The 288358-nt window shown below is 43.3% G+C and overlaps 6 protein-coding genes, 1 long non-coding RNA gene and 2 other non-coding genes across 31 annotated transcripts in view; 5 read left to right on the top strand and 4 right to left on the bottom strand.

Moving 5' to 3' along the window:
* Positions 1-12126, top strand: part of Acsm3 (acyl-CoA synthetase medium chain family member 3) — a 23755-nt gene extending 11629 nt beyond the window's left edge. For 2 of the 3 annotated variants that reach the window (XM_060366933.1, XM_060366934.1), the window contains 10 exons: positions 151-294; positions 490-646; positions 1962-2041; positions 3542-3668; positions 4726-4806; positions 5929-6030; positions 7047-7174; positions 7268-7367; positions 10963-11082; positions 11431-12126. In XM_060366933.1, coding sequence (XP_060222916.1) covers positions 151-294; positions 490-646; positions 1962-2041; positions 3542-3668; positions 4726-4806; positions 5929-6030; positions 7047-7174; positions 7268-7367; positions 10963-11082; positions 11431-11517 — 1126 coding nt within the window. In that variant the 3' untranslated portion in view covers positions 11518-12126. The remainder of the gene's footprint in view (positions 1-150; positions 295-489; positions 647-1961; positions 2042-3541; positions 3669-4725; positions 4807-5928; positions 6031-7046; positions 7175-7267; positions 7368-10962; positions 11083-11430) is intronic. The other variant, XM_021635679.2, reaches the window with a different exon arrangement.
* Positions 1585-19246, bottom strand: Eri2 (ERI1 exoribonuclease family member 2). Of its 9 annotated transcripts, none has more exons than XM_021635677.2 (9): positions 19166-19246; positions 17726-17793; positions 17560-17643; positions 16512-16639; positions 15817-15973; positions 14868-14968; positions 14526-14607; positions 13867-13955; positions 1585-13670 (listed from the first exon to the last, which is right to left on the bottom strand). In XM_021635677.2, the coding sequence occupies exons 1-9, from the start codon at positions 19186-19188 to the stop codon at positions 12378-12380; spliced, it is 2025 nt and encodes a 674-aa protein (XP_021491352.1). In that variant the 5' UTR covers positions 19189-19246; the 3' UTR covers positions 1585-12377. The 9 variants fall into 9 exon arrangements, with proteins under 9 accessions (XP_021491352.1, XP_060222909.1, XP_021491351.1 ...); XM_060366926.1 differs by lacking the exon at positions 19166-19246 and adding an exon at positions 18437-18502; XM_021635676.2 differs by lacking the exon at positions 19166-19246 and adding an exon at positions 18144-18289.
* A 21-nt stretch (positions 19247-19267) lies between these two features.
* Positions 19268-29291, top strand: LOC132647165 (uncharacterized). Of its 2 annotated transcripts, none has more exons than XR_009585461.1 (4): positions 19268-19695; positions 20126-22301; positions 22549-22763; positions 29040-29291. It is a non-coding gene; the product is annotated as an uncharacterized LOC132647165 (long non-coding RNA). The 2 variants fall into 2 exon arrangements; XR_009585460.1 differs by having other exon boundaries at positions 20126-20312; positions 29040-29270.
* A 4922-nt stretch (positions 29292-34213) lies between these two features.
* Dcun1d3 (defective in cullin neddylation 1 domain containing 3) lies at positions 34214-77831 on the bottom strand. 4 transcript variants are annotated; one of them, XM_021635659.2, is made up of 3 exons: positions 77753-77831; positions 40199-40734; positions 34214-38323 (listed from the first exon to the last, which is right to left on the bottom strand). In XM_021635659.2, exons 2-3 carry the CDS (start codon positions 40627-40629, stop codon positions 37840-37842), a joined length of 915 nt encoding a protein of 304 aa, XP_021491334.1. In that variant the 5' UTR covers positions 40630-40734; positions 77753-77831; the 3' UTR covers positions 34214-37839. The 4 variants fall into 4 exon arrangements, with proteins under 4 accessions (XP_021491334.1, XP_021491332.1, XP_060222918.1 ...); XM_021635657.2 differs by lacking the exon at positions 77753-77831 and adding an exon at positions 77224-77413; XM_060366935.1 differs by lacking the exon at positions 77753-77831 and adding an exon at positions 77297-77395.
* Positions 77416-97136, top strand: Lyrm1 (LYR motif containing 1). 7 transcript variants are annotated; one of them, XM_021635661.2, is made up of 5 exons: positions 77513-77555; positions 85582-85683; positions 90732-90916; positions 94908-95000; positions 96498-97136. In XM_021635661.2, the coding sequence occupies exons 2-5, from the start codon at positions 85635-85637 to the stop codon at positions 96612-96614; spliced, it is 444 nt and encodes a 147-aa protein (XP_021491336.1). In that variant the 5' UTR covers positions 77513-77555; positions 85582-85634; the 3' UTR covers positions 96615-97136. The 7 variants fall into 7 exon arrangements, with proteins under 7 accessions (XP_021491340.1, XP_021491336.1, XP_060222922.1 ...); XM_060366939.1 differs by lacking the exon at positions 77513-77555 and adding an exon at positions 77781-77914; XM_060366938.1 differs by lacking the exon at positions 77513-77555 and adding an exon at positions 77826-77920.
* A 2195-nt stretch (positions 97137-99331) lies between these two features.
* On the bottom strand, positions 99332-266900 carry Dnah3 (dynein axonemal heavy chain 3). The gene is made up of 61 exons (XM_060366203.1): positions 266613-266900; positions 262259-262363; positions 261522-261744; positions 256523-256598; positions 255988-256159; positions 255083-255272; positions 253388-253583; positions 244321-244446; positions 243354-243549; positions 241547-241726; positions 240258-240394; positions 238504-238609; positions 238141-238319; positions 237695-237879; positions 236333-236456; positions 228467-228620; positions 227383-227527; positions 224365-224576; positions 221702-221793; positions 218871-218985; positions 216286-216402; positions 214836-215015; positions 213369-213505; positions 211219-211420; positions 210629-210721; positions 209033-209143; positions 205485-205599; positions 203112-203310; positions 200418-200526; positions 200121-200234; positions 198690-198866; positions 196369-196460; positions 194481-194700; positions 193309-193443; positions 188033-188144; positions 185573-185814; positions 183706-183806; positions 180912-181017; positions 179046-179175; positions 174070-174315; positions 158068-158171; positions 154834-155128; positions 153087-153266; positions 150049-150172; positions 149792-149948; positions 149405-149548; positions 146636-147302; positions 144820-144985; positions 143971-144187; positions 141586-141768; positions 133535-133733; positions 128247-130388; positions 119758-119983; positions 116404-116648; positions 114084-114200; positions 109463-109617; positions 108044-108211; positions 106374-106516; positions 104428-104632; positions 102922-103059; positions 99332-101179 (listed from the first exon to the last, which is right to left on the bottom strand). The coding sequence occupies exons 1-61, from the start codon at positions 266643-266645 to the stop codon at positions 100826-100828; spliced, it is 12213 nt and encodes a 4070-aa protein (XP_060222186.1). The 5' UTR covers positions 266646-266900; the 3' UTR covers positions 99332-100825.
* Positions 148151-148257, top strand: LOC132647845 (U6 spliceosomal RNA). Its single transcript, XR_009586185.1, has one exon. It is a non-coding gene; the product is annotated as a U6 spliceosomal RNA (small nuclear RNA).
* Positions 183072-183215, bottom strand: LOC132647552 (small nucleolar RNA SNORA48). Its single transcript, XR_009585913.1, has one exon. It is a non-coding gene; the product is annotated as a small nucleolar RNA SNORA48 (small nucleolar RNA).
* A 4977-nt stretch (positions 266901-271877) lies between the features above and the next one.
* On the top strand, positions 271878-287288 carry Ldaf1 (lipid droplet assembly factor 1). Of its 3 annotated transcripts, XM_021635685.2 has the most exons (5): positions 271878-272015; positions 273790-273989; positions 281710-281878; positions 282340-282478; positions 286501-287288. In XM_021635685.2, the coding sequence occupies exons 2-5, from the start codon at positions 273894-273896 to the stop codon at positions 286580-286582; spliced, it is 486 nt and encodes a 161-aa protein (XP_021491360.1). In that variant the 5' UTR covers positions 271878-272015; positions 273790-273893; the 3' UTR covers positions 286583-287288. The 3 variants fall into 3 exon arrangements, with proteins under 3 accessions (XP_021491360.1, XP_060222906.1, XP_060222908.1); XM_060366925.1 differs by lacking the exons at positions 271878-272015; positions 273790-273989 and adding an exon at positions 280285-280396; XM_060366923.1 differs by lacking the exons at positions 281710-281878; positions 282340-282478; positions 286501-287288 and adding an exon at positions 274065-276440.
* The last annotated feature ends 1070 nt before the right edge of the window (positions 287289-288358 follow it).

The raw sequence follows: 288358 nt of genomic DNA, 5'->3' as shown, positions 1-288358 counted from the left end.
CACACAAGTAAAAGGATGGAAACAGACACAGCCTTTAACTTGGGGGTGAATCTAAGCTCCTATGTTGAAGCTGCCCAAGCACACGGGTTTTCAAATCCTCCTCAGAGGTTCACAGCCACTCACAGAAACACTGTAGACTATCCTTTGCAGGTCTGCCAGTGACCGCCACACCTGTGTGAACACAAAGCACAACGAGATGATGACCATTTACTTCACCAGCGGGACAACCGGACTTCCGAAGATGATTGAACACACTCACAGCAGTTTTGGTTTAGGATTATCTGTCAATGGAAGGTATTTTCACAGAACTGTGGCTCTAGTATAAACACTGCAAAAAGAAAAGTGATTTGTGGACTGACCACTTAAGTTTGTTTTCCAACAAATTAGGCGTTTTTGTAAATTTATATATTTAAAGTTTTACATACTTTTATATGCATGCAACTCCTACTAATTCAACAAATTTGTACAACAGGGTTATTTGTATTCCAGGTTCTGGTTGGATTTGACAGCCTCAGATGTGATGTGGAATACTTCAGACACAGGCTGGGCAAAGTCTGCTTGGAGCAGCGTTTTTTCTCCGTGGACCCAAGGAGCATGTGTGTTTGCACACTATTTGCCCCGTTTTGACTCAACTTCCATCTTGAAAGTAAGGCAGAATAGAGGAGGTTCATGGTTAGAATGTGGTAGCATTAGTGGTATCGATGGTGGGATTGGCAGCTAGAGCACATGCAGAGATTGGGAGGTTTGTTTTATTTGGTCCTTTTTAAATTTTTTTTATTACAATTTATTTACTTTGTAGCCCAGCTGTAGCTCCCCTCTCTCATCCTCTCCCAACCCTGCCCTCCTTCCCTTTTCTCTTCCAATGCCCCTTTCTCAGGCCCCTTCCATCTGACCCTAGCCTATCAAGTATTATCAGGACTGGCTGCATTGTCTTCCTTTGTGGCCTGGTAAGGCAGCTCCCCACCTCAGGGGGAGGTGATCAAAGAGCCAGCTACTGAGTCCATGTCAGAGATAGCCCTTATTCCCCTTACTAGGGTGCCCATTTGGAAACTGAGCTGCCATGGGCTACATCTGTGCAGGAGTTCTAGGTTATCTCCATACATGGTCCTTGGTTGGAGTAGCAGTCTCAGAAAAGATCCCTGGGCCCAGAATTTTTGGTTCTGTTGCTTTCTTTGTGGAGCTCCTGTCCTCTCCAGGTCTTACTATCTCCCCCTTCTTTCATAAGATTCCTGCACTCTGCCCAAAGTTTGGTTATGAGTCTCAGCATCTTCTTTGATACCCTGCTCGGTAGAGTCTTTCAAAGGCCCTCTGTGGTATGCTCCTGTCTTGTTCCTTGTTTTCTCCCTCTTCCAATGTCCATCCCATTTGCCTTTCCAAATGAGGATTGATCATCTTACCCAGGGTCTTCCTTCTTGCTTAGCTTCTTTAGGTGTACAGATTTTAGTATGATTACCCTATATTTGTACAACCACTTTGGAAATCAATCTGGTGCTTTTTCAGAAAATTAGGAATAGTGCTACCTCAGGATCCAGCTATACCACTCCTAGGCTATGCTCAAGTATACAACAAGGACATTTGCTCAACCACGTTTGTAGCAGCTTTATTCGTAATAGCCAGAATCTGGAAACAACCCAGATGTCTCTCAATTGAGGAATTGATACAGAAATTGTGTTACATTTACATAATGAAATACTATGCAGCAATTAACAACAAGGAAATCATGACATTTGCAGGCAAATAGTGGGAAATAGAAAAGATCATCTTGAGTGAGGTATCCCAGAAGCAGAAAGACACACATGGTATATATTCACTTATAAGTGGATATTAGAAATTAAGACATCTATATCTGCAAAGTCCACAGAGACAGGAGGAAATCTGAGTCCATTTACATGAAAATAAAGTGCTGTGCCTCTGGCAGATTAACACTTCAGCTGAGGCAGTTTGCTCTTTCTTAACTGCAGACCCTCTCCGAGTTCCCCATCACTGTCTTCTGCTCTGCACCAACTGCCTACCGAATGCTTGTACAGAGTGACATGACCAGGTAAGTCATGCTGGCAAGTGGCAAGTCAGGCAGGGGAGACAGGATGAAGAGGAGGTTAGAAAATGAAAGCCTCATCTGCCCTAAACTACAGGCTGACTACTCAGCACTGTGCTTAGTGTTTTCTTTCTCCTCCTCCTTTGCTTTCTTGATATTTTGTACATGGTTGCTATCTCCAGAATAGGCTCCCATTAACTTGGAGAGGAAAGGAAAGATCAGACCATGTCTAGAACTCCTTATGAAGTGGTTATGATGAAAGAAAGAAAGAAAGAAAGAAAGAAAGAAAGAAAGAAAGGAAGGAAGGAAGGAAGGAAGGAAGGAAGGAAGGAAGGAAGGAAGGAAGGAAGAAAGAAAGAAAGAAAGAAAGAAAGAAAGAAAGAAAGAAAGAAAGAAAGAAAGAAAGAGAGGGTATTTATTTTGGGGTGCCAGCTGTTACCTGAGCTGAGATAGCAGAGAGGTTTGCTCCTTTTTGCAACTTCTCTCAGAGAGCAGTAGTGAGAATGCATGCTTCAACTCTACTGTGACTCCATTTGAAATGCTTGATTGTGGTCCTGAAGATACTGTGACAGTGCTCACAGTGCACTTCTGTTCTCACACATTGATGCGAAGCACAGCTCTTGCTCCAATTGGAAAACACACAGTTTCTTCTGAGCCAAATGCAATTGACTATGGCCCAGGGACATGAATTCAGATGACTTCAAATGACATGGTCCACTGTGGAAGTGATTACACTACCTGTCATGGTCACAGAACAAAAGGAAGGCATAAATCAACGCATTTGTCCATATACTGGTGAGGGCCTCGGGCACGTGGCCAACAGGGGAGACAGAAAGGGATCCCTTCTGTAGGCTTCTGATGTTAGAGTAGCCTCAGTTTTAGAGTTTGTGAAGAGTGTCAAGGATAATTCGGCCCTCAATCCTTGACATTCCATGTCACCACACTTACCAAGTGTTGCCACTCAGCCTATGAGATCTTCTTCCACACAGATGTGGCATCTCCAGAGAACTTCAGTGTTGTGAGGTGAATTTTAACTGATGATGTAAAATAGCATTATTGAGCTGGGTGTAGTGGTGCACTGAAACCCAGCACTTGGGAGGCAGAGAGACTGAGCTCCTTATCTATCTATCTATCTATCTATCTATCTATCTATCTATCTACCTATCTATCCATCCACCCACAGATAGGGGTGTGCGTGCGTGCGTGCGTGCGTGTGTGTGTGTGTAGGGCACCTTTTCTAAAGGTGGCATGGTGTTTCTTTGCAACAAGTGATGCCTCCAGGAAAAAAAAAAAGACAACCTGGTATTATAGCAATCTGCTTATGGCATTTATATTAGAATGATCTTCTTAGAGCTTCAGGTGTTACATTATATTAGAATAATCTGCTTGTGGCATCGGGTGTTACTTTATATCAGAGTAATCTGCTTACTTTGTACCACAATAGTCCTAATTCTCACGTCTTGCCATTTCTCCTTCTCAACCTAACTCACTCCCTGTTTTTTGGAGAAGCTATAAGTTCAACAGTTTGAAGCACTGTGTGAGTGCTGGGGAACCAATTAACCCTGAAGTGATGGAACAATGGAGAAAGAAGACAGGCCTAGACATCTACGAAGGCTATGGACAGACAGAAACGGTACCTGCCCCAGTGAAGACATTGGGATGTGATTAGTCAGATAAATAAAAGCCAACGAGTCTAATGTGTCTTTGTGATTGCTGCAAGAATAAGGAAAGGTGTGGTTAAGAAACAAGTTTTTAAAAATAAAGAAAAGCTTGAAAAAAACAAATTGCAAAAAAACCCTCTAACATTTTTGAGAAAAATGGTTAACTGGTCAACGTGAGAACAGCACAATATTTTTAAAGAGAAAAAAGTATTGGATCTATGTTACAGGAACTTCTAAAGATTCACAAAATATAATGCTGTGAGTGAGTTTCTGGTCCCCTGAAGAAGTAAGTCTGTTGGGAGACTCTCTAGAAAAAAGATGCTAAAGCATTATTTTAACCCCAGCACTCTAACGGTAGAGGGAGGAGGATCAAGTTCAAGGTCGTTCTCAGCTACACTGTGAGTTCACCACCAGCCTGTGTGAACAAGCAAATACATAAATAATAAGATAAAATAAAATGGGCTTTTTAAAGAACTCATGCAGATAAAGAATAGTGGGGGTTTGAACTTAGTGGTAGAGCACTTTCTTAGCATATGTGAGGCCTGAGTTTAATCCTTAGCACCACTCAAGAGCTCTAGAGAAGGTTAATAGAGAAGGAACAATGTGGTTATTGTGTAGCAAAAAGGGTAACAAGCAAGGCAGAGAAAGAGAAAAGTTGAACAATTTTTATTTGGTATGTCTTATTTATAATATCTGAACTTTTAAATCCTGAGAATTATTACCTAGAAAAATCGAAATTACAAAATTAAATAACTATAAAAATTGACGGATTATTTAAACACAACCAGCATAGCAACCATTGCACTAACCTAAGTACAAATACTAATTACTCATATAACTTATTTTTTTTTTTTTTACATCTTTATCGTGTATGCTGGTAAACTGTGAATCTCTACATTCCATGAGGACACAGATTTTATGGGTTTTGTGTTGACTCCACTTCACAATACACAATATTTAATGCATACACAATAGATGAAGTAGTATTTTACATTACTTTTAATGTTACCATAATTTCTTCTTACCTAGGTGCTGATCTGTGGAAATTTCAAGGGGATGAAAATTAAGCCTGGCTCAATGGGAAAGCCTTCTCCTGCTTTTAATGTGAAGGTTTGCAAGTTCACTTCCAGGAGAATGTTTCCTCACCACCCCCACCCCCATTCCTTTTAGATGTGATAATCCCTTGTTAAGTCTATATGTTAAATTCTATACCAAAAGAGAACCGGGTGGTAAGTGTTGGCTTAAAATGCTCTTGCTATTTTTTGCAAACAGCAATATTGTGCTGTGAATTCAGGATCTTTATAAGAACTTACTCATTTAATTTCCAGAAAAAAATCCTAAAGCTATATTAACAATGGGGCCACTATGCAAAGAAATTGAAGAACTTACCCAAGTTCATGCAGCTTGAGCCCTAGAGCGGGAGCACAACTCAAGCAATCTGGCTCCAATATCGGCATTCTTGGCACAAGTTCATAGTGGCTGAGGCCCACTCTTCTTTTTCTGCCTGCCTGCCTGGCTCCAGGTTTTCTTTAACCATAGCCTTTACTATCATCTGATGCCTGGGTAGAAAAAGCAACGTATTTCCCCATCTGCACACTTTGCACAGGGTTAAAGTTCTCTCAGGTCAACCCAACTTCAAAGCGAGGTGTAGACAAAGGCTTCACACTAATACATTAAAAAAGGAGAAAAAAAACCCCACATCTGCGAAAAGAGATCAACTTCCAGAGGACAAGGCCCCAGACTAATTGAAGCTTAGTTGTAATACTAGGATCAATGCTTCTCAAGTTCATTAGATCATACAAACCACAAGGTTATTACATGCTTGAAATATTCCTTATTTCTCTTCCCTGGTACACCTGACGTAATGACGTGACACAAGACCTGGAATCCATGCTTAACAAAGACTTGTTGCTAAATGGCAAAAAGCAGGTTGCAAAACTTCTAAGTGATCCTACTTTCTTTTGTCTATAATTATCCCAAAGAACATTAGCAAAACATGATTATTGCTGGGTGGTAAAAGTGAGGAAATTTTTTACTATTCTTTCATATTTTGGAATTTGCATTTTATAACATTTTGTACAATAATAACTTGGGTAATAATATATTTAAGAATTTAAAGTCTACACAAAATGTTTTAAAGCCTATATTCTGGCCAAAAAAATTCAAAGGTAAAATTCTAGATGTGGCATTCAATTAAAATTCCCTTAAATAAACTATCCTGTTTTATTCTAGATTTTAGATGAAAATGGCACTATTCTTCCTCCTGGACAAGAAGGGGATATTGGTCTTCAAGTTCTTCCTGATCGACCATTTGGCCTTTTTACTCACTATGTAGTAAGGGCTTTATTTTTAAAATCTCTATTTTTTTTTTTTTCTTCAAAAGTGTGATTCTAGCATTTGGGATACAGAAGCAGAAAGACTACAAATTCAAAATCATCTTCAGCTACTACAAAGCACTCTTGAAGCCAGCCTAGAATACCTGAGACCCTATATGGAAACCACAGTATTGGGTCACTAATTCCTATTTTTACAAAACAAACCTAGAGAGATTCATTGCTCTAGGCAGTAGTCCCACAGATAGGGGAAGAAAGAACGCGCTTGCCAAATAACACACCCGGTGCCCTCTTCTTGGAAGGGACTCATAAAAGGGAGTTCTTATCTCTGCTTTCTCAGTATCAATAGATCCTTTTCAACTAGCAAACAGCACACAATTATTTTTTTCTGACATCTGATTTGCTCTCTTCCCACTCCTGAGAAACTAGAGAAGCAAGGAATGAGGCCATAGGGTTAAGTAAATTCATTTCACTAGACGTTTTCTTATCTCTAACCATGATATACAAAGCAGAGCAAAGTTTATAGCAATATACCAGGAGGTCCAGGTCACACCTGCCAGTGAACTGAAAGCAAGCAATATTTTGTTTGTTTTCTTCTTAAGCCAGTTATAGAACTGACCTTATGTAAACCAAACCAAACCAAACCAAGGAACACATCTGCTCTGAATTAAGCATTGTGCTTTAACTCTTCTCTCTTTTTCTGCCAGTGTTAAGTATTGTTTAGAAAAAGGCTTAATTTTGCCTATTCTCTGAATCTTTGAGATGCTGCAACATTTATCTTATAGCTACATAAAACACTCCTCAGGAGTTCTCAGGTCAGGTCTTTTCAACTGCAATTTCTTTCTTTTATGTTGGGCTAGATCCATGCTCACAATTCATTCTTACTTCACTCTGGCTCCTCTTCATTCTGATGCTTCTCAAAGCAGCCAAGCTTTCTTTTACTTTGAGCACTTAAAAATGACTAGGAAAGAGAGTCATATTCATAAAAATATTTTTAAAATGCTATTTATTTTGCAGGATGATCCTTCAAAAACAGCTTCAGCTCTACGAGGGAATTTCTATATCACTGGAGACAGAGGCTATATGGATGAAGATGGGTATTTCTGGTTTGTTGCAAGATCAGATGATATCATATTATCTTCTGGGTAACTTTCTTTTCCTTACGTGCGTGTGTGTATATTAAGCATTCTGGGCGAATCTGTAACTCACCTTTATGAGTTCCTGTCATGTCTTCCTAGTTACCGAATTGGACCATTTGAAGTAGAAAGTGCCCTGATGGAGCATCCTTCCATTGCAGAGTCAGCTGTGGTCAGCAGCCCAGACCCCACCCGAGGAGAGGTAAAAGAACTGACCATCGACTTTCAAGTCTGTTGATCATCTAAATTCATACTTCATTTAGTTGTGTGGCTTTGTATGTGTTATATGGATGTATGTGTATGTGTGTGAGATTTCCCTGTGTGGGCACGTATGGATATTGAGATACCTTCCTCAGTCACTTCACCTTTTTTTTTTTTTTTAAGGCAAGGTTATTCCCTGAAACTGGAGCTCACTGTTTAGGCTAGGCTGTTTGGTAGGTCAGTGAGCTCCTGCCCCACCTGTCTCCTCCCCAGTGCTGGGGTAACCTTCAAACCTTCATTACCATACCTGTTTTTTTGTTTTGTTTTGTTTTTGCATGGGGCTTGGGATTCGAACCCAGGTTCTTATTTCTTATGCTCAAGGAGCAAGCACTTTACTCATGGAAACATATTCACAGCCCCTAAACACACACTTTTAAACAGTATTTCATGTAAAACAAATTACTTATTAATATCGCCTAAAACAAGGATGGCTCTCCTTCCAAGATTGTTTTTGCTAAGTGATTGCTGATGCCAGAGGTTAGCATGTTGTGTTTGTGGAAGACACCAAGCTATTTTAGGTCTTGAGCAGTGTGAATGTTAGCACTATTTTTATTGTGAAGGGGACTACGTGAGGTAGATGAGAGGAGGGGGCAAATAGTCTTTAGAGTGGCTCTTCACTAAATTTCACTCACAGGATCTTTGCTCTTCCCACACCTTGCTGTCATCATCACTTCTGTCTACCCAGGCAAAAGCTTATCTGGGACAAGGTAGTTTGTAGAGCCTTTAAAACCAGGGTTGGCTCCACAGTCACCAGGTATCCCAGGGTGGGTTACAGTTCCTCTGTGGTTGTAGAGTCTCGATGTGGTGTTGACATTAGCCAGAGTGAGGGGAAATTCTGGAAACTGGTGGGCTGCAACACTTCCTGGCGGAGGACAGAGGTGGGATCCACAAGGCATCCATGCACAAAACAGCAGTGTGCTAAACGCCACAGGCAGCCTTTTACTCTCTGTGGCAGGCCGGTTCTAGCCAGTTTGACTCCTTCTCTAGGAAGGGGCCAACCAGATCTTTGATTGGGTAGCAAGTTCTAGAAGAACGGATCAAAATTACACACAATGAAGGCTTAAAGGCACTATCCTATGACACTGCCTATGACAGTCGTGCCGCTTACTGCGCACTGTTTACTGCAGCCTGCTCTAAGGATTCCTCATATAGTCAAGCCAAACCACATTTGACAGTCTTCATGAAGTTTAACAGTATTCTCAGGTGAATTATCTAAAAGCAAATAAGATTTTAAACGAGCATTTTCTTAACTGTTTTGTTAATATTTTCTTAGTTGAGTCTCGTACTTTAATATTTTTAAAGAATTTCACAGGCTGCTTTGCTTTGAAAACTTCAGAAAAGTTGTAACTTAACAGTGGAGAGCTTGCTTAGCATGTGCAAGGCCTGAATTTGATTCCCAAAGTCTGTCTCTCTCTCTCCCTCCAGTGGCTTATATTTAATTACATTTTCCTTTTTAAAAATTTATTTATTTTTATGTGTACTGGTGTTTTGCCTGCATATGTCTGTGTGAGGGCGTCAGATCTCCTGGAACTGGAGTCATAGACAGGTCTGAGAGCTGCCATGTGAGTGCTCGGAATTGAAACTGAGTCCTCTGGGAAAGCACATGAGGCTCTTAACAACTGAGCCATCTCTCCAGACCCTAATTACTAAAAATTTTAAATGTGTGCTTCCTATAAGCGATTTTCTTTTTCCATCAAGTTAATTGCTTGTGAAACACAATAATTGTGTTATGCAGTCCAGGAAAATCCTCCTGCCTCTGCCTCAAAAGTGCTGGGACTGACCTTGCCTTTGTTAGGCAAGCATCTGCCACTGGCACACCCCTGCTCCTGGTCCCTAATCTCAGGTATGACAAGGAAGGTGCTTATGTTCACATTCTGCCATGAGACCAAATGTGCGTTAAGAGTAAAACAAATTTGTGTAAAATATATGTAATAAAAATATAGACTGAAGTAAATATCAGTGTCACAAAAGAAAGAGAAAGCCTGGAGAATTACTCTAAATTAAAGAATACTAAAAGACATAACAGCAAAACATGCTGAAATCACAAGTGTGCACTGCTATGCCTGGCAGGATTTTGTCTTTTTTAAAAGACAAGATTTCCAATAAGGATAACAGGGCTGAATGAGTTCTGTTATTTCTGAAAATAATACTTAATATTTTAAATGCCATTTTTAAAATAATGGAGGGAAGTAAGGAGCAGTGGAAAGAACAAAGGCAGCCAGGCAGGGATGCCTCAGAGGTTAAGAGTATTTGCTGTTCTTGCAGAGGACTTGGGTTCAGTTCCCAGGAGTCACTGTGCATGGGGGTGGCAGAGCTCAGGATGCTCTGTAATTCCGATTCTACAGCATCTGGTGCCCTCTTCTGGCCACCATAGGCACCAGGCCTGTACACAGTGCACATACATGCATATAGACAAAACTTTCATACACATTAAATAAAAACAATAGGTAAATCCTTTAAAAAAATTTAAAAAGGAAGGTAGGTAGTAAGATAGGTGAGTTACTGAGATGGCTAAGCCCTTAAATTCCTTGGCTTGCATAGCTCTAAGAATCTGACAAAGGCCACAGGCCACTGCTGAACTTGGGCTTACATAGTCATGAAAATGTTTTTCACTAGAAAATAGTAAATATAAACATACAGGGCTACAAGTCACACACAATATGATGAGACTGAATAAAGAAACTGAATTAAATTAGCCACATGTTGCTAGTGGCTGTACACAAACTGGGCCAGCCATAGACACTGCTCAGAAAATCTAAGATTTCCCACAAAATTTCAGAGAAACTTAAAAGCTCAAATGATTAATTTTTTAAAATTACATTTGTTTACTGTACAGGTCAGGGGGCAATTTTGGAGAGGTGGCTCTCTCTTTCCACCATGTGAGTGTCAGAGATCAAACTCAGATGTCAGACTTGGAAGCAAGCGCCTTTCCCCAAGCCATCTTGCTGCCCCAACATGATAGGTTTATGGGTTTAAAAATTACAAAGCAAGCCAGGCATGGTGACACACACCTCTGAGTTCAGGGCCAGCCTTGCCTACAAAGTTAGTCCAGGACGACCAAAGCTATACAGAAAAACACTGTCTTGAAAAAAACCAAAAACCAAACCAAACCAAACAACGAAAATGCCAATGCAAAGGCAACAAATGCAAACACCCTCAGTCTTTGTACTTTTGCTACTGAGCTGAGTAGGGCCTAGAAGCTGAGTTGTTACACAAGAGTTTGTACTCAGTGTGCTGCCCTGTTTCTAAGGGGAAGCCAAGGACAGAGGTAATCAGACTCAGATGAGAACACACATTTCAAAATGTAGTCAGGGCAGGGTTTCAAGGGTGATCCTGAGCAAAGCAGGCTGGTACTAAGAAGAGACTGAGCTATGGATCACCTGGGTGGCTTAGGAGCAGAGGCACACAGTAGGGATTACACTACACCATGGCCCCACCCCCACAGTTCATTCCCCCAGGTAGACTCCCAGTGAGAGAGCAGACAAGAAATACCAAGGCGTTGAATGCTTAACTTATGTGATGTATCACTACTTTAGGTAGTGAAGGCTTTTATTGTTCTGAATCCTGATTACAAGTCCCACGATCAAGAACAACTGAAAAAGGAGATTCAGGAGCATGTGAAAAAGACTACAGCGCCTTACAAATACCCCAGAAAGGTAGGCGTCGTCTTGTTACAACTGGCATTTGTTCGGTACTGTGGAAATATTTCAGCTATTTGTTTTTTCCTTTTAAATGACCTTTCTCCTTAAATATGCTATTCAAGAAGTTCCAAACAGAATTAATGACAATAGATAATCCAAATTTTTGAGGTTAAACCGAAGCCCCTAACCTAATTCAGTCAATTAGCTCATAATATTAAATGTTAAAAAGCAAGCAAGCCAACAAACAAACAAAAAGCCCAGCTTCAAACGTCCTTTCACCCAGCAGTCAGAACAGAGCTAGTACATGACTGGCATGAGCTGGTTTACTAGTGCTGAACTAACTTCTTCCCTTCACACCAACAGGTAGAGTTTATTGATGAGCTGCCGAAGACTGTTAGTGGGAAGGTCAAAAGAAATGAACTAAGAAAAAAAGAATGGAAAACCATTTAAACTCATTGCACAAATCACCTGCAAACAGTGTCCACAAGCCTGCAGAACCCAGCTGCAGGTTATCTGGGGAGACTGCTTTTACGTTGGATTAAAGTACTCTGCAGTTATGACATCAGAGCCTGAATTCTGAAATCAAACAGTGACTCCTGCATTCACGTCAATGTTCCTACAATTTGGTAACATATAACGAATGTGATCAGTTGCTGAGGTGTTTTAAAATCTATTTTAGGAGTTCTAAACCAAATCTCCGTCCCACTGGTTTTCAAAACTCAGCTGAACAATTCTGTTAATCATATAACAAATCATAACAAATCTCCAAGCTTTGAATAAAAACCTAAATAATTTGTTTTTAGAAAATTGTCATAATTCTTAGAATATTTACCTAACATTTGAGTAAGAATTTTATTAGTCATATTTTTATTTAAATAATTTTAAAGGTTTGAAATTTGTATCATGATCTAACTATAAATGACAGCTCTCATGTTCCATAGCTACTTATTAAATTTAACCTAACAAATATGGTTTATAAAAATATTTTCTTGGAGTTCTTTATGATATTTTGATAAATTCAACAAATGTTAATAAATAAAATATAATTATGTGAAATTATCCAAATACTCATGCTTGGGAATTTAAGGAACAAGGATTCCTACATGCACAGACGACAGACAGTTGACAGATAACTACTGGACTAGAGTGCAAGTCCTGCAGTCCACTTCCCTTCTGTGTGAACTGCTCAGTGGAGCTGGAGTTCTCAGGAATGCTGAGACTGTGTAGTTTGACTCAGTACTGTTATCAGTCCAGCACAAATGTCACAGAAGGCTTATGCTGAACTAAAAGACAGTTTAGAAGAGGGTTTATCAATTTCTCATTGAAGGTCTGAGTCGTAAAGAATTTTTAATAGGAAAATTTAAATTTCTGTCAGGAATATGGCTTGTTTCTGGAGAGCTGAAAGTGAGTCCCTCTGAGGAATGAGATAGAGATTTGCTATTGGCTCTTTCCTTTTGAAGTGCTTGTTCCCACTTAAAATAACCACAGCATTTTCTGTCTTCTCGGTATTTCCCAACAGGGCAACAGTAGAAGGCTTTCCCATGGTTTGGCCCATTATTTGAAACAATAAGCCGCTTAGACCTTCTGCCACACTTGCATAAGGGGGGTGTCATCTTTCCAGTCTTCCAAGGCTCTTGTAGATTCACTGTGGATGCTAATATGGAGAGAGGAACATCACGGGAAGAAGTTCCTGCAGAGCAAGTAGATGATGTCGACTTGTCTTCATGAATAGCGAAGGTCTGCTTTTTCGCTCGTGGGAAAGCTAGGGAACTAGAGGAATTCCTTTTAGTACCACCTAAAAGAAGAGGCTGTGTCCTTAAAACTGAAGGACGTGGCGCGTTGGCACTGACACTGTTGAAGGGAAATGGTCTGCATTCGGGTAATTTAAAAGCAGAAGCATCCGATGGATGTTCGACTCCTTTTACATCATAAACTGTACTATGAGGACTTTTGTACACAATTGACTTAGATGTCTCAGGGTGTTGAGGAGTCTCCTTAAGGTCTGCGAAGTTTTCATAGCTAAGGATTTCTGATTCTTTTAAAACCACTGACCTCTCTCCAGAATCAAATGAAGTATCTACATTTGTGTCACTCCTGGGAAGCATACAATCTGTATCTTGCTCAGCCTGAGATGCTGGCAATAAAACTACATCTTCCCACTCAGCCAACATAGGTAAACAGTCAAAAGTGCGATCCATCTCTACATCTGAAACATGATTAACAGATGGAATGGTTGTAGATACAAGTACCAAGTTGGAATTAAGTGTTGGGGACTTTAAGCTGTCATTTGAGGCAAGCTGATCACTTTTTCTTAGCTTCAAGGTAGGAGAACAAAATTGTTCCACAGAAGTTGAGGGCTTAGTAGTAAAAAGAGAAGAGCAATGTTTGATATTGTTAATATCTGCTTTCATGTTGCTCTTTAGTTGTAACTGGTCCTTTATAGAAGAATTCACATAAAAGTGAGCATTTTCCTGAGATTTTACTGTACTTTCGGGCTCCTTCATGCTGGGACCCTGGATGCTAATGTTGCAGGCAGATGCTTCTTCAACTTGATCTGTAACCAAATTTTTGGCCAAAATCTTGGGATTCTTCTTAGTAAGAACCTATGATTCCACAGACAAATCCACCGCTTTAGGAACGGCATTTATAATTTCTTCAGTAGACATTATATATGACCAAAAAAAGAAAAAATACTACTGTGTATAAACGACTATGCACATGAAATCAAGATTTTAATAATCCTATGACTACTACACTAGAACTCAAAATGACAAAATAAAGAGGCAAGACATTACTAACCTTATTCAAGGACCTGGTAATTTTCATTAGGCAACCATCCCTGATCATTTTCCAAGCAAGAAGAGCAGTGTTCCGAGAATCATCTAAGCCTGAGGAAATAAAGTATCAAACACCGAGTGTTGTGGTACTAACATAAAAAAAAAAAAAAAAAAATAACAGAAAACAAATTACATTTAAAAGAAATTGAGGTATACTGTTAGTTTCATGACCACCTGATTTTAATCATCATAAATTGATCTATGAGAAGTTGGGACAGCATTACTAATGGATGATACAATGGCTTGTACCTACACAGATGAAAATTTGTTAGGCAGCCTCCAAAAATGTGACCAGCATTCTGTACAGATCATCATTTATGAAAATATAGTAATGTACAGTTTTTTTCAGTAGTCCATCATATTATCTGGGCACTTGTGTTAGTATTTGATGTGCTCATTATTTTCATTATTATTTATTTTTAAACAAACTAGAACCACTACATGGTAGTCTTTATCTAAATTCAAGAAACTGGTAATTCAAAAATAATAGTTTGAGTTAAGAACATTTTTTTAGGCTGAAAGGTATTACTAATACTACTATACTCTAAATGGAACTAATATAAAAAATTTTACAAAAGTCAAATGACTTACAGAATGAAATGACTATTAGTTTATACAAACCAGAATGTTCTCGTCCTGAAAATTCTATTCCCACTTCCTGCAAGGCACCACTCAGTCCTTTGGGTTTCCTCTTATAAAAAAGCTAATCAAATAAAAAAGATACATTTATAAAAATACAATGACTATCACAAAGGCTATGAAGTTATTTCTTATAACTTTTAGTTCTATAAGATTTGAGAGTGAATACTAATGTGCTGTTTCAAATATTTTAATTAATTACATCTTTATGTGAACATTCTAAAAGAAAAAATTCCTTATTTGTAGAAATTCACACCAATAAGATTAAAATGCAACCACTTTCAACAGGAACAAAGTGAACATACTCCCGTCTTTGATCCTCACCTTGTAAGTTGCTCTGAGATCAATCCAAGAATTTAAGAACACAGGTTTTAACAGCTGCTTTCTTCTACACTCATACTCCAGGCAAACGCCCAAGTCCCAGTCTGCATAATGGACATTAAAATAAAAGCCGGCGATGTCAGTGCTCTTCCATTTACAAATAAAACATGGAAAATGAGATATAGTAGAATAGTTAAGATTTCATTGCTGTGCTATTACTCGTACTCATGTGTTTTATATTATCCTACATCTTATATAACTTGCCATTAAGATATTATGTTGATGATTATTTCAAAATAATATAGTCCCTGTGTACGTACTGGTACATATGCGTGGGTGGTCATGCATGCTAATATGAGTGGGTGGGTGTGCAGGTCAGAGCACAGCCTCAGGTGTTATTTCTCAAGTGTCACCCATCTTATATTGAGTCAGGGTTTCTTATTGGCCTGCAGAATCATGATTTTAAAAATATGAATGCATTTGCTTTTCTGCTTAGTATCTGCATGGCCCTTGACTTTCCCTGGGCAATGAGGTCAACAAACATAATTCTAGGTTAACAAGAATCAAACAAGAACTAAGGGACTACATAGTGGCAATGCTACTCTTCTTTGATGGGTGGGGCTTATGTATGTGAGGTATGTGTGTGCACACGTATGTGTACAGTTATGCAGCGACCTAAGGCTGACATTAGGAGCCAAGTGTTTTCCATCTTATCTATTGAGCCTAGGGTTTGCTGCTTTAGCAAGTCTGGCTAGCCAGCTTGCTCTTGGGTTTCCCTGTCTCCACCTAGTGTCCTTGGAGTACAGACAGACAGTTGTGTCCAGTGGCTTTCACATGGGTCGTGAGGATCCCAACTCTGGTCCTCATGATCACACAACAAGCACAGCATCTCTGAGCCACCTCCTCGGCCTCAGTGCTCCCCAGTGTGGTTCACGGGCATAACTCAGGTTACCTGACCAAGTAACAAAAGCGCACAGCTTTACTTCAGAAGTGGAAGGCTCAGAATCCCCAGTAGCAAAACCGATTTTCTTCTGCTGCTGAATCTGATGAATCCATTTACAGAACTGCGATAAGCAAATCTTCAGGGGAACCCCTTCATCAACTTGAACCTAATTAGAGATATGAACCCACAAATGAACTCCTGAGCCACTGGGCATTAACAGCAACTCTGCACTGTGGGGGCTGGAACAAAGAAGTTCTGACTGACGGAGCTCATCTAGTAAAGAGATGTCAACACATACAGGCAGGAAGTGCTGCAGACCTGAATTCACTCTGGTAAGAGAAGCTAGGCTGGTGACTCTATTCAGTCTCACCCAAGTGGAATCTTTAAGCCAAGTCTCGCAGAAATAAAAGACAGTGGGTTGCATTAGTTCTGTAAAATAAACTGTCTCTGGAGCTCACACCCTGGACTTCACATTCCCTAAGCAAGCACCCTTACGGTAGCTACACCGCTTGACCTTGTTTGTAGCATTATTCTGATTTTTTTTCTTCAGGATTCCAGTGAATCTATGGAGGGGACATTATTTCTCTTAAGACTGAATAAATTAAAAAAAAAAAAAAGACTGAATAAATTAAATTCCAAGTGTTAGTTGGTTTTTATTTTTCTTTTGGAAACTGATTTCTTGGCTTCTAAAATTTGCATCATACCTGTTTTATCCCTGTCAGTTCTGTGCAAAATTCAGAAAGAATTGGATGTTCTTGAGGCTGAACATAAGCATGAAATTCAGATTCAATCTTTCCAGTTGCTGTATTCAACAAAACTGCTGGAAATTCAACTGAATGAAAGAACCATGGGTTAACAATTAATTAGCTAATTAATTAATATATTTACTTATTTTGAGGTGGGTTCACTATATAGTCCTGGTTGGCCTGGAACTCTAAATAGACCATCAGTTCTCAACCTGTGGGTCGCAAACCCTTTGGCGTGGGGAGGGGGGTGTCAAATGACCCTTTTACAAGGTCACATATCAGATAGTCTGCACATGATATATTTACATTATGATTCCTAACACTCACAAAGTTACAGTTATAAATTAGCAACAGAAGTAACTTTATAGGTGGGGTCACCAAGACATGAAGAATTATATTAAAGGGTCACAGCATTAGGAAGGTTAAGAACCACTAATATAGATCAAGCTGGCTTCAAACTCATAGAGATCCACCTGTCTCTGCCTCATGAGTGCTGGGATTAAAGGTGTGTATCACCAAACCCGGCCGGCCTGAATATATGCATCATCCTAAACATACGCTGTTTTTATAATAGCATTACTAAGCAATCAATTCCAGTAAACGCTTATTAGAATAACCAAAACAGTGAGAAACAAATTTATAATAAAGCTGTGGGAAGTAATAAGTCAAAATATCAAAGTTATGTGTCCATTTAGGTTTACAATTAAATACGAAGACCACATGAGTTAAAAAGCACTCTATTATTGCAAAGGCATTTTTTTTTCAGTTTCTATCCAATTAAAGTTTCAAATATAATCTTAAAACAACGAGCTACTTTGCATAATCAAATTCAGGCATTTGGTATTTTATTATTTTTTTAGGTGAGATAGTTTTTATATTAAACTGCCAGCACCCTGTTATATTAAACCTGTTTAATATAACCTGTTTTCTTATTGGCTGGTTCATATCTAAAATCTTAAGAAGACTCATGGAGCACTAGCTCTGGCCACTGGTAGTCCAAACTTACTTATTTCAGGGCTGTTGTGGTGCCTTCCATCATTCCAGCACGTAGACTCAAAATCAAGGACAATTAAGTAGTCATACAACTGTTCTGCAAAAGACCAGAGTGTTCTTCAGCTATGCCAATGTTCGGAGTGCAAGGCTTCAAAATGTAAACAAAACATGGGACTTACTGATTCTGCTTCTCCCTGGATTCCCACTTGCTGGTGTAACCGACTTTCTCCTAATTAATCCAAGCCGCCTAAAATCGAGAAACCCAGTTAAGATCAATCAACTCATTATACTCCAGTCGGAATACTATCACTAGCAGCACTCAACAAATGGCAAAACCTTCATTAATGTACTATATATAATTGGAGTCGGGTGTGGGGGCACAAGCCTGTAAGCTCAGCACTCGGCAGCCAAGGTGGAACTGAATTTAAGAATAGCTTGGAGTATATAGCAAGGCCCTGTCTCAAACAACAGTTGTGTACTAACTGACGGGAACCAGGTCTAGACTTTAAAAGCCCTGGGTTTTTGGGCTGCCATCTTCTCTTGAGTTTAGCGTCCTGAATGGGCTTCGGGTTGACTATTTGCAAACACTAATTTTACCTGTTCTCATTTGAAAGCAGTACGGAGGAACACAAACGGCTGGGAAGATACACTTTAAAACCCTTAGCCATTTTTGTATTTTTCAAGCCCTTGCTACGCTCCAAGGAGATGGCTCCTGTTCCTAAACTAAAAATCTAGGAGAGGAAGTAAGGTAGCTGACGTACTACTGGAGACAATCTATGACAAGACCCCCAACAGCAACTCTAGAGTCCAAAGAAGGGAAAGCGTTAACCACGGTCCCAAATGCAGCTGCGACAAAAATCTGATGAGTACAACTTTAAGTAGGCAGACACCTTGGAGAAGTTTCTTTGGCTTTTTGATGAAGGTAAGTTGTAATGGCAGTGCAGAGATTTGGAATTAAAAGCTAAAACTGACTGGTTACTTCATCAGCAAATATTAAGTTAGGGTGGTAACCTCTTTTAACCATTGCTGGGAGGTACATACGTCTGTAATCCACATTTCAGGCATGAGAAAAGTACGTATTTTGCTAAAGATGGCTATCTTGTGTAAACCTCTAGTAGGATTCTAGAACCCTGAAATCCAGGCTGTTCATTAAAACATCATATCCAGGGTTCTTGTTTTTGTGTTGTATTTGGTTTTGTCGTTGTTTTGAGACAGTCTCACTATGTAGTCCCGGCCCGCCTGAATATGTCCACGTGAACCAGGCTTGGCCTACAACTTGCTTCGCTCGTGTTGCAGGCGCGCTCCGCTCTGCCCGTCCCGTCCCGCCGCGTCCACAAATCTCAAACGTGCACGGCGTGTCGAAAACTCGAGAGCCTTTAGTAACTCTTGGAATAAGATCGGCCTCGGCGGGCCACTTGGACGCGGTAGGGGCAGCGGCACCCGCCTGGGAGCGAGGTGCCCTGCGCTGTCACAGTGCTGGCGTTTCCCGGGGCCTACCCCAAACAGACCCGACGCAGCGCCGCGCCGTGCAGCGAGAGGCCGGCGGCGTGGGGCGCGCGACCCAGACAACACGGCTGCGGAGGACCGCGGGCAGCCCTGCGGGGAAACCGCTTGCGTACCGCGCCAGGCTCTTGGTAGCCATTGCCGATGCTCGCTCCCTCGGAGTCCGGAAGCCCAGCAGCCGGAAGTTGGCCGCCTCGCTTCCGGTCCGTTCAAACTCCGGCGCGTTCCGAGCAGCCGCGGCGTTGCCTGGGGCGGTTCGGGACCTGGGGTGGGCGTGGACGGAGGCCTGAGGATGGGCAGCCCCTCGCTCCGCCCCTGGCGTCCCTTGGGGAGCCCGCTCCGAACCCCGCGAAGCCTTCGGGTCGGGGAGAGCGATTTTCTGCGAAGGCAAAGCGTGGTCAAGTGGTTTGGGCTGCTTCGAGGGAAAAATAGACCGTCACGCCTGTCCAGAGCTTTGGGGGAGAGAAGCCCGGGCACGGTGTCCTGGTTTCGGGGGGTGGGGTGGGGTGGGGGTGTCCTCGGCTCCAGCTCATCCTTCCCCTGCAGCCTGACCGAGCTAGAGGTGCAGAGGAAGCCCAGAAAGAGGAAGGAGGCCCCGATTTCGGCCTTGGCGACAGAGCTGCATAGATCTCCGTGGGATGTTGTGGTTCTGTAACCTATTTATTCATTTCTTTGTGGTAAAATGGGAATAATGATCATTCCCACTTTGAAGTTATATTAATGAAATAATTTGGTACAAATAGATTTCTCAAAACTGTATTTGCCTAGAGGCTGGCAGTGTGGCTCAATAGTAGAGCACTAGACATTTGAGAAAAATAACCAGTTCTGGTCTGAGGAGACGGTTCAGCAGGTAAAGCAATTGCCGTACAAATTAAGGTGCCAGCATTCAGATTCCCAGAACCTTGTATTATAGTTTTGTTCTGTTACTATGATGAAACAGTCTGACCCAAATTGAGTTTTTGAAGTTATAGCCTGTCATTGAGGGAAGTCAGGGCAGGAACTTGAAGTAGAAACTCCAGAGGAACGCTTCTTCCTGGTGCTCTCCAGCTCATGTTTAGCTTTCTTTTCCATCCTAGGACTAACAGCCCAAGGAACGGTATCACCCACAATGTGTTGGGCACTTCTACATGAATGAAAGGAGCTTTATAAAGACAATTTCCCAGACATGCCCACAGGACAATCTACTCTAGGAAATTCCTCAGATGACTATAGGCTATGTCAAGTTGAGATTAAAGATGACAGGAACACCGCGCAAAAAGCCAGGTGGGCATAGGGAGGGATACAGAGGGGCAGAGATAAAGATGCCTGGAGAATGCTGGCTTGCCAGGCTAGCTGAAACCGAGTCCCAGGTTCAGTGAAGTACCCCACCTCAAAGTGACTGGGAGAGATACCCATATACCAACCTCAGGCCTCCATGCCAGCATGCACACATGCACCATACCGTTCAAACATATATGCACACACGCATACATAAGAAAGAGGGGGAGAGAAAGCAAGAGTGAACCAAATCAGTTCTGGTTTTAAGGACTGCTTCATGTGGGACCTCCTACACTTCAAGATTTGCGTTTTCTGGAAATCTAACTACATTTTTAAACTGTCTCAAATCCTCTTGGCAGTTTGTTGCTGTGTCTTTACAGCCCATAATTTCTTATATCTCCTGGCATTTTCTTGAGGAACTACATCTCTACTATGATGTAGTAATCAGTTTTTTTTTAATGATTTCTAGATAAGTCTTCTAGCTCTGTCAACTCTCCAAGCCAGATGAGAAGAAACCAGGTTCTCAGACAGTCCCCAGGTTCTTCAGTGTATTGGGCACACTCTGGAGTAGGAAGTTACTTTCCCATTGTTTCCCATGTCCCTTGTTGATTCAGAGAGGGAGATGGGAACACAAAGTAATGAAGAGTGGCATTTCTCATTTGCTAGCAAGTTCAGGGGTTAGAGGCATACACCCTACCACTTGGGGTTTGGGTGGGGAGTTACTTGTTTCAGATTAATTTTATGTTGTTAGAGAAAAAAGATTGTTAGAAAAAGTTGGCATATGTTCTCTCTCTCTCTCTACAAGAGCTTTAACTTATTTTCCTCTTTGCCACATCTACAAAGGGCAAAGTTTTTCTACACATTTCATGCTGTTATACATACCTTTTTCCTAAACATACCTTTTTTTCTATACATTTCATGCTGCTTTCTGGCTGCCAGGCTTGTAGCTTTGTGTTATTAAATATCAAAGTTGTCACATTATTTGCATTTAACTTTTTCTTTCTAGGGGTGCTTTGTACTTCATCTGATTCTTTCAGGCCTGTTGATTTTCCTCCTTCTACCCCCACCCACCAATGGCTCTCTTAAGCTTCCTTTTTGTTTGTTTTCTTTATTCTCTGACTTGCAGCAATGTGTAAGGATGGAAGCTTCTGTTGGAATTTCTCCTTTACAAGTAATTTGAAGGTTGTGTAATAATCATTCAGTAATATTTAAAGTGTGGGTCATGTGTGTTATATATTATCTGTGTGGTTTTTATGTGATACTAGAAGGTTGAATCGACCATCTTTGTGTATGGTAGAGCTGTTTCACTAAACTGTATCTACAGCCTTTTTATTTTGATACAGGGTTTCACTAAGTTGCCCAGCCCAGCTGTGAACTCAGTCATAGCCTGGTCTTGAACTTGCTATCTGCAGCCTCTATGTGGTTGAGATTATAAGCTTGGGCCTCCAGGCCTGTTGCAAGCAAGTCTTATATTCCTAGAAGGGGTGCCTTGTCCCTGAGGTTCTACAGTGCCAGGTTGATGTAACAAGCTCCCCTTCCATCCCTTGCTTCAGAAACTCATTTCACATGTTGTTCTTGGGCAGAGACCACAGTATAGTAAAATGGCAAGGACAGATACTATGCTGGGTCTTCGTCAAAAGGCCACGAAGCAGTAATTCATTGGCTTTTCTAGAGGACTGTGTGCTGTAGCCATTTTTCTCTAGACCCGGCAGCCAGCTGTGTGTTACTTTGGGGTCTGAGTAAAAAGCATTATTGTTCGTATTATTGTGGCACGTGGAGGGAGTTGAGTGAGCCCTGCTTTCCTAACTCATTCAGCCTATGGCTGTCTGTTCTCTTCAGGTGCCTGAGCAAGCCAGAGCGGAAGTCCCTTTGTTTCCCTTCAACATTGTTCAATTCTCTTTTGAGCCCTTTTCACCCTTTTTCACTGAGGAGATGAAGACAAAAGTAGACAGATTCTGCTGAACTGTTGCATAACTTACAACCTCCCTTCATTAAGTAATGCACATTTCATTAAATTTGCATCTCTTTCTCAGTTTTATTCCAGTATACATTTACATCTGAAAAACATGTTTTATAAAAATAAGAATCAGACTGAGTATACTGTTTTACAACTTTTTGTATGTGTTTACTGTATGTATACATGTCTACAGGTATGTGGGTGGGTGAGTGCATGGGCAGATGCATGCACTGGTAGAGACAAGGTCAGAGGCCACCATTAAATATCTTCTTTTATTGCTTTTAGCTTATTTGTTGCGACAGGGTGTCTCAGTGAATCTGGAGCTCACAGATTTGGTCATCCTGTTTCTACCTGCCAGTGCTGGGATTAGAGGCATGTACCGCTTGCACTCAGGTGTTGACGCGGGTACCAGGGACCTGAACTCAAGTTGTCAAGCAAGCAGATCATCCACTGAACCCCTTCCCGGGCCCCTTGTTGCAACTTTTTAAAAAATTTAAAAGGTATCTTCTATGTTATTACCTTGTTCAGTTTCCTTATTTTTAAGGTCTGATATAGCTTTTGTATTTTTAATTTTTGCCTATTATAAATAATGTTGCAGTGGAAATCCTTGAATACAAACTCTGTTTTTTGGTTTTGGGTTTTGTTTTTGTTGTTTTGTTTTGTTTTTCAAGATAGGGTTTCTCTGTGATCTTGGCTGTCCTGGACTCACTTTGCAGACCAGCCTGGCCTCAAACTCATAGAGATCCCCCTGCCTCTGCCTCCCAGAGTTCTGGGATTAAAGCTTGCTCTACCATGCCTGGCTTGAATACAGAGTCTAGTGCATTTGTCAATTACTTAAATCCACAATAACTTTTAAAATGTTTATTCATTTTATTTTTTATGTGTGAATATTTTGCAAGTATGTGTATGTACCACATACATAGTGCCCTTGGAGGTCAGAAGAAGGCATCAGGTTCCTGGGAACTGGAGTTATTGGTGGTTGTGAGCCACTATGTGGGTGCTGAGAATTGAACCCAGCTCTTCTGTAAGATAGGCAAGTGCTCTTAAGCACTAAGCCATCTTTGTAGCCCTTTAATAACTCTGGACTTTAGACATTTGAAAAGGTAAGCCATGATTTCCCTATGGTTTCAATTCTTCTTCATTCTGTTATTTTTCCTACAGATGAAGACCAAGTAGACAGAGATGTCAACTATCTATGCTGGGCCATTTAACAAAAATTTCAATGTTGGGCCTCTTAAGAAGATATTTAACAGCTTGGGCCAGTCCAGTCAATAACTCTTGTTCTTGAGACCTAAGTTTGAGAAAATTAAGATTTTGACTTTCTTAGAAAAATCAGGTGATTGTGGAGTTTGTGCAGCTAATAAATTAGTGAAATGAACTTGAGTGTCTCCAGCTCTGTCTGGTAAGAGCAGTTGCTGACCCAAATGTAATCGGTTTTTCCAGATCTTAAGTTTTTGTGTATTTATAATTTTTATTTTGTTTTGCTTAAAGAGAAATCTGCCTTTAGGTCAGAGAAAAATATGTCTGCTGTAGCCAGGCATGGCAACAATGCCTTTAATCTCAGAATTCCAGGAGGCAGAGGCATGAGGAGTACTGGAGGCTGGTCTGCATAGAGAGTTCCAGAACAGCCAGGGTTACATAGAAAGACAGTGTTTGAGAAACAAAAACAACAAAATCCCTGCTGTTTGAGTGTAGCCTTTGTGCCTTCTGATTATGACTTCACCTTTAAATAATAAAATATCCTTTAAAAAAGAATAGTGGGGAAGGGGCTGGGGGGACAGCTCTTGCTTAAGAGCATGTACTGTTCTTCTGGATGACCTGAGTTTGACTTCCTACACCCAAATCAGGCAGCTTATCAACCAGCTCCAGGGTAATCAGACCCCTCTGGCTTCTGTGGGCCTGTGCACATACCCACACACAGACAGAAACATACATGACTTAAAATAAGAAAGTAATTTGAAAAATAACAGAAACAATGATAGCTAGTTTTAAAAAAAATGATGACGCCATCTGGCAAGATGGTTTAGTAGGTAAAGGTCTTGCTACCAAATTTGGTGACCTTAATTTAGTCTCTGGGACTCACATAGTAGAGAGAACCAGTTTCTACAAGGTGTCTGCTGATTTCTACATGTCATTCATGGCACACGCACACACACACACTACAGATACACACTAAATAAATAAGCAAATCAAAAATCACAGAAGAACTGCAACTTCTGTATCTTAGGAAGTTGTGTAGGTTTTAACTAAACAGTAGGCCAATAGCTAGGATGCAATACAGGATGATTGATTTGTGGATGCCTTAGAGAAAGACAGACAGACATACTGACTGACTGACTAGGGATTAAACCTAGAGCCTGGGGCATGTAAGATAAGCACTCTACTATTGGAGCTATGTTTCTACCAGTGTTTATTTTAGTTTGAGAGAGGAGCTGCGGGCTTGTTTTTCTTTTTCTTTTTTAAATTTTTTTTTCAAGACAGGGTTTCTCTGTGTAGCCTTGCTTGTCCTGGACTCACTCTGTAGACCAGGCTGGCCTCAAACTCACAGAAATCCTCCTGTCTCTGCTTCCCAGAGTGCTGGGATTACAGGTGTCTGTTTTTCTTTTTTAATTATCTAGTCTCTTGTAATAAATTTTATATATTGGATTTTTATTTACATAAGTGTTCTTAAGGATTTTAATTATTTAAAAATCTATTTCAGTAAAAGGAAACTTTTTAAATTATTTAAATACTTATTATTAATCTTAAAATTTATATAGTTCAAAGGACTTAATAAGTAAATCTCCATCTTTATGGTCTTACCATCTTATCATAAGTAGATAAATGACTAAAGTTGACACCTGAAGCAATAGCATAAGCATGAAAGAAGATATGACAAGAATTAAAACTAGAAACAGCATAACAATATCTATGGAAGCTGGGTATGGTAGCACATGGAGACAGAGGCAGCATAGTTTCTGCATAGTGGAGGCCAGCCTGATCTAATTCTAGGTCAGCCAGGCCTACACAGTGAGACTATTTTTCCAAGAAGAAAGAGCTATCTAAAGAATATTATATAGTAAGTAGTACTGCTGAGGCCCCTAGCTGTAGGATTGAATCAGCTAAGTTAAAGGAGTAGGAAAAAATGTCACTACATTGTTTTTTAGCTTTAGAATGTGGAATTCAGGCAACTCAGAATTTGATATAGTAATAACTTACGAAAATTAAGTAAAAAAACATTAGGACTTCCAAAGTTACTTTTTTGTTCTTATAGATAAAAATAGAAATACTGATTACCTCTGACAAGAAACTTGGAGTTGGGACCTTTGTGGCAAGACTGTAACCACTATGTCTTCCTGCTAGCTTTCATTGTTATTGTTTTTATATAATACACATAATATGTAATCTACGTTCTAACCCTTTAAGTTTGCATTAAGTACACTGATGTCATACGCCATCATGACCATCCTTCCTTACAACTTTTCATCATTCCAAGCTGAAACTAAATGTTAACATATGACTTTGGTCCCAGACTCTGAAGACAAACCACCCAAAGATAGTAGCCTGCTGCTAGAGATTCTGATTCCTGGAATTTGGCTGTTCTCAAGGAAAGGCCTTTAATTGAATGATGTTCAGGTCCACGATGAGAGTTAACATGAGTTCTTACTACAGTTCTAAAAACTAGACATTACATTCCTATTTTATTTGTATGCTTAAATTTATAGGTCCTTTTAATACAGCACATACCCTTTCAAAGGCTTAGGTCCTCTAACCTGAGTTAAGAAGTAGTTATCTAATGTGACAACAGAAGGACAAGATGTCCCAACACAGGGCCCAAGCTTATCTGTGATTAGGCCTACCCTCCTCACATATCAGAGCTATGTTCTTGACTTCCCTGTTTTTTCCTTCGTTCCCATCTCTGCTTCCCAGGCACAGCAATCTTAATTTTTTTTTTTTTTAATTTTAAGCCTAACCTACTGAAACAGGCTGTGTGGGCCTGTCTCTAGCTCGTATTATATATTTTTAAGAAGTGGCCAAGCTATTTACCCATTATAGGTCTAAGCTGGGAAGATGGTGCATACTGTAATCCCAATACTTGGAAGATTGACGCAAGACTATGAGTTCAGAGCCAGTCCTGGGGTACATTGTGAAAACATGTCTGAAAACAAAATTCTCTTGAGGGATTTGCAGTAAATCAATGATTTTTTTTTTTCAAAACATAAAAATATACCTTTTTTAAAAAAGTTAATGTTAAATCTTAAAACAGAGTGCAGTTCTGGGATGAGTGAATCAGCATGGTGTGTGCATGTGTGTGTGAGAGAGACAGAAAGAGTGAGGGAGTAGTAGTTTTTTTTTTTTTAATATTCATTTATCTTGGGGGGAGGAGCATACATGTGCTCAGATCAACAGGCTCATTGGCAAATGCCTTTACCCATTGGGCCATCTTGTCACCTCAAACTGTGTCGTTTTAATGTAAAGGCTGGATTTAGTGTTGTAATCTCAGCACTTGGGAGGTGGGGACAGGAGAATAAGGAGTTCAAGGGTAGCCTCGACTACATAAGTTTATGCCACTGTGGGCTACGTGTTTAAGTAATCTCCTTAATTTGGGGGAGTTTTCTTATATGATGCTGTTGAAGTTCTGGTCTGTGCCATTGACTTGGGATTCCTGTCCTTCACCTGTGCCTATAATTTGTAGATTTGGTCTGTTGGGTTTTTTTGAGACAGGTTCTCTCAACATAACCCTGGCTAAAGGCATGTGCTAACCACCTGGCTAGATTTGGTCTTTTTGTATTGGTTCTTTATATTCCTTTCAGATAGTGTTTTTGCTAATTTTTCGCATTCTTTGCTTGTGTGGTCCAATTCTTTTTATTTTTATGTGTATACATGTGAGTTGGTGTGTGCCATACGAGTGAGTGCATTAGAGGCCAGAAGAGGGCAGCACATACCTTGAATCTGGAGTTACAGGCAGTTGTAAGCTTCTTGATAAGGATACTGGGAACTGAAAAATGAACATGGGGACTCTGCAAGAGGATTAAATTGTCACAACCACCAAACCATCTCTCCATCCTTAATTCCTCTATTTTATCTTCAAGTCCTCATATTTTCTGCTTGATCCATTCTACTGGAAAGGCTTTCCCAAGTTCCCTAGTTGGGTTGTTGAGTTTTCCAGTTTTCATTATTTCTACCTCTTTAGTGAATTTAGTCATCAGATCTTTAACTGTCTTGTCATTTCATTCAGCCACATATTTGTTTTCTTGAATTTACTCCTATCCTCTTTAACTTCAACTGACTTGCTACTGTTGCCTTTTGTAAACTCTTTAATGATTTTTATGAATGTTGTTTTAATTGTATTCTGGGATTCACCTAGGTAGTTTTTATTGAAGAACATTTCTATAGGGCTGGTGGGTTTTGAGGGAGACATATTTGTGTTTTTGCAATGTGACTTGGTCATGGAGGCGTTTTTGTTGGTTGTATGTCTGATTCTAGGCCGCCTCTGTTGATTCGAAGTTTTGTTTTGGTTTTGTTGTGCAACAACCTGATTTCAGATCAGGTATGAAGAGCTGGTAGTCAGTGCTTCAGATAATTGATGTTGATTATGGATTGGATCAACAGGGATGATTCCAGATCAGTGGTAAGAAATGTAGACGGGATGGAGGGCTGTTGGACGAGCCAGGGTCTTGGGTACTCACCAGGCTAAGCCAGAGTATAGGCTATGTCACTAAAGGTGGGCCTGAGGCTTAGGAACATAACAGGCAGTGAGCTTCCAGGGTACTCACCAGACCTGGCCAGGATACAGGATGGCAAGGCAGAGAGGTTGAGGATGGTACAGGTAAGCAAGAGTCCTGGGGATGCAACTAGAGTTGGTTGGCACATGGAAATCTGTCAAACCCTTAAAAAGTATTGTGCTACATTGACTCTGCATCACAATTAAACTATTCAAATCTGTATTAAGCACAAACGTTACAGTAATGCCTGTTCTAAGTAACTTAGCAGGGTCACACAACCAGTAAGTGTAACTAGTCACGGTATGAACCCTAACCAGATCCACATGCATAAAAGGCTAGTACTTACTAAACAGCAGGTTGTCGGGTTTTGTTTTGCTCATGTTCTGCCTGCTCTCCATCAAAGAGCTCCTTTAGCTCTCTTAACCTAGTCTCACGAATATTCATAAGGTGGCAGTGAACTAGCAGGTATTAGCTCTCTCCTCAGTTGTAAGCACTATTCCAGTGACACGCATCGTTAAAAAAGTAATATTAAGTTTTTCAAATGGCACTAACAAAGTCTTTAAAATAAAGACTAACACCAGTTTCTAAGGACTAAGGACAGATTTTCATTACTGAAACCTGGCTGTTACTTGCCACTGTATGACTAAAACAAGTTATAATCTGAGCCTGTTTCTTTGCTTGGAAAATGGAATGAATACTTGTATCATTGAGGTGCTTTTAAGGATTAAGAAGACAAGTGTTTTATCCATACTTGATTTATAAGAAGTGCCCAGTGAATATGGTTATTAACTATGCTTCTTTAAACCTTGGTGACATAGTAGCTTAAATGTCTTAGAATTTTATATTTGAAAAAAAAAAAAAAACGAGGCTTAATTAAAATGTGTCATTTATCCCTTAAGCAGCAAAGCCAGGATATTAACCGGGCATCTTCACTGAGCCTCCTCCAGCAGGCAGCTTTCCATAAACCTGCCACTTGGTGTATGGCGCATGTCTACTTAAAAACTTCCTCTGCCCTAGGAGTGTACAGCCACTCATAGATAAAAACATGTCATTGTTTTTTATTTATTGCAGCACTTTTGGATCTCACCCTGGCCTGGGACTGATGAAAATAAAAGAGGAAGAGGAAAGTGACACCCCGGGCATGGGAGTGTGAGTCTCCCCACACTTTTCAAGTGCCACTTCACATACAGAGAAAATGACTCTCCATCTTGGTAAAAAGTTGGTATACCAGCTAAAGTTTATGGTCATCTTCAAAATTTCAATAAATGTATAAAACTCAAAACATTTTCTCCTTTTAAGACATGGTAAGGGGGAAATATGAGTGCTGTGTCTGAGTTTATTTACACAGGTACTGATTGATTTCAATCCAGCCACTTTGTCCAATTTATGTTAGGTAACTGGCTAAACTGTCAACTCCTAAGCATCTGTCGTAAAGTTCAAGAAGGGGGAAAGATAGACTGGCAAGGCCAAAGACAGTGGAAAACTCAGCTTTGTAGTCAGAACCCACTTTTAATCCCATGGTTTGGGAATCACTCATTCTTGAGTTTCAGCTGCAGCATCACCTTCCACCAGCAGGTGTCCTCAGCAGACCAGGGCACCACTTGGAAATGGAAACTTCAAACTCAGAAAAACTGTGCTAAATTGTAGACTGACTGTTGGAAACACAGGTCCACAATTCCTAATCTTTTACATACCGCCTGCTCCAGAAAAAGTGAACTAATCTGTCATCACACCAAAAATCTTGCTTTGTACAGGTCCTACAATTTACTTGAAGAAGTGAGGGTAATAAGATGCTTAAACAAAAGCAATGCATGAAGTAGATACCACAGGGTTATTACAAAGGAGAGTGCGCACATGCGCCCCTTCAAATCCCAGCTTTTTTATTATTAGGTTGCTCGATTTAAGCTAAATACTGTTAGTTCAGGACCAGAGATGCTAGTATCTTACAGAATAATTATTTGGCTTTTTGAGAGAGGGTCTCATGTGTATCCCCTGGCTGTTCTGGAACACTCTAGACTCTGCCTGTCTCAGACTCAAGAGATTCACCTGCCTCTGCCTTCTGGGATCAAAAGCATTTGCTACCTCAAGCGGCTTTCAGAATTACTGTGGAGATAATCAAGTTGATTTCATAATTGTGCATGAGTAGGGCTATAGAACACTATTACAGTCTTGATTCCTGTTGTGTAGGGGAACTATACAAAGCTATGCGCAGCATTGGAACCCATGTTCCAGACCTGGAATGCTGTGAGCCAGGATGTTAGCAGTACTTCTGAGTAGGAGGACCGGAAAATCATGTTTTACAAAATGCTTTGATATGCAAGGTTCTATTAAACACACACACACACACACACACACACACACACACACACACACACACAGGGTTGGTGGTACATGCATTCTGGAGGCAGAAGCAGATGGATCTGAGTTTGGCTTTCTACATAGTGAGTTCCAGGCCACCAAAGCTACATAGACTGTTTCAAAAAACCAAAAGCTGCATCATTACTTTCATAATTAAGAAAGAAAGAATCCTAAGTGCATTGGACACTTAGGTTGGTGTTTAGCCCTTAAATGTATAGCCTCTGTAAGACTGGGTGGGCCCTAAGTGAAACCAAGCAACCGAGTTTGATTTGAGGTCAAGACAGTTTTCCTGGAGTCCCTCTGCAGGAGGAAATTTGTATTGTGCTAACTTGAGCTTCCTTTCCAGCTGGGGCTCAATTGATATCTACCCCTTGAGGCTCCTGTCCTGAAAGACAGTGCCTCTCATGGACATGGACAAGCCTGGGTTAGAATTTCATCTGTTGCTGTGATTTGGGTTACCCTGAGACCATAACTGTACAAGATGAGCAAATACCTACTTTTAAGAAGTATGAGACTTTAAAGTTCCAGTTTGTGGACAATGTCAAGAATAGTATGAGGCTGGGATCTATGAGACCCTGTTTAAAATGGGAACTCAGAACCTACTTCATGGTTGTTAAGAAGATTAAATTAGCCAAGTCCACCAGTAAGTACTCAGGAAGTGGCAAATGGGATTTTGCAAACTGTTGCAAGAAGCTATAAAGGCTCTCTGAACCTAGGGCACTCCTCTAGCTCCCAAGACTCGAAAGGCTATTTCCTTCGGGATGGACAATGCTTTCCCCCTAGGCCCCAGCTGCAGAATTGAAGAAATGGACCTGGCCCACAAGCCTCTGAGAATTCTGCACACTGTGTTCTTCCAGCTGATGCTCCCACCTTTTGGAAACCAAAGCTGCCAACTTGGCCTCTTGCAAAACACACATTCCATTCATAAGTGCGTTTGTGCATTGTTCCTCCCACACCCTTCTAGGCAGCCAGTGCTGAGCTGCCAAAGCAGCTGCCCAAAGGAGCAGTCTTAGGGAAAAGGCAACGTCAAGAGAAAAGGCAACTCAAGGTTTTTTAAGACTCTTGATTTAGGTTTTAAACTCCTGTGCCTATATTGGGATTGTTCAGAACATTACGCTACATTTGTTATGTCCCTGACCCTCTAAAAATGACCTCTTACAAAATAGGAAAGTCAGTATGAGTTTAAAAACTTAAACACACATCCAACCACCCAGTCAATGACTGCCAATGTTTTTTTTTTAAATAGCTGCATTATATGGTAATACCATAACTCAATTTTTAAAACACTACTTCATTGACTCTGAAGCTGCAGATTGTGTTCTTACACATATATACTTGGCAGGTATTTTTTTAAGAAAAGTTACTGTATTGATGCATATTAATAGTTTTAGCTACAGAAAGATTTTACTATTTTCCAGAATAATCTGTCTCAAATCTTTGCCTATGTGATACATTAAAAAACAAATTTCATATGTTCAATTACTACTTTCTGGACCATTTTGACATCCAACTTTTTCAGCTTTTTGGCCAGATTCTCTTCAATAGGTGGTAAATATCTGTTGCCTATTCTGCTACAAAGCCAACTCCTTTTTCATGTTGACTTTTTAAGAGCTTATGGATCAAATATGGTGTCCCTTTGTCAGTCTAAAAAGTGCTTCTAGGCAGGGTGGTGGCGGTACATGCCTTTAAATCCAGCACTTGTAGACAGAGGCAGTAGCATCCGAGTTTGAGGCCAGCCTGGTATACAGAATGAGTTCCAGGACAGCCAGAGCTACCTGTCAAACAACCAACCAAAAAAGGCGTCTACTTCAGTGTTTAAGGCATGGAAATCTTGTAATTTCAAGTCCTGATTAGTCCAGGGATCAAATTAATACCCACCTGCCAAGCTTACATGTCTCTAATGATTTGACCTCTATTCTTCCTGACACTGACACATAGTAGCTTTCTCTTATATGTAGATAAATTTATCCAATTAGCTACCTTTGCTTCTTTCGTAAGTTAAAACCCAGGGCTAGAGGGATGACTTTTATAGCCAACTTGGCCATCTGCTTTCAGGATTTGATATTTTGACGCCATAATTGAACTGATGCTTTGCCATCCTTCTGGACTACTTTTTAGCATCCTTTCTTGGTAGAAGTCCATTCCACATGCAATTAAGCTCATCTGGTAACTATAAAAATCACTTAACAATCATTTCAATTGAAAATAGGCTTTTATCAGCTTGCAGTATACAGCACTGTTAACATCCGGTTGGCTATCCTTTCCAGTCTGTTAACTCTCCAATCTGTAAAGCCCTACCTGTGCTTAAAAGAAGGGACAAAGCACAGAAGTCAAGGCCCAGGAGTCAATGGGAGGAGTGTGGATCAGGGGTAAACTACCTTTTCTAGGGAATGTAGTCAAGCTTATAAACCCTTCCCAATTGAAAAGGCTTATCTAACCCCACCCCACACTTAATAGATCTTAGGAGATACTAGGAGGCTAGGAATCTTTGAGAACCATCAGTACTTCCGTCAAAGAAATGAGCAAGATTCAGTGCCATTCTTTACCACATAGTAACCAGAAAATACAAGTTAGGAATTCTTGTTAAGTCTTCCCTCTCCCAATTTGGCACAATGAAAAGTTGAGCCCTTTTAGGGAGCAATGATGAAAGATCAAATGTCATGCCACACACAAACTGTTACCTCCCCTTACCCCCTACACACAATGTACCTGACATCTTTTTGGAGAACCTTAAGAGGGCTTATGGTTGAGCACTGTGAGGTATCATGGGTGTTTCATAAACTTTTTCTTAAATCCTAACAGCCTTAATTTTGCTGATGAATAAAAGGTAAACCTAATCACTACAAGCCTGACCTAGGGACCGCATGTTTAACGCAGGGCTCAAGATTAACTTTACTTCTTATGGGAACTGAGCGACTTCAGATGATTTCAGTAGTGGGCATATAAGCAGTCATGCATAGAGATCATAACCTGTGTTTGGAGCTGGGCTCTTACCCTACATGGATCATTTCCCCAAGTTGTTAATATAGCATAGCATCATGTTGGAAAAGATTCCCAATGGTGGATGAACTTTGCCTCAGAATAAAATCAGTTTTGTTTTGTTTTGTTTTGTTGCTTTTGTTTTCTGCAGAAATATCAATAGTCAGGTAAACAAATTTATTGAATCCAACAGCAGATAACCTTCAAATTAAAAAAAGAAAAAAATACTGTAGACATCAAAGACAAAAATGTGTATATCAAGTTAATATTCAAGGGGCTATTTGAAGAGTGCAACAGTGCAGAGAATACAAAAGTATTAACTTTTGTCAAGTCTGTACAACCTCAAGAAACGTATGCTGGTCACAAACCAAGAGAGATCCACAAAGGTGGAGGGTCACATGAGCGGTGGACTCATAACCTCAGCGGCTTAAGACAGTATATAATGCAAGACCACTTCAACCAACCCCTGCTTGCCTATTGCTTCAAATTCCCTCTTTGAAACCTAGACCCATACTCAGTGCAGCAGGGAAGAGCAGGTAATCAGATTCTAAGGACTGGGGACCAGTACTGGAGGAAAGATACTTCTATAGCAAATATATTTGTGTTGAGAGAAAAACAGCAGCTGCTGAATGACTTCTTTTGGCAATGCTCAAGATGGAAGTAGGTATCTATGAGAGCAGGCCGTGTTTCCAAGAGAAACAGAACACGATGCCCCAACACCCAAATCAGAAATTTGATTTCTCAGCTAATCAAACCATCTCAGCATCTGTGCCCAATGCTCAAGCATCGAGAGAGAGAGAGAGAGAGAGAGAGAGAGAGAGAGAGAGAGGGAGGGCGGGGGGAACCCAAACCATGTAGTCCTGGACCAGCTCAAACTGAGTATGGGGTGCAATTACAGCTTACCAAAGGAATGAACTCTGAAGAGGAGTGGCAAGAACCTCCCAGAAGGGAAGATGAATGCCACATGTCCTTAAATAGTCATAATTGGTATATTTTGATAATTTTGTCCTTTCAAGTATTTAATCTAAATACTGCTTATGTTCTCCTAGTAAGATCTTTGTCAGTTACTAAGATGTTCGGGTCATCACCAGCCATCCTAACATGCACAGGAGAATAAGAAGTCTAAAAAGACTTCTTTTTTTAGAAGTGGCAGTAGGGGGATAAAAACTTTTTAACAGTAGCTTTCTTTCCATCCCTTATGTAACCATGTAACTAGGTCTACCTGCTGCACTGAAGACCCCACTTGAAATACAGCAAACCATACATTCCATTCCAATATATAGATCTCTTGCTTTGTTAGTTTTTGGAAAAGTCTTTAACTTCCCACCAATGTTTAGTTCAAGTACATAATCTATGGGGTCCCATAACCTGATCTGGCCTAAAGACCAGACCCTAGGAGACAGTACTGTTTCAAGCTACTACTGTGTGTAGCTTAATTTTTTATTACTGTGTCCATCTAATATAAACAATACTGCTTTGCACATTTTCTATTATCTCTCCTTGGCCCAAAGCATTGGCTGGAATTTGGATTTTTCAGCCAGCGCTGGCGACTTCATCAGATGGGTACACACAGGCTTCTGGACCCAACAACACACATGTCGGCACATCTGCCACAGTGAATAGAGTTGCTGAGGTACCTCCAGAAGTACAGCAAAGTGTCACTAAGAATGATACATTCAAGTTTGGCATCAATAAAGCAACCTTCTATCTCATACCAGCTTGCTAATAAATTACTAAAGAAATACCATGGAAACTCAAAGTCACTTGCTTTTCAAAAGTAAGCAATTTCCAACATATTCAGTTTGTGTAGTAACGCTTAGATGGTGCAGAATTTAAAAATGGTAACCACATATCGCACCTCCCCAGTGTCAAAAAGCTACCTTACCTGAGGGACAAACGTTTTGCCTCCAGCGACTGCTCATCCACCCAAGCCTATCTGAGGCTGAGTGAAACAGAGGCTCTTGCTACCCAGAAGAGTCAGCTACAAACCTTACTTGTGAATCTCTTGGCAAAACAAAACAAAACTTCTTCACAGAGAACCCGAAGTCCAGCCCTGACTGTTCCTTTCTTGGGAGTTTCTCAACAAGAGAACATTAATAATACAATCACAATTTCTAAGTGGCCGGGGGATAGGGGCACAGGCACTGGGGTTGGAGAAACTGAGCAGTCAGTTAAAATCTACCCAGCAGGGAAGCAATCTTGAGTTCCTTGAGTCCATGAGGTCCTTGGCAGACTCCTCTCGGCACTTCCGTGCCATACATCCTTTTCTTATCTGGAGCAGACTGACTTACCTAACTAGAACACTCCACTCTCTTCCCTCATTGGGCTTCTACCTAACCCAGAATTGGGAACAACTGGCCAGATGAGATCTTATCCAAATACTGCAATGTAGCTGTGCCCTCAGAAACTGCTGGTCCCCTGGATACTTACTGGAGGACTTTGTCTTATTCTGGCTAGAAGGGGCACATCTGGCCCAAGCCTCTTGGGCTTTCCAACACTATCTTTAGTCTGTGGCTGATTTTCAAGTTTCTCATCTGTCCCTCAAGAAAGGACAACTGTGAGACTTACAAAAATGTTCCCTGTGTCAATTCCAATTAGAGGAAGAACTCAAAGCATGCAATTCTTGACCAAGTTGAGGAACATATACCCAGGATTTGGGGTAGGCTAATCAAAGGAGAAAAATCCAAATACTTAATAGACACTTTTTCATTGTATCAAGAGTATAAATATTTTTGTAACTTTTATTTATTAAAAGATTCCCTTTTTAATCTGTTCCAAAGTGTTGGAAGCTGAACTGTACAAGCTCCTGCCACCCACTTTCCAGTACAATTTTTTTGAGGATATTTTTTAATGGGAAATTATCAAGAGGGTCCTTCTCGTAGAACTAGGTAGGACAGTCAGCTCTTCAGGCCCCAGTGGCAGCTTGGCCAAAGCTGGCCTTGTAGAGTGAACATGTGGACTTTAGAGAACTGGTTCCTCCTTCCTGTGAGCAAATTCATGTTCTCTTTAGTGAAAATGTCCAAATTCATATACAACAGCCTCCACTTATGATGCTCCCTGGCATCTTCTTAAACTACAAATCGAAGGCAGCTCTCTCTTTATGGCCAGTTTTAGCAGACAAATAAACGAAGGGATATAGATACATATATGTGTATATATATATTTTATAAAGGTAAAATATATACATATCTTATATATGTATATATACATATCTGGGGTTAAGGGAAAAAGAGGAGGGTCATGTAAACCTAAACAGTCATCACATTACCCCAAATGAGCTTGACATTAACAAAAAGATAATAAATAACTCCTGGGGGCTAAGTGACAACGTGGGCGCAGCAAAGGGGGAGAGGGCACACATTTAATGATTCAATACACTTGGATAATTTGTTTGGCAGAGTTCAGGCCAGCCTCAGGCTTCTGCACTTGCCAGACAAGTAAGCTGATGATACTCAACAAAAACTAAAGAAAACAAAACAAAAACAGAAACAGTTTGAAGCAGAGCTCCACGCCACAGCTTTCTTTCAGGTCGGCTGGTTGGCTGGCAGGCACACTTTTCTCACCACCCGGAACGGAAACTTTGGCTCCAAGGCAAATGAAAAGGGGGGGGGCGGGGGGAAGGAGTATTTCCACTTATGACATGAAAATACAAAAACATCAAAGAAAACTATCAAAGAAGTCTACTTCCAGCAAAACTGAGGTAGCACTGCTTTCTCTGCATTCAATGCTTAAGTGGTTTTCAGTACAATGTGTTCTAACAAAAAAACAAAACAAAACTGCTCACTTGACTGACAGGTACAGCATGATGATGGATAAATTAAACATGAAATACAATAGGTCAAAGAAGGAATGAGCACGAATTGAGGAAGATAAGGGCTTTGGATAAATTAGCTTGAAGGGATGGGGTGGGGTGTCAGACTGCAAATGCTCTTGACTGGCCTTGGCTCTCCAAGAGCTCCAAACTGTCTGGAAATTAATGCAATGTGGCTAACAGTTAACACTGTATTCATGTCTGTGTAAATCTTTTAAAATAATTATTACAACCTAAATTCAACCATGTAAACAGCACTACACACAGTACAGACCTGCCCTGAAAAACAATATGCAAAACTGAGATCTGGCACTGTATCATTTTGTAATGTTAATTCAACCTAACAGTCCCACTCCCCAACCCGGGCCTACACCCTCCCCCACAAAAACAAAACAAATCTAATAAAGTTGTGCAAGAAATGGCAGGCTTATTCTATCTGAAAGCTTAACAAAAAAAAAAAAAAAAAAAGGTACACAACATGTAGCCAGGTTCAAATATTTTGGGGGATTTCCCACCCAAAAAAAGAAATAACCAAAATAACCAAAAAACTGAAGAAAGTGCCTAAAACATGATACAGCATTTTAGAGCCCTTTCAAATACAAGGCAGAGAAAGGTGTAAAGTAGAAAATATCCGGATCTTCAGTAATTTCCAGAAAGGTCCAATTCCTCGCTTGGCTGCAGGGCAGCAGGCAGATCCTCAGTGCTGCTCCTGGAACAGAGCAACTAAGTCTGCTCCTCTGGACACAAGCCCTCGGGCCCTGAGCTGAGCGCACCTCTCCCTTCCGCTTCTCTTTTCCTTCTCTCCATTTCCCACTCCACAAAGGTATCAAAGAGACTCGGCCAGGCCTCATCTTCACTGTAGTTGCTGAGGTCGGGGCCAATCACCTGAGTGAAGTTAAGAAACATGTTCCAAGTGTCCCGGGAGATGCCCTTGATTCCCGAAGGGTTCTCTGTTAGGAAATTTAGCCACTGGTCCAATACCGGAGGATTGTTCTGGGTAAATACTAGTTTCCACAGGGCAATGGCTATTTCACGATGCAGTGACCGCTGCCCTTCTTCAGAGTCCAGGCCAAACTGAAATGTAAACCGGTAGAGATCCTTGAATTTATCTTCTTGTTTGGCTTCTGTTAAGAGGCTAGGGAACCGTGCACAGATCCCATCAATGCTGTCTGCACTTATTGCTTTACAGCCATCAAAAAACTCCTTCCTGCGACAGGTAGGAAAAGGTATGATTAATAAGTAAAAATGATGCCATGTGTGATGAGGCAAGACAGCACAGACAACAGCTAACCCCCCAGCCCTCAGAAAGCAGAGACAGGAGGATCTCTGAGTTCTAGGCCAGCCTGGTCCACACAGTGTTCCAGGTCAGCTAAGGCTGCTATAGTCAGAACTTGTCTCAAAAATAAGATAGGTGGGTAGGTGGGTAGATAGGCAGATAGATAGACAGACAGACAGACAGACAGACAGATAGATAAACAGATAGACATAGAGAAAAAAAGACACAAAGAAAACAAAGAAAAAGGAAGGAAGGAAGGAAGGAAGGAAGGAAGGAAGGAAGGAAGGAAAAAAGAAAGAAAGAAAGAATGAAAGAAAGAAAGAAAGAAATAGACAAAAACAAAGCAGGAGAGATGGCTCAGTGGATTAAGAGCACTGGATGAATGTTCTTCCGAAGGAGCCCAGTTCAATTTCCCCCCAACCTACTTAGAAGCTCATAGCTGCCTATAACTCCAGTTCCAGGGGATCTGACACACTTCTGGCCTCTGAGGGTACTAGGTATGCACATCAGAGACATACAATGCAGGCAAGACACCCATACATATAAAATAAAACAGAAGATAAACAATAACAAACATGTCTTTGGGGGCCTGGCAAGATAGCTCAGCAGGTAAATAAATATACTTGCCACCAAGATTGATAACCGGATCTTGATTTCAAGAGCCTGTGTGGTAGAGGAAACAACTCCCTCAAGTTTGTCCTCTGGCCCCTTCACATTTAAAGCATGGCACATATGCACGCGTGCTCACATTTGCACACATGTGTGCACACAGATACAGAAGAAAAATGTAGTTAAAATCTTAACTATATTTTTGTTTTTGTTGTTTTATGAGATAGAGTCTCACTATGTAGCCTAAAGTAGACTTGAATTCTCTACCCTTGTGGCTTTAGCCTCCTGAGGACTGGGGTTGCAGACACGTACTTTTTAGCACTTTGTAGTTTATATCAGGGTTTCATACTGATTATCTCAGGGACTTTGCAAGTTGCCAAAGTGATGAAGTGGCTGATCTACCAAGCAGGCCATATAAATTAGCTGCGTTTTAAAGTTCTTTCTGCCAGGCCAGGTATGGAAGCTCACTCCTATAATCACAAATACTCAAGAGTCAGGCACATCTTGGAAATTGAGGCAACCCTGCTCTACATATCGAGCCCCAGGCCACTAGAGCCATACAATAGTAAGGCCCCCATCTTAAAAATAAGTAAATAAAGTCAGTTCTTATTCATAACCCTGCACTCTTCAAACCATGGCCTGCCAGGACCCTGCAATATCCTTACAGATAAACAAACAGCCCCAACAGGGAGCATAACTTGGATAACCTGTGCAACTACTGCCTGATAACTGGGGCCAGCTATCCTCCCTGCACACGGGCCTGGCTGAAGGCAACCAACTGAGAGCTAGGAGAGTGGTGGGCAGATCTCCAGAGGCACTTAGTCTGTGGACACTGAAGTACCTACCAGACTACAGAGGATGTGAACTGACATGTGAAGGAGGAAGAGATGAGTGCCGAGCGGCTGTCAATGGTCATTTTCACTCTTAGTGTGTGCAGAAAGTCAGTGCCCAATAACTCGGGCTGCCTCTTGGGTCTATGATGAGTTCACATAGGACAGTCACTGGATCAGAACTATAACTCAAAACTATAAATTCAAAACACTTAAGCTTTCGAGAAAATGGCCAGAAAGGGAAGAGTGGACCACTCGCCCTAAACCTGTGAAGCCAGCCGAGTTCTATCCTAGCTGGTACCACTACGCAATGTTATTTTCTTTCCTCCTCTGTTCCCCTAATGACATGAAAGCATCTGTGACTGACCTGGTAAATTTGCACATGGTAGCAGCCTGAAACTTCCAGGCCAAGAGCAGCACTCGAAATTCCGTAGGATCAACACATAGGTCATTGCAAAAGCGCTCCATGCCTTCCTCCAAAATTGCATCCTCCCTCTCGTCCTTGTAGCGCCTGAATAGCTCTTCCAACCTCTGCAAGGAAGACTCCTCAGCATTGGTTTTGGACTCCCTCCCAGCATCTCCAGAAGATGTTGGCAGCTGGCAGGCCTCGGTGGCAGCCTCTGCTTTCTTGGTCCCATTAACAAGGATATCCCCAGCTGGTTTGCCACAAGGTGGCACCTGTTCCTCACGGTGGCCAGCCCCCCGCCTGCTGTGTGACTTGCTGCTGGGTTCCCGATCTCCATTCTTGCTGCCCAAGGTTGATGAAGGATTCTTGCACTTGGTGACACACTGGCCCATGATGGTGGTGGCCTGGCCTCTAGAGTGGCCCCCTCTGGATCGGATGCCCTCGCTGCCACTGGCCCATGTACTTCAACATGCCATCAGTTAGAGGAGCGAGCCAACCTGGAAGGAAATCACAAGGTAGTCACTTCTAGGCAGATAAGTGGGGTATAGACACTACACTCCAGAACTGTTCACCAATAACCACTCTACTTCACTGAGCTAACAGTGAGCCAAGGAAGAGACCCTGACTCCAGCTCACCATTCCCTCTCCTGTAAGCCTGCTCTGCTGCTTACACTTGGAAATGGTGGCTAAGGGACATATGGAGAGCCAGCATGGGAAATTCCTAGAATCCTAAGTTAGCACAGGTTACAAGAGGCTGATTCATTGCAAGAACACATCAAAGACTACAGTTCTGACAGAATGTTCCAGAGGAAATATGTCTTGACATCTTTTGCCTCCTCATAAGAAAGTTATCTGGACCTGAGGTAAGCCACAAGTTCATCACCTGGTTCTATCCTAATACTTACATGTTCAGATTTCAACAAAAATTGTTACAGTAAATAATAGATCTTTTCCTCCCAGCATAACACACACAACACCTTGGAGGATAAATTACCTTGGCCTGGTAGCCATGGCAACTAATTGAGCAGAACAATACAGAGGTAGCAAAGTCTACGATAATGGTAATGGATGGAGCTGGTGACACTCACACCTTAGTAAGAAACAAGGAGAGTTAAAGGAGCCTCACCTCACTACAGCCATTCCTCCTCCCTGCCCTCCCGCAGATTGTCCATAAGGAATGGAAAATGAACTGAAAGCAGGGCTCCATGATGAAGCGTCCATGAAGTCCTCAGCAATCAGGTGCTGGAGCTATTTTCAAGTCACTCATGCTCCTGAAAGCAACCCCTCACCTACGCTCTATAAGGAAGCCCAATAAATACACTGGTTTTTCTGTCAAGTGGGATTCAATAGAATAAGGGGGAAAGGCCATATCCAAGCAACCTGTAATCTCATAATGGTCTAATGGTGAGGGAAACCATGGTGTCAAAACTACAAGCAGAGTGAATTGTGTCTGATCTCTTTGGATTCACACAGCTGTACTGTCCTAGCTCCACCCGGCTCCACCTATATGATGCCTATACTCCAAGTACTTTCCCAGCCTAGGTGCGTCTCCACACCCAACATTATCTCAAAGAGATAAAACTGACAGATCAAAAGATTACACTGACACTGAGCAAATTCTTCAATGTGTATTATTTGTTGTAATTAAGTTTTTATATGAACTGCTAGAAATCTGTGTACAAAAGCAGAAGTGATGTCTAATAATGTCTACTCAGCACTTCCCTGTCAACTAGTTTGCTATAATAGAAAATCCAATTATAACTCAGTACTTGCAAAATTCTGCCAACTGGTAGAACAATGGCAGCCACTGACTATTAACGTGTGGACCAAGAGCCAGAAGTGTAACAAGGAAAGCAGAGACCAGACAAAAATCAGTGTCAGTCCGATGTGGGCCTCCCATTTCTTTCTGGTTTTTAGAGACAGGGTTTCTCTGTGTATCCTTGGCTGTCCTGGAACTCACAGAGATCCGCCTACCTCTGCCTCCCCACATGCTGGGATTATAGGCGTGTGCCACCATGCCTGGCAGGCCTCCCACTTTTAAAGAGCCTTCACAGCCTTTTCATGGTGCAAATTCAGGGCTCTTAAAAGTCTGGTATTGGGGCAAATGGCAGCTGTTAAGAAAGGCTGAATAAATAAAAAACAAAACAAAACAACAAAAAAGCAGTTTACAAACAGGGCCTGGATAAACTGGAGTTACTTTCAAAAGGAATCTCCCTGTAAGGAAGCAGTGAGTGGAGTCATCTGCAAGGAACCACAATCATTCCTGTCACGAGGCAGACTCCTATAAGGGTGTGTCCTACTCTCCACTCTCAGAAACAAAAGACATGTCTACACATGCCCTCAAAAGAACTGCAGTTTCAACTTGCTTACACACACAGACACACACACACAGACACACACACACACACACTTAAAAACTGTTAAAAGTGCTTTGGCTGTGAAAAGGGACAGACCTAGGCATGGCTTCTCACAGGCTGTTCATACTTCAAGCATGTAGTAAGTCATAAGTGAGACCTATTCACATTGCAAAAGGAAAGGGGTTAATTCTTGGAAGACCATACAAGAGAAGCAACTGTTCCAGCAGAATTATCTCCAAACAAGAAAGACTGTAGCATTTGGAGGGTCTGCTTTCCAGATTTGTGTTTCTAAAGACTGGATTGCTGAAAGAAACAAAAGGCCCAAACTTACACAAACCCCACATGCTCGCAGACTGGCAATTCTAATTCCCAGGCTCGCTGACTCACCAGTGTTTGCTGCTCAGCTCCTGCTGCAGGAGGCCCAGCACCCGGGTGAGATAAGAGGATTTCCTGCCCTCCATGTGACCCACCTACCCAGGTCACTCACCCCACCCCCACTAGACAGATGCTTCAGTACAGCAGCTCCCTCCAAAGCTGGGCGCTGTAGGTAAGGGCAGAACAGATGGAGCTCCCATTGAGGCCTAAATCCCATTTACTCTGCTGTGCCTCCATGTAAAAGCATCTTTTGATGACCTGATACAGCGGAACCAGTTGAAACCTGAAGGCTTTTAACATGCTCAGCAGATGAAAAAAAGAGGGGAAAAATCAATGTAGACAGATGATCAATCACCCAGTGACAGAAGGTCGGCTTTCTCCTTTCTTTCAAAGGTCCCCATTCTAGTGGGATGGAGTGGTGGTCTCAGGTCAAGAGGCAGTATTTTCCCGTCTGTACTGCTCCTAGATTGCTCTTTGATCTCCCCTTTCTCTGGGCTTCTCCAGGTCCAGTCACAGCAACCAGCCCTGTGTTCAAGAGGCTGGCAGAACCTTCAGTCTTTCTAAAGTAGAAGGTCTCACTGGCTGTTGGCTAATAACAGCAACCATCAATTACTGAGCATTTGAATCAGGGCCAGGCTCTATGATAACTAAGCACTTTAAGAACATTAACCCATTTGCCCTCCTCACCACAACCCCACTTAAAGACAAGGAAACTGAGGCTCTGCATATAGTGAACTTATCCAACATCACAGAACCTGGAATGTTTAGATCAAGAAACCATGACCAGTACAACTGAGCCCACACCTGGGCAGCACCATGGGAGAGCACACTGAGCCCTGAGTTCAGGCGCAACAATACACCAACCTCAGAATAGCAGATCTTAACAATCGCTACAAGGAAAAAACACCATTATGTCTATACCCAATGATCAAGGACATCCTTAGGACACTGCCCTCTCCAGGGTCAGGCCAAACCAAAGGCCATGATACCAGCAAGGATAATGCCTTTGGGCTCAGCTCCCCAACCAGGTGAGGGAGGGGATATGCTAGTCCATGAGTAACCTTGCCCCAGACCTGTTCCATCACATCAGTGTGGTGAAAACTCCAGCCATGAAACTGAACCCTAGCTCTGTGATAAACTGAATTTCCCAAATTTGTGGACATGGTTATTGCATAGTCAGTCAAGGAAAGCAGATAAGAGTACCTGGCACATACAGCCAGCACTACCTCACAGTCATTAGCTCAAGTCCTTTTTTAAAAAAAGGAGTTTCACAGCTGCTGTTGAGGTAGTTCAGTGACAAAGGTATCTGCCACCAGCTCAGGGACAACCTGAGGTCAATCCCCAGGACCTATATGTGGAAGGGAAGAACACACTTCAGAAAGTGTGGTCCCAGACCACACATAAGATAGGTGTGTGTGCGCACACATGCTACACACACACTCTCTCTCACTAATAATAAAATTTTTTAAAAAAAATGTTATTATCAATAATAATAAAAATAAAAATAATAAAAAAAATAATAATAATAATAATAATGGCCAGGCATAGTGATAAACACATTTAATACTAGCACTTGGGAGGCAGAGACAGGTGGGTGGATCTCTGTGACTTCAAGGCCAGCTTGACCTACATAGTGAGACCCAGTCTCAAAACAAGGTCTATCACATATCTGACCATGTTCAAAAGTTCCAAGGCTCCAACACATAGGGAATCAGACTCTCCACAGGAAGGGATTTCCTTGTGATTGATCCTCAATGAAATCAAGCTGTGCCTGGTGGATACTTTAAATTGGTAGCCATGTCCCAGTCCCAGCCTGAGGCTTTCACTTTCCTTTTTCATCCACCTCTACAGGTCTCTGCAAAGGCAGGCAGGATCTCTAGCTTTCTAGGCAATGGTGGCGTCTTCCCAGGTGGCTCTCCTCCCCGCCCACTGCCACCAGCTGACAGCCTCTGCACAATTTAAACACTCCAGTGCCAAGTTTCCAAAAACAACACAATTACTAGTAATGAAGATGACCTTCTATTTGCTATATTGTATATAGCTCTGTGAAATAATTATTGAGTTTCAGGAAACTAAATGGCAGCACACTGAAGTCAAGGAGCCTACTTAGGCTGGGAGAAAACAGTACAGTAGGAGAGGTTGGGTGAAATCAGTGACAGCATCTATTAACCAAACCTGTCTGTCAGCAGAGGACTGTTGAGTGGAGGAAATGAGATAATCCACGTATTTGGTACATAAAAGCAGTCAGTGAAGGGTCTGCCTCTGTAATCACTGTTATTACTGCTATCAAAGTCACTAAGACACTCAAGCTTCCTTTCCCGAAGGAGGTGTTCTTCAGTAGCCAGCCCAGTTCTACCATGGCAAGTCAAATGTGTCTCACAAGTAACTGCTCTCCTGCTTTAGCTATGTGACACAAATGGGTCAAACAGAGACAAAGATACGGAGAGGTAGGATTTGGGCTGGAAAACAAGTGGGGGAGGTTGGAACCATTCATACGTACAATAATTGGGGAATATATTCTAAGCCTTTATACTCCTTTGGATATTTATTTACCAGATAAGAACTTTATTCAGCTTATACTGGATCAACATCAGTCCCCAGCTTTTCTCCTTCAATCTTAGCTCCAGCTGCTTTTGCCTCCTTCCCTCCCTTCTCTGCACATCAGCCTCCAGAAGCCTTCCCCTGTGCCAGGGCTGCCATTCCTGAGGATAGGCTTGGCTGCTTGCCCAGCTCAGCCCCAGCCTCAGGCCTGAAGCAGACACTGCTAGGCCCCAAGGGCAATCCTTAGAGGCCTGGGGTCCCTGGAGGTGCTCTAGCTCCAGCTGCCTATCTCTTTGGTAGTTTCACGAGGTAACAACCAGGCAAGCCTGTCTTCAAATGAATTGCTCTTGGTGGTTCAGCCAACCCACAGTGAGGACCAACCCAGACTGAGACCTGGTGCAAATGGAGACAAGAAAAGGAGGGAGATAAGAGAACTGCAAAGAAAATTTGCAGGGACTCGGAAGAACAGTGGGCCCAGGGCTACAAATGCACTTTTATAACTTTTATTTTTATTGTAAGCCTAAAAAATAAATGGCTATAGCTTTTATATATTTGGAAACTATGGTTTTCTAATTACTACACAATAGGACTACAGAAGAAAACCATCCTGCAAGACTTCACTGAGATTTCAGAGAGGTAGGTCTTGTTTGGGCTCTTAAATGACAATAAGCAGAAAATGGAATGAGAGAAGGCCAATTTGGTTGGTCATGTAATTAACATACAGTAATAACTATATTTTAAAAATTATAGGGAACTGGGGAGGTTGGCCCATCAGTAAAGTTCCAGCCACAAAAACATGATCATTAGCACCCATGTAAAAGCTGGACGTGGTAGTCCATGTCTAATCCCAGTAGTGGGGGTAAAGACAGGAAAGCCTGCAGGCCAGCCAGCCTAAGTAAATTAACAAGCTCCAAATTCTATGATAGACCATAACTAAGAAAAGGATGGAGAATGGCACCTGATTGACCTCTGACCTTTACACATGCATGCATATACCACCTACACATACACAAAGGATTACATGTATTTACTGAGAATGATGGGAACTGTTACACTTAACTCATTACATCTCTGTAAGTTAGATAACATTTTCTTCATATCATAAAAGAAGGAAGTAAACAAAATTCAGGGAGTTGGCTTGAGGTTACCAGTCTGACTCTACACTCTCTGATCTCTAGCACTAGCCTTACTTACTCTTCTCTGCTATAATGTATGCCAGGGCATGCCAGCCCCCTCAGAAGATGCTGAGGGCTCAGGAAGAAAATGTCCTTTATCAACACGAAAGTGTACTCCAGAGGATGAGTCATGTGCAGAGTAAAGTCTGAGGATACCTTGGACTGTCATCCATGACTCCTATAAGCAATGTATTCCTTCAACAAACCATCTGGCCTCTCCAAATGGATTCTGTAACTCCAACTAACCAAGGGGGCTAAGACTTGTCTTTTCAAAGAATTATATTCTAGGGCTACTTCACCTTTTTGGTATTTAAAAGAGACTGCAGTTCTAACATTGAACTCTCTGAAGACAAGAAACTGTCATCCTTAATGAATGGCTTCCTTGCTTCTTCTTGCTCATACTATCAGAGCTAAGCCCAAAAGGAGAAAAACAGGTGACTCCAATCTGAACAATGGGATGATTGAAACCATGGAGTTTACAGCCTTGCCTTTCCTTCACCATTTTAGCTAGAACTCTTCATGGTCGGTAAGAAGACCCTGGCTCATTGTAAACAGCTGTGCCCCAGCCCCCACCCTCAATAAGCAGCCCAGAGCAAGCTGGGTCTTTGCTGTAGCTGGCTGTAGCCTGCTCAGAGGAATACTGTGTTGGCTGCTGAAAGGGAGCCGTCTGTCACCCCAGGAGCAGCCTTGCGAAATGAGGAACTAAAAAACAAGAGGCAAATGCTATACCAAAAAACAGTGTCAGCAAGGTTGTCAAATCTGCCCTAAGACTGCCCGAAGGTATGTCAAATGCCCTTCTCCACTGTGTTCCCATCTGGAGTCAGTCTACTCCACAGCAAGAAGCTGCCAACAGTGGTATTCCCACATAATAGCAATCCGAAACTCAGGTTTCCAACTTCCATCTAAGTAGTTATAGAGCTAGCTGAGTCCATGTTCTTCTTATCAAATATTGAAGACCAGAACATGAGTACATGAAATCCTGAGTTTTTGTACAGCAGCCACAGGCTGAGGCATCCGTGCTGGCTGAAGTCATCCTCTAAAACCTAGACAGTCTTTAGACAAGACCACAAGAAGATCTGAGTCTCACCTGGCAGCTACAGGTTTTGAGTGACCTTTTAAAAAAAAGACTGAAAAGTAGGCACTGTCCAACTGTAAATGACATCTAGAAACCCGGAGGTAAGATGTATAGTTAGCATTGGGTAGGACTCGCTACACCAACCAATCTCTAAAATGCAGAAGGAAAGATGCATGAAGGAAAGAGTAAATATTTTTAAAAGGAAGTAGATGCACTAGCTATATTTTTAGAAAATAACCTTGGGTCACATGACTAACACCATCCAGCTTGGCACTAAGTCACTACTTTTATTAGTTTGTCACTGGTCCTTAGGTGTTACCCTTCAAATACAATCATGTACTGTGTAATGATACTTTTAGCAGTAATGAACTGTGGTCACAATGGTGACCCCATAAAATCACAGTGCCACCACAGCCACCCCAATGCTGGAGAGAAAGTGTTCACTTGTTCATGATGCTGCTGACACAGATAAGCACCCTACATTGCCAGCTGTATAAAGAACAGCACACACATTCATGTATAGTACATAAAACTTAACATAGGTACATTACCGGGCTATATACCTACAATGCTACTTTTCTATTAAAAATTTACTGCAAAACAGCATGCTGCGGACTCCAGCAGCAAGCTCATACATGTCATGTGTACCGTGCCTCCTGACTGCATCAAGATAGCACATCAAGTGGACGACTTATGTGTAAAGGCACTCACTGGGCTCCACACACTGACAAACTCATTCAGAATTCACCCCCTTAGTTAGGCAGTCTATGACTAGACACTACTGAGGCTACATCTCTAATTACAGCCTGAGGACTGTAGTGTGGCTCCCTTTCAGCCAACACAGTATTCTTCTGACCCAGCCAGCTCCGGGCTGCTTACTGGGGTGGGGGCTGGAGCACCACTGTTTACCATGAGCCAGGGTCTTCTTACTGACCCTGAAGAATTCTAGCTGAAACGGTGAAGGAAAGGGAAGGCTGTAAACTCCATGGTGTCCATCACTCCATCTACACTGCAGCTACTGTAGCTGGCTAGTCTGAGGGCTACTTGCCATAAGCAAGCCACCACAGACACATACCACATAAACTTTCCAAACAAAAAATAATGAAACATTTTCGTCTCTAGACTTTAGAACTGAGTTGCATATTTACCCAAAATAACCAAATCTGGGCCTTCTCATCTCACTGACCCACGGAAGTTTTTGCCACCCCTCCCCATCACTATTCTAAAACAGGCCTAAAGTACATGCAAAGGGGGCATGATTAAGGAGGCAGTGGATTTCCAGGTTGGCCACTGGGTTACTTTCCTAATACCTAAAGAAGGAATTTAATGCAATGAAAGATTTTGGCTGATCCAGAAGATATGGTCGGTACTCCACTGCAGTAGGAGTAGGGGGGCAGCAGATCCTCACAATTAGCAAATGAGGAAGCAGAGAGGTTAGACTGGAATCCAGAGCATGTATCACCTTCAAACCTTGCCTCCAGACACCATCTTCTGCTTGTAAGGCCACAGTCCGAAGGGAAGTCCACAACTTCTTTACTACCACCTCCTGGGCACCAAATGTCCAAACACATGAGCCCCCTTGGGAGGGGGTTCATTTTCAACATTTACGGCTTCTTTTCTCCCCCAGCTTTCCTACTGACATTCCTTGTTTAAAGGCAGAAGGCTGTCTTGGGTTAGTGCTCCCAAGAATTATAATGAAAATGGCACACCTGCTACACTGGCTCTGTGTGTGTGTAGTCTGTTTCCTTCCTTGGTATGACACCTCAGTAGACCTCAAGAGGGTGGACTGCTGGTTAGACATTAATTTCCTGCTTTCAGGTAGCATATGGATATCTGCCACCCAAGAATTTAGCTGATCATAGCTAATTAGGCCTCAAACATCCGATCACCACATGAACTGTTCACTTTTGGGTCACCTAAGGAGTTCAGCTAAAAAGCAGTTAACTGCAGATGAGATTAGATTTTTGCATTTAGTAAAAGGCTCAAGAAAGGAAATTGTGAAATGAATCAAAAGATGAGGCAAGGACCTGATACAAAAGTGATAATGACTGCCTACAAATGCCTTAAAGGGATCTTTGAACGATCACAAATGTACAGCTGTGGTTTCTAGAGTCAGGTGATTTCTAAGTAAGCCTCAAGTTCATCCCATGGTAACTGATCAATTTCTCAATGCTTTCTCATTCTCTATAGAGAAAATCTAAATCCATTATAAGACCACACATAACAACTTCTTCCTAGAGGCCCATGATGGACGCTGACTGCTAATGCCCAGCAGACAGGAAGAAGAAGGGACAAAACAGACATCACAGTAAAAGAATTCCTCTTTTCAACCACATCAGTAATCTGCTCAGAAACATCCATGACAACTGGCAAATCAAAAGTACTGTATGCTTACTATAGAAAGTCAGGAAAACACAGACAAGTCTGTCTTTCTGTCTCTGTATGTTTGTGTGTGTGTGAATAAATTATCCCAGAATTCTAATTAACATAAAGAATATCCTGTGTTTTAGTAAACTACACAGATATACAGATGACACACAAGCATACACACATACATGTACATACAATATTCAATAAACTTATAAACAAATAAGCCATACTGTACATCCTATTTTGCAGTCATTTCCATTCACCACTTTTCACCAATATCTTTTCCTCTCAAAAAAATTCTGTGTGCTGGTAAACATATGGGGAATATGTATATACATGTCCACATAAAGGTAGTGGCCAAAGGGCAACCTCAAATATAATTCCTCAGGCACTGTCTACCTTGTTTTCGTTTGGCTGGTTTTGTTTTGAGATCTTATTCTATTTCATTTTTTTAATTAGGTGTATGCATATGTGTCTGTGAATGCATGTGCATGTGAATGCAGGTTTCCACAGGGAGGGTAACAGATCTCACAGAGCTGGAATGAAAAGTGCCTGACAAGGGTACTGAGAATATAACTTGGGTCCTCTTCAAGAGGGGTATAGACTCTTAACCACTAAGACATCTCTCCGGCACATTTGTTTTACAGACAAGGTCTCTCACTGTCTTGAGCTGAGCTGTCCAGTGAGGCCCCTGGATCTGCCTGTCCTTTCCACCTCAGCACAAGCCACTGTCCCTCATCTGTTTGTTGTCCTTTAAAAAAAATCTTTATCTGTTCAGTGTATGGGTGTGTGTGTGTATGAGAGAGAGAGAGAGAGGGAGGGAGAAAGGGAGACAGAGAGAGAGAGAAAGTGAGAGTCAATTCTATACTCAGGTCATCAGGCTTCGTGGCAAGTACCCCTACCTGCTGAGCCATCTCAATGGCTCTACACCGGATTTTTTTTTCCCCCACATGGTTCTGGGGTTATTGATCTCAGGGCTCCAGGCTTGCATGGCAAGCACATTAGTGACTGAGCTACCAACATAACCCTCAATAAAAATTTAAATATGGTTATTGCCCTTAATGCTTCAGACAGTTTACAAAGAACTCATAAGGCTATTTATATCCTACTATTTGATCTGTATTTGATTCTGGTATTGTACTCAAGAGGGAGCAAAGAGACTGAGAATCTCCGTGTTAAAACATTCTAAACAGCTTAGTATCTCAACGAATAGGCACCATGATTTGTTTTAATTTCTTACTCTCAGATGCTAACCTGCATCCTGTAATTCACTATTATAGACATACTGGGGTAATAAATACAAAATAAAGTTAAAAACCAGAACATTAACAATTATTTCCTGAAAACAAATCCCAAGAAGAAAAATTAATGAATCAAAGATTATGCAAAAAAATTTTATATAAAAATATATTCTAGCAATGGATACATACTTTCAACATGCTATAGTATTTGTCAACTAATTCCATTTCCTTAAAAAAAAACACCTCTACCAAGAGCATGGGAAGATATATTTTTAAAAATATTCAAGCAGCTTTGGGTGGATGACACCTAAATGAACATCGGTACAAGGTCCCAATTTATTTCTAATATCAGAGATCAGACCTCTACTCTTGCCTGATGCGTCTAAAACAAAAAGGGGGAACTGTAGAGAGCTGCGGAATGCTATGCCTTAAAGATGGAGCTGGTTTCCGCCTTCCACCTTCCCGATGGTGAGTGCTCTCTGTCACGAACAATTCCACATTTGGCTAAGGCTGAGGATCTGGCTTGCTTCCATGTATGTGGACCTATCTGCATTGCCCACGTGGCACGCCTGGGTTGGCTACCCAGAGGCTATTTAAGCTGTGGGCTGGCTTTCCCCAGGGTCCGAGGATTGTTCAAGGTTCCTGAATAAACTGCATTGAAAAAAAAAATATTCAAGCAGCAAGTAAAGAAGTGTCAGTTTTACAGTGAGCCCTACCACTTAATAGAGTTGTTAAATATTGGGACAAGAAACAAGAGGTGCAAATGATCATCTTTTAATTTCATCTAAATTTCCTCAATTTTTTGTTTTTAAGTATTAGGTAAGCCTTATTCCTTTTACCTCCAAAAGGGAGAGATGCTACCATCTGAACATCTAAAGAGTCCTCACTCTCTTAGCACTGGGCTGAAAGTCTGGCTCTTGGACTAATAAATGGGTTGCATTTAGCACAGAGAACTGTCATACGGACCTTTGAGCTACAGACTGAGAGAAAGGACATTATAGAACATAACAGAACCATGTATACTTCCACGCCATCTAGCCTCTTTATCAGATAATTGCCCAAGACTCACAAATAGTTCCAATTCCTGGTATAAGACTGTATGCATGGGAATCAATGAAACATGTGGCTTAGGCCCAACCCAAGGCCCAACACTGCCTTATATGTTCCTGGTTTCAATGACTATAATCAAGGGTACATAGGCACTCAAGCCAATCAGAGAAAATTTCAGCACTGAAAATGGTCACCATACCAGAGCCACCAGAGAATGTAAAATGCCTGTTGAAGGAGGTGAGCCTCTTTACCGGGTGAGTTTCAAATCTAATACAGACAGAACTCAAGAATGAGATTCTTAGGTGGAAAGTAATCCTCAGAAATTAAAAACATTGTGAATACATCATTTACACCCTGAACCCAATGGCTTCAAAAATGGAGATCAAAGCCTAACTTCCATGAATACGCCAGTTAGTAAATTCCCTTTTACATTCACCAGATATCAGCTTGTCACCTGTAAGAGTTCTTACAAACACAGTTACCGCTTCTCTGATTTCCTACTTAGGCAGAACAGAAAGGAAGATCCAATGCTTAGACTTTGTGATTTATGCTCCGGACCAGCTTATAGGGCCACAGTTCCAACTCAATACATCATGGGTACCCTCAGCTGAACAACAGGAGCAATGATCCCTGGCCCATGAAAGCTGTCAAATTCCATTACAACAAGGTGAGCCATTAGGATACTATTTATATAAGATAGCATGACTAACATGCTGAAAGAACTATCTTAGCCATCCTCTAAATACACAGTTAAGAGTACTATTCCTGCCTTCTCTTGTGGAAACATTTTCTCTCATCTTCATGTCCCCAAGAATGACTCCCTCCTAACATCCAAGCATCCTGTAATGGGATATAAAGCAAACTGTCCTGGAAGCTTTTTGTACATGAGTCTTCTTCCACCTCAAAGGTATTTGATCTAAACCACATCCTATGAAGTGAAAAACTAGACATGATCAGAATTCTTGGTTTCAATTATTATCACCCAAACAATTTCCCTTTAAGTGCTAAGAGCCAATTTAGGAAGAATTCAGGTTTCTATGACAGAAACTAAAAATGATCATGTTTGTCTATCTTTATTATATATTCTATAAGGGTTTTATATATATATATATACTTTTATGTGTGCATATATACATTTATTTTCTTAAGCTATTTGTTTTCACAAATGTTTATATGGCACATGTATAGAGACAGACAGATACTTAAAGCAAACTAGAGTCCAACATATGATGGAAAGCAACAAGCTACATGGTACTGTAGGCTTTGCAAAGTAAGGTATCTCTTGCTGGGAGTGGCGGTACATGCTTTTAATCCCAGAACTCAGGAGACAGAGACAGGTGGATCTGTGTGAGTTCAGGGCTAGCCAGGACTACATAGTGAGACCCCATCTCAAACAACATCAAAAACAGAGGAGGCTACTCAGTTCTTGACTATTCCCTGTCCTGCCCAATCGCCACCACTTAAGGGTCAGTGCAATGCTGTCTATTTTAGTTGCCCTGACAGGTCCTATTTTAGGAAAACTCCAGCTTGGGAAAAAACAAACAAACAAAAACCTCCAAAGCAGAGCAGAAGAACCAAAAGCTTTTTCTTTCGGCCAATTGATATGTTTGACAACCTGAGGGCAACCAGGCCCCGAATAAACTGTATACAAAAGCACACATTTTTGCATCTAGGGTATAAGTTGCATGCAACTTTCTGAGCTGTCATCAGTTTTGCATGCACTTCAACCCCTTCAGTCTTGTTTCAGCTCCTTCAGTTTCTTCTAAAGCCCTACTTGTGCCTTCTAGGAAGAAGAGGACATGCTTTGTATGAAAAAAATAGCTGGGCTTACACATCTAGGCCACAGCTCTCCATTGAACACTGCACCTCAGTGTTCTCACCTGAAGTCTGAGGAAAACCAAAGGGTCATTTTGTACTACATGTGTCTCAGTTCAAATACTGTTATGGAATCAATTATGTGTCATTGTACTCTAACATGGGAAAACATTTTTGTTTGTTTTTGCTTTCTTCATTTTGATGGTTTATATTCATTTGTTTTGCTTTGTTATTATTGTTTGATTTTGCTTTTTGAGACAGGTCTCATGCTGTAGCTCTGGCTGACCTGAAACTCAAGAGCTCTGCCTGCCTCTGCCTCCCAAGTGCTAGAATTAAAGCAACAACAGGCTGGCTTCATTCTCTGAAAGCCTCATTTGTTGACTTGTCTGATCTCCCAAACACTACAATTATATCATGTGTACCTGGGTTTAGGTACACAGCAAGTGTTCGCTATGCACCTGCTAATGAACTACTATCAGTGTGATGGCATGAGTGAGAATGGCTCCTTACATGTTTGAATGCTTAGTCCCAGTTGGTGAGAAGGATTAGGAGGCGTGGCCTTGTTGGAGGAGGTGTGTCACTGGGGTTGAGCTCTGAGGTTTCAAAACCCCACCCCAGGCCCACTTAGTCTCAGCACTCTCCTCTTTCTCTCTTGTTCTCGTTCTCATTCTCCCTCTCTCTCCTCCCTCGTCTCTCTCTCTCTCCCTGCCTGTAATTTACAGATCATATATGAACTGCTCTCAGCTACTGCTCCAGCACCATGCCTGCCTGCCTGCCTGCCATTGTGCTCCCTCTGAAACTGTAAGCATGCATCCAATTAAACCCTTTCTTTTACAAGTTGCGTGGATCATGGTGTCTGCTCACAGCAATAGAACAGTAACTAAGACAGACAGTGAGTGCTCACGAGGCACAAGGCACCAGTCTGCCACTTTTACTGTACGAACTCGTGATGAACCAGGAATGCTTGGCACTTGCCCTAGCACAACTATGCGCAACAAGTTAAAGTTAACTTATACCAACTGATGAAATGATGTCAACCATACAGGAACTGAATCCTATGGATACAGAACTCAATTCCACTTCTTAAGAACTGGTTAAGGTCAGATTTCTTTGAGACCCTTTCCCCTCTATCACCAAATCCACATACTTGTCAAGAAGCAAAGAGCAAATTCCACCTCCACAGAAAAAAAGGGGGTTTCTTATTGTTCCAGTTAGTCCCCATTTCATCAGTTTCTCAAATAACAGGATGCACAGGGCTTCTCAACTAGTAGATAGCTCCATCTCTCTTCACTCCCTAAGCTAATTTTCACCTCTTACAGTGAAATTTAGAATTTGAAGGTAAAAACATGGGGTCCACCTGTCTCTTCTGATCCATACCTCATTCCCCTGGAGGAGGGAAGGGTGTCGCATTGTTCACAGAAATCATTCCTGTCTTTTTTCTTACCAAAAGTGCAAGCCCAAAGATTAACTGCAGCCACAGTCACACAACACTCTTGGAAGGTCTGGTGGCAGGCTTCAGGGGCTTTCCCAGTCGATATGGGAAAGCATCTTATTTAATGGAGTTTGGGCCCTGTTTTGAATACTGTATATGCTCATTTCAATAGGGATTCAACTACTTAAAACATGAAAGACTAGCACCAGTTTTACAGTTCTTGAGACACTTGCCTAATTCACAAAAACTCACTAATGCTGGGCATGGTGGCACACACCTTTAACTCCACTATTCAGGAGGCAGAGGCAGGCAGATCTCTGTGAATTCAAGGCCAGTCCTGGTCTACATAGTGAGTTCCAGGGCAGCCAGATAGAGAGAGAGAGAGAGAGCCTGTCTCAAAAGAAAAAAAAAATCACTGAAGACAGAGTACCTTTTGACCTATCTTACTTAAAGCATGCATCCTGTCAAAGAGATGAGGACAATACAGCTCTGCCTCTTCAGACCCCCTAAAAACAATGAGCTACACTGCAAATGGCAGCAAGAAAAGGCCAAGAGCTAAAGTCCTGAACAAAGCTTCCAAATCCAGACACACTTGCCAAGAAGCAAAGAGCAGATTCCACCACCTCCACTGGCTGGCAGGCAGACCCACACATTCTGCTTAGCCATGTGAAACAGCCGGCTCTTGCTCTCCCCACCCCCAGGCCCAGTTAGGATATTTGGGGTAGCAAGAGAATAGCAACACTGGTGACTTTTCTAGGAGATGTTGTATAAAAATAGAGCTTCCAATTTTAGGCCTCAAGTTGAAAAGAAAAATAGCCAGAATTAGAAGTTTGTTTTAACACAATACTCTGAAAATTCCAAGTATTACAAGTTTAAGTGCTGGTAGCTGGGGACAGGGTCACACTACCGCGGGGCTCCTCACTGATTCGGCAAACAGTAAGGCTTCTTTAACAGTGCACTTCCAGTGACAGAACTAAGAAGTCTACACCGTGGGGTGATGGAAAACCAAACTGCCACTCCCCACATTTGTCTAGGCAGTGGCAGGACTGACACAAATGAATCTCGTCAGTAACTTACAAGACAAAAAACATTAATAAACCTTTTTCAGGCTAGTCAAAGAAGAAATGTTTGAAACCCTAAATATGATCCATTTTTCAGAAATTAAGTCAGTGTAATGGGGAGGTGGGATGCTCCTAAACTAATCTTCTAGACTTCAGTCACCAACTTCAATATTTCTGGGCTGTAACAGCCATTCTTCATCAACACACCTTAGGTTTGAAGCAAAAGCCAAATGCCTACTTTTTACAGCAAATTTCTAGCCCTTAGGTACGTGAATCACTCTGGCAGAACTGGATAAGAACAGAAGGCCCAGAATGACACCATCATGATGATAAAGACCTCCCAAAGGGTTTGTGGATACCATAAATTACATAACAAATCCACTTTGTAAGGCAGCCAGGATTAAATCCCATTCATCCAAGTTGATTCAGTACTGCCCATGGGCTTATCAAATGGAAGGGCTCATTGTCCACCACAGCTGAGCAAAGGCACAGCAATTGGTCTCACTGTGTGTCAGCTTGCTGTCATTAACTATTCAGCAAGAAAAATCAACCATACAACCTTAAAAAAATAAAAAATAAAAAGTGGCTTTTTTTTATCCAAACCAAAACTAAAAAGAACCAAAAAGAAAATAACTTTATTATTCCCTGCAACCCTGAGTAAGTTTTTCTGACTGAATTTTTAAGGCTGTAATATGCCATCTTACTATATCAGATGCATTATTATGTTTATTACATGTGCCAGCATGAATGCACTATGTATGATTTACTTCCATGAAACACAAACTCATGGCTCACCACAGTTAAAATGAACCAGCCCAGCACTTAGGAGGCAGAGGCAAGAAGATCTCTGTGAGCTCAAGGCCAGCCTAGTCCACATGGCAAGTTCCAGAACTAAGTAGAGACACTGTCTCAAAAATAAACACTATCATAACCAGTACACAGAAGAGAAAGGATGCTGCTGCCTTAGCAAAGGCATCTTCTACTATAAGCCCAAGAAAGTAAGTATGTGTAGTAAATGTTAGGGCCAGCTCACACCTAAGGAAAGGTTCCTGAAGAATCCAACAGAAACCCTGAGAGACCAAGAGGATGCCTTCATATGAAATGTATGACATAAAAGCACAAAAAAGGACTGCTTTGGAAGGAGGTAGAGTACCAACAAGAGGTGAGGGAGAAAGGACAGTTAACAAGGAGATATCTAAGAACAAAGTGTAAATGACATACACACACACATACATACATATGTGAAAATGTCACAATGAAAGCCATTACTTCACATACTAACTTAAACATTTAAAAGATAGCTACTACAGAAACAACAAAAATAAGTACCGACTACATACATATTTGGTGTGTTGCACAACCTGCCTTCATGCATGTTAGTCTAGGCACTCTCCCAAACTGTCCACAGATACTCCCCTAAGGTTTACTATTGACCAAGCACTGTTTGTAAACATTTTACACAGAACTAAACAATGACATAACACCAACACTAGTACTAGGGCTATTACTGTCAACACTTCAGAGATGGAAAGACTGAGGCACCAGTTCTGTTCTCAAAAATAAAAGTAACAAAATGGGTATGGTGGCACCAGCCTTTAACCCTAGCAAAGGCAGGGTAACCAACTTGGTATACATAGAAAGTTACAGTGTAGCAGAGTTCCCTGTCTTTTTTTTTTTTTTAAAGACTCTTCTAAACAAGAGTGATGTTTTGTTTGGGGTAACAAAGTCTCCCAGCCTCCTCCTCAGAGGAGAGCTTGAAAGGGACTATAGCTTTCAAACTCTAACTGCAAACTGAAGTGAGAAATGAATTCTGGGATTGAAGAGATGGCTCAGGGGTTAAGATTACTGGCTGTCCTTTTAGAGGACCAAAGTCTGATCCCCAGCACCCACATGGTGGGCTCACAACTATCCATAACTCCAGTTCCAGAGGATACTCACCCTCTTCTGACCTCGTCAGGCAAAAGAGCACCATGCAGGCAAGCACTCACACACATAAATAAATAGACTCTACATCCTGATCTACTATACACATAAAAACACATGTGCAATACAAAGATGCTTTCATGATACAACACTGCCAGATTCTTGCTTCCGTGATGTGCTCTGATTGATGCTATTTCCTTTCTAGTTTGCTTTCAATTGTTGGTTATTATCCTCCAAGGAGAAGTGACCCTCTGTTTGGAAAATCTCAAGACCAGGCTTTTTCCCTATGGTATAATTAGTGTGTTAGACATGGTAAGCATTTTCCAGTTATACCATTTAATCTTCACAGCTATCCACGAAGGGGGATGTTTCTGCTATCTCTATCTTATGGTGAGGAAATAAGCTCAGAAGTAAAGCAATTTACCAGGTATGGTGGCATACCTTAGCATTTTGGAGACTCGGGCAGGATTTCAAGTTCCAGCCTATAAAGAGACTTTCTTAAAATAAAATTAAAAAAATTTAAAAAAAAAAATGGAAAGACAAACAACTACCTTATATAAACCCCTATTGTACGACAAGAACAGGGACATTAATACTACATTCCATTTGTTCCCCTGGTTTGCAAGCTTCCTTTCACTTAGGTAGAGAATGTGTCTACTTCTGGCCAGTAGCCTACAGGCAGGAATGATGCAAGGAGATTGATTCAGGCAGGTGATTCTTCAGTCCTGACTGCCATCACCTGCTGGGTGAAACAAGGAAACAACCAAGGCAGCAGATAGTGTAGTAGGAGACAGTGACTCTTCGCCTCCTGGTCTCTGTAAGACTGTACAGAGCACAGCCTTCTTCACCGGCTGACCCCTGTGGGACACGCAAGCAATAAACGTTGTCAGATTACGCCAAACTTCCTCAGGAATGCTGCAGTGACTCGGGACAGGCTTCTGCCATCTTGAGTGCAGTTGTCTTCACAAGGGCTTTACCTACTTCCAATCTCCTGCTGCACAGGCGTGATCACACATAAACACAGTGTAGACTTTCAATGCACCTACTTAAAATCACTTACTAGGACTTGGGATGTGGCTCAATTGTGTGTATAGTCCTCACTCAGTGCAAACCACTGAGTACAACTCCTGGTACTTCCCCTCCCAATTTAGAGATCCTTTTCACCTACAGACTCACATCGAAACTTAACCAAGGCACACAAGACTCTTCTAGACCTGATCTCAGCTTCCGTCATCATTCTCCCCTTTCTATGTCGCATGTTTCAAGCAAATTAATGTTCTAAAGTAATTCCCAAGATGCCATCTTGTCTGTACAGCTCTGCCTTACTGCTAGCATTGCTGGGAATGCCTCCCCCTCCCTGATTCTCTGGTGGTTTCTCCCCGCAGGACTCCATGCTGCTGACCTGCTGGCACCTGCTCTGAGCACTGATCTCACAAACTGTCTAACTGTCACTGTGTCTGGTGCTTCTACTGTGCTACACATTCTCTGAAGAACAAGATCCACTGTACTTGAATCTGTTAGAAATACCTGGTGACAGGTAAGCACTTCTCTTCCTGAAATGCCAACTATTCAACCACTATGAGGCCTGTCCACCAGAAAAGAGCAGACTACACATAATTCCCTTGAATACAATGGTGAAAGCAGGACATTTTGGAGGCCAAGATTTTCCAGCTTTTAAGACTGGTTCTGAGTTTCAGAAGTCCCCTATGAACAATACACATTCCATCTGGGAAAGTCAGTCCCTTGCTCATATATTTCTAACTGGAAAACTACAAAATCTGTTTCTTCTTAAGGAGAAATTATCTTGTATCTGTTTGGAAACCTTAAGCACTGCTAGAGCCTTGTTCTGTGACGCTGCCGTGGCAATCAAAAGCTCTTCTATTTGTGCATATTTTGGCAAGTACTAAGTGCTGAGGACCTTCTAAACGTGGTGAAGCCAAGTATTGTTAGCAAATAGTAAATATGCAAATCAGAAGGAAGCAGCTTAGGATGAGTTAACTAGAGGGAGGAAAAACCATTTCCTTACAAATGGTGAAAAAAACAACTGGAAAGGCTCTCACCTGTTGCGTAACTCTATTAGCTCTTTCTCCTGGGTAAGGCAATGACTGAGAGCGCTGATAAATTAGGCAACTCAGTTACATCTCCAATTAATGTGTCTGATTTGAAACTGCCACAAGTTCAAGTTTCCAAAATCTTGAAAATACTTATTTTTGCCAGGTATGGTAGTGCACGCCTGAGTGCTGGGAGGGACCAGTGAGTTTGGGACCAGCCTGGTCTACAAAGTAAGTCCAGGACAGCCAAGGGTACACAGAGAAACCCTGTTGAAAAAGACAGGAAGGAGGAAGGAAGGAAGGAAGGAAGGAAGGAAGGAAGGAAGGAAGGAGAAAATACTTTTTTGTAAATTCGTTTATTTGTGTGTGTGCACCTTGTGATGGTCAGATGATAACTTCTGGAGTTGCTTCTCTCCTACCACAAGTTGGAAAGTGCCTTTACCCATGTGAGCCATTTCAGCAGCCCCAGGCTTTATCTTAGAATGAAAAGATTCTCGATGAACTGAGAAGACTATAGTAAATGATGCTGGAAACCGAGACATATTTAATCCAATGGCAATTTTCCAAGAACGGAAGAAAATGAACAACTGTCTCTAGCCTTGCAAAGGCTTGCTGCAGAGCAATGGCAACAGCTACAACTCCCTTCCATCCCATTTCAGATTTATCCAGACTCACCAGTTGTCACCTATAAATACTAACTTCCCCAGCAGGGAATATAGACTGTTTCAGGCATGCAACCTCTACCCTCAAAAAGGTGGTCTTGTGATTTTCACATCCAAAAAGAAAACCACATCGCCTGAATTGGAATCCAAGTAAATTAAAATCTGCTGAAAAGGACACTTGCTTAGAGTAGATTTTAGCAGACATTGAGATTTCTTTCTAATCCTCCAAAAAACTATAGCCTAGTGCAAAGGCCTTTTCCCTTTCTTAGCCAGCCCTAACACAAGTCATAACCTCTCAGGAAATAAGACAGTATGAATGACAAAATCAAATTACATGAAAAATTCAGGCACAGAGCACTAGATCTCACAGCTGGGAAACATCCGAGTTCCTCATGAAATTAGGCAGAGGGTTGGGGACACAGCTCTCTGGCAGGGTTCTTGTGTGACAGCTTGGCTTAAGTACACATGATAGCTAATCTTGCTTGTCAGTTTGACATACCTGGAAGGACGACTCTCAGTTGAGGAACTGCCTCTATTCAAACTGCCCTGTGGCATTTTCTTGATTCATAACTGATGTGGGAGGGCCCAGCTACCAGGGGGTGATGCCACTCCTGGGCAATTTGGCCTGGTCTGGATAAAAAAGGTAACTTAGCAAGCCAGTAAACACCATTTCTCCAGAGGTTCCTGCCTTGGCTTCCCTAGATGTCAGACTATATAGTGTAAGAGTAAATAAACCCCTTCCTCCCCAAGTTGGTTTCGGTGTTTTATCACAGCAACTGAAAGCAAACTTCTAATGGGAGCACTTTGCTGCCAAGCCTCAGTTTGCCAGAACTCAACTAGTGGAAGGAGACAACCAGCTCCACATATTGTCCTGACTTGAACATACTCAGCACACCACAAAACACACACGCGCACGCACGCACGCACGCACACACACACCCGCACGCGCGTGTGCACACAAACACAAAATAAATACATAAATAATGTGATTTTAAAAAAAGATCATTTGCAAAATACAGACCAACCACCAAAGGCAGATAATAAAAGATATAGTGGTAAAGCATGAGGAAAAAGTTAAGGGACTATAGGTACTTAAAGGCTTAAAAAGAAAAAAAAACAACAACCAAGAAACACAGACTACATCGGAATGCAGCTTTCTCAGCTTCTATTGTTCCACAGGTATTTGAGTTTTATTTGAAGGTTTAACTGAGGTTGGGGGATAGCACCTCCCACAACAGGCCATCATTTCTATCACCATTTACCTGCTGCTCAAGATCTACGTGGAATTATGAGAATGAGTAAGGTAGATTTTTATTTTGGGGCACAAGCTGCAGGACCCCTTTTACAGCAGTCACCACCAACAGGGAACGTACAGGTCCCCTCTATGATGAGGCAGAGCCTTGACTCTGGATGCCAGATCCACAGTCAGGTCTTTTCTCCCTCCCTCGGGTCCTAACTCACACCTCAGGGAGCATGCAAGAGTGAATGACTATGAATCCAGACAGTAGGAGACCTGTTAAAAGCGAAGAAATGACAGCGTTCGCTTTTTCACTATTTAAAAATAAAAATAACCACTTATTAAAATCTGCGATATTTAAAATTCTACATAATATATCCTTGGGATTTGAGCAATGTCTTTATTTCAAATTGCACACAATCTACCTATGGGCATCTCTGTCAGACCCGTTAGTCTTTCTTGAGCTACACCAGTGTTTAAATCTGCCCAGAGTGGACCTGCTCTGTGGTGCCACAGCCACCAAGATGTCATGAAGTACGGCATGCCTCTGCACTACTCACTCCAGTCTCCAAAGTTACCTGCCAGCCACTCCTATCCCACCATCTGACCACCCAGCATTTTTCTTAAGATTAAAAAAAAAAATGACCTGTTGGGCATAGTGGTGCACTTGAGGGACAGAGGCTAGTGGATCTCTGTGAATTACAAGCCAGGCTGGCTTATCCACACAGTGAGTTCCAAGCCAGCTGAAATGTGCCTTCTATTGTTCCACAGAAATTTGAGCTTCATTTGGTAGTTTTATTGGGGTTGTGGCATAGCACCTCTCTGTCTTAAAAAAAAAAAAAGACCCATTTTAGATCATTCTTAGCACCATTATCTATGTAGTCAAAAGGGTTATATGCTAGTTAACATTATCTCACTATATATTAAAAAGGAAGAACTGATAAGTGAAAGCATTCACCACTTACTCCCCAGAACCATCAGTAATAAAGAAAGTACACTAGTATACTCATTTCAACAACAACTGTGAATATAACTGGGACTCTGGAGAGGACTCAGCAATGCTTGCCATGAAGAGGCTTCTTGCCACAATCCTGATGACCAGAGTTCAATCCCTGTAAATTCAAATTGTTCTCTGACCTTGACAAACGTACTCACCTAAACATGCAAAATAAATACATGTAAAAAATATTTTTAACTAAAAACAATAAAGCCAAAGCTACACTTTTGAAAAACAGTTAAGTTTTGTTGTTATTGTTGTTTTGTTTGTTTTTGTTTTTCCAGACAGGGTTTCTCTGTGTGTAGCCTTGGCTATTTTGAACTCGGATTTGTAGACCAGGCTGGCCTTGAACTCACAGAGATCCACCTGCTTCTGCCCGCTAAGTGCTGGGATTAAAGGCATGCGTTACCCCCGCCTGGCTTGAAAAACAGTGAATTAATCCTAAATCGTTTGCATCCAGTTAAAGACAGCAAGCACAGAGAGGATGTGAGCTACAGAGACACAGCAACTAGGAGCCGAGTACAGACTAGCAAAGGACACCATGTACACCAGTGGTCCCTAAAATAGACTGTCCAGGAGCCTTAGAGGCCTGGCCTCAGTGCACTGCTGAGCCTGAAGCAAGTCTGGGCATTGCACTTTCCCCTACAAACAACAGGCACAACATGGTACTTAGCGGCTGATCTTCTCAGATAAGCTAGGTTGGCTGACATAAATCTGTTTCCGTCCAAAGTCTCAAGAAGGCTTGTCCAACTCAATGAACTTCAAGGCATATGGCCAAAGGTAAAAATGTCTCCTGGAGCAGCTTCCCAGCTTTAGACACAGAATCTTAGCCCTTTGTCCCAACTACTAGACTCACGCTCTGTAACAGCAGTTCTCGACCTACAAATGGGTCGTGAACCCATTGGGGGTCAAAGAACCCTTTCACAAGAGTCACCTATCAGACGTCTTGCATATCAGATATTTACATTACAATTCCTGACAGTAGCAAAATTACAGTTAAGAAGCAGGAATGAAACAATTTTATAATTGGGGATCACCACAACATGAGGAACTGTAGTCAAGGGCCGAAGCATTAGATGTTGAGAGCCACTGCTCTCTATGATTTCAGAAGGAAGATTTTTCCTTATCTAACTTTCAGGCCAGCTTTGGAAACAAGCTGAAAGTTTCCGTTACAGTCACTTGTGCATTTATTCCCCAGATACCCTGAAGACAAGTTTTATTTTTAAGTGGTAACTGTGCACCTAGCAATGTTTTATATACTCTATAGAAAGAGGTAAATGATAATAAATGATATAGCCCTTTCTTGGGAATTGCAATCTGGGTAAGCTTAGCTATATGCCATGTAGTTAATAATAATAATATTAACTATTAATAACAATGTTTTTATATGACACATACTATATGTCCCTCAAGTGCACTAACAATCCTTACAACTAATTACTTTAATGAATTTCACTCTACACACGACAGACCTGAGGTTTAGAGAAATGTGGCTCATCCAACATCAGGTGGCAAGTAAAGTTCAAACATCCAGAGTGCTGGCTCTAGGTATGTGCTTGTAACTACACATATCTAGATTGTGTGTGCCCAGACATTTTGTTTAAAGCTTTATTAAACAGTAACATGAAAGCATGCTTTAATCTCAGAATTTGGGAAGCAGACAAGTGGATCTGTTAGTTCAAGGCCAGTCTGGTCTATACAGCATGTTCTAGGCCAGCAAGGACTATATTGTGAGACCTTGTCTCAGATAGATAGATAGATAGATAGATAGATAGATAGATAGACAGACAGACAGACAGGCAAATGGGTGGGTGGATGCATGGGTGGATGGATGGAAGGAATGAAAGTAAGATGAAGGCTGTACCAGCAAGTTACCATGTTTCTGACAGTAGGGAAAGCTATCATTAATGCACCTATGAAGTTCAGGAATACTGTATTCTAAGACTGTTTTACATACTATACTGAGTCTGCTTCTTACAACCCAAACTATTCAGTTTCTGGCATTTTAATATCAAAAGACACCATTAAATAACAATGTACACTGTTAATTATCATCAAAATAAAGGATAGCTAGCCTTACTTTAGAATTATTTATAGCCTACAAAACTGAAAAAACAAGGCCAGGTACGGTAGGTCATATCTGTAATCTCAGCACTGGGGAGGATGAGGCAGGAAGATTGTTCTGTACTTGAGGCTGGCCAGCCTGGACTACATAGAAAATCCCAATATAGCCTGAGATACAGTTTGAGATTTTGTTTCAGAAACAACAAGAAAAACAGGTAACTGGAGAATTAAAGTGGCATCATAATAATGATAATGACAATAATAGTAATAATAATAATAATAATAATAATAATAATAATAAATGAGTTCTTTGTCCAGTTTTTGAAACCCTTGAAATTTCCTGACATATATAATGAAATCTCCATTAACTTTAAATCAAAGCCCAGAATGGTATTTCTGACCATGCTAGCCAGGAAACACACACACACAAACACACACACACCCTCCCTCCCCCCCCCAACAACAACAACAACAAAGCACAATAAATCAATGTGGTCCAAGAATTTCCAAGTTGGTGAGCATAGAGACTGGCTGGGAGGGTAGTATGACTGGCCTGCCGGGACCCCAAGAAATTAGAATTCCCCTAGCAATCTTAAAAGGAATAGTATCTGAAGCTCCAGCCAGCCAAAGGGAAAGCTTTCAGGCTGAAAAGAAAATCGTCCTGGGGAAGATTTATAACTCTTCATTTGACTAGAGTGTAAAAATTGTGAGGAAGGGAATACAACTTGGCCAGGCTGTTTACTTATGCATATCTCTGGCCTTCTAAAGTTTACCTTCAAATCAGGACCAACTGGCTGGGGCCTCTGTGTGTGTCTGTATGTGGGAGTGTTTGGTGGAGCTCTTTGTCCCTGTCCCCACTATGGCTACACTGAATAAATCTTTTTTCTTTTCACTATTACTTTTGATCGTTTAATCAGTTTATTAGCATGTTGGGGCACAGGAAGGATATGGTAGGTCCAGTAATGGAAGCAAACATCTAGAGCAAGAGGTCCTGCACTTCCACCTCATCGCATGCCCTCTGTATCAACGTGGCTAGCTTGGAACACCTGGGCTCAAGCCATCCTCCTGCCTCAGTCTCCTAAGAGAACCACATGCATAGAGCAAAGATCTGCCTTTTTTGGAGGGCTGAAGGATACATGGGCTCAACCCAAGGCTTTACATATATCAGGTAAGCACTATACAAACTTATTCCCAGCCCAAGTGAAGGAAGAATAGAAAGACAATAAAAGTTGAAGGAATATGAAAGGGAAAAGAGCCCTCAAGCCCCTGGATTAATAATAAAAAATAAGTAAGTAGTCGAACTTGGTGGCTACTTGCCTGGAATCTCAGCACTCCAGAGGCAGAGGCAGAAAGATCTGTGTGAGTCTGAAGCCAGCCTGATCTACATTGTGAGTTCCAGGACAGCCAGGACTATGTAGAGAGACCCTGTCTCAATATATATATATATATATATATATATATATATATATATATATATATCATAAACGAGATTAGAAAGCACATTAAAGTAAAAATATATCATGACTCTGGTCTTTTTAAAGATTTATTTTATTATGTGTATTGTATACCACATGTGTACCTGTGGAGGTCAAAAGGCGGCATGGGATCCCCAGAATGGAAGTTACAAACAGTTGTAAGCTGGGAATTGAACCCTGGTTCTCTGCAAAAGCAATTATGTACTCTTAACCACTGAGACTACTCTCCAGCCCTGAGTTTCTTGGGGTTTTTTGTTTGTTTTGTTTTACCTGTTTTGTTATTGTTGTTTTAATTTTTTTCTTTTAAGCGTGTAAGTGTTTTGCCTGAATGCATGGATGAACACATGTACACCTAGTGCCCAAAGACGTCAAAAGAGGGTATGAGATTACCTGGAAATAGGGTTAGAAATAGTGCTAAGTGCTAGGAACCAAACCTGGGTCCTCCAGAAGAGCAACAAGTGCCCTTAACTACTAAGCTTGGTTAGGAATAAGTATTCCCAAACATTTTTATTTAACTTTTAATTTTTTTGAACACTGTAGTTCAAAAGCACCAAAATCATATGGACAGCTATTGGGAGATGCTCCAGAAGTTCGTGGCCACACTAGTGTGTACTACCTTTTCCCTAAACACCCTCAACACCAAGTATTAAGTCTATACTAAAGTGTTTGTTAATAATCTGGCTCTACTGGACACAAACTTCTCCTGAAATTCTTTTCTGGAGCACTTGGTTTCACCTGACCAGCAGCCTTCAGGCTGCTACAAGAGACAGCACAGGGCAGTATCTACTTGCTGATCCTGCTGTCACTGGCTGTTACAAACTTTATAACAAAACTGAAATCCTAAAGATCATGAATTGCTTTAGTTCTATGAATCATGCTAGCATAGTATCAACCCTGACAAGGGAGTGGCTGTGGGTACTTCTGAACTTGTAGTCTACAAGAAGTTAAAAAGTAAGCTGAAAATGCCCACAGCTAGCACCTAGGTGGCACAATCTTAGAAGACTGAGTCACTGACATGTGGGGTCAGTGCTCATTCCAGACAGCATCAGAACTGAGTTCCTGGATACTCAACTGCTGCCAGAAAACTGTTGGAACAATGTAATTAGTAATCTCAGAAATAGACACACACAGTAAAACCGACTTCACCAATGTTCACAAGATTCCTTACTGCTTGAGGTAATCACAGTACCTATGCCTGTCACCAGCTCAAGAGTACTGTTCAAACACCCATTTAACACTAGGAAATCACAAGTCCCTTGGAATCCACAAGTACCTGATAGAATAAAAATCTTTAGGACAAAAAATTAGAGTTGGAGATATGGCTCAGTAGTTCAGAGCATGCACAGCTCTTCCAGAGGACCTGAGTTCAGTTCCAGCACCCACACTGGGCTACCCACTACTTATAACTGTCTTCTGACCCCCATGGGTGTGTGCACAAGCACATACATATGCACACACACACTCACTCACATACACACACACACACACACACACACACACACAGGTGACATACAATTACACAGACACAAATACAAAAACGAAAATAAACCATGGTGGGGGGGGAGGGGAAATGGGACCTGCCAAAGAAAACACAGATGTTGCAGAAATACAAAGTTTAGAATGATTTTCTTCAGTTGCTTTGGCTGTTATTTCACATCTGTAGTGGTTCCAAGAGAAAGTCAGTCAGGAATTATCTCAAGAGTTCAGAAGAACTGTTGCGGTAACCTTAACCACCACCTAGTGGCTTCTTCATTATGTACCCTATCCAAACTAAGGAGTCAAAGCACACTACATTCCACATCTCATCGGCTTCTGATCTGTGAAACGCAAGTCTTAAATAACAAAAATCTTTTTTAAAGTATATCAAGTCTAAGTGACAAAAAGAAAAAAATAGAAAAAATACTACAGCACCCTTAAGCAGCCCACCATGGATGCCCAGTCAATTGTGAAGGTGAGCAGAGTCACAGCATCCGCTACCTCCCTACACTCCTCTGCAGCGGAATTACATGTTCTTGTGGAGCTCGGGTCCCTAGCCCCTTACGGTGAGTGATGTCAGGAAATCAGGCTCCTAAGCCCTCCTCCCACCTAGTGAATGCTATTCCCTGGAGCTGGGCAATTTATGAGTTTTTGTCCATACCTACCTCAGTTAGTCATTATTAGCCTTTCCCAGCTGGAACACTGAGGACAAGTCTCTTCCCTACTATACCCTTTCCAGGATACCCCCACTTACAACTGGCCACATAAAGAAAGGCTTGCTAATCCACCCACCTCAACTGGACTACTCGATGGATGGCTCTGGAAAAGCCTTGAGACTTCTTCATAAGTTAGGAAGCCCAAAGTAGAATTTTTTCCATGAACATGAGCTTTGCAGCAACAATTTTGAATAGATGACTAGATAAGTGTCTAATTATTTTAAATAAAAATTGATTTACAAAGACACAATATCCATGAAAATATACTTAAAATGGAGGGAGCATTCACTAACTACATTACTCAGCACTCCTGAAACCACCACCACCTTAGTTAGGAAAAATTGTCTCCTTAAAGGGCCCAAAAGTGATGTGTTATCTATGATCCTGCCTCCAAGTCCCAGCTACTAATATCACCTCTTTTCTGAGGTGGCACCCTGATTTTCTCTTGTTTAAATAGTTCGAATGGATACAAAGCAAGTGTGAAGGAGATAGTGGCTTGTTTTTTCTGATATGATTTCATATGGTCCAGGGTGACCTCAAAAGCTCTATGTTGCTAAGGATGACCCTGAACTCCTGATCCTCCTGTCTCCGCCTGAGATGAGTACTGAGGGTATAGAACTATAAGTGTGAGACATGAAGGCAGATGCAAATGGTTTTATTTTGTTCAAAACAATCATACTATATAGCTCTACCTACCCTGGTACTGGTAGTCCAAGCTGGACTCAAACTTGCAGCAATCCTGCCTCAGCCTCTTGAGTACAGGGATTACAAGTGTGTGGGTCCTATGCCTGGCTAAAGCAATTGTTTAATTGAAGTCAAATTTGCTTTTTGGAAGAAAAAAAAAAAGATGGTTACATAAACACAAAATGGTTAATGGTTATTAACACAAAATTGCTCGGTCAAAAGGCATACTTGAACTTTCCTGTTCAGACTCTACAGCAGGCCACTGGGAAAACAACTATATATACTTTCAGCATTTTGCACAGCTATTATTACATCATGACCACTAGGTTATCTAAGACCTGAGAAGCAAGGCATGGTGATCCCATATAAGCTCAACATCAGTCGGGAGGAAGAGAGAGATCTTGAGTTTGAGGCCAACCTGGGTACATATGAAGCCCCTGTGTCAGAAATATGAAAGAATTCAGGATGCTAAAGTGTCCACTCCTACTTGAATGTAATCTGGTCCCTTCGGGAAACACTCTGGAGTAAACTCCAGCTTTCCCTATAAACATCCACAACCTCTGCTACACGAGGGTCTCTCACTACACTACCAAATCACTGCTTCAGATATACCACACTATGTAGGATTCTCAAAGAAAGAACTAAGAACCGGTATAATGATGTATGGGGGGGGGGGCAGAGCAAAATGCACTTATTTCTGTTACAAACATACTACTGCCTCAGGAGAGTTCTTCAAACCTTGGCTTAAAAAAAAAGGGGGAGGGGGGTGAGGGTCATGGTTGTGGCCAGGTGGTACATGCTCTTTAACTCCAGAACTAAGGAGGCGGAGGCAGAGGCAGGCAGATCGATGTTAGTTTCAGGCCAAGCCAGGGCTACACCAGATATCTATAGTTTAACAGGGGTCTGACTTTTTCTTGCTTCTTCCCAGATTAAATTAAGTAGAATTAACTGCTTTCAATACAGTTAATGCTGTGACTACTAAAAAAGGAGACAGATTTCTCCAACACGCTATCTATTGGACTTGCAGCTAGAAAGAGGAACAATGGCTACAAGATGCTAAATAGTCCCTGAAAATGAAGCCCTGACCTCAGAGTGGTATTAGAGTGGTATTAGAGATCTGTCAATCATCAGAGCTGGTCTAGATCTAAAGGTCTCAGTGACAGCATTATTTTCAGTTACTAGGTCCTGAGGTTGAATTCTTCTGCAAAATACAGCAGGCTGGGGGAACGTGGAGATGCTTACCAAATGATGGTTATGTGGCTGTACAACCTAGGTTCCTGGGCTACCTCTCAGCCCCAAACCCAACAATTCAACTCACAGCTCATTCGGACACGGCCAAACCTCTCATGTAGGCAGAAGTCATCCACATGTTCCAATGAATGGTGTTTAAATAAGGTTTCATTTGCATATATTTTGTGAACATTTTCCCCTCTTTTAGCATACCATAACTCAAAAAAAAAAAAATCAGTTTGCATCACTTTTTGGTGTTATTCTCAAGTCACATCTCCTTTTTGGCCCCCAAAGAAATACAGCTTTCCATTGCCCAGAAAAACAGATACAAGAACTAGTGAAACTAGATTTGAACTAAAGGCCACTAACTCAATCAGCCTGGTCTGTTGTGGAAAGAGCTAAGAACACTGTTCCAACATTAGGAAGAACTGATCCTGGTACACTGGTATGAAAAACTGTGAACAGACACCAAGAGTAATTGTAAGTTATCAAGAGTTAGGGAAACAGGAGTTTCCACATAATTACCATTGTTTCAATCTGAGTTACTACTTCTTCACCTCAAAACAACTGGCAGCCAATGTACAATTAACTCTCCTCACTACAGAACACTTATCAAGACACTGGTAAAATTAGATTAACTTTAAGGCAGGTAACGCAATGCAAAACAACCTACCCATAATTACAAAGGCAAGTGGCACCAGCTGGCTTTTAAGGTTTTCACCTTTCATTAGAATGTGTCCAAAATCTCCCAAACCTGAAGAAACAAACTGGACCCTTAGGTCAAAAGGTCAACTCAGCTCCAAGACTCCAAATTCATTTAGATTTAGATTTCCCAAACACAATTAGTGGCCAGTGTAGGGGTTAAGGGCTTCTCCTCATGTTCAAGCCCCACCTCTCCCCTGACCCATCTCAATTCCCTTTCAAAAGTTAGACTCTGAACTAGTTAATGAAATGTCAGCCTAGATAGCATTTTTGTCCTTGAATTGTAATAAACCATTGAAAGGAAGAGAAATAGTGAACCACTTAACACCAAACAGAGCACTGTCTGTCCAGCAGTAGCATACAAAGTCAAGGCCAAGCTATTTACTCTGGGCCTGAACCACATATATGTATGTGTATGTTATCAGTCTCTCATTTGCCACATCCTAAGAGTTCACATTAGTCATTTACTTGTAAACTAAAATCAGCTGTTTGCATCAAAATAACAAGCTGCATGCCTCCCTTAACCCAGGACAACATAGAAAGCTCTAGCCAAATTAGTTCTGAAGAGCCACCTGCAGGTAGTATTAGAGTACTAGACCAAACAACAAGTCTTCCATCTCTGATTTATCTTTACCAAACACCGAAAGGTTCCATGTAGAGGAATTTTAATCCTACAACATGACTACTCTGGCTGGAATACAGACACGCCTTTAATTCCAGCAGACAGAGGCAAACAGTTAGAGAGGCCAGCCTGGTATAGAGTAAGTTTCAGGTAAAGAAAAACTTCAGTCCAGGTATGGCGGTACACGCCTTTAGTCCCAGCACTCAGGAGACAGAGGCATGCAGATCTCAGATTTCTAGTCAGGTTCTTCAGGCAATTCGGTTGAAAGTGAGGTGTGAGGCAACGAAGTGGAGTTGTGTTTGTGGCAGTTCAGTTCACAGAATTCAAAGGCAGTTTTTACTGGGAGAGTTTTATGAAGAGAGGTTGAAGACAGAACAAGACAGAGAATGAGAAGGAGCCAGAAGATTAGAAAAGATTGCTAGAGTTATAGTTAGTTTGAGGCCAGGCAATTCAATCAGAGGCCAAGAGAGAAGTCAGGTTGAATCAGTCAGCTAGGAGAGAAGTTTGAACCAGAACCGCTGAGTTGAACCAGCCAGAGTTTAGAAAGACCTAGAAAGAGTGAGCTTATGTAAAAGTGCTTTTATTCACCTTCTTTAATTGTCTCAGAGGCTTACTGCCTCCTCCTAACCAAGGCCTAGTCCTAGAAGCTTCTAACCTCTGCACAATCTAACCTAGGCCTAAAATGTTTTCACCCTTTCTTGTTCTTTCTGAGCTCTGTCTGGGCTGGCTGGTTCAACTCAGATGTTCTGGCTCAAACTCCTATCCCAGCTGACTTATTCAGTCTGGCTTTTCTCTTAGCCTCTGAATTATTCCGCTTGGTCTCAAACTATCCCCAGCAATCTGCTCTAATATTCTGGCTCCTTCTCATTCTCTGGCTTGTTCTGTCTTCATGTGCATGCTTTCTCTGAAACCCACCTCTCTAGTACTGTCCTGGTAAAATTCTGCCTTTTCTCAGCAGCATTGCCCCTTTGTAGCCTCCCTTTACTCTCTCTTCTCCTGAGAGTTGGGCATGTCCTATTCTGTTAAATCTTCTCTGATTTGTCACCTTTTTTTGCCACTCAATTAGAAATCACTTCCAAACAGGGGTATTTCCTTTTACAAACTGACTTTACCTTCATTGCTTGGGCTTAAAGGTGTGTACCACCACACCTGGACCTAAGCTCTTCTTTACCTGAAACCTGCTTGCCTCTGTCTCCTGAATTAAAGGCATATTTGTATTCCAGCTGGATCACACAGACCTAGAAGATCTTTGGATGTGATTTCTTGCCAGAGTAGCCATGTTCTGAATTAAAATTCCTCCACAGCTTATTCAGCAGGAAGTTTTAGAGGCTGAAACATTCTAGACCTAGATTAGATCGTACAGAGGCTAGAAGCTTTCAGGACTAGGTCTAGGTTAGCAGATGAAGGCCTCCAAGATGACAATTAAATCAGGTGAATAAAAGTTACTTTTAGAGTTCCAGTTTAAGACTGGATTTTCTACAAACAGTCAAAGCAACATTTATGTTCTCAACTGCAAAGCTCCAAAGACTGATTCACTCAAATACTCGTCAAAGTTGAGAAGAAAAAAAATTATATATATGTAATTTTAATATAAATCATATAAATATATAAATTATATATTTAATAATGCACATTTATATATAACTTATTTAATAAATTATATAAATAAATACTTATATATACTTTTTTATATATAATTTTTTCCCCATTTTAGCCCACTGTGATGCAGTTCATGAAGGCCAAACCAAAGTAAGGTGTTGGTAAGCCTCTCAGGTCTGTCTAAGATAAGGTTAAACTGGAGATGAATGCCCCTAACTGCAGGCAAAAGTCGGTTACACCTCTGAGTTACATGCCAACCCAAAGATGGTGACACAGTACAAATGGGCCCACAATAGTTCTTATCTAATGTGATCCACGGAGTGAACGTTTAGTACTGACCTACCTCTCAGTGGAATATTATTACTCACCAGGAGGCCAAGGCAAGAGCAGAACTATTGCAACACAAATGCTGCCTCCCCACAACAACAAAAAATAAAAAACAAACAAAAACAGAAACTTAGATCTGGATGGTTACTTGTAGATCAACATATTATTACACCGTATTAAGACATACCAATCCTTCAACCTTAAGTTCACACAGAGACGTAAGATGCAAATGCTAGCATACATTCAGAGTACTTATTATGCAATTTTCAATAGCAGCATGTACAAAGAAATATTTTATGGGAACAGGTGTGCCCTCAATTGAACATCCTGCTGATTTCTAAACACAAAGCCCAAGTGGCCATTGCTGCTTCTCCTCTACTACCGTCAGCTGGGTGAGCTGCTTTTGCTTCTAATTATAATAGTCCAGTAGAACCTGCAAAAACAATGATAAAAGCTCTAGGACAGATAGTCCAATAGAACCTGCAAAAACAATGGTAAAGCTCCAGGAATGCCAATAGAATTAGCCAAAAAGGAGTTTTCTATTTCTTCCTCCTCCTTACTCATATTTTGTGTACCTAATAGGAGCCCAACTCCACTTTTCTGACCCTATTTCATCCAACCTTTTACACACTCACTTACACCCTACCCCCCCTTTCTTCTTCCCAGTCCCTAGAACTTGCCAAGTTCATTCCAGTGAGTTTCTGCACAAGCCATTCCCTAAACCTCCAAGACTCCTCCCTTCATCCTTGCATGGCTAGCTCCTTTTCATTTACATTTAAAGTTCACTTTGTGTCACCTCAGGAAGGTCTCCCTTCACTGCCTTCCAGTCACACTTTCTATTCCATCATTCATTTTTATCAGCATTTAATCAAAATCAGATTTGCTTATTTATCATCTCCGTCCTTACCTCCCATTCTGATGAACTCTTTGAGAGGAGACCTTTTTGCTTGTGTTCACCTTTGTACACTCACTGTCTGAAAACTGGCTAGTACTTTATGGGATGAAGGAATTTTTGAACTTTTCATTCAGTGGCAGATTAGGTTCTAAATGAATTAAAGTGAGACTAGCTAGCAGTAATTTTTTGTTGTTGTTGTTGTATTTCTGTAAGCCATCTAAACACCATTACTTGTACAATCAAGGCATTAACTATTCTGTTGTATAAGGCCTGCAAGCCCAGATAAATGTGATGGCACTCTCTTTCCAGCATCAGAACATCTGCTATGATAATCCTAGTGATACTGAAAATGAAATACCATTAAAAAGCAAAATGTATCCACTTTCTAGCCAAAAGACCCCTAAAATCCAGCACTATTTCTTAAAGCATAAAGTTTCTTAAAAGACAGCTCCATAATCAATGCAGGATTGTTTTTTTTTTTTAAATCAACACCAAAGCAAGAATCATTAACACTTCACTCTGAAATGGCTAGAAGAGGCACTACTTACTCAGTGGGTTTTTTTGTTTGTTTTAAACAATATGAGGGAGCTCTTTCCGATTAATCGTTCTATCTTTAGACATTCCCATGCCCATTATGAATATGTTCTCTGCTAAAAGCATAACAACTTATCACACTGCCTCTTGAAAGGCCACCTAGACACAAGGCATCCTCTAAACAAGCTAAAAATCAGCCAAGCTGATTGTCAGACACACAAATCGAGGAAGAGAAAAGAGCTATTGTCCAATTGTAGAAACAACAACAACAAAAAAAAGTAATATGGGATTTTCTGTTCTCAGAAGTGCATCATGAAGTGTGGGTGGAGAGAAACACAGAAATCCAGAATTAGCCTAACATCAAATCATTTTTGGAAAGAGTTGACAACACAAAAATTCCTTACACATAAAGTATTTCGAGCGAGAGACCTTGATTCCTGGGCTGTGATGCCATTTCTGATTCCTTACAAGAGCTCTGGAATTCCAGTATTCATAAAAGAAAATGTTCATTATAATCAGGAGCCAGGCAGCGTTGGGAGGTGCTCCCCAGCGTGACACAGACCATAACTGAAGTACTACAAAGCTTGCAGTTAGGAGCCGGGATAGAGGCTCAACACAAAATCCAGAAGAGGTACCCAAGGTACTAAGTGCCACAAAGGGAAGAGGGTGACCACGACTGCCACTCAACCGCAGAGAATTAAAGTAGGAACAGGGGTGTGTATGGGGGAAGATAAGAGGTGGGGATGGAAAAAACAATACGTTTGTCACCCCGTCCCACTTCCTAAACAGGATACAGGCAAAGCCTCCAGCCCCATTACCTCAGGCACTGATGGTTATCGTTTGTAGGAAAGGTGCACAGAACGGCCTTCAGGTCTGAGCCCCTTAATTCCAGGGCTGTTAACGATTACAGAGAAGGATGGGGGTGGGGAGAAAAATCAGGGAGGGAGCTGGAGATTCACCCACCACCTCCCCCTTGGGCTCCCACCTCAGGGCTCTTACCCAAGACTTTCAGCTCAGAGGCTGCAGTCCCTCCTACGGCCCCAGGTCCCCAGGCCCGGGATTGAGGGGTGCTGGCGGTGGACAGGCAGGGACAGTAGGTAAGTTTTCTGAGCCTTGCGCTTGACACGCCACAGGCTCCCCCTCAGAGCTTCTTCTTCCAGAGGGACCAGTCCAGACAAGGCGCTGATTTGCACTCCTCCCTTCCCACCACCACCCCCTTTCTCGAAGGAACCGAACCCCCGCCCCTTCATCTCTCAATGCTCCCCCCTTTTCCTCAACTCCCCCCCCCCTCCAAACTCACAGCTGCTCCAGAGGTTCCTCCAGTCAAACCCTTTCTGGAAACGACGGCGGCCCGGCGGGTCCAAACCACCTACCATCCCCGCTTGCGTTTCAAGGCTTCCTACCCCGCCGCCGCCGCCTTTTCTGCCACCGCGGCCGCCGCCTCCTCCTCATCTGCGGCCCACCGGCGGCGGCCGCCCCGAAGCCCCGCCCCCTCCATCGCCTCCTGCATCATCACTTCCGGTAACCCCGCCGGCCGCTGGCTCCAGGAGGGAGAGAATGGGAGAGGGGCGGGGACGGGAACGAGGAGGGTGACGTCACGGCGTACGCGAGGACGTCCGAAGCTGTCTCCAAGTAAGGGCAAGATGGGGAGAGGCGGAGGGTGGGCTTGGAGGAGCTGGGCTAGGCCATTTTCTTACTGGAAATGGGGGAAGGGGGGAACGAAAGGGTGAAAGCGAAAGCAAGAGGAGAGGGAGGTTAGCCGTGTTGTCGACTGGGGCGGGGAGTAGGCTAGAGCTAGAAGTCTGAGGAGGTTTGAGACGACCTCTGACCTGGGCCTCATGCTCCCACAGCGGTCCGCTCGGTGGTTTGGCCCGACCTGGCCTACCGGACCTGCTGGATGGATCCTGGCGTGGCCAAGGCTCGGCAGAGCTCCTGGCACCGCCTCCTCCCAGCTGTCTCCCGTAGGTGGGGGAAGGCAGGACTGACGCCCAGTGAGTGTAAGGATGGAGACGCCGACTCTAGTCGCGGGGCACTGGGGAAAGGGGTTGGCTTCCTTGGGGCAGGGATGAGGTGCCGGTGTGGGGTTGCTAGGAGATGCGCCTGTGTGACCCCAGCCTCGTGAGGGCAGCTTGGTGTCAACGCTGCTGCTGGCCTCGGGAGATCTGCCCAAGGGAAGTGGCACGTGGGCGAGGTCTGGCTTGAGACCCTTCAGACTTTTCGAATATAAATGGAAGGCGATGGGGCCAGTTCTAGGAGGCTGCCGAGATGCCTGCCTTTAGAAGGGCCACCCAAAGGAACCCGGATGTAAGAATCAGACTTCAGGTGACAAGGAAGGCTAGTTTCATTACCAAGCTGAGCACATGGCAAAAAGAAGGAAGCCTTCTTCCTGAACTTTTCGTTAATAAGCAAATGACTGCAGAAGATAGCAGGTGCCCCAAACTGGATGGAGTGGTGAAAAGGCCTCTCCAGGGTTTAAGAGGAAAAGAGAATGGGAGAAGGAAGAAACGTTCTAGGCGGAGAAAACTACCAAAGGGATAACGCTTAAAACAAAAGGCAGAAGAGACTGGAGGCTTTCTTGGAGTTGCAGAAATAGCAATGGTTTGGCCTTCGTATTACTTCTTGAAGTGTAGTCAGTGACCAGACCTTATTTACATTTTTTCAAAAATGCTGCTGGATAGAGAAGGTAAAGGACTGTTCCTAAGGCCATGGGAGAGTTGAAAAAAATACGGAAATAAGGGGATTGATTCATAATATATTTGGGAGCTTGAGCATAATGGACTGACCGCTGAATTGGATATGAAATGTGTGGGAGAGGGTGGAACCAAAGATGCCTCCCTTGAGAAAACAGTTTGAGGAAGGAATATCATAAGCTCTCTTGAACTTATGCCAACAGTCATTTTACAGCCTGAATGAAGATGTCCAGAAATGAGGTAGACAAGTCGGAAGAAAGTCATGGGTGGAGATGATAACTGTAGTGTATATTCCTAGACCTTGAAACAGGTAGTAGATGAGGAAAGTTCCCAAATTCCTTAGGTCCCCTCACATTTAGAAACCACCCAGCGGGGTAGTAGCCAATAGGAAGCTCAACAAGACTAACACCTCAAAAATGAGCCCTAGGATCACAATGAGAGAGAGCCATTCCTTGAAAGCTGGCTCCAATCTCTTCCTGCCCTCTCTGCTATCAGTGCTCTTGACCTTGCACAGAAGTTATCTATGCATTACCTGGTTTCTTGATAAATATTGGTTAACATGTTTGCCTTTCCCAAAGGACTGTCTGTTTTGTTTTGTTATTTTGTTTGTATGTTGTTGCTTTCTCTATGTAGTCCCAATTGTATATCAGGCTGGCCTCAAACTCACGAGATCCACCTGCCTCTGCCTCGAGTGCTGAGATTACAAGTGTGAGCCACCCACCCCTGCCTCAGCCTTGTCATTCTTACAAAGTGAGTTTTGTCCCTACTGCTGCAGATGCCACCACCGTGACAGTGAATCTCAATGGAAAGGGTATCAGAAAGCCTGGGTTTTGTTCCTGGATCTGCCACTGATAGAGTGGCCTTGGAAAAAGGCCCTATTCTTCGAGCTGATAGGGTTGGCCTAGATTAAAAGTTGCAAGCTGGCGAGACAGATAATGCCTACAAGCATAGTGTTCTGCCCGCAACATGATTTAAATTCTTCTTTTTAAAAATCTGCTTGCCAGCTTTTAAAAATTGAACATCAGAATGCAGATTTTTTTGGCTCCATTTGGAAAATCGGACAGTCTGACAACACCAGTATGAGGTTCCTAGAATCCTTATTCAGCTGAAGCTGAAGAGTTGCTTGCCCTTTGTGGCGTCTGCAACAAGTCATGACAAAAGCATCTCTCCTCACGCCCACTCCCAAGCTGACATTTGATTTGTAATTGACCTGAGAACCATGCTGTCCATATGTGCTAGTAGTCACATGTGACTAAATAACAGTTCCCTAGACACAGATTCCAGATGTTCAGTAGCTGCATGTGGCTGCAGGGGATGTCTGCCCTGTTGGATAGAGGAACAGAAGAGTTCTACTGTAGGCAGTTCTTTTGTTCATCGTTGGATTAAAGAACTGAAAGAATTTAAGGACTCCGAGTGTCAGTCATTCCTCACAAGTAAAGCCAGATAGTCTAGCAAAAGGGACTGTTGGGCCCAACTATATAAAGTTGTTCAATTGAGTTTGTTCATAGAGATTTTTCGGAGAATGTTCTGAAAACATGGTCTCTGATGCAGGATGCTGTGTCTGGATGTAGAGTCAGAAATTCTCAGTTGTGTCCAGTGTTGTCACCAAAGCCTTTTTATTTGTTTTTATTTTTCAGGACAGGGTTTCTCAGTGTAGCCTTGGCTGTCCTAGAATTGCTCTGTAGAAGGCTGGCCTTGAACTGGGAAGGCTGGGATTAAAGGTGTAGTGGTATATCATACCCAGCATCCATCAAAGGCATTTTGCAATTTTCTAATCCAGTTTCTTAGAAGAATGTCATAAAGCAGGGCTTTAAATTAGTATTTGGGCTTTCTGTAAGGGTGGAAGGTCCTGTCTGACGGTCTCCACATTGCCTTGTTCCCAGCTCTTCCCAAGTATCTCTCACAGCTGAGTTTAGATAACTGGTTTTTAACACCTCTGGCTAACTCTTTCCTTTGTTTCTTAAAATATGCTGGCATGTGCCTATAATCCCAGCGTTTAGGATGCTGAAGCAAGAGAATCATCAAGAGGGCAGGCCTGTTTACCATCAAGAGTTCCAGTCTAGTCAGGGTTCTAGAATAAAACCTTGTCTCAGTAAACAACATTCTGGTGAGGAATAACATACCCATTTATTTTGAATTGAGGAACTATAAATTGACTTCCACTTAGAATTTCTGTCTTGAATAAGTTGACTGTTTGACTGACATACCTCCTCTTAATGTTGGCTCAGTCTCCTGTATGCATATAATCTTGATGTGTGCTCATTTGCTGTCATGATACACTGATGGCTCCCAACATAAAAATTATTTCAACTTTTCAGTGATGTGAAAATGATACATTCTCTAGAAGCTGTTCTTGGAATTTTAATCTTTTCCTAAACTAGAAATAGTTGTAATGTTGGTCAGCAGCCGCCAGGCTCACTCCCAGTCAGCCATGAGGTTGAAGAACCAAGACTTGTGCTCTCTCGCTTGGTAGGTATACTAGTATATACCTTTAATCCCAGAGGCAGAAGGATTTCTGTGAGTTTTATTAGAAGTTTCAGTACATCCAGAGCTACCTAGTGAGACCCTGTCTCAACAGAACCAAGACTTTGGGGTACTGTGGTGGTAGGCTGTGACACTGAATGCATTAGCTATGTTAAAAACACTTTCCATATAAGATGTCTTTAGTTTAGGAGACTATCAGGACCTAGCACTATCTGCAAGTCGAGGAACATCTGTCTTTAGGATGAATGTTTGTCTCCTGTTGCTCTGCTTTGGATATTTACTATAGAAATCTTCTTGGTGTTGGTATTTTGGATTTCCCCTTCGTCCTACTGACTTCCCATGTTTCATAGTCTAACCTAATTTCATTTTCCCTTTGATAAAAGTATCCTTTACCTCTTTCCCTGGTATGGTATATCTCTGATTTTTTTTTGCATAAAAAATGCTGTTTCATAAATCATTGTGGTATGAAGTTCATTAAATGAGCATGTCCTGAGAATTGCACAAATGTGTGGTATTACTTCAGATTACTTCCCTCTTCAGATTCCAATAACTAAAAGCTAAATCTAGGACAGGAAACAGCCCATTGTGTGTGTGTGTGGAAGGAAGCTAGGGGACTAGGGACCTGTGGGGTACAGTTTCACTTGAAGATTGTTCAGTTGTTATGACAAGAAAATCATTCAGTATATTCAGTGTACCAGCCAGTGTCTGACAGAAAGCAGGGACTACAATAGCTCTAGGAGAAAAGAGCACCAATGGTAAAAAGTTAGAAAGAGATAAAGGAAGAGACATAGGAAGGAAAGCTTAGTCGTGCCTTCAGTGTTGGCACCTGTGTTACATTTCCAGTAAGAAGCAGGCATTGTGGTCTGAAGATAAGCAGTGTCTCCAGCAGGGTTATTTACTCATACCGAAGAACAATAGCCCTTTACTATACAGGGATTATTAATGATCAGCGGGAAATAGCTTTAGGAAAATCCATTACGACCACAAAGCAGCAAACTCACTAACAGGCCACACACTTTTCCATTCTCTGCAGACAAAGCTTACCATAGGTAAAAGGCCTCACTATTCTCATTTCCTTTTATTCAGGTAACTTGTACCTTTACTTTCTAGTGCTAAATATTTTAATGGAATATCATGAATAAAACTTACAACTCCAAGAAACGTTCTGTGGTTACATATTACATTTAAGAACCTTGAGGCACAAGTAAAGCTTGGCAGTACAAACCTATAATCCCAGCTGTTCTTGAGGATCAAAAGTTCAAGGCCCTTCTTGGGTTATGGAGCAAGTTCAAAGCCACTTTGAGCAACATGGTGAGACCTATCGCAAAATGAAAAGTAAAAGGACAACTGGGGGGTATAGTTCAGAGGTGTGTGCCTTGTATATACAATACCTAGTGCTGCCAAAGAAGAAACTTTTTTACACTCTAAGAAACTGAGGCACAGGCTGAGCCCAGTGAACGTGGATTCGGGCATTATCAAAAGAATCTCAGGGCTGGGAATGTTAGCGCACACCTTTAATCCCAGCGCTTAGAAGGCAGGCAGAGGTAAAGGCTCTCTGAATTTGAGGCCAGCCCGGTCTACATAGCAAGTTCTGGAACACAGCCACATAATAGAGAGATCTTGTATCAAACAAAACAAAACAAAACAAACAAAAACACCAGCATTTCCATTCCCAAGATGACAAATGCTTTAAATTACAGTTTTCTGGGTTGGTTTTAAAATCAGATCATTGGATACAATGTACCTTAGTCCCCAAAATGATTAATTTTCAAGAGAAAAAAAACAAGCCATAAAATCAACAGTTTTCTGTTTTCATTGGTTCTAAGCTTCCCAGAAATAGGGCCTTTCAGGCTAGTGAACAAACCATGACTGGCCTTAAAAGAAGTAAGGGTTGTATCATTGGTATGAGTCTTAGAGCTCTCTTTTGAGGTTCCAGAGTGGCTGAGTGGTTAAGGCGGTGTACTTAAGAGCTCTCTTTTAAACCATAAGCCTCCCCTAAACAGCACCGAGTTGTTTCCAGTGCCCTGAAATCTTTTGTTAAAGTTTACTCAATTAGCTCAGTGGTGGTAGCACACTCCTTTAATCCCAGCACTTGGGAGGCGGAGGCAGAGGCGGGCTTGGTCTAAAGAGTGAGTTCTAGGACAGCCAGGACTACACAGAGATACCCTGTCTCAAAAAACAAAAATATACTTATTCATAAGTGCACATGTGGACTTTGGGAGACAACTTTGTGGAGTCAGCTCCAGGGATCAAATTTGGGTTGTCAGGCTTGTACAGCAAGTGCTTTTACCTGCTGATCCATCTTAGTGACCCACCTTTTGGACATTAATTAATTGGGAACTCTGCTCCAAATGTTATGGTGTATATATCAGGATGAAAATGAATATTACTGATGACCATTTTGTGTGTATACATTTATTTTTCTGTGTTTCTCATGCCCCAAGTGTGTATCCGGCCCAGAAGTATAAGGAATGAGATTCCCGTCTGGTCCTCTTGACATTACCGCCTCTCCTGATAAATTCACAAACAATGAAAGAAGAAAGGTCCAGTTAAATAGAAAATTAGCCAGCAAGATAGATCAATGTATAAAGGTTCCTGCCACCAAACCTGGCAACCATAGTTTCATCCCTAGGATATACATGATAGGAAAGACCTAATCCCACAAGTTGTCCTCTGACCTCCAGTAGCACACATTGGCATGCATGTGTCCCCAAACATGCACCCATGTGTACACACTAAATAAATAAAATCAACCTTTAAAAGTTAAAGAAAAGTAGAATATGATAGAGAGGGGTAAGGTAGAGATGCTAGGGTTGAACACAGGGACACTGCCTGAGTCCCTGCATTAGAAAGATGCACTGATAGGAGGCTAAGGAATAGGCAGAAAAAGCAACAGGTGAGCAAAGGATATTCTGGTTATATGATTTGGGGGCTTCACAAGGCAAGGAGGGGTGCCATTTCTAAAGTAGAGAAACAGGACTGATTTTGTCTGGGTAAACTTCATAGCTTTCCCCATCCCCACTCCAAATCATGGAGTACTTGAGAGGGAAATTTTGACTATAGTGAGCTGTGATGAGAGGAAAAATCAAATTCTAGTGTCATGTCTTAATGGATTAGAATGGATTTTTCCTCCTTTTCCTTTCTGTCCCTTCTTTTTGTACTGCAGACGTCTTTATTCAAGAGAAAGCAAAGCCTCAGAGAGTTCAGTAGCTGGAATTTTGACATTCTTGAGACCGGAGTCACACTTCTATAAACTTCATCTGTGGAAAGGGAATTGTCTTTTAAATTCCTAAATGGGACTAGAAAGATGGCTCAGGGGTTAAAAGCAGAGGACCTAGTATTAGTTACCAGCACCTAAATGGTGACTCACAGCCATCTATAACTCCATTTCTGGGAATCCAGTTCCTCTTCAGACCTCCTCCAGCTCATGCACATACATATGCTCAGGTGCACACACACATACACTTTTTTTGCTGTTATTTTTGTTTTGTTATCCAAGACAGGGTTTCTCTGTATAACAAAGCTCTGGCTGTCCTGGACTCACATTGTAGACCAGGCTGGCCTTGAACTTACAGAAATCTGCCTGCCTCTGCTGGTATCAAAGGCATGTACTGCCACCACCCAACAATATTTTTGAAGCTCTGAAATGTTCATGCTGCAGTGAGCTTTCTAAAAATGGTAGGAAAGTTCTCCAAAGGTAAGAAAAACAGTGTGGTTGATTTGGCTCCAAATGCTAGCAATCTGTCTGCTGGCCTCCTGTAAAACTAGATTGGGACATACCCAGCGCCTAGGCATGTTTGACGTGCCTAGTTTGTTTCTGGAGCCTCTCCAGGTCTTTTTCTCTGTACTTCAGTCCTTCACAGCCAATGGCGAGCTGAGTGCGTGTTTTCAGGGGCTTTGCTTTATCTTTGTTTCTTGATTGATCGCTGCCCATTAGGAGTCCCCATTATTGGCTCCAAAATATAAACAGGAAAGCTTGTGGTCAGACAGGAAATAATCACTCAACTTTTGAGGATCTTCATCCTGACTCTCCATCAGGTGACATCAGGCAAATCTCACATTTCATCCTCTGTTAAGAGTGATGCAGTTTGATTCCAGCACATGTTCAACAATGGAAAACAGACCATGTTGTTCCCCCTTGCTTCACAAAATATGCTGGTGTCTTCCTATTGTCTTTGAATGCAAACTTCTTCACAGGCCTACTCTGCCATCAGTGCTGGATTGTGTTGACCTGTGGCCTCCCTGACAGGTCCTCACGTGCATTTACACTTAACTTTGCCCTAGGCCTGCCCCAGAGCTTTGTTCCTGCTGCCCCTTCCCTATACCAGCCTCCCCTTCACTTCCCCTTATTAGTCTCCATGCCATTCTGAGCTCTAGTCAAATAGCTGGGCCCTGACTCCAGGTGGTAGGATTTGAATACTGGCCCTGCCTATTTCTAGTAGCATGACTTTGGACACACTTCTTAATCTCTCTCTCTCCATCAGGTTCCTCTGTAAAATGAGAATAGAAGTTAACCTCTGCCTACAGAATTGCCGAGATGTTTTCAGACTTAAATGTAAAGTACCTGGGAGAGAGTGAAGCCCATGGTAAATGCAAAGCAAATGTACCTGTTGTTGTTGTTTGTTTGTTGTTTGTTTGTTTCTGTAATGAACAGGACAGAGTTTCTGCTCTCCAGGAGTTAGGCAGGAAAATCAAGGATAAAACTGCAAAAGAGATCAATAGGTGGCATGTGCTAGGTCCCAGGGAGAGAGTGCCCTGGGAAGATTTGGTAGTGTATAGGTATTTCTCATATGAAGAGAGATGACCAGTAGAAAAGAGGTATTCAGCATGGAAGGGTCAGCCAAGACAAGCATAGGCTTGACAGTGTGACAGGGTCCTGCTATGTACTTTTGGCTGGGGTAGTACTCACTTTGTAGCCCAGGCTGGCCCCAGACTTGTGGCAGTCCCTCTTCAGCCTTCTGAGTGTCAGGATTACAAGTATGAGCATCATACCCTACCTAGAATTTTTCTGAATATATTTATTCATAGCCAACCCTACATCACACAAAAATCTATATCATAGGTTTGATGGGTCATTGCAGTATACATTAAAGTAATGACAGCTAATAAATGTGAGTATTATGTATCTAAAATCACCTCCACAATCAAATTTTGAGATGTCTGCATTAGGGATCTCTCCCAGCTGAGGACCAGAGGCCAGATCACACTAGCAGCGGAAATGTGCCAGACTTTTAGAAAATGCGCACTCAATAACAAATTTCATTTTAGTACTCTGCAATATAGGCAGTACAACTTTTAAAAAGAAGCCACCTTCCAGTCACAATTCCTTCCAACCATACTTGTATTTTCTTTTTAAATCCTGGAATTTGGAAGTTAAAGGTATAAAAAGGAATAAATATATCAAGTAGTGTCGATCCAGACTAAATGTCATAGAACTTTGGAGAAATTCTTTAAGAATAGACCTCATGACCATTTTAAGGTTCTGATGTCTAAACAGTGACTATTCCTTACATTGCCTAAGGGGAACATCCAGCAGACCTCACCATATATCAGATCAACCCTTGACCAACTGTAAATAAGGATAAAGGCTTCCTGCATTCGTCCAGAGAAGAATGTTGGTTTAAAGCCATTAAATTCTTGAGTAAGAAAACCTTCAGGAAACAGCAACTTTAGTAAATAAGTTGCTTTCTAGAAAAGACCAAGGAGAAAGATACAAAAAGAAAAGCACTTTTAAATTTTTTATGATTTTTTTTTTATAATTCAGTTTGCAAATCTCAAGCTTTTTGTAGCATCAAATATTCTCATGTTTTCAGAAAACATGTGTTGAATTCCTAGTATATAACCTTTCTAGGTGCTGAGATTTCAGCAGTAAATAAGACAGATGTAGTAACTGGCCCCATAAAGATTAGAGTCTGTTGGAGGAAAATAGACATTAATAAACCAGAACTTGAGTGATGGGTCCTATAAAGAACAGCTATCAAGATTCAGTTGATTCCTAACGCAGTGTGTGTGTTTAAGGAGAGCTTAGGGAGAGTGAAGGGTTTTCTGAGATGTGCGTGTTTCACGAGAGGCTAAAGGATGAATAGAGAGGTGGTCAAGTTAAAAAGAGATCAGGTCAGTGTGGTACATCTGCATCTTTAATCTCAGCACATAGGAAAAGGTGGATCTATGTGAGTTTGCTGCCAGCCTAGTCTACCTTGTTGTCTTGGTATTTTCTCTCAGGAGCTGTATAGTGAGATCTTGTCTTACAAAAAAATAAAGATTAGTGAAGAGGGAACAATATGGGTATGCACCCCAAAGTCAAGATCATGGTCCTCCCCTGCCCCCGGGTAAAGAACTGAAAGAAACCCAATAAGAAAACAAGTAAAGATGCATTTTTCTCTCTTCTTGGCTTTTCTTCCAAGACTTAGAAATAATAGGCTGTACCTGTTCATGTACTTGGTAGTGAAGACAGCCTTGACTTTTCTCTCTAGTAGTCTTTGTGAGTTGGATTTTTTGGGTCATCTGATGTTGGAGAATCATCCTCTATCTTCTTTTCTGGACTAGTTTTCAAAACACACACTAATTAAAGTATTTTCAAAGTAGTCTTATTAAGTGTTGTTAGCATTTGAGTAACGTAATTACAGGTCTTGTGTGTCATGCTATGACTTATGATCAGAGTTCTTAGAGTAGTAGAAGAAAACCAATTAAAGTCAAGCCATGAAAAATTTGCTAGGTTTTTTATATGCTTGACCTTCGCTTTCCTTCGCCAGTATCTGAAAGTCAAGGAAGTTTCATCTGTTAATGACAGGGAATTGAAGCAATCATTAGGTGATGCTACTGCCCCTCACAGGAACTGACTCACGTATTTTCAGATGAAACCATGGAATTATAGGGAGAGCCAGAAACTCAGAAACCTCTTTCCTTACCAGGAAAAATGTCCTCATCTCATCTAGGTTTGCCTCACCCGCGATGTTCTCACTTGGCTTTTACGAATGCCTTTAAGCATGGTTCCTGTGAAGCATCATGGATGGTGTTGTGTGTAAGTTTGACCTTTAGATGGGGGAAGTGATGCTTTCAAGCTTTTCATTACATGGGCAAGCCTTAGTTCTCTCTGTATGGCTCACGAAAAGTTACCAGGGTCAGGGGTAAATAAGAGGGACAATCATCCACAAAGAAGGTGCTTGGGATTTTTATATCTGTATGTATATAGATAAATATATCCCTCCTGCTCTTATCATGTTTTAGCAGCTGGGAATATTATAAGGACCATCCTAAAGTATTCCAGCCCCAGGTAAGGAGTTGGAAATGGATTGTGTTCCTAAGTGGCTGCCTTTAGGCCTCCTTCCCAATCCCGACAAGCCTGTTTATGGGGGGGGGGAACAACTCAGGACTCATGGACGTGTCCAAGCGCCTGACTCTTCTGCTTACTCATCAGATCTGTCTTTCCAGCTGGTCCTCTTGTCTAAGACAGCATAGTAGTCATTATTCTAAATCTGACTAAGAACTTCAGGGACTTGTCTTCCCCCTCCCCCCCTTGGTATTTTCTCTCAAGTTCTTCAAATAGGCTGAAGTTTTACATAAGTTATAAAATATCCATCAACAGAATAGACCTCTTGGGATCTCTTGGCAGAGTGGAGTGACCTGCAGCAATGATGTCAAAATTAGAGCTCAGTATGACAATGTGAATGAGCCTTGCAAATTAATGAGAAAAAAAAAAAAACTTACAGAACCTATATGAAGTTCTAAGCTTGTAAAACTGTCTTGTATTATAATAAATGTAAAAGTTTCATGATGAGTGGTGGTATCTTCAACAAGAAGAGATGCCACTCATGGTGATATGTACCTTTAATCTTAGCATCCTGGAAGCAGAGGGAGGCAATTCTTTATGATTTCAAGGCCAGCCCATTTCAAAAAAGAAAAAAAAAGAAAAAAAAAAGGATTGCTTTAGAAAGGGTCCAATGGGGGTATCAAGTATTTCCATAACTTGTTCTTCAAAGCTTATTGTATGTAGCTATCATGTTATTCTCTGTCTTTTTGTGTCTGAAATATTTTGTAAAAATAAAAGTAATAAAAATTTACAGAAAAGACATTGCTTGAAGTTGTATACTTAAGTCAGTTCTCATTTGACCATGCCCACTGGTGGTATTTCATAGAAAAAGCTCTTCAGTCATGAGAAAGATCTTCAGTTGTACCATTCTTATTGGTCAAGGAAGCAGTTTGGAAAAAATGTTTTCTAAACTAAGAGAAATCACAACTTTACAGCCTCTGGGTAAAGCTGAACCTTGAGACTGATTCTGTTTGGCTTATATGGTAACCACAGTCTCAAAAATGGTAACTGTCACTTAAGATTTCATGTTATAAAAGCATTAAATGTTACTATTTTTAAAGACATGTCCTACCTCAGCCTTCTGAGTGCTGAGATGACAGGCCTATGCTACCATGCCTAGTCCTCTTAACTAGTCTTAAACTATCATGAAAGCAGCTGGGCATGGTGGCACATGCCTATAATCCCAGCACTCGGGAGGCAGAGGCTCGTGATCTTTGTGAGTTTGAGGCCAGCCTAGTGTACAAAGCCAAGGTTACACAGAGAAACCCTGCCTCAAAAAACAAAACTATCAGAAAAGCTGGCATCTCTCTCTAGGCCCTTATTTTAGGGATGCCTAATGCTGGCCAGCGCTTTGGAACAAATACTGCTTTACTTGGTTGGTAGCGATAGGAGGTTCAGGATAGGCCAATCTGGTTTATATGAGACACCCCCCCCCCCAAAAAAAAAAAACAAGTTCTGGACCAGCCAGTATCACATGGTGGAACCCCATCTCAACAAAGCAAGCTAAAATATGCCTTCTAAGCATTCAGGTCTGCCATGTAAACTTATCAGCACAGAGACTGAAACCATCATTTCTGAGGTATTCTAGTCAGTCTGGTTTTAAAAAATAATAAAGTAGACTTGTTCTTGTTTGTACAAGTGGGCTCATAGCAAACAGCAAATTAGACAACCCTCAGTTGCCTTCTCAATTGCCAGCGAAGGTCTGTAATCCTACTGTTTAGGAGGCTGAGGCAGGATGGATCATGAGTTTGAAGCTGATCTGGGTTATATATGGCTTTTCGGGCTAGCCAGGACTAGCTTATAAGACTGTCTCAAAAATAAAGGAGATGATAGCCAGGCAGTGGTGGTGCCTTTAGTCCCAGCACTTGGGAGGCAGAGGCAGGCGGATCTCTGTGAGTCCAAGGCCAGCAGGGATTACAGAGTATATTTCACGATAGCCAAGGCTACACAAAGGATCCCTCACTCAAAAAAACAAAATAAAATAAAATTAAGTAAATAAATAAATAACAGCAAGAGGATGGGAGAAGAGAGCAAAATTGATTTCTCATTGATGTTTCCTCTATGCCATTCTGGTAATGCTAGACACAGATCTGCTGAACAGGGGCAGTTATTTCTAGACTAATTAAGTCTTGATTCGAAAACTGTATGTCTCAGAGGCAGGTGAATGACAGTGAGTTTGAGGCCAGCCTGGTGTAGAAGTCCAGGACAGCCAAGGCTACACAGAGAAACCCTGTCTGGAAAAACCAACCAACCAAATAAGCAACAACAAAAAAAAAACCTGTACATCTGCCTGGCTGCCTATTATCAAACTGCATTTCTATGTAGATTTTCCTCCAGCTACTCTGGTGGGTCCGAAGATGACAACACGGCAAGAAGTCCTGATCCTCTACCGAAGCATTTTCAGGCTTGCACGGAAATGGCAGGCGGCATCAGGGCAGATGGAAGACACCATCAAAGAAAAACAGTACATACGAAATGAAGCCAGAACACTGTTCCAGAAAAACAAAAATGTAAGTAGGCCCCATCTGGAAATGGCAAGGAACAGAGAATCTTGTGGTATTTGTTTATTTATTTCTTACCTTAACTGAAGAAGACCCTTCCAACTCCCAGAGACAGAAAGGGCCCAGCCTGCTGCTTGGCTAGGCTTGCCAGTTTAGCCAATACTAGAAAGTCAAGCCCAGCCAGTTTCCCTCTTTTGGATCAGCCAGGTCTCAGTCCAGCCAGTAAGTGGCTCAGCATCTTCAGAAGACCCTATGAGCCGGGTGACAGAAGTCATGCCAGTGAGAGCTGATCCCAATACCCTGACAATCAGCCACACCCAGAGGTGGGATAAAGTGAAATGCTCTTCCTCTATTCATAACGCAATCAAAGCCTTCTGATTATAAACCCATTTTATAATGTGGAAAAAGACACAGGGCTCGTCCGATAAGTTAGCTACAAACTCTCTGGCCTACAGAGTGGTACCGCAGAAAACAGGGCTTCTACCAGCTGGCTTAACGGAACTGAACACCCAGCCCCCAGGCAGCCACTTGGAGTCACCCTGACCAACCATCCAGCACTGGCTGGCTTTCCCTCAGGAAAACTTCCTGGCACTAGGGATGGAAGGTGACTGACAGTTCCTGGCTCCTCTTTGCCCACTTCTACTTGTTGTCTTCCAACTTAGCTTTGCTGCCTTTCTCCCCTGTACTCTGTCCTGCCTGTTTTCTCTGCTCCAACCTCAAGTGAGGCCACTTTTGAATACCTAGACTTTTGGTTTTTTGAAATGAAGTCTGTTTAGCCCTGGCTATCCTGGAACCAGGCGGGTCCCCAACTCACATAGATCCCTCTGCCTCTACCTTCTCAGTGCTGGGATTAAAGGCATGTACCACCATGCCTGGCCCCAGACTTTGTTTCTGACCACCCACCTGAAGAACCTAACCTCCACCTATCAGCCCTGAGCTCCAGCTACCCCCAGCCCCACACTCTTTTTTTCTTGTAGCTCCTGCTGCCAGTCTAAAACTTTGTTCTTAGTCCGCATTAAAATATCCCTATCATGTGCCAAATACCAGACTACACTGTATAAAAAGATTAAAAGATTTAAAATCAATTAGACTCAAAATCAAGACAATGGCCACTAAAGGAACCCTCACAATCTGAAGTTCTTCTAGGAATCCCCGAAGCCTTCATGCTTTATTGTTTTGTTTTTTAATATATTTTTATTAAACACTTCTTTAAAAAAAAATGCAGGGGCTCTCTGTGTAGCCATGGATGTCCTGTGATTCACAGAGAGCCACCAGCCAGCCTATTTTAAGTGACGGGATTAAAGGTGTGCATTAGCACAGCCAACCTTTAAACTTTTCAGAATTTACACAAACAATGTATTTTTACAATATTCGCCCCTGAACTTCTCCCAGATTCACCCTATCTACCCCAGCTCTGGCTTTTTTTAATAAGCTACCTAGTGCAGTTTGTGCTTGGTGCTGCCCAGTGTACTCATGGGCGTGGAGCTTCCACCCAAGCATATTGACAGTCCTTATAGAGGACTGACTCACATCCCCCCAGTAGCCATTAGCTGTCAGTATTCCTTGGCTAGGGGTGGGGTCTTATGAGTGCCTCTCCCGTCTTTGCTGAATGTTGACTGTCTTGATCTGTCCTGGGTCTTATTCAGGCATACATAGCTGCAGTGAATTCATGATTGCACCAGGCCTGTCATATCCAGAAGTTTTTTTTTTTTTTTTTTTTAAACTCAGAGCCCTCTTGCCTCTACCTCTGAGTGCTGAGGTTATAGGCATGCAGCACCCGTCTGGCTTCCTCTGTGCCTTTTCTGTATTTTCATGTGTCAGAGTTGTTCTGCTTAGATGGTATCTTAGATAGCTGGAGGCGGAGATATGGCTCCACAGGTCTGGCCTGGTGCTGAGGATTTCGTGGCATATACCCAGCAAACCTGAGCAGGTGAACTTGTCCGAGTGCTACTCAAGACTAGGTTTTCCATTTATTTCAGAATCATTCTTGAGCCTGGACCTGGATTGGTCAAGGATGGGACAGAGGGTGGTGGTGCATGTCACAAAATCATGCAGCAGCCTGTGAGGCTGAATGTGGAGAACTCTAGCCCGAGCTTGTTTAGATGTAGCTCCCTTAGCAATATCTTTGTCAGAGGGATTTTTTCACCACCACCCCAGTTCCTCATGTAGACATAAACAGTTTATTATAACCTGGTCTCACTAAGAGTTTGATAGCCAAAAGGTATCTTATTAATGGCTCTGAATCCCAGCAGGCTGATGGCAATGTTAGACTCTAGCCCCAGTGTGGACAGCAGCACTGGAGCTTTGAGGCCACAGAGGTCAGGGAGTAGAGCCTCTGCCCTAAGGGACTTGGCTGAGTTCTCTGTGTTGCTGTTCCTGGAACTCCAAGCACCACCAGGGGACAAGAACTCCCTTGGAATTTCCAAAACACATGGGCCCAGACTTCACCTGGCATGTCATCTGAGGCTGATGCAATTCTGGCACTACTTTGAAGCACTTTCATAAATGCATAGAAGATCCATGTACTGATTGTTTTTTTACATCCTCAGAATGAAAGTTTGTCTGCTTCCTGATTTGCCTCTCTGGGTTTTTGGTTTTGTGGCTTCCCCCCCCTCCCCTGAATAAACATTTCACTCTTCTACTTAAAAATACATGATTACAATTTGACTGATCTTGAATTTCAACACTCCTTTTTCACCCTTACTAATGAACAAGTCAATTTATAGTTTAAAATATGAGGTAAACCATTCTCTAGTATCTTATTCTTGCTAAAAAGCCAGGTTCCTTTAGAGCAGTGGTTCTCTTCCTGTGGGTTGCTACCCCTTTGAGGGCATCAAATGACCCTTTCACAAGGGGTTTCCTAAGAACACAGAAAAACACAGATGTTTATATTATGATTCATAACAATAACAAAATTAGGTAGAAGTAGCAATGAAAATAATGTTATGGTTGGGGGTCACCCCAACATGAGGAACTGTATTAAAGGGTCCCAGCCTTAGGAAGGTTGAGAACCACTGGTCTAGAGAGTCAGTGCTGCAGTGCCGGGAGGATGTGAAGTAGCTCTGTCATTTGGCATTGGGAATGTAAGTTTGCAGACTGTTGATGGGGACATACATTGTTGTAAACTCTAGAAGGAAACGGGAATATTGTGAGAAGCACACATGAACCTACATAGCCTCTTTGTCTTAGCATTCTCACTCTGAGAATTCATCTCACACTGATACATTGGCATGTGAGAAAAAAAAAATGTATAAAGATCTGTAGAACTGTTTGTAATGGCAAAAGGCTGGAAATAACCAAAATGCTCATCAGGAGCAAAGTGGTTACATTATAATAAAGCTTTATGTTAAAGTTTTGATACTTTTCAGGAAGAGTGGCTGCTGATGTCTGAATACCAAAAGAGCTTCAAATTATGTTAATTAAAAAGCAAAACTTATAAAGATACCTGTGTAAGAAAAATCAAGGGCCAGTGAGATGGCTCACTGGGTAAAGGTAGTTAGCTCACAAGCTTGACAAAATGAACTCAATCCCTAGAACCCACAGAAAGACAGGAAAAAGTCAACTCTACAAAGTTGTTGTCTGATGTCACACATGCATACACATACCATGGCCCATGTTTCATGGTACACTCTCCTTATTATATAGACAAAATGAGAAATATTACATATTACATAAAATGAGAAATATTTTTAAATGGCTAATTCTCTACATATGGATTTACTTATATTTATAGACTTAACTTTATATTTAATTCTCTACATATGGATTTATTTATATTTATAGACTTAACTTTATTTATTTGTATTTATAGACTTACCTTTAGAGAGCTGCCTAAGAAGGTTAATTGGAAGATAAGAGAGACTTTTATTTACCAATATTGAATTTCCTGGCTAGTGAGCTGAAAAGTTTTTTTTTTTCCTGAAGTTTTGAGAAAGTCGGTACTATATTTTATACCCTATTAGAAAGATACTAAATGAGTCATTTATTTCTCCTTAAATAGCTCACAGACCCAGAGCTGATTAAACTATGTATACAGGAATGCACAGCCAGAATTGAGATTGGACTGCATTACCAGATCCCTTATCCACGGCCAGTAAGTACGGTTCCAGTAAACAGGTGTTGGGCATTTGTCAACCCAATTATTTCTAAGAATGTATACCATGAGGACTAATATTTGCTGAGGAGCCTAGAGCCATTGTGGGAAGCATGTCGAAGTTATCCTTTCACGCCACCAGCCATCAAAACAAATCACTGTGTCGGTGAACATCTGGTCTCTTCTGGTGCAGCTTCCCACGATGCACAAGGGGAAAGGGGAAGGGGAAACCAGCTCACACTTACAAAGCTTTTCTTTGGGCTGTCATCATTTTTTTAGTATAAAAGGCAAGCTTTTTAAATACTAAGAAGTGAAGTTCAAATATTAAAAGATTACAGAAAGTAGAGCGAAATTTTCCACCTTATGAAAGAGGCCACTGTAATTTAAAAATGACCAGTTTCCAACTTCTTGACTTGATATTGATACTTATCAATTCAGCTTTAATTATCTGGTAATATTAGTTTTATACACACATGCACATATGTTCTTTCATACATGGAATTCTGAGTCTACTGTTTTTATTACCTACTTATTCCCTCTCTTCTGAGCATCTTTGTATACAGCTCTACCTTAATCCTAAATGTTTGCATTGTATGTATAGCAAGAATGTGCCATCATTGTACAAGTCAGCGTTCCTCAGAGAAATAGATCCAGTAGGAAGGAGATCAGAATGGATCCATATGGATGGAAGGATGGATGGATGGATGGATGGGAGATAGACAGACTATACAGTTATGGGGAGGGGGGGCAAAGGCCCAGGAGAAAGCTAAGTGGCATAATGCAGTCTTAATGAGAATCAAGGGGGCTGTTGATAGCAGTCTAGGGTAGAGGTGGGGAAATGAGACATCTCAGCTCAAATAAGGTGAGCAAGAAGCAGAAAAGTGAATCCATCCTTTGCCTTTTCTTCTTATCAGTCCCCGCTAGGTTGGAGGATGCCCCTCACAGGGAGGACAGTCTGTTGAATCTGCTAATTCACATACTGCTCTTATCTGGATATAACCACACATACACCCAGAAATGCTTCATTCTTAGTCAGGGTTCCTCATAAAAGTAGCCATCACAGCCATAATTGTAAGCATCTTTCTACCTCAGTAGGCATTTGAGTTGGCACCGATGGCCATCATGCACTGACATCTTTGTATGCAAGTAGCCTTTCTCTTCTTCCTTCCTTGGATGCCATTTTGCTAAACGGATCTATAGGTCTTTTCCTGTGTCCAGGCACAGTGGCACAGATGGGTACAAGCTCAACACCAGATTCTGGGATCAGATCCAATTACCACTTGGTGTGTCATCTTGAACAAGTCAGAATTCAGTCTCTCTGAGCTTCCTATTTTTCATCTATAAAAATTATTCTTTAGGAGGTTATCATAAGGATAGGTAAATGGAGGCAGAAATATAAACATTATGAGTCTGTGGTAGATTTAGCACTTAAAAACTATAAATCCTCAGTAAATATAAGCTGCACTAATTATGACTCTTCCTGTCATTCTCACTCAGATTCATCTGCCTCCAATGAGTCTCATCCCACTACGAGGGCGGAGACTTCAAACCCAGGAGAAACTGAGAAAACTTTCCAAACCATTGTATCTGAAGTCTCATGATGAAGTTTCCTAACATGGAGGACAGTTTCCTTTGAGAACAGCAAGCCTATTCAGTTTTGAATATAAACCAGGCAATATACCCTTTTTGATTAGAAGCAAAAACATGTCCTTCAAACTTACAAAATTGGTCCTCACCCTATGACATGTGGCTGCTAGCATCCCTAGGGTTTTTCAGGGTCTTGTTGCTACGTGAACTGATGACTTTGACCCTAGAGGTCATGGACTTATATCTTCACTGAAGTCATCCTTGGGAACAGTCTAAGGCCTGTGGAGGAAGGCTGAAGGCAATTCCTGAGACTGCCTTTCAGCACACATCTACTGATGCAAACGGGTTAACTAGTTGCTACAAGTTCACATGCCTCCAGAACTATGCTGCTCCCAAAACACTTTCTAGGGATTTTTCCACAAGTTCTTTTCATTTGCTGAAGTGGTTTCTGTATAGTCCTTTTTTGTCCTTTTTTTTTTTTTTGGTCTCCTGACTATTGTAATTTCCAGATATACTCCCTTAATAAAGAACAGCTTTGGACTGATCACACTTTTTTGTTGTTTGGTTTGGTTTTATGGGAGAGGGGATTATTTTGAGACAGGATTTTTCTACATAGCACCTGCTGGCCTAGAACTCTAGGTTTACCAGACTAGCCTTGAACTTGTGTTGATCCTCCTGCTTCCGCTTCTCAAGTGCTGGAATTAGACATGAGTCACCAAACACAGCTGATCATGTGGTCTTTTTAATGGAAACATGGTACGACACCCCTCTTCTCCCGGTTGATAAACGGAAGTACATGCCTTGTTTAAAGGTATATGCTTCCCTTATTTTAAAGCCTGTGGTTACTTAAGATGCACTTAGGATCTAAACAGCTTCCTTGACATTTATACTGCATTCATTTAATTCCACTTTAACCTCATTTAAAAGCATAAGGTCCAAGCTGGCTTTCAAGTTATATCCAAACAGAAATGGGACAAAGAGAGCATGTGTGGAATCAAGTGTGAATCCACAGCAAGCTGTTAGCACATCAGCAGATAATGAATAATGGATAATCACTAATAAAGATAAATCCCTACTTATTTGGGTCTCTTTGTGTTCTTTCCCAAAAGCACTTGCAACTGTCAGGAAGAACAATGTGACCAGCAGCATCCTTCTCGTGTTCAGGGAAAGTACTTCAGGCATTGGCAATGGTAGGGAGAGCAAACTTTTATTCTCTGTCAATCAGTGAAGTAACAAATAGTGTATGCATATTAAATATAAATGCAGTAATTGGCCTTGGTAAAGAGAGAAGTGTCAGTGTGTTAGGTGTATTAGCTATTCTGTGAGGACATATCCCAGACTAGCTTGAGCTGGGAGAAAGGAATCTTCCATCTTTTTTGTTCCTCTTCTTCTGGCAAGTCTTGGTGTAGAAACATTTCTCTAATGGTCAGATAGAATTTGAGGTAGGTTCACTTTGTAGCCCAGGCTGGCCTTGACTGACAGACTCAAGGTCCTCCTGCCTGTTTTAAATGCTAGGATTACAAGTGTGCACTATCATGCCCAACTTATATGTCTTACTCTTATTTCCCTACTTTCTCTCCAAATCCATTAAATTCTATCTCCTATGTCCCCTTTCTCAGTGAAATTCTTTCCTGTCACTAATAAGAACTGAACATAACTGGTCAAGCTGATCAGGTCTTATGGCTATTTATGGTGTCAACTTGACCACATCTGGAATTAACTAAAATCCAAACATCTGGGTACCTGTGAGGGATTTTTTTTTTTTTTAATCATTTGAAGTGGAAACATATACCTTTTGAGGTGGGAAGATATACCTTTAATTTGGGCCACACCTTCTGGTGATAGCCTATATAAAGGAAATGGAATAAGGAAGCTTTTGCTCTTTGCCTGCTTGCCCTCACTTTTGATTTGCTGGCATTGGATCCTACCTCAAGATTCAGGCATACACTGACCGGCTGAATCATCCATCCTTATGGACTGAACTATTAGTAGATTCTCAGACTTTCTGTTGCAAGACAGCCATATTTGGTCTGTAAGCCACTCAAATAAATCCCCTTATGTATACATATATGCATTCGTATAAATGAGAGAGAGATGCATTCTATCAGTACTGTTCCTCTAGAGAACTCTGACTAATGTACCAGGCTTCCCTGGTATCATCTCTGAACTATTGATAAGCAGAACTTGCTGTTTCTTGTTGAGTTGAGCATTAACCATCTTTGCCCAGGACTCTAGGCTCTAACTCAACCATGATTTCTGAAGAACAATCCCTTTTCCGGGAGAAAACATTACCACACTGACCCCAACTGAAAATGACCTTAAATTTAGGGCACTCTTTGTTTTCAAAGTGGAGGAAATAGTTTAAATAGTTTAAATTTCAAAAATGTAATTCAGTCCCTTGAGCCTTGAAGAATGAGGCAGTCCTTGCCTCTCTCAGCTTTTCCGTGCTGAATGAAGCTGGAGTTGGCTAACTATAATTAAAACTCGTTTGTTCTCTTAGCCGTCCCCTTATACCAGCTCTCTGACAGCCTACAGTATGGCTGATGTACCATCCCAAGAGGTAAGGGCTTGGGCCCACCATCTTTCCACATCACATGACTGATCCTCTTATTTGGATTGATACAGTCCTCCTCACTGTCAGTGAATTCTACCTATTGGGAAAACAGTTGTTTCTTTCTTGAAAAAAAAAAATACCTTTAGTGACCTGCTTTGAGTAGGAATGTACTTCCTCAGTGTCTCTATTACCATGAACTTACTCTTTCTGGGCACTCAGCTTGCTCATCTCAGAATTTGGTTAACACCTTGAAGAAATTGAAACTAAAGTTTTCTGCAGTACCTTTATTTTGTCCTGAATCAAGGCATTTGTTTCTAGTGAAGAGGCAGAAAAGCCAGACCACACACATTAAGACTGTCAAACCACCCGTTTCTGCTGCACTCTGCACACCCCAAGTAAAGCCACTTAGAGCCTAAGAGCTACCTGAGGGGATCAGGGAAGAAAACCTCGGGAGTTTGATGTTCTGGGGAGAAACAAGGGATGGAAATTCCTTGGACACAGTCATGTGGCTGGCACTACAATCTCTTCCAACAGTCCACATCAGAATAGCCAAGTCCTCGGCTAGGAGGTAACATGTGGCCATGAAACATACATGGGATTCAAGGGCCAGCTGGCTGTGCAATGTGAAAGAGCTGTGTGGTGCTCTTAGGTGGCCTCTTTCAACTCCACGAGCCACCAGGTGTGAGGACTGGGAGGCGGGGTAAAACAGTCATTCCTAGCACATGGGATTGAACGAGTGAGCCAAAGGCTTGGGCACAAACCCTGCACACAGTAGGATAGGATGACAACAAATAGGCTCCTCTCGTCTCTCCAAAGATGAGAGAAGTTAGCCCATTCATGTGACTGATAGAGAAGCAGTCGAAGCTGGGCTGGGAATGTAGCTCAGTGGAGTGCTGGCCTAGAGTGCTTGGTCATGGGCTTGGTCCTCAGCACAAGCAGCAGCTGAGCTTGTACCACTAACTGACTGGAACCTAATCGGAACCAGCAAAGCAGAAGTGATAATAGTCCTCACCACCATAAGACGTGCATTTAAAACAGACTAAGTGAAGGCTGAAGAGGTAGCTCAGTGGTGAAGAGTGCTTGTCGCTCCTGCAGAGGACATGGGTTCAGTCCCCAACAACCACACAGCAGCTCACAACTATTTGTAATTCCATTTCCAGGGATCTGATACTCTCTTCTGATCTCTTTGGGCACCTGTACTCAACATACTTACACTCAGACACATACACGCCAAAAAATATAATATAAATAAAATGTACCAAGAGCTTTTAAAAAAAAAATTCAAGCCCTTCTCAGTCTCTTATGGGTCCTGGATGGCTGCACAAGTAGGTCAATCAGCTCAGAAGTGACTGGAATTTCGTGACAGTTACAGCAAAACCTGAGGTAAAGAAAATACCAGCTTAAGCCAAATAACTGCAAGTCTAGGTGCAGAGTCACACTGCCTGTGTTCCAATTTAGGATCCGTCTAATATGGGAGTATTACCTACCTTCTCGTACTTTCTGCAGCCATGAAATGATGACGAGAACGATGATAATAACCTACTTTATAGGGCTGCTGTGAAATGTCTGGCTCTATTGCTAGAATTATGTCATTGTTACCTTTACCCTATATAACTCAAGAAAGAAAGGCTATATTGTAATGGAGAAATGAAATGCCATTTACTCTGTTTTGAGACACCTGCTCTTAATTATCCAGCTGGCACAGTGAGGCCACACCTCGGTTTATCCAGTGCTTCTGGGGCAGGTCTGTTGGAAGCTCGATGGACAGGACGTAGTTGGTAGAGTGGCCAGTGGTAGAGAGGGTACCTCTCCGGGCACTTGTCTTATACACCGGACACACGTAAATGTTCTCATGCAAGAATAATGAGCTGTCCCCAGGTTTCAGCCAAATGATGGGCAATGGGTCATAGAGGATTTTGGGGAGAGATTCTCCAATCTGCATCGTTTTCCTGTCCCAACGGGCACCCTCGAGGAAAAGGCCTTTGATGTAGGCCCCATCTTCCGGGCTATTCTCCATAGATGTTTCTTGTGTTGTTACCTGAAAGAGTGGAAAGCTATGAGTCTGGTAATCTGCTAGTTACCTTACAAGTGGTGCTATAAGAACCACCTGGTTCCCAAGATTCTGGGCTTCTCTGGTAAGTCTTATCAGATGTGAGGCGAGTCTGGTTCCTAGCCAGCTTCTTGCTCTCATACATGGTAGACATAGAGAATGCAATGATGTAGGAGTCAGGAGGCAATACTGAATGTAGCTCAAGTGACCCTATGCGATCACTGCTCCCTGCTAGGACCTGAATCTAGGAAATGAAGGGTCAGATTCTGAATCTGAGGCAGGCTGATGAAACAGTTCTGGGGTGAGAGGTGAAGCAGAAGAATACATTTTAAATTTTTACTTAAAAACAACAACAAAAAAAAACCCCAAAAAACAAACAAACAAAAAAAACCAGTTTCAGTGTTTTTAAAGACTTGTCTCAACTAAAGAGCCAGCTCGTAGAATGCCCAGAAATGCAAGGGCTGTCTTCGGTGAACTGCTGGGCTGGTGAGTTTTAAATGCCACCCAGGCCCCGGTGAGGGGTTGTCCACATCGGGTGGGCCTGTGGGCATGCCTGTGAGGGACTGTCTTGTTTTAACTGAGGTGAGGACACTGAATGTGTGCAGCACCTTTTCATAGGCTGGGCCCTGGACTTTATAAGACCAGAGAAGGAGCCTAGCACTAGCAAGCAGGCAAGGATCCACGTGCTTCTCTCTGCTCTTGACTGTTTGTGGGATGCCTAAGTCAGCAGTGCTCAACTTGGAGGTTGAGACCCCTTTGGGGGTCAAATGACCCTTTCACAGGGGTTGCCTAAGGACCATCAGAAAACACAGAAATTGACCTTACAGTTCATAACAGCAGCAAAATTACAGTTAAGTAGCAATGAAAATAATTGTGTGGTTGGGGTCCCTACAACATGAGAAACTGTGTTAAAGGGTCGCAGTGTTAGAAGGGTTGAGAACCACAGCCTTAAGTTCCTGCCTTGACGTCTGTACAGCGATGGACTCTAACTTGAAATTGTGAGGCAATCAGACCTTCCTCCGCGAAGTTGCTTTTGCTCAGGGTATTTTGTCCTAGCAACAGCAATGAAACTAGGACAGCTTCAGGATGGCATGGTTTAGATGGAGGCGATAACCTTGGATTCGTCCCTATAAAGCAGAAAATGTTTTAAGGACTGTAGGGAGTGGGGGAGATTATGATGGACCAGAGGGTTGCAAGCTCTGTTTAACATCATTCTAATCCTAATTGTAATCTTTTTCATTTCTAAGGACTATCCGAAACATTCTTCCAAGCGAAAATGCAGATCAGACGGGGACGGAGGAAACGCTTCCATTTTGATAGAATTTTCCTCTGGAAAGATTGTTTTTTTTTTTTTTAAATATTAGTGTATGTGTATGAATGTGGAGTCAGAGACCAACCCTGAAGAGTTAGTTCTCTCCTCTCACTTTTATGTGGGCTCCAGGGATCAAACTCAGGTTCCCAGGCTTGCATGCAAGCCCCTTTATCTGCTGAGCCATCTCACTGGCACCAAATTCCTTTTTCTACACTAGAAACAAAGGCTTGGGAACTGTTAGGTTGTGTCAGGAATAGCTTCTGGAACCACAGTGAACCACGCTAAATTCCTTACTTATCACCCTTCAGAAGCGTGTGTTCCGCCCCACAACCAAGTGTTTGCATGTAGAAGGAAATGAGCAATAGCATTCTCTTAGGGTTGATTCCCACTGAGCTGGCCCTACCCACAAGATCCCTACCTCAAATTGAAATCCGATGTGGTCAATGGGGATGGTGTATTTCCTGGCATAATTCTGAGAAACTCCCGTCAAAAAGGATTGTGTAAAGTAGAATCCAGAAATCCAAAAGACCACAGGGGGGCCATTGTTGATCCAATCCTATAGAGCCACAGAAATCAAAATTGAGAATCTACAATACATCAACAGCAAGTTAAATCAAGGTGAGCATTGGACTGGAAAGATGGCTCAATGATTAAGCCACTGATGCCCTTGCAGAGGACCTAACTCCCATGTCAGGTAGCACACAACCATCTCCAGGGATCCAACTTCATCTTCTGGCACTTGCACATACATGTGTATAACAGACACACATGCACATACATACACATAAGCAAAATAAAAATTTCCCTTCCCGAGACAGGGTTTCTCTGCTAACTCTGGCTGTCCTTGAACTTGCTCTATAAATGAGACTGGCCTCAAATTCAGAGATAACCCTGCCTCTGCCTCCAAATTTGGAAATTGAATGTGTGTGCCGCTATCACCGCCACCCAGCAAAATTCCACATGTATGAGAATTTTGCCTGCATGTTTATCTGTGCATCACTACATATGTGATTGGTGCTTGAGGCCAGAAGAAGGTGTCAGATTCCCTGGGACTGGGGTAACAGACAATTGTGAGCCATCGTGTGGGTGCTGAGAATGGAATCTGGAATCCCCGGAAAAGCAGCTTAACCACTGTGCCATCTTTCCAGCCCAATAAAACAAATCTTAAAGGAACTAAGAGGAATGCGGAAACAAGCCACACAAATGATAATCTTTGCTTTTTTCATTTTTCCTGAAGCAGGGAGTCCTCTTGGTTTAACTTGCACTCACTTGCTTTTGAAATGAAGGTACAAAAATATAATGTATTTATACTTTAAGCATGTGCGCAAGGCTGACATTGGGGACACCATAGGGAGTGGAGAGGACTCTAGCAGGGCAATATATGTCCCCTCTCTACTGAGCAATAGCTACCATCCCTGGCAAGAGTGGCCATGCATGGATACAGGTGCATTACTTGCCCGGGATGGTAGCTATTCTTGCAGAACAAACATCTAGATTTATCCCTCCTCCCCTGTCTGGGCTTTTTTGTTTGTTTTTCTTTATTTTTCTCATGCAAGAGATTGAATTTAGACCTCACAAATGCCAAGCAAATGCTCTCTAGAGCTATAAGTCAACCCCTGTGTGTAAAACTCCAATGCATATATCATCCCCAAAAATTTCCCATTACTAAACAGCCTTAGTAAGTCATCCACTGGTTGATTATGTCCCATAAGCCTCCAGGTTGTGACATTTCTTTCTAGTTTTTACTCCCACCTCAATAGATTAATATCTCTAAGGACTTTGAAAGCTCTTTCCCTTCCCCCGACCCAGGTCTGGATAGGCCATTCCCAGTACTCAACGTAGGATGGCACACAGCTACCAAACCCTCCTCCTCAACTGCTAATCCACCTGAGTGAGCACACCAATTACCCAGACTCCCAGGTACCTGGAAGAAGGCCAGGCGGGACAATAGGTCAGCAATATAGCCCCCCAGGGGCTTCAGTGACGGGTAGGACTTGGCTGCCCACATGGCTGGCACTTTCCCCACGATCATACTACTGAAGACTTCCTCCAGCTCTGAGGACATTAAAACTTGCCCTTTGATGGCTCGGCCAATATCAATAAGGCTTCTGCGAACCACTTTGGTCAGCCTGCAAGGATAAAGGAGTAGGCTGAGCCTGGCTTTTCAGAGGTCCCTTCTGCCCAAGTACACTAAATGTGTTCCTTTGATCTTTCTCCCCTTTCAAAGGTCAATGATAGAAAAATCCAATCACCCATAACATTGCCACTTAAAAATAACTTTGATGTGTATCTTTTGTTTTTTTTTTTTTTGTTTTGTTTTTGGTTTTTTGTTTTTTTAGAACGTAAACATGTTTTTAACGATGTCATTCTGTTAGTACCTTTTTGGACTCTGTCCTTTTTAGCACATAGTAAAATCTTTCCAATCTGATGAGCCCTGCCTCAGCCTCTCAAGTGCTGGAATTGTAGGCATGAACCACTGCAGCCCAGTTATAAATTGTGCTGTTGATGTTCTGTGTGTATGTGATGCGTGCACATGTTCATGCGTGTTTGCATGAATCTGTGGAAGCCAGAGGTTGACTCTGGCTATCTCTTCCTCCATCACTTTCTGCATTAGGTTTTTGTTTATTTTTAAATGATTTATTTATTTATTTAATGTAGATGAGAAAGAAAGGAAAGATTATTTGTAGATTGTTGTCATTTATAAACACTGCTAGAAAAATCCATTTATATCTTCTTTTGTGTAAATTTCTAATTCCTTAGTAATTTGTTTTTGATCAGCTAATACCTACAGGTTAGGTCTTTTGATCCACATTGCCAAAGTTGTGCATTTTACAGACTATGAGGTGTATGCCTGAGAAAGGGAAACCTGCAAGCGGACCAGACCACCTGCCTCTTTCTGACCTCTCTACTCTGAAGCCTGGCTCAGCCCAGAAGAATTCAACTGAGTTTTCCTCCCTCCCACTGTCCCCCCCCAAAACCCTGCCACCAGAAAGAGTTTATAGAATCCAATGAGTGAATACAGGATTCACATGCTTGCTAAGGAGTGGAGAGGCAAAATATTGCCTGCAGGATCCAATCATAGATCCCTAGCGCACCTGAAAGAGGTAATTGCAGCTTTTCTATTGTTCTGTGCTATCCTGTTCTTGCAACTAAAGCTACTGTTAGTTTCAAGGTTTTAGTACCTAAGGAATTCTTGCTCTAGAAGACACAGTCACAGTGCCCTGAATCAGAAGCTAAACTGTTACCTACCATTTTGGACTTCCCCTGCCACTGAATGGATGGACACAAACAGGCAATGTGGAAGGATGGTAGACTCCCACTGAAAATGGGGGTTAGTTGTTGCCCTAGTCTCTGGTATCATAACAGCCACTGATAAAGGCCAGTAAAGATCCTGCCAGCCACAGCCCCAGTGGCCTGAGAGGAGACTGAGAAACATGAAAGGGAAGGCAGTAGAGCTGGTGTCTGGATGAATGAGGGTTTAGCTCACCTTGCTGAGTTGTCTTGTCTGTAAAGTAGTGGTGGAAATTAAGAACGTTGTATCACACTAACTGTTTACTGTTCTAATGAGAACTATGAATAGTATTTGAAGTCATATCTGACACTAGGGGCATATTCAAAATAGCTTTGATGACTACTGCTATTAGCTATGCTTGGTATTGATTTGAACTTGATAGAGTCATGGGAATGAAGGAGAGAAGCAGGAGTGATTTAATACGTGGCCAATGCACGCTGGGGTCACTCTGTTTTGCAGCTCTCCTTGGGTAGGAAAAACAATTTTCTCTACACAGCAATGTCGTTTCAAGCAACCTTTTTTAGTTACTATCCCACAGGCTCCAGCTTTCTAAATCTAATCAAGGTCATCAGGCCCACCTGTTGAATCTGATGAGCTCCTGCCTTAGGACGGTATTCATAGACTCGTTATAGACCACGGGATACAACTTCATGACCTCTTCCATGTCAAAGTCTGAGGGAAGCTTGGAGAGGATGTCCTGGGCCAGCTCCTCAACCACTTCCTTTAAGTACAGAGAAGAGAGAGGGAATGAGAAATAATACCAGCAGACAAGGGACTTTATTTGGGGACAGTTGATGTAGGCATTGTCCCTTCCTAGGAACCCTTCCACAGAAGTCAATTCTGCCTTTGGAGGCAAAGAGGGTGCTCACCAACTCTGCATCTTGGACAGGACATCACTTCTTTGTCCAGAATTTGAACAGAATGAGCAATGACAGCCCTGTCCTTGCAGCTGTATACAGACAGGCCATCCTTGGTCAGGCAGGTAGCCTCAGGACAGCACAGAACACTGGCTCTATCTTCAAGGTCACCCCCAGGGAGAATCCCCCATACACACACCAGTTCTCATAGTTGGGCGCTCTTTCCCAATGACAGAGACACTAAAAAAGGTAGGAGGTCAAGCTCTAGCATTGAGCAAGACAAGCCTGTGGCACTAGGATTAGCCAAGTAAGGAAGGGGACAAACCCAGTGGACCAAAGAGGACAGACAGTGAATATGGCAGAGCCAGATAGCTCCCCAGCCCTGGTGGGGCTGGTTGGCTGGACAGCAGTTCCTTTCCTACCCCTATATTAGGACACACCTGCCAGGCTGATGTGAGCATACCAATTGCCCCTTAAAGTAAATGAACCCAATTAGCAAGGTTCAAATCTGACAAGTATTGAATGTGAGGCAGCTCAGAAGAAGGGGAAAGCAGGATTGGTGGGGGGAAGAAGGCAGAGGGACAGGGAGAGAGAGAGGGAGAGAGTCAGACAGGAAACACAGTTCTGAGCCTGGCTCTCCCATTGATTTTAGGAAGGACATGAAGCTGTCAGGCCACTTCTCTCAAGGTTCATTGTTTTTTTGTTTTTTTTTTCCCCTTGTATCTTACACACTGAGTAGGATAGGCTTGGCCAGTGCTTCCCAGAGAATGCCCTGGGACTGCAAGAACAACTGTGGTTGTTTGCAGAACACAGAATAAACAGTGTTGAATTACATGGTGAGACAACTACTCTTTTCATGTTTTGATCTCTTTCTCTTTCCATTCCTTCCAAACAGAAGGTCTCAGACTGGTGCTAATTTGACAATTCTCTAACCCTCACAGATTCCCCCCACACACACTTTAACAAGGCAGCAAGACCTCTGCTCTGGGACTTTGGCTAGCAGTACAACTCCAGAAGAACTTAGAAGAGAGTGTGTCTTCTTTTCTTCCATCCTTTCTCCTGCCCCAATCTTAATTATATTAGGTTGTGAAAATTATATTAGGTCTCTACTTATGCTTTGACTTGCAATTTTTAAAATAAATATTTCCAAGCAAAAAATACATTTAGTTTTAAAACATAAAAGTAGAGCATAGGTGGTACGTAATATAGGGGAAATTCATGAAGTGTTTGACAGAAATATCCGGCATTTTGGAAACTGCTTCCTCTGTGCTCTGTATTTAAAGGTGCGGCACCAGGACCAAAGCACCTAGTGCAGAGAGACATGCCAGACCTCCGTGTTCCCTAGTTACCACCCACAGTCCTTCGTGCCCGCCGGATGGAAACCTGGTTACCTGAGGGGACTTTCCACTCCCTCCCGACTGTCTTGGGAGGGTCAACAGCACTCCTTGGAAGAGCTGGTTGGTTTCCTGGTTGTCCTTGGTGATGTCAGCATTCTCGTGGAGACCAAATACTTCAGGGTGCGCTGTGATGGGGAGGGTCCTGAGATACTCAATGTAGGACTGGAAAGGAAATCTTTAATTGATATCAGTGTAGGGCCCCTGAGGTCCTACAGGTGACTCAGGGAGTGGCTAAGCTCATCTCAAAAAAGGAATCACATGATTCCACTTCCCAACCAGGACAGCTGAGTAAACCCCAGGCTATTCCTCGTGGAATTTTCTGGAACATAACAGAGCAGGGAGGCTTGAGCAGTTTTCTCCCTTTGGCCTTCTCTCTGTTCCTAGGAAGTCAACTCTAGAGTTACACAGATCTGAGTTTGGGTCCTAGTTCAATTGCAAACTAACTGTAACCTGGAGCCAGTCAGCTAAAACCCCAATTCTATTTGTCTGTAAGTGGGGAGACAGACAAGCTCATAAAGGAGGCTTATAGCAGGAAGGGTGGGAGCCTTCACATCCTTCCTCACAGTTCGGACTTTCACATGTCTTCTTATTTCCTTATCCAGTTGTTGTTCTTTTCTCATTAGCCATGTTTTTAAAATATAGGGTCTTAATATGTAGACCAAATTGGCCTTATATCTACAATCCTGCTTTAGCTTGCTGAAGGCTGGGATTACAACTTTGTGCCACCAAGCCCAGCTTTTCTGTTGTCACCCTTTGAACCCTTATTTGAGTTGTATTTATCAACCTGTTCACTACTAAGCCTTCACCTTCGTGTGTGTGTGTGTGTGTGTAGCACATGTGCATGTGTTTGTGTAAGTGCAGGCATGCATTGCCATGGAGTGCCTATTGAGGTCAGATGACAATCTTGGAGTTAGTCCTCATCTTCTACCTCCTGTGAGGCAGGGTCTCTGGTTCTTCATCACGGTGTATATCAGGCTAGCTGGCCCATAGGCTTCCAAGGATCTTCCTATCTCTGCCTCAATCCTGCCACGTATGCACTTGAATTATGGGTGTTAAGTACCACATTTAGTATGTAGATTCTGGATGATCCAAACTCTGGTCTTTACAAGCTTACATGTCAAGCACTTTTTTTCTACTGAGCCATCTCCCAATCCCCACAGGACTTCATTTTGACTCCCATTTCTCTCCCCACTGCTCCAGGTAGAATCCGTATCTTGAAAGACTCTGTCTTCTTCCAATGCTCAGCATTCATTAAACAATGCAACAGCTCCTCTCTTGAAGGCTCCATGGAATATTAGGAACAGATTATGGACCCCAGTAAGCAAGCCCAAGTTTAAATACCAGAGCTTTCTTTGAAAATACCATACCCCCCAACTTCAGTCCCTCCAAGGGCAAAGATAGGGCATCCTTTACCTGATAGGTGCCATGGGCAGGGATGAAGTAAGCATCTCCAGGAGCAATGAAATAGGGATCTTTTTCAATCTCCTTGCAGTAGAATGTGGACAGGAGGGACAGCAGGAGACGCCTGTCTTTGTCATCAGTCACTCTGCCTCCATAGTTGCATTCCCCTGGAGGCAGCAGACAGCAGAGGAAGCTGAGCACTAGTCATGAACTGATTTGCTTTGGTTGTTTCCAGCCAAGAAGCCCTATTAGAGCACAGGTAGCCCAGTGACTCAGGGCTGCTGACACACACAGCCTTGGCTGGAAAGGTCTTTTGGGTATCATGGTGCTTATCAAAAATAATATGTGTTCCCCATATCCAAACATTAGGAAAGAAAGTTGATCTGGAAGAAATAATAATATAATCATCAAAGATAACTATTCATGTGACGGGACCTTTAGGCATTTATTTTCCTGAGTACTTATTTGTGAAATGTGACTTGAGCTAAAGATTTCAGAATGAGATAGTCCTGGGTTCTAATTCCATCCTGATACTTAGTAGATTTTTCTTATTGGTCAGAAAGCAGTGACAACTGCAGGACCCAGTGGATAAGATGAGATAGCACTTACAAATACATACACATTTTTTAAAAATGAGGTTATTTATGGATCTAGTATGTATCATCATACATACTATTTTGAGGTACTACTTTCTCAACTCTAAGCTACCTCATCATCATAAATATCATTCAGGATACAGAAATACCAGGATTTCTGTACTCAGATTTCTATAAAAAGAATTAGGTAATTCATCAGGTGTGGTGGCACACCCTTTGATCCCAGAACTTGGGAGGCAGAGGCAGACTGATCTCTGTGAGTTTGAGGCCAGCCTGGTCTATATGGTGAATTCTAGAACAGCCAGTGCTACATAGATAGACTGTGTCTCAAAAATAAGTAAACAAACAAACAAAGAAATAAGTAAGTAAATAAAACAAAAAAACAAGCAAATGCACAAAAAAGAATTAAGTAATTATTTCAAGGGAACAGAAAACTCTGTTGGAATGCATTTTCTAGATGGTTCAGATTTCAAAGCACCGCAATGGGTGGGTACCATTTGGTAAACAGGGAGACCGTGTGTGTGTGTGTGTGTGTGTGTGTGTGTGTGTGTGTGCTTCCACTGAGAAAGGTGTGCTTATTTCCAAGTTCAACCATTTTAGAGAAAAGAAATTAGAATCAAGTTGAAGGGGAGAGTAAACGGCTTAAGTTAGAGGTGCCTCGTTGCCTGGGTGACCTCGGACAGAGTTAAGGGTCTAGAAACTCATACTGAGTAAGGTGAACCATGCAAGGGCAGCTTCACTGTGAGCCAGGTCATCTGGATTCCTGCAGCTCTATGAACACCCCCAGGCCTTCAACAAAGCTTATCTGGCACACATTGCAGATGGCTCAGCTGTAAGGAGGTTTATAGAAACCCTTAAACTACACGCAGTATTAAAGAGAATGAGAGAGTGGTTTTTGAACAAGGCAAGGTGGCGCATGCTTTTCACTTTGGAGGCTAAAGCAGGAAGTTCACAAGTTTACTGTCAGCCTGTGCTACATAACAACATCAAGTCTCATTACAACCTACTCCTCTCCAACAAATAAAAATAGCATCCTCCTTCCCCAGTCAGTGCTGGATATACCTGTAATCACGGCACTAGGTCCCATCAAACTTCTTCATCAGTGAATTTTCCTACTCAGGACACACGTACAGGCTCTGGGTTTTATGTTGCTCATGGCAGGTCCAGTTCTTTATAGCTACACATCTTTTTGTAGTAAGTACACAGGCTCCTGGAAGAGCTAGGATGGACCTCAGTCGCCCTCTAAATTCTTTACTGTCCATTCTACACAGCTTACCAAGTTCCAATTAGATGACTTCACCCCATCTCCCTCAACCTCTCTGTTCATAAAACCTGTGCCTTCAGCCAACATGCATGGCAGACCCCGATGCTCACTCCTATCTGGTGCTGGGTGATGACTCTTTTTCCCATTCTCAACCACGGGAAGACTACCTTCCTCTGGGCTCCTTGGAGTTGGGTAGAGTCAAAGGACAAGTTCTTGTGCCTTAACTGCTAGTATGACCACACAAGCATATATAGCAAGAGGACAGCAAAAAAAAATGCTGGCACAGCTTTTTGTAATTGTGTATCCAATGGATAAGTAAAACAGCAGAGATCTCTACTGATGTGCCCCGGGTTGAGCAATAAGTAGACCTTTGACATAACTCACAGTTATGACTTGGGGACTATTTCTACAGTCTAGGCTGCTTATCTTCAAGAGCATGGTTGGAAAGGGGCTATCCCCCAAGCTGGCTGGCATAGTGAAGGGAGGTTCATTTTCAACCACAGGCAGCGCTTTACCAAGACCATCTATGGGGCGAGGAACCTGGGGATAGCCTTCCCTGAAAGGGCCCCCTCTCTGAAGAAGCTTTTTTTACCAAGCCAAGATGCACTGTTTTGTCTTAGGGACACTGAGTTGAAGTCAAGGTGGCACTGTATTACTGAACCACACTGAGGAAGGGTTCTCATGCTTTGCGCTATTAAAAAGTTGGGCTGGACAGTTCTGTGTTGTGTCGGGGATTGTTCTATACATATTACAGGATGGTTTAACAGCATCCCTGGCCTTTCTTCATTAGATATGAGTGGCATTCCCTTCTTCCTCACGAAAAACCAAAACCACCTCCAGATACTGCCAAATATCCAAGGAGGTAGAGCAAAAAGTACCCACGGTTTAATATCACTACTCCAAGTCTTGGTCTCCTTGGTTACACAATGTAGTTACTACCACAGAGATTTCAGTTGGTGTATCAGGAGCGTGAGCATTAAGGGAATTTTACTACTTGGTGAGAGGACTGGACAGCTCTTACAGGTGGGCCTGAAGGGGAAATCAGTGTGTGATCCAGAAGAGGCCATAGTCTTTCTAGCTACAGGTGGGCCTTTGGCCATATTATAGCAATCAATACAGCACATTCTAGTTTTCCTTCTGACCCTATGATATACTGTGTATTCTTTGAGGGCAGCGAGCAAATTTTATATATCTGATTTCTTCCATATTGTGTACTATTATATATTTGTGATATGGGGTAAAAAAAAAAATCACTGAATAATTGCTTTGATCCAAACAGCTTATGACATTCCCACATCAAGATCCTATGTTGGAAATACTCTTCTTCCATTTGCAAATCTTCTACTGAACCTTCATGTCTAACTCTTCTTAAAACTTCTAGAAATTTTCCAGGACCATCTCCTCCACCCCAACTCCAAGATGTAATCATGGCATTGCCTTTTTGCTTTAAAATGTTTCTTTTTTTTCTTGAAAATTTTAAGGATTCTTTATGTGCATGGATGCTCTGCCTGCATATATGTCTATGCACCAGGTGTGTGCAATGCGTGAGGAGGCCAGAGGAAGGCATTGGATCCCTCGAACTGGAGTTTCAGACAGGTGTTAGCCACCATGTGGGTGCTGGGAATCAAACCCAGGTCCTGTGGGTGTGAGGATTGCTGCAAGCATCAAACGATCCTTGTGAGGTAAGGAGGAAACCCGGTTCAGCATGACTTAGTTAGCCAGTGCTGGTTCAAACTTCTGGAGTCTGACACCAGGTCAGTTTATTCTAGACATTGTTAAGTCCAGTACAATCTTGGAAAAGTTTCCTATTAACAATTATCCCAAGTCCATGTGCACAATAAGGCATGAAAACTCTCTTGCAGAGTGCATGTGACCTTTACCATGAAGATGAGTTCTATAGCTCATGGGCCTAGGATCTGGTGTGATATCTCTGTCAGGGATAACGTAACAGTCACTAGGCTCTAAAGTACATGTGACATCTTGCCTATGACTGAGAAAGAAAGACAAAAGTCTAGGAGTGAAGAGTCTGGAATTAACATTCTGGGGGTTTGGTGAGGGTCTGTCTCTATAGATAGCAAAGGTCACCAGGTCACTGGCTCCCTGAGTGGAAATCAGGTGTACACTTCCCCTGCTGAGGAGAAAACCCTGTGTGATTAATGTTCGTTGTTTCCCCAGTGCTTATCTGCGAGTATTATGCTCTCTACAGTTCTGTGGAAGAGCAGCCACCTACCTGTTCAGCCCCTCTTTCTTTTATGTGCTCTTATCTGCTCAGGCATTGTCCACCTTGTTTTATGAGGCAATGCCTCTCCCTGGTCTGGTATTTGCCATTTGCACTATGCTGTTGGCTAGCAAACTCAGATAGCAGACTATCTGTCTGTCTCTGCCTCTCTGGCATTGGGATTATAAGCACAGGCCAAAGCACCAAGCTTTTTATGTGTGTTCTGGGTTTTTGTAAGTGTGAACTCAGCTCTTCATGCTTCTAGCAAGCACTTGATGGACTAGCAGCTCATAAATGTTTCTGTTAGTGTACTTAATACTGCATTGTCATCTATTTATTTGTATTTTCTACAATCTTAGATAGTGAACCACCTGACCACAGAAGCCTATATCTTAATTCTGGCTTTGTTTGTATCCCACGTGACAACAAGCATTATCAAGAGATCACTACTTGTCGAATGAAGAGGGAGTGACTAAAGGAAATTAGGAGGTGAAGAGCCAGAACATGGCAAATGGCAACAGAAGAGTAGGGCAGCATAGCCCCATCCACAAATACCTGTCAGGTAGGTCAGAGCTTCAAAGGGCACCTCTTCGTAATCATTCAGAAACATCTGGATCTGCCGCATGCTAATCCTCAGGTCAGATTCATTGAATTCATAAGGGATATTCCAACCTGCAATAGGCAGAGAAGAATTATAGGCGTCAGAGCTGAAAGCTCTTAATTTCCACTCAGAGACTGAGCATGTAAGGTAAGCATCACAATGGATCAAGGGCTCTTTCATCCCTGGGAGTAGCCAGCGCCCAGCCAACTATTTACCTTGATTTACTGCCAACGTGGCAGCCATTCTGCCTGAGAAAACATCCATTCTAGGATCGGTTTCCTTATGGGTCTCCCCATTTGTTGAGGAAGATGTTAACATCCTGAGATCTGTGAGACAGGATTTGTTCAGCCTGCCTGGAAGACTGTGGTAACGCACAGGGCTCCAAAACCAACATGTTAAGCATAGTTGTGAGCAGTAGCCATGGCAGAGTGAGGCTGGTTTGGAAACTTTCCCTGTACTCACGGAAGAACTGCATGGCCAGTCCTACAGAATTTCTGGGGTTAATGATTTCACAGAGGAATTTTTTTTTTCAGATTTACTTATTTTTGTTTCACGTTTATGAGAGTTTTGCCTGCACGTATGTCTGTGCACCATGTATGTGCCTGGTGCCTTGCAGAGGTCAAAATTCTAGAGGCATCTGGTCTCCTGGAACTGGAGTTACAGATTTGTAAAGGAGGGTGCTAGGAATGGAATCTTAGACCTGTGCTAGAGGGACAAATGCTATCATACACCGAACCATCTCTCCAGTCCCTTACAAAGAAATTAAATTTTCTCCTAAACAATGATATTCAAATTAAAAATATAACAATAAAACTCATATGCTGGAAAAAAAAAAACCAATGGAACAATTGGTTTTGAGACAAATCATTGCATAGATTTTTAGAGTTTAGAGTCTATTGCACAGATTTTTTTTTTTGTTTTTGTTTTTGTTTTTTTTAGAGTTCTGGTGTGAGGCGAGGGATGGGATGGAAGGGAGGATAAGGATGAAAAGGAGAGGGTAGAGGTGGAAGGGTGAGGGTAGCTATAGGAGGATGAGGATAGGGGTGGGAGAGAGAGGATAGGGTAGAAGGGGATGCTACATGAAAGGCATGTCCATAACTATCCCCTCCTACCACCCTCAGTGGACAGTCTTGGGGCCTGTGTGGCTACCTAGTGTTGGAGGAAGGGAGTTACCAAGAGGATCCAGAAGAGTGGATAGGGAAGTGGAGAAAGGGAACGAACAAGAACAAAGTGTGATCCCCATGTTTAAAATGGAGATGCCATGATGAAGCCACTACTGTGTGCACTAACTTCAAAAATTACCTTTTTAAAAAGGAAGAAAAGGAGAGGAATAGGCAGGAAGATCGCCATGAGGACACTTCCACTCCAATCAACCCTAAAAACCTGCAAAGAGTCCCCACTGTGGGTCCTTCAAAGCTATTGAACAAGATCAGAAGCAGCCCATAGTTGAGACAGGCCATCCAACACGAAAGAGAATAATGGCAGTTTGATAGTCTCCTAACAAGGTTATTTAGTTACTCCTTAGTTTACACTGATAAATAAATGAGTTCTGATTTTTTTTTTTTTTTTTTACACACAGGCAAGTGCCCAGGTATGTTTCTAATCTTTCGTCATTATGTACATGTAGATAGTTGGCTCAAATGCTGTTGGCTCCTTGGTGACAACTCTCCAGAGAATGTTTATTATGCCTAAAATGAATATGTTCCTCTCATTATCTACTTTACTAGGTAGAGGTACCTCAACTTTGGAATATCGCATTTGTGTGTGTTTGTGTGTGTTTGTGTGCGTGCACACATGTGGAGGCAAGAGGTTAACCTTGGATACTATTCCTCGGGTTCCATACACCTATTGTTTTGAAACAGAGTCTCTTACTGGGACTTGGCCTTCACTAGGCTGGCTCATTGGCAAGCCCAGCTTGCGCAGTCCACGTCTTCAGCACTCAGATCACAAATACAGGCCACTATCCCAGCTGTGCATGTAGGTGCTGGGAAGGAACGCAAACTTAGTTCATCAATCCCATCTCTGAGCATCACCTTTTTTTTTTTCTTTTTTCCACATTGGCTTGGTTCTAAGGTTGCCAGATTTAGAGTGGTGGGGAGAAAGTATATTAAGTGAAATTTTAATTCCAGACAAATAACAATTCGTAGTTGGCATAAGAATTTCCTTAGCCATTCCTAGAGTATGTGAATCATCTTAGCGGCCACGCCATCTGAGCGCAAACCTACAGATGCTACCTGTGTCCCCCCACCCCCAGACCACATTGCCGCGTCTCACCTAGAGCTCCATAGTTCCTCCTCTCTTGGACAATGGCATGGAAGAAGCAAAGTCCAAACAACAGTTTTTGCCAGATAACCGGCTTTGAACAGCTCTGGAAGAACACAGGGTCCGAGACTGGGTCATTGAGGTAGGAACGCAAAAGGTTGGCCCTGAGCCCTTTGGGGGGCTCATTGGTCATTTTGATCCCATTCTGGAGAATGCTGACAGGAAACTTCTCTGATGGATAGCTAGTCAGCCAGAGTCTGGAAACACAAAGGACCCAACTGTTCAGCGTAATGAAATAAGTTACATTGGTAAATGGTAACAAAAATAATAGCTACCATTATTAACCATTATCACAAATGACAGAATGATAAATATTTTAGGCCTGGTGGGCTTATATAGTGCCTGTTCAAATAGACTAGACATAGTCTATGAAGTATATATAGACATAGTATATGAAGAACCATGCGTGTTTTTCAATAAACTTTACATATGGATGATAAATTTTGATTTTCATAAAATTATTTTTTTAGGTTGTGGGGGTTTTTTTTGTTGTTTTTTTTTTGTTGTTGTTGTTTTGTTTTTGATTTTTTTTTTCTATCTAAAAATTAGATGGCAAGCTGGATTTATCTCGCAAGCCCATCCTATTTTCTGGAGTAAGACAAATCTAAGTTGAAAGTAAATTTGAAGGCTGTCCAGTTCTACTCTTCGATCTCTGAATGCAACTGCTATTTTCATTCATTGAAAACTCCCTGAAGTCCAAAAGTATAGAGTGGAGGAGTAAACAGTGGTGCTAGACAGCCACTGGTATTTTCAATGACGATAACTATTTCAAAAACAGTCTTGCTAAGTCCCACCTGGTGATTGAGCATGATCCCTAGGGCCCAGGCTGAAGAGTGACTTGCCTCATGCTATGCAGGTGACACGCTCTGGGCAGGTGCCTGTCAGTGGAGGTTTGTAGGACATAGCCTCAGGCCAACGTGACTGAGGTTGGCCTTATGACAGGACATTGCCTCTGTGTTCCCCTGCTGTGGGCCCTCAAGAGCTCAGTGCAGAACTAACATGTCTGTGCCAGGAGGTGCTAGTGGGCATTCTAGGAGGTGACCCTGAACCTGGGTTGGCTACAGAAGGGCCCCCAGACTCTGTCCCTTCTCTCCAGTTCCTGTGGTCTAGGTTAGGCCTTACACTCCCACAGGAAGCACTCTGCTGTTTAGGTGGGTCGGACAGCTGGGGCACGCTCAGAGAGTCTGCTGGTATGGGAGGCAGTGGCCGGCTTCGACATTGTAAACTTGACTTGAAAATAGTTCATGCTGAGTGTAAAACTTCTGCCTCAAGGCCTGTGTCGACTCTGCCAAGCTTGAATCCATAGACAAGCCCCTATGAGTCGCTACCCACAGCACTGAGGAATGGTCTCCCTGATGTCCCATGGCTATGGCCTGGTTAGGCCCTTTGTATATGAGCTTGTCAGGACACCTGGCTTCACCTGTCCATTGCTGGTTGTGGAGGACTTCATGCGGGACTCTGTACCAGTGAATCTGAGGCCACCATAGGACCTCCATGTCACTGCTGACCGGATGCTACCTCTCTGTTTCTTGCTTTCCAGAACCATTCTTCTTCTGCAGTGGTTGTTGGTGAATTTCTATGTAGGACCCTCTCCTCTACTCAACCATGTTGACTGCAAGGCTCTGTACATTTGTGGAGAACCACAAGTTCATCTCCAGAAAAATAAGCCTGCACATTCCCTTGTTTGTTTGTTTGTTTGTTTGTTTTTCGAGACAGGGATTCCTCTATGTAGCCTTAGCTGTCCTGGACTCACTTTGTAGAGCAGGCTGGCATTGAACTCACAGAGATCTGCCTGCCTCTGCCTTCCCAAGTGATGGGATTACAGGTGTGCCACCGGGCATGGGCCTCTATGTGATTTTTAAGCTCAATACCCTTACAGCTTGCCCAGTGGCCTCTGCTTTGCAGTATCCATGGCCCAGGCATTTCATGTGTCTGGTGAAGAAGCAGAAGATGAGCTTGGGCTGCATGTAGAACAGGGATGGGCATGAGTTCTTGTCTTTTAGGCCTTGGATAGGCCTTTGTTGGGGACCTAACAGGACTATGTGACCACCTTCCTTCTGGACACCTCTGGTTTGCTATCTCTGAAGCACCCAGCCCGGTCTAGCCTGTAACCTATAGGTGAACCGAAGTTGGCTTTAAAGGTGATATGCTATGCCCTCTTACACACTTGGGATCTCCCCTTCCCCCCTGCCTCAGTCTGAACTCTCCTGGCCCCGGGATCCAAGCCTCTTGATGGCAGTAAGGCCCGAAGAGAAAATTCAGAACAAAGTAGAAGAAAGAAAGGTGGCTCATCTGTCCCTAGACCGTGCCCTGTCCTGGCACAGCCCCAGGCTGACCTGAACATCTTGTTATGATGAATGCCCCTAAACAAAAGCACTTTTAATATCTAAAGTCATGTTCTGTTTTAACCTGTTCAGGCTTCTGTACCAAAACAAACAAACAAACAAACACACACACACACACACCAGTGCTGCCATGGTCGGTCCTTAAACAACAAACATTTCCTACTAAACAAGCAAACAAAACCGCACAGCCTTTCTGAGGTTAATCTGCACTCATGGTCACACCTGCATCACTTTCTCTACCAAGTCCCCCCCAGCATATCCCATAGAGTCACAGACTAAATTCTCACTGCCTTTCACTTTCAGAAAATCTGTCCTTTCTGACTGGAACGTCCTTTAAAAACTCGTATTCATGTTACAAAACCCCAGGCAGTTCTCAGCCTTCACACCTGCCGCTTTCCTGTCAGGTATGACACAGAGGAGGGCTACCTAGTGACTGGCAATTTGACACAACCTAGAGCTCTGTCGAGAATGAACCTCAGTTGAAGAATCGCCTCAATCAGATCAGCCCGTGGCCACATCCATAACAGACTGTCTTGATTGACGATTGACATATGAAAGCTCCATTCCACTGCAGGGCTACACTATGGGGTGGAGTGCTAGGAATAGATAGAAAAGCACGAGCCAGAGAGAGCAAGCCGGCAAACTGTTCCTCGCAGCATCTGCTCCAATTCACTCATTGAGGTTCCTGCCCTGACTTCTTTCCACGGTAGGCTGTTTACCTGGAAGTGTAAACTGAAATAAAACCTTCTTGCCCGTGTCGCTTTTGGTCATGGTGTTTGTCGCAGGTTTGGAAAAAACGAAGAAGAACACGTGCATCCACAGGGTTCTCCCATGAGCTCTCTGTTAGCTCCGGGGTTTCTCAAGGACAGGACTGTCCCTTCCCTTGGACTATGAGCCACCAGCATGCTGGCTTGAGTTGAGCTGGGCCCCTGGGCCCAGGCCGGATGGAACAGGGTCTCACCTGAACTCTGGTCTGGTGTTCTCAGGGGTAATCACCTCCTCACAGATCTTTTCCAGGGAAGGCATCCAACTTGTAGCCAGGTGGCAGTTCTGTAGGACCACCCAGGTCCCTTCTACGATGGCATCCTGGATCATTTTGGCAGCAATAGGACCTTGGCCTTGGCCAAGGGAGATGGTCTGTGTTTTGGTACCTCCCATGCCAAGATCATCTGCAAACTTCAGCAGACCTGAGACCAGGAAGAAAAGTTTTTGAAAAAAGAGCCAGCTAAGACCAGATTAATAGTCATTATGCAAAACGAGGGATGCACTGAGATTTTTGGATTTAGAAATAAACTCATTAACCTCTGTTAACTGCTAAATCAGTATCTCTCTTAGTGAAGCTTTAAATATCTGGTGGGCATGGGGCTGCAAATGGAGCAACAGCTGACTCCTGTTTGGCATTTTTCTAAATACATAGTCTACTATTATTTATTATTAATCATTATTACTTATTATTATTATTACTTTTGTCTTTTAGTTTTTTGAGACAGGGGTTCTCTATAGAGCCTTGGCTGTCCTGGAACTCCCTTTGTAGATCAGGCTAGCCTCAAATTCACATCTATCTGCCTGCCTCTGCCTCCTGAGTGCTGGGATTAAAGGCGTGCACTACCACTCCTGGCTCTAATGCAAATTCGTGATCCTTCTCCCTTAGGCTCCCAAGTGCTGAGATTACAAGGACTGTGACACCTGGCCATATTTGCACTAGCTATGGATTTGCACTCTTAAGAAGCAGGAAGCTGGAGCTAAGGCTTATGTATAAAATTAAGACCTTCAGTGGGCTGAGATTTCAGATGAAGAAGGCCAAAACTCTGGCCTGTAACTTCCTGGGGCTTGCTATTGAACTGAAGCCAGGGTGGAAAAAGTGAGTAAGTCAAACCACCAAGCTCATTCCACATGGAGAGATGAGGGGCATGAGTTCACAGTAGTCTAGTCTAGTAGGAGAGTTCCTGGCTGAGGAATTTCACAGAAAATTAAATCTCTGGGGTACCAGTATCTTCCACACGCAGGGCTGTTCTGTTTTGAGGACACTCAGACTTATATAAAACTCAATTTACATGAGGTTTCTACAAAATAACATCAATTTGGTTGTGGAGAAATCTCTCAAAAAGTATAAGCCACATTAGGTGGTCTATCATTTGTCATGATAAGGGATAGTCAGCATATAGAACAATCAGACTTAATACTCTCTAGACTCAGACATTGAAGTTTCTCACAGTGTGACTGTGACTGGAGGTAGGTCTTTACAGAGACAACTAGGTTAAAATAACATCTTTAAGTCCTAATCCAATATGACTGACTGATGTCCTTCTAAGAAGATGTAGGGGTGGGGTCATGGATGCATAGAGAGAGACCATGTGAAAACAGAAGATGGCCATCAGTAAGCCAAAAAGACCTAAGAATGGCTGTGCATAGGCCTTCAATCCCAACAATCTGGAGGCTGAGGCAGAAGTATCACAAATTTGGGGCTAGTTCAGGCTACATGGTGAGTTCCAGGACAACCTGGACTAGAAAGACCCTATCTTAAAAATAAACAAGAAGAGGCCTGGAGAATATTGGCTAGCAGTTAAGAACACTGGCCGCCCTGCCAGAGGACCCAGGTTCAATTCCCAGCACCTATATGGTAGCTCACAACTCTAGTCCCGGGGGATCTCACATCCTCTTCCAGCCTCCTCTGGCAGAGGCACTGCACACATGTGGTGCACAGCCATAAACGCAGGCAAACATCCCACATACATGAAATAAATTTTAAATCAAAGCAAACAACTACCCTATGTCTTAAATAAAAATTGCATTATTTTTAAATGAAAACATTTTAAAAAGAAAAACAATGATTCCCAAGAGAGGCCTTGGAGGAGATCACCACAAACACCTTGATCTCGGACTTGAAGCTCCCATAGCGACGAAAGAAGAAATTTTATTGTTAACCCGTCGGTCTGTTGAACTTCTGTTATGCAGCCTCAGCAAACAGTCTTAGGAAATGACCGTGGAAGAAATCCATGTGGGAATAAGCAGAAGTGGAATATAAACCACGATGAAATTCAGAATTTTATTTTAAATTATGTACAAATTTGAAACAGAACAAATGGCATTATTAGGCTACACATGGTGGGTATGCCTTTAATCCCAGTTCTGGAGGCAGCGGCAGGCAGATATCTATGTGTTAGAGGTCTGGTCTGCATATTGAACTCCAGGCCAGTCAAGCAAACAAACCCACAAACAAAAATCAAATAGAACGTTTAGAAGTACAAAGCCGTCATTTTGAGATAAAGTTTTACTCTGATTGAAAGAGTACACTGGTATAAGAAATAAAAGCAAGGTGGGGTGGTGCATACTTTTAGTACCAGCACTTGGGAGGCAGAAGCATTTGGATCTTTGAGTTTGAGGCCAGCCTGGTCTATAGAGCAAGTTCTAGGACAGCTAAGTCTACACAATGAAACCCTGTCTCAAAGAAACAGAAAAAGAAAAAGAAAGAGAAGAAGGTTGGGGGAAGGGAACGGAGAAAGAAGAGAAAGAAAGAAATCATTATGGCCCATTCTCAGTATGAGAACTCATCACTGAACCTCTGATAAGTCCCTGTCTCCCCTGTCCAGCCTGCTGCCTGCCTGGGTGTGTTTCAGTTTAAGTTAGGATTGAAAAGTTACAGTAAGTCTGCTTTGTGACTGAGCTAACGTATCAGGAAAGAGAAGAGCAAATTTTGAGCCCCAGAAAGAATCTGGAGCAGGAACTATGGTAGATAATTGGGAAAAACTAAGCCTTCCCAATGAGGAGCCAATGAGGAGTTGAGGGGTCAGGAAATATGAGTAGAAATAGAAAAGGCCAAGCTGGATGGTGGTGGTGCATACCTTTTAATCTAGTACTCTGGAGGCAGAGGCAGGCAGATCTCTGTGACCCTGAGACCAGCCTGGTCTATAGACAGAGTTCCAGGACAGACAACATTACACAGAGAAACCCTGTCTCCGTGGGGTGGGGGAGAAGCAGTAATAATAACAAGAAAACCCTCTCCCCCCCATTTTGTCTAGGCTAAAGCTTGGCTTCTTTAGAACGAAAAGTAAATGTTTTCACTTTGCTACTCTGTATCTCCAGTACTTTTTTTTTTATTATAAAGCAGAGATCATTGTTCCTCATGTTAGGTACAGCCAAAGAAAGGAATGGAGGGGTGGAGAGATGGCTCAGCAGTTGAGAGCATTGGCTATTCTTCCAAAGGACCTGGGTTCAATTCCCAGCACCCACATGGCAGCTAACAACTATCTGTAACTCCAGTTCCAGAGGATCTGACACTCTCATACAGACATGCATACTTCATGTAGACATACATGTAGCCAAACACCAATGTACATAAAATAAAAATAAATAAATTATCTTTAAAAAGAAAGGAATGGACTGTAAGGTGTGCAAGCAGTGGTTCTTTCAGGAGTCATGAGCACTTCTGGCCTGCAGCTGTTGATCTCTGTATACAGCTGCCTGCTGAAAGATCTGGGGTTCCTTCAAGATTTACTCCCTAAGCCAGGTATGGTGATGTGTATAATCCAGCATTGGGACAGCTGAGACAGAAAGATCATGCAGGATAGGATTCAGAGTGAGCTTAAGGTCATCCTGGTCCATAGAGACACCATCTTAAAGCAAGCAAACAAAAAATGTTTGTAGGTCTGGGGCAGAAAATGTACAAGAGGTGTGTAGGATGTATGGGAGAGTTCTAGAAGGCAAGGAGTATCAAGATCTGTAACTGCCTGTGTGAAAAGAACGTGGGCATGAAGGTTCTCCTATGAGGTACCACAGATTGACTATCTGAGCATCAGATGAACAGAGTAACTCAGAAAAAAATTATGATAGCAGTAGAGTTGAACGCTATCACATCTGAAATACCCAGTTACATTCTATATAGTCACAGTGGCACCCCAAAAAAAAATTTCATCCCAGGACACTGTTCACTTTGGAGGTTGGCAGGGCACCAACCCAATATTCAGATTTCTGGTAAACGAAGAAAAAGAATGGAGCATCTGGCTGGGCAGTGGAGGTGTACACCTTTGATCCTAGCTTTCAGAGGCAGAAACAGGCAGATCTCTTGAGTTTGAGGCCAGGGTGGTTGGTCTACAAAGGCAGTTCCAGGACAGCCATGACTACCCAGAGAAACCCTGCCCTGAAAAACAAAAACAAGCAAACAAAAAGAACAGAGCGTCTGTTTTGTTTGCCTCGTATGAACTAGAGTCAGAGGAAACCAAAGAGTTGACAGGGGAAAATTCTTCTCTGGAGAGGAGTCCCAGCTAATGAATGGGAGGGAGGGAAAGCATTGCCACATTGCAGCTCCTAATGCAAGAATGGATGCTGGAGATGATCTTTAAAGTCTGCTGATGCCATTAAAGCCAGCGGTTCCCACTGTGGAATTACCCAAAAAGCTTTATAAAACATGAGGCCTGGATTTCACCCTAAGTATTGTAATCTAATTAGTCTAGGGCACACCAAGAAAGCTCTCTGTGTAACTCAGGGGCAACCGAGATTGAGAGCCATTCCATGAGATGAAAGGATGATAGGAAACTTTAAGGGAAGAGGTGGAGTTTCCAAGAGCTGGTTCCTATGATAATGCCTGGACCACAGATAGCTCATATATGCCTGGTCCACAGAGCTCACATGACCATGCCTGACCATCCAAGAATCCCTTTAAAAAAGTTTATGAACGTTTTGCCTGCATGTATGTATGTGTGCCACATGTATGCCTGATACCTAAAGAATTCAGAAGAAGGTGTAAGATCCCCTGGAACTGGAATACAGGCGATTGTGAGCCACCATGTGGCTAGGAACCAAACCCATGTCCTCTGTAAGAACAGCAAGTGCTCTTAATGGTTGAGCCATCTCTCCAGCCTTACTACCAAGAAACAGTTTTAATCAGGAAAGGGAAACCAGCCAGACAGCAGGTCCTACCAGCCTGTCCTCTGCCTGCAGAACATCACCCACCAGACTCATTCAGCATCTGACTAACTTTAGACCTCCTATTTCTCTGCTTTACTTGTCTTTTGCTAGTTCTCATTTTTTTTTATTTTTATTTACTTCTTGTTCTTCTTCTTATTCACTTTGTATCCCAGCAGTAGCCCCCTGGAGAAGACAGGAGCTCCACAAGGAGACCAACAAAGCCAAAGAATCTGGGTCCAGGGGTCCTGCAGAGACTGATGAATCAACCAAGAACCATGCACAGAGAGGACCTAGAACCCTGCTCAGATGTAGGCCATGGGCAGCTCAGTCTCTGTGTGGGTTCCCTAGTAAGGGGAGGCGGGGCTGTCACTGGCATGAACTCGGTTGCCTGCTCTTTGATCACTTCCCTCCTGGCCGGCTGACCTTACCAGGCCACAGAGGAGGAGGATCCAAAAGGTCCTGATGAAATAGGCTAGGGTCAGAGAGTACAGGAGGAAGACTTTCCCTATCAGTGGACTAGGGGAGGAACATAAGGGGGTAGAGAGAGAAAGGGTGGGGCCAGGAGGAGATGAGGTTGTTCTCTTTTTAAAAATTGACAAAAAAAAAATACTTTTAAAATGGAGACATCCTATAATGGATCTACATGTTAGCCTACTAGAGACCACCAGGCTAACAAATAAAAATCCTAAGACTAGGTTGAGTGACCTTTTTTAGAGTTATTGTCCACTGAAGTCTCCCAACACTGCAGGCTGTCAAATGCTATTGGTTACCCTCAAGAATTTGACACGACCTTATTGCTCAAATCACCACATGCTTGAGTCACAGAACATAGAAAAAAAAAAAGCTAGTAATTACCTGGAAGCTTCATCCCTGTTGGCTAGCTTGAATGGTGCAGGAAGGTGTTATTTGTGATATCTGTGGTGGTGGTTAGTAATAATAATCTTACCGAGATGGGCATCTCGCAAGCTTCGATACTGGATTGACAAGACAGGCCCCGAGGTCAAGAGCGGCAAGGGCATTATGGGGGTAACCAACTGATTTTTAAAAACTGGATTTAAGTCACACTCCACGAACGAAACCCATACCTCACATCAGGCCGAGAACAGACCGTGGCTCCTCAGGGGAAACTACTGCTATTGTTGTGCTAAGTGGACACAGCACTAGACTGACTGTTAGCAGTTTATCGTTACATCGCCACATGAGTTACTCTCTCCACTCTCATCAGAAAATCTTCCTTTTGAAGCGGACGGTGACTGAAGGAGAGGCTCGCAACTGGTCCAGGAACAGAGAACAAGTGACTGTACAATGCTCAGCCCCAAACTGGGTATCTCTATCACATTCCCTCCCCCTTTCAAAGATCAGGGCTCATTTTGGAAGGGGGTCAGAAAGATTGGAAGAACAAAGGGATGGCGGATGGCTACGAGGAAACAGTGCTTTCTAAACGTAGCAGGAGAGTGGCACACGTGGACTCACAAGAGTCGGGATGGAAAGCGCAAGAACTCTGCAAGCCAGATAAAATTGTAGGCACGAAGTCTCACTCATACCTGAGGGGCTATTGGCAACTGTTAGCTTCTGGGAGAGAATAAGTTGGTTTTCTTTATTAGCTGGTAATAAAAAGCCAATCAGTCTTCAGTGGAAGACCACATATATAAGAGTGTATGGGCAGTACAAGCTGTGCTGGGTTTATTTTTTTTTAAAAAAAGGGGGGAACCCCCCAAAAAAGAGGGCACAAAGTCGGGTGGGTAGGATCACAGAGTAATTGTATGAAACACATTGTATGAAAATCCCAAAGAACAAAAAAGAAAAAAATATAGACATAAGTGATGAAAGCAAAGATGCTAGAAAGGTGTTGTGTTGGTTTTTTTGTTTGTTTTTTTGTTGTTGTTGTTGTTGGTGTTTTTGTTTTTGACATGAATGGCCTCACAGGAACCTGGAACCACTTCAGTTCAGCTCCCTCCTCTGTATTCCTCTGTATGTATGCTAAGTTTTTTCTTGTCAAGGGCACATGCCAAACTCCCCAGCAACCACAGAAAATATCTATTTGCTACTTGCATTCCTTGTTCTCTTTCCTCATCCATCAATAGTGAAGATAGGAGTGTGAAAATATCCTGACAGAAGAGAAAGCAACTCAGTTCCTGTCAACAGCCCTAACTTGTACAAACTGCTTCTGGAAAGATATATCCAACTGCTTAGAGGGCTTTGCTTTGGGGAGACAGAACAGAAACATGGGCCTTAGGCTGCACGATAGGTTCCAAAACTTCAGCATCCTGGGCCATGCCACCTGCTGTGGTAAGAAATGGCTCATGCACTATAGGATGGTAAGCAGCATCCTTGGTCTCTTTCTTGAAGATGCTAGCAGCAACATCCTCCATCTTATCTGTAACCAGAAAAGTCTTTCCCCACCCTGTCAGGTGTTGCCGTGGGGAAGCAAAATCCCACCACCCCCACTAAACCACAATCTTATGCCTTGCTGTTATTCAATTTTTAATAATTAAAGATGAAATAGAGAAAATGGTTCAAGATGAACATGATGAACTTGGAGCTAATGTAATGCTGGCCTTGGTCCTTATCACATTAAAAAGAAACCTCTGTGTGAGGATGAGAGAGAGGAGGGCGTTTTGGAAGTTAGAGGACAATCAGAGGTTCATCTTCTACCTTGTTTCAAGCAAGATTTTTTTCTTTCTTTCCTTCTTTTCCTTCTTCTTCTTCTCCTCCTCCTCTTCCTCCTCCTCCTCCTCCTTCTTCTTCTTCTTCTTCTCTCTCTCTCTCTCTCTCTCTCTCTCTCTCTCTCTCTGACAGGGTTTCTCTGTGTAACCCTGGCTGTTCTAGAACTTGCTCTATAGATCAGCCTGGACTCAAACTCTGAGATCTGCCTGCCTCTGCCTCACAAGTGCTGGGACTAAAAGATGCCCAGCCAGCCAGGATTCAGCATTGTTTACTCTAGTCTAGGTGGCGGTCTGCCTCTGTGCATTCTCCTGTTTCTGAGGCCGTCTCTTCATAGGAGCACTGGATTACAGACAAGAACATGCGTGGTGAGCAAGCGCTTTACCTACACCTATTTCCACATCCCTCCCTTACTGTCTTAGAAGGAAATTCTAAAAGAGTTGTCAACACTTAACGATGGTCAAGTTTTCCACCTCTGGATTCTTTTGAAGAATCAGTTGATCCTGTGGTTTGGGGTTCACTATCCCAGATATCACGATCTCAGGTGCTAAGGAGTGGCTGCTACCCTTAGGAGGGAAATGAAGTTTTTGTTTTCCTTATCCATTCAAATGCTTTGCTTGAGCCAGGCCTTAATGCTGTTATGTCTGGGAGCCCGATGCAGGAGGACCATTAGTTCAAGGCTAGCCTGGGCTAAATATTAACACCACTACCACCACCACCACCAACAACAACAAAAGGAGAATGAATAGGAAGGAAGGAAGAGAAGAAGGATGGACTACCACAGTTAGTTGTCTTTCAACTCCAGGCCAGCTGGGTTTGAGAGGCCTGCTGTCAAGCACTGCATTCTGGGCGGTCAGCGCCTCGTGCAACCTTTAGGCTTACCTGCCATAGGATCTGCCCCCGGGGACAGTACGAAAATCAGTGGTGCGCAACAACTGGAGTCATTGTAGGATCCCTGGAGATCAAAAGTCGGGGCTTCGATGAATATCTTTCCCATGCTTTCGCAGATGAAATCTTGAACGGCTGGGACCATCTTGTCAGGCCGCAAACATCGCAGGATCGCCATCCGTTCAAGCGTCTGGAGGAACTTCCAGGGTGAGGGCAGCGTCTCCTCGTGGGGCCAGGCTGAGTCATAGATGTACTTCCAGTCCTCGGTGTTTCGCTCCAGGTCTTCCATCAAACCGTTCAGTCTCGGTAAGGTGGAAGCCCGAACTATCTCACCCCAAGACTTTTCGGATAACCAATCAGGCGCCGGGTTGGGGAAAGGGTTCTCCAGGGCCACACCTCCAGTTAGCAGGAAGTACCAAACCTCCTCACTGATGGCTTGTTTTTCCTTCAAGAGGCCGACTGTCAAGAGGAGGGAGAACAGCAGCTTGTCCTTCTCAAACAGGGAACGGCACACGTTGTTGTAGATGCTCAGCGTGAAGTGTTCAATGATGTACTCGATGCGCAGTTCCAGCTCGTCGCTTTTGCTGCTGTTGGCGAGGGACTGCACGTAGAGGTTGATGAACCAGGTCAGAGAGTACTGGTACATAGGCTCGATGTGGGCCAGGTCGGAGATGCAGAAGAAGATGGTGGCTGAGTGAAGAGCCACAGGCTTGTAGCCCATCCGGGTCTCGTCGATCTGTGTTTCTGTCACCGAGGCTATTTTCTGCTTCTCGGAGATTTCCTCAGACAGCACCTTGGAAGAGGATAACACTTTGATGGCCGTCTCATCCTCGAGGATGTTGCCCTGGGACAAGGACAGGACCTCTAAGATCTTATCTTCAATTTCCTTTAGCTGCTTCTTATTCTGGGCACTTTCTAAAATCAACTCATTCTTTTTCTCTTCTAGCTCCGGCTTCTCCTTAGCAGCCACGATACCGAGGAGTTGATCTTGAAGACCCAAGGGTGTGATCATGAAGTTGAGCAGACAGACTTTCACCGCGATTTCAGGGAGGTAATGTGGATTTCTCAGACGTGTGGTTATATAGAACTTAAAATCCTTCGAGTATTCTATGATATTTTCACCTAGTCTCATGAACTCCACTCCTTGCTGTTTGAACGTGGCCTTGAGCAAGATGGGTTCGATAAAGGCATCCAGCTCTTCTCCAACGTTTTCCAGCAAGACAGGGTTGCCAAACTGCAGGGCAGTTTCCAGAGTCCTCACATAGTTGCTGTCAGAGAACTTGATGACAAATAGCCTGTTCGCTTTTTCCATGTTCTTCACCCACTTGTTGGCCTGTCCCTGAGGGTCAATCATTAAGGGCCAACGTCTGGAGTTGGACACAATGATGCCGTTGTCAATAGAAAAGGAGTCAACAGGAAGCCCGGCTATCTGCCATGCACGAATCTTTATGGGGTCCCCTAAGGTGTTGCTGAGGCTGAAGTTAAAAGAGCCTGGAATGACTTTTTGCTTACAGCAGTCCAACCATTCGTCTTGGCATTGGGCCCGATAATCCACTGTGAAGGCCCCCAGGTAAGCCACTGTCCCAGAGGACAACAACACATCCCCCGTCAGGTTAATATAGCGGAGCCCCAGCTGCCGGGCAGCTTCTGTCCATCTGTCCTTCTCTCCACCAAGACCACTGATCAGCTTCTCTGCCCTGACCAGCTTCTGGGAGCAGATATCAATATTTTCCTCCAGTGCCTTTTTCTTGGTGTTCATATCTTCAAAGTCGTCATTCAGAGCCTGGAGTCGGTCTTCCACCAGCTTCAGCTCTGCCCGTTTCAGGTTCAGCTTCTGCATCTGTATATCCAGCTTCCCCTCAGCCTCCTTCAGTCGCTCCCGTTTGGGAGCTACCACCTTGGCCACTCGGTCATAGACTTCCATGGCCCTCACCCACTTGCACAGGCCCTCGCAGGCGGATGATACGTTTTTAATGACAGCTGGCTGGAAATCAGGGTGATCAATGAATCTTTCCCGGATTCGCTTCATAACCATGGGGGGGATGTTTTCTTTGTCATATGTCTTGAGACTTTCCAAGAATTTCAGATCTCCAAGGACCTTTCTTGACACTCCCCAGTAATCTTCTATCATCTTACCTGTTCAGTGTAGGAAACAGACACATACTGAGACATTTTGGTTGAGATGTGCAATTCTACAATAGCTGCTACTTAGATATTGGGGAGCTTGGGAGGACTCCAAACTCCTGGTCAGGGAGACCCAGGAATTCTTATCTTCCTTAACTATACTTTGTTCTCCAGACTTGGGTCTTGACTTTTTTATTTTTCTTCCATGATCTCAAGTTCTTTGTCATGAGCCCTTTGCTTATAAGTGGCAACTAGTTGGGTCCAGACCAGACTTCAGACCCTGTTGACTGTCTGTCTGTCATCCATCCATCCATCCATCCATCCATCCATCCATCATCCTTCTATCCATTACCCACCATCTCATCTATCTGTCTGTCTGTCTGTCTGTCTACCATCTACCTATAGAGGCTGGCCTTGAATTTGTGATCTTTCTGCCTCAGCCTACTGGGTGCTGCTATATAAACTGAATGAATGCCACCTTTGATTCCTTTATCATTGGAGAGAACCACAAAAGCCATACCCATGGGCATATGTTTATTTAGAAGTCTGGGAGGCAGGGTGGATGAAACAGAGCCAGTTCTCCTGTAGTGGACAGCGTGAGCGGGTGAGGAGGCACCGGTCTTGGAGGAGCAGCTTGCTGGCTTGTATCAGGAAAGAAGGCAACTTATAACCGGCCCAGAAACAAAGACAGCCACCATTCTCCTGAGCGTCCTTCCAGCCAACAACTAATCAAGTGATTTTCAATCCTACCCTGCAACTGTGACCCATTGGCTGGCATGTTGGGAAATATTTGAGAGCGTTTTTTGACTTATGGCTCATACCACACTGGGGCTCATGGCAAGAGTCATACTTGAGACATAATATGGAGTTTAATGTGCCCATCCCTAAGTATAAGCGCAGCAATCAGTACAGTGTTTCCTGTGAAGGACTTTGCTTTCTGGAAGATTATCTGCTTCATTTAAATCAAGGTACTCAAAGCTAATTCAAGAGCTCTTTTTGTTTTGTCCCATTATATACACTAAGTTTCAAGGGCTTGGAGAATAATATACATCATTTAATGTTGGGTTCTGAGCTGATACCTGTAGACCCACAGTTAAGAACTAGCATTCGTAACCTGGACATGTTCTATCTTAGCAGGTTTCAACCCTGCCTATACCTTAAAAACACCCAGAGAATGTAAAAACAAACAACAAACAAACAAACAAATAAAAAACCCGGATTCAGGTTGCACCCCAAACCAATGAAATAAATGTCTTTAGAAGGAGGACATTGTTTTCAGCATTCCTTAAGTTCTCCACATGACTCTGTACCCCAGCAGCAGCTCTATAGCCTTCTCTAAAGTTCACTTGTGATGCAGGGAGATTGCCCAGTGGATAAAGTGCTTGCTAAATAAACAAAGACCGGAGTTTGGATCCCTGCACTTATGTAAAATCTGGGCATGGCAGCAGGTGCTGGTAATCACATGCCGAGACTATGGTTACAGAAATGTCTTGGGAGGTCGATAGTCAGCTAATCCAGCCTTGTCAGAAAGCTCCCGGTTCAGTGTGAGACTGGGTCTCAAGCAGAGAAGATGGAGAACCATAGAGGAAAACGCCTTAAGTTGGCGTCTGGCCTCCACAAGTGCATACAAAGGAGGGTGCATTTGCACGCTGTGTGCACACAAGCACACACACACACAAAGTCCACTCCTGCTTTGCCGTTTCTCATCATCTATATATTCTTCAAAGCAACTGTTATCCTGAAGCCAGCCAGACAATAAGGAATGCCAGGTAAAGGGAAGTAGGGCCCAGAGGTTGCCAGAGGAGGAGCTTGGGGTTTCTAGCAGTGCAGAAGGAATGCACGCTAGCAGGGTTCCTTCCAGACAAGGCTGCTCAAGGGGCAGACGGGTTTGAAAGTGCACATTGGCGTTGAGGGCACTAGTTGTAACAGAACGTCCTATATCAGAAACTTTGCTCTCTTTTGAGAAAGCCTCAAACTCCCGGTCCACCACAGTGCAGTGCTAGGACCATAACTGTTAGCCTAGCTGGCCCTCATGTCTGCCTCTCAATTTTGTTCCTCCATCCTTTTGCTATTCTTTTTTTATCTATTTCTCAATCTCTGCACCCTTTCACTCCTGACTCTAACTTTCCATTTCCAAGAAATTACTATTTCTTTCCTATACCAACCACCGTGTGTGTGTGTGTGTGTGTGTGTGTGTGTGTGTGTGTGTTTTCTTCTCTGTCTCCCTTCTTTTTCCCCACTCATTCTCTTCCTGTGTCTCTGTGGATCAATGTATTGCTCACCATTTCTAGCTCATCCTCAGCAGTTTTGGCTCAATTTTTTTTTTCTGTTTTGATTTTTTTCTCCCAGGACACTTCCTATTTTTCTACTTCTCCCTCCTCCCCCTTCTCCCTCTTCCTCTCTCTTTCCTTTTCCTGCCTGTGTCTGTCCTCGTCCCTCCTCATTTCTTTTCCAGAATCAGCATGTTTGTTGACTCAGTAACATTATTGTGTGTGTGTGCATGAATGACCATGTCTAAATGATGTCTGGGTCTCTGTTTTTCCTCCCTCCCCTCTCTCCATTTCTCTGTGTGTTCTCTCATTCTGCCAGTTTCTGACTTTCTCTTATATGTGACTATGCACATATTTGCACCACCTGACCGCAATTTTTGGTCTACAATCTGAGGCCTGAAGTTTATTCCACACACAGATACCTGCATTTTCTCAGATGACTGGGTGGCCAAAGGCTGGTCAAGAAACATTTACAAGGAGGGTTAGGGTGATGGATCCCTCAGTAAAATGCTTGCTGCACAAGCAGGGGGCCCGGAGTCTGGATCCAGGACCCATGTAAAAGGCCAGGTGTGGCAGTGTACACTTCTAGTCCCACACACAGCTGGGGGAGCAGAGGATTCCTGGAGATTGCTGGCCTGCCAGTCTAGCTGAATTGGTAAGCTCTAGGTTCAGTGAGATCCTGTCCCAAAAATTAAAATGGGGAATCCATTGAAAATACCTCGCGCCAACCTCTTACTCACCCTCACAAATATATACACACATACTCCAATGCACACACACACAAAGCATCACTGAGATCTTTGAACTCATATGTACAGGTTGATACTTCCAAAGTCTTCTAAAACCCAAGAAGCCTGGAATAGGGGAGCTTGGAGTAGGAGCTGTTACCGGAGCCACTGGGGTCTGGCTTCCTCTCTGGCTTCAGCCCCTTCATGACACAAATGCTCTCCATAACCAGCTTGACAGGACCCGGTGGGTTCTGCATGGACTTCACCACTGTGATGTCAGTTGGGTTCAGGGTGTCCAAGGCAGCTAGTGCAGCCTCAAGTGCTGGCATCGCCTCAGCCAGGTCCCCCTCACATTCATTCTGCAGGGAACAGGGACAAAAAGAACAGGTGATCAGTCGCCTGTACACAGTGCAAGGCAGAAAGGTTCTCTGTGGCAGGTACCCTTGAACACCAGGGCCTCCCCTCTAGGAATTCTATTCTTGAAGGCCTGAGCCTCTGTGGCTTCAATTTGGATGTCCTGGACATTTGAGAATTTGTTTTGTGACCTTAAGAAAACGAAGCATTACTCAAATTGGGGCAATAGTATTTATTTCAAATATTTTCAAATATTATGTTTTCTAAGTGACACGAGATGTGTAGCTCCTCTAGGCATTGTGAAATATGTAAGAATGGTTGTAGACTATGGTTACCTTCCTATGCTGTGTAGCACCAGAATTAATTCTTCCTAATAGACTCTCTCTTTTTTTTTTAAGACAGCATATCTCTGTATAGCCCTGGCTGTCCTGGAACTCACTCTATAGACTAGGCTGGCCTTGAACTCACAGAGATCTGCCCACCTCTGCCTCCCAAGTGCTGGGATTAAAGATGTGTGCCACTACCACCTGGCCCCTAATTGACTCTATTTTGGTACCTATGATGTAAAAACAGGATTTTTTTTCTTTTTGTTTTATTTTTTGCACACTTATGTTTGCATGTGTGTGCGTGCATGGTTACCACAGAATGCATATGGAGGTCAATGGCCAACCTCTGGGGTCAGTCCTCAATTTCCACCTGTTGGGGCAAGGTCTCCTGTAGTTCATTTGCCTCTCAATGTCTGGGGATTCTCCTGTCTCTGCTTCCTGTTATGCCACTGGAGTGCGGGGAATGCTATTGCCTTTGTTGATCCTGTTATTTAATTTTTATTTTTTATAGCACTGGGGGCTGAGTTCAGATAAGTACTCTGCCGCTTAGCTACCTCCCTGACACTTTGGTTATTAATAGATGGTCACTGCCTTGTTAGCATATCCAATCTGCATCCATCACTTTCATTTTAAACCTACAATTTCTCCCTTAAAAAATAAAAAATCAATCAGTAGCTTTGAATGAATTCCCCAGAGATAGGAGGTGGCTTCCCATCTATTGGTCAGGATGGGTTGAGAGACCATCAGGCCTAGGATAAACTGAGGGAATGTGCAATCTAACGCCATGCATCCATTAAATTAAACGAAGCACCAATGCTTGCTACAACACGGACAAACCATATAAACATCATGTTAAGTGAAAGAAGCAAGAAGCTATCTGTTAGATGGTTCCATTTCTCTTCTTTCTCTTTCTCTCTCTGTCTCTCTGTCTCTGTCTCTCTCTAGGGGCATTTTTCAAGACAGGGTTTCTCTGTATAGCCTTGGCTGTCCTGAACTGGCTTTGTAGACTAGGCTGGCCTCAAATTTGCAGAGATCAGCGTGCCTCTGCCTCCCCAAGTGCTGGGATTAGAGGTGTGTGCCACTGTGCCCGGCTGCATGTTTCCATTTCTATGAAGCATTCAGAATGAGCAAATCTACAGAGGAAGGTTAGTAGTTACCTGGAGTTGAGGAGAAGAAGGGTGACTTCTACAGGAATAGATTTCTTTTGAGGGTAATTAAATGTTCTAGAATTACACAGTGTTAATATTTGCATGACTCTGTGAATGTACAAAATCATACTGAATTGCCAACTCTAACGGGAGAGCATTAATGGTGTGTGCATTATATTTCAATCCTTAAAAAGAACACTTGCCACTAGAAGACTTCACAACTGGGAGAACTCTTTTGGGTTCGTTAGAAACTCAAATTCCAGCAAGGGGAAAAAAAAGACATGAAAATGAGTTAGTCAGGGTCACATAGTTGGTGAGTCACAGAGCTGGCTCCTGGATCCCCATTTAGTGAATTATCTGTTAATTCACTGAGCCCAAGGGTGATTAAAAGTTATGACTGAAGTGGGGCTTCTCAAGAGAACATCAGTTGTTTGCCTGTGGCACAGTCTCTCTGTGCATCCCAAAACGTCCTCAATGTGCTTGGATAGCCCAGGCTGGCCTTGAACTCATGAATTTCCCGCCTCTGCATCCTGAGTGCTTGTGTTATACGCTGAGAACATCAATTCTTGGGCGAGTTAAGGCAGCACGTGTTGAAGTCTTTGTAACACGTGAGTTTATTGTGGACCAGCAAACAAGACAAAGGTTGTTCCACTTCCTCACAGACAGTGGTCCCGCCACACCTCGCACCCCCACGGAGCCCGGCACCTCTGCTCCTCCTCCTAAGGGACAGAGCCTGGCTTGTGGCTCGGTTCTGCTGTAAGCTGGTTTGTCAGGTAGCTCCAAAGAGCCTCTCCCTGTGACGTATCTGTGACGGGGATTCTCAGTAGTGGCTGTGCACCGGTCACCAAGCCCCATGGAGAACAACCCAGAGGTTCCGAGTCACTCTGTCTAGGTGGGGTCTGGCCACCTGCATTCTTTACTCCATGGCTGACTCTGTCAGTGGCTTTATCGAGAAATGCCACTTGACATCACAGGACCGCTGAAATCAAAGAACAGGAGGGAATAGGCTTGACCTGTGACATACCTCCTTTCCAAGGTCACCGAGGTCACCAAGATGCCTCTCTGTGGGGTTGGGATGGCAGCTCAGTTGCTAACATGCCTAGAGCTAAATCGCGAGGAGCTTAGTTTGTGCCCCAAGCACCCTCACAAAAAGCTGGGCAGAGTGGGGGAAAGCTCATTGCCAGCAGGCCTGGCTGCATCAGGGACCTCCAGGTTCCGTGAGAGAATAAAAGTGGAGATGGATTGAGGAAAGATACCCAATGTCAACCTCTGGCCTCCACACACACACACCCATACCCAAATGTGCACACAGCCACAATAACAAGCACATATACCACACATACACACTACATACAATAACAAGCACACACATACACACACACACACACACACATACACACACACTCTCTCTCAAATGTGCACACATCCACAAAACAAGTACATACACCACACAGATGCAAAAATGTACACATACCCACAATAAGAAGTACATATATCTCACATATCCCCAAACACAATATTTAAATGATATCTGGGAAGAACATTCCTGATCAGATAAAACAAAGTACAATGAAAAATCACAATCATGCTGTAATTGTGTCATATACCAAGAGTGGACAGGGATGAGGAGGAAGTTTCAAATTAGAGCTAAGACTTGAAAAGATATCTAAATTGAATTTTTACAAAAACATTTCCGTGTCTGTAAGGAATTGTGTTGGTATTTTGATGGGAATTGCATTGAATCTGTAGATTCTTTTTGTAGGATGGCCATCTTTACTACGTTAATCTTACCGATCCATGAGCATGGGAGATCTTTCCATCTTCTGATATCTTCTTCAATTTCTCTCTTCAGAGACTTGAAGTTCTTTTTTCATACAAGTCTTTCACTTGCTTGGTTAGTCACACCAAGATACTTTATGTTATTTGTGGCTATTGTGAAGGGTGTTGTTTTCCTAATTTCTTTCTCAGCCTGTTTGTTTCTAGTAACAACACATGCTGGAGAGGATGTGAAGAAAGGGGAACACGCCTCCACTGATGGTGGGAATGTAAAATACTTTATACAAATACTTTGGAAATAACTCCGGTGCTTTCTCAACAAACTGGGAATAGTGCTACCTCAAGACCCAGCTATACCACTCCTAGGCATATATCTGAAAGATGCTTAACCATACAACAAAGACATTTGCTCAACTATGTTCATAGCAGCTTTATTTGTAATAGCCAGGATCTGGAAACAACCTAGATGTCCCTCAATTGAAGAATGGATACAGAAATTGTGGTACATTCTGTGATGTATCCCAGAAGCAGAAAGACATGTATGGTATATATGCATGGTATATATTAATAAGTGGATATTAGCCATATAATATACAATAAACATACTAAAATCTACAGACCTAAAGAAGCTAGCCAACAAGGAAGACCCTAGGAAAGATGCTTAATTCTCATTCAGATGGGAAAACAGGATAGACACCAGAAGCAGGAGAAGAAAGAGAACAGGGTGGGAGTTTACCACAGATGTTCTCTAAAAGACTCCTTCTCACACAAACACAAAAAAATGTACACATATCTACAATAAGAAGTGATTCAAGCAGATGTAGAGATTCACAGCCAAACTTCGGACAGAGCACATAATCTTCCCTTATGAAAGAAGGGAGATTTAGAAGAACCCAGAGGGGACAAGGAGCCCCACAAGGAGACCAACAAAGCCAAAAAATCTGGGCCCGGGGGGGGACTGCAGAGACTTATGCAACAACCAAAGACCATGCATGGAGAGGACCTAGACCCCCCTGCTCAGATGTAGCCCATAGGTAGCTCAGTCTCCATGTGGGTTCCCTAGTAAGGGGAACAGGAACTGTCTCTGATATGAACTTGGTGGCCTGCTCCTTGGTCATTTCTCCCTCGTAGGTTGACCTAGCCAGTCCACAAAGAAAGGATTCAGGCAGTCCTGAGAAGACCTGATAGGCTAGGGTCAGGCAGTAGGAGAGAAGGACTTTCCTATCAGTGGACTAGGGGAGAGAGATAGGGGAAGAAGGCAGAAGGGAGAGAGAGACTGGGAGGAGATGAGGGAGGGGTTAAAACCGAAATACAAAGTGAATAAATTATAAAAAAATAAATTATTATTATTAAAATAAGATTAAAATTTTCTACTTTACCTTAAAAATGTTTTGTGTGTGTTATTGTGACCCGTGTTTGTATGATCAAAAACCTTATAATGAAGAATGGCCCCCGTGTGTCAGCAGTGCAGTGGATGTAAGGGCTATCAGATACTGAGCAAGTGTATTTGGATGAAATGAAATCCATGCTGCAGTAATTTTGGAAGATTAGCCTCACTAAGGGGCAGATGTGATTTTAGTAGTCTGAGAAGAAGTGACCAGCTGTTGTTGAGTTTGTTTCATGGGCGTATGCAGCAGTCCAAGCTGGCCTATCTCTGCTTCCTAGATGCCAGGATGACACATACATGTGCCATGACTGACAAGAACCTGCCAGTTCAAGAAACTGTCGTGTCTGTGCCTCGCGTGTTGGGAGCCCATCTCCATCTCTTTTTGATCTCCAAATCTTCCCAGTGAGAATTCTTTTTGTTCTGTGGGGCCTGTGATGTTGTCTAGGTGTGCTGTTCTACACCGTATGAAACACAGTAGTCCTCATGCAAAGAACCACAGCCCTGGAAACTTCAGGAAGAAACTCTGTCCACAGAAACGCCCCAGGGAAACTGTGGAGCAAGACAGGTTTCTCTCTCCTCCTCCCTGGGTGGTTCTTCTGCCTGACTCACCTCCAGGACCTGCAGGATCTGGGCTCACCCTTCCCACTGAAACCCAAGGTGGCATTTGATTGCCCAGGGAGTGGTGACAAGTCCCTGTCAGATCCTCAGAAGCCCCATGTCATCATGGCTCAGCTCCCTCCCTACCTAGCAGGTTTGATGTTTGCCCTCACATTCCAGAGCAGAATCCCGGTTGGGACAGTTCCTTCCAAATGGTCCTACACTTGGTGAGAAGCTAGACCACCAAACTGGGTAGAGGACAAAGCACAGCAGTTTCAGAGAGAAACTAATGTGGACCTCTGTCTGGCACATGCCACATACTCTTTACTTGTGTATTTCCTTATTTATTTATCTGTATGAGTCTTTTTCTGTATGTATACATGTGTACCACATATATTCCTGGTGCCTGTGGCGGCCAGAAAGGGGTGTTGGACCCCCTGGAACTGAACTTATAGATAGTTGCAAACCATCATGTACGTCCTAGGGACCTAACTCAGGTCTTGTGCCAGAGCAGCTAGTGCTTTTAAACACTGAGAAATCTCCCCAGTCCACATGGTTTTTGTTTTTTCCTCAGTACCTTCAATCTGCTGATGGGGAAACTAAGACTAGGAAAGGGGCAGTTATACAGTATAGAACCCCGAAAGAGCTGTAAAGTCATACACATTTCAATGTGTGTCCTGGGCACTGAGATCGGAGCAGAATTTAGCTGGAGGGGGCTTGATGAGCTACAACACAGAAGGACAGCAGCTTCGTATTCCTGGGCATGGGCACAGCCAAGAAGGCAGAGCCAATGTTGCAGAGTCCTAATTTTTTTCTTTTTTTTTTTTTTTTCCTGAGAAAAAGCAAAAATTCCAGAACTTTTAACTTGAAATTGCACAAATCTTTAAATGTTAACTAGTTCTGACCTAAAACACCACTAAGTGTGGTTGTGACAAACACACTTATAATCCTAGCACTTAGGAGGGTAAGGAAGGAGGATCGTGAGCTCGAGGTCAGTCAGGGATACATATCAAGACCCTGTCTCAAAATGAATCGATAAAATGATAAAATACTCTGTGCATCCCTGGATGCATATGGTCCCTAGCTGCCAGTTTCCATCTTCCGGGATCATGGTCAAATGCCAGGGCTTGGGGGGGGGTGTCAAAGAGCTCTAGGTTTGACTGCTGACATTGTCACTTGGTGGACATGCAACCTGGAAAAATCTTGTGTCGTGATTTCTTCATATGTCAAATGAGGATAATTCTGTATGGTGTGTATTGTAGTATATTGTAGGGCTTTTAGAAGGATTCAAGACCGTGAGTATCAGAGAATATAATCTCCAAGAGACTAAAGATTTTTTTTTCTCATTCATTCCTATTTTCCCTGACTAAAAATGTGCTAACATATAGTAGGTGTTTAAGTATTTGCTAAATGTAAGAAGGAGTGCCTAGTATAATCATTTTACCATAGAATGACACCACAGTCTGGTTCCTGGCACCTAGAAGTGGCTGTATCTTATGGTTTTCATTGTCTTTTCTGTCTAAGCCATGAAGACCGCAAGTGAACCAACTTTCACAATCCAGGACATGATGTTCATTGTGAATTCTGAGAACAGGGAGGAATCAGACCCTATGAAAAACATCTACCAGAGGTCAGGTCTCAGGATCCACTGGAGAAACGCCAATTGGAAGGCCTGTACTTTTCAAGAAAGTGACTCATGACCTATTTAGGACAGACGCCAGACACTGCTGCCTCTTGCTCAAACTCATGCTTGCAAATGGCTGAAGAAATTCCCTAAGGAATTCCCTAATTCCTTAAGGCACAGGGACAAATGTGTTAGCCTAGGTGTCCTGAACCTTCAGTCCTCGTAGTGACCTACACAGCTCTGTGAGTCCATTTTCCTACTGACCCAAATGCTAGCAACTCTCAGTCCCTGACCCATCTGTCATTTGTAAGATGCCTGTGATCCTCAAATGGAACCATTTACCAAGAGTGCTCTGAGACCTATCTTATATCACGCCAGTGCTAATGAGGTTTTTCTCTTCTGCTGTCTGAACATGTGTTCCGTCCCTTCTGAGAATTTTTCTTCTATCAGAAGCACCTTCAGATGTGAGTCTCTAGATTGGATGTTCTGCCATCCAAAAGACATTTGTTCCATACCTACACATACGCACATGTGCGAGCGCGCGCGCGTGCGCACACACACGCACACACACACACACACACACACACACACACGTGCACACACACACACACACACGTGCACGCACACACTCAGCACAATTGAACAGAAATGTGACAGAGGTGAAGACAACAGCATGGAGGTATCTGGAGGCAAAGAGAACAGCCAGTGCAAAGGCCCTGGGGAAGGAATAGCCAGAAGGGTCATGGCAGCTAGGGCAGAGTGAACAAGGGGAAAGTTAACAGATGTGGTCATGCTGAGTCCTAGTTTTGACTCAAGAGTATGATGGAGAACAGTTGGCCCCAAAGCCTTCTTTGTTAATTCCTAAGTAGGGATTTGGAAAATTCCCTCCCCCACACCCTCCCCCACACCTTCTGAGCTCCTTTGTCTCATCTGCAAGTTGGGCACAATCACATGCATTTAGCAGCATTAGCTTCCTCTGCGCCTCTCTGCTGGGCCTACCTTGATTGCTTGAGAGATGGCAGCAGCGGCGTTAGCTTCCTTTTCATCCGCCTGCACCAGAAGTTTCTTGGCATCAGCTTCTCTTGTCTCATCTTCAATTTTCACCATCATCTTCGCCGTCTCCTCCGAGGTGAGGATGAGCTGAGGTTGGAGGGCGGTCAGCTCTACTTGCATGACAGCCACCTAGCAAGGAGAAAGGTGTAGGAGAGATGCAGGCCCAGTGGTGTGAGTGCTGAAAATGGAAAGTTGATGGCAGCACACTTGGTTCTGCAACACAGAAATGCAAACTTGGGAAGGAAGAGCGGCTGGCGTGGGCATGGTTCTGGGCATAGACTTGTGGCTGGTGTTTATGTCCTAAACCTTTCAACACTTAGGGAGTACACACTGAGCGTGGCAGTTAGCAAGAGCTACACAAAGCACATAAACCATAGAATGGCAAGCAAAAAGCGTAAAAGATATGGTTTCTTCCCTTATTGGCTTTCTATGCTACTGTTGGGTACGGGGAGAGAGACAAGTCATAAAACCATTAAAAGCCATTGTATGTGTGTGTGTCTGTGTGTATATCTCTGTGCATGTATCTGTGTGTGTGTCTGTCAGTGTGTGTTTGTGTATCTGTGTGCATGTGGAGGACAGAGGTTGATGTTAGGTGTCTTTCCTGACAAATATCTTGAGGAGGGGTCTCACAATCAAACCCGGAGCTGCCTATCTGGCTAGTCTGGCTAGCCATCATGGTGTAGAAATCCCCTGTCTGTGCCTCCTACCAGCTGGGATCATAGGTGGGCCCTTCTGCCCACATGGCATTTAGCTGAGTTCTGAGGATCTGAACTTTTGTCCTCACACTTGCCAGGCAAGTGTTTTACCCCTGGTTTATTTCCACAGCATCTGGGTGTATAGATCCTAAAGCTACTTATAATTTAATACAGGATTTACACACACACACACACACACACGTATTCTACACTAAAAATTAAATCAAAATGTTAACTACTGGGAGGAGAGGCCTCGCCAGACAACGGATCTGCCATCAACTTGAGCTTGACTTCCTGACACCTAGAACTGAGAAACACAGATTTGTTGTTTCCCCGGCCTCCAGAGCGGCCATCTTTGTATACAGCCCATGTCCTTGGAGACATTTTCCCCAAGTGTTTTCTGAGTCTATTTGAGTCAGTGATGGGGGCCTCAGTGCTTTTTCAGGGGTTTAGAATTTTTCGGAAAATCAAATTCATTTGATTTTTTTCAATGAAGAGTTTAGAATCTCTCTCTATGCAATTTCGCTCCCAGAAGCCAGTGTGGAAACCAGAGCGTGGTGGGTTGGCCTGGTCAGGAATCTGCCCTGAAGTCATGCTTAAGTCTAGTTCCGGTGTGACTGATCAGCAGGCTGAATAACCATGGTCATGGTCATGGTCATGCTGCCTGGCCTTTGCAGGTTGTGGTGTCTTTGTAACAGGAGGTGGTGACTGCGTCTTCTGGCACACAGCACCAGGCATGTGACATAGAAGGTTTAAAGCATGCTTTCTTGTGCCGCCATCCCCTTTTCAGGTCTAACTATTTTAGATCCCTTTTCTGCCTCTCCAACAACGTAGTTTTCTCTTCCTTGTCTAGAGGACGTCAGCTCTCAACCTTAGTCCTGGCAAACCCAGGGCCAGAGCAGTGGAATCTGCCTCTGAGATTCTCACGTTTGCTTGTCATTAGTGCCACAATGACAGGTCAGACCACTGTGATTTGAGTCCAGGCTTAACCTTACAAAGCCCTTCTGCCCTTCTCCTGCCCAAGGCCTCACAAAGATACTACAGATCCTAACTATAAGAAGCGCCAGCAGTCAGCAGTCAGGATAAATGCTACTTTACCTCATTTATTTATTCATTTATTAATTAATTTATTTATTTACTTGGCAAGGTAGCCCTGGCTGGTCTGGAACTGACTTTGTAGACCAAGCTGGCCTTGAACTTACAGAGATCTTACACCTCTGCTTCCCGAGTGCCTGGATTTATGTGCCACCATGCCCATCTTACTGTAATTTTTTGTTTGTTTTGTTTTTCGATACAGGGTTTCTCTACATAGCCCTGGCTGTCCTGGAACTGACTCTGTAGACCAGGCTGGCCCCAAACTCAAGAGATCCTCCTGTTTCTGCCCCACAAGTGCTAGGGTTAATGGCATGTGCCACCACATCTGGCTGCTTACTACAAAATTTTGAGAGACTCATTTAATGCCAAAATGAAAAACCCCACAATGAGCAACTGAGTAAAATCTTAAATAGAGTCAGGATCACCTGAAGCTGAGATTAAAATGGGTTAAGCGAGGAGAGCTGCAAGAGCCCAGGTTGAATCCTGCCTTTATCGGATGCCTTCTTACATCCCAACATCCCTCCTCTATGGACGTGCTTACTTGTGAAGATGCAAATTCCAGTTTCTGCAAGCCTGCCAAGTAGCGGTTCCTCATCATATCCACCTCCTGTCGCTTGATATTCAGGAGCGATTTGAAGGTTAGGATCAACTCAAGGTAGGAAGTAGGGGTCACGTAGTTGTATCTGAGAAGCGTGTTATAGTAATCAACTGATAACTTCTTCACACTCTCCTGAAAGTACTTGCACATGGACACGACCCTGCCAAGGAAATCCAAGCAGTTAGTTGGGACCCAACTTCCTAAAGAGGAGATTTAGCAATGTTCTAGTAACAGGCACTGGGGCATCCGAGAGAGCACACCCTGCCTGGCCCTCTAGAACTCAACCGGTAAACAGCCAAGGAGAGAGGGGTGAGGAAGATGACTATTCTACCCAGATGACCTCTGACCCTTTAATGAATCCCTAGGGTTTACACAGGACTTCCCAATTTTTTGGCAGTCTGGAGAAGCTTCCGGAGTGCAGAGTACTTTTAAATTACATTTAATTTCTTCTCCATGCATGTAGCTGTACCTAGGCATCCCTGCACTTATCACAGCATGGACATGAAGGTCAGAAGACAACTCTCAGGAGTCAATTCACTCTTTCCCCGCATGTGGGTTCAGGTTGTCCGGGTTCTTTTTAACTTCTGAGCTATCTCACTGGCCCTTGCTTCTTCTTCTTTTTTTTTCCCCCCAGCAAAGGTGCTGCATTAAACAGCTAACAAAGATGTTATTTGATTTTAAAACACAAGATATTTTCTACCCGTAAATAGAGAAATCTTTAGAAAAACATCAGTGGCCAGCTGGCATTTCAGCTTGGAGTACCTGGGGCATCCAAGTGAAGCTAAAGCTTACTCTGTCCGAATGTTGTCTTCAAGCTCCACATCCTGAAGAAATTTGTTGGCCACCAGCTCTAGGGCATCAGTTGGCCAGGCCTGGAACCAGTCGATCGTGCAGCAGTTGATGAGGGAAGGAAACATTCTCAGGCGGGTTCTGAAGGCATCACCAATCGGACTCATGGCTAATGAAAAATGGGCTTTGTTAGTCTCCTTCACCAAGGCTTAGCTGGAGAAGCAAGGAGAAGGCAGAGGTTTGCAAGGGGCAGTGATGCCTCTCGTTGGCAATGTGGGGATGTAAATAAGCATGATAAGAGCCTGGGAAACAGGAATCATGAGATATTTTTATGATGGGGCTTCAATGTATTATGGTAGTTCCCCCCCCCATCTCCTTTATGTGTTTTGGAGGTTGGTCTGGTGCTGGTATTTTGACGCTAATTACTGGCCCTCAAGATATAGGTACTGCCTAGATATACCTATTCTTGTTGTGTAAACCTACCTAAGAGAGTATACCTGATTGGTTGATTAAAAGCCTATACCTGGGCAGGGTAGAATGGGGTAGGCATGGCTAAGATTCCTGGGCTTTTGAGGATAGGAGAATCAGGGGAAGGAGATGGACAGAGAGGAGGAAGGAGGATGCCACAGTGGTTAGTGTGGAGAAGAAACCACATGGGCCTGGAGGAAGGACTCCAAGGATGGCATAGATAGAAAAAAAACACCAAATATAAGCAAGTATTCATAACATTATGAATGGAAGGGAGCCCAGATAAGGCTGGTTAAGGCACTGGATGGGGCCTGGGAAGTGTACAGTGTAGGTAAAAATATCTCCCTGGCCCAAGGTAAAGAAGGCAGTTATAAACTCTAGCAGGTGTTTGTGTCTTATTATCTATGATAATGGGTTAAATAATACTGCCTCAATAATTATAGGTCAAAAAATAACAAATAACAATATTTATCCCAACACCCATTTTTATATTTACTACAACAATTGGGCCTTTGCATCCCTTCATGGGATAGAGCCCTTTGCCTCATTTGTTTGATCTATGATTTAACATAATTAGATACCCATAGAAGTTGCCCATGGCTTGTTTGAGACCCCATCTCCACCCAGCCACAGACTCTTGGTTCTGTACCTCAAATTCCATTCACTGTTTCTTTAGTGTTTGGAGGAAGCACTTAGGTGTAAGTGTGGAGGTCAGTGTGGCTAGAGTCACACTGAGGAGAGTGCTTGAGATGAGGGCAGAGGATACAGGGTTAGTCTAACAGGTGGCCTCATAAGATACAGGCAAGAGAGTTTCATCCTTTGATCCTCATCCTAACAGAAAGTGATCATTTTAATTCGTGTGTTTATGTGCACACACACACACACACAGGAAAAAAAACTATTCTGGACTAATGGATCAGAAAGGTCTAGGATTAACAAGAACACAGAGAGGAAAGGACAGTGCAGAGGTGAGACACACAGTGGTGGCTTAGCTAGTGTGGAGGCAGGAGGAACAGAGAAAGGTGAAGACTAGAGAATGGCTAAGCACGTCCCCTAGGTCCACGGATAGTTTGGCAGTGTCATCCACGGAAAATGCTGGCATTCTGTGCCAGGTAATGTGCTAAGCTGTGGTCTTCCTTGAAGAATTCAGAGGACTGAAGAGATTGGAACAGGTTAAACACAGTTTGTTTCAGGGAAGATTGAGAACACTTGCCAGAGGAAGTCTGGATTATGACCAAAGGTAGGTCTTAGATCAGTTTTGGGGTCTGTAAAGGAGACTGGGTTCAAGATATTGAGAAGACCCTAACGACTCCGGAGGACCAAGGGTAGACAGACTTTAAATGCTTCTTACCGAGAACAATGTGAAGGTTCTTTTTCACTTTCTCAATGAAGAAGTTGTACATAGACAGGGGAGTGACTTCAATCTTCTCTCCTTCTGTCCTGGCTGCAGTCTGCATTTTCTCCACAATTTCTGCCTTCTCGTCAGGTGGGAAGATGTTGGGCACGTCGCCTGTGTTCAGGAGCATGTTGATGTCTTCTACGTATGACTCATCCTTGATCTGGTTATCGGCGAAGAGGAACACGGTGCACTTGGCGGACACTCCAGATTGCAGCATTATCTTCTTCAGGTCGTCTCTCCAGTCGTTGCCTGTGTAGTTCTTTGTGATTTCGATCTGATAGAGCTCATAGGAGTTCATGAATGTAGACAGTTTGGTGGCGCTCTGCCGCCCGCTGCCCCCAATGCCCACCAGGAGCAGGTGGCCTTTGTTCTGCTTCAGAACTCTGCAGATTCTGGAGATGTGCTCAATGGCGAACTTGAACATGACCAAGGACATGGGGGCCTTGCTGACGCTGTTGAACTCCTCGAGATAGTATTCCATCACCGATGTGAGGACTTTCAGGTCTGTGATCTCATCATAGACTTTTACATCACTATCTGGCTTCAGAAAGTCCCCAAAGAATAGGCTACGGATGTTATCATCAACTAGCTTCCCAGTGGGGGATAGGTGGATTAGCACCTGTGAGGAAAGGCACGTGTCAGTTGGGCCCTTAGCCTGTGGCCCAGGCTGGCTGGGGGCAGTTGGGAGGGAGGGAGGGAGGGAAAGGGAGACTTGCCTGTTTTTCCTGAGCACACAAGCCATGGCTCATCAACAGAAAAAAATAGATATGATACTTGGATGTGCTGGTTTGATGACAGAACTGTAAGTCAGGTTGTGAGTGGAGGTAGAGATCTGGCTGAGTGGTTAAGGGTGTTTGTAGCTCCATGGAAAACCCAGGTCCAGGTCCCCGCACCCACATCGTCAGCTCACAACTGCCAGTTGTAGGCGCTGCCGATGCCCTCTTCTGGCCTCTGAGGGTGGCATACTCACGTGTATATACCCACACATGGGTACATATACACACACACACACATAATAAAAAAATGTGTGTATGTGCTACACATATATGGGTACTCTCAGAGGCCAGAAAAGGGTGTCAGGTCCCTTGGAGCTATAGTTACAGGTCGCTGTGGGTTGCCTGATGTGGGTGCTGGGAGCCAAACTCTGGAAGAGCAGGAAGTGCTTTTAACCATTGAGCCAATTCCCCATTCCTGACTACAGTTACTCTATTTGTTTTCAGGCAGGGTCTGGCTGGGTAGCCCTGGCTGTCCTGGAACTAACTATAGAGAGTAGACTGTAAACTCGCAGAGGTCCTCCTGAAATTAAAGGAGTGTGCCACCAAGTGCAGCCTCATGTACACATAATGAAAAATAGTAAAAGCCGGTATCTGTGTGGTCAAATCTAGCCTGGTCTACCAAGTGAGCTCCAGGCCAGTCAGGGCTCCGTCTCAAAACCCAAAAGGAAACAAAACAGACTGATATCAGAGGATGCTCACCTCTGCAGCACACACACTAGAGCTTTAACAGCACAGAGAAGGCTGGCATGGCCCCTGCATAAGGATGGCATGCAAGTCTGTATGCTGTTCTGTTATTATCTTTAAAATCACTGGCGCCTTGAAAAGTAAAAGTAATTTGTTTAAAAAAAATTTTAAAAAAAATTAAAAAGGAAAAAAAAAGTGTGAGCCAGGTGTAGTGGCATATACCAAGGAGGTAGAGTCAGACGGATCACAAGTTACAGCCTGGCAAGACTCTGTTTAAACAAACAAACAAACAAACAAGAGAACAAGCCAGAAACAACAGCAACAAAAGGAGGAGGAGGAGCAAGATGAAGAGGAAGGATGGGCCAATTTGTTATCCTCTGATTTGCTGACTATCAGCTCTCGTAAGGTCCCACAGAAGATGGTGGACGGATGGCATCATTCCCCACGGTTGGCTCTGCACCAGACAGGTGTGTGGGTGGTGTCCCTGCTCTCTGCTCTGCCTAGAGGAGGATCTCAGATGGTTCCTCCTCCTGATAGGAGGGACCTGTCAATTCCTTTGCTCTTGGTCTCCAGATGCATGCAGCACAAGACAATTTCCCCGGGGGAAACAATAGCTACTTGATAAAGCAAATTAAGATGCAAATATATAGGTTTAAAGTCTCATTCAAAATAAGAAAAAGAAAGTGTCACAACTGCGTGACACTGGCATCTTTTTTCCCAGGTTTTGGTCAAATTATAAAAACTTACGTTTTACTCCCCAAATCCAAATGTATTGTCCTTGGGATGTATTTTACGTTAAATTAGTTTTATTTTTAAATATTTATTTTTGTTTTCAATTATGTGTATTCATATATTTTCATGTTTGAGTGTGTGTATGTATGTGCAAGTGCTTGTGTATTGGATCCCCGGAGCTTTCGTTAGAGCTAATTGTAAGCTGCTTGAGGTGGGTGCCAGGATCCAAACCTGGGCCCTCTGCAAGAGTAATATTGGCTTAGTCACTGCACTATTTCCCCAGTCCCTTAAATTAGTTTAAAATAACATCATATATTAACCATTTTGAGTATACTGAAACGATATGTTGTCATAGAAATGGAGCAAAGTTGGACCAAATCAAATATCAACAAATCAAATGACTGATGTATGTGCCATTTCATGATTCAGGGAGAAGACTGGTGAGCCTTCATTGGGGGTGGAATCTAGACTCTGAAAAAAAAAATGTAGGCCCATTTCTGAGGCCAGATGCTTCCAGAAGGAGAATTACCTTCTCCATGGTCTGCTTGAAACAATTGGAGGTGGTTTCCTTGACCAGGTTGAAGAAAGTCTGTCTGTCCTCGTTGTCAATCAGGCGGTCATAAAAGACTCGGTAAACCTCATGGATCCAAAGCCGGATAAATTTTTCCACATCCTAAAGGCCAGAGTTAGTCATTTGAATGTATTAAGGACAGTGTTTGCGGTGACGGTTCAAAAAGTCTCTAAATCCTGGGGTTGATGTGAGGTATAAATAAGACAATAGATAAAAAGTACTATCCCATGCCCACCTTGGAGAAGAGTTTGTGGTTGGTAAAGTCCTATTATACTAGGTACACTGTCAGTACACATCCAGGAATATTACCACAAGATTTTGGAGACAGGAAGAGTAGAGACTGACCTGCATGTGTGTGTGGGGACACAGCAGGACCCCCTGGATCACCCGTGAGAAATCCCGAAGGTTAAAGACATAGTGGGACTTGGAGGGAATTGGCAAGAAGTTCTCCACTGCAGCTCTATAAATTGTCTGAGTTGCTTGGACCATCATCTTCCCATACCTCAGGAGGAAGAAGGAGGCAGATCAGAGACATAATCAAGCGGAAATGAGGACATCCCCTTCCCCAGGTCAATAACCAGAGAGCCATGGGGACTTCTTACCGTAAGAATTGGACATCAAACCCTTTCCCAAAGTGCCAGTCAGAGATAGAAGTGAAAATCTTGGTTAGGATCTCATCTTCAAATGCGTTGATGGAAACGATGTTCAGATGGCGAGTGAATCGTCCTGGAAACACATAGACACTTGAGTTTGCACACACAGTTCCCAGACCTAGTAACCCTGGGAGAGAGCAGAATCAGTTTCCCTCTGCTCTCATGTTCTACAGCCCTGCCATCCGAGATGCCAGCCTCTAGCCACATGGAGTTATTTATCCTTAACATTAACTATAGCATCAAGAATGGGCTTCCTCAGTTTCACTGGCTACATAAGATGTGCTCAGTAGCCACGAGTGGTTTGCTCAGTGCAAATGCAGACTACCTCCACAGTCCGTACAAGTGATGCCAACTCTGTCTCCCCTGGCACACAAGATTGGTTTTATTTTTAAGATTTTTACTTTTATTTTCTAATTTCAAAATTTGTTTTATGTATGTTATATGTATGCATGAAAGGGTGAACCATGTGTATTACCTGGTGCCCCAAAGACTGAGGACACAGGATCCCCAGAAACTAGAGTTACAGAGGGTTGTGAGCAATCATGTGGGTGCTGGGAATCAAAGCCAGATCCTCTGAAAGAGCAGCCAGCATTCTTACCTGTTCCAGACCTTACTGTTAACTGTGTTTCTGTGTGTGTGTGTGTGTGTGTGTGTGTGTGTGTGTATGTGTGTGTGTGTGTGTGTCTGTATATGCATGAATGCTGGCGTCTGAGGACTCCAGAAGAAGACATTTGATTCCCTGGTGCTACAAGTTACAGGCACTTGTGAACTGCCCCACAAGGGTCCTGGGACTTGAACTCAGGACCTCTGTAAGGACAATATATGATCTTAAATGCTGACCAATCTCTTCAGCTCACAGCATTATTTTTAAAGCTAAAGAAAATACTTTGGTTACTGCAAAATAGACAAATAATTTTTAAAAATCGTTTTGTAGAAAGCATCTATCTCATTTACAGACTCCTTTCTCTGTTCCCAAAGTCAGCTACCATCTACTAATCCACCCATCTCAGGTGTGTGGAGCCCACTGCTTTCTCCTGCACATACGCAGGCAGCTTTCAGGTCCTGGGGCTGTCTGGGGTTTGCTACTACACATCATTAGCATTTTGAGAACTGGGGCTCTGTAAGCCAGACTCATTATAACTAGTGTTTAATAAGTTTGTAAGTTTGTAAAATTTTGTTCTCTAGTTGTCTGCATTTATATGTGGATTTGGGAAAAGCCAAAACTTAGAGTGCCACTACTGCTGCCATTTTCCCCAAACTCCGTCCTTCAGCCTTTCATATGAAAATAACACATATCCAAGTAGGAAGTTTCTGTGTATTGCCTACACACTTGTTGTAATTATATGCATGTGAACATACATGCGAGCATGCACACCCAGGGGCTGGAGAACTGACTCAGCGGTTAATTGGCTGACTCAGCTGTTGTTCCGAACAACCCAGCTTCGATTCCCGGCACCCACACGGGGCTTACAGCTATCTGTAACTCCAGTCCCAGGGAATGCAACGCCCTCTTCCGGACTTTCTAGGCACTGCATACACATGGCACAAAGGCATGCGTGCAGGCAAAACACCCATACATATAAGAATAAATAATACAAAATTTAAAACACACACGTATAGTATACATTTTCCTTGTTAAAAAGGTAATAGTAGCCTGATTTTTGTATGTCTTTGTATGTTTGGTATGTATGTATTCATATTGTGTTTATGTCTGTTTGGCATGTATGTGTTCGTGCATGTATGCATACGTGTGTGTATATATGATATATTTATATATGTCATGTATATTCACATGGGTACACTGGCATTTGTGTACATGCATACATGTGGAGGTCGACAGTTGCTGATCTGGGAGCCATTGGTAAGTATGTGAATTTGAGAACAGGCGATTGTAAGCAAGGTTATTGATTCCTTACTGAATACAGTTTCACTAAAAATCAGCATTAGGGGCTAGAGAGATGGCTCAGTAGTTGAGAGTACTTGCTGTTCTTGGGGGAGGACTCAAGTTTGGTACCCAGCACCCACTGTCCACAGCTTTGGTTCCAGGGGATCTGGTGTTCTCTTCTGGCCTCCACAGGCACCAGGCACACATGCAGTGCACATACACACAACATACAAGCAAAACGCTCATGCAACACAATAAAAATATGTCTTTCTAAAAACATCAGCCTCAATGTAGTCATGCCTGACAGTGGCGAATTACAACAGGAACGAGATTGCTCTGCCAACCATGAAAGTGACCAGGCATCCTCTCTCACAGCTAACATGAGTGACTCAGCTTCTTTCCCAGTGACAATACTGGCCTCTCTTCATTCTTCCAAACTTTGGGATAAAAAATTAAGACACCAACTGATCAGATCATCTCAACTTCCTGAGAGGACCCCAGACCAGAGAAGAACACTTGTTTTTCTTACTCCCTTCAGACACCCCAGAAACCCACTTTGCCCCCTCCACCTGGCACCCTCTGAGCGTCCATGGAACATAGATACTCTCACTGGAGCCAGCGCTGCACTTGATCTCATGTGACCACACACGTGTTCCTGGCAGTCTTCCAATGCTATGTTTTGTAATGGGAGCTTTTCTGAGATCCTATTTGGGATTGAATTTGAAACCTTCCCATTGCTATGTGCTTTAGATGCAAAGACCTGTTTGAACATACTAAGTAATCTAACAAGCTCCATACGGAGCCATGGTTCTTTAGATGCTTCCGTGCTCAGATCCAAGGCAAACGTAGCTGTGTAGCTCCCCTCTTTGTATAGCACCTCCTTTTCAGTGAATAGATCAAGGCTCATCAAAGGCTCTTGTCATCTTCCTACCCCAGTACACCCAACTCCAATCATAAAGTCTGGAGTTGACCCAAACCTTCCCAGATGTGCACAAAGGCAAGATCCACAGCCTCTCCTGTCAGAAGGTTCTCAACCAATTCATCTGCAATGGCCAGCTAGGCAGGGGGGTGGAGAGAGAAAAAATCCTCCTTCTGGACATACCAGTGATGTCATTCCTTCCTCCCCCAGGGGGGCCCATGGCCGTCGCAAGCAGAACATCCACAATGTCTAGCCTGGTCGTGTCTTTCTTGTCGAACCAGTAGCCATGGTCAATCCACTGTCTCAGCAGTTCGATGGGAGGCTGGGCTCCATACACCTCTTTGGCTGGCATGTTGAGGTCATCTGTAGAAGGAGGCCATAGCCCACACACACTGTGAGTCCATGGGGTCCTCTGGTCTTATAGGGGCCACCAATAACTGTTCCCTCTATGAGAAAGTCTGTTTCCAGTTAGTAGACATTCAAGATCCAGTTAGTAGACATCCTGACCAGATGGGAAAGGGTTTTCTTTGGTTTAGACTTTGCTATCTTATTGAAGTCTCTGCTCATTATGGCTATAGAATACATGAGCTCACATCAACAAATATACATTTAACTTTTCTCCATTTTCCTTAGCCAAAATTCACTGTCTACTGTACCATGGGCATTTTGTTAATTGGTAAGCATATGGCAGTGAGGGGCCTGCCAAAAGTTTCCTTTTGTTTGTTGTGCTTTCTGTCTTGGGATTGAGTCTCACTGTATTGCCCAGGCTTATCTTACACACTATAGACACGCTGTCTGCCAGCTAACATATAATTTTCAGTGGTGATGGGGACTGATCCCAGAGCTTCTCTACATGCTTAGCAAATGCTATATTACTGGGTAAGAATCCCTCTTCCTGATTAGGCATCAAATCAACATGTAAAAGCTGAACTCCAGTGGGAGCAACAATTTGAACTAGGGCCTCTCGTGAGCAAACACAAAATGGCAAGAGTGAATTAAAGGTTCTCTTGAGAGCAAGGGCATTTTCCTTTGGAGCACATAGCTCAGCTTGGGCACATAGGAGACACTGAGCCCAATGAAGTCTCTCTTCATTCTTCAACAAAGATCAGTTTGCGTCAGCCACCATTTTAGGAACTTTTGACAAATTAACTCATTTAATGCAGATATGGCATTAAAGGGTATAGCATTAACTGTGTGAGAGACATAAAGAACTGACCCTCAGATCAGGGAGGCTAAGTCAAACTATACCTAGGGTTGAAAACTGGTATAGGAACCCAGTTCTGTTTAAGTGCAAGACTGAACCTGGATATATCATAAAAAAACAGGGTAGGAGACTTGGATAAAGGGGAAAAAAGGAAAAATAAATAAGATTCCTGCCTTTCAGGAGAAGATGTTCATTTGCAAGGATATAAATATGAAATGTGTATTATTAATATAGAAGTTTAAAATACAAGACACAAGATGACCAAGACAAGGCCAGGGGTGGGGGCGCATTATGACTACCTCCTGGGTTAGCAGCCAGCCCAGGACAACCATAACGAGGATTAATCCCATGTGTGTCTGTGGCCCAAATTGGGAAGGGGAGGAGTAGAGGAAGTGCTTTTTACATAGGTGAACATTGAGAAAAAAGTCCATGTTCTTATTTCACAAACATTTTCTAAGCAACTACTGGGTTCCCTCACTTGGTATAACTCCCTTATCTGATACAAACGGACACAAAAGTCGCTTTTGGAGGGGTCTGAGTTTAGCTCCACCACCCCAGTCAGAAGAAAAGGGAAAAACAGAGAGGAACTAGGGAGAAAAGATGGAAGAGAGGAGATGTGGTAATGGAAGAAATGTTAAATCATCTGCTGGAGAGAGTAGAAAGCTTTGGCCTCCTGAAGCTTGAATACAAGAATTTGGTCTATCCACACCCAAGTCAATACCTTACCTACAAATACCACTGCTTTCTTCCCTATGGGAGGCCCAAAAAAGCCTTTCCGCCGACGATCCAGCTTGGACATGATGATATCCTGGGTCTGGTTAGCTGAAGTTCTGGCAGAGAAATTGATGACATTGGGCAAATAGATATTTTTGGGAAGGTGGAGAAGAAAGTTGTTGGTGATGGCTGATTTGCCAGTGCCTGTGGGACCCACGAACAGTATAGGAATCTCGTGGTCCAGGTAGGTTTTTAAGAAGAATGACTGCCGGGCCGTTTCCATTGTAGGGATGATGAGGTCTGACACCTGTTTCACAGAGATAAAGGAAAATCTTGTTTGTGGACCAGATCGTGAGATTCAAGTGATTTGTCTTGAAATGTAGCTTCATTCTTTACTATCTTTATGACCTTAAGCAAACATTTAACCTTTTAAGGGTCCTCAGTTTCAATTCTGAAATGGGGACAAACATGACATTTAATACACAGTTGCCAGAGATCAAATGGGACCAAACACATAATGGTGAGGGCTTCGTCCCTGTTTTGTAGATGAGGAAGCAGAGGTACAGCAGGCCTTCCTCAATAGGAATAACGTGGAAAGTAAGGGAATAGAATTCCAGCTTGTATGATTCCAAAGCCTACCTTCTTAATACTAAACTGCCACAAAAACCAATATTAAGGGTCAGTGCCTAGCTTCTACCTTTGAAACTTGCTTTCAATAAACTAATCTGCCTTGTCTCAAACAAGATCCACCTTGCATGTGCCACCTATTCTTGATCTTCTAGAAGGGTTGGGTGTGATGTGCTTTTGGCCCGAAATATCTCCAAAAGACTCATGTGTTGAAGATTTGGTTTCCAGTGTAGAAATGTTTGGAAGCGGGGATTTTTTGAAGTAATTAGATTGTGAGGGATTTGACCCAATCACTAGATTAATCCCTTCATGGGTTCATGATTAATTTGTTTATTGGAAATTGGTAGACAAAAGAGACAAGGCCCATTGACAAGGGTAGAGGGGTCTTTGGAGCACATTTTTCAAGGCCATCTTCTATCCCTGTTCTTTTTCTCTCTCTGCTTCCTAGGTGTCACAAAAATGAGTATGTTTTCTCTGCCAAGACCTTCTGCAGTAATTTTGTACCTCAACACCAGCCTGTGGCAATGGGGCCAAGTGAGCATAACATAAAACCATGAGCCAAAGTAAGCATTTCCTCCTCTGAGCTGACTCAGTGGCACAAAGCTAATGCCACATGAGCCCAGGACTTGTTACTGATTTACTTTTCCCAGCATTGAGATTCTGGGTCTTTAGACCCACACCCATTAAATCCCCCACTTTTTTTTTTCAATATGGGAATTGAATATATTCTTCCTGGGCCTCAGATCCTAAGTGGAGCTGGAGACCTAAGTTATAGCTTCTGGAATCCTTTATTTCTTTGGGAAGAATGTCTTACCTAAGTTTGAATTCTCTGAGCCTGAACTCTGTAATCAATCATTTCGTCACAGCTGAGCCCTTATTGGGGCAGGGAAAGATGTATGTTATATGTAGCAGTCTCCTCATTTGAAAAGGAGTCATGACCTTGAGCTGCTGTGTGGGATGGCACTGGGGAGCACCATTCATGTACTTTGTAAATGTTGCTTCCAAAACCAAACTTGACCTTGGCTTGGATGCCACTGAATCTATGCAGCTTGGAAGCTTTTGCAAACAAAAGCTTGGCTTCTTTTGAGAAATAATTTGGCTAAATGAAAGGAAGCAGATGGGTATGATCATTAAAGCAGAGAAGAAAATGATCAAGTCTAGTAAGAGGGTGCAGTCAAGGATGTCATGCTTTTATTATCCTGAAGCCTTTCCTTCAACCCTTTGAGGTAGATGACAAAACAGGCTAGAAGCAGGCCAGAATTCTCAATGAAACCACTTGGCCAGTTAGTGATGCTGAATGCAGGTTCAAGACTCCCAGTTTACAGCGTAGATTAGGAACTTAAATCCAGCTGGATTTCACCCAGTGTTATTTTCAGCTACTCAAACGATCATTTGACAAGGGGAAAATACCCATGGAGCTGAAAATACTTTCTACATTGGGCTCTTGTCCATATGAATTTAGTACAATTTCAAATCCCTGGATTTGGGCAACAGAGCTGTAAAAGGACAATTAAAGCCAAGGATATTAGTACTGGGGTTTCTTTACAGCACTCAGCCCCTGGGTGTGTCCCGAGAGCAACACAGAGACATCCCTGCCTAAAGCAAACTTGTGAGTGCAGCTCCTGTCCCACTGGTATCTGACTTATCTACATCCTCGTGCTTCCATCCACCGTCTAAAACCCCACTCAGAAGATCTGCACAGTCACCTTAAAAAGATAAATAATGGCCACCAGGTTATAGGAATGGAAGCACAAGAATGCTCATTTTGTAGAGTCTTATAGATCTATGTGCATTAGCCACTACCAAGGAAATCCATTGATTGAAACCTGTCTTTTTGAGCTCTGCTGGAGGAAATCTTTCTCTGATGGTATAAAGTGGGTTTCTTAGGCTTAGGCAGCCAACAGGTCGTTATGATGCTATGGATGATGACAAAAATCAGAATTGCAACTAACACCTATCTAACACCTACTATATCCCACATGGTTATTGTGGTGGTTTGAATAGGAATGGCTCCCATAGACTCATGTGTTTGGATGCTTGGCCATAGGGAGTGGCAGTATTAGGAGGTGTGGCCTTACTGGAGGAGGTGTGGCCTTGTTAGAGGAAGCATTGTGGAGGTGGGTTTGGAGTTGATATATGCTCAAGCTACACTCAGTGCGGCACATAGTCTCTCCTTGCTGCTTGCTGTTCAAGATGTAAACTCCTTTGTCTCCAACACCACGTTGGCCTGTATGTTGCCATGCTTCCCACCCTGATGATAATGGACTAAACCTCTGAAACTCTAAGCCAGCCCCTATGAAATGTTTTCCTTTATGAGAGTTGCCATGGTCATGGTGTCTCCTCACAGCAATGAAAACCTAACTAAGGCAGGTGTGTATACTACCTTCAGTCTTCTTGGTGATCATTCTTTTTTTTTTTTCTTCCATCTTATGGTTATGTAAACTGAGGTGGGGAGCTTGAAGCCTAGGTAAGGAATCAAGGTCTCTCCAACATTAAACTCTATGCTTTTGAGGGCTTGATCTTTGCAAAGCACTCTGTGGAAATGCTCACAGGGAACTGGTAGTTCTTCCACCCGGAAGGGTACTTGGGAAATTCCAGAAACCACAGCATTGCCTTTACCTTTGCATTTGCAGGAATAGTCTCCTCCTCCTTGGTGATATAGTCTGTCCACGCATTCCAGTGCCCGCTACCTTGTTTGAGGAAGTAAAAATCATAGATGCTTCCTGCATCCAAAGAAACAGAACATGCCATCAGCACGTTACATTTCATATTTGAGGAATTTGACTGCCCCAGCTACAGGCATCTAAAACACATACTCACCAGTCCTGGCATACCTGTGGTGACACTTACCTGTCACTAGTAACTACAAATGGAAGCAAAAAGTTTAAAAAATCAGTGTCTTTATTATCCATATAAAATGGTAAATGAAGATTATGTAAATTATTCCTGTTTTATTCTTTGGGACAGGAACCTGCTTTGTTTTAATGTTCAATTTCATTGAACTTGGACTCTGTATGTAGCCAAACCTAACTTACACCTTATTTTTAAAAGTACATGCATTTGTTTACTTTGTGGGGTGGGGCTTGTCACCACTCGTGTGGAGGTTGAAGGACAATTTATGGGAAGTCAGTTTTTCCCCCCACTGTGAAGGTCCAAGGAGTCAGACTCAGGTTGTCAGCCTTGGGAGCCATCTGGCCAGCTCCCCGGCTTACAGTTGTGAGCCTCTCCCCTTAGCCTCTCCAGTGCTCGGATGACGTAGTCAGTTACAGTATCCCCCTTTCTCTGTCTCCCCATCTCTCTGTAGTGTATGTGTGATGCGTATACTTGTTAGTGTGAGTATATGCATGTGCGCCAGCAGGTGTGTATGCATGGATGTGCTCATGGCTGTGGGCGTCAGAGTTGATGTCACGTGTCTTTCTTGGTAGTGCTCCGCCTTAAGTCTCTGGAGACAGTCACTCACTGAACCTAAAACTCACCGACTGACAGACTGGCTAGTCTATCTTTGTGCTCCTCAGCACTGGGAGTACAGGCTGGTACCATTGTGCTGGCATTTTGCTGGCATTTTATGTAGATTCTTGAGATTCAACTCCGGTCCTCATGCTTGGAAGGCAAGCATTGACTTATTGACTGAGCCATCTCCACAGCCCCACCCCAACCCCAGCAAGCCAAACTATATTTTTAAGATTTTATTTTATTTTATTATGTATGAATGATCTATCCGCATGTGTGCCTGCATGCCAGAAGACAGCACCAGATTCCAGTATAGATGGTTGTAAACTACCTTGTGGTAGCTGGGAATTGAACTCAGGACCTCTGGAGGAGCAGACAGTGTTCCTATCTCTTGCCCTTGCCAAACTATTCTTAATAATAAGAGCAACACATTTGTAAACAACAAAAAAGAAAGTAATAAATAACTCTAAATCTCTGTTGTACAGCAATTTTCTCCCAGATAAAACTTCCATCTTGGAGGGAATGTCATTAAGAGGCTGGAGGTTATTCTAAAAGGAGTGGAAACATTTTATCCAGGATGAAGGCTCTCCCCTTCAGCTCAGGAAGTAAACAACCCAAAGGCTTCAGGAAGTCCCTGAAACCAGCCAGATACTCTAGAGCTCTCCTTTCCCAAGTCTATATAAGCAGTAAGGACAGCTAAGAGACACTCTTAGAACAACAGAGCTGCTGGGAAGGAACACTTCTCTAAACTCTCTAGCTTGAACTGTCTGCATGTTGTACAGTGTGTTCCATGGTCCCAGCTTTTGTGAACTGTCACTCATGCTAGGGTGAACTTTGGTGATGCAGCTGTCTTTTAGTCATTTCCACTCTTGTAACTCCTCACCCATATTCCTGTGAGTAACCTCAACGAAACTCGTTGTTTACTAATTTGGACTTTTATGCTATCCTTACTTTGCTCTATCACTGGCTGTCCATATGGAACAAGTAGATGTCTGTTCATGTGCCACACATGAATAAATCTCACGTGTAGAAATCAACCTTTGATGCTAGTTCCTCCAGCCCTTTCTCCAGGTGCACTAATATATTAGAGATGCGATAACACCCTGACGAGCAGGTGTTTTATAACAATGAGAACATAGGACATACACAATTTTAATACACTGATTAAAAAAACTTCAGCTATAGCTGAGCATGGTGACACAAGCCTGTAATCCCAGCACTTGGGGAGGCAGAGGCAGGCTGATCTCTGTGAATTCGAGGCCAACATGGTCTATAAAGCGAATCCAGGACAGTCAAGACTACAAAGAGGAACCCTGTCTCAAAAAACAAACGAAAACAAAAAAATTATCTATGTGTAATGGGAAGCCTGTAATCCTAGTGTTTAGAAAACTATAACAGGAGAGTTGCAATTTGTGAGGCCAGCCAGAAACACATCTAAGACCTTGTCTTTAACAAAAGATATTTAATTGTCCTTAGGTATAGCAGAAGACAATTGTGAAACAAAAGGTTCTCTTGAACTTCAGATATTCATTATTGACTATAAGAATACTGATTCCACAAAGGTGTGTGTGTGTGTGTGTGTGTGTGTGTGTGTGTGCTCACACCCACAGATACATGCATGTCCTTGTGAGCACAGCATGTGGAGTCAGAGGACCGTGGGTATGGCTTTTCAGGTCTCTTCTACATTGCATTTGAGACAGGGTCTCTCATTGGTCTGAAGTTTACCAAGTAGTGTAGGCTAGCTGGTCAGTGAGATCTAGGGTCTGCCTGTCTCTGCCTCCCATCTCAATCTCTAAGATTACAAGTACCAGCTGCCACACCCAGCTCTTTAATGTGGTGGACTCAAACACATCATTATACTGTGAGGCAAGCACCTTAAAAACAGAGCCATCACTTCAGTCCCCAACGGCATTTCTTAGTTAGAACAAAAATCAAACCTGGAAGGAGTTAAAATCATTATGCTTCTTAAAAATTCTTTATTAATTACACTTTATTCACTTTGTATCCCCCCTGTGGTTCCCTCCCTCCTCCTGTCCCAATCCCTCCCTTCCTCCACTCTCTGCATGCATGCCCCTCCCTAAGTCCACTGATAGGGGAGGTATTATTTTTCCTTCCTTCTGATCCTAGTCAATTAGGTCTCATTGAGTGTCTTCTTCTGTGGCCTGGTAATATTGCTTCCCACTCAGGGGAGGTAATTAAAGAGCAGGCCAATCAGTTCATGTCAGAGACAGTCCCTGTTCCTATTACAATGGAACCCACTTGGATACTGAACTGCCATGGGCTACATAAAAAAATTCTAGTCTCTGAAGAAAAAATTAGAAGAAAATATCAGAAGATGGAAAGATCTCCCATGCTCATGGCTTGGCAGGATTAATATAGTAAAAATGGCCCTCTTACCAAAAGCAATCTACAGATTCAATGCAATTCCCATAAAATTACCAACACAATTCTTTACAGACCTTGAAAAAAAATTCTCACCTTCATATGGAACAACAAGAAACCCAGAATTGCTAAAACAATTCTCTACAGTAAAAGATCTTCAGGAGGTATCTCCATCCCTGATCTCAAGCTGTACTATAGAGCAACAATACTAAAAACTGCATGGTACTGGCATAGAAACAGAATGGTGGATCAATGGAATTGAAGACCCTGACATAAATCCACACACTTATGGACACCTGATTTTTGACAAAGATGCCAAAACCATGCATTGGAAAAAAGACAGCATCTTCAACAAATGGTGCTGGTCTAACTGGATGTCTACATGTAGAAAAATGCAAATAGATCCATACTTATCATCCTGCACAAAACTAAAGTCCAAGTGTATCAAAGACTTCAACATAAAACCAGAAACACCACTTAGAAAAAAAAGTGGGGAAGAGCCTTGAATTCATTGGCACAGGAAACAACTTCCTGAACAGAACACCAAGAGCACAGGCTCTAAGAGCAACAATCAATAAATGTGACCTCATGAAACTGAAAAGCTTCTGTAAAGCAAAGGACACTGTTGTCCTTATGCTTTTAAAAGTCACTTAATCCAGTATTCATTAATATAGTAGTCATTGTTGTAAAGTAAAATTTAAATATACAAAATAATAATAATATTTTTAAAAACCATCAGGTACCAACCACTAACTAGCTCAATGATTATCAATGTCTAGCAACTCTTGCCTTGTCCACTTTCTATCACCAATTACCTTCCTCCCCCTTCCTTTTCTCTGTTCCCCTTTTTTCCTTTTCTACCTTTTCCTTTTCCTCCTTTTTCCCTTTCTTCCCTTTTCTGTTCCCCCCTCTTTTCCCTTTCCCTTCTTTCCTCCCCTTCTTCCCATCTTTCCCTTCCTCTTGAGGGACTTCCCTTCAGTCCTACATTCAGCAAGAGCTCTCTCTGTTTAAATGTAAACACTTGCAGCTCTAAACATTGTCTTAGGGCTTCTTAAATTTTATCTTACAAGTTTTTCTATGTTGTGTTTTAATTTACACTCAGTTCTAGAATTTGTTTTCCATTGATTTTCTCAATGACTCAGTCATCACTTGATAGAATTTTATTCAATCTCCATGATTTTGTTTGTGTTCTTTAGTTTCTCTTGATCTTGATATCTAGTTTTATTCTATTAGGAACAGATAAAATACAATAGATTATTTTACTGTTTTGTATTTGTTAACTGTTGCTCATGTTCTGGTATATAATCTGTTGTATAAAAAGTTCCCTGGGGTGCTGAGAAGAATGTATTGTGCAGTGCTTTTATGGGATATTATGTCTGTTATATACATTTGATTTGTGATGTGATTTAACTCAGATATCTGTTTATTTTTTTGTTGTATTGACTTGTTTATTTTTGAGGTTGGATACTGAAGCTACCCACTTACTATTGCATTGTGGCTAATCTGGTTTTATATCAATTTGTATGTGTTATGAAATTGAGCGTACCAGAATTTTGGTGCATACATGTTTAGAATTGTAACATCTTCTTGGACTGTTTCCTTAATCATATGAAGTGACTGTCTTAGTTAGGGTTTTAAAGATACCAAGACTAAGGCAACTCTTATAAAAGAAAACATTTAATTGAAGCTAGCTTACAGTTCAGAGGTTTAGACCATTATCGTGACAGAAGAATGGTGGCCTGCAGGCAGACATGGTGCAGGAGAAGTAACTGAGAGTTCTACAGCTGGATCAGCAGGTGACAGGAAGTGATTGTCCTCTGACAAGGGCACACTTACCCTAGCAGGGCCACACCCCCTAACAGTGTGTCTTTGGGTCTATGGAGGCCATTTTTATTCAAACCATCACAGTAACCATCTTTATCTCTTCTACATTTTTAAAGTAGATTTTTGTCATATATTAGAACATCAACAATTGCTTGTTTCCAAGTTATCTTTGCTTGGAATACCGATTTTTTAAAACTTATGTTGAAAAATTGGTTAGCCCGGCAAGCTTGTCTTGTTGTTTCCCCTTACAGCTTTCAACATACTTAGTTTATTTTATATGTTTTTCATTTTCCTTTTTGATTTTTTTTTTTCACTTAAAAAATGTCTGTAACTGAGAATTTCGCACCAACTTTCTGAGGTTATTTGTTTGACACCAGGGCTCTGGTATCTCCCGCTGACTGGCAGGGGAGTTCCGCAGACCATATTAATCCTCTACAATAGCCTCTCCCTCCCCCCTTGCTCTTTTCTGGTCAAGTTTCCTATTTTGCTTTGCTATTGAAGTAATAATTTTTCAGCCATTGCCCACCTCTTCTGATAGCTGTGATCCAATTTTCCCATTTATTCCTTGAAAAGTCTTAAGATTGTGCTGGCATTTCCACCTCTGTTTTCCAGACATCCAAGTCACTCCTAAAGTCTTTTTAACGTTTTTATAGCTTTACCTTTTGGATTTAGGTCTGGTGCATTTTGATTAAGTTCTGATATACAATAAAGTGAAGGTTAAGTTCATTCTTTTACACACCTATTCAGCTGTGCTAGCACCATTTGCTGAAAAGATTAGTTTTACTATTTAATTATCGCGCACCTTTGTAAAAAAATTAAGTCACGTCAAATATGAGGGTGTCTATTAGTATCAGTTCCATTCAGTTAAGGTGTGTTCTATTCATCAGAAATTCCTGGATCATCCTCTTCTTCTCCCCCTATCTCCTTTCCCCACAAATGTCCCATCTCCCTGTTGTAATATAACCAAGAAAACTCTTCCCTGCGACCAGTTTATCTTACTCACTTCCTTGGTATAATTCAAAGATCAATAGATACATGGCTGCGGCTACAAGGGTTAAGGGAAGGAGTTGCCACTCCTAGACAATCTGAACACTGCACCACCAGTCCCCCGTCCCCAGAAACTTACCCAAATTTTCTGAGTCACTCTGCTCCCACAAGCTCATCTCACATCCATGCCAGCATGAGTCAGGAATTGTGCAAATACTGTAGGTAGTTTTTACTGACCAACTTCCCCCAGCTGAGGTTCTCCAGCATTATGATAGGACTTCCCTGATTGTGGGATTCTCTTGGCCTTTTTTGCAGCTTTTCTACTTTTCACAGTCTACTTTCTCCATATTGATCACTGCCAGTGATAATTTTCAGAATTTTTGATAACTTTCCCACGATCCTCCTTACAGTACCATTACCTTACTAGGTTCCTGAGGTAGTGGGTTGAGTGATGCACCATACCTTTAAAGCATGCCTTTAATCTCAGCACTTTGAATCAAAGGCAGGCAGATCTCTGTAAGTTTGAGACCAGCCTGTTCTACAGAGTGGGTTCTAGGCCAGCCAGGGCTGTTACATAGAAAAACCCTGAAAAAGAAAGAAAGAAAGAAAGAAAGAAAGAAAGAAAGAAAGAAGGAAAGAAAGAAAGAAAGAAAGAAAGAAAGAAAGAAAGAAAAGAAGAAATAGTACAAGTGTGTAACAGTAACATTTTTCTCCTTCTTTTGTGTTATTGGGCTAGTCTGTGCCTTGATTTAGGCCAAAGAACAAAGATTTAACTAAACAGGACCTACCAGCTATGTTCTTTGGGCAGCATGACCATTTTTCACGTCTTTGAAGTGGATCTGAGTTTATGCTAAGTCTGGGAAAATCACTATAGACAACGACTAAGCTCTTTAGGAGGCAGGGTCCTGTAGAAGGAATCCAGATGAGACATGTTCCTGCAGACATCAGTTGTTCTTCAACTCCTGGCTTCCCCGTCACCATGTGCTGCCACTGTAATGTGCTGCCTCAGGCCCCAAACCAGTAGGCCAACTCACTATGGGCTGAGATCTCCAATGCTGCGAGCTTCCTTCTAGTTGACCATCTCAGGTGTTTGTAATATCAACAACGGAAAACTGACCAGCCCGGAAGCAAATAAAGCAATTGCAGAAGAAAGGAAAGGAGGTCTGGTCTTTCCCCGGTGGCTGCTCAAAAAAGGCACTGAAAATTAAGCAGCTGTTCACCTGCCTGCTGGCCACTGTTCTGGGGAATGGTGACATCATCCTTGTCTTTTTTCTTTTTTTCCATAGCTGAGAGGTCAAGAGATTCACAGAGCACAATGAGGAAGGAGATGGTGTCCTAACACTTGACACTGTAGATTCAGAGAAATGGCCTCCAACGTAAGGAGCCACAGAGCTATCATGCACATATTAAACAAATAGAAAAGGCTGCTTCTAGCAGTTGGCATTAGTTGATTATATGTTGCCACTGGATCTTGGCCATTCAGCTGTTTTTTTTTTTTTTAATCTAGAGCACAGATCCATTTTAAAGATGTCTTATGAATATTATTTACTCTAATCATAACTTACATCAATGATAAGTTTGAAAACTACCAGGAGATAGTTATCCTGGGGACAAAAGGAAAGATAGACTTTCTAACCGTTTGTTCACACCGGTCACTTGAGGTGGGTCATTTTACTCTTGCCAACAGCGTTTGCTTGCTTATTTCTTTTATGTGTGTGTGCGTGTGGCATGTATGCATGCATCTCACATGCATGTGTTTGTGCATGTGTACAGGTATATGTGTGCATGCAGCCCAAAGCTACTGTTGGAAATCATACTGGATCATCCTTCTTACTGGTTTTGAGGAAAGTTCTCAATCACACCCAGAGCTTTCCAACATGGCTAGTCTCGTTAGGTCAGCTTCCTCTGGGGATCCCTTGTTTCTACCTTCTGAGGCTACTGCCACACTCACTGGGCACTTTACGTGCATTCTGAGGATCTGAGCTTCAGCTCTCTTGCTTGTGTGACAAATACTTGAAGCACTGGGCCATCTTCTCAGCCTACCAAAGCCCTTTCTGACTCCAAACTACTAAGCAGTTAGGTCCAAGGAAGTATATGAAGAAGCCAGTTGACTGTGCCTGCTGGCAGTTGACAGGACAAGAAGGAAGAGTTGAGGTCACCAGAGTGCACATGGACATTACAGAGGAAGTTACCTGGAAAAAGACGTGAAACCTTTCATGTCCCTGGCTCTCTTGCTGCAAAGAGGAAGGAAAGATGTCATTGGCGAATGGGCTAAGAGTGGGATCAAAGGCAACCCATGAACCATGACTGTAGGCACAGAGGGTAAAAAGACTAACCTTGAGGGCTGAGGCAAGTAGAAAACAATATATGGAAATGCAGTGTAAAGGGCAGCATGGAGGCCAACCTGAGGAGTGTATCTCTGAAGAGCATTCAGTGTGTGACTCGCTGGCTTCAGGAAATGGGTTGGCAACCTCATCAAGGTGCAAAAGGCGTCAGCCAAAAAGAACAAAAGAAACAGGAACAGAAAAGCATAAGGGAGAAAAAGGCTGAGATGAAATGGCAAGATGAGATCAAAAGTGAGATGTCCAGCCTATTAGGAACAATGACAACGGTGATAATGATGGATATCTGCTGACAATGCTTGGTTAACACTATTATCCTGTTATCTATATAAAACTCTAACACTATTACACTTTATGTATTACACTATGTGACATCATTACACTATAATTTATCTTAAGTATTTTTACATGTATCTGCTCATGTAATCCTTCCAGGAACACCACAGACATGTTTTATTATTGTTGTACGTATTTTAGAACTGTGGAAATTGAGAGGGGCTAAAGAATTTGCTCCAAGCCTGCCAACTTCAAAGTGTGGAAGCCAGAATTCCAGCCCTAGTGGTTTTATTTTGGAGTGTGTACTTTTAACTGTTACATTAAAAAAATAGCAGGGGCCAAAATATGCAAAGGTCTGATTAAAACTATTCAAGGTGGCCAGGATACTAATTGAAGTTGAGGGTGACTGGGTATTAAAATAAAAACCCACTCAAAAGGATATAAAACAAAACCAAGGAAATAGTATATAATAGATACAGAAGGGAGAAAATACAACTTTCTCTTGCTGACTAAACAGAGGAATCAGATTCCAGGCAGAATAAATAAAAGGAGACCTATGTCTAGACATAGTCTGTCAAAACAAAAACAAAAATACCACCTACAATAGAACATTAAATAAATAACACATGAAAAGCAAGCTATCACTATATATAAAATTCAGCCTCGTTTATAACTAGAACGAGAAGAAATTTTAATTACTTTCTGTTTTCACATTTAAATGTGAATAGAATGACAAAACACAAGGAAAAATGGATAGAGTATCAAGAAGAAATGGGAAAAATCCAATATTATGACTGAGACCATTTGATAACCTCTATCAGTCAGAAAATGAGTCAGAGAATAGTTAAAATGAGCACCATGATTGTAAACCACAGCAGAATTAGAATAGAAACCAATAAAAAGGAACATAGCTAGAAGAATCTTGAAGTCTTTCAAGATTAAATGAAACTGACACATGAATCAAAATAAAGTACCAAAGTCTTAGAGATGACTCAGACCTCAAATCTCAGAGCTAAAGCATGGCTGCAAGACCAACAGTGGTGAAGACCAGAGTTTATATCCATAGTACCCATGTAACACCAGGCTGGGCTTGTTAACTGTGGTGGTCTGAATAGGTGTGGCCCCCACAGACTCATGTGTTTGAATGCTTGGCCCAAGGGAGTGGCATTATTAGGAAGTATGGCCTTGTTGGAGAAAGTGTGTCATTGTGGAGGCAGGCTTGGAGCGCCCAGTGAGACACACAGTCTCCTTCTGCTGCCTGTAGATCAAGATGTAGAGCCCCCAGCTCTTTCTCCAGCATCATGTCTGCCTGGGCACTGCCATGGTTGCCACTGTGATGATAATGGATGAACCCCTGAAACTTAAGTTTGCCTCAATTAACTGCTATTCTTTATAAGAGTTGCCTTGGTCATGGTGTCTCTTCACAGTAATAGAACCCTAACTAAGACAGCAGGCTGCCTGTAATTTTGACACTCAGAAGGTCGCGGAGGGATCTCCATAGCAAACTGGCTAGACAGACTAGCTACACGGTCGAACTCTGGGTTCAACTGAGAGATTCTGCCTCAATGAATAAGGTGGACAGGGCCTGAAGAAGACTGCCAGCATTAACTGTGGGTCTCCATCTATGCACGCACACATGTACCCACAGAAAAGCACATATGAGAAAAAAAAAGACCAAGAGAAATTTAAAATTATTACGACCTAAATGCAAATTAAAATGCATTTCAATACCTGTGGGATGTGGTGAAAGTAATTCATAGAGAAGATTTTAGCAATGCAGAAAAGGAAAAATATTTAAAAATCAACAATGTAAGTACATTTTAGAAAACTAGAAAAACAAGGATAAATCTAATCCAAAATAAATAATAAAAGTATAACAGAAAACAATAAAATTGGCAATGAAAAATTACTGGAGAAAAATCCACAGAACCCAAAGCAGTCAGTCTTTGAGAAGGTTAATTGATATATTTTCTGGCCAGTGTTACAAAGAAAAAGGGAAAAAACAGATTATTGATATTGGGAAAGAGAAGACATGGAGATTAAAAGAATAATGAAGGGACACATAAACAAGGGTACCTTATAAATTTGATACTTTACATGAGACAGATCCAATTTCACGAGAGATATTTTATCAAAATTAACATAAAGAGAAATAGTTTCTATACTCTACTTTCATTAAAGAAACTGAACCCACAGTTAATACCCCCAAAACAAAAACAAACAAGCAAAAAACAATAAAAGCATCAGGCTAGGTTGTATTCATTGGTGAACTCTCACAAATATTTTAGAAATGATGCCCAGTGTCCATCATCTCTTCTAGCAAACACATCTCATTCTACGAGGTCAGCATCATCCAAATGCCAAAACCAAGAATAACCATTTCTCATGCACATCCACATGCAAAGTCCTCAACAAAACATTAGCAAATTGACCAAGGAAGATTGACTACAGGTATGTAAAGCTGGCTCAACATTTGGAAATTGTTTTGCAATCTATGTTGTTAACATGGAAAGAAGAAAAATCACATGTCATATGATTTTCATATTCACAAACCTCCACTGTGCTGGATAGTTTTTATGTCAGCTTGACACAAACTACAGTCAGCTGAGAGGAAAGAACAGCAATTGAGAAAATGCCTCCATAAGATTGGGCTGTAGGCAAGCCTGTGGGGCATTTTTCTTAGTGCTTGATGACCACCAGCTGCAAAGGTGGTCTTGGGTTGTATGAGAAAGCAGGCTGGGCAAGCCATGAGGAGCAAGCCGGTAAGCAGCAGCCCTCCATGGCCTCTGCACCAGCTCTTGCCTCCAGGTTTTTGCCTTGCTTGCGTCCCTACCTTAAAATGCTTTTGATGATGAATTGTTATATGGAAGTTAGTGAAATAAACCCTTTCTTCTTCAAATTGCTTTTGATCGTGATGCTTCCTCACAATAGTAGGAAAGTAAATGAAACAGGAATTGGTACCAGGAAAGTGGAGAACTGCTGTGACAGATCTGACCATGTTGTTTTGGGGAAGATTGTGGAAGGACGCTGGAACTTTGGGATAAAAAAAAATCCATTGACTGTTGAGAGCTCAGTGGGCTGTTCTATAGGAACCTAGAAGATAAGAATGTTGATGGAAATGCAGATGATGGAGACTTAGCTTATAAAGTTCAGAGCAAAGTTTAAAACCTCTCTCAGGGCCATTATAATATTGAATAAAGAATCTGTGGTGTCTGGTCAGCTGGGGCTGAAGAATCAGCTCTGATTAACAAAAGACCAGAAATTGTGGTACATTTACACAATGGACTACTACTCAAAAATTAAAAACAAGGAAATCATGAACTTTGCAGGCAAATGATGAGATCTAGGAAAGATCATCCTGAGTGATGTATCCCAGAAGGAGAAAGACACACATGGTATATACTCACATATAAGTGGATACTAGACATATAATATAGGATAAACCTACAAAAATCAGTACACTTAAAGAAACTATGCAAGAAGGAGGACCCTGGGTAAGATGGTCAATCCTCACTCAGAAAGACAAACGGGTGGACATTGGAAGAAGGAGAAAACAGGAAACAGGACAGGAGCCTACCACAGAGGGCCTCTGAAAGACTCTACTCAGCAGTATATCAAAGCAGATGCTGAGACTCATAACCAAACTTTGGGCAGAGTACAGGGAATCTTATGAAAGAAGGGGAAGATAGTAAGATCTGGAGAGGACAGGAGCTCCACAAGGAGAGCAACAGTACCAAAATATCTGGGCAGAGGGGTCTTTTCTGAGACTGATACTCCAACCAAGGACCATTCATGGATAGAACCCCTGCACAGATGTAGCCCATGGCAGCTCATTCTCCAAGTGGGTTCCCTAGTAAGGGGAACAGGGACTGTCTCTGATATGAACTCAGTGGCTGGCTCTTTGACCACCTCCCCCTGAGGGGGGAGCAGCCTTGTCAGGCCACAGAGGAGGACAATGCGGCCAGTCCTGATGAGACCTGATAAGCTAGGGTCAGAGAGAAGGGGAGGAAGACCTCCCCTATCAGTGGACTTGGAGAGAGGCTTGGGAGGAGATGAGGGAGGGGGGGCTTGGGAGGAGATGAGGGAGGGGTCTACAGCTGGGATACAAAGTAAATAAACTGTAACTAATATAAAAAATAAAAATTTAATTTAAAAAATCAAGACTTATTAAAAAGAAGAAGACCAGTACCACTGAAGTAAAATCTTTGCTTTGTTGGGACAACTGATACTGGCTAGCTAGAGCTGAGGAGACCAGCACCACCGAGATGGAATCTTCTGGGAAGTGTTTGCTCAGGGTCAATGTATCCTAGAGGTTGCCTAGGCGATCCCCTGTGCTGGCAGCCAAACGTGGTAGTGTGTAAGAGTCTCCCGGGTGATATTCATTTTGACATGAAGGGGTCATTAGAGAGCCTTTGAGGCTTGGTACCGTGAAAAGGGTCAAGGAGAGGTTATTGGTGAAAGTGCAGCCAGGTTGTAGTGAAAGGCCTCAGCGTTTTGGAGACAACAGTACCATGGGAAGACTTCCAAGGATAGCAGCAGCTACGGAGTAGAGCTGGCCGAAGCCTAGAAGATGAGCTGTGTGCACTGTGCAGAGCAGAGTCAGAGAAATGACCCAACCGCTCTGGAGGAGCTCAGAAGATCCTGAGTGGATCCCAGACACTGGGCACTGAGTTATTTACACTGTTGGAATTTGGTTTTGCTTTGTTCACGTTGTGATTGTGCCCTGGTTCTTCCCACGTGAAATAAAATATTTTATTTCACTAGAGCCCAAGAGTCTTTGAATTTTTAAAGAGATTTTGGAGTTTTGTTGAGACTTTGGATTTTAAAAGAGCTTGGATTTTTAGAGACAGAACTTTTAAAGTGTTTGACTTTGTAAGGATGTGAGAGCTTTTAACTTTGTAAAATGTTTTATATTATAATGTTGATATTAATGTGTAATCTTGGGGATGAACAAGAAAGGAAAGGCTAAGGCTTAACAGTGATGTGTTTGTGTGTCAAGTCAGCAAGGCATCAGGTGTGCTGGCTGGTTTTATGTCAACTTGACACAAGCTAGAGTCATCAGAAAAGAGAGAGGCCCAATTTAAAAAATGCCCCCATGGGATCAGGTTGTGGGCATTTTCTTAATCAGTGATTGGTGGGGGTGTGATGAGGGAGGGCACCACACACGTGGCTGGTGCCACCCCTGGGCAGGTGGTCCTGGATTGTATAAGAAAGCAGGATGAATGAGCCATAAGACATAGACCAGCACCTCCTCCGTGGCCTCTGAATCAGCTCCTGCCTCTAGGTTCCTGCCATGCTTGAGTTCCTGACTTGGCTTCCCTCAGTGGACTGTGATTCAGGATATGTAAAGTAAATAAACCCTTTTACTTCCGGGTTGCTTTTGGTCATGGAGTTTCAGGACCGCAGCGGAAAAGTAACTGAGACACCCACTCATGATAGAACGTCTCATCAAATTAGGAATAGATGGAATGTGCCCAAAACAAGCCCAGGCACCATCGCACTGAGGCAAGGACTGGCTTTCTTCCTCCTAGGTTGGGTCTCTTTTCTGTCAAGGATTCTAAGACCCCCTTTCATCACTCTTGTCCAAAATCATATTAGAAATTCTAGAGAATGGGATGAGATAAGGAGATAAAAAAATAGGGAGGAAGAAATGAGGTCTTATGATATGACACAAGGATGACATGGAACAGACTCCAAAGAAAATCCATCTGGAACTTATTAGTAACATGTCAAGGTTTTCCGGTGTGAAGCTGCTTATGTGTCTATCAGAAACGATGATGCAGAATCTAAACTAAAAATCATAATACTGATGTTCATTTAGGTGTCATCCACCCAAAGAGCATCAGACCCATCCGATACCTTTTTCTCAGAGGCGGGACCTGGGGCATCAACCTGCATGCAATCAGACATGCTCTTCTCTGGGTCGAAAGCGGCTGACCCTGAGTGCAGTGCTTAGCCTCGCATCCTGAGCGTAACAATTTATTTCTAATATCAGAGATCAGACCTCTACTCTTGCCTGAGGCGTCTAAAACAAAAAGGGGGAACTGTAGAGAGCTGCGGAATGCTGTGCCTTAAAGATGGAGCTGATTTCTGCCTTCCACCTTCCCGATGGTGAGCGCTCTCTGTCACAATCAATTCCACATTTGGCTAAGGCTGAGGATCTGGCTTGCTTCTATGTATGTGGACCTATCTGCATTGCCCACGTGGCACGCTGGGGTTGGCTACCCAGAGGCTATTTAAGCTGTGGGCTGGCTTTCCCCAGGGTCAGATGATTGTTCAAGGTTCCTAAATAAACTATATTGAAAAAAAATAAAAAATAAAAAAAATCATAATACTATCCACACTGTCATAAACAAGAGAGAAATAGTTATAAATCTAAAAATGTATAGGATCCATATGGGGAAATGACAAAGATACGATCAAAGGAATTAAACTGTAAATCAATAGAAAGTTAAGTCAAAGCCAAGTATGTAAAAAAAAAAAAAGGCTCAAAATTATTAAGTCACAATGCTGATAAAAATCTCAGTAAGTTTATATGTGTATGCTTGCATGCCTCTCGGTCTGTATGTATTATGTATGTATTTTTCCTCATTTTGTGTGTGTGTGTGTGTGTGTGTGTGTGTGTGTGTGTTGTGTACATGTGGGTTTCAAAGGTCAATGTCAGGTGTCTTTCTCAGTCTCTTTCCATGCTATTTTTGAGACAGGGTTTCTTACTGACTGAACTGGAACTTGCTATCTGTCTACACTGGATCTATCCGCCCGTCCCTTTCAGTCCTGGGGTTACAGGCAGTGTCACCACATCTAGATTTTTAAGAGGTGCTGAGGATCCAAAGCCAGGACTTCATTCTAGCACAACACTTCACCCACAGAGCCATCACCACTCTTTTTGTAAATATTCACATCAAAGAAATTTGTTCTTACTTTGAGGATAACATAGCAAAATTGGAAATAGTTTAACATGTGACATCATAATGACAAAATTAATAGAAGTGTTAATGATATAGTCACCAAACACGAAGCATGTAAACATATAAAACAAGACTAGAAAACAGCAAGAAAAACAAACATGGAGGGATTTCTTATTTTTTTTTTCTGGGTGGTGAAATGATGGATAATTTTTGCAAAAATAAAATAACATCCCCAAACACATCCCCAAATAAACTATCATTGTGGTTTTATATTTTAAAAGTAATGAAATGTCCCATTAGACCTTATTTTAAGACCGCTTATGTTTTACATGGCTCAGCTCTGAAGAAACCATCCTCTCACCCCCTTAGCTTTTGATAAAAGCTTACATGGCCCACACTTTCAGTTAGGTTTGGGGCATATGATTTAAACTCTCATAACAGAACAGAAGTACCTCTTTCTGGAAAGATGTTGTTTTTGGTGAGTTTCACACTTTTGGGCCTTGGGTGATGATCATCCACACCCATGATCAGGTTGCGGAAAAACACATCAAATTTCTTTTTGCTCTCGGCATTGATGGTGCCTGCCACGGTCCACACCAAGGAGAAGAGAAACAGCCCTTGCAGCCAGAGGAAGATCTGCTGACTTGACATGCTTTCATATACCTCGCCTTCCTCAGTGTCAATGTTCCTGACTTCATCTGAAAGGAAAGGAAAGTGAAGTTTAGGTCAAGAAAAGCGCTCAGTGTATGAACTGATGAGTTGGCTGGTTCCACCTATGAAGGACCTGGGAAGGCAGCTAATACTGGCTGAGCATCCAACCCACACAACAGACATCCTGTACATGTATTCACATACACAGTGAGTACAGGCTCAGATGGGTGTGTGTGTCTGTGTACAGGTTCGCGTGGGTTCACATGTCTGAGGATAAAGGTAGAGGTCCGAGGTTAATTCTGGGTATCTGCCTCAATTGTTCTCCACCATCCTGTCTTGAGCCTGGGTCTCTCATTGAACCTGGGGCTTCGTGACTTGGCTAGACTAGCTGGCCAGTGGGCTTCAGGGATCCTCTGTCTCCACCCCCTGTGCGCTGAAATCATAGGTATTAGCTACTGGAGCTTGGTACCACTAACAATAACTTGTCCTCCAGTGCTTACACAGCCAGCATCCTACTTTCTATCTCCATGTGTGACTACCCTAAGGACATTATAGAACTCAGTAATTTTGTGACTGGCTTATTTCACTTAGCACAGTATCTTCATGCTTCAACAATTTTGTACTTGTCAATAATTTCTTATTTATTTTATTAATTATATATTATTTAATTTTATACACATGAATGTTTTTTTCTGCATGTATGTATGCACACTATACATGCCTGGCACCCTCAGAGGTCAGAAGAGGGTGTTGGATACCCCATAACTGAAGTTAGAGATTGTTGTGAGCTTCAGTGTGGGTGCTGAAAACTGAACCCAGGTCCTTTGCAAGAGCAACAAGTGCTCTTAACTGTTGAACCCTCTCTCTACCCCACCATTTCCTTTTATAGGGCTGAATTATGTTTCCCTGTGTGATATCTCACTTTGCTTATTTATTCATCTGTTGATGAGTGTTTGGGTTAGGAAGCAAACGGAAGGAATATAGACATTTAAAAAGCTGATCAGGTCCCTGCTTTCAGTTGTTTGAATATATACATGGAAGCCAGGATATTAAGCATGTACGGAAAATCTATGGCTTCTTTTCAAAGAAAGCACCAAAATAGTTTGACAGGCAAACTACTCACTTTAGATTCCTGGCAACAGTCCATAAGTCCACAAGGGTTCCAACTTCTGCATCCTCGCAGATACTTGTTACTTATTTATTGTATGAAAAGATATCACCATCATTGTGGATTTGATTGGCATGTCCCCAGGAAATAACGGTGGGTGATAAGCCTTTTCTATAATTCCTGACCATATATAGCTTCTTGGAGAAATGATCATTCAAGTCCTTTACCCATGTTTATATTTTTTTTCTGAATGAATATTCATGGTTTTTAATAATGTTTCGTTCTATATTCTCTAAATTAATTCTTTGTATGTGCATGTGTGTTTTCCTGTGGCTATGAATGCACATGTTCTGATGTTTGTGCACATATGTGATGATGGCCAACCATGGTAGTTCTTCCTCAGGAGTTACCCATCTTTTTTTTTTTTTCCAGAAAAGGTCTTGTATTGGTCTGGGGCTCCTCTGAGGAGGCTGGGCTGGCTGCTCGGTGAGCCCTGCCATATCTAATCTCTGCCCCTCCAGTGCTGGGATTACAGACTTGTACCCCTACATCCTGTTTGTTTGTTTGTTTTTTTCCCACATAATTTCTGAAGATTGAACTCAGCTCTTCTTGTTTGACCAATAGTTTACTGACTGAACCATCAACCCAGTCCTTGATACCAATCCTTTTATGACTTCTTTTTAATTTTTGAGTCAGGGTTTTATCATATATCCTAGGTTGGTCTAGAACTCCATATATAGGTCAGGTTATCCTTGAACTCACAGAAATCGGACTGCCTCTGCCTTTAAGTGCTGGGATTAAAGGCTGCACTACCGTGCTTGGCGCTTGATATTAACTCTTTCTCAGGCAAACATCTTTTATTCTGTGTGGATGACCATTTACTGATAATTATACCTTTTGATTCAGACAGATTTAATTTTTTTTTTCGAGACAGGGTTTCTCTGTGTAGACCTGGCTGTCTTGGATTCACCTTGTAGACCAGGCTGGCCTTGAACTCACAGAGATGCACCTGCCTCTGTCTCCCAAGTGCTGGGATTAAAGGCATGCACCACCTGGCCAGATTTCAAATTTTAGTTACATACTATGTGTCTATTCTTTTTATGTTTGGCCCATATCTTTGGTGCTACACCCAATAATTCACTGCCAAGTTAAAAGTTAAGAGTTTTGGCTTATGTTTTTTTTTTTTTCTCTTAAAAATTCATAGTAGTTTTTGCTTTCTGCTTAGATCTTTCACACATTTTGAGTTGATTTTTGTTTATATTGGGTAATGATCCAACTTTATTCATAGCCCTGCCTGTCTTGGAACTACATAGATCAGGCTTGTTGAAAACTCACAGAAATCTACCTCCCGAGTGCTGAAATTAAAGGCACGCACCACCACTTACGGTGTCATTTTTTTTTTTAAAGATTTATTTTTAAGTTATTTGTATGTGCAGGTATGTGCATGTGAGTGCAGGTAATGAGGAAGGCCAGAAGAGGGCGCTGGATTACTGGGAGCTGGAGTTACAAACAGCTGTGAACTACTCGACGTGGGTGCTGGGTCCTGAAGTTGGGTCATACAAAGAATTATATGTTTATAATCTCAGCACTCAAGAGATCAGGCAGGAGGATCATGAATTTAAAGCTAGCTCTGATCAGAGTTCTAAATGATAGGGTGTGTGTGTGTGTGTGTGTGTGTGTGTGTGTGTGTATCTGTGTCTGTATCTGTGTGCCTGTGTCTATGTGTCTGTGTGTACAACAGATAAATGCATATATATATACATACACACACACACACATGCATCCTATTACTTATAATACACATATACGTATATAAAACACACATTTATTTATACCACATCTTCCATGTCCTTAACTCAAAATACAGAACCTCAGTATAATTATGAGAAAATAGCATCAACAGTCAAGGTTGTCAAAACAAAACAAAAAGACAGAGAATGTCACAGATGAGAGGAAACTGTGGGGACATAATGAAATGCAGTGTAGAATCAACGTATCTGGCACCAATGGCCTTGCTTATTCTGACAATGGTACATTGGTCCATGTTAACATGGAAGAAAAGAAAGCTGAAGCTAGGAGAGTCTAGATACTTCCTGTGCCCTTCTTGCAAGTCTTCTGTAAATATAAAACTATTTCAAAGTAGGAAAGCTTTCACAGCTCCTCATCTTAAGGCCGTGAGGAGCACAGCTACCATATTCTTACATGTCAATGCTGGTAGGACAGAAAGTTATGATTTTGGAGTGAGCTATCTGCACGTTCAATCCCAGGCTCTACTTCTTAGTAGGGAGTGTTTTAGGGAGGTTTCAGAGTGGCAGATTTGAGAAGGCGAAAGATGAGGTCACTTGGAGCTGAAGACAATGAGTCTATTTTTCATGCCAGTGCTTTTTCACTTAGGTTGAACTATATAAGGACAGTAGACAGAACCTCAGAAAATCTGTAGCCCTTGCAAAATAAATACAAATATATGACACTGAATGAAACTGGTTTGTTTCCAAAGAGGTTTGAACTCAGGTCTTTGTACTGCACAGCATACACTTTATCCACTGAGCCACCTCCCAAGTACCCAGAGTTTAATTTAAGAAAATCAAGCAATATTTGGAAAGTACTCCTTCCACTGTTAACTAGGCCACATTTTAAATTTATACTTGCAATGCTTTTGGGAAAAATAAACTGAGAAAATATGTTTAGGTAGCAGAGGTAAAGAAGATTCATCTGAGTTGGAGTTATCGGTTATCTTGAAAAAGTGGCACCCAGTAAGAGGTCTCCACATGCACCTGTGATTTGCCATTAGCAGTAGGTGGCGGTGAAATCTGATTCACGTGAAAGCAGCTGTGGAGATGAGTGATTATACCTCAGGGATACATATATCACAGAACCACTATCTCCTGAAGAAGTTTCCTGGTTTGGAAATTAATATGATTAGTTCTCTTCTAATGCATTTGTGTGTTGTAAATTTATACATTTATAATATAAGTTTTCTTCGTGCATGTGTGTATGTGTGTGGGTGTGTGGACATTCGTGTGTGTGTGTGTGTGTGTGTGTGTGTGTGTGTATGTGGGTGTGCTTGTGCACGGAGGTCAGAGGTCAACCTTGAGTGTTGCTCATCAAGTGCCATCTACCTTGCTTTTTTGAAGTAGGGTCTCTCATTGGCTTGGCAGTTGCTGACTTCCAAGGAGCCGCCTGTCTAAACCTTCTCAGCGCTGGGTATACGCCAGACCCTTTTATGTGGGGATCCAGCTCAGCTCTTCATGCTATTGCAGCAAGCATTTTTGAGTTAGCGTTGACCAAGCTATCTCCCCACCCCCATAATTCTTAACAAATGAAAACATCTTATCAATTTTTCCAAATAGATTTTCAGAGAAACATCCGGTTGTGTCATCAACATCCCCACGTGGAGGAGAGGCCCAAAGAAAGGTTTCCTCTGTGTGGGTGAGGTGCACTAGGTGGGAGAAGGAAGGAAAGGGTAAACTTTGTGCGATGACAAACCAACATGAGACAAAACACATGGTTCTGCCCATGAACTCCGCTATCTAAAATTCCAAGCGTTCTTGCTCCCGATAAACACTGGCTCCCACTGCAGCACAAGAGGAGGAAGAGAGGGATGAGAGCGAAAGCATGATCCAAGACACACCCAGCCCCACATGGACCCAGAGTCGCAGGGACACTTACCAAGCAGGGAGGAGTACAGCCGCATCATTGAGAAGGCAAGGTGAATGGGGGATGTTTGCACCACGTATTTGCCATGGAGGCGAGTAAAGTCCAAGCAGGGCTGAACAAGCCACATGAACATGTCCTCTACCTGACGGGAGAAAGCTACGTCAGACTGTGGAGACAAAGAGCTTGGCCCGCCTCAGAGGCTGGAGGTGCTGGTGTGATTGCCTGCCAATTCTGAGGGCTGTTTCAAAATCTGCATACTTGAAATGTGGTGTTTTGAACTTTTCCTGGGCTAGCCATGTGATGCTCTCTCGGGATGCAGGGCTGTAGCAGTGAGTGATGGCTCCTAGACTACCATGTGGCCACCATGGCAAGAGGCTTATCCTTTAGAGGGTGCTATGATGCTCATCTATGATAGTTGGTACTTTACACAGACTGAATGCATGTTAACATGATATTTTCACATGTAACTGAGTTTGCCGAATATGGCCCCATCATAAATGGAAGAGCATCTGCATTCATTTAGTGAACAGGAGTTTATTGAGCATCTGCTGATTACATTGTGGCAGATGGTGCTGCAGACGAATAATAGAGAAGATGGGCCCAGCCCCTGCTAGGAGGAGGGAGGAGGAGGAGAGACAGACAGTAAGCAAAGAAACAAATATGTTACAGGCCAATGGCAGCAGGAGACAAAAGTGTTAAGTGGTGAATAATACAAAGGCCTTAAAGTGGATTAGGGAAGGCTTCTTGGAGGAGGAAATTTAGCTTTCCCATGGGGCAGTGGGAATTGATCCACATGCAATTGCACAAGTTGGCAAGCACTTGATCACTGCCCAGCAGGGAGACTGTATGCTGAGACCTGGATGGCGAAGGCCTGAACTGGGCAAGATGTCTATTTGAGGAATACATGGCACAGGTGCTTTCAGGGCATGAAAGCTGGGCTTTCTAGGAACGGAAACATGACAGGATAGCCCGGGAATGAGACTGGGCTATAGAGGGAGCAAACAGGCCGCAGAGACAGGCAAGGCTAGACAACACTGGACAACAGGCCGTGATAAGAGGCCTGAGGACATGGAGGAGTCCCTAAAGGACTTAATGGGTATGAGGTCTTGGCAGCTTCCAGTGGTGTGTGTGTGTGTGTGTGTGTCCCTGGTAATGTATGTGAACATGTTCTATAAATGCATGTGGTCATACATATTATATATGGATATGAACAGTGACAGACATAAGACTGCCCTATATAATTCTCCAGAAGTTTTCTATAGTCGGGTGGAATCCAACCCTTGGCTTCTTTCATGGAGGACTTTCCTAATGTCATTTACTCCAGCAAAGAAGGACAAGAGGTGTTGGAGATATAGGCTCTCCTTTCCATCTTCCCTGGTCTGACAGTGTGGTCAGCTACCTACAGAGCCTGAACTTTCCTACTTTGTTATACTGATTTGTTTATCTATGTGTGTGTGGGGGGAGGGGGTATGGGTACATGTGTGCAGATACATGTGCACATGTGTGTTTGGGCCTGTGGAGACTGGAGGGCTGTGGGGTGGCAGCACGGAGGGACATGGCTCTTCTAAGGGGTTGTCTCCAGGACTGTAGCTCCAGCTATTTCTGCTAATGGGATGGTAGAGAAAAAAAAAAAAAAAAAAAGCAACACTGTGGTCCCTGGCTCTGGACTCTCCACTGAAGAGAAGGTGCAACAGGAACTGTTCCACTTCACCCCACCCCCACCCCCACGTGAAGAAGAAAGGGGAAAAAAATGGCAGGCAGCCTGGGAACAGAATCATGAGACTGGCAGGAAAGGCGGAGGAATAATGAAAGTGGGCCTACAAGGTCCATGAGATGAGCGAGGAATTAAGAGTGTTAAAGCATGTGATGTACTCTTACCAGTTCCTTATGCTCCGAGGTGAGACAGGCAGGCAGAGTATTCATGTACGAGTCCTTCAGGGGTTTCCAGCCTAGCTGGTGGGCCTCCATGTAGATCATCCCACACCTGGAGGACAGACGATCGGCTTTGGCATGTGCTTGTTCATCATCAACACTGGCTGGCACTGAGCAGCATCTACACAGTCCTGTAGTAGTCTAGGCCTTGTTGGGCTCTGACAATCCCCTTCATCACATGACCTCTCTCATCGTATGTCCCTAGGTCAGCCACCTAGGATCGTGGAACTTCCCTTCTTCCCTTCTTAGTCACACAGCATTCTATAGGCTCATGAAGTTCACATGAGCATTTACACATACATGCAGTTTAAATCTGAATGGCCCCCATAGCATCATATTTTGAATGTTGTTCCCCAGCTGGTGGAGCTCTCTGAAGGAAATAGGTTACCAGCTGAAGGGCCTCTGAAGCTTATAGCCCCGCCTTTGGTTCCTGCCTTGCTGTACTTCCATGATGTGAAAAAACAAACCCCCGGCCACACATCTCTATCACTATGATACGAACTGCTCCACCATTCCTCCCAGCCATGAAGGACTGAAACCCTACTATATTGTAAATCAAAATAATCTGTGTTTCCTCTTCCTCCTTTGTTTAATGTTTACTTTTATTTTTAATTCTATGTATGAGTGTGTATGTCTGTGTGTGGGGATGCCACATGTGTGCAGGAGCCCAAAGAGGCTAGGAGAGTGTGTCGTGTCTCCAGGAAACAGGCAGTTCTGAGCCTCCTGACGGGCATGCTTGGAACTGAACTCAGGTCATCTGGAAGAGGAGCAAGTGATCTTTTTTTTTTTTTAACATTGTATTGATTTCTCTGTGAGTTTTACGTCATGCACCCCTGTCCTGCTCATCTCCCATCCCCTTCACCCTTGCACCTTCTCCCTAGAATGAAAACACACATACAAACCAACAAAAAACAGCACAGAAAACATCTCATCATCACAGTGTGTCCACAGCATACTCCTCTGTCCACACATCTTCACTTGCCAATGTGCGTCGCAGTGAGCATTGGTCAGGTTCAAGATCTCTGGCTTCTGTGACACCATCAGTATTGGATCCTCACCAGGACTCCTCCAAGCTATCCTGTTGTTGCCCTGAGTCATGGAGATCCTGCAGCTTTGGGTCAGCAGGACTGGCCCTTTTGTGTGTACCAACTATTTGCAGATGATACAGATTTTAGGGTGGGCCAATTCACAGCTCTGAATCTGGGCCTCAGTGGCAGCCGAGCTGGTCAGCCTGCCCGCCCCCCACTCTCCCTTATCCCCACCACCAGGGCAAGCTCTCCAGCTCTGCTCCAGCTAGGACAGCAGATGCTGCCACCAGCAGGAGGCAGGGTCAACTCTCCTGCTCTCACGCCCTCCAGGCCGGCTTACCTGCACCCGTGCCTTCAGGGCCAGCTCCCCTGTGCTGCCCAGGCGAGGTGCAGGGCTGCTGGTGAAAGATGGAGCCATCTCTCCAGAGCCCCCTGCAGCCAATGAGGGGCGTGACCAGTTCTGCACGGCCCCTGGACATCCACGTGACCAGGGACCAGGGACCAGGGATAGCCCCATGTTCTCTGGTGATAACATGAGCCACACATCGACGCCAACCCCTGCTGCTCAGCAGCCAAGGACCTAGATGTGGTCCACAGCAGCAGCTCGGGCTGGGACCTCACCACGGCCCCGGATGGCTGGGCTGGCCGCTTACAACAGGGTACTCCTTCCTCTCCGACATCACGCCTTCCGTTCGTAATTCTCAAACTGCCCCACTTCTCTCTCCTCTCCAGTGTGACCACCACATACTCGCACACTGTGGTGGCTCCCGCTGCAGTCTGGCTGCACAGCTAGTGGGCCACTGGGTCACATCCTTCATTTGCACCGTGTACCGTGGTGGCAAATGGGTGTCTATGGCCTTCCTGAGGGTAGTATCTATGGGTCGCTTGGCGGTCTTCAGGCCTTGGTCTAGCTTTCTCTTCCCTCACAGAGCTGCACTGCATGGCAGTAGGCGGGGCCCTGAGCGTCTATGGGTCACCCTAGCGGTAGGGCAGAGGACAGGTCTGTGTAGCATGGAGGGGCAGAACACAGGTCTGTCTTCCTCCTCCCATGCTGCACGGCCTGGATTCGATTTGATTCTTATGTGTACTAGACATAAAATGGCTTTGGCCACCAAGCCAGGCATCAAGCAAGGATGAACAGAGGACTGCCATCTGCTCTGCCCCTGACTGATGTAAGAACACCACCACCAACATGGTGTCTCTCTGCCTTTGCCACGGGGCTAGAGCAACTACTCTTAACCACTGAAGCCAATGCCTCAGGCCAGACCTTTCTGAGCTATTTTCTTCTTTCTTTTTTTCTTTCTTCTCATTCTTCTTTCTTTCTTCCTTCCTTTCTTTTCTTTTTTCTTTCTTTCTCTTTCTTCTTTTCTTTTCTTTCTCTTTTCTTCTTCCTTTCTTCTTCCTTCCTTCTCCTTCCTTCCTTCTTCTTTCCTTTCTTGTCCTTCCTTTTTTTCTTTCCTTTTCCTTTTCTTTCTTTTCTTTTCTTTCTTTCTTCTTTCTTTCCCCTCTTCTTCTTCCTCTTTTTCCTCTTCCTCCTTTTCCTGTTTGATTTCACTTTATTTTATTTTCCTCTCATGTCCAATTTCTAATGTTATTTCTTTCAGGCCTTTTGGTCATAATGTTGATACAATAACACATACAATGTACATGCACACACACACTCTCTCTCTCACACACATATGAACACAGGCATGCCAAACACACCAGCTCACCTGCTCACGGTGGCGGGGGAGGCCTGCTCCAGATCTGCTGGCTCAAAGATCAGACTCATCTTGGGGCTCATCTGTATGATCTCGCCACTCATTAAACACAGCTGAAAGTTCAAGGAGAGCGGGTACACAGGGTTAGATTCTCTCACTCATTAAACACAGCTGAAAGTGCGGGGGAGGGGAGCAGGCTTAAATTCCACCTGGAAATGAGGGGTCACAGTGGAGACAAAATTGACTCAGTGGATCCTACACGTGTGTATTAAGCACTTACTATGTGCCAGGCATAGGATAAAGCAGACAATAATTCCTGTCTTCTTGGGGTTTATATTCTGACAAGAGAAGGAGGGTGATAAGCAAAATCCAGAATGATAAAAGTGCTCTGAAGAAACTGAAGGGGGGTGAGTGCTGCCACGGTTGAAAGACTTGTAATTTTAGGTAAGGAGGACTGGGCCTCCCAGTGAATTGCAGCCTGAGGTAAAAACCGAGGCATTATAAGTGCTTATGAAGTGTCTTGGTCTCTTTCATTGTGTTTAACACAGAACTGTTATTATTACTATTTCACAGTTTATTTCCAGACAGAGCTCACTATGTTGCCCATGCTGGCTTTGTACTCACTCTAACCCAGGCAGACCTTGAACTGGTTATCCTCCTGTCTCAGACTTCTGAATACCTGGGATCATGGGTCAGTGCCACTAGGCCCAACCTAACATAGAATTTAGCTCTTTATCTTCAGCCTGTTTTGTTTGCTCAAGTCTCTTACAAACTCCTGATTTTGAGCCTCCCGCATGGACTAGACCATGACTGGAATGATGAGAGTTACTCCATAAATTCCTTTAGGATGGAATGTGAGACCGCTAGAGGTCCTCATGTTTGGAGGGGACATCCCTGTAGCATGCTGTGAAGATGGACAGGTGAGCCTCAGAACATTCACTCAGGGCATAACTTGCTACTCAGCAACACAGACTCAAGTAAGACATTTAAATCATGGGACAAAACCTGAGCCCCGGTCACTCAGGGGAGAAGAACAAATGCTAGACACCTCCATGGTTCATCCAATTTTGTGGTTAAAAAATTCCCCTAATACGCTGGAGAGATAGCTCAGCTGTTAAAGGATAGACACACACACACACACACACACACACACACACACACACATCTCTTAGTAAGGGGAGTGGGGACTGTCTCTGACAAGGACTCTGTTGCCTGCTTTTCGATCACTCTCCCCTGGCGGAGCTGCCTCAACAGGCCACCATGGAAAAGGATGGGCTCAGTCCTTACGCAACTTGATGTGTTGGGCGGGGTGGGAGCGATGCTCCCCTTTTCAGAGAGGGCATGGGAAGGGGAACAGAGGGAAGAGTAAGGGAGGGTGGGACTGGGAGGAGGGGATGGAGGCGGCTATGATTGGAATATAGAAGAATAAATAAATAAATGAATTCTGTGTATTATTTGGTGCATGCCACTGTTTGTGTCCCCAGAGAGGTCATAGCTATGGTAAGACTGATGCTCCACTAGTTACGTCATCTCTAAATAAAATACACACACATCTGTGCCTTAGCTTGACTTATTTGTTTAGACTCTCCATTACTGTGGCTGTTTTCATATATTTTGTTTCTTTGTGGTGCTGGGGATAGAACCCACGCCCTATGAGGTAAGTGTTCTGTCACTAAGCTACATTCTCAAGCCGTTCTATTTACACTTTTAATCTCAAAGCTCACTGATTACAAGTACAAATGGAATCATGATTAGTGAACTGATAATTTTATGGGGGGGCATTTATGCTAGGGTAATAAGTTCATGACTTTGTACAGCTTCGACTATTCATGACAGAGTTTCCAACCCACCACGCATAAATGATGGGCATGGTGGCTACCTTTTTATTGTCATCCAGGACAGTGTTCATATTTTCAATCCAAACAGCATCTACTGGCCCATCAAATATAATCCATTTGCGGTCATCAGTTATGGAAGACGCTTGTTCCCGGAAAGCGTTGGCTAGGACACCATCCGTCCATTCATGGCTTACTGCATCAAAGCAGCCATACAGCTGCCCCATCGTGATGGCCTTGGGGTTGATGATTTTGAATTCCACAGCAAATTCCTCCATCTGCTTGGCTGGGTGAGAAAATCCAACCCATTACAAAGGCTATGGTGAAACTAGGCATTAGACAAAAGCTTGGTGAATAGGAAGTCTAAGGAGAGTTTATAAAATGATGCTCAGTCCTTATAGAGATTGGGATACTAAATCAATTAGGCCTTACATCGTGGGTTATCAGAACCATTAATTTGTAACCATACTTTCTTCTCAGTCTTATTTCAAACTGGGCAAATGTCAGATTCATGACTAAAGAAACCTGCCTTGGCTGAGAAGAACTCAAACATTAAAGAAAAGAGCCAGCATTTCACCAGCTCTCCCAGTGCACCTGGGTCCCAGCCAGCCTGGGCTCTGGCCTGGGATAACGAAACCCCTGACAGGTGAAATGATTCTGGGGAACCATCACTGTGTTTCTCCATCCAAACGACTAGTTAAGCTCTTCAATCTTCTCAATTGCTCACAACTGACATTTGTCTCTGAGAAACAAACATTACTGCTATCAAGACCCAAGTGGAGTATTCAGGCTGACAGAGATATGGTATAGCACACTTATTTAGTGGCAGACAGTGACATTTTCATAGGACTTTTTATTTTATTTATTCATTTTGGTTGTGGCAGAAATGTATTACACAAGATGTGCCTTCGGTGGTACAGGCCAATAAAGAACCAAAGACAATGACGTAGGTGCTTTTATTCTTAGTTTCTTTTCTCTTTCAAAATATTTTATTTTTATATTAATTAATTAATAAATTAATTAAGTGTGTGTGTGTGTGTGTGTCTATTTATGCAGGTGCCCATGGACGCCAGAAGAGGGCATCATACTCAATAAGGTTGGAATTACAAGAGGATTGAGAACGGCCAGACATGGGTGTTAGGAACCCAGCTCAGGTCCTCTGGGAAAGCAACAAACACTCTTAACCTGTGGCAGCTCCCCAGCTTCTCTTTAGATTCATCCAAACACCAAAACTATCACTATACTTACATTTGAAACGCTCGAGTTGGTTATTAAGACAGGGCCAATCCCCAAAGCAAAATCTCAAAAACCCAGGAGCAATTTATCATTAAAGTTTATTAGAAACAGTTCTACCCCAGGTGGGGTGGTGTACACCTACCATCTCAGCACTTGGGACACTAAGGCAGGCAAGAGGGTCGTGAGTTTTAAGGCCAGCCTGGGCTACAATAGTGAGATCCTGTATTAAAAAATAAAAGTTCCAAAATAAATAATAAGAAAACTTTTTTTTGAGATAAGTTCTCTCTATTTTGTAGATCTGGCTGTCCTGGAAATTGCTATGTAGACCAGGCTGGTTTTGAAATCACAGACATCTGCCTGCTCCTGCCTCCTAAAGGCCTGTGACACCATGCCTGACAAGGAAACACTTTTAAATGTAACATGGATCCTCTAGAAGAGCAACAATCACGCTTAACCACTGAGCCATTTCTTCAGTGCCCCTCCCCCCAAAAAACAATTTTAATTCAAGTTTCTGTATAAATTCATGTGCAGCACAGGCATGCTTTTCAAGATTATATATTTGCATATTATGCAGAAACAAACATACAAACGGAAGAAAAGAAACCCACATTGTTTATTTAGTGGTAAATGTGGCTTTCATTTGTTAGATACATAGAATGGTCCATGTATTTACCTACATAATCTAATTCTCAAAACAATCCCATCCTAGAGCTGGGAAAAGAGAGGAGAGGAAAGGTGGAGTCACTTTCCTACATTTAAGTATTCATCCCAAAGATGTTCTCTCATCCTCTACTCTAGAAGGAAGGAAGGGCAGCAAGGAGTAAGGGAAGGAAAATGAAGGATGGGAAGAGGAAACTTGTGTGAGAGGAACACAAGGAAAGGAAAGAAAGCATGGTAACTTTCTTTTTTAAACTGAATCTGTTTAAACCAACAGTAGTGCTAGTCTCCTTGGGAAACCATTGGGGAAGCCACTGCTGAACATCTAACGGTATCTCTCCTGCTCCAGTTACTAGGGAACCCACATGAAGACCAAGATAAGACCAAGATGCACATTTGCTACATCAGTGCAGGGGGCCTAGGAGTAGTCCATGCATGCTTTTTGGTTGGTCGTTCATTCTCTGTGAGCCTCCATGGGCCCACATTAGCTGTTTTTAACACATCTATCACTACCCAGGCTGACAAAGCTCCTAGGCCGGCATTGTCTCTACAGAGTCAGAAAACTGTGCAGGAAGTCCTGACGTCCCTGAAGCCAAGGGTGCAAGATTTACCTTCATGTAAATCACTGAGAGCTGCAGCCAGCACTTTATAAGCTGATGTCTTGCCACCCATGGGATCTCCAACAATCATGTAGCCATGTCTTACCAGCATCATCTCGTAGATCTGGGGAGAGAAGTCATACATGGAGTTAATCCTGGTACACTGCTCTGAACTACAAGTGGGGATTTTTCTTTTTTAATTTTTATTTTATTGTCATTAATTAGAGTTTATTCACTTTGTATTCCATCTGTAGCCCCCTTCCCCATCCCCTCCCAATCCCACCCTCCCTCTCTCTTCTTCTCCTATGCCCCTCCCCAGTCCAATGATAGGGGAGGTCCTCCTCCCCTTCCTTCTGACCCTAGTCTACCAAGTCTCATCAGGACTGGCTTCTTTGTCTTCCTCTGTGGACTGGTAAGGCTGCTCCCCCCTCAGGTGGAGGTGATCAAAGAGCCAGCCCATGAGTTTATAGCAGATATAGTCTCTGTTCCTATTATCGGGGAACCCTTTTAGACACTGAGCTGCCATGGGCTGCTTCTGTGCAGGGGTTCTAAGTTATCTCCATGCATGTTTCTTGTTTGGAGTATCAGTTTCAGGAAAGACCTCTGGGCCCAGATTTTTTGGTTCTGTTGCTCTCCTCGTGGAGCTCCTGTTCCCTCTAGGTCTTTTTATCTCCCCCTTCTTTCAAAAGATTCCCTGCACTCTACCCAAAGTTTGGCTATGAATCTCAGCATATGTTTTGATACCCTGCTGGGTAGAGTCTTTTAGAGGCCCTCTGTGATAAGCTCCTGTCCTGTTCCCCGTTTCTACAAGTGAGATTTTAATGAAGGGCAGATACTGTATTTTCAATATCATATTAACTCCTAGGAGGCACAGCCCTTTTAGTGGCCTATTGTCTAAATATGTCTTAGTTGAATATGGATGTGCCTTAGATTGCCTAGGACATAGGGGGTTCTATCTGTTCTTCATTTGTCTATATGCTCATTATCACATGATTGCTCAGATGACCTCACTGAATACATCCAACCCCTGGTGGAAGGAGAGAACCAACTCTAGAAAATTTTCTTCTGACTTCAACACTGGTATGCCTACATACACACAGACAGTAGGTAAAATAAAAAAATTCAAATTACATGAAATATATATGGTATTCTATAATCATTTGATACATTTACAGAATATATATTATCAAATCAGGGTAACTGCATTCTTATCTCCAAAGATTATTTTTATGAACTCACTAGAATTAAAAGGTGGCCACTAGAGGCAAGAAGGGGAGTGAGGTATAGGGGATACAGAAAGGTTATATTACTGATTAGCTGTAGTGTTTTATAATGGGATAGGGCACGTATGGTTTACAATACTTTCTTTCTTATAAATATATTTACATAAACATCCATAGTAATAGTTTATTAAGAGCATTTACTTTTAATGCGGGAAAGGAAACGGTGATCATTTTTAGCAATCTGTATTTTCTATTGGAAATTTCCATTCAGGAGGTCTATGTACTCTTCTTACTTGACCGGAGCTCCCAGCTGATGAAAAGTGTTTTTGGAGCCAGGCTCCAACATATCAAAAACATTTCATGTGATTTTAGCCCCTACCCGTGTGTACTATCGTGGTTTGAGTGAGAATGTCCTCAACTCACTATGACATTTGAATACTTGGTCCTCTGTTGATGGCATCAATTGGGCACGTTTTAAGAGTGGCCTTGTTGGGGGAAGTGTGTCATTGGGAGTGGCTTTGAGAGGTTAAAGACTCACTCATACAGGATTTTTTTTTCAATTTAATATTTTCGTTGACAGATGTGGGGGGGCATCTCTGGGACAAGCTGGAGACCTTCATCAGGGTAGGATCCTGGGAGGATATGGGGGTGACTCTAGCTGAGAATCCTAGCTGGAGGGGTCATGAAGACTGAAGAGGCCACCCCCTAATAGAGGGAGGGGAACACCAACCCATCCACCAAAACTTCGACCCAAAGTTTACCCTGCCTACAAGATGTACAGGGATAAAAATGGAGCAGAGATTGAGGGAATGTCCAAACAATGCCTGGCCCATCCAGGGACCCACCCCAATGGGAGAGAGCCAGACTCTGACAAGCGCTATGCTTGCGGGCAGGAGTCTAGCATAGCTGTCCTCTGAGAGGCTCCACCCAGGATTGAAACGTGCTGAGACTCACAGCCAAACATTGAGTGGGGTGCAGGGAGACTTACAGAAGAGTGGGGGAAAAATAGAAGGACCTGGAGGTGGCAGGAGCTCCACAAGAAGAGCAACAGAGCCAACTAACCAGGGCCCAGAGGGACTCGCAGAGACTGAAGCAACAACCAAGGACCATGCATAGACTGGACCTAGGCCCCCTATACAGATACAGCAGATGGGCAGCTCAGGCTTCATGTGGGTCCCCTAGGAAGGGAAGCAGGGGCCTGCCTCTGACATGGACTCTATGGTTTGCAATTTGATCACTTCCCCCTTGTGATGCTGCCTTACCAGGCCACTGGGGAAGAGGATGTACTCAGATTGGGTAGGTTGGGGAAATCCCCTTTTTGGAGGAGTAGGGGATAGGGGATAGGGAGAAGAGAGAGGGAAGGTGGGACTGGGAGGAGAGGAGGAAGGGGACTATGATCAGGATATATAGTGAATAAATAAAAAAAATTTTAAAAAGGACTCACTCATGCTGCGTCAAGTTCTCTACCTAGAGCTGGTTGTTGAGACCTGAGCTCTCCACTTCCTTGTCCTGTTGTCAGGCCTGCTGTCTGAGACCCTAACTCCCTGTCATGATGGACTCTCATCTCTCCAGAACTGTTAAGCCTCAATAAACTCTTTCTACCAGATGCTTTATCATAGCAACAGAAAAGGAGCTAATTCATGCATCAACGGCAGTTTTCCTAGAAGCCCATTTTTTTACATTTCCTGATCAATTCCTTTCTTTCTGTGACAAACAGCTCATAATAATTAAATACAAAGACTCCAGTCATTTTTATTTATGTGAACAATTTTCCTCTTTAGAATGTGATCCTCTCAGAGAAAAGAGAGACGTGAAGCGTTTTATCTTAAAGGTCAAGTTCTCGCTTTCTTTTTTACCTTGGAGGTGAATGATGAAAAGAATCAAAGAAGGCAATGATTACGGGAGTGGATATGGAAGAGAAAGATATACTTCAGCAAATATTAATTGAGTATCTACTGTATGCCAGACACTGCTCTTGCTAGTGTGGACAGAAAAATAGCAAAACAACAGATTCCCAACCATCAAGAAAGCTTTATGCTCAAGTATGTTTGAGAGACACTTAGACTGAATAGAGGTGAAGGTGAAGGGACAGCATTATTGACTCAACAGCCTCTGGCCTTCCTGAAAATGACTATGCAGATACCAAGATTCAAAAAGACAGATAATTCTTCATACCCTGTTTTTGAAGATGTAACTTTATTTTTTTTAAAACAGCACTAAACTAAATCAAAATTTACCCATGTGTCTGTCTGAAGATTCCTTTGAAATACATTAAAAGCAAGATAGATGGATGGATGGATGGATGGACGGATGGATGGATGGATGGATGGATTGGCCAAATAGGTGAGTGGCTAGGTGGATATATGGATGAGTGGATACATGCTTGGGTAGATGGGTGGATGATTATGGATGGGAAAGTAATAAAATATTACAAATGTTCATTGTAAAATCTAGATGGATAGGGGGATATTTTATTCTTAATTCTTTCTACTTTTTGAAGTCTAAAATATTTTATAACAAAATACTGGCAATGAAAGCCCATGCCTACTTAAAAGGATAGACTACCTGTAAAATACAAAAGTAAAGTCAGATTTAGTATCAAATTAAATGAAATATGTAAAAAAAAAAAGTTCACCTGGTGATATGCTTGGGAGGAAAATTATTGTTACAAGTCAGTCTGACCTCAGAGCCTGAAGCTCTGGGTCCGACCCTGACCTCTGATTCAGTCAACATGACAGCTTTGAGACATGACAAAGCTGATAAAACTCACAATGGCGGAGGAGACAATGCGAACACAGCAGCGCACACTGTCTACAGCTTTCTTTGCAAGCATGCTCCCTCACAAATCAAGGGAAGATTCTTCTCCTTCCATTTTACAGGTGAGGAAACTGAGAGGTGAAATAATTTGCCTCAGATCCTGTAGAAGAATCTTACAGGAGTAAGATTTAAACCTGAGTCTACACTAATTACAAATCCATTCCTCTCTGGACTTCAGTGTTCTTTCAGGCTCTAGATTAGATGGTATTTGTGTCTCTGTGACTCTGGTCTGTGAGTGTGTAAAGAAAATGCAGTTGGGCCATAGTTCATTGAGTTTATTACTATAAGTTATATGTCAGCTTTGGAGTGAGAGAGAGACAGAGACAGAGACAGAGAGGACAAGTATGAGAAGACCAGAAACTGGAACTGGGTGGTCTTCTATTGCTCTCCACCTTATTTGTTTTCATGTCTGTTGGGATCCAAGCTCCCTTATTTAGATAGACAGCTGTTAGTGAGCTCCAAGGCCCATCTCTGTCAGCTCCCCCACTGTGATGTTACAGATATGTGATGCTAGATCTGGCTTTTACGAGGGTGCTGGGGAACAGAACTCGGGTCCTTCTGCTTTCGAAGCCGCACTTTACCCACGGAATCACCTCCCTAGCCCCAACTTTGAGACTCTTGATGAAGCCACTGGGAGGGCAGTCTGCTTTCTTTTTCTGTGACAAAATAAATTCTGAGACTACTGACGGGAAGTGGAGGGAAGATAACCATAATCGACATTTAAATACAGGAAGGGAGGCTGGGCCCACAGATGAAGAGGGCAACACTCCCAGTGCAGTTTCCCAAAAACCTGGATCCCACTGTGCCGGAGGCCAGACTCATTCCAGTGCTTCTCATGTTGGGTAAGTAAGTCACTTTTGAGGACTAAGGAAGTCTGGGTTGGAATTGTGAGTCCAGAGTAATAAAAAGCTCAGTATCCACAGGCCTTTCCCCAGGAAAGATGGACATAGGAAAAGTACTGGTGTTTATTTCACTTTGTTGTTATTATTGTGTTGAGATTACAAATGTGCCTCCTGGGGATTACACATGTACACCATAACATGCCTAGGTAAAACTTTGGGTTGTAAACCTTATCTTTTAGAAACAAAAAGCTGATGGCGTGATAGACCATCAAGTGGGTCTATTAGCTCCCTTGCTAGTCAGGCTTTTATGGTTGCTGCTGGTTCAGCTCACATCTGCCCCAGGTCTTTCTTGTTCCTGGCTCCAGCAGACAGTAGATGCATTCCCACTTGGGCATAAGGAACTAACCTGGATAATCTTCCCAATAAACCAAGGCACTGGCTGCAGATTCATTTTTTTGATGTTGTTGTTGAGTGCTTCCAGGAAAACCTCATAGTCTGGCTTTGGAAGAACTACTCCAGGAAACAGGTCTGAGATAATTCCCTGTCAAACAAGAATTCAAGAGACATGGGGAGGGGGAAAGAGCTGACAGGCTCACTCATCTTTTCCTAAAAGGAGATCTACAGACAGAAGACATGTTAGAAAATTTACAATGCTTGTCTTTTTTTTCCTAGACTGAAAATCACAAGTAGTAAGTCTATGAACCATGATTTCTCTTCCAAATAATTTCAGAAGCCAGAAGAGATTCAATAGGCCCACAGGGCTGTTTTCTGTTCATGTCACAAACTGGTAAGATGGACGACAGTTCCTGGCTTTATGGCACCCACAGCCTGATGAGGAAGACAGGCCTTAAGCCAGTTGTAGAAAGAAACTAATTCCATTAGATAAAAATCATGGCCCAGCTCTGAAGCAAACAGAGAAAATATTTTTTATTAAAATTTGGAACTAAATAGAAAATTTTGAATTTTTTATGTTAATTAACATGGAGGGGGTTGGGCAAAATGTGTGATAAGGCTCTGAGGAAGGCTTGGTCATATAAGTGCTTGCTGTGCAAGCTTTAGGACCTGGTTTGGATCCTGAACACCCATATAAAAAGCTAGGTGTGGTGACGTGTGCCTGTAATCCAGCTCTGAGAAGGCAGAGGCTAGTGGGGTCATGGGGCTAACTGGACAGCCCATCTAGTTGACTTGGTTAGCTCCGGGTTCAGTGAGAGACCCTAGCTCAAAAAATAAGGTGGGAGGCCACTCATGGTGGCTCATACCTTGAATGGCAGCTCTTAGCAGACAGAGGCAGGCAGATCTCTGTGATACTGATGCATGCTCTACCTAGCAAGTTCCAGGCCAATCAGAGCTACATAATGAGAATCTGTCTTTAAAAAAAAAAAAAGATGGAAAGCAATAGATAATGGTACCTGAGATTAACCTTGGGTCTCTCCAGGCCCTTACATACACTCTCAAAAGTGGAATGGCTAGAATGAGAGATGGTATCAAGAAGTGAACGGTGTGGGGAGATGTAGAAGAAGATATTTAAATCTCCAGAGTTGAGCCTGGGTCCTTGGCCAAGGTCCCAAGACTTTGTACCTGAAACAGGGGGACATCTTGAGCCAAGAACTTGGCCAGGTTGACATCCAGCAAGGCCCGGAGCAGCAAAACACTTTCGTTCTCCTCGGGGTACTTGAGCTTGAGGTTGCCTGCGGCTGTGAGCACGGACTTGACAGCCCGCATGCCATAGTCATAGTGGTGCTGGGACGAGAGTTGCTCAGAACACAAGCGGTAGGTGGCGACAATCTTCTGGGCAAGACTATACGAGGGCAAAGACATGGGTGTCTACAGGCCCCCAGTGCGGCCCTTTCAGAAACCAGGCTTGCTCGTGGCCTAGTAAGTCTTTTACCAGAATCACCATAATGAAATCTGGAAGCAAACTCTTCCAAAGAGAAGGTGAAAGCCAGCGAGCACAGATAGCTAACACACACTCTAAAAGAAGTCACATTATATGTTTCATGTGTGCATGTGAACGCGTATGTTTGTATGTACGTGTGCAGGCATACACACACTTGAAAGGATGCCTCAAATAACTGTGTCAATCCCTGACGAGCGAGAGTAAGGTTTGCTGGAAGAGGTTGCCTTTTCCATTTCCGTGACATTGCAGTATTGTTCGATATCTGGTTTGACTCTTAATACAGGAAAGCTAATTCAAAAGTCTAACACACACATCATCTTATGCACATACCCTTGTGTGCATGCGCCTCTACTTCTTAGTCTTTCTGGACACGCAGCTGAGGACCACCTTTCTCAGGATGCGTGCAGTTCGAGGAGGCCATACTAATGTGTTTTATCCAGTGTCCGGTGAACAAATGACATATGTCAGGTCCATAATAACCTCCCTCATGAGACACCCCATGCCATGTGGTGTAGCCATGTTGTAAGTATCAGTATCCCAGCTTCCTGACTCACCCAGTGAGGAGCAATGCTCCTGACTAGAAATAGCCATTTGAGATTTTGAGTGAGTGTGAAGCAAACAGTTGTTACGCTATGCCATTGGGATTTGAGCGTCAGGGTTACCCTAACTAACACACCTAGGCACGCTGCCCTTGTGATGATTCCCTTTAGAAAACTTACTTTTAAAAACAAAGACTTCCTGCTGTTCATACTTTAGCACAGGGATTAGCATTAGACAGTTGGTGGATTAAGAGGTCAAACCAACGTGATCCGGTCTACCATAGGGGTAAAATAAACCTACAGCTCAGAGGAATCCTCTTGACAAGGAAGGGGTGCTACATTCTGAGAGAAATGTCCCTTAGGTTACAAACAAGAAACATCTCTACACAATCCTGAAGACACATTTATTGCAACAACAAAACCAATTGATTACAAGAAAGATAAGATTTCAAAAAAAAAAAGAAAACAGCAACAACACTAAAAATACAAAGAAATGTAAAATTTGGGCTGGGTCAATACAAGCCACTTTACAATGATGGCTCTTAACTCTTGGTGTGTGCTGTTGTGAGTACATACATGCACACAAGACACTGATCTCTGTGTGTCTTGGAAAACTGGGAGATGCTTGAATCAGCAATAACCCCATTAATTGGAGTCAATAAATCCTATATTGCTAACAATTTATTAAATTTTTATTGAAATAATAGTAATTTTTTTTTCTCTGCAGCTTTGGAATCATTTCATGTTCTATAGTTTTGTTTTAGGCCACTTAATAATATGGGGTTAAATGTGTTAGTGTGAAGGGTGAGAAAGATACGCATGGCTATAGTTTTAACAGTGTTTGGGTATGTGTAAGCAGAGAGAAGCCCCCTCATGGGCATCTGGGCCTTTTCTCAGAAATGGGGTCTGGACCAAAGCCAGGGCCATATGTTCTCAAATCAGCTAGAATTAAGTTTCTTAAGTTTTAATTCTTATTTCCCAGTGATCTATTGCAAATCTACCACACACTGGAAAACAAGTGAAAACATACCTCCTGGAGTCCAGAAAGCCCATAGAATAGAGGGAAATTTCACCAATGAGAGCATAATCTGGCACCATCATTGCCACTGTTCGGAATAAAGCCTGGAAAAGAAATGACCAATCAGAACCAGAGTATACAGGACAAATCCTTAGAAGAGACATATGTGCAGAGATAAAGTAAAGTCATGTGATCATCCAGTCAACCCAGTGACAAGGGAAGGAGGGCCAGAAGACAAGTTCATGCAGACAGACTTTGATTGTGCACTTGGTCTCTTGGTGCTGTACGGAAGGTGCTAGATGATTGTTTTACAACTATGCTTCACTCTTTGTCAAATGTGTACATCTAATAGCATCACCCAAATTGCCAGCATTCAGTAGGATATGGGATGCCACTTAAGAATGTGAGACCAACACATAACCTGATTTGATTATGCAAGAGCTGATTTGATTCCTATTCTGATACAGACCAGTTTGGGTAAGTTATAGAATCCTAAACTTCAGTTTTTTTCTTGTCAAAATGAACTAATAGCTTTAACGTTTTGTAGATACAGCCTGAGAACAAATGATACAGTATCAGTGAAGTGTTCACAAACAAATGTGGCCATAGTTAGTACATCAGCTACTCTATTGTTATCTTAGAACTTAGAGGAAAAGAGGCTTGCATGAATCTTACAGCTAGTTAGCTGGATAACCACGACTAACTCAGACTTCCTCTTACCATCACTTCCTACTTCCTACAATATCTGTCTCATGAAAGTTTCTCGTGCAGGTCTAACATGGCTATTGGCTAGGGTGAGTGCAAAAGAGTGATTACAACAATTGGGTATTTTAAAAAAGAGAAATACAGGCCCACATTCTACTTTGACACTCACTAGCCTATGTCAACTAATCTAGACAGACCGTGGTAGAGGGTATCTCAATTTAATAATGGCCTCTGTCAGATTGGCATCACAGGCATGTCTGTGGGGGCATTTTCTTGATTTTTTGATTGATGTGAAAGGTCTGATCTCACTGTGAGGGTGTAAGAGAGGGAGCTGAGTAAGCCAGGGAAGCAGGTCAACAGTGTCCTCCAACGGTTTCTGCTTCAGTTCTTGCCCCTACGTTCTTGCTTGAGTTCCTGACCTGACTTCCCTCAAAGATGGACCGTGATTGGAGGTGTAAGCCAAGTAAGCTTTTCCCTCCCCCAAGGAGGGAAGGAACATTGGCTTGGTCAATGTTTTATCACATCACAGAAATCAAAAAAGGACGTCAACCTACTTGATAGATGATCTTGCCTGTTTTCTACCCTGAGGAAAAAAGTGGTCTATCTGATAAGATTTCCTGGGTACTAATCATAATGCATTTATAGCAGGCAGAATGACATGGACTAAAGTCCATGATGAGGGTACCCTGTAGCCATATCTCTCATCTCTGCCACCTAAGGGGATGGAGCGATTCATAAAGAAGTCTGTCATTCTTTTCAGAGAAGACCTAAACATCTTATATTCTTTAGATTTGTGCCTCCACGAAAGCAGCATCCCAGGGCCATTTAGGGCCATCTTCCATTGAAGAGATCCTATTTGTTTCTCGTTCTTCCCCTTCAGAGGCACTTTTCTTCTTCCACTAGCAACAGGGCTTGTGGATGTGACAGTGGCTGTAGCTCAGATCAGTTCAGCAATAAGATCTGGGTACACACACTCTTGTTTTTGCTCTAGTGGGTCAGGACAGCCTGCTTTACAAAGGAAATGACTTAAGCTTTACCAGTTTAGTAATAAAGGGGGCTGATAGTCATGGGTCATTCTTGGTTTGCCAGAGTTCTCTGCATTGAAATTTGGTGTTCTCTCATAAGCAGATGATTATTGTTTGACCTTCAGTAATTGTCTTTTTGCCATAAACCAGGGTGTAAAAATTAGGTGACTCCATGTAACAGTGCTAAATTTCTATCCTATCCTGAAAGCAACAACAACAAAATGTAACAACTCCTTGGCAACAGCAGGTTGGAAATAAGAGGTGGCTGTTGCTTTAGTCTCCACCACGTCTGGCCTACATCTCTTTAAATTGCCTGTCTGACCTCTCGAGATAACGGAAACTGTGCCCCTTACTATATAGCTTCACTGCTCTTCACTTTGCCATCATTTTATGGTTGCTCCTCCTCACTGTGAGACCTTGTTGGGGGAGGTGTTCTGGTACCAAGTATTACCTTAGCACCTTTATCATTCCACTATTCTTTCATCCTTCTCATAGCTGAGAAACATTAGCCATTTCCACTCTTGGGCTGTCTATAAGGTCTTTGGGCACCTACTTCTAGAAGCTTCTACACTGTATGCTATATAAGTCAATGCCAACATTTACCTTGAGGTTATCTGGCAGCTCAGCCCTGCCAGCATACCCAGGGTTCATGGTGATGAAGACGGCACAAGTTGGATTCAGCAAGAGCTCAGTGCCTTCAAAGATGAACACCTTCAGCTTCCGGATAATGGCTTGTTGGATGCTGAGGATCTGCTGGGCTACCACTGACAGTACTTCCACCTATGGAAGAGAGTACTCAGCTGAGGTGTGCTCTGCCAGCATGCTCTACTCTAGGCAGGGGTGGGCTAGACCACCTGAGAACTTTACGCTCCAAATGAGGAGGACGATTAGGAGCTTTGGCAAAGAAAAGCAAGACTATATGTGTTTGTGTGTATTGATGTGTGTATGTGTATGTGGTATGGTGTTTGGGGATAAGAAGTTTCCATAGTACTTTATCTTTGCATAGAGCTTAGCTCCTAAGGGGATGTTCAAATTTCATGCTTACATTTTTGATTTCTACTCTTTGTCTAAATAGACCCATTCACTCACTCTTTTGTGACTTGTCCCATTTTTTACCATTCCTGTAGACTTCTATCATATTTCTTTCTTCTCTCTCCCCCTGCCTCTTTCTTAATTTGTTTTTTCAAGACAGGGTTTCTCTGTGTAGTGCTGGCTGTCCTAGACTCACTTTGTAGACCAGGCTGGCCTTGAATTCTCAGAGATCCACCTACCTCTGCCTCCTGAGTGCTGGGATTAAAGGCATGTACCACCACAGCCTGGCTTATTTTGTTGTTGTTTAATTTAATTTTTATTCCTTTTATTGGGTTAAAACCTGCTATTTTTGCAGGTAATTCAGCTGGCCTACTTTTAGAGACCTTTAGGGTCCTGACAATGTTCTATGTCAGTGCCTGTGTCCTATGACATCTTCTGGGCCAGGTACTTAATGGCTGGTCTGCCCCTCCTTCACGTGCCCACATGCTTGCTCTCTCTCTGTCTCCTCTCTTGCTTTCTCCTCTTTCTCTGATAAGGTACCCCCCTCCCTCCCCCATTTCTGTCTCTGTCTCCCTCTGTCTCTTTGCCCTAATGGCTCACTCAGGCCTGGATCTTTTCTGATCCCCCTCCCCCGAATAATCTCTTTCATATAAAATCTGTTGTGTGTGTGTGGTGTCATTTTAAAATTCTAACAAAACCATCTAAGAAGCAAGATTATTCCTTACTCATCTTTGCCTCGTGAACTTATGTAACTACTGACATGCACCTAGCTCCAATGAACTTCGAATGAGTCAGTGAGTGGATGAGTATGATAGGGAAGTTGGGTGTGTTTAAAATACACACACTGTTGTTTCCTTGTGGCTGTTTATGTTTAGTGTATTAAGTACCTACTCAACGCAAGGGCCATAGAGAAGACACAGACTCTATTCCTAGCTAAATAAACAAACAAACAAAACCCTCAATGGCGAGCCCCTCTGTCATGTCCCCTAAAAGGAGACTTACCTCAATCCTGTTGAATTCATCAAAACAGGCCCATGCGCCAGCTTGGGCCAGCCCCTTGAAGAACTTCCCCATGGCTTTGTAATCCAAACCATCAGAACAATTGAAGACCACACACTAGAAAGAGGGAGGATCCAGGATAAGTTTCCTCATAGCCGAGTAACAAGAAGCATAAGCCAGGAGCGAGGCTCCTCTCTCATTCTACGAAATGAACTGCTGGCTCACTGTGCCTGTGAGGCTTGCTCTTGGGGTCCAGAGAGAGGTAGGAAGAGAGGGTAGAGGTGGGTGGCATTTCCATACCTGCTTGGCCAAAGCTTTAGCCAGATCTTTGGTGGTCTCCGTCTTGCCTGTCCCAGCTGGACCCTCTGGAGCCCCTCCAAGGTTCAACTTCAAAGCTCCCATTAGAGTCCTGAAAGGAAAAAAACAAAAACATAACAACAACAACAAAAAAAAAACCATAGCAATTCAGTGTGCAAATCCTGAGACACAAGAAACTTGGTTTTGTTTATTTTGAATTCTGCAAACAGATGTCCCCCTCAACAAGTTAGATGTCCCCCTCAATTATATGATCAGTGCATCATCATCGCAAAAAGTTGATGTTGCTCAGCGTTGTCATCTCATAGCTGGCACAGTGTTTGGTGCATGGAAGGTGGCATCTACCCACAGTTGCCTGAAAGAATGACTGAATGAACAATGGGTAATTAGGTGGATCTAAACGAGCCAAAGAGAAATGACAGCTACTCCAGTCCTACATTCCAAAGCTCACTAACACTGATGGAATGGAAATAACAAATACATGTGTCACATTGGATTATGACCTAGACTTAGGAACCCCATTTTAATTCAGTTCATATCCTTGGTGGGAAGAACACAGTGCCTGGGCAGGTGCGAGACAGATGTTAGACATGCATGATGTGGAACCTGGCCCCAAAGTCCTTGGGATAAGTCTGTGTAACTTATACCAAGGAACACAGTAACTTGTTTTCTGAACTTGTTTCCACAGCTCTAGTGAGATCTAGGGTTAGCTGATGTCATACGTGGTCTAAAGGGACATTCAAGACATGAGTGTTCTTCATGACTGAGCTAATAAGAGTGTATAGCAGCTAGGAGTTTTGATGAATGAGTAGATTACAGCTGTTCCCAGCACAGGGAGAGTGTGAATGGTTATGTCAGATGATGGACGTTTGTTCTTCTCCTGTCATCAACACTCTAGCATGTGTGTCACTTATAATCTCATGCTGAAGATCTGGAGGGTGTGCAACAGAATGACCTCTAAAAGGAAATTGACGAGTAATGAACAGAATAAACGAATGATGGGTTAAAATCACAAAACACAGAGCTGGGTGTGGTGGTGCACACCTTTCATTCCAGAACCGGGGAGGCAGAGGCAGGTGGATCTCTGAGCTTGAGGTCTACAGAATGAGTTCTAGGACAGCCAGGGCCACACAGAGAAACCCTGTCTAAAACAAACAAACAAACAAAAAACAAAACACAGAAAACAAAGGATTGATAATAAATGGACAAATGAATTAAATAGACAGTTCTCAGAAGAAGTACAAGTGTCAAGGGTTGGGATGGGGCAAGGTCAGTACCGTTGGTCATCAAAAAAGTCCAAATAAAAACTACACTGGATTCACTCAAGTCAGAATGGCTTCCATCCAGAAACCAAACAACAAATGCTGGCAAGGACAAGTGTGGGAGGATAGGAGAATTTAATATTTCTATGTTATTGGTAGGAGATGTAAATCAATGTGGCCACTCTGGAAATTAGTACAGAGGTTCCTCAAAAAAACAAAAGTAGTACTGCTGTATGATCAGGATCCAGTGCTGCTGGGTAAACACCTGAAGAATTGATGCCAATATACCACAGAGACATTAGCACATCCATGTTTGCTGTGATGCTATTTATAGAACAAAGTTAGAAATCAGCCCTGGTGTCCATCAATTGATGAACAGATAAAGAAAATGTGGTATATATAACAAAACAGAATTTTATTCAGCCATGAGTAAGAGTGAAGTTTCATCATTTGTAGGAAAATGAGTGGAGTAGGAGATTATCATGTTAAGCAAAATAAGCCAGATTCAGAAAATCAAATTCCATGCTTTTTCTCATGTGTGTAATTTAGATTTGGGGGAAAAAGAGATTAAAGTAGAATATGAACTACTTAGGAAGAGGAGAGGAATCAGAGGAGATTGGTAGAGAGACAAGACAAGGTGCTTATAAATATGGTATATTCCTATATGAAAATATTGTATTCCATAATTGATATATGCTAATAAAAGAAAATACATGATTAAAAATGTTTAAGGAATCTTAAAGAATAATACTTGGAAATGTTTTTACAGTCTAAAATTTTTACTATAAGGAAAAACACAAAAGCAAAGAAAACCCAAGCAGAACAACATTGGAAAGCTAACAAAACACAGGGACCTAACACTAGGAATTGTGAGGAAAGTAGCCAAGTGATATGCTAAGTGGAGAAAAACCGCTCCTCTCCACTGGGGTGGGTACAGAGCCTTGAGATGCCTTACCTGGGGTCTTGTTGGTTTTATTTTCTTGCAGTGCTGGAAATAGAACTCAGGGTCTTTCCTGCTTGCTAGTCCACTGTTCTCCCTCAGAGCCACATCCTCAGCCCTGCTTGTCTGTGTCTTGACCTTCCTGTTCCATCCCATCGCCACGGGCTCCCCAGGTACTACCTTGAGTTTTGTTGTTGCTGAGCTTTCTACTTACGTACCACGTGACCGTCTCACTCATACACCAGTGTTCAGCTAACTGGTCCAATAAAGTAGTCCATACTAGGGTTCCCATTTGGTTCCCATTCCCATCCAATTCCATAGCCATTTGTGGTCATGGCTAACAACTAAGGCAAACTTCTGAAATGTGGTTTTGAAACGTAGAGGGTAAGAAACCCGAGACACCACACCCTTCCTGCCTACTGCCTTTCCTTCCTAGATTCTTTTCTCATCCTTTTCACTTGGGGCCCCAGTGTTTACCTGTAGCAGCGGTCTGTGAGAGGGGTGATCACCAGCCGGGGGGAGTTTCCCAGGTACTCATAGCCATACAAGGCTTCTGTGGTTATCATCTGCACATGAACGTCCCTTGACTCCCAGTAGTATCGCAGCTGTGAAATCCACTGGAAATCATTCTGACTCGTGACCTTATCCTGCGCCAGCTTGGCCACCACATCACGGGCTAATGGGACGCCATGCAGAGACACACACACAACCACATGGAGTCATAAGAATCACTTGCGTCTACAGATTTCTCAGGCAGACAAGGATACGATCAAGGCCCCCAGTCTCCAGAGTACTTCAGGTTCTAACATCTTCCTGTTCCACTTCTAGCCTGCAGGTAGCAGGGGCTCTCACAAACTGGACTTTGCTTTTTTCCAAGGGTCAAGGAAGGCTGTGCTGCCTTCTGTCAGGGGGTAGAGTAGAGGAACTGCATTTGCACACTCTGAAATCAGATTGTCTGGTGTAGTGGTTAATAATGACCGTTAACTTGACTGGGTCTAGAATCACTAAGCTGCTGGGCAAGCCTAAAAGGATTATGTAGGTTAGGCTAGCTGAAGTAGGAAGGCCCACTCTAAACATGAATGGTACCATTCCCTGGGATGGGTCCTATCCTGAACTGAGAACTCTAGCTCAGCACCAGTGTTTGCTGCTCTCTGCTTCTTGGGACGTGGATTCAGTATGAGCAGATGACCCGAATTCCTGCTGCTCTCCCCACCATGGTTGTCTGAACCCTCAAACTGCAGAATAAGCACTTCCTGTCTTCAGTTGCTTGCTTTGGCCAGGTATTTTATTGTAGCGGTCAGGAAAATAACTGATATACTTGGGTTCAAATTATGGTTCCACTGTGAGCTAACTTTGTGACTTTGGGAAAGCTATTCAACGTCTCTGTGTCTTGGTTGATCAGTCTGTATGCCAGAGGTAGCATCTTATATTGCCTGGAATGGTTATGAGGACTACATATAAACGCATGTTTAGACAAAACCGTGAGAGTGAGAGAGGGCCAGCTCCTGAGACAACTGTCCCATGTGTAAAAATAGTATATAAATGTTACTTCATGTTTGAAACTCATGGGGGCAGGGGCGGGGATGGGTGTGGGAGTGGAGCCCACCCAGAAGCTTTGGGATATAGTCACCCTGAAGGCTTACGTATCCCCCACATGACCTTTTGGGCCCCGTCACAGGCTTCTAAGACACCCTAGAACAATGACATCACCTTGACCTGAGAACATGGGGAAGTATCCCCTGAGTTTGTGGTTAGAGCCATCTTTCCTCCAGCCTCGGGAACAGGCTGGGCAATACATTTTGAGGCTTCCTTCTTCCTCTCATAGGATTTCAAGGCTAACTTACAGGGATGAGCCCTGAAGTCAAAGCGTGGCTGTAGGCTTACGGAATCATTAACTGGCTCTCAGGTGCTGATGGAATGAGCACTGTCAAGATCTGAGCTACTACGGTGGACGCTTACAGGTCTGTGCAAGAGACCGACTTGAGGCTGTTTTTGCTATGCAGTGTATATGCAAGGGTGTGTGTGGGTATGCATGCATGCCTGTGTTTGTGAACCTAGCTACGCAGGAAGACAGTGGGCCACAAGCATGCCTGTGCTCATCACCTCCACCAGGTGGTATGTGGCCGTGTCTGAGAGAAAGGTTCTCCCTCCTCTCTCCCTGATTTTATGGGCATCTCTGTGCCTGAAATCAGACTGACATGAGCACTAGACTCCAGGAAATAGATGCTATGACGCATTAGTTAGCTGGTATATGAGCAAGAAAGACCTTGTTTCTAGGCAACCAGCCTGGTCCAACCCTAGTCTCCTTGGTGATGATAGGGGAAAGTTGTGGAGGTGGTTTATTTTACATAAAGACCCCACTTCCTTCTCATCTTCCTCCTCTGTTTTCTTTTTGTTTAAAGAAGAGGAAAAAGGTATTGTCTCTCACACCCTCTCCTGGAACCACTTCCAATTTCCAGCCCATTGGGTTTGGAAGCAGACAGAGGAACCTTTGTCACTTCCAAATGCACTATTTCCCAACGACTGTTTTTTTTTTTTTTTTTGTTTTGTTTTTTTAAACCTGGGAAATGTTTGAGCAAATGTAGACACTTAGCACAAAGCTCAGCACCTGGTGAATATTCAGGGTCATCGGCTGTGCTTAACCCCAAGGAAATCATTCACCAAGCTGGTGCCTCTCAGATGAGAGTCCTGCCTGCAGGGTGGCTGTGATGGGAGAGGCCTTGCTGGGCCCTCCCCGGCACTTTCTGTACTCTCAGATGGACTGGGGAGCCCTGAGTCATCCTGTTAAGGAGATGTGCCCAGCCAGCTGCCATTCCCGGACTGAGCAATGCCAAACATCTGCATTCTTACCATGGACGTCGATGACAGTGAGGGCCCCGAGAGTGAGCCTCGCCCCACTGCTCAGCTTCCCTCGCACCAGCTCAACAATCTGTGCAATCTGCTCGTTGCTCTTCTTCAGAAAGTCCTGGCCGGGGCACAGGGAGAAACAAACAGTCAAGATGGTCTCTCCTCCAGCAAGGCCCATCTTGAGGGCTGACTTCACTTACCATCCAATGGTCCAAGCCCGACCTGGATGTCATCCCTCAAACCATCCTTTTCTTCACCCAACACCTTAACCTCAAGATGGATCTTGTGCTGATTAAAAGGAGGCCACATTATTTTTATAACGTTGTGGGAAAGGCAGAACTTGACAGGTAAAATGTGCAACTGCAAGTCCTTGGAGTAAAGAGAAGCTGACTTTGGGGGAAATTAAAGGCATCTGAGCATGACTGTGCTCACATGGTTGCATGTACTTGCGAAAACACAGAACTATGTGCTAAAATGGGTGAGTCTTACTATACACGAATCATACAGTTGCAGATCAAAGGAGACACAGGGGATAGGGCCTGCTGGTCTTTACCTGTGACTCACAGCACCTGGGTAACAGAAGCAGGAGGGGAATAGTCTTGGCTACACGGGAAGACATCACCTCACTTCGAACAAGATGAGGAGGGGACAGACAAAACATGTAACCCTGGACAGAGTCCTAGCCTAGGAAAGAACGAGGCATTTAACGGGGCAACTAATTACACTGGCAAAGTTTAATAGCCAGTAATAGGTCAATGTTGACTTCCTAGTTTGGATCATTATATTTTGGTTATCCTTGACATTCACGTCTCAGGGAATCTAGATAAAGGGTATATGAGAATTCTTCCTATTTTTTTCTGACATTATACACAAGCCTGACATTTCAAAATGAAGAGGTTAAAAAGTAAAAATGGATTTTAAAAAGAAAAAAAAAAGGAGAGCCCCTGAGTTCGGATTCTACCACTTCAATTTTCTAGCACTGTGCTTTTGAGTCCGTGAGGGCCACCAGGTGTGAGAAATCTGCATAGTTACAACTAAGGTGGGGAGTTCTCCTGAGGGCTGAGATAGAGTTTGAGAATCCTGGGCACAATGTCTGAATCGAATAAAGCACCCAGTAAATGGTGATGCTATTGTTAGCAATTATGTGCCCCGCATGCAGAAGCAAAGAGGCTCCCAGTGCCTCCATTCTCTGGGAACTGCTGTCTGAAAAGCCCGTGGTGATGCACATGCCTCCACAGTGCTCTGAAACTCCTCATCCCCACCCCACAGCTGCCGTCATCCATGCCAGGCAGTAGGCACACACAAGGATCTGAGGCTCCTTGCCTCTCGTCAGCCACATTAGTTATGGATTCAAGCATAGAATCAGCCTCCTTTATGGAGAAGTGACAAGGCATCATCAGGCTTGGACGGTGCCAATGGTCGGCTAGCAACTTATTTTCAGGCCTTTTATCAATATGTCAAGTAATTGTGTTCAGGCATGTTAAACTGAGTTGTTATATATTAATGGATTTTATGTAAATTGGATAGTTTCAGTTTAGACCTTGAACACAGCGCAAGATAGGATTGTAATCTAGAATGCCCTGAGAGTTGAGGCAGTGGAAGGATTTAGAAAGGAAGAAAAAACTACTCAGTTAAACTTTCATGCAATATTGCTGTTAGTGATGATATGTATAGATTTCCTATTCAGATAAACCTGTCAAAACTTGGATTTCTACTGCTTTCGTGTGGAATGGTATTGCAAACACTAAAACAATGGTTTTCAAAGGCTGATGCAATGCACCATGCCTTTCCTTCCTCCCCGAAGTCTACTGTGCTTTTCATCTTTAGAGTTTTGCACATCCTAATTTTTCTATCTGGAATAATCTTCCTTTTATTTTCTACTTGGCCAGGGGTCACTCATAGTTTAGGCCTCTCTTAGACAGTGATTTTATGGGAAATCATCTCCAATACTAGTCCCTCTACCAGAGTCCCTCTTTCCTCCCACACTTATTGCATCTGTTTCATCTTTATTATAATTCCAAACCAGTGCATTTTAGCCCCCCCCTTACCAGACTGATCATAAACCCACCGAAACAGGAACAGTATGATTACCTTATTTATCTCTAGTTACTTTTGCCTAGCAGCCATCTCAGCACAAAGCAAATGCCAAACCAGCATTTGTTAAATGAGTACCTAATGGATACATGGGTAGATGGGTGGAGGGATTGGGGACTAGGTAGCTGAAATAATGGACATTGTGTGGGTAGACGTACGGATGAGAGGATGGATGGATAGATAAATGGGTGGAGAGACAGATGGAGAGAGGGAGAGGTAAATGGATGGATACATAGATGGACAGATAAATGGATGAATAGATAGGGAGGTAGATGAATAGAGGGATAGAAAGGTGAGTGAATGAATGGAGAAGCGGATAAACAGATGAATGGACTCAAAAATGTGTAGGCAGCTAGATGGCTATTTTGTTACCACACCTGATTTCTGTAGAAGACTATCCAGGATATGGGAGGCGTGTGTGTGTGTGTGTGTGTGTGTGTGTGTGTGTGTGTGTTAAACTTCTTGCCTCTTGTGTACAGTATAAAAAACAAACTGGTGCATAGACATGCAGTTACAAAAATCTGACATTTTCTATTTCATCTGTGTGTTAGGCATTATTCACCTTGGTTTCCATAAATTTTAACTTTGGGTAGGTACCAATCTTTTCATTTTGATATCGGTGCAAATCATAGTAAAGTAAGATATATTTTGGTCCATAGCCAGGATTCCAAGGGCAAATATTAGGGGTCTAGTAAGGTAATCATGGGAAATTACCTCTGGTTAGAAGTGGAATTGCTACTCATTTATTGAACATATATTTATTGAGCACCTACTATGTGCTTGGCATTGCATTAAACTCTGGAGCTGTAACTGTGAACAGAGCAAGCATGGACTCTTCCCTATCGGGTTCCCAGCCTAACATCTAAGGGCTGGCTGACTCGCTAGCATCTGTTAAACCATCCCACCACCCCATGATCCGATGTGACAATCCCTTGCATTTTACAGAGAAAATGGCTGACACTTGGGTTGGTAAGTTGCTCACGGTCACATAATCAACACGTGAATTCTGAGGCACTGGCATCAGCTGGAAATGCACGTTTGGGTGTGAGGATATGCAGGCATGGCCATACACCAGATCTCCCAGAGAATGCAGAAGGGAGATCTGGGGGCAGACTTGGTTGGGATTGGGAGCTGGGAGAGGGGGCAGTAGCAGAAAGAGACAGGCAAACAGTAGCCTTCCAGTCCAGAGAGAAGAACTGTTGGAAAGTCTGTCAGGAAAGCCCTGGAAACAAAAGTTGGTGAGACTTAGCATCCTGGAGCTCAGAGTTTGTATGTAGGAAAAAACGGGGGGCCAGCACTGTGTGGGCTCCCAGGGGATCCCCAAGTCCAGATTTCCCACTTCACCATCTCCATGGAAATTCCAGTTCCTGTGGTCCCTGTTCTAAATGACCCAAATGGCGACTCTGTCCTAGTTCATGTTGGCTTTCCTCTGCAAGCTCTCGGGCATAATCACTTACTGGCAGGGTGTTGTCAAGCAGGGCTTCGGACACTTGCTTGGTCCAAAAGATGGAGGAGACACAGATAACCACCTGGCCAGGCCACTGCAAGACCCAGCTGTTACGTGGGACCTGGAAAGGAGCAGTGGGGTTTACTGTAGAGTCAGTTCACGCGTGGCTCACACTGATTTTCTACAACCAACCCCCCCCCACACACACACGCATGCACACACACCAAACCGAAACTCCCACCTGCTCTCTTAGAACTCACTGTGTAAACTAGGCTGGCTTCCAAATCCCAGAGATCTGCCTGCTCTGCCTCCAGAGTACTGGGATTAAAGGTGTGTGCCACCATGCCAGGGTTGGGATTACTGATTTAACGTCTTTGTCCCTCAAATTTGTGCAAAATAAAAATAAAGCAAAACAATTCCAACTGTATGGTTTCATCACTTCGAGACTGATTTTTTTTTTTTTAATTTAATCAAGGTCATATTCAGATAGCACTCACACCCTACTTTTTCAGTGGCTGCATGATGTTGTGGTACTACGTCACGGTTTTCTCAGCCTCGTACTCCTCCCCTACCTTTTGTTCCCTAAGCTTAAAATCAGGGAGCAGCCCCAACACCATGTAAACTGGATGTGGTGGTGTGATCCTGTCATCCCAGCTCTTGGGAGTTGGGGGCAGAAGTTCAAGGGTGTCCTTGGCTGCCCAAGAGCTTGAGACCAGCCTGAGCTCCATGAGACGATGTGGATCAAGTGTGTCCAAGGTTGGAAATGGCTTTATCAGAACAGAATTCAGTCACAACCATGCTTCACATTTGCATAATGTCCACGCTGCTTTTGTGCTGTGAGGGCAGAGTTAGACACTGTAGCCAGAGTGTGGCCACAGAGGTGGGGATGTTCACTTGGCCTTTTATGTAGAAAAACTGCAGACTCCTGCTCATCAGCTTGACACTGGTAGCTCTGCCATTCAGAACTTCTCACAGAAAACAGACTATATCTACAATTTGAAATCTCCCATGGGGGACGACAGTGTTGTTCTGAGAAGCTTTGTGTAAAGGCAATAGTTGAGCATGTTGGTTTGGTAGATGGGATCTTACAGTGGGGGTAGGGTCTGGAAGGAAGACAGACCCTTGAAGAGGGGACAGAACTCAGACATTGCCAACATGAGCCTGGCTGGATGCTCCCAGCTGAAGATTTGTCACAGCAGGTTATTTTCTCTTAGGCTTCGTATCGTATTTGCTCTCCTAAAGGCTGTGTGTGCTTAGAATATTACCCACGGGTGGTCTAAGTGAATGCGTGCCTGGAAGGGGAGGCTGGACGGACTTTGAGTCATCAGTCACAGGCGGCAGCATGAAGCAAAATCACCCGCTCCATTCACCCCCATTGTCAGAAGGCTGCAGCTAACCCTCCTCTTCCATCACCTGCTACCGTCAGAAAACTTCCTCAGAAAAAGGTTCATTGCCCCGGGATTCACAGGTAAAAGGACTCAGGAGCTCAGAGAGGGGGGTTTCAGCAGTAGGCAAAAAGTCCAGTTGAATGGATTCATCCAATGCATTTCCAAAGCTTCTTTTACAGTCCCAGTGCCCTGGCACACAGACACTAATTCCTGTTTACCTGGTCATAAGCTTCAATCCCGTTTTCTATGACTTGCCGCATGCTAGACAGCATCACCTGTTCCACCTGCTGCAGCCACTTTTCCACCATGCCCTGTGGGGAAGGACAAGCAGCGGGGAGGCAGCAACTGTCAATCTAAACTAGGTGGAAACTGTAGGAGGAGCCCAGATCTCGCTCTGGGAAGGGCTGGGGCTGGGTAAGGGGCTTGCCCTCAAAGGAGGTACATATGAAAAGCTAGGTCAGGTGATGTGAGATTTCTCTTTACTTCTGTTTTGTCTCACTAGGTCATTGTTCACCTGGCTCTGAAAGTGTCACCAGGTCACCTGGAATAGGATTCTCGCTACTGAACCAGCTTTGTTGCAGATCTTTCCACAAGTTCTATTTTGTCCCATGACCTCCTGTGTATAACCCCTATCTTTAAAATGGGTAACTAGGCCCAGAAAGATGGAGTAACTTTTCAAAATGACTTCGCTACTAAGTTATGGAACCCAAAATGTTCCACAGCACTAAACTAGGGTCCAAAAGATTAAGCCGGGGACCCCATCCTCCCGTTTGTTCTGCTGTGGAGAAAACATGGGGGGAGGGATTACTTTGGCTTGCGCTGGGTAGATTGGCTCTATGAATGGAACTATTTCTTTTTCTGAGCTGATCATGCCCTTGATTTCCAGTTCGTCTGTGAACTCTAGCTTGGCAATTCCTTCAAAGCACTTCTTCAAGTGTGGCTGCACTCGGAGTGGGTCCTTTGTCTCTGACAAGATCTCCAGAAGCTCATCATTTGACAGGAAGAAGAACCTATTTCAAAGTAAAGAGAATGTGGTGACGGGAGCTCCTCTGAGGACTCACATTTCTGACAAGGGGATGCTGCCGGCAGGGGGATCCCACCGTGCAATTACCAGCTGCCTCCCAAGGTCTTCTCTAGGCCTGGCTCCTCTTTCCCATCACCCATCTGGCACAGAGAGCAAGAGAAAGGTTCGGAGTATGCCTGCACGAGCTCAGAACTGTGGGCACTAGAATGATGGCTTGGTTCTCAGCACTGCTGGTATACATTTTTTTGGATCACCTGGGCGGCTCCTAAGAACTTCAGTGCCAAGCTTCCAACGCCCAGAGAGTCCCACGTATCTGGTGTCTAGTAAGGTCTGAGGAAATTGTAATGTCTTAAATCCCAGCTGACCCTGATGTGCAGTCAGTGTCAAGAACCCCTGGTAAGAGGAGAGAGACTGGTCTTCCTTCCCTCAAGATATGCCAGAAAATGTTAAAGGCAGAAATTAAAAAAAAAAAAAACATGCACGAAGTTGATTATATGATTGCATAAAAATGCCCTTATATAACCTAGTACAGTGGACAAAAATATGTTTGTAAGTAACCTATGTACAGGCAGAGACCTCTGTGGTCTTTTAAGTGGAGATCATGGCCACTTTCCCACTTGCTCAGGCTCCAAAGGTACAAAATAAAACCTTCAGAAAATGTTCAAGGTATGAATCTTTTTTTATTAACCCAAGACTGAAAATTCTATAGAGAGGGGCCCATGGGATTATGGTTTTATTTATTTTGGTGGATTATAAATTGCCCACAGTGCTTAGTGAAGACCATAGAGCCAGCCCAAGCGAAGAGGGACCATTGATTTTGATCTCCCTTGATCCCAGCCAGTGTGTGTCTTGTTCTGGCTAGCAGGATCTAGTGAACATAGGTGAGAACAAGTTCCAAGCCTTACGTACTAGGAGACCTTGTCATTGACATTCTTGCTCCTATTAGGGACTCTGTGACCATGTGAACAAACCGAGATAACCTTCCAAGGGGTCCCAAGCAATAGGAATCCAAATACTGGGCAAACAATTAGGACCAATTGCCAGCTGACTGTAGTCACATTGAACGCACTCCAGACAGAATCTCTCCCACAAAACAAACAAAACCATTGCCACCACAACTATGAAATCTTACACTTTTTTTTCCCTTGGTAGAAAGTAGAGAACTAACTTTGACTCCATATAAAGCCACATTATAATTTTTTTTGTTGTTATTGTCTTTTGAGACAAAGTCTCATATAGCCTTAGTTGGCCTCCAACTTTGTATCTGAATTCCTTTGAACTCTTGGGTGTCTTGCCTCCACCTCCCAAGGATTACAGGCATGAAAACCTGCATCTTAACTGAGCTGAATGGCATGGAACGAGAAGCCACAGTGAACTTGACATGGATAAATTTTGAGGAGCGAGATCCCTCAAAAGTATCCCTTTAAAGCTATGTTGACTTTTATGTAGAACATTAACATTTGTGGAAAAAGTCAAATATTTATAAAATTACTGTACTGGGAGTTATAAATGTTAATGTAAAAAAAAAAACCTGTCTGATATTCCTCAAACACCCCTGTTTTACATGTAGCTCACTGATCTTCACAGAAAACATAAGAGCCAGGAACCATTAGCATTATCATATATCAACTTCATACTGGAGAACCTGAGGCTGCTTAAGGTCTGCAAGTGAATAAACAGAAAAGCTGGGATCCCAAGAGAGATCTCTTTAGCACTATATGCCAGGTCTTAATCATGATGACTATGCCCCTTTAATGGGCAGAAATAATAATATTGGCTAAGTGAAGATGTAACCCATACAGAGCCTAGTTAGCTTCACTCTGGGTGATGGCCATGTTGGAATGGAATAGCATCCAAATATAACACGAAAAATGTAATTCCACTTATATCTGGCCTCAGAAGGTAGGTCCAAATGAAAGAAGAATCCTGGGTACCTGGGGAAAAAGAGTCTCTTCTTCTCCAGGTAGTCATTCAGCCCAAGCTGGATTTCTTCCAACAGAAGATTGGCTTCCTGAAGCTTCTCAGTCATTCTTGGCTGGTCAGCTGCCACCAGAACCCTTGCATCTTTTACCTGGGACACACACACAAGAAAATCATTATCAGTACTCAAAGCTTTGAGGTTGGACATGTTAAGGAATTCATGACCAACCCACCACTGTGATGCCGCCCACTCAGGTAACTACGTCCTAATGTTCTCTGTCCCACAAGGGTGGCTGCTTGCTGAGCGTGACTCCATTCATTCACTCACGGATGGCTGAGTAGAGGTTGGGCATCACAAACTAACTGACTCCATTTCATCTGAACATTTTAGGGGTCTAAAACACAGACCAAGGCACTCTGTTCTGGTTGGTGCTGAACCCTTGATCAAGGAGCTTTGGGGCCATGCAAGGATCACCTCCTGCCATGCTGCTCTGTGGCAGAGCAGGCCAGGCTGCAAAGAAAGGCCTGAGTGAGCACGGAGAGAGGAGTATAGGCAAGAGGTAGAAGAAGAGTGCTTGTGAGCTCTGAAGGGCTTTCTTGGTTCTCTATTAACTGCTTGGGAGGCCTGGATGTACTTTCGTCCTTGTGTTCTATGAGGTTTTCTTGGCCTACACTTCATGGGTTTTTATGACATGCAACCAAACAAAGTTGACTAATGTAAAAATCTGCTCCACTAGCTGGGCCATATAACCCCCTACCCATATCTTGCCCCTGTAATCCAGACCACAAGTAAGCCAAGGAAACATACCCTTTTGAGATAAATTCTCTGATCATCTACCACAATTTGAGTGTTTCTCAAAAAGGGAGAAGACGTCCTTTCAGGGGATACAGCTTACACATGTGGTGAAACTCATCCTTCAAGGCTTGGTTCTAACATCACCTGCATTGGAGGTCTCCTTGACCCTCCCAGGCAACTGCATCTCTCCCTAGAGCCCACACGCTGTTATACATTTATCACAGGATCACAGCTCAGCAAGCCTGTGCTCCTCACAACAGTGACGTGTAAGGAAGCGAAAATCATGTTCTTCTCAAGCATTTTCCAACTTCTAAGACCATATCTGAGTCACCACAGGTGAACAAAAAATTGTTCAGTAGCTGAGGATCATTATGTATCACTATTTGAAATCTAAAAGGATTCCCAATCCATAAAAACATTATTGCATTGCTCTTTATCAAAGTCTTCTATCTCATAAGACATAGTAGGCAAATGATGTAAACTGTTAAGAGCTTTCTCCAGTGAGATAAAATTTAAATGTTTTCTCCTCTCCATATCCCAAAAGTTTTAATAACTTATAACAATGATATAAAATGTCAAATAAAGAAATCAAATTTACTTGGTAGTTTCAAGGGACACAGACACAAATGCACCTGTCAGTACATGATAATATCACCTGCTGGTGAGGTCAGGAGCTGAAACTCACCGCCTGAGCCATGAGTGATTTCCAGAAACTATCCACCATGCCAAATTTCCTGCCCTCTTCTGGCATCTGGGCTATGATATCTTCGGAGCTGAAGATCGGTTCCAGGTACAGCCACGTGGCTTGGCATTTTAACCAGGCATCCAAGTTTTCCTGCACCCGAAGCAGCTTTTCTTCCCATTTCTGTGAATTTAGCATTCCACATCTGAATCCGTGACCTGCCCCTTTGCCGCACACACCCAGTGAAGTAGCTGTGAAGATGTGTGGATTCATTCTTTCTTTCTTTCTCTCTCTTTCTCTTTTTTTCTTTCTCTCTTTCTCTCTCTCTCTCTCTTTCTTTCTTTCATTCATTTAACAAATACTGACTGAAATGTATCTCATGTGTTTACAGCTCCAGGAAGCATGGATATAATGAAACAAAATCTTCCACCTTGTGTAGCTCACATTTTAGTTATGCAGAAAACAATAATAAGGCTTATCATTTGATACATGATGGTCAAAGAGCCATGTATATGTATATATACAGATATATATTCATACATATTTTTACACACGTGTATATGAAAACAATTTAACTACCTTATGAGATATGAACACATCTATGTGGGTTGGAGAGATAGCTAAATTAATAAAGTTCTTGCCTCTATTCCAGAATTCAGGTTAAAAAACAAAACAGAAACAAAAACCTGGGTGTGGTTGCATATGCTTATAATCCCAAGGCTGAAGAGGTGGAGACAGGCAGATGATATCTGAGGTTGGCTGGCCAGTCAGCTGGGCCTACTTGGCAAGCCCCAAACCGTGAGAGCTCTTGTCTCAAAAACAAAGTCAACAATGAGATGGTTGGTGCCCAAAACTGTCCTCTAATTCCACCTCTCATCTGTCTCTTTTCTCCCTCTCTCTCTTACACACACACACACACACACACACACTAAAATAAAGATACTAACAAACCTTGTGTTTACAGATGCAGACTCTAAATGTAACAGTTCAAATAGTCTCCCAAGTTCACACAACTAACAGTAGAGGAAGAACCAGAATACAGACCCAGGGGTCTGGACACAGGAGGCCTATGGCACTTTTTCATTTTCCCTTGCACTCTACTCCTAAGATATACTCCCTTCTCTGACATATTCCACTTCTACAGACAAAGAACAAGGGAGGATAAACTCCTACAGTCTCGTGGCTCAGATTCTAGATCACTATGGACTATAAAATACTTGGGAAGTATTTTTTAGTTGGCGTATTCAAGCCTCATCTACCCTTTCAGAAGACTGCTCCAATGGCTCAGCAGGTCATGAGCTTACTTCCGTCACTCTTGCTCTCACTCTTCTGTTCATATATCCTTTCATTTTGCCATTCAGAGTAAGGGAAGTTAACTTATTTTTTTTTTCATTGATTTTGACCCTCACCTTGAAAAACTGAGATCTAAGGCATGCACTGACTATTTTCTTACCCGACACTCTGCTTCTATTGGCTTGATATATATGGAGCCACACATTGTCTGGGTCTTTATCACATGGTCATCGAGCACCAACTGAATGTCATCAACTGCACACAAGATGTTGGTATCCTGCAAATAAAGATGCCCATCCAAAATCAAAATCACGAGACCTGCTTGTTTCTCCCATCCCATTATCCATGCCGATTCTAGAAGGTTCCAGAAGGTCTTGGCAGTGTAGAGCCCTCACCTCAGGGAAATAAGCATCTGTGTCTCACATGAGATTTTTCACCAGAAAACATGTTTGTTTGTTTGTTTGTTTGTGTGTTTATAGACAGAGTCTTGATACAGAAGTTCCCACTTCAACCTCTAAAACACAAGTATACACCGGCTCACATTAGTTATTAAAAATACTTATTGTCAGTGGGGCAGGAGCAGGGGGGCATAGCTTTTATCCCAGCACTCTGAAGGCTAAAGGTGAAGGCACACCAAAAGTCTGATGCCAGCCTGGGCTACTTTACAAGATCCTGTCTCAATACACAAAATGAAACAAAGACGAAAGGGACACAATTTGTTGTCTGGCTTCTTTGCAGAAATCAGCCTAACCCAGAGCTACACATCAAGTCTGTGTGGGAGAGGCTTTGTCCTCTTCCCCGGGTTCCTGCCTCTCTGGCTGCTTGCTCTTCCAGTTCCCTCGGGAAACATCAGCTTCTAATTCAACAGGTAAGTCTAGACTCCTGTAATGCAGCCACCTCAGAGGGGTCCTTGTAGCTATTTAAAAAGGAAATTTGAAATTTTTTTTATTTCAGTTCACGAGTTCTTTTCAAATGTCTAACAGTTAGGACACACTTCTTAAGTAATTCTCATTAATTCCTTCATAAGCTAAGCTTTGTTCGTTTGTTGTTTTGTTGTGTATAGTGGTTGATCCCATGATAAAAGTACATAGGCATGTGATCCCAGCTGAGAAATGTCTATTTTATACATTTGGTGAGTTCTGTTTTCCTATCATCTAAGGGTGCTATGTCTTCAGACCCTATGAATGGTACTCTTCCCCCTGATCCACTGTGGCAGAGAAATTGCTAAGTGCCTGTCACCTCCAGCAATTCCTGTCTTTCTTGCTTTGATTTCATTTCCTTCAAGACTACAGACACAGATGTAGCTGCAGATATGGAGGATGTAAATGTAGACATGGGCTAAATCCGGCTTGGGGTATATCCTATCTTTTCTCAGCGTGTTTACACAGATAAGCATGTCTAGCTATTCATAGACTGGCATCTTTACTGTCATTATGCTATTGCTTCCTTGTCAATAGCTACTCCAGTCATACATTTTCAAGATGGATTATGGAGAATGGCTCTGCTCATAGGCCCCTAGCTGAATTCTTCATCACATCCCAGCAGCCTCTAGAGCAGTGTCTGATCCAATCAGAACACACAGCTCACAACTCCAAGCTTGTGGAACCCATGAGACCTGACCTTGTTGGGAGAGACCCAGTAATGAACTCAGTGTCTCCAGTTCCCCTGCCTCCCTGATGGGCTCATGGATGGGCCTTATCCAAGGATGAAACTAAGGCATTGTTACCATCAAAATCAAAGGGAGAAAGAAGTCACTGGATGACATGTCGCTCAGAGGGAAAGGAAAGTGCTCAGATCTCCAGGGCTTTAGTTCTATGTTGAATATTTGGAAAATTGGAGTACTGGAGGTGTGGCTAAGTGTTAGAGTGCTTTCCTAACACAAACAAGGCCCTTAGTTCAGTCTCCAGCACTAAGGAGAAGAAAACTAGGAGGGCAAGTACTCAGCCAATCAGAAGGTGGAAGAGCAGAAAAAAAAAATCAATTGTGATTTTTCTTTTAAGCATCCCAAATTATTCTGCTGTGCAGCTAGCATTTGAGATACTGTTCTAAGAGCCAATGGGCTGCAGAATGCACTATCTACCTGTAGTCTCACAATTTACTGAGCTTCAGCCTTCATGTCTATCCTATGCCTTATCACAAGAGCAAACTAGTCCCTGGGGTTATATAAGCAAATGTACCTCCACATTCATTATACAAAGTCATATGCTATCGATAAGCATCCATGGAAATAAGGAAATCCACACCCTGACAGCTCAGACTGGTGTAAGTGTCTGGGAACTTGCTAGACCTGAAGAACCCCACAACTCACTCCAGTCTTCACATATCAGCTTAAAGGGATCCCAAAGGAATCCCTGTAACACATTAGTGTCTAGGAAGTAGGATGGGCTGTTCTCAACCTCAGATATGCTTCTAAAGGACCTGAGTTACTCTGTGTGTGTGTGTGTGTGTGTGTGTGTGTGTGTGTGTGTGTGTGTGGTTATACAAGCCTGTGTTCTTCTTGGGACATACTAATTTAGGAGGTTTGCCCCATTCCTTTGTACTAGGTCAACGACCTTTGGATTTCAAGATGCATAGCTTTAGTGGAGTGTGAGAGCAAGGATGATGGGTACAGGGTAGGCAGGCAGAAGCCATGCAGATGGTTATTCTTTTGTTACTCTTTGGTGAGGTCTGTTGCAATGCTGGGTGAATCATGTCTGCATCTACATCACACACTGCTTTCAGGGAGTTCCCACCGGAATGACTCACAGTGTCCCTGTACTTCACAAAATTGAACACCAGGTTGACCCAGTCTGCCTTCATCTTCTCCAAGTTTTTCTCCAGAGAATATTCCTTGCTGGCAGCTGCACCAATGGGCTCCAGCCTGAGGAGAGGGAACACATCCACAGCAGCATCAGCAGGAGGTGGCAAGGGAAACACCCAAGAAGGATTTCAGCTGTCTTAAGAGAATTCCAAAGCTTTAATTTCACCAGAATGTTTTCTCTAAGGTTTGCCAACTGCTTTCAATGTGTTTCTTGCTCAGAGCATTATTGTCTTTGGGGGCTATTAGAAGTTAAGTATGCTTCCCCAAATTTCACATCTAATCCTCAATTGCTCAAAATGTCACTGTATTTGAGGAGTATTTAAAGAGGTAATTACATTAAAATCAGGCCCTGAGGGCCAAGCCTAATCCAGCATGACTGGTTCCCTTGCAGGAAGAGATTATAACAGGCACATGGAAATAGAAGACCATGTGAATATATAAGGAAAAGATGGCTGCCTATACATCAATGAGAGAGGAGACTAGCCCATGGTCTTGGTCCTCAAGACTCAAAAATTATGAAAAATAAATTCCTGTTGCCTAAGCCATCCAGCCTGTGGTACACTGTTGTAGTAGCTCTAACAAGTTAGCACAGGCCGACTGACAGTGAGGCTCAGAAAGCAGCGGTCGGTCTGAAGCATGTCAAGGACAGTGAATGAATGGAGTTCAGAAAGTTCCAGAAGAAGATTTGGAAATGAAGGCTCTCTCTCTAAACTCCTCCCAGCCTCCAGCTTCTTCCCCTAAAACAAGTCATAGAAATTCAGTTTCTTCCCCCTCCAGGTAACTTTCTCTGCCACCCTGTATGGGAGGTATCCATAAAGAAATTCACTGACACGTTCAAGAGCAGCTCATAATACTCTCTTTCCAGAATGTTTCTGTCCCATCCCCAAGATGAAGGAATTAACAGCACCCACAAAGAAGGCATGGGGAATTTGGGCATTCAGGCCGTGAAGCTTTTCCCTCTCTTAGTCTGTTCCCATTAGCTCCAGATTCCTTTGTCTAATTCTGTCTGTACATAGATATCCATTTTTCATGGAGTTTAAGCATTAAACTGTTTTTCTTTTTCCACCCTCAGGGAATCTGGGTCTTAATTTTAGAGGGTTCCCATGACAAATAGCTTTGGGAACATCTGTTCTGCTTCTCTTTTGTTATCCTATCCTGTTATGACATGTAGAATGTGGCCCTTATGGTAGGTGAAGAAGGGGACCACGCGTTTTCTGCTCCCACTCGGTATTTTCTGCCACGGGAGGATGCAGTGTTGTGTGTAGGAGGGCGCTCGGCACCAATAGCAAGACTGCTCAGCTCCGTACCCACTGCCCATTAGAACGTGATGGGAACCACATATGCAATTTTAAAGTCTGTTAGCCTCATTAGAAGAAAAACAAGTGAAAGCAAACCCATTGACGATTACTTATTCCATTCAAAATATTACCATGTTGAATAATGAATAATAAAAAATTGTTAGTTGTATGGGCATGGTGGTTCACACCTTTTATTCTAGCACTTGGAAGGCAGAGGCAGGCAGATCTCTATGAGTTCAAGGTCAAGGGCACTCACAGGTACAAACTAAGACTCTCTCATAACAAAACAAAACAAGCCAAAATTGTCAGTTACTTGCATTCTCTTTTTCTTGATAAGATTTTGAAACCCAGCATGTATTTCATTGGACCTCGACTAGCTACATACAAAAGGGCTCACTAGTGACATTTGGCTTGGCTCCTGCGTTAGACAGCACTAATCCAAAGGATAAAAATAAAAAATAAAAAATAAAGCAAGGCCTTCCCTTACAATTGATCAGCAGGTTGGGTCGGGCCTGAGAACATGCTTTTCTGCCTAGTTTCCCCCATGATGGAGATGCAGTAGCTGTAAGGGCCACACCCTGAAAACCTTGAGTGTCCTTCTAGGTCCCATCCAAGCTGCCTAACAGACTCAAGTTGAGGTAACACAAAACCTCTCCATCTATTACTTAAAGGAAGTGTGGAAAGCAAATAGAATTCTGGACATCACTAATTTTAAAAATAGCAGTCGAGGGGCTGGGAGATGACTCAGTTAGTAAAGTGCTTTCCATGCAAGTAGGAAGACCTGAGTTTGGTCCCCAACACCGGGTGAAAACTTGTTCTGAGAGGTGGTACATTCTTACAATCCTAGCACTGAGGAGGCAGAGACTGAAAGATTCCCTGAGGTTCACTGGCCAGACAGCTTAGCCTACTCCTAAGGAATGACAGCCCAGGTTGACATCCGACCTCCACATAGATGTACACACATGTGCGTGCACACCCCCTTCACGCATTTCTACCATCACACTCACAAGCACATGTGTGACGCCTCCCTTCCCCAACAAAAACAAATGGAAAGAAAAATAGCCACTTGGGAAAATACAAATTGTCACACTAGAATTCCAGGGCATCCTGGAAGGGAGAAAACAAAGAGATGTTTCATCATGGTGTGTTTCGTGGGTTTTAGCCATTAGAGGGTCACTCCTCGTTGGTTGTTTGTTTTAAGGAAAGGAAACTGAGGCCCCTGAAGGCTGACCAGTTTTGCTCCAAGTTCTAAGAGCTGGCTGGAGTCTCAGGTTCCCATTTGGTTTTCTGTTTCCCTTTGAAATAAAAACCGGACTCTTTTCTAGTCCCAAGGAAAAGAGCTGACCACATGGGTAAGTCAGCTTCTGTGTGTGTGTGTGTGTGTGTGTGTGTGTGATTCATAGTTAATTCATCTTGAATTAGGAGCTCGCAGTGAGCCCTGCACCAGAGCCCATGGAGAAGGAAGGGATGACCCTTACTTTTCAATGTATTTGCCAAATCCGAATTCCAGCATGTTTGCCAGGCACGTTGTTTCTGTGGGACTAATCTCATAGCCGATGATCTCACTGATCTGCAAAGGAGGGAAACAAGAGGAGTCTGTGTAAGGTGGCACTCCCTCTCAGAACCTCTATGAGGGTGGAACATTTCATCTTCCCTGTCCAGACTCGTGGCCAATAATCACCCAGGAGGCTGCTGAGCACTAAAACTGGGGCTGATGGGAGGAATGAAATGAGTTTCTGTGTTCATTTAGTTGTAACTAGCTCATCTTCAATAAAATGGCCACATAGGCTGGGCGGCTGCTGAGTCTGACGTTGTGGGTTTGAGGGTTCAGGAGGCTGTTGCGGGGTTACACTGTATCTGGTGTCTCCCTATCAACTCACAGGTACACAAAGACTAGGCCCGGGCCTCACTCGCGCTTCATGGGCCTATGGAAAGCTTAGTCTGAGAGCCACACTGCAGTGAGAGTTCGCTGAGGAAGGGGGATGGCCTGTCACAGGTGCTCCCCAGTGTCCTGAGCTGAGAAGTTGGAAGGATTTCCCTTCGAAAGCTTTCCAAGACTGGGCTTGTAATCCTAGCTACTCAGAAGTGTGAGGAGGGAGAATTGTAGTGTCTAGCCTAGGCAACAGAGTGAGTTCAAGGCCAGCTTGCACAGCTTACTGGAATCCCACCCCAAAATTAAAAGTGAGAGGTGATTAGTGGCACAGCATGTACCCAGGTTTGAGTACTGCTCGAAACACAACAGAATAAGAAAAGCCCTTCCTGTCCACTCCAGGGGGCTACTTGTGGGGATCCCCAACTGGCTGGTGTGCCACTCCCTCCGGCTTATCTCTTCAGCACAACACTCCTAAGGAGCTCCCAGGGAAGCTTTTGGAAGACCTGGGTAGCACCAGGGTCCCCCATGCTAAAGAAGAGATGAGGACTGAAGGGGGAAATGAGTGTCCGCGTGAAAATCTAATCTATTGTTGACGTTTGTCTCTATTTGGCTGCCGGGGGGTTAGAAAATGAGAGAGCAGAAAGGAGTGTGGGTGCCATGTCACATTCTGTCTTCCGCCGTGTCCTCGGCACCTGACATTTAGTACCAGTAAGTGTTTGTGGAGGAAAAGCCTGACTGGTTCAGAGAACTCGAGTGACTTCCAGCCTGGGTTCTGGGGACCTCTGGAGGATCTGTGTGGTAACAGGCTAAAAGTAATGAACATTTATTGGGGACTTTCTATGAGCAGAACTGTTTCAAGAGCCTCATGCAATTATTTTAGTCTCATAATGCCACGGAGATCATGCTAATGTGTTATTCCCACTTTACATTTAATGGATCTGAGCAGGAAGAATTATCATGTCTAAGGCCATCCAGTTAATAAATAGCAGAATTAGGATTTGGATTCAATTCTGACTCCAATAAATGCTATTCACCAGCCTCTAATGTCTCTCACAAGTCTCCTATGTAGAGTTGTCTGTATTATGCACTGAACAGCTCTGGAACAAAGTTAGAATTTGGCAGAATTTTATAGCGCACAGTCTGTACAAGCAGTTCAGGTAGCCTTGACCTTTTCTTTATTACTGAAAATGTTTACTTAGTATGTCTTTGTGTCTGAGTGTGTGTCTGTGTCTCTGTATGTATGACACAAGCACTTAGATGTCCTACCACACATTTGGAGGTCAGAGGACAATTTGCAGGAATTGCTCTCTCCTTCTGATATATGGGCCCCGGGGATCAAAATCAGACCATCAGGCTTGGTGACAAATTCCTTTGCCTGCTGAGCCATCTTGATGGCTCCATTTATCTTCATACACTAAAATAGAGCCTGACACTGACTATCTCTGGGGCTGAATTACAGTTACACAGAGCACTTGGCATAGTTATTGGCCCACAGTGAGGACTTGGAGATTGGCACCTTCCAGGGACCGTGATCTCAGTCTCGTGCATATTTCCGAGAGAAGAATCTGCCTGTGTCAAGCTGGCCACGTAGCAACTCCACAGAGGAGCACATTTCAAGGCCACTGAATGTGACAGCCACTTTAGAAACACAGCAAGCCTTCCTTTTTATGCCTCGTGTTCTCACCATTCTCATCACCCTCACACCTCACTGCTTATAAAAAATCCGAACTATTTTTAGGGAGAGTATTTATTATTCTAATTTATAGGCTTAAAGAGCTAAAGAGGGCAACTTATTTGTTTTTCTATCTGACTGAGACAGGGCCTAACTCCGTAGGCCCTCATTCGGGGCTAGCCCGGAATCCGCTATGTAGCCTGTCTCGGCTTAGAAAATGCTGGGATTTCTGGAATGTGCCACCAAACCCAGTGTGCCAAACCCTTTCTAAACCTAGCCTATTTGACCAGGAAACTCTCCACAGAAGGCAGCCTGCACAGGGATCAACTGGAATCATTCTCAAGGTCCCAGAGAAAGAGGGGACCTTCTTTTGTGACTACAACTGCTGTCTGAAATATTTACACACCAGCAGTGGGGAGCCCGACAAAAAGGATCAAACTGGTCATGAGACAGCAAATGCATCCCACAATCCACCTATGCTCTTCCTGAAGGCCAGGATGCCCGGCACAACCTCCTTGGCCTCAAGTAGACTCTTCCTGCTTTCCCAGGGTTCCCAGGATGGGGAGGGCTGGAGCACACCCAAGAGTGGCGAGAACCTGCTGCCAATGCCGCTCCTTCATCCCAGGGTTGCAGATGATGTTCAGGACGGGGATGTGCTGCTTGAACTTCTCAATCTTTATCCTGACGTTCTCCGCTAAGCGCCTGGGCGCAGGCACGTCTATCAAGGTCTTGGTTAGCTTGTATGTAGTTCTCCACATGTTCCCTATCTCTTCTGCAATCTCCTCAGCATTCAATCCAAAGAGAGAGCCTGGAAAAAAGAAATTCAGACTATGAGGGAGATGCTCGTCATGTGCTAATTCCCCAGCCTTGAGAACAGCGGCAGGCAGGGGTACTGAGATGTTCTGGGCTGATGCCTGGATCAGAAGCCTCTGTTCAGCCAGGAAAACCTTGTCCAGGACTCCACACTATCACCTGCCACTCAGGCTAACAATAGACTCCTTGAAGGGTGACTGTGGACTCAACTTGAGACAGTATAAACAACGGAAAACTTCATGCCTGGCATATAACGGACACATACGTAGGGTGTTAGACCCTCCAGTTAGTTTTAAATGCCATCTCAGTAGCATGAAAAGGAGTTTCAAAGTGTTGTGAAATAACAGTTCTGGAATGGGAGCCCTGTAGAGTTCTGAAATTTTAATATAAGTTTGAAATTATAAATAAACAAACAAACAAATACAAAGAATACAGGCTCAGTGGATAAAGTGAAGGTCTGAGTTAAAACCCAGGAATATATTTAAACAAACAAACAAAAAACAACAAAAACAAGCCAGGTGCAATGTTGTATGCCTGTAACCTTAGCACAAAGGTAGAGGAGATAGGTAGATTGTGGGGGCTCTCTGGCCAGCCAGTCTAGTCAAGATGGAAACTTCCAAGTTCAGTTAGAGGCTCTGCTCTGCTCTCTCTCCCCTTCCCTCCTCTCTCCTCCCCTCCCTTCTCTTTCTCCCCCTTCTTTCTTCTTTCTTCTCTTTCTTTCTTCTTTCTTTTCTTTCTTTTTTCTTTCTTTCTTTCCTTCCTTCCTTTCTCTCTTTTTCTTTCCTTTCTCTTTCTTCTTTCTTTTTCTCTTTCTCTTTCTTTCTTTCTTTCTTTCTTTCTTTCTTTCTTTCTTTCTTTCTTTCTTTTTCTCTTTCTGTCTTTTTCTTTCTTTCTTTTTCTATTGGTAGGAGTTTTGGCATTTGGCTTTCACATTCAGCCTGAATCTTCCCATGGTACTGCTCCTACTTCCTTTTGGAACATTCTAGATTAGCATCACTTTCTGCATTATGATCTAGCTAACTGACTCATAAACACCCCCAAATTTCCAGGGCTGCCTTGAACAAATGCAACTTTACTCACTTTACATGCCTCAGCAACTCAGTATTTTTTTTTTCAAATCACCAAAAATTAAATCTTAAGTAAACGTAGGTGCTAGCAGAATAGTTCAAACAGAAACCACTTCCAAGATGAGTGGCCGCTGCCTGGCCACTGCCTGGCAGGTTACTGAATTAATGGCAATGTTTACCAGCAAGGTGAACAAATTAGGCTAAGATACGCACTCATTGTTCCTTCTCAGCCACACAAGGGACCTTCCCTTCCAGGCTAAGGTGTAGAGAGACTGGCACAGAGGATGGCTACTCATTCAGGAGCGTTCTCCTTACGGGCTACAGCACAAGGAATTCCGCTCCTCAGTGCACAGCCAGCTTCAGTGGCAATTCTAAGAAAAAATGCTTTCTTTTTAAAAAGATGAAGATAAGATAATATTTTAAACACCCAATCAGCAAACAGTTTTCAAAATCATCTCCTTTAGGTTTTTGAAGTATCGGAAATGGGCAGGTTCAGAAATTGCTGGAACAGTGGTTCTCAACCTGTGGGTCACAAGCCCTTTGGGGGTTGATTGACCCTTTCACAGGTGTCACATACCAGACCATCCTGGATACCAGGCAGTTACAGTTTGATTCCCAGCAGTGGCAAAGTTACAGTTAAGTAGCAATGAAAATAATTTTATTGTTGGGGGTCACCTCAACATGAGGAACTGAATTAGAGTCACAGAGTAGGAAGGTTGAAAACCCCTGTGCTAGAAGAATGAACTAAAAAAACCACTTTTCTGGTAGACAATAATAAAAGCCATCAAAAGTCGTTTTAAAAATCTTATTAATTTTCACAGTATGCCTTTTGGATCTTAGCCATTTTATACTTTGGGATCTATCTTAAGAAAATAGCAATAGAGGAGAATAGGAGTGGTTCTGATCAAAATGCACTACATACATACATACATACATACATACATAAAATTTACAAAAAAAGTTTTCAAAAAGGAAACAATCATAGCTGCCCAGAGAACTGAAGTGCCAATGTTCATCCAGCTGTGTTTACTGCAGTGAAAACCCTAGAGATGAGTGCCAAGGTCTCTGATTTTATTCCTTCAATACCCTGCACAGAGATGGTATCCACGGCTTATAAAAATCAGCTGTTTCCCAATAGAAATACTCTTCTCCAAACCATCTCCTAAGACCCAGTTCTGATATACTCAGCAGTAACTAATGTTCCCATGTGGATGGTTGCAGTATATTCAAGAAGAAGTAGTTTTTCTCCCAGTGAAAATTTGTCACTTCTCTGTTCAATAAGACAAGGTCTAACAAACTGCTAGAATAAAAATTCTAAAAGCCTCCCAGGGTTTTCCCTTCTTCCTTCTTGCCTTATGTGCCTATGAGGCTTTGTTGACACAATGTCTCCCTAGACTCCAAGACTGAAATTGAAGGGTAGCTTTTAGATGCACATGACACTCTGGCCCTTCTGAAAGTAGCACCACAGTGGGAGCTGTTCTCAATCTCCTGCTTATTGGAATCATCACCGCGTGACAAAGGCTCTGGGTACTGGTGTGATTTAAACCTGGAAATAGGTCTCTTGCTCATTGGTTCCTCGTCTCCCCTTGCTATTACATAGGAAAATATAAACTGTGGCTATCTTCATCCAGAGTGTCAGAACCCAAAGAGCAAATCTGATTTCAGAGCTGGCTGGGTGGACCTGCATCCCCACCTCCATGCTCGCTGTCCCAACAGGGTTAGAACTCAGCCTACCATTCATCCATTCCTCTGACTTGACGCTGAACTCGTAGGCTGTGGTCCACAGCTGCTCATAGGGCACTTTGTTGATCAACAGAGTTTGCAGAAGAGGGAAGGAGCTCTTCTCTTTATCTAACAGTTCCTCTTCCTTGTTGATCAACTGTGAGGAAAAGAAGAGGCTGTTTGTTAGGTAAGTGGTTCTCTTGAACCCCAGAAAACTCCATAACAAATTCCTCAGAACCGAGGAGGCAGATGCTCATTCAATAGGGTATACTTAGTGAGAAGGTCCCTCCGCTGCCTCTGAGGGCCATGGTACCTAAGGTCCAGCTGCTGGAAACTGGTAATGCTTGCTCTCTATTTGTTCCAAACATACTATAGACCCGTCTCCATTTTTTTTATATATGAAATTTACTTGGGAACATGTGGGATTAATCAAGACGATGTATAGATTTACAGTCTAGTCAATGAGAGCAAATACTTGGATAGTGATTGTGACAAGCCAAGCAAGCTCAGTTCTGAATGATGTTAGACTAATTTTGCTATTATGTTCGTGCTTTTTCTTTATATATATATCGAAGTATAGAGAACTTAAGTGATGTGCCCCCAAACCACATAGCTACTAAATATCAAAGTAGAGATTAGGGCCAAGTACAAAAGGAATGTTTACTAGCCTTTTTATATTAACCTCCCTCAGACCAAGAGCTTCGCTGTTAACAACTTATTAATTGGCCTCTGAAGAAAGTTGCTTAGTGGCCCAAGTCATTTTTCTCACACTTTAAGTGGGGCTAGGTATAACAAACTCCAAATGTTTGTCCTAAGCATTGAGATAGCTACATGAAGTCCTTTGCATATCACTCAGCACATAATGGATACACAGCAGGCATAAGCACTTACCTTGCTGTAACTTCTATGGGTACTTCATGACTTACAAAGAAACCTATTCAATGTAGACAACATGGGGGGAAAAGGTAGCGGAACATACTCATGAGAGAATGGACCAAGCAAACAGTGCTGTGCACCTGACAGTGTCATGTTCATATACTAAGAACAAGAATAACCAGCATTAGGGTCCTAAGTCCCCCTTCACAAGGTTCCAAACCTCAAATTCCGTCAGTGCCAGATCTAGGTTCTTCGAGAGCTCATTAAGCTTTTCCACGTTGTTCTTCATTTCTTCTGTAGACATCACTTCACGCTTCCTGAAAGCATCCAGCTCTTTGCTGTAGCCTTCAAGTCTTGACTCAAATTCTGAGCACCTGAAAGCAAAGACAGCTCCGTCACATCGGAATCTCCCATTCTCTGCTCTTTCCGAGTTGTTGTCCTGAGAAGGGTTTCTTCTTTTGACACCTTCCTGACTCTGCATCTATCTAAACACAAATGAAGAAATAAAAATACAAGAGAAAGCACCCATGAGATGGGCTGCTATGAACCTATTTATGACTAAACATGGATAGAGATTTTTTTTCTGTCCAGATAAATATATGCTCAGATATGTATTTTATGCGTTGTTTATTTATCCCGCCATTAGACATTAATTATTGAGACATGATACATCACAGAACATCATGATGCATCAGAAAAATATCTGTGAAGTATGTTATTGGTTTCTATATCCTCTTGGAACATGCATTTTAGTTGGGAGGGGATACAGACAGTAAGCATGGATGGTTTGAGTGGGTGGGTAGGTAAACAGAGGGATGATGGATGGATGGATGAATAAATCTCCAGATAAATAGACAGATGAATAAATTTATAAAGATATTTCTGAGAGCAACAAATACCCTAAAAAAAGGCAGAGTGAACAGACTGCCTTGTGCTATCCACTCTTGCTGTCTTAATTGGAGAGATCTTCCTAGCTCTGTCGACTCCATCCATATGATCAACAAATCTCGTGTTTATTTGTTTCTTCTTTTAGCCAGTTTAGGAAGGTGATCTACTGTGTAATAGATAGGATCTAGAGCCAGGAGTGCTTGGCTCAAATCTCTGCTTTGATATTTAGTAGCTACGTGATTTGGGGCACATCACTTAAGTTCTCTATACTTCAATATATATAAAGACAAAGCATGAACGTAAGAGAAAAATTAGTCTAACATCATTCAGAACTGAGCTTGGATATCACAATCACTATCCAAGTATTTGCTCTCATTGACTAGACTGTAAATCTATACATCGTCTTGATTAATCCCACATGTTCCAAGTAAATTTCATGTATAAAAAAAAATGGAGACGGGTCTATAGCATGTTTGGAACAAATAGAGCAAGTATTACCAGTTTCCAGCAGTATGTCTGGCATGAAGACATCAATATTCATTGAATAAACAAGAGAGCTTGTCACCAAGAACAGCACTAGTAACAGCTCATATATTTTGCTAAAATCTTAGATGCTTACTTCTATTATGATGATTTTAATGTTCGTTCTTTTTCCTCTTAAGAGTACTTTAAGAAAGTTATTTTTCAAGTCATTTGGTTTGGATTGTATCTCTAATTGCACCATGGGGGAGGCAGCCTCAGATATGAGCCCTACCTCCTGCTTCATACTCTATATAATTGGCTCCCTCGAGTTTGGGCTGGACATGGTAATTCCCTTTTTATAGACAAAATATGGCAAAAGGGGTGGGTTGTTTCCTTCAAGAAAGTTCATGGGAAGGCCAATTTCTATCTCTTTTGCTCAAAAACAAAAAACAAAAAAACCTCCCCTATGTAGAGGTTCACATGTTAAGAATTAGAACCAAGGGTTGGTGAGATGCTCAACCCTGTTAATAACCTCGGGAGCAAGACAAGAATTTGACCATCAGCCAATGGGTCAGAGCAGTCCACAGCCTGGGCTAGCATTCTGATTCCACCTTCACAGGAGACCTGGTACCAGAGACACACAGCTCTGTGGCTCTTGGGTGTTCTAACCCAGAGACACTGTGAGATAAATCCTTGTTTTAAGATGTTATGTTGTGTTATGTCACAATAGATATGTAGTATATAAATTATACAATTTCTGCTCCATATATATATATTTTTTTTTTTTTGAGTCATGAACAATGGCCAGTCGTTAATGAATGTCTATGGGCATTTAAGAACAGACATTTCATATTATGTGTTTTTTGATGTGCTATTATGAGTGGAAGCTCTTGGAAAGAACCCCACCTCTCACTGAAAGTAAATGGTTGAAATTTCAGTGACAGTGGAGAGGTTGAGACATTTCAGGTACTGATATCTGATTATAATTTCTCCTGGGCTATCTTTAGCTCTCTTGCTCACCTCTGTGTCTAATGTCCTTGTGACTAGACCTTTTGAAATGCATTCGCCTAGCAGACCACTAGCTCCTGCTGACCAAAATGCTAAGAATGCTGTCGGCATCTGGCCTAGATTTTTCTGCTTTGGCTGTAACTCAATGCCTGATGTTTCCACCACTATATATGAAAAGTGCCTTGATTTATAACTTTCTTTGTTCTGCTGATGTGAAACCTTCAACAGACTGTTATTACATGGGAACGCAGAGTTTGGGGTAATCCGAATCTGAGTTCCCCAGCCATGGGCACTCAGTTTTGGCTTCAGAATAAACTCCTCTTATCCCCTGTGAGGTAGGAGCTGTGTTTTCATGTTGACATGATCTATATGGGGGGATAGAGAGAGAAAAAAGAGAGAGAGAGAGAGAGAAATAGACCCTGCTTTTGAGTCAAGATTACTGATTATTCCATTATCTTTGTATTTAAGTTCCTCTTCTATTTGAATTATGCAGTAGGTCATGTAATTTATATTTAAGAATTAATGTCTGCTTTAATTCCCCTTTGCCTATCTAAGTAACTGTCTCTGATCCACTGATTCCTTCTACCTCCAATGTGTCATTAGCCACATGGTATGGCTGCACTGTGTTCTTCATCATCACAGCTCCTGTGCCACCTTGGCCCTTCTTGGCATTCTTCCTCTTCACATGGCCTGGGTGGCCACTACCATAAGGAGGGTGGATTAGAAGTCGACATGGTTCTGGGAGTCCAGACAGACAGTAAAGGATGGGACATTTGTGTTCACCTGTTGCCGACCTCGATATGGTGGTAGTGGTTGAGCTCTCGGGTGTGATGGATAGACTTGGCCAGGTGCAGCTTATAGACCTGGGCCTGAGGCTGCTTCTCTCGAAAATCCTCAGTGTTCAGGCCATATATAATCCAGTTCCATCTTTCCTCATCTAGCATCCCAGTGCCAAGGAGTGGCTGCAGAAGGACATTGTCCTCAAGAAGATGACCTGGGTCCTATGAGTCCAGTGTCAGTAGCTTCTGGGTGGCCTTGAAAGTCTTGGCCAAGATAAATTTGATCTTCCAGGCCTTACATTTGTTCCAGACCCCATATTTGCCAATCAGCTTCAGTTTCTGATTGAGATGCAGTTTCCCAAAAGGTCTCTGTGAGGTCACATTTATGACAAAACTAGCAGGTTAGTTCCCACTAATATTTTTTTTTACTCTAACTGATTAACATTTCCTTTTTCTTTAGATTAGTTTTATTTTCCATTTTCCTCTTTGGAAACGTGGTATGCATGTGTGTTGGCACACATGTGCTGTGGAAGCCAAGGTTGATGTGAGGAATCATCCTTATTCATCGAAGTGTGGTGACTGAGAGCTTGACAATAGCTAGCAGATTGCCGAGGCAGAAATTAAAGGTGCCACCTACACCCACTTGACGCTGTGTATGGCCTCTGGGGATCCAAATGTCAGCAAGCATTTTAACCACTGAGACATCTCTCCAGCCTCTGCATTTTTAAAAAGTGTGTGTGTGGGGGGGGGGGTGTATTGCAGGTGCATGTGTGCATCAGAGGACAACCTTTAGGAGTTGGTTCTCTCTTTGAACCACGTGTTTTGGGGATTGAACTCCAGTCATTGTTTCTGTATGGCAAATGCTCGTCCACTGATCCATCCTGCCATTCCATTTTTCTTTTTATTGCATATGATAGTCTTGGTTTTGGACAGCTTAAGTTTCCCTGATATCCGTAAAAACAGATATATTAGTAGCAGGACTAAATCAATTGTTAAGAGTTCATGTGAAGCAAAAGAAGGCAGAAGTATACAGCAAAAGACCTCATTGAGGCACAATCAGAAAACTCTAGAGCTGTTGCCAAACAACTCAGTTTCTTTAAAAAATATATTGAAAGGGGAAAAATAGGAGTTGAAGAGGACTAGGAGACTTATAAAATAAAATTTAAAATTGGAGAGACATAAAGGAATGAAATGTTGTAGCTATTCATTATTCAGTTCCTCATTCAAGTGAGTGGACCATAAGGAGAAAATGTATCAGACCCTTTCTACTCCCAGGTTGAGAAACCTTCAATATCTTCCTACTGTGGCTGTAGAATAAATTGCATACCCCTTACCATGACCATATGCATTCAATTCTCTGACTTTGTGACCTCTGTTAAACAGCCATCCTCCTAGGCAAATCTTCCCACTGGGAAGCCATTGTCCATGCTGTCTAGATGGTACCCAGCTGCTCTCTCCTTTTCTACATCTTCGCTTAACCAGCTGTCAAGTCTCTTCGGCAATGAGGCCTTCTCTGACTTGCCTCAGGGCACAATGAGCTGCTTCCTGCTCGTTTTCTTCATGGAGAGCCTACATGTTCCCACTCTGTCTTCCATCTTCCCTCCTGCCTATCATTCACACAAGGGCAGGGACTCTAAGAAGAGGAATGGTAATGGGATGAGAAAAGGGAAAAAGGGCAGATGGACTTTGCCACCCTATCCTTTGCTTGGTTTCTGGGCTGCCAAGGAGGCATCTTGCTTTTGTTTCTTTTGTTTGATTCCTCTTCTCAGCTTTTTTTGCTTTGTAATAGGCTGCTATTTTAGACTCTGGAAGGAATTAAAAGTATCCTAATTGTGAACAAATGTCATCAGAACCATGAGCACCTGTCTCTTGGAAAGTAGAGTGCTGTGTCTAAACCCTTAAGGCTTTGTGCAAACTCATTTCCTGAGCCATCTTCCCTTCTTTTTGCAAAATGCCAAAGGATCTCCCATTACACTCCATGGGAGATAGTAGTTCATGCTTAAGTGTTGTCTGTCGTTTGTACTGGCCACAAAATCTACCAGAGTTGAGCCAAATGGAGAAGAGGGGACAAAGTTAAGAGTGCTGCTGTCTACACAACTACAATGGCAGCATGGCTTTTTACTTCACCAAATCGCTAAACACTGTTTCTCCATAAAAGAGAAAGATCTGCTAAAAGTAGTTGGGAATTTTGCTAGAGGACAACACTACCCGGATTTGGCAACTATGTTAAAATATTACCATTATCATCCTTTGTGATTAACTGCTTAGCACATTGCAATGTCCATGTTAGGTTGCAGCATATATAGAACCATATATAAGTGCATCTTATATGAAACACATCCAGGAAACTAGTCTGAGTAGGTGAGCTGTCTTTGGGACTATTGGAGTCCAAGTGAGGATAACAGAGGGATTTAATAGTAGTGGTTGGCCACAATTCCGGCAGGGAATAGAATTCACTCTGAAGAACAAAGTAAGTAGCCAGGCTGTGGTGGCCCATGCTTTTAATTCCAACACTCAGGAGGCAGAGGCAGGCAGATTTCCAAGGTCAAGGCCAGCCTGGTCTACAGAGTGAGTTCTAGCACAATCAGGATTCACAGAGAAACCCTGCCTTGAAACAAACAAACAAACAAAAAAAAAAAAAAAACAAAAAAACAAAAAATAAAGTAAGAAACTTTAAAACTTCAATTAGGACTCCTAACAGGAGTAGATACAGGTAGGGTTTAAGTCCGGCACAGGATATTTTAAATGCCAATTCTCCATTGGTATTGCTGCTTTGGGATGCAGTCAAATCTTTAGACATGCAGGCCCAGCTGATGGAAGTCAGACACCAGAGGTAGCCTTTGAAGGTTGCAACCATCCCCCAGTTCCTGCTTTGTTCTCCATGCTTCCTTGTCCATCATGACATGGACAGCTTCCATCACACACCTCTGCCACTGTGGGAACTGAGTGGTTCTGCCACACCTTGCTCCGACAGTTGGCCAAAATCTTCTGAAACAATATGCTAAAATAAATCTTTCTTCTCTTACACCATTTCTGCCAGGTGTTGTGGTCATAATGCAGAAGTAACCAACACAAACAACAAAGCTGGTGAGGTTACTAGCTGCTGCAACTGAAGGGAAGCCATTGTAATCCCTGTGGCTGAGGTGACAATAAGGACTGGAAAGAGCAAGCATTGGCATGCAGAGCAATGCTGATATGGGTGTCTGGGGCCAAACAGGACGAGGGAGGCCAGAAAGCCCTTTAATCATGTTCCAGCCTTCTGCAGGACCCACCATTGCCAGATGCCAGCCTGGATCTGACAGACAATGGAACCAGGGCCTGTAGACTGGAGGTAAGCCCCTTAGACACTGGGAGGAGAATGGAGAGCAGTGAGAGGTGGGGAGAAGCTTGACAGTGAACCCCAGAATTGATATGAATTGGAAAATAAGGTCTGCTACCTTGGAGAGGAAGCAAGATTGTGTCCTCAGAAGATAGATGAGCCTGTGGCCATTGGTCAGTGTTCCTCACTCATGTTTGATGTGGAACAACGGGCGCTCAACATTTACCAAAGGGAACCTGAGCCGGGGCTGCCTCACTGAGCCTCTGCTGCTAGAGCTCAGATACAAGTCAATGGATCCAACTGAGAGTCCCTGCTCAGGGAGAGGAAACCCTGCACTCTTTCCACACTGCAGTGATGCTATTGCTTCTCCCAGGGCCAGTCCCTGCACACACACTCCCTCCCATCACATTTTCATGGCCAGTAATAATCGTTTTATCTTTTTAAATGACAGGTTCTCTCTATGCAGCTCTGACTGTCCTGGGACTTACTATGTAGAACAGGCTGGTCTCTGACTAGCAGAGATCCTGCCTGCTTCTGCCTGCTGAATGCTTGGATTAAAGGCCTGTGCTACCATGTCCAGCTATCACAGTAATATTCTAACAGCGTACCAACAGTGCTTTGGAAACTAGGAGGCGTTTCTCAGCTGAAAGAGGTTCCTGCTAAAAGGCAGGAGGAAACATGCACTTTTGGAATGTCCACACCAATGCACTGGCTATGGTGTGGGCACAATCAGTTCATCTCATTCCATCCCTTCGGCATGGTGAGGTAGACTCTAATGTACCCTGCTTTCCAGATTAAAGGGGTGAAACTCAAAGAAATGACAAAACATCTTGGATTTCTTCACCTGACTACCAAAAACTGGCTTTCCTTTCTGATTAGCCTTAACTGTGCAGGCCTGGGAGAGGTTACATATGTATGCATGGGGCAGAAGGGGTGGGGGTGGGATATACTGAATATTTGTTGCTCAATTTTTTAAAAAAATCTAAACTGCATTGGAACATAATCTATGGACTTAACAAGAAATGAGTCTGCCCAGCAGGCTAAGTTTTAGGATCTGGAAGACAGTTAGGTAGGGATACCGTATATTTTTAGATTTTTCTGCATATTGCTGTTACTAGGTTAAAGTATTTAACTTCTTAGCCAAACACACACTCGTGTCTGGAATAGAGCACAGCATGTCATAAAAGTCAGTAATGAGTCCCTGTGATATGCAACGAAGGAACACACATTTTACAGCCATGTTAGTACAGAAATTGAACAGCTGCAGTACAGACAGTGGCTCAGCCCCTTAGAAAGCCTTTCTGCTTCCTGCCCTGCTATCTCCCAGAGCCTGGTCTCCAGCGCGAGGCTGACACTTCAGCTCTCGTTACTGCGGAGGCTGTTATTACAAGCCACTCTTCTTGCCTTTCTCTCTCTGTACCGCTGAATCCCCACTGTTGGAACCAGGGAGGGAAAGACTTACTGTAGCGAAGCCTCCTTCCCATCACCACCAATGACCTCAACCGTTGCCCACACACCTCTGCGGGGTAGGGGGCTCTGGAAAGAACCTGAAGCCTCCAGAGCGGGTGGTTGTTCAGAAAGCCTGGCCTTGTGCAAAAAGACACCCCAGGCTCCCCCCCCCCCCCGGTACCTTTTAATTAGCTCCAACTCCGCCTGATCCCTCTTGTTAAGGAGCAGATTTCGGCTGACTTCAAAGACATCTTCTATTTGGTCAGGCCAGAGGAACAGGGTGCTGTTCAGTTTGATATCATCCTCTGCAAAACAGAGAGTCTGCTACGGGGTGATGTTCAGGGTGAAGGGGATCAGCTCCACAGGGAAAGGGTCACTGGGAGTGCCACTTCTGTGGGGTGGTGGTAGATGACTCTGGATGGAATGCTGGAAAGCCAGCGTTCGCTGGACACTTTCTGGAGACCATGTTAGCGGGCAGATTGCAGGGGGTGGCAGTACACAAATGGATTCGTATGGATGAAGGAAAGCCAGTGTTCACTAGGCACTTTACTTGCTAGCATGCAGAACAGACAGCATTTTTATCCTTACTTCCACAAACAGGAAGCAAAGCAATGAAGTCACGTGGTCAAGGGTACAGTGCTCCATGCCAGACTTCAGTTCCAAGCCCAACCAACAACAGAGCCTACAGTCTAACCATTCTGCCTTACTGGCTCCTGAGAAAAGTTAGACACGTAGGCTGGAGTTGCTTTTCTATACCTCTTGCCACCTCATCTCATCCGCAATAATGGCAGTAACAGTTTCAATGCACCCTGTCCATTATAGCTCCGGTCAGTGAACGTGTCCTTGTGGATTTAGGAGGCCCACTGAGATCCACTCAGAGTCAAGCATGGCTCTGTACGGTCAATGGCACAGCTTTAGAATGATCGAGTGGCTGCCTAGGCAATCACTGTGCCTTCCCAGTCTGTCAATGGTCCCCAATATAACATAGCTTGTACCATTGTAGTTCATAAGTGTTTTCAGCTGGAAATGACTTGGGAAAAACAGAAACATTTCCCTTATCATCCAGTCCTTATTTCAAAACTCCAACTTGATCCAAGAAAGCTTTTAAGGGGCCTAAAGGACCTTGAACATTTTTTCCCCCTTCTTAAGTATACAGACGCAGGTGGGGCTTCTAGAACTGTATTAAATTACAGACAAATAAAACTACCAGTTTATCAAAAAAATCTGCTTTTGTAAGATAACCATTCATGAACTTCAAACATTAGATGCCAATACAGGGCACCAGGAACCACAGGTCAAACCTCTAGATACGTATTCTTTTGTCCAACAAGATTTTCTTTGTGTGATTCAAATTCTGGGGTGTAAGAGTATGAAGTAGAGCCCCTGAGACATTTGGAAAGCAGCCATCCCAAGACTAAGTAGTGGGACTGCTATGAACTTACTTTCCCCCAAGTTTTTATTCCTAAACTATAAATACATCACGTGTTGATATTTTTATACAAGAACACAAACATGCATTGGCACACATATGGCACAGACTTACGGGACAAGTCTGCATAATCCATCAGGAACTCAAGCCTCTCGCTTGCGTCTCTAAGTTGCCTCCTGAGCTTGAACACAGTGACATCGCTGGATTTCTTTAGGTATTCAATGAGGGTGACTAGCTCCGCGGTGTTGGCAGGGATCTCATTCACTCTCTCGGCGATGGTGTTGTACTGATTACAAATGCTACGGAGAAAGAGACTGTCATGTCTACCACCACCACCATCATGGGCACATCTGAACTTAGACCAACATGGAGGCCTGAGGTTGATGTGAGAAATCCTCCATTGCTTCTCTGCCTTCCCAGGCTGAAATACAGGTGGGACAACACACCAAGCTGGCATTTATGTGGGTTTGAGGATCCAGACACTTGTGTGTCAAGAACTTAACCACTAAGCCATCTCCATTGCCTCCCCCCCCCCTTTTTCTCCACCAGAATTTTTATACCTCGTATTGGTTTCCCGGTTTACATCCACTTGATGCTGAATCAGACGGTCCTTAAGGTTTTGGGCTCGCTCACAGAGGTCATAATTTAGAAAGAAGGCATCAAGACAGAACATGCCCAGAGGCACGGTGATGTGCATGGAGGCAATTTCATTTCTCCTCCTCTTTATTTTATTGATATCCTATGGAAGGAAGCGCATTCATAGTTCAGTAGGTATTTGAGTGTTCCCCGTTGCCCCCAGCCTCCTCCCTCGGTCCGCCTTAGTCGAACACCGAGTACGATGCTCAGAACAATACAATGACTCCTTAGTGAATTGGCTATAGCGCATGTTAAAGGGGCACGAAGCTCTACATGGTGTCTCCTACCATCACAAAGTCCTCAATGTCATGATTTTCGCCTAGGAACGCAGTGATGCCTTGCTCCGCTGTGTTATCCAGTAGGTCATCGTACTTTTTGTACACATTTAAGTATCTGTCATGTTAAAGAACATACAACAAAACACACAAACACAGGTCAGTGAATCAGATGGACAAGAGGACAACTGAAATAGATAATAGCATTTTTAAAAAAAATGAACTCCAACCAAGGAAGAGCAATATAAAAAAAAAGATAACTAGAAATTCGGGATTTTCGCTTCTAATCCCAATTTTGTGACTTCCTTGCTACACTAATTTAGAAAAGATACTTAGCTATTTTTATAAGACCAGTGTTGTGTTTTGATTTTAAATGGATATAATAAACCATCTTTATAGAATTATTATAAACCTTAAGTATAGTAAAATATGTAGAACAATTAATATTTTTAATACTATGCTGACTTATAGCAAATGTGAAATAAGCACCAGCACCCAGCCTTCCTTCTAATCCCCAAATTCTACGCCTAAGATGAAAATTTGGAATTAAGTAATGTATAACATATAAAATTAGGTTCATCTGTTTTCAGGTCACATAGGAATGGTGGGATAGTTATCCCCCAATTGGAGGATACATCTAGGATGGTTGGATTTAAAATAAGTTTGCGTTAACATAAAGGTGGTACTGAGTAAGTATGCAGAAGGACTTAGTGAGGCCCCGAGGTGCACTTCCAAGACACAGGCAAAAGCCCACAGACACTCTGAGGCTGCAGAGAAGCCACAGCACTGTTGTCAGTCTAGAAAGAAGCGAATGTCTAAGACCCATGTGCAGGGAAGCCCCCAAATAAAATACACCAAGGCAGGTTTCCATGAGGCTGATTTTTAACATAGATTAAGCTATATTCTCAATGGAAGTGATTTTGCCCTGCAGGGGGGATCTGGCCACCTCTGGAAATACTTCCAGATGTCACAGTGGGGCAGTTCCTCCTGGCACAGCATGGGCACAGCTGGGGGATTCTGCTACTCATCCCACCACAGGTGGGACACTTCCAGCCTCCACCCACAGCACAGAATTCTTCCCACGGACAATGTGAGGTAAAGATATTTGCATGGATCTCATTTGGTGGCCAACTATGAACAATCAGGAGTTTAGGGCGATCTCATCGTGTGACTTCCAAATGGAAGCTGCTGTAAGAGGGGAACGTTTCATGTGGAAAGCTGTCCGGCACTGATGGTCAGCATGAACTGCTGACTGAGACCATCCATGGGCTTCTCTCTGTGCAGTGGTACATCCCCACCATCCTGTTACTCGGGAGGCGGGAAGGTCATGATTTGGGGGTCAGGCTGAGCTACATAGTGAGAACCTGACTCAAAAACAAACAAACAAACAAACAAACAAACAAACACATCTGAAATGCATTCACAAGTTTCACAACAGAAACACGCATTTGCTGCCCCAGATCTTGCAGGATATTATTTTTCTAAATTCTGAAAATGTCCAAATATATCTGGCCCTGTGGCTTTCTGAGAACAGAGAAGGATCTGCACCTGAATTTGAACTCTAGCTTCCCTTTTTATCACAGACCAGCAGGGGGAAACTTAGACTCCCCTGTCTGTAAAATGAGGATAAAGTCAGACACAGGGAAGCACAGGCTATACATGTGTTTCAGGTACGTGGGGACAGGGACTGCTTGATGGTAACTAAGAACACACACCACAAGCTTTATAGCCAACTTGGTTATAAAGCCAGAATTAAATCAACTTACTTGTAGGGTCCAACTTGATTTTTCGTAAATACCTCAAAAGTCTGATTCACGAAGTCTGAAACAAGCTGTTCTTCAGAATCGACAGTCCCAAGGATCAGGTTGTAGCCTTTCAGCTCTGGGAAGAGGATGGATTCCACCTAAAGAGCAGAAATCACTCTTGGATGTTGTGAGACTCACACGGAAACAAGAAGGCAGAGCCATCAAACCCAGGCCCTTGCAGTGGACTCATTTCCAGGGATGAGAGCACTTGTAGAATTATTTCCTCTTGGCTAGTGGTCACCTCCCCCCTCTCTTCTCTCTCCTCTCTGCAACCCCCCCTTCTAGGTTTTTGTCCTTTCAGCCTCTGTTCTTTTTGAGACTCATACTCTTAGAGAATACTTTTCTGGGCTCCCAAGGGATGTGGATGTCTGTGTTTAACGTTCATCATCTGATCTTCTGCTTGGTATTCATCATCCCTGCCATTAAATGACTATGCAATGAGCTATTTTAGGTGACTCCTAGGATATAAATACCATATGGGAATGATTCTTATGTAAATGTTTATGTGTGTTTATTCGTATGCAGGTATGTGTGCATGTGCTCGTACGCATGTGTGTGTCTGACTGTGTGTGTGCCCTTTCCCATTTCATCCAACTCCATTTCGTTTCTATGTGGTCCATGTTTGTATGTGTTGAGGTCAGTGGCTGAAATCATGTGTGCTCCTTTCTTGTTCTCCATCTTCCCTTTTGAGGCTGGGTCTCTCCTTGAATCTAGAGCTCACTAATTCTGTTAGTCCAGCTGGTCAGCTAGCCCTAGTCCCGTCTCCACCTATCCAGGGCCAGGATTGTAGGAACATGGCACCACACCTGCCTTTGCACATAACTGCCAGTGGCTGCATTTACCTCCTCAGGGTTATGTGAGAAACACCTTACTGACCAAGCTATCTCCTCAACTTCAAGCCTTAGCTTCAAGTGTGTGTGTGTGTGTGTGTGTGTGTGTGCTTGTGTGGGGGAGGGGGAGGGAGACAGAGACAGTCAGAGATCTCACAGGTCCCTTCCCTATGTGGAACTAGACATGGGCCCTCTTGTCACACCAGCCACCCAGAGGGAATTGGAAAGATGTTAGGTCATGTGGACATGTTGCCTAGTAGACAAAGTTTATTTATAATTCCAACTGGGAAGAAAACCGTGAAGAGCTTGATCCAGGAAACTGCCTAACTGAGTACCGCATGGACCACAGTTGTGCAACCAGTCACTTGATTATCCAGTAAGAAACACAAATACAAGTGAATAATTGGGCAAACACTGTACCTTGGGGATCCCATCAGAATTCTTAATAATTTCCAAGAAGGAATTCCTTATTAATTCCCAGCATTCATCGAAAGTTGGCTGGAACACAATGAGGGGCTCATCCACTTCAAGTTTAATTGTGATTAGCTGAGGTATAAAGAAGTCCATCTCTTGGTAAGGCTCTTTAAAGTCGTTTCCATCCTTCAGGAGATACAAGACATATCAGGGTCCCACTCTCCATGCACAGTGCTAACTGAGCACCTAGAGAGGACGTCAGCATGCTTGGGTCTCCCTGTCGGGAGCTTACACCTCCTCTGGTTCCTAAGGCCTTTCTGCAGGAGAGTGTATTGTAGTCAGTGTCCCCTGAACTCTTTATTTCTATCTCCTTCCTGTCCTTCAAAATTAACGCCATCTCCCAGAAGTCTCCGCGATTCCTTTGCTCCTGGATTTCCATATTTTTGCTTTCATGTTATTTCATCTTTCACTTAGAAGAATTTGTACCCTTATCTTACCTTGTCTGCTCTAAACTTGAGGGCAGAATCAATGTCTTAGTCATCTCTTTGTTTCAAAAATATCAGAAACAGTCATTAACCCCTAGTAGGTGCTTAAAAAAAAACATACTAAATACAAAAAGAATTAATAGTTCTCTATGTACTTTAAATGACAATGTCCTTGAGCACGTGGTGGCATTTCAGTCAAAATGGCAACTTCCCTACAAGAACTAGGAGATACCCATGAGCCTATGTGAAGCCGAGTAACACAAAATCCCTTTCATTTACTACAGTGCTCAGTGGGCTCCTTATAGGGCAGCTGTGAAGACTTGTTTAAGTATTTGGCTTGAGAGCTTTTTAGACCATCTAAGGGAAGATTGCGTGCCCTTCATCACATGTGACTTCTGTGTGTGAAATTTTGGAGCAAGATTTTTATGCCATACATGGAATAAAGGAAATGTTTTGTTTGCTTATTTGTTTGTTATCCTGTCTGCTTCACAAAGTAGATGCACACCCTGGATGCTATGAGGTGATCTTCTCAAGGTATCATTGCACCCCAAATTTGGCAGCACTGGCTTTTATGCTTTTTGAGCAGCTAACAGGGAGGTTTGTCTCTACTTCTTGAGTTTCAGGATAAAAGGCATGAGCCACTGCTCTTACTTTATTTGGGAAAACACTTAGAATTTGGTAATTAGTTTTCATAACCAAGAAATTTAAAAATAGTCACTATGCTTTTAAAGGTAAAATATGTATAACAGTATATGATTTCAAACTCTCTTCCTTCATCTGTAGGCTGTCTAAATCTAAGGGAGTATTTCGGCGCTTTGAAAACCAGGGCTTACGCTTTTATTTCCTCTCTACTAAAACAGTTTTTACAAGGCAGTTAACTAGTCCCAACTAAGCCTTTCATTCTTGGAGGTTCCTCCTCCAAGACTAAACAAGAAACTGCTACTGGCAACAAATGCATACAGCAGCTCCTAGACAAAGGTTGATAGCAAATGATCTCAACTCCATCTTTGCACCAGAGAAGATGAAAACAAGTGACCCTTTCCCCACACTGAAAGAGGTACACATTTTATCTTTGTAGTCGTTTTTTAATTTTCTAAGAAAATTTTCTGGAAATTTGCTTTCAGAGATTTTTTTTTTTTGTAAATCAGCTTAGTAGTGGGTAATGATATGGCAAAAGCTTGCTGTGCGTTTAAAAAAGTTAATAGTCACCAACGCGTGCTCAGTTCAGAATTTCACCTTCTGGACTGGCTCTCTGCTGTGGACATACATGAGCTCTAACTAGGCTGTCCTTTCTCAAGAGGGCTGCGCGTGGACTCGTACCTACATACCTTGTGTATCATGAAGAAGGAAACGAGGTCTTTGAGGGAATTAATGACCAACTCTCTGAGCTGGAGTGACATGAAGGAGGCAACAGCAGCAAAAAATTCCTCAATGTTTCGAGAGGAGTCGTAGTCGCTCTTGGGAGCAAAGCGGACCCAGTGCTCTTTCTGGGACACAAAAAGCTGGGCACAGGTAGGGATCCACCTACAGAGACAGGAGAATATCCAAGTAAGTGGCTTTCTGAGCTCTCTGAACCTAGGTTACTGTCCTCTGGGTGTGACTGTTTCCAGCGAGGAGTAACTGAGGGGGCAGAATTGGGCAGCACATTCTTCCACAGGCTGGACTGAAGTAGTTCCGTTAAACCAGCAAAGAGAAGCCTTCAGCACATTCTCCCTCTCTGCTTCCTGGCCGCTGTTTTTGTGAGCCACATGGCTCTAGTAGCCATGCCCCATCATGATGGACAGAAACCTCTGAAAGTATGAGCTAAAATCTTTTTCTTCCTTAGTTGATTTTCTCTGGTATTTGTTATACAGCAAAAGACAGCCTGATAGCTAAATTTATCACTTGGTGATTTTTTTTTGGGGGGGGGGGGTGTCTGGATATAGTCCTGTGTACATTTGCTAAAGGAGAAGTAGTTGCCAAATGTCTGAAAACTCCCTAACTTTGTTCCTTGAGGTTATTCATTTCGGGTCATCTTGGCACAAGTCATTCCAGTACATTTTCTTACAGCACCAAGACTGAAAGGGATCCCAAGAAAGAAACAAATGAGAGTAGTTATCTCAACAATGTGGTTCTGAGAAGGCAGAGGGAAAGTGGGAGTGAAAGAGGACAGACACACGTTAGGGACAGGGCAAGAAGGTATCTTGGGGAGTCAACAAGCTTCATGTCATTCTCAGGGGGAAATCAGCTCTCCTCGTGGGGAGTTTTGGTTTTGACGAGGCTAGGCTGCGGCCCGGTTCTGCGGAAGATACTGACTTGCTGAGAAGGATCTGACGCGCTTCCTGGCAGTGCTGCTGGATCACATCCTCGTACATGTTAGGTAGCAGGGGCAGCGTTCCAGCCAGTAAGTCCTCTGTTCTAACAAACCTGATGTCTTTAAATCTGCCAAAAGAGAGGGAGAATGCCATTGTGAAGGACTAATCCACCCTGGGGGGCAAGGTCAAAGGACACTTGTTCTCATAGTTTGAATACATAAGCCAGAGTAGTACCACCTAGAACTAGTGATGTTGGGCCGTTTCAGGGAGTTGAGGGGGCAGGAGGGGTGGATGAAGAAGAGCAGAAAGTTATGAAAAGCGCCTTGCTTTTGCCCTCCAAAATAAAGCATTGCTGTTGGTTTACTAAGAGCACAGTTTTCCAGGGTTGTTGCATGGTGCAGTAATGGAGGGCACGATTCAGCTTGTTCTATGTGCGCAGTGTGCCCTGGAGTTGAACAACATGTGAGAAGCAGAAGAACCTGCATGTCCACAGACCACTTCCAATGCTTCTCTGCTACAACCCAGCAGGCATTAAGCCCAAAGCTTAATTCATAATGGCTCTGATGAAGCTCTTTAGAACTCTCCTCTCCTTCTCTCCCCTCAGTCACTCTCTGTCTCTGTCTCTCTGTCTTCGTCTGTCTGGCCATCTATCTCTCTCTCTCTCTATGTTGTGTGTGTTGGGGGAGGGGGCGGAATATAATCCAGAGGTCAACCTCAGCTGTCTTTCCTTGTATGACATCTTGTTTTTTTAAAGACAGGGTCTTTTATTTGCCCAGAACTTACCAAGTAGGCTAGGGAGATGGCCAGCAAACATCAGGGGAATTCTTGCCTCTACCTCTCCATTACTAGGTTTGTAAGCATGTGCCTTCATGCTGGCTCTTTACATGAAAGCTGAAGGATAAACTCAGGTCCTTATGCACTGTATGTCCTTTGCTGACTAAGCCATCTTTTTAGCCTTGCTACCTGGAATTTCCATGATGAACTACATTGAACTTTGCTCTTGACTCACGCTGCTCACCCTGTAGGCAGTTCACCAGGCACCCATCAAATGTCTGTGCTTATATCATGTAGACACTGAACAATTGCTGAATGGATGGGTGACTCCTCATTCCTTCTATATTGCTCCTTTTCTTTCCCTCTCATTCCTCTGGATCCATGGATGCTCTACCACTTGTGACACCCAACAAGGACCACCATTTATCTTTGTAGCATCCATTTTTCTATAGGTTGGTCCTTTAAGTCATGACTGTCTGCCAAGTTCCCTAAGCTCATCCCTGAGCTTGCTTCTCAATGTCATCGTCTGTTTTAATGATCCATCAGACACTCTTCCTTCTAAAATGCCACCGCCTATGGTCCTTTAGGTGGAGGTAGTGAATTTATTCTTCGAGTAAGTAAACACAAAGCACTTCTTGGGAACAGTGGAAGCTGAGGTGCTTACTCGCCACACTGAGGTCCAACACTGCCATGGCTCATGTCTCCACACCACTCATGCTTAATTGAATCCTAACAAACTTCTCTCATTGGTGGGACTAGATTCTCTACATTTTCCTCAGAACAATCTCATTTCAGGCCCCAAATCCACAAACTTTACCAATCATGAAGACATCTTGGGTTAGTTTTCTCTTCTTAGAATTTTTAAAAAGTTTAGATTATACAGGAAAACCACCATGTAATTTCCTTGACAAATCATTTGCCTTGCTGACTTTGTACCCCTGATTTTTCCAATGAGCTAAAATAATTCACTAACCTGACCTTTCAGTGATCTTTCTCATCTGATCTGTATCCTTTCTTGATTAAAAAAAAAAAATCACACTCCCTGCCCTCCACCAGAATAAATAATAGGACAAACAAAATACAGTATAGCCAAACTATGGAATATTATTCAGTTATAAAAAGAAATGTTGTCACTGATATTTGCTTCTCTGTGAGCAGATGTTGAGAACATTGTATTTAATTCAGAAACCAGACACAAAAGACCATGTATTATATGATTCAGATTATATTACACACCCAGAATCTGTAGCTCCACCAAGACAAAGAAGATTAGCGGTTCCTGGGGGGATAAAGGGGTGGGCTGGGTGTGAATGACAAAAATATCCTTTAATTAGATAGTGGCGAGGGCACCACAAGCTTGTGAAGAACCTAAAAAACTTCTGTCGTACACTTTAAAGAGGTACGTGTGGTGATTCGAATGAGAATGTCCTCCGCAGGCTTATGCGTTTGAACACTTGGTCTCCAGTTGGTGGCGCTGTTTGGGGATGATGTGGAATACTCTGACGGCACAACCACTGAAGGGAGTACCTCACTGTGCTGACTAGTTTGATGTCAACCTGACACAAGCTAAAGTCACCTGAGGGGAGGGAACCTCAGTTAAGAAAATGTCTCCAGATGATCTAGCTGTAGGGCGTTTTTCTTAGTTATTGATACGGGAGGGCCCAGTCCACTGTGGGTGATGCTATTCCAGGTTGGTGGTCCTGGGTTCTATAAGGAAGCAGCTGATAAAAGTGTGGGGAACAAGCCAGTAAGCAGCACCCCTCCATGGCATCTGCATAAGCCACTGCCTTCAGGACCCTGCTCTGTTTGAGTTCATGTCCTAACTTCCTTCAGTGATGACCAGAGATATGGAAGTATAAGCCAAATAAGCCCTTCACTCCCCAAGTTGGTTTTGGGTCATGGTGTTTCATCCCAGCAACAAAAACCCTAACGAAGACTCACCGTGGACAGGTTTTGAGGAATTCTAGCCTCACCCCACTTATTCCTCCCTCTGTTCCCTTGTGTGGATGTAATATGATCAGGTGGCTTCCTGATCCTGCTGCCATGCTTTCCTTGTCTGTTGCCATGTCTTCACTGCCATAATAAACCCTATCTTCCTGAAACTGCAAGCCAAACCAAATCCTCTCTTCCTGGAGTTGCTTTTAGTCATGGCAACTATCACAGCAACAGAAAGACAACAAATACAGTGAGTTTTCCAGCCACTCTTTCATATCTGTAGGTACTGCATGCATGGATGCAACCAACACCATGCAGGGCACATTCTGAAAATCAAATCAAAACAAAACAAAACAAAAAAAAACCCCTGCTTTTGTCCTGAACAGATTTTATTCTTGGTATTATTTATTAAACAATCCCTCGTAATAACCACTCACATAGTTCTTCCATTAAACTAGACAGTATGATTGGTGTAGAAATAGTTTTAGTATCTGGGAAAGCATGAGACCACATGGAAATACTGGAGTGTTTTATATAAGAGGCTTGAGAGTTCATGGACCCTAGTACCTGGGGTCCTAGCAACACTCTCCATATACAACTAAAGCCAACTCTGTACTCAAGTTTTAAGATTTGAAAGAAGTAGAAGGGTCTCCATCTCATCTAGATTCCTGCAATTCTTGGAGTGAATACAATTATTGACAAATACAACTGAGAGACCATAGCTTGCCAACTGAACGCCACAAAGAAAAAAAAAGACCCAAACCTTTATACATCTCAAAAAAGGAGAGACACAAAAGCAAGCATAGAATTGTAATTTAGGGTGACAAGTGTTGCAATGCAGGGAATGAATTAATTCCTCTTGGCTACTTAATTTTTATCAGGTACTAAGTATTTTGCATGTATTGAGTTACCTATTGGTTTTAACATTCTTATGGAGTAGGAACTCTTAGTATTTCAAACTTAGAGACCAAGAAAGTATGGCCCCAAAAGGTAGAAGGTAGCATGCTCATCTACCTATAATACAGAGCTAAGATTTGGACACAGGCTGAATGGATCAAACTATAAGCTGTTACCCACCATTCTTAAGCACCTACAGAAAGGGGCCATGTGATGTGGGAACGCAAAGGAGGGTTTCTTATACCAGTAGCTGGATTCACATTCACAACTCACTCTCTTTCTGTCTAGGATCTTGGTTGGGCCCACTCTGCTGCAGAGTAACAGCAGCTTTCACTGTGCTATACTGAAGAGAGAGGTTCACTTACATGCTGAACAATAAAGAAAGGAAACCAGAGTGGTTCCAAGATGGCGGCAGCCAGTGAGTCAGAGACTGTAAAACCAGTGAGTAAACAGGCAGCTGGATCCAAAATACCGACTTTGGTGCTTCTGGACTGGAGGGGACATCCGGAAAGTTGGGGATGATAGGATCCAAGCCCCTTGTGGCCATCTCCCAGTTCCAGAAATCAAGAACTGTGAGCCTCCTGCCTTTTCCATATACTCAAGAGAGTGCTGACCCCCAGTTTCATGGACCCTTTGCTCCAGTAGCCAGATAACAGATCCTCCCGCTCTCCTGAGGGTAGCATCTGGATTCCTCCGACAGCATTCTAACCTCCAAACCATGGATCTACTGGTCCCCCTGCTGAGACCAGATGAACAATAAAATCAGACTGATCCCCAATCGAAGATGCTGGAGCTGAGATGAATCAGAGTCTCAGGAGCTTAGTGTCTGGTAGACCTGTAATCAGCAGCTCAGCTGCCTTCTGAGGCACTAGATCCCCCATGATTGCCACCTGAGGAGGTCTCTCCCCTCTCCCACCACTTCCACCTGACATGCCTGTGTCCCCTCAGCTACTACTTGAGATGCCCACAACCTGCCCTTCAAGGTGCCCATGCCCTTTGCTCTTCAAGGCACCCATGCCCTATGCCCTTCAAGGTACCTGCATCGATGCCCTGCCCTTTAAGGCTCTTGTGCCCTTGCTGTGCCTTCTGAAATGCCCACACCAAAGTGGCTGCATCCAAAATGCCAGCACCCGTTCATGTTCCCCTGTACCTCTCTCTCATTATCCTGAAACTACTCCAGACTCCAGAGACAGGTAGATCCAGTTTTCAGTGAGGTCCAAGGAAGAAACAGCCATGGCTACAGACAACCAGATGGCTAAAGGCCAGTATGAAAACACAGTCAACAAAAACCAGGACATCATGGCTCCACCAGAAACCTCAAAAAACAATGGATATTCTAATGAAGCTGAAACACAGGAAAATGACCTTAAATCTACACTTATGTAGTTATTAGAAGCATATAAAGAGGAAATGAACAAATCTCTCAAAGAAATACAGGAAAATACAACCAAATAAATAAAGACCATCAAGGACAGATAGGAAACTGCAATCAAACAGGCAAAGGAAATGAAAATGGAATTAGAATCAATTAAGAAAACACAAACTGAGAAAACCCTGAAGATGGAAAACTTAGAGATGATATCAGGAACCACAGAGGTAAGCATTACCAACAGAATACAAGAGATGGAGGAGAGACTCTCAGGCATTGAGGATACAACTGAAGAAATCGACACATCTCTCAAAAAAAAAATTAAGAAGGAAAAGTTCCTGACATAAAAGATCCAAGAAATCAAGGATATCATGGAAAGACAAACCTAAGAATAATAGGAATAGACAAAAAAGATTCCAAGGTCCAGAAAATCATATAAGAAAATTTCCCCAAACTAAAGAAAAAGATGCTCTTAAACATATAAGAGGCTTACAGAACATCAAATAGACTAGACTAGAAAAGACATTCCTCCCGCCACATAATAATCAAAGCCTAAATCTACAGAACAAAGAAAAAAATATTAAAAGTAGCAAGCGGAAAAGGCCAAGTAAAGGTAGACCTATCAGAATCACACCCAACTTTTCAATAGAGACTATGAAAGCTAGAAGAGCCTGGATAGATGTCAGGCAGACATGAAGAGACCACAGATGACAAACCAGACTACTATACCCAGCAAAACTTTTAATAACCATAGATGAAGAAAACAAGATATTTTATGACAAAACCAAATTTAAACAGTATCTATGTACCAACCCAGCCCTATAGAGGATACTAGAAGGAAAACTCTAACCCAATGAGGTCAACTACATCCAAGAAAACATAGGAAATAGATAACTTCACAGCAGTAAAACTAAAAGAAAACAAGAAATGGACCCAATAAACAAGCTGGAGTAGCCATCCTAATATCTAATAAAATAGAATTTCAACCAAAATTAATCAAAAGAGAATGGGGATGGACACTTCATTCTCATCAAAGGAAAAATCCACCAAGAGGACATCACAATCCTGGCTATCTATACCTCAAATACAAAGGCACATGGATTCACAAAAGAAAGAAGTTGAAAGGTATCACTATTCATAGATGATATGATAGTATACATAAGCAGCCCCAAAAATTGCACCAGAGAAGTCCTGAAGCTGATAAACACCTTCAGAAAAGTGGCTGGATACAGGATTAATTAAAAAAAAATTAGTAGCCTTCCTGTATACAAATTACAAACAAGCTGAGAAAGAAATTAGGGAAACTACACCCTTCAAAATAGCCAAAAATAACATAAAGTATCTAGGGTAACTCTAACTAAGGAAGTCAAAGACCTGTATGACAAGAACTTCGAGTCTCTGAGGAAAGAAATTGAAGAAGATACTGGAAGATAGAAAGATCTACTATGCTCATGCATTGGTAGGACTGACATAATAAAAATGGCCATCTTACCAAAAACAATCTACAGATTCAATACAATCCCCATCAAAATACCAACACAATTTTTCACAAACATTGAAAGAACAATTCTAAACTTTATGGGAAAAAAAAACAACCCAGAATAGTCAAAACAATCCTATGTAATAATAGAATTTCTGGAGGTATCTTGACCTCAAGCTATACTATACTTGACCTCAAGCTATACTACAGAGCAATATTAATATAAACTTCATGGTACTGACATAGAAATAGGCTAGTTGATCAATGAAATCAAATAGAAGACCCAGAAATAAACTCACATACCTATGCACACCTGATTTTTGACAAAGAAGCCACAACCATACAATGGATAAAAGACAGCATCTTCAACAAAGGGTACTGGTCTAACTGGATGTGTACATGTAGAAAAATGAAAAAAGATCCATATATTTATCATCTTGCACAAAACTCAAGTCCAAGTAGATCAGTGACCTCAACATAAAACCAGATACACTAAATCTGTTAGAGGAGAAAGTGGGTAAGAGCCTTGAACTTCTTGCCACAGGAAAAAACTTCCCAAACAGAATACCAACCGCCCAGGCTCTAAGATCAACAATTAATAAATAGGACCTTTTGAAAATGAAAGCCTTCTATAAAGCAAAGGACACTATCAATAGAACAAAATGGTAGTCTATAGATTGGGAAAAGATCTTTACAAATCCTATATCTGACAAAGGGCTAATTTCCAGAATATATAAAGAACTCAAGAAATTAAACCCAACCAACCAAGTAACTCAATTTAAAAAAAATGGGATACAGATCTAAACAGAGAATTATCAGTAGAGGAATCTTGAATAGTGGAGACGTACTTAAAGAAACGCTCAACATCCTTAGTCATCAGGGAAATGCAAATTAAAACAACTCTGAGATTCCATCTTACACCTGTCAGAATGGCCAAGATCAAAATCCCAAGTGACAACACATGCTGGCAAGGATGTGGAGAAAGGGGAACACTCCTCCATTGCTGGTGGGAGTGCAAACTTGCACAACCATTTTTGCAATCAATATGATGCTTTCTCAGAAAACTGGGACTTGACATACTTCAAGACCCAGCTATACCACTCTTGGGCATATATTCAAAAGACACTCCACTATACAACAAGGACATTTGCTCAACTATGTTCATAGCAGCATTATTCCTAATAGACAGAATCTAAAAACAACTTAAATGTCCCTCAGCTGAAGAATGGATGCAGAAATTGTGGTATATTTACACAATGCAATACCATTAAAAACAAGGAAATCATGAAATTTGCAGGCAAATGGATGGAACTAGAAAATGTCATCCTGAGTGAGGTAACACAGATCCAGGAAAATGCACATGGTATATACTCTTTATAAGTGGATTTTAGTCATGTAGTAGAGGATAGACATACTATAATGCACAGACCCCAAGAAGATAATTCCAATAGACACCTTTGGCTTCATGTTAGCCCACTAGTTAGAGAACTGGGAGATATCTCTGACACAGACTATCTTGCCTGCTTTCTGATCACTTCCCCCTGATGGGACTTCTCTACCAAGCCACAGGAAAGGAGAAAAACTCATTCCTCATGTGACTAGATGAGCTGGGGTGTGTGGGTAGGGGGGCTCCCCTATTCTGAGAAATAAGGGAGAAGGGGTGAGGGAAGGAGAGTGGGACTGGGAGGAGAGGAGGGAAGGGCCTATGACTGAGATGTAAGTTGAATTTATTAATAAATTTTTTTTAAAAAATGGAACTAGAAAACATCAGCCTGAGTGAGCTAACCAAGAAGCAGAAAGACACATGTTATATACTTATTTATAAGTAGATATTAGCCATATAATATACAATAAACATACTAAAATCTATAGCTCTAAAGAAGCTAAACAACAAGGAGGACCCTAGGGAAGATGCTTAATCCTCATTCAGAAGGGCAAAAGGATAGACATTGGAAGTAAGAAAAAACAAGGAACAGGAAAGGAGCCTTCCACAGAGGACCTCTGAAGGACTCTACACACCAGGGTTTAGGAGGAGATACTGAGACTCAGAGCTAAACTTTGGGCAGAGTGCCAGAATCCTTATGGAAGAGGAGGGAGATAGAAAGACCTGGAGGGGACAGGAACTCCACAAGGAGAACAACAGAGCCAAAATACTTGGGCCCAGGGGGTCCTGTGGACACCGAGATTCCAACTAAGGACCTTGTATGGAGAGGACCTAGACCCCCTGTTCAGAGCAAGCCCATCCATTGCTCAGTTTCCAAGTGGGTTTCCTAGTAAAGGGTACAGGGGCTGTCTCTGACATGACTCAGTGGCCAGCTCTTTGATCACCTCCCTCTGGGGGATGCAGCCTTGCCAGGCCACAGAGGAAGATGATACAACCAGTCCTGATGAGACCTGATAGGCTAGGGTCAGACAGAAGGGTTCTCCCATAACAGGGGACTAGGGAAAGGGCATAGGGGGAGAAGAGGGAAGGAGCGTAGGACTGAGAGAAGAGGGAGGGAGCTGCAATGGGGATATAAAGTGAATAAATTGTAATAAATAAATAGATAGATAAAATGTAAAATGAAAAATAAATAAAAGAAAGGAAACCAAAGGCCAGTGGCTATGCCTTACTCTGCAAACCACAGTTTTTTGAGGTTGTACATCATGGGGTTCACTATGTGCAAATGCTCCTCATTCCACTTCTTCGAACTCTGGTAGATGTTGTGCCAAGGCACAGGGGCCCGGATAACTCGTTGAGGAAACAAGCGAGGGATGCTCTCGATGAACAGCCTTTTCTTCTCCATCGGGTCCATGAGGATGTAATCCACTAGAATGAAGAAAGACAACAGCCTGTCAGGCAAGGTCTTACACGTCTTGCAGTCCTAGCTTCATACACTCAGGATGGAAATGAGTCTCAGCCCATGTGCATCTGGAAACGCCTCCTTTATTGGCCAGGTCGGGGGGGGTGACTTTATTGGGGAAGCACATTCTTCACTGGAAGGCGTGTGACCTCACAGTGTAGAGGACTTGGATTCTGAGTGTGAGTCCCACTTTTCTTGTGACGGTGCATTGGCATTAGTATTCCATTAGTGATTAATTGACTTCTCTCACCACGATAATTACACAAACATATAAATCAATACGGTAAGCAGCCCCAGATACTTATAAATGGAAATTCAGACGTCAGATGTTTTTTGTTAGGAAGGAAAGATGGGTGAAATCTTTGTTGAGTCACAATTACGCTGCACCATGAAGAATGAATGTGAGTTTATTAAAGGAAGAACACTGGGAGCCGGGGGATGTCTTGTATGGAGGTAAAGTGTCAGACATTCTGCTCAAGACATCTGACTCAGGATGGAAGGGAACAAGAAGCAGCGGGACTCCCATCATTACCCAAGAGCTAATGGGCTGAAAAGGAGCCCAAAGTTACAGATACAAGAGGACAACAGCAGAGAAACAGAGGCACAGCAGCATGAGCTGAAAGCAGGGGTGCTAGGAGTGCGGAGGTCGATGGGACAGTGGAGGGGAAACACAACAGAGAAAAACACGTACGAGAAGGGGCAGGTCTTGAGTTATATTTTGAAGTTTGGGTACCCGGAGTGTAATGTCTGTGCTAGCACATCTGAGTTAGCTGAAGCTTGTCAGTGATGAATCTTGGGCTTTACCCCAGGTGCACAGCTACTAAATCTGCTTCTTAACCAGATCTCTAGGCCCTGAGCATGCCTAGTCAAAGGTGGTCAGTTCAAAGGTAAACATTGATGATAGTGCCTAGGATGGGGAGACATTTTTATTAAAGGTTGCATGGTATTTTGGGGTTAAACTCAGTGGAATCAGGGTGATGATTGATAAACTGGCTATGTGATTGTCAGTTTGATTGGTACACTCTTGGGTGTGTCTGTGAGGATGTTTCCCTGAGGTGACTGGCATGTGAGCCAGTAACTGAGGAAGGAAGACCCGCCTCGGATGCAGATAGAGACCATCTAATAGGATGAAAGCCTGGATAAAACAAAGTCCGAAGGAAGAAGCCGTCAGAGCACACATGCCCTTTCTCCTCTCTCTCTGCTTCCTGGGTAGGAGGAGATGAGCAGCTCTGTGGCCCCTGCTGTGTGACATTCTGCTCCATCACAACCTAAAAGCAACAGAGGCAGCTGATGGTGCTTCAACCTCCGAACCCACAGGCAAAATGAACCATTCCTCCCTTGAATTGTTTTTTTTTTTTCTGGCTGTCTCATCACAGCAACAACAAAGCAGACTGACAAAGTGATGAAAGAAAGACAGTAGTGCCCTCCGTGGAGAAGCTTCTTGGCCGCGTAAGCCCCGCCTTACCGATGCTTTTCATGAGGCTAAAGTAATAGTCACTGTTCATCTCAGACCTAAGCTCAGCTTGAAGGGGTTCAAGGGCTGGAGTTGTCAGCAGCTCTTTAGGAATCAGCTTGCAAATCCGCTCCATCACCTCCTCATCCTCGGGGGAAATCATGTCTTTTCGGATGCCGTTGGTCAAGTAGTAGTAATATCTCTTCCATAAACAAAGAAAGAAGGTGGTCATGGCCCAATGGTTGTATCCTCCTTTTCCACCCACCAGCCAAGCAGCCATTGAGTGGGCAAGCAGCTCCATTCGCAGAGCAGCCATCCACGCCTTTTACTCTTGAGCCCAGTCACTTCACACACATTGTACGTGACAAAGTCGTGGGCAGGTTCTTCTCACCAAAGGAGAAGACAACTGCTCATTTCTGTGCACTTTAGTTTTCTTTAGAAGAGCTGGAGCCCTACACCTCATTAAAAATTCCCCCCTTCCCCCCATTTTCAAAATACATCCACAGGCTCCATTCCGTTCATGATTCGTAGGGTCACAGGAAAAAATACAGAACACAGTCGGCTTACACAAAAGATCTTCACTGTTTATCTGAAATTCAGATTCAACTGAGTGCTCTCCCTTGTTTTGCAAAAATGTGGTCAGCTGTCACAGGCTGCCACGTGGCAAACTATATGCTAGGGGCTCAAGAGCACCAGTTTCTGAGACCTGCGCCTCCACAAGCCCCTCCCCTCAAATAGAAAAAACAAGGACACACATTCAAATCCTCACTCAATGCTTTGGGTGGAGTCTGGACTACAGTATTCTGTTAACATTCCTCAGGTGACTCTGCCACACACTGCTTGGAATCACTGGGGTTATCAAGCTTCGGGAGGCAGGGGAGGGGGATTATGGGGCAGAGGGGCAAATAGGAAAGTACCTCCAGGTCTGACTCAGTTGGTATTTTCTCTTTCCTATCTATTTCCATTTCCTGCTGCAGCATCACATCCATCTGTTGTTCTGGACTCATGGGTCTGCTTCCGGGATGGATCAAGCATGGGTGATTAGGTTTTATATTCAAAGTGGATGAGCATTTGCAGGACACGGGCATCCTGAAAAGTTGATATAGCTCAGCTCTTAGGGGTCCTGTAAAGGCACTGTATTTTTGTCAGCTCTACTTTTCCAATCCAAGGTTTGCGAGGGAAGCCCCTCTCCTTTGTGACATCTAATGTATCCACCTCAGATGCCCCAGATGTGTAACACTTCCCACACCGTAAATACTGGTTTTATTCCATCCATTAACTTACTTTTCTAGGGAGTCTTGAAAGACTGGCAGGGGAATAAGCTACTGAGTATGTGGTCATGCTTTGAAGCCAACAAGAAGAATATGACTTGAATGAGACCAGATTCCATCTGGCTTCCGTCCAATCTCCTCTATCCTATGCCCCGCACCCCCCCCCCCAGTGTCACCTTACCCAGAAGCATCGTCCTTGAATTTGGAGGAGAACTTCATTTTCTTCTTGGTGGGCTCTGATGAGGATGTTTTAGGCCCTGTGGAGGGTGGAGGAAGAAAGACAGGGATGGGAAGCCTTGGGTCATTCTCGGTCTGCAGGGATGTGACCCTTGGGGATAGTCTTGGAGGAACAATAAAGGGAGCGGACATGGTGGGGTGTGGTGAGGTAGAGTATGTGGGCTCTAGGTACCTGCGTGGCTCTAAAGGAGTCACTTAATTACTCCCGGTCTCAGCTTTCCCAGTTCTAAAATGGGGAAGAGTGTGCCTTCCAGTCACCCATATATTTAACAACTACTACCATTTTCCCCCTCAATTCACAGCCCAACACTGCATGTTCTATTTTCTGAGCATCAGTCATATTATTACGTAAAACTTGTCATAAAGTAGACTCAGGCTTTTATGTTTAGTGAATTTTTTTAAAAGGAAATTTATATGACATTCACAAATTAAAAACCACTATCATCTATAATGAGTACATGATACTTGCAAATTCACTTGCAATAAATAGAAGCCAACTGCAGATAAATTCAATACTTGATATAAAAATAATTTTAGTAAATTTCAGCTAGAGATCATTACTTGGTAAAGGCATTAGCCTTAAGAAATTAAATATATCATGGAAATGTTAAAGGCACACTCCTACTAAAGTGACATTTTGAGAGAACTGGGATTAGATGCCCTTATAAAAAGAGAACTCCCTGGGAGATCATTTGATTTCTTCCAATATAAAAAGTTACTATGCAGCCACTCCTGATGAGATCTGATAGACTAAGATCAGAAGGAAGGAGAGGAGGACCTCCCCTATCAGTGGACTTGGGGAGGGGCATGTGTGAAGAAGGGGGTAGGAGGGTTGGATCAGGAGGGGAGGAGAGAGGGGCTTATGGGGGGATACAAAGTGAATAAAGTGTAATTAATAAAAATAAAAAAAAGTTTTGCTTTAAAAAGAGAAAAAATGTAAAAAAAAAAGTTACTGTGAGAATACAGCAATCTCTTTATGGAGTGAGAAACAGCGATCCTGAGTGAGGTAACCCAGACACAAGCAGACAAAGATTGCATGCTGTGTCTATTCATTTTTAAGTCTCAATAACTGTGTTTCCATTCAAATAACCACAGAGGTTAGGTAGCTATAAGGGCACGGGGGTGGGGGAAGGCATCTTTTAAGGAGGGGCAAATGGAATGCAGTGGTCTGAATAGATGAAGAGGAAACTAGTAGAGAAGTATCCACTGGAGAGGGGATGGAAGGCATGCTAAAGGAGGGAATATGGAGAGGGACGGTACTAAAGGACTTTTGAAAGGCCGTATGGAAGCTACTACTGTAGAAGCTTCCTAAAATATCTATGAAAGAAACGTAAAAGGAGTCACCATATAACGGAAGATACCATATCCCAAGTACGCATCTTCTGCCACAAATAAACTCTACGATGCTAGGAATGGGTTGTATCTTGTTGAGTTTTTGACCAAAGGGGGCCTGTAGACCCCTCCAAATAGTGCAGGCTTTTGCCAAGGCTACTGGTTATTCTCCGCAACCTGAAGGTAAAGCTCCTGTGCTGAGGACGGTACTTACTTAAGTCATCAAACATTGAGAAATGAAGCTGGTGCCCAACTAGAAGTTTAGGCCCTACTGACTAGTGTTCAAGTTACTCTACACAAGGAGAAAATGCCATCGTCCAAACCTTGCGACATATCACAGAAACCTGCCTGCAAGATCTACGGGTGTAGTGATGATGGCACAAATATGACAGTAATAACCGACCACTTTAAAAATGGATTAAAGGTCCACTCTATGAGACGGACCCCATACCTGACACTACTATAGTGGACAAGAACGTGGAACTAGCTAGGTCATGGGCCCTAGGGGAAAGCACATCAGTAAAAAGACTTCTAAAGACAGGTTGCCGTCCCCGTAGAGGAGTGCCTTTCTCAGCCCTCACAAGGGAAGCTTCTTCTTGCACTAGATGGTAATTAATACAGAGACTCACAACGGGACAATGTGCAAAGAGTGAGAGAGAACAGTCAGTCCTAAATTGGTTGTTTTAATCAGACCTCTAGCCTCAGTGATCGGGGATCTAGGTAAAAGAGGAGTTCCAAAAGATTACAAGAACCAGTAGGGATGGAAGACACACAAGGAAACAGGATCTTCCAGACACCTCAGGACTGAAGCACATAAGGACTCTGGGGACTGAGACCCAGTAGGTTCAAACCAGAAAAGTCGCAGCATTAAAAGGGGGAGTGGATGCAGGGTCCCACTCTCATCAGGTATCTGTTTGCTGGTACTTGCTGGGAAAGGGAAAATCAGTCTTCTACAAAGGACTGTCACTGGACTGTCACACCCCAAGGAAACACTCCAAGCTCCATGCCCAGGAGTAGCTGGCTAACACAAGACAGACCGCATGGTTTTTGTTGTTTTGTGGGTTTTCTTTTCATTTTTGTTTTTCTTGCTGCTGTGTGTATGTGTGTGCTCTTTGTTCTATTATTTTTTGTCTTTTTTATTTTTTTATTTTTTGAGAGAGAAAGAAAATAGTTGGAAGGGTATGGAGGTAAGGAGGATATGGAAGGTGTTAGGGAAGGGCAAATGCTCAAGATGTAAAAAAAAAAATTTAATAAAAAGAAAAAAAGAGTGCAGCAACTTCTAAACTAGAATGAATCCTCTTCACGTACTGAATTTGTTGCCTTTTTTGGACTCAGATGTTCCAATTTCCAGAATGTGATTAAAATATTTCTGTTGTTTATAAGTTACCCAGAGTATGTATTTTGTCACGGAAACTCAAGCAGACATAAACAAGAATCATGGTATTAGCAATTAGAACATCAAACCCAAGTTTCTAGGTGTGACCTCATACACTGGGTATTTAATGTTTGCTCTATGTCCTTTAAACATGAATGTGAAAAGATAACATCCTAGATACACACATGTATATTCGATCAACAAGCAACGCTGATAAAGACTGTTTCAAGGAATCCTCCAAATGATATTCGCAGGGTTAAGAACATAAAAACAGAATGAAAAATTAGGGAAAAATCACAATAAAACCTATTAGAAATCTGAAAATGGAAAGATGTTGCCATCTCTGCTGGTTAGTTTTAACTGTCAGTTTGACACTCCCTAGAATCACTGGGGAGGTTGGCCAGTGACAATCCTTGTCTGTGAGGATTGTCTTGATTGTTAAGTGGGGTGGGAAGACGAGCCCTGAAGGTGGACCACCTGTGTCCTGACCTGTATAAGAGTAAACAAGCCGAGTGTGCATCAGGCAAAGATTCATATTTATTCTTTCTTTGACTGGAAATGTGATGCTGTTAGTTCCTGCCTTAACTTCCCAATCACTATGGGTGGTAATCTGCAGTTATAGGCCAAATATTTCTTTTCCTTCTCTATGTTCTCTTGTTCAGGGTGCTTAAACACAGAAACAAAAATAAGAGTAGGACATGCACTGTTGTAGGTGGTGATTAATATTTACTCTTGATATGTCTTCTGGTAAAGCTGCGGTTAGTTAATCCTAAACAGCTGTATACCCAAATCACCACACAGAGACTGGGATTTATTTAATTAACCTAGATCACAATGCTGGGCAATAGATAACTCCATCCTAAACCTCCAAGCCCTCATAGTTTCCTAACATTCAGATTTTACCCATTGTACTTGATTTTAGTGAAATCTTAGGTCCGGTTCATTCTCCATATTGTTCCAAGACCTCTCCTCCAGCCTTGCTCCTCTAGCTCTCTCCTGCCCTTCTCTCATCTTCCTGTCCTCTGGCTCCTCCCTTTCTTCCTGCTTCCTTTCCATTGCTCAATATTGTGGCTTGTTGCTTTATTTTGGCATGTTTACACAAAGTTGAGACAGGTGATGCATCACAATGCAATGTCTGGATTGAGAGTGGGGAAGAGAAATCAGCATTTGAATGAGCAAGGGTAAAGTGTATACATTCCAAAAGAACACTATACCAATAATGCACAAATACCAAACAAACAAACAAACAAACAAAAACAACAGTACTTTTTAGACATGATGCACTCAATATGAGCAGAGTTGAAGATAAAATTGGTGAGTTGGAAGATAACAGCTGAGGGTTTCCCTTATAACACAGAGGGGAAAATAGGAAATATGAAAGGGTTTGAGACAAAGAGCAGACCGAGTGACTCCAAAATATATTTAACAAAAGTTACAAAAGAGTTCTGTAAGCAAATACATGTTTATTTGGTGGGATGAAGTACATTTATGTCTGGAAGATGGTGTGGTAAACAGTTTCCAAAATGCATGCCTCCCATGATCCCTACTCCCTGATGACTTTGACATGAGCTGACATAGTGATTCATTTTTTAACAGACTATGATAAAAAGTCATCAGTTCTAAGGTTAATTTTCAAAAATTTCCTGTGGTTTGTGATGTGCTAGCTCTGCCTTGCTCCCTCTCTTACTGCTTCCCATGGAAGTCAGAAGCTAAGGTGTAGGCTACCCTATGCAGGGTCACATGGCAAGGCAATGATAATGATGACCAATGGTCAATAAGAACTCAAGAGTGTGCATGAGCCTAGAAGAGGATCCTTCCCTGTGTATTTGGATGGCTACAGCCTTGATTGTCACCTTGATTGCATGATTGTGAGAGGTCTTGAGCTTGAACTACCCAAATAAACCAATTACAGAGGTCTGACATGTAGAAACAGAGATGATGAGAAATAGAATTTGCTTGAAGTCATGACATTTTGGGTTAATCTGTGATGTAGCCATCAGTAGTGTAAGCACATTAAACAGTGCTAATGTTTGCAAATGATGCACAAGCTTTAGCCACTACAACAATTACAACTTCATAGTGGAGAAAGTGAGGCTCTAAGAAGCTATTCAAGATTAGGTTCAGCCAAGGGCAGAGCCAGGATGAAAACCTAGGAGTAGAATTTCACTTCACAGCCCTATTCTGCACACACACACACACACACACACACACACACATAGGATGTCGTCACAAGTACCTAATGATGTCCCTTGACTGCTCGTGTTTTTAGAGCTGTTGATGGTAGATGGTTGGTAGAATTTCGGCAGGTCTTTCAGCTTCAAGTCCCGGGCCGTCAAGGAATAGTTGTTGCCAATGGAGTCGCTGGGTCCACGATGTTGGTCCTGTTCTTTGAAGGGCACAGCGAGGGTCCAGGATGTGTGTTGCATCAGGGGGGGATAGAAACTGTGTGACATGATGGTCTGTGAGGGGAATAATGTAAAGGAGACATAGTCAGAGACGTCTGTTTGAGTGTGGGCTCTGCCCCCACCAAGATGGAGTTTCAAATGCTGTATGCTGTTTCTACCTTCCACACAGCCCAGGGAAATGCTTTGTGCATGGCTACTTCCCAGCCCAGTGGAAGATTTCTGAAGCCAAGGAAAACAGCAGGCATTCAACAACCAAGAGTTAGGTGACAGTATGCTTTTTTTATTCTCTATGGACATGGTAAAAGGCATGTAACTACTCTCATTTTACAAGTGGAGATGCTGAAATGGAGTTTCTGTAACGTAGTGGGTAAGTGGCAAGGTTGGATGCAAACACATCTTCTTTCAAACACAAACCTCTTTATCTCCTGCTGCTGTAGTGTCTTCTGATGACAAAATGGTGAGAGCTATTAATCCCACTTCCCAAGACTCTGTGAACTCACTGGAACCTGACAAATACCTCCACAGATCTTCTCCCTGAGTGGAAGAGCTGGCAGCCTCAGATACTAACCTGGTAGAGTTCAGATGGCTCCTCACTTGCAGACACAGGCAGAGGTGGCAGCTCTGGCCGTCCCTGGGGGTGGCTCATGTGATGTATGGGGTCTCTTTTGTCAATCTGTGGGGAATGGAAACAAAGGTACTCTTGAGGAATTAGGAGAGATTTCTGGACCTCTGGAGAGAGTGAAAACCACAGAGATTCCCATTTGTTTTATGCACACAGTACTTTGAAGGCCCCTGCTTCCATTATTCATGAATGTTTCCATTTAAATCACTAGTCTGTCTCTTGTCCAGCACCTCATCTGGGGCTTTTTCTCTACAGTCTGTTTATCTTCCTACCCCACAGCAAAACCCTAAGTTTTGAGTGTGCCTCCTACCCAACCCTGGGTAGGATTAAAAGTGAACTTTTTAATTTTCAGTCATTTATTATTGGTATTACTGAGTATGGTGTGTGTGTCTCTATGTGTGTGTGAATGGTTTGTCTGTGAGTGTGTGCGCCACGTGTCCTGTGTTGTAAATCAGTGGACAATTTTGTTGCATTGACACTCTCCTTCCACCTCTATGTGAATTTTGGGATTGAACCCACATTGCCAGGCTGGCAGGACAAGTTCCTTTACCTGCTAAGTCATCTTATCAGGCCCCCAAAGCGGAGAGCTTTTTAAAAGTTCACTCTTGCAAATTTCACATATACAAAGTTTTTGATTAAAAACATACCCAAGCAATGGCTTGGCATCTTATGTATGTTTAACAAGCGTGTAAGCAACTGTGATTCCTGTGAAAAACATGGATGTGAGAGTCACCCTTTCAACAGCGAGTTCACTGAGAGCTCCAGATGGGTGTGAACTTCCCTCTCCCACAGTTACTCTCAATTCCCACGTGCCTCTCCTGAACAAAGCTGGGACTGGCGGTAGGTTGTAGAGCAGTGTGTGAGGTGTTTGTCTGAAGACTCAGCCCCTTAACGCAAGACAAGCATTTCATCCGAGGCTGTGATAGACACTTCAGTTTGTTCCATTCCTGGGGAGAAACTGCCGTATTGATGGCAGGGCCGGGGGTGGGGGTGGAGAGGTTCTGTTGTTCTTCGCTTTCAAGATGATTTGAAAGATTTTCAAAAGGCCAGTTCAAAAGGCAGGTTCTGACTTTAGTCCTAGAATTTGAGTTTGGTCTAGCTCTGGGGTAAGATGAGACATTGTGATAGAGAGACCTTGTTTACTCGGGTATGCAAGATTGCTGGTGCGGGCTGGGATGGAAGAAGAGATTGGACCCCTATTAGACACAGATCACCAAGCCTAAATTATCACCCCTGACTGATAACCTCTAATCTCCATCAACTCCCTGGAGCTCCTGTATCATTGAGTAAGAAACATTGTCTACCCAAACTCCAAATGATTGTATGTAAGGCATGCACAACTTTCAAGAACTTTTTTTGGTAGCCCATTCTAGCTGATCACATCAAGACCCAGAATGGTGGGTACCATGGCCCAGACACATAAGAGGCAGACCTGGCTTCTAGGGCAGTAGCTTTTAAATGTGCATCATTCTTTGCCCTAGAAATGTCGGGGATGGCAAGAACACCTTACATGGCAAGTTAGAAAGGTCATGGGCCCCCAAATTAAACGAGAACAGGAAACATTATGATGATAGATGTACTTTAAGTGTGAAGACTTTGAAAATGTGGAGTGGATTCCCTGATCTCGCAGCTTAATTCAGTGTTTCTCCAAAGGCTGCTACCACTGGTGGGCCAATGGGTACTTCTTCAGAGTAGGGCTGCTTGGCCCCTCCCCAAGCCTGATGCTCTTGAGAACCAATGCCCTTGTTGTTTTCATCTTACAGAACTTGGTATACCAACTTTTTGTTGTTGTTGTTGTTGTTGAATGATTGCTTTTTTTTTTTTTTGAGGTGGGGTTCATAACCCAGGCTGGCCTCAAACTCAAAATGCTCCTCTCCACTTCTGAAGTGTTGGGGTTCCAATCATGAACCATTATACCCAGCTTTAATGTGCTCATCTAAATCACTGGCTGCTTCTTCTTCTTGGCCTCAACTTCAGTGATCTGAGAGCTAACCAGTTATCTCCAAGAATTCCCTCTTTTCTGACTGAAATCCATGCCACCATCTGCCTGCATCAATGTGGGGAATAAAAAGCGGAGGGGGGAAGTCCCAGAATTAACTGGAAAATAGCCTTGTCATCCAAAGAAGATACAATACTATCCAAAGAAGAGTGTGACAGGGGTATATTCAAGGATATGAAAATATTATTTCTTTCAAGGTCCCAGCTATAAGGCCACATATCTATGAATAGGTTAGGGTTGTCGGCATTGTGTCTTAGCATGCAAGAAGAATTTGCGGTCAGTGGAAATCTCTCTTTTGGCCTAGATTTTAAAATCTGTTTTAAATAAAAACTTCATTAAAAGAGCAACAAAAACACCACCAAACCAGAACATCTTGAGTAGGTTACAACACCAGCAGGAATGAGCCGTTAAAACCATAAGCCCCAAGCTTGTGAAATCAAGGAAGACGAAGACGTTAACGTTATCTGGGAGGGGTCTCACTGATTGTGTTTCTGCTCAGCATGGGGTAAACCTGATTCCAGTGCCAATAGCACCTGGAAAGTTAATCCTCCCACCAGAAGAAAGCAAAATAGAGTCCTGGTTGGAAAGCCTGCTCTACTCCAATTTCAATCCGTGTGACACAGTGTGACTGATCCTAGCCCCTGGCTCCGGACAGGAGACCAATCAGATGGCTCCATCCTCCTGTCCACACAATTTGGCTAGAGGATGGCATGTGAGCCAAGCATTTGACCAGAGTATCCCTTCATACGTTCGCCAGAGCTACAGAGAAAGGCTCACCCTCTGTCATTAGTGTCATTAACTGAGGGGAGGTTCATGCCCAGAGCTCTAACAGTTATCTCTGCCTGTCATGGGGAATGTGGGCCCTAAAATAAAGCAAAATAGAAGCCAGAGAAGTCATAAGAAGGAAAAGCATCTCTGTGACATCACCGGGAACCTTGTGTCCTAACTTGGACATCTTAGTTGCCAGAACCTATACTTTTTGTTTTTGTTTTTGAGGTGTGGAGCACACAAAATTACACATCTGTCTTTCCAACCTGGCAAAGGGTCAGTCTAGTGACAGACAAGATACTTATTCTAAGCATCCTGTCTCAACTGTATGTAAACCGGCCAAAATAAAACAACTAGCCACAATGTTGTACAATGGGAGGAGCCACAGGACAGGAAATGAGTGGGAGGAGCTAGAGGGCAGGAAATAAGTGGGAGAAGGGGCGAGAGGAGAGCTAGGAGAACGGAGCTGGAGGAGAGATCTTGGAACTACATGGAGAGATGGCCTGGACCTAAGATATCACTAAAAGCATGTATAATGTGGGAAATCTAAATGTTAGGAAACTATAAGGGCTTGGAGGTTTAGGATGGAGTAACTATTGCCCAGCATTGTGTTCTAGGTTAACTAAATAAACTCAGTCTCTGTGTGGTGATTTGGGTATACAGCTATTTAGGACTAACAGCAGCATTACCGGAAGATAAATCAATAGTAAATGTTAATTGCTAACTACAACACTCCACCATGGCACTCCAAATCTGGATCAACACCTTTGAGGGTGAGGGCCAGGACTCTGATTTCTGGTAAGGTTCTTATTGTTGTTCTGAGACCATATAGTCCAGATTGTCCTGGAACGAACAATCTTCCTGCTTCGCCGACCCCCAACCTCAAGTGTTAACATTACAGGTGTGTACCTCCATGCCTGGATGGTTTTTAATAGTTTTTAATATAAAAATAATTTTTAATTAGCAATGTATGTGCAGGTGTGCATGCCCGTGTACGGGCAGAAGCTAGAACAGATGTCAAATGTCTTATTCTATTACTGTTCATCTTATTCCCTTAAGACTGGGTTCACCACTGAACCTGGAACAAGCCTCAGTGATTCCCCAGTCTCGGGACCCTCAGCCCCCACCCGGTGAAGGGGTCTCAGCTGCATGCTTCCATGCCCATTTTAACCTAGGGTATGAATTCAAGTCCTCATGCTTGTCCAGCAAGGGCTCTTATCCACCGAGCTATCATCTCCCCAGTCCCAAAGACTCTGTCAGAATAGGCCCCAGAATACTCTGCTGCGCAGTCCAAGGCGGGAGCTGCCTGCTGGAGCTTGTGGCCTAACGGCATTGGAAGGGAAAGGACAATAGGGCTGCACTTCTAACACACTTCAGCTTAGAATTTCAAGATGAGATTAACATCCTTTGTAGGTCAAAGGGATCTAACATGGCAGTCTCTCTGCGCAAAATGCCCCTCCTCTCACACACCCTCAGTTCCCTGCATGCTGAAGACACAGGTACAGGAAAACACCCCCTAAACCTCACACCCACCTTTTGCCCTGAGCAGCAATTGGTGTAGTTCATGGTGCCGGTACTAACTGTGCCTATTAGAGAAAGAATGAAGAGCTCTCAGCTTCTCCGGGGGTCAGCCTCTCCCGTGCAGCTCCTCTGAAATCTGTGACTCCTTTTAGCAGAATGGGATGACTCCCGCAGCGGAGCTTTCAGACACTCTGGAAGCTCTGATGCAGAGCTGTCTCTCTGAGGTCATAGAGCAGTATCCCTGGGAGTCTCGGGCAGAAAGGAAGACTTAGGAAGGGCCCACAGCGATGAGGTAGCATGGTGTTCTTCCGGAAGCCCTCCTCTCCTCCCCACTCCTTGCGGTATTACTTCTTCTCCTTTCAGTAGTTTCTTGGAACTTCCCAGAGCACACTGAAGTCTCTGTAGAGGACAAAACTGAAGCACAGTTACATGCTAATATGAAGAAGAGGGTGGACTCCCTATCCCAGATAACACCCCTGGGAGCCTAGGCTCCTCTCCCTCTCCCCTGACCAGTTTTAATAGTCATGGAGCTTGTATCCAAGCTCAGTGGTGGGTAACCAGGCGTAAGTGACTGTTGCTAGGAGGAGAAGCCTCTTCTATGCTTAAGCACAAGACTGGGCTTGACCTGCTGGCTCCTGAGGAGGCTGAGCTGGGCAGCAGGAAGTATCAGTGACAGAAGGGAGATGGCAGTATTTAGTAACGGCCCAGGAATGTAGCAATAGGAGATCTTGACCTGGGGGAGGAGGTCTAAAGGCCCAGGCTGGTGCTGAGTTGGAGTGGTCTCACTCAGACCCTGCACTTCCCACTAAGCGATGTGCAGCTTGAAGAAACCCCTTCATGTCTTTGAATGTGTCAGCTTTCATGTAATAAATCCTGGTAATATCGTGAGCACCCACCCCAGGGTTCAATCGGAAGATACATTTAGAACAGTTTGCACACTGTAAACTCATCCTAACTTGCCTCAAACTTTCAAACACACACACACTGAGAGTGTGTCTGAAGAAAACCTTGAACTAGTGATCATCATTTCCAGCTCCTAAGTGCCGTGAGTACTGGTGTGGACCACCGTCCTCAGTTTACTCAATACTGGAGACCAGCCCAATGCATGATAGGCAGACATTCTACCAGCCGAGCTGCACACCTGGCCCTTTCCCAACTTCCCCACTGTAGTATTGCATCTTGAGACCTTGCTCTGTCCTGAGTCATTTGGGATAGTTTTGTCATTCAGTGTAACATAGGCTCCTTATGAATGTTATGGCTAGTACCAATGTGATAGTCACAGGCGCATGAGTATACACACACACACACACACACACACATTTGCTCTCACAGACACGTACCCAAGGTTCCCCACTGCACCATCTGCTGCTTTGAAAATTCTTCTAAAAACCAAGTTAGACTTATTAAGCTCTTTCAAGATGCTATGGTGCGTGTCTGTCTCTTCATCGAGTATTTCCCTTAATTCCATGATGCTCCCATATTCTGCATGAGGAAAACAAAACAGACAGATAGTTTTCCAAACTTGGCTTTGCTTAATCAGAGTGGATACAACATGAAACTTTTTTTTTTTTAACTCTTCTTTCCACCGAGGAACTGCCCAGGGCATAAATGTTTTTTCAGCCCTGCTGAAAAGCACCAAAGCATTTCTGTTTCTTTTCTCTCACTTTATGCTCAAGATTCTCCTCCCTAAACTTCAAAATAACCCTGACCTCCCTCATTCCTGATGCTAATCTCTCTTACCATAAAGTGCATAGAGGGTCTAACTGTAGCTCAAGTGTGGCAGAACGCTGGCCTGGCTCATGTGTGGTTCAGATTTGCTCTCCGGCACACACACAAAGTGTATAGAGTCAGGCCTTTGTATCAGTGAACTGTACATCTGAGAGACTCCCAGATGTGTGTGAAGAGTAGAAAGAGACTAGCATGGTTGCTAATGGGCCCATGGCCTCCTGGGTAAGGAGACAAGCTCTTGTCTGAAATGTAATGCACTTTAAAATCTGGCTGTGCTCAAAGGCGTTAAAACAACAAGACCTTCTGTTGCGGTCACGGGTCTTCTGGAGTTCTGCCCACCACATAAGGGCATCCTCTCGCAATCTTCTCAACAATACAAGAGAAAAGTCTCATTCTCCCCATTTTTTTTCTGTTTGGGAAACATAAAAATCTAGCCAAACTAAACTAACCAGCTAGCTCACCAACCAATCTGCATAGAGTCAGTCCAATAGGTCAACAGCAGAGCTGGGACTTGGATGTGGTTATGGAAACTGCTCATTGCTACAGCTAAAAGCCTATGTGTAGACTGAGGAATGATATCTAGGCTGGGCTAAAAGTGAGACCCTGTCTGCAAAGGAGAAAAGGGAGAGGGAGACAGAAAGTGAGAGAGGAAAATGGAAGGAGAGGGGGAGGATAAGAAGGAGAGAGGACTAACCCCTCAGGACACCTCACCTGAAGGAGAGTTGGCAGAATTGTCTGTTTAGTCTCAAGAAAGGATGTCAACCTTAGGACCCCCATTGTCCTCATTGCCTCCAGGGTCACCAGGTAAAACTCAGGATGACCAGCTAAGTCGGAATATCAGATAAGCATTCCTTGAGCAAAATACTTCATTGTAATAAATATATCCTGAATACATCTGAGACATGCTTATATCAAAAAGTTATAGGCTATTTGCCTCAATTAGAAAATGAGGCAAGAAATTTAACTGAGCATTCTATAGTCGTAGTTATTAAATCTGGTAACCCAGGGAGGAAAGGCCAGCTGGATTTGGTCATGTTATTAACCTGACTATTAACAGTTAGGGTCAATGCATTGCCCCAGCCACATTCCTTATTCTTCAGAGCCAAGAAAGCAGGGTAGATCTCAGAGGGCTGGAAAAAAAAATTGCTTAACTAGAACAAACGTGTTAACCCATTAGGGCTACTATAAGAAAGTACCTGAGGCTAGGTGACTTGTTTACAAAAAAAAAAAAAAAAAAAAAAAAAGGCAACAAGAAAGATTTCCTATAGTTCAAAATGCTAGAAGTCTGAAGTCTGGGTGCCAGCCTGGTGAAATTACAGAGAGGAGTCTAGATGGTCAGCTCTTCATTGTGGTCTCTCTTAGTAGAAAGAGGAAGGCAGGCGTGCTTCTCTCTCTCTCTCTCTCTCTCTCTCTCTCTCTCTCTCTCTCTCTCTCTCTCTGTGTGTGTGTGTCTCTCTCTTGACTACCTTTAAAAGGCATTGATCTTATTCATAAGGGCTCTATCTTCTTGACTAATGACTTCCCAAAAGCCCCCACCTCCTAATACCATCACATTGGGGCACGAAGGGATAAAAATATTCATTTCACTGCTGTAAGAAGCCGTGGAAAGGCCCAGGAGAGACTTCACATGGGTTTACTTTTGTCAATCCTTTAAACGCTCATCAAGAGCCAAGTTCCTGATGTAAAGAGACGCTAGACCCGCAGGTGAGAAAGATAAGGTATCACTCGAGGCAGTGACACCACCTACTTACTATTAAAAAAAAAAAAAAGAAAAAAAAAAGGATGCTGGCGGGAGCAGGATTCAAAGAGGCGCCACTAGATGGCGCGCGTAAGCTGAAATCCCAGAGAAGCCTCAACTTTCCAAAGCGAGGAGCGGGAGGGCCTGATGGTCTAAGGAAAACAAACCCATCCCTGCCCAAGTAGGTGAGGAATATGTGATACTGCAGCTACAGAGAGCGTACGCAGCCAGACAAGGGCGCCTGAAACTAAAACCTTCAGGGACACTCCCTTGTCGACCCATGCTCCCTTACGTGCCTCATTTCCCCTTTCTGCTGTCATGGAGCTGGCGTGGGATTCCTTAAACTTCTTAACCACCACCACCGTTACGGTCACATCGAACCCCGCGATAGGCTCATGGACATTACAGGAAAACACGCTACCACTTTCCCTAACCCTGTGGAATGTATTTTTAAAGTATTGTTTAGTTATTTGTTTATTGTGTATGGGTGGTTTGTCCGCGTGTCTTTTCACCACATTCATGCAGTGCTCACTGAGGCCAGAAGAGGGCACCAGATCCCCTGGAACTGGAGTTAGAGATGGTTCTGACCCTCTTTGTGAACCTGGGTCACCTAGGAGAGCAAACAGGGCTCTAACCGCTAAGCTAGCTTCCCAGCCTTCCCTCCTATCCCCGTGTAATATTTTCGAGCCCTTACTATGTGCCTGATAAGCACTCGGTTCTTTAAAGGCACCCTTCCCGTTGTCCTCACTATAACCCTGTAGTTTCTCTCTTCACCCAAAGAGTCTCTCTCTAGGATGAGACGGGCACAGGGAACGCAGGAGAGGTGGGTCACTGCAGGTCTTTGGATGGAAAGAGCCTGTGACCTGTTTAGTAGCAGACACATACCTGGTCTGGCCCTTCGCCCCATCGAAAGGGTGAAAAGGCCTTCAGCAACATCACACAGCCACAGCCAGACCTGGGCCCTGATAGCCCCAGCCCATAGTTCTCAGCTGTACGCTCAAAAGCAGTGCTTCTGAATACCGGCTGATTGCGCCCATCCCCAAGCCCTTGGAAACATTTTAAGTCGTGCCAGCTGGGGGAGGCCGTTACTGTGTTTGTATTTACCTCCTGGGTAGAGCCCAGGAACGCTACCACGCACCCCACAGTGCACACAGGACAGCTCAGAAACAGGCTCATCCCATCTCAAATGCCAACAACACCGCCATTGAGTAACTGGGCTCCTCAGGCCTAGATCTGGAACCAGGAAACAGGTTTCCCTACCACGAACCCTTGAGAAGAGGATTTGGGTTTATTTATGAACCTTATCCCTCTAGCTCTCCGTTTGTTTTTAAATCTGTAGAGTGGAGATCATTCATCTCTAAGATTCTCTGGCTGCCAACATTTGCCCTTTCGTAATGGCTAGAACCTTCCAGCTATAGGAGGTGCCTAACCACCCGTTGGCTGGTGTGACTCGGAACTCCCGGGTGAATTCAGAACCGGTTCTGTTTCTAAAGAGACCCACCTTCGGCCGCCAGTCCTCCTGAGACGTGGCCCCAGAACTTTCACTCTGAGCCACCGCTGTAGGAAAGCCCTCATTTCCTCATTAGTCATCCTCTAGAGTCTAGAAGTTTGTAGGGGCTGTTCCTAGGGTGTGTGGGAAGAGGCAAGGCCGCCTAGCAAAGCGGGCAGCCACGGGGTTCGGTGCCAGAACACCGAATCCTTCCCGCTCAGGCCGGGAAGGCGGGGCGGGGAGCCGGTCCTCAGCTAGGGGAAAGGGGAGAGGAGCCTGGGCGAAGGGCGGGGCAGCAGGGCGGGGCCTGGTCCCGGGAGGAGGAAGAGCGCTGGCCGGTGGGGAGGGGCCGGTCCAGCTCCCGCCCCGGCTCGGGCCTGCGTCGCTTTCCCTCCTCCCTCCCACTTCGCTCGGTGCCCTCGGTGGTTGCAGAGCGGAGGGTCGCAGCAGCCAGCACCAGGTGAGAGAGCAAAGCTGGGGGTGTGTGGAGTTTAGGGGACTCCGGCTAGCTGAACCCTCCATCCTCCGCCTGGAAAGTTGGAGGAGTTTCGGGGGGGTGCGGCCACGGGAGAATGCACTGGCGTCCTTCGCCGGTAGTGGTCGGCCTCTGGGTCGGTGATGAAGTTGTCTGAGCCCTCGGGTCGCTGGGCCAAGTTGGGAGCTCACGGGGGAACTCCTAGCCACCTCGCTTTTACACACCGGCAGCTAGATTTGGTCAAAAAAGGCGGAGGGCAGTGTCAGCCCACGCGCGAGGCCCTACCTCCTCTTGGGAAACATGCTCGGGAAGTTGGGGAGTCTCGTCTGGGCATCCACACCCCCGTCGTAGAGACTGGACAACAAGGGTGCCATGCGCCACAGCAGGAGCGAGCCACAGGTGATCAACTCAGAGTACCCAATCTCCCCCACTCCCCACTCGAGTTCCCATCTCCTAGTTTCTGTGCCCGGTAGTCGCGGGTCAGATCCTCGTCTGCATCACACCGGTTTCCTTCTCCGTGGATCCCCGGCCTCAGACTGAAAGTCTCAACCTTCGTCGGAGAAGGGGACCAGGATAGGTTCCCAGGCGCCCCGATGGCCCTGCCCCCAGCTGGGGATTCCACCAGCCCCGCAGCTGGAACGTTCGCGGTGGCCGTTTGCTACCGGGAGTCGGGAGCCGAGGCTTTATTTGGAGCCTTGGAAGGGGCGGGGCCTGTTCTCTGAGAACCCAGCTATGCCCCCTAGAGCCCCTAGGCGGGGCGCCCCTAGGCTGGGTGGGGTGGCGCCTTCCCACCTTCCCTGCTCAGAGTCTGCAGTGGACCCTGGGAATAGATGCGCCGGAAATTGGTGGCCAGGTAGATGCGTGTGCTGACCGCGCTCCTCCTCCTCCTTTTTCCTACGCTTGCCTTCACCGGAATCCCCAGACCGGTCCCAGTGCCACCTGCAGGTTCCCAGGCCAGAGAAGAGTTGTAAGGAGACAGTTTCACCTGTTTTAGCGCTCAGTAAGAGGTGAGATTAGCTACACTGAAGGCTGCCACCACCCTAAATTCAACGTCAATGCCAGCTGCTCCTTAACAAAAATCCTGGTGCAGGAGTTGTTTCACCTCCGGCCAGGGGAAAAGTGTGCCTGAAAGTGTGCATACCAGACTCTGTAGTGTAGACGCTGGTATGCAGTGTAGACATAAGGTATGTTTCCTCACTGGGTTGTAGGCCAGTGGGATATTCAATACGGTAAATAAACGTGAGGATCTCTCGGTTATTTCTGGCACCTTGACAGAATCAACTGAGCAACGTGTATTTAATTTACAATCAGGAGGTTAGCTGCAAGGAGACGCCATTCTGCCCAGCCCAGACAGATGTTCTGGGAAACAGAAAATAAGAATAATATGTATATATTTTTTAATTTGAAAATTCAACCGGGGTTAAAAGTATATCTAACTGGACACATTTCCATACCGTGTGTGTGTGTGTGTGTATAACAGTGAAGTGTTTATAATAAAGAATTTAGCTTCTTTCTGCTATCTTGTTGGTCATTATGTATTATAGACAGGAATATGATATACCTCCTTTGGGTGTATCTTCATATATCTATTTTATTTAGCTTTGTGAAAAACAGATTGCTGGATCAAAAATGTGTGCAGCTTAAATTTTTGATAAATATCGTCACACTGTCTGTCTGCATGTCTGCCATCAGAGTGTAGGGGGTGGCGCGGGCTCCCTGGATATTACCAATGATTCAAGAAACTTTTTGTTTCCTTCAGGGATAGGAAGAGACAGGGCGACATGAGAGACTGGGCTGCATGCTGCAGTAATAAAGCTACTGGTGAAGGCGTTCGTCTAGCGTGAGGCTGAAGGGCGATTGAAGATGGCCAAAGAAGGGCCCCCCAGTGTCTCCAGGGACCTACAGGAGCTGCAGAGGAAGCTGTGTTTGCTGCTAGAGTCCTTCCAGAGTAACTCGAAGGTCAGTGTCCAAGGCCAAATGCACCGGGAAGCCGGCTAAACACTGGTCTGAAACACTGCTTTCTTTCTCAAACAGGAATTTACCAGCAGGTGGGGAATCTTTCCCCTAGCACCTTGCTATGCCCGAGTTGTGACCTTCATAGCCACGTTCGTTGTGGCTGCGAGAGCATCAGCCATCATCCAGACATTCAAGGCAGTGGGGCAGCAGGGAAGTGGGAAGAAAGATCATTCTCAGGGGACCTCCAAATTAAGGAATATTTCTGGACACCACCAAGAACTGCAGAACACTTTCAGTTACGCCCCATGTAATGCAAACTTTGGGCAGTCACCCTTCATGGCAACTGCCATTTTTCAGCTGGATCTGAAGAAGACACCCATAGTCTACGTAGCATACACCACTCTTTTCTTTGAAAAGGTTTGGCTCATCTGTTCCCCTAAGAAAAGGAGACAGCCCATACCTAACTTAAGATCTGAGTTTTGTGTTTTACTAGAAATCCCCCATCCAGCAGAAATGCTACCTGAGCCACATGTGTATTCAAATTTTCTGGTTCCAAACCCTAAGTACAAGGAAGCAATGGGTTAATTTTAAGACTATATCTTACTTAATGTATCAAAAATAGTATCATTTCAGCAGGTAGTCATCATAATAATTAATGGAAAAGAAAGTGTTTTACATTCCTTTTTGAACAAACTCTGAAATCTAGACTGTCATTTATCTCTACAGGACTATCGTGATGCAAATTAACCGTGTTTTTTTGGTGGTCAGTCACCACTCAGTGAGGTGGGATTTCAGATACTACGTTTCTTTGCATGTGTGTCTTTATTGTGTTCTTCTGTATGCCCTTCAGCATTTACACGGAATGCTAGGGCTGGGTAGATGGTTTAGCTGGTGGTGTTTTTGACCGGCCATCGTGAGAACGTAAGTTGGAGTTTCCGGCCTCCATGTAAAGATGGGTGTAGGAGCACACCTCTATAATCCCAGCGTCTCTGTGGCAAAATGGGGAGGTGAAAGATAGCAGGGTCTTGGGAAGCTCGTGGCTAGCTATCCTGTCTTATTCAGTTCCATAACAACAGCAACAAAAGAAAACCAAGGAGACCCTGTTTCCAACAGCCTGGCAGAAGGTAAGAGCCAACCTTTGAGGTGGCCCTCAGGCCTCCACACAGGCACCATTCCATGTATGCACTCACAGGTATGAAAATACACTTATGCAATTACATTGCATGTACATTGTATATAGAAAAAAAGATGTTTCTATCAAGCAAACGGTACTAGCTAGCTAATGCTAGTACCATTTTGTTGCATGTCTTTCTAGACTTCTGTACCACGTGCAGGCAGGAGTGTGTATGCCTACAAAGTGCTGGAAACTGTTGTGTGATTCCCCCCCCCCCCCCGCATTGTTTCACCAGCTTCTATAAAACAGATACTTTTCCTGCTAAAGCCTATGCTTCACAGAGGTCTTCTTTGGACTTGCTTCAGAATGCATTCGGCATACTGCCGGTTTAGCAGGCTATTTTTAAAATGGACAGGCAGCCTTTTAGTCAGTTGGCTGGGACTCTTTGGTGAGTGAGCTCGGTAAGAAAGGTCCTCGTGGCCTTTGTACATTCACAGTTCATTTTCATGATTTGTGAGAGATCATCATAGATGCTGGATTAGCAAATACCAAACAAACCACGATTCTGCGGCAAATAAGGAACTCAGGTTCTCCAATCCTCAAGTGACAATGTACTTGTAAACAGATCAGTGTATGTCCTTATTTTATGTGTATTTCTGGATGCATTAATGTATATGCATTAATGTGTATGTACTGTTGACATTGAACTTAGGGCTAGCAGCAGGCTAATATGTGTCTCGAACAAACACCAAACACACTTTCTTTTTCTTTTTTTTTTTTTTCATAAGGAACAGTAACAGAAAGATGATGGTGGTGGTGCTGGTGCTGGTGCTGGTGTGTATTTTAAACAGCGGGATTGTCAACCAGAAGTCAAAAATGTGAACTTTGTGGCATTAAATAGGCCGGGACTCCATAGTTTGGCTCTTCGTGTCCAGAAAGGTTCATGTGCTAACAGCGTAGCCAAGGGTGAGGGTGTGGGGAGGTGGTGGAATCTTCAGGTGTGGGGCCTGTTAAATTTCAGGTTCCGATGGTAACAAGCTGGGAATGTTCTTGTCAGGTGACCCAATCTTGACATCAAAGATGCTCGAAGGACTGATTTCGGTTAGAGATAGATTTAAGTGAGTCGAAAATCCTCAAACCGGGGATTTGCGGAGGATAAGAACTGACCGTGTATTTATTAACCTGATTGAGGCATTATTAAATCCCAAGCCTGTACCAGGCATTTAGCATGCCTTATCTGTAGTTATACCTACCTTGTAAGATTGGCACTTCAGAGCAGATGAACTGTCTTATGTTTTTCCTTTCAACACTCAGCTGTATGCACTGGAGTAGATCTGAGCTAGATTATTACCAGGCTAGCCTACTCCCAGAAAGGTGAGGAAATTGTCAGTTCTCAGGTGGTCTTGAGATGGAATTATTTCTCTTACAAGTATATAGTATATTAAGTTATACTGATTGCCATTTAAAAATGTTTATGTGATGTGTATGTGTGCGCTGAATGGTGTGTGCCTGAACGCACGTGTGTATATCACAGGTGTGGTGCCTGAAGAGGCCAGCAGAGGGCACTGGATCTCTGGAACTGGAGTTCCAGGCAAATGTGAGCTGCTCTGTGTGGGTTCCGGGAACTGAACGCAAGGCCCGGTCAAAGCAGTAAGTGCTCTTAACCACTGAGCCATCTCTTCAGCCCACCAGTTATATTAACACAAAGTGACTTTGGGGGAAGAAGGAAAGCAAAACACTGATGCGAAACTTGCATCTGTCGATTTTCTGTTGCTCTGACAAATAAATATCCGAGAAACAACTAAGGGAGGAGGGATTTGTCTTAGGCTCAAGGTTTTAGAGCATCTTCCTGCATAGAACTGGATAAACAAAACTGGATAAACTTCCACGTCATGGTTGCCGGGAAGTAGGGGCTGTGGTGGGGATAGACAGACACAGAGAGAGACAGAGAGATTGCCTCAAAGCCATGCCTCCAGTGAGCCTCTTCCTCCACCTAGGCTCATCTCCTTGTCTCCACAACCACCAGCAGCTGGAGGTGCAGGCTTCAGGATGGAAGTCTGCAGGAGCCCTTTACATTCAAATCATAACAAAGGCCATCGCTAACAGACACAATGGTGGTGGCTCTGGTAAGGGCGATGACCCTTTAACCCTTCAGTGTGTGAGATATATAATGTTTTATGTAATAGTGAGTGTGGCCACAGCGGATGTACTTGTGTATTTTTATTTTCACTTGGCAATGTGCTGTTCCCTTCATACTGAAGTATGAGTCTTCAGAATAATTTACATGTGCCACTAGAACACCGACAGAGGACATCAGATTGACATACCATAATTTGCATAACCACTTCTTGTCTCTGGGAAGGGTAGAAAATTTCTTTCCCCATGTAATTTGTGCTTTTTCCTCATGGTTTAATGAGCTCTTTGAAATTCAGACGAGACAAGATAGGGATCCAGATGGAATGGGCGCGAAGTTGCTCCGTCCTGTCTGGAGTGGGTGGCCAGGTATTAATTGCCTTACTTCTAGAATTCAAGAGACAGGGACCTGCTCAAAGTAGTGTAAGCAAGCCAACAGGTAGGCCCTTCCGTGACTTCAGGAGGATTTAAGACTTCCTCAGAGCCCATGGTGGGATTAAAGCAGGGGTGCCTCAGGACTAGAATGAACCAGGGTCAGGCCCATGACTGGAGCCAGAAGTAACTCTCAAATGCCTTCATCGTTGAGCTGTGCAGCTTCTCACCTTAGCTCTCTGGGCATTTGCTTCACTTCCAGACTCCACAGCCCACTTTCCCTTGGCTTTTCCATTCATGTCGGCAAACATGATTGTCCAGGCTGGTCCCCTTCTCCCCTCACATCTCCTTTAGCACCTGTTGAAGATCTGGGAGTTTCAGTTTCCTATTCATAGAAACAAGAGTGTAGTTGGCACATCCACCTGAGACTGTGGAGGTGGCTGTCGGACTGGGATCTTTATTTCCTTTTAAAGGCTCATGGGTTATGGGGTATCCTCCTGCCGTGAGAGGGAGTAGTTTTCAGGGAAGAGGAAGGCAGACATCGCAAGTGGTTGGGTGACCGGGGTTGACAGCTCCCGATGTGAATTATCTGTGACAGATGATTTTCTTCTTATATTGTAAATTCCCTGCCACAAGGAACATCATCATTATCATTATCATCATCATCATCATCATCATCATCATTATTATCATTATTTTGGGTTTTTGAGACAGGGTTTCTCTGTGTAGCTTTGGCTGTCCTAGACTCGCTTTGTAGACCAGGCTGGCCTTGAACTCACAGGGATCCACCTGCCTCTTTTTCCCCGAGTGCTGGGATTACAGGCATGCACCACCACGCCTGGCTTAAGGAACATTTTAGAGCCCACCTCCCCAGGCATCTGTGTGCCCTACCTGGGTCACATGCCAGCAGGTGTCCAAAGCCTAATCTGGGAGCAGCTGTCTCTGCATAGTATCTCTGACTTGTTTTCACTTGCATAATGCTCCTGACTGCTGTCTCTGTTCCCTGCCCACTGGGTCCTGCTCATGCAAGACAGCAAGAAACAGTGAGTCAGTTGTCTTACTTTCTCACAGTAGAGTTTTCCTGGCTGTGAATAGCCTCAGGTGAACCTTCATGTCACAGATTCTGACCATGTGGACCCGACTCTCCAACTCTCACGCCATTGTCTGACCTTGTCATCACCCTTGTCTGACCTTGGACACATTAACTGAGTTAGTTTCCAGCTGCTGTTATTTGGGATGAGCAACACCAGGCCTTGGGCTGCTGGGAGATTATCTGGAATGCCATGTGAGAAGGCTATTGCACTGAGCCTGGCTAAATAGATGCTGCCATATTCTCCCCGTCTGCCATTCTGAGTTATTCCATGCAGCCCATGTCTGTAAGGCGTGGGTAAGAGGCCCGTCTCTACCTCCAAGGTAGAGAATGAAAATTGCAGGGCCTGCCACTGCATGCTAAGCCCCCTCACTTTCTGTCCTCCCCTTGTGTGCGCTCTGTTGCCAGGAAAGTGAAAAGTGGTGATGGTCGAAGCCTTTGGACTTGCGTATTAAGCTGCTCTTCATTGTCCACTCACAACTCTGTAGGGAAACACACAAAAAGATCTAAAGAGGGTCTGAAATGTTTGCTGCTAAGCCAGGCAGGCAGGGAAAAGTCCTGGACTGACACGCTTTCAAAGTAGCCCTCTCTTTTTTGCTTTATTTTATTTTATTATTTTGAGACAGGGTTTCTCTGTGTAGCCTTGAGCTTGTTTTGTAGACCAGACTGGCTTCAAACTCACAGAGAACTGCCTGCCTCTGCCTCCTGAGTGCTGGGATTACAGGTATGTGCCACCGCACCCGGCACCTTTCCTTTTTTTCAGTTAAAACTTATGAAGAAAATAGGGCTGGGCCTCAGTGGCCTGCCAGTCTACCCTACTTGGTGTGTTCCAAGCCAGTGATAAACCTTGTTTCAAAATAAAGGTGGATAGTGCCCAAGAAACAACATCTGAGGTTATTTTTTGGCCTTCAAATGTGTTGCACATATGAACACTCAAGTGAGTATACACAGAGAGAGGGAGAGAATGGGACATATCCAGAGGAGTTCACTGTTTTGACATTCAATATACCTCTACCTGACTAACTGACTATTGAGGACTTTGTAGCTAGATTAGACAAAAATCAGGTGAGAAGTTTCACTTGTAGAATTCTCTTAATGAGCTCTTAAAAGTCAGTCTGAATCTACTATAACACACCACAGAATTGTGTGTGAGAGAGAGAAAAAGAGAGAGAAAGAGAATGGAACGTACCCAGAGGAGTTCATGTCGCCGTTTTATAACATTCTGCTGTTCTCACCTTTTGAACATGTCCTCTGTGTTGTTGAGCCAAGTGTGTCTCCAAATCTGTTCGCTATCCGTCCTCCTGAACTGAGCATGCTCAGGAATGTGCTCACCCCTAAAGCGTTTTCCTGTATGGATATGTGTAGGCTCTTTTAATAAAGCCTGCATGCTTCCTTTGTTGGAAGAAGGTGTTACTTTGGGAATGGCTCCTTTGTTCTCCTTACCTGCTGCAGGCAGTAACCCTGCAGTGGTGGTTCTCAATCATCATCCCAGCACTCCAGTTATGAGGCAGGAAGACTGCAAGTTCAAGGCCAACTTGGGTTGCATAGTTTGTCTCCACTGGAGAAAACTAATTTTTTTTTTCCTTTGCAAGTGGATAGAGATGGGAGCTCATGTGCACTTGCCCCTCTGAGTGCCGGGGTGCTGTCTAGTTTGACGCTGTGCAGGCCCTGTGCATGCTGCCACAGTCTCTGAGTTCAGATGTAAGTCAGTCCTGCTGTGTCTTAAGAGTCTTGCATTCCCTCTGGCTCTGAGAGTCTTTCTGCCTCCTCTTTTGCTTAGTATCCTGATCCCTGAGGGGAGGGGTTCAATGAAGACATCCCAGTTAGGACCTAGTATTCCAAGCATCTCCCATTCTCTGTACATTCTCCAGTTATGGGTCTTTGTATTCCCACCTACTAATTCAAGAGGGTGTTTCTCTTCCGATGGCTGAGGGAGGCACCGATCTGTGAGTATAGCAGAATGTAGCCCAGGTTTTTGTTTTGTTTTGGCAGTGTCAAGCATGGCTTCCATTTTATGGAATGGGCCTTGAATCATAGAGTGGTAACTCCCTCAGCATTTGTGTCACTATTGCACCAAGCTATCATGCAAAGAGGTCACAGTTGTAGATTACAGGGCTTATAGCTGGGTTGATGGTTTCTTTTTTAGAGGGAGTTTTTCAAATAATGGGATCTTTCAAGGAATGGGCTTTAATGCCGGTAACGAGAGAGTGAGACTTGAAAAGTGAGAGGACACTCGTCCTATGACTAAGATCAGCTCTGCACTAAAGCAGCCCTCTCCATGGAGTTTGGTCCCCCATTCCTTAGCCTTGTGAAGGAGCATAACCTGTTTATTAAAGCGCCAGATGGTTGCCATCATCAGGCTGTGGCCCAGTATAACTTCAGATTGGTACCACAAAAGCATCGGCATGGTGGCGAGTCACTGCATGCATTTGGCATTTGGTGTCAAAGATCTTAGCTCTGAATGTTCAGGTTTTGTCCCTTGGAAACTGGGTGACTCCAAATAAGCCATCTAGTCCATCGCATTTCAAACTTCAACATAACACACAAATCACCTATGCTCTTGCTGAAAAGCAGCATTGGATGCAACGGTACCAGGTAGGGCCTAATGTTCTACATCTCCAATAAGCTCTTGAGTGATGCTGAGTAGCTAGGACTTAACCCCTCTGTTCCTTGGTGACCGCAGCCAAGAGAACCTTAGCTGCAGAGCAGTAGGGACATTGTATGCTCATTGTACACATAAGACAGTGTCTTTCTGAGAGGGTGGGTGTTAGGCAAGAGGGTGGTGATACGACCTTTCCTCCTCTCAGAGATCTTGATGCTGGGTGGGAACCTCACGCTTGCCACCTTCCTCCAGTTGCCTCGTGTCTCTGGAGATGTTTTATCCTGATGCCTATGGGCCTCTGACTTGTCAGGGGCCTCTAACGCTGGATGTACTTGTCCCCGCTGGGCGGATCAGCTCAATCTGAGCTGCAGGCACAGCACTCAACCCTGGCTCTTTTTTCCTTTGCCTGCAGGTGGTTGCCTTTATGAAGTCCTCAGTGGGTCAGTACCTGGACAGGCATCCTTTCCTGGCTCTCAGCATGCTGATGTTTGTTACCATGTCAGCCATCCCTGTTGGCTTCTTCCTGCTCATCGTGGTGTTCACCTCCCTGGGTGCCCTTATAGGGGCCCTATTACTGGAAGGTACTCTGCCCAAGGTTCCTGGGAAGTAACTCAATAATATTGATGGTACTTATTGAACATCTGGTCCAAGGCAGCGTGTCAAAGTAGTTAAAACACAGGCTCTTGTGTTCTATAAGCATCCATCACCACCATTGTGATTTGGGACATGACTTATTCTTTCTGAGCCTCAAACTGGACAGGCAACAAAATGCACAAAGAAATCCCAAGTGCTATACTAGTTTGTGAACAGCAGGGAATGGAGGCAAATAGAGGCCCAGCCACTTGATGCCAGAAGCTGAGGCAGGCTCAGGTGTTGAACTTACTGCCATTTTAAATGACGCCAGAAAGGTGAACTTTTATGGGAACCCTCTGGACTTCAAACATCTGAGTTAGCTGTCGTTATTTTAAATGCATTGGCCCAGGTCTTCTTATTCTCGGTCCGTTTCACATAAAGGCGCCTCCTAATCATGTTCTCCTCGTAGGACTTGTCATCTCTGTTTGCGGCCTCTCACTGCTGTGCATCCTCTGTGGCTTGGGTTTCGTATCGCTTGCCGTGTCAGGGACAGCCATGGTGGCATATGTGGTGGTCTCCGGCCTCATGAGCTACTGGTTTTCTCCCAGGTAAATACATCTCAATGGAACACTTAATCTTGGCCATTTGGAGTCACACAGATAACTCTAATCCTACTTGGTGTCTAGAAGCCAAATTTTGAGAGACAGGTGTTCCTCATAGCTGCCCATAGACATTAGATGTCAGTTACACGTTTACAGTAGAGTTTCATACATACATACATACAAACAAACATTAGTACCTTCGTCCATCACCCACAGATTTAATCTCATTGCTCTTGTAGCTTCTTGAAGCAGTTACTAGTTCTTCTAAAAAGGTATCTACTTAATTTACAAAGTCCAGATGGGGGCAGCGCTTAAGAGGGTCGGGAGAGAGATAAACAGGAAAAAGAAAGCTCACCAGTCAGATCACCATGCCTGCCTCCCTGGGAAGTTCAGGAGCTGGGGAGCTGCTGTCCCCACAGTCCCCTTGGTCTCCTCTGCTCATCAGTGTGAGCTTCTCAGCATGTTGAATATGGCTCATGTTCACAATGTAGAATTATTCCCCCCACCCACCCCCAGTGTGGCTTGAAAGGAGGAACAATGATCTCCTTAGATCTTGGAAGGAAACCCAGCAGTGTTGAAGTTCTTGGGAGATAGTCTTTTATAAAGTGATAAAACACACGCGCGTACACACACACACACACACACACACACACACTCACACTCCTCAAGGGATTTTCCAAGGCCACTCTTTTGATTCTCGACTTTTGTGCTGTGTATGGATTTGAGATTTTTAAGTTCCCATGTACTGAGTCTCTCTTGTGCTTCACTTGATCTTTCACTAATTTGATGACTGCGGCTAAGGTCTGTCAAGTATCTGCTTAGTGCCAGAGTCTCTGCTGAGCACTTTGCAGCCTCAACTCCTGTAGCTTTCGGGGGTGAGCCTCATTCTGTGATAGGAAAAGGAAAGACAAGTACAAAAGCTGAGAATAGCAAAGAAGGGACTCAAATCTGTGTCAGTTAAGTCTGGTAAAACTCTAGCCAAAATATAAAGGGGCTATAAAACTTAGATAGGCCAGCAATCTCTGGAAAGGGGCAGATAGTAAATATTCCAGGGCATTTAAACCATGGCCAGCTTCTCTGCTCTGCTACTGTAAGGTGAGAGCAGATAATAAGCACACAGACAGGCCTGGCTTTGTTGCAATAAAACTTTATTTCAGACTTTACAAAAATGGATGGTTGCCAAATTTGGCCGCTGCAGCCATGATTGATTTGCTAGTCCATGCTCTAAAAAAGCCACTAGTACCCTGAGCTTCGGTCTTCTTACAGGATAGCCCTTGAACATCTTAACAGAAGGCCCTCTTATCACTTGTCTAGCATGGTCAAGGTCCTGGGTTCTATTCCCAGCATCCCCCTCTCCTCCCAAACTGCTATCCTGTCATTATTCATATGCTGCTGTGTCTGTGATCTTAAATTGCTCAGGGGTTTTCTCAGAAGATTGCTTAATTGATAATCTCTGGAATCACTGCCAGCTTCTCAAACGTTGCTTTGATCACTATCAGTTTTAAAGGGCACACAGTGCCCTATTTGGCTTACTGAGGGCAATGCTTTGGGGCCAGAATCCCTCCCTGCCCTTGAACTCTGCTTTAATTAGCCTTACATGCCTAGAATTATACTGAAGAAAGCACACATGAGGTGCCAGGGAGGCAGAGCTGAGGTGGAAGCTACAAGCGAGAGGATCTTAGTTTGGAGTCCCAGAACCAACGTAGAAATGCCAGGCCTGGTATGCACTTGTAATCTCAGCACTGGGGAGACACAGGCATAGACAGTTAGATTGCTGTGGCCAGCCCAGCCTCATCAGACGGTTCCAGGCCACCAGAAGACCCTGTCTCAATGGAGGTAGGCAGTATTCTTGAGGATGATACATGTGAAAATGTATATACATATACAAGTATATATATGTATACACACATATATACACACACACATTTAAAAAGAAAAGACATGCAAAAGCAAAATGGTGCCTGTCAGTGGAGAGGCTTGGCCTGCTCCTCCCCTCCCCTCTTCCAGCAGAGACATCAGCCCCTCTGTTCCCATGTAGGCAGAGAGTCTCAGCTTCTTGTTCTCTGGACTTACTTCATCTTCTCAAAGGCTATTGAAGCATCCACAGGGTGGGTTCTGCGCTTTGATAATAGCCCCTCTGCAAATCATAACAGCACCTACAAAGCTGCCTGGTCACTTAAAAGGGAAAATTACCCATCTATACAAGAGAACATATATTAATGAAAAATGGTTGTATTTTACAAGCAAAATGAATTTAGCCAGGTCACATTGCGTTACCTTTTATCAATAGCTTTCTCTGATTTTCCCACCTTCAGACATATGGCCAAGGCTGGCCTGGAACTCATGATATAGTTTAGGCTAGCTGCAGTCTCTCAATCCTCCTGCCTCGGCCCCATCCCTAAGTGCTGGAACTAGAGGTGCAAGCACCACCCCTGGCTATCATAGAATCTCATAACCATATGCTCTGACGGAAGTGGCAAGGTGGCCTTTATACCCTGCATTTGGACTGTTGGAGCATGTGGTCTGGAGGAAATCTTTGAAGTGCCCTGAGCCTCACAGTGCATCTACAGAGGACTGTGGACATTCCATGATGGCATACCTGAACTCTGCAAATCGTACTTGTTTTGTTTAGTGAAAATGGGGCATTTTCCCACTCTTTTAATAATATACTCTGAGTAGATCTGTACCATGCCTGGTTGTGTGACTATGCCTTAGGCATGAAGAGTTGCAATAAAACAGGCACCCTTGGAGTACTCCTGTGCTAGGAAAATCTTCAACAGTCAAGGTAAAGAGTCCCTCATCGACTGACCCATAGCACAAGAGAAGAAAGAGGCGCTGGCATTTCATCCCCTGACTTAGTGGATTTGAATTATGAAAGATGACAAAACTATTATTGTCTTTTAAAAAAGGAAACAAATTTGAAGATGGCCTTACTTAGGAAAACACACTGGATAGCTTCTAAGCAACACTGGTGATCGTCTCTATAGATGATTTTAAAATGAAAGGATCTGGAGACCCTTCCTAGTGCCTGCAGGCCGGTGGAGGGAGAAGTCAGGGGCCAGGGCAGCTTGTGCCTTTGTAGAGCCACCCAAATCACTCATCCCACATCACACTGGGTCTCCCAAAATAGCCAGAGTGTGCCTAGCCTCCTCGCACTCAGCTCAGTCCAATACTGCATAATGAATTTAGAGTTCAGACATTTAAGGCAAGTACTGTCTCGGCCTTTAAAATAATGAAAAACCACGATGATAATAATAATAGCTGCTATCATCATCATCACATTTTGAGACAAGCGCTTGGTAAGTTGATCAGGCTGGCTTGAGCTCACTCTGTAGCCCAGGATGGCCTGGAACCTGCAAAGCCCTTCCTGACTTAGGCTCCCAAGCAGCTGGGATTACAGAGACTGTGAGACTGGCCTAGGGCTTCCTCACATCTTTGTTTATAAAGAGGAGCAAAGGTTTCGTGATTTTTGTTGCCAGGCAGAGATGTTTTTAATGGCAAGTATTTAAAAACAAAATAACTGGAGGCACATCCTAACTCAGATAGGGTTTTGTTTTTATTGTGTAACCAAGAGATGGCAACAGCGCAGGGCTGGCACAACCGCTGTGGCGTTGCCAATAGACCCAGCGCCTTCTGCCTTTCTGCTCTGTCATCCGTAGTCCCTGAGTTTGCCCCTTCATGGCCATAAGGTAACTGCTACAGCTGCTGGGAACAGATGCAGAAACCCATAGCCAAACAATAGGCAGAGCCCGGGGACTCTTGTGGAAGAGGGGGAGAGCACACGAGCATGCACGTGAGCCCAAGAGACCCTTTCTATCAAGTGAAGTCTCTCCCTAGGGAGACTCCTCTTCCTCATCCTCAGAGTCAACTAAAACTTTGTCAGGTGTCACCTCAGCTTAGAGAGAGTTCTGCTTTCTTCCCTCCCGCTGCAGGACCTCACAGAACGCACCAGCCAAGGGTACTGCCGTGTGCCTGGGCCATTCTCGGGGTTACTCCTGAGCCAACCATTTTGTCTTTTCACCCAACAGGCCACTGGCACCACAAAATGCCAACGTCGACTGTCAGCTGGCTGTGAAGTCCGCAGACTTTGAAGGGATTGACCAGGAATGACCGACCGAATAGAACCAAGGATTGTGTTCCCTCCCCGCTCAGGCCTATTAGAGAGAAAGAGGGCTCTGCTTCTCTGCTCACTGTGTCCAAACTCCCGAAGGGGCAGGGTTGTCTCTCCACCCCTTCCACTCCCTAGTTCGAAGTCTTGACCTTAACAGAGCCCTGGGCATGGGGACTGGAAAGCCTGACCATTAATTAGAGACCCCAGGTTGAGTCTTGGGCCCCAACTGGGGGTAAGGTAGATGGTTTCTGAAGTTTAGTTTCTTTTCTTTTTTTCTTTTTTTCTTTTTTTTTTTTTTTTTTTGAGGGTGCAAGGGATGAAGAAGAGAGGTTTTTTTTCCTCCTAGTCATTTGAAATAAGAGGTTAAGAAAAATCCAAAGAGAGCCAGGTCTTCTGCCATATTCATTTTTTATCAGAAAGAACAGCAGGATTAGAGAATTGTGGCCTTTTAAAACTTGAAAAGCAGTCTTAACCTCGAAGCCAGGAGTCCTTTAGAAAAAGTCTCAAGGCCTGTTGAGTGCCTTGATCTTTGACACATTTGCACTCGATGTGTATATATTGTTTAGAAGAGCTTCCTCTACCAAGCCTTTTCTTAACAAGCCAACAAAACCAAACACACTGAAGACTACAATGCAAACCAAAGCCTGTGCAATTTTCATTTCATTTACTGTGGTATGTTATTAAATATTTATTTGGTTCTTACTATGCTCTTTCTCCTACCCATTCCCATGTGTAAAGACATGCATTAATCAGATTTCTACTATCATGACAAAACACCAGAGATAATCACCTTTATAAAGGAAAAATTATGGCTCATGGTTTTCGAATTTTTGTACAGAGTTGCTTAGTCCTGTTGATTTGGGCCTGCAGTGGCATGGTACATTATGGCTGGGGTGCATGACGGAGGCCCGTTCACGTCATGGTGGCTAGAGAGCAGAAAGAAGAGTCTGAGGTCCCAATAGCCCCTGTAAGGTCTGTCCGTAATGGCCTAACTTCCTCCCCAGAGACTCCATTCTCTAAGGGTTCCTTCTGTCCCACTAGTCTGATGACCAAGGTTCTACTACATGGACCTGGGGGAACATGAAACCACCGCAGTCTTTCTGATGACTTCATGCCTGGCCCCCGGTAATAACAGGGCATTAGTTCCTTTTTCTTGTTGCTAGGATACCCAACAAGTAGCAACTTTAGGGTAGAAAGGTTTATCTGGCTTGAGGTTTAAGGGGCTTCAGTTCATCTTGGTGGGGATGGCAGCAAGTCACGCTGCTCAGGTGGTCAGGAAGCATTTAGAGGACTGGAGACTGAGCCCAGCCGACAACCTCGGGGCTTGCCCCTGGCCGCAGGTACCAGGAGCTGAACGCAGGGGCTTATGGGGGACGTCGCAGAGTCAAACCACAGCACGCGGCTTACGTCGTTGTTAGAGACCACACCCAATTCAAAGCTGTTCACAAAAGCCTCGGAGTGATGTGGAGACACAATCGTTTCATTCCGTCAACAGCGGGGAGATCGTTGTTACTGTGTTTGAGACAGGGCCTCAAGCTCTTCAGAGGCTCTGGAGCTCATGTGGTTTCACCCCACTTTCCTTACCGTGAGCTGCTTTTTCAGCAGTTCTGACCCCCAGAGACATTTCTGCAGTTCTTTGCTGCACTCAGCACTTGACTAGAAAGCTGCTCTCAGCCTGTAGGACAGGCAAATTCCAGGCTTGGCTTTGATTGGGCAGTTCGGGGCCATGTGACCAACGTTGACCCAATCACATTGGCCAGTATAGTAACATCTGC

The sequence above is a fragment of the Meriones unguiculatus genome, chromosome 14, assembly GCF_030254825.1.
Source record: "Meriones unguiculatus strain TT.TT164.6M chromosome 14, Bangor_MerUng_6.1, whole genome shotgun sequence".
Lineage (NCBI taxonomy): Eukaryota > Metazoa > Chordata > Mammalia > Rodentia > Muridae > Meriones > Meriones unguiculatus.
The sequence above is the reverse complement of the archived record's forward strand: the minus strand, read 5'-3'. Positions and strand labels throughout refer to the sequence as shown.

What these genes read in the sequence shown, in the direction of transcription:
- Ldaf1 (XM_060366923.1), top strand. Translation starts at nt 273,894, where the DNA reads ATGGCCAAAGAAGGGCCCCCCAGTGTCTCCAGGGACCTACAGGAGCTG. An exon ending in CCTTCCAGAGTAACTCGAAG is followed by an intron (nt 273,990 to 274,064) that starts GTCAGTGTCCAA and finishes TTTCTCAAACAG; the next exon opens with GAATTTACCAGCAGGTGGGG.
- Dnah3 (XM_060366203.1), bottom strand. Translation starts at nt 266,645, where the DNA reads ATGAACTACACCAATTGCTGCTCAGGGCAAAAG. An exon ending in ATTGCTGCTCAGGGCAAAAG is followed by an intron (nt 262,364 to 266,612) that starts GTGGGTGTGAGG and finishes CATTCCCCACAG; the next exon opens with ATTGACAAAAGAGACCCCAT. An exon ending in ATTCTGATGGGATCCCCAAG is followed by an intron (nt 240,395 to 241,546) that starts GTACAGTGTTTG and finishes TCTGCTCTTTAG; the next exon opens with GTGGAATCCATCCTCTTCCC.
- Dcun1d3 (XM_021635659.2), bottom strand. Translation starts at nt 40,629, where the DNA reads ATGGGCCAGTGTGTCACCAAGTGCAAGAATCCTTCATCAACCTTGGGC. An exon ending in ACCATGTGCAAATTTACCAG is followed by an intron (nt 38,324 to 40,198) that starts GTCAGTCACAGA and finishes TACCTGTCGCAG; the next exon opens with GAAGGAGTTTTTTGATGGCT.
- Lyrm1 (XM_021635660.2), top strand. Translation starts at nt 77,821, where the DNA reads ATGGATCCTGGCGTGGCCAAGGCTCGGCAGAGCTCCTGGCACCGCCTC. An exon ending in AGGACTGACGCCCAGTGAGT is followed by an intron (nt 77,921 to 90,731) that starts GTAAGGATGGAG and finishes ATTTCTATGTAG; the next exon opens with ATTTTCCTCCAGCTACTCTG. An exon ending in TGTTCCAGAAAAACAAAAAT is followed by an intron (nt 90,917 to 94,907) that starts GTAAGTAGGCCC and finishes CTCCTTAAATAG; the next exon opens with CTCACAGACCCAGAGCTGAT.
- Eri2 (XM_021635676.2), bottom strand. Translation starts at nt 18,214, where the DNA reads ATGGCTAAGGGTTTTAAAGTGTATCTTCCCAGCCGTTTGTGTTCCTCC. An exon ending in TCCAGGGAGAAGCAGAATCA is followed by an intron (nt 17,644 to 17,725) that starts GTAAGTCCCATG and finishes GGTCTTTTGCAG; the next exon opens with AACAGTTGTATGACTACTTA. An exon ending in CGCTTTTGTTACTTGGTCAG is followed by an intron (nt 14,969 to 15,816) that starts GTAACCTGAGTT and finishes TCCATTATGCAG; the next exon opens with ACTGGGACTTGGGCGTTTGC.